The sequence below is a fragment of the Ictidomys tridecemlineatus genome, chromosome 7 (assembly GCF_052094955.1).
Source record: "Ictidomys tridecemlineatus isolate mIctTri1 chromosome 7, mIctTri1.hap1, whole genome shotgun sequence".
Lineage (NCBI taxonomy): Eukaryota > Metazoa > Chordata > Mammalia > Rodentia > Sciuridae > Ictidomys > Ictidomys tridecemlineatus.
This window is the reverse complement of record NC_135483.1, coordinates 37659394-37947751: the sequence shown is the minus strand read 5'-3', so window position 1 is coordinate 37947751 and position 288358 is coordinate 37659394. Positions and strand designations below refer to the sequence as shown.

The window sequence follows — 288358 nt, the reverse complement described above, 5'->3', positions numbered from 1 at the left end:
GGTTATATATTTATTTAATGCTTAAATAAATATAATATATAAACATAAAAATTAAACAAATATATAAACATTTATGTTTTCTATATACCTAATGTGTGTTAAATTGAAGATAATTTGCACATTATTTTAAAACAATTTTCTGTATGAAACTAAATTTCATGTTTAGACTTAGGTCCCATCCCTGAGATATCTCATTATGTATATAAAAATGTTCCAAAATCCAAAACACATCTGGCCCAAGCATTTTGGGTAAGGGATACTCAATCTGTAAGTGGTTCTGTCCCACCCTACTCTGCAAGGCCAATTTGGAGAGGATGGAGCTAAATAACTGACCATCCATGCAGGAGGAGGAGGAAGAGAAGATCATAAAGAAAAGGAGGTTAAGAAGACGGTGGCCAGGCAGGGCCAAGGAAGGACCAACAGAGAGGTTCAAAAAGGGAAGGTTTTTCTCTATGACTCCAAGAAGGCCATGTGGAGAGCCCCATGACTCAGGGTCATGGCTGAATGGAGGAAAGGCACACCTCTGACAACCCTACCTCCCTTCAAATTTTGGAATGGGGAAGGAGGAGTACTGGAATGGTCTCCACTAAGGCTCTTCAATGAAACATGGTTATTACTACTTCTTGTACAATAGTATTGAGTGTATGGACACAGAAGTCCTCTACTTTAGATTTCATTTGAGTTTTAAAGTAGAATCTTGAAATCTCACAAATTATTCCAATCTTCCTATTTCATAAGAAAGGAAACAGGAGCCCAGATAAAAAGATTCATCTAAGATAACAAAACAAACAAGAGAAAAGTAGGACCAGAACCAGGACTTTCAGCTCCCAGTCCACTGCTCATTCCCTGCAGGTCCTGGGTTCCCATCCTCAGCAGCCCCATCAGTGAGGGACGGCAACTGTTTGCTTTTACTGCTAACTTCATTTCCAGTCCACTTATGGAGGCGGGTGAGTTGTTTGGATTCTGCAGCAACACCATCCTGCTTGGAAAGAAATCCAGCCCTCAACTTTCAGTGTTACTGGGCTCATCTCTGGCCATAAAAGCCACAGAGTTGGAGGATACGAACTTCTAGATTCCCACTGCCCCTCACATCCATTCTCTGATCTGCCTCATACTCCTTCAAAATGTTTCTCTGACTTGCCAGGGTGGTGCAGCCCTCCAGCCAACTGCCAGTCGGGTCTTTCACAAGTTTGCCACGTTGCAGTGACAGGACTGTATCAAAGCCCAGATGCTTTAGCATAAATAAATAGTACATCCGGGACCTGGAAGGGGTTCAACTGCATATTATAGAGAAAAGTGGGGTGGAAACTGAGCCAAATGATACACAGCTGGAAAGTGTTAGGAGTAAGGGTGTGGGATGGGGGGGTGGGTATAATTGAAAAGAAGAAAGGGAGAAAAAAAAAAGATCAAACCAGGGATTACTATGGTCTGAAAGGCTCTGAATTAAAATTGCTAAGAAATGGAGCCATGGTTTATATAACAGTTGAATTAAGAGCGTTCCTACAAAAACGATAGTTTATAATAATTGACCTCAAAGCAAAGAGGCAGAGCAGGGTTGAGAAGCTCCATTTCTGGACATCTGATTGCCTTGGAAAGCTGGGAAGGGAAGGGGGACTTGGTCCCTGCCTAGATATTTCACTCTGTAAATGGCTTCAGGGTGAGCAGGGTGAAGGAGTTCAGTCCTGCACTGCTGAGAACCCCAGTGCTCCCTGCCTGGGATCATCCAGCCTTTGGGAAACTTAGTGAGTTCCCAGGCTCCTGGGCAGCAACAGCTGAATTCGCCTATGGTAAGCAGAGAATTAAAAAGGAGGCCTGGCAGGAGGAGGATGTGCAGTGACATCAATCCCTTGCTTCCCAGGGACCCAAGCAGATGAGTCACCAGAATGAATCAGCAATGGCTGCAAAGGGAGCCACTCACACCCACACCCTGTCCAGCGCCTTAAAGCTACAATGACATCACCACACTGAGAAGATGTTTACGTACAGGGGAAATTAGGACAAAAACAAGTGAGAAAAAATAAATCCTTTTCTTCTTAATGGAAATCAAGTGCATGGATTACCTTCTTAATGGATGGCTTAATCACAGATTAAGCCATTTTTTAAAAATGCCAGACTACAGCAAGCAAAGCACAGAACCACAGGGTAAAGACTTTCTCATTCCTTCCATCCCTCTTTGGCGGTGTCCTGTTTTGTAACAGGTAACATACGTTGGGTCCTAGAAAGGCTCCAACCAACTTGGGGCTGAGGGTGTTGAGATGAAGGCTTGTTCTGTAAATAAAGCGTGAAGCTTCCTGGTTTGGTCAAAATTCTAGGTTTTTCTATGTGCACAGGGAAACTGAAGAAGATGATTTCCTTTGGATCCATACCAAAGAAAAGAAAGTTTGCAACTGTCAATGACAACACTTTAGGGAATCCTCAAAATAATCGAACCATAACTCAAGTACTTACTTGTCGTAGATACCGATTCTCAGTTTATATGTTTCTGGTATTTTAGTGGAGGACAGAAACCAGTGTTCACAGTATCATTTATTATGATTCTAAAATCTTTTAATAAAACATGTAGAGGAATATGGTTAGACGGTTGTAGGATTCAGTTTTAGATTTATGCACAATTTAAAATTTTTGTTTCATTCACTCAAAAACCATTTATTGAATCTTTTAGAAACCAGGCATTCCTCTGGGAGCTTGGAAATTCATTGTAGAATGTGACAAAGCCCCTGTCCCCAAGGAGCTTAATAGTCCAGCAGCCAGAGTTTCTGCAACCATCATAAAAGTGAGTGAAAACACAGTTGTTAATTCTGTTCCAATTAATTTCCTGGGGCACCAGTCAATTCTAGGACAAAAGCAGACTGCATAGTTCTACAAATATCTCATGCCTCAAAATTAAAATAGAATTGTATCTAGAAAATCCTGATTTTGTGGCATTTTAACAGCACAGAAGCAGCAAAAAAAGGGAAGTAAACCAGAATTCTTTCTGTAGCCTGGTAAATAATTTGTGTCTTAAAATCTACTGCAAGATACTCCAAACCAAGTAGTATTTTGAGGAAGGAGATTCAGAGAGATTGAATATACTGCAAGGCATGTTCCCTAAAAGCATTTCCTAATTAAAAATCTACACTATTCAAGCTGAGAATATAGCTCAGTGGTTGAGTGCTTACCTAGCATGCTCAAGATTCTGGGTTTCCTCCCCAGCATCACAAAAAAATAATCCCTCCAAAATCCATACTATTCAAAACAATCCTAAAATAGATAATTTGGGTGTTGCTTGCTGTTGGCATCGCCATGTGGCTTAAACACTGAAATTATTTTATTTTTGGTTCAGTTTTTGGTTTAATTTGGGAGTAGGCTGGATTTTCTGTTTGGTCCTCCAGAGTCTTCTCTACTCTGATCTATATGCATAAGAAGTATGTCTATATTGACTACAACACAGGTTCCCTTGCCCCCTGGCTTTCAGGCAGGTTTCACCAATGGTTGAAACATCAGAGAAATCAGGGAGTGGGGGAAGGGAGGCTGGGGTACCTGATCTCAAGGCTCTCTCTCTGCAAGGTTGCTCTGGGCCAGCTGCATCCTTCTGCTAAAGGACCCAGTTTCTATCAGGAGCATACTCCATATGGCTACCATCCCTGTGATTCAGAAACTGCTCATTCCCTCATCCCCCAGTCTGGTGGGGTCTCTGTACTAGTCCTGGTGATTTCCCTACATCCTGCCAATACCTTTGTAAATAGTCCTTTCTTCCATTTTAATTGCATCATCTATTTTCTGAAATGTCAGACATTAGGGATTTCACATTATCTCAAGTTTTCTACCTAAAAAGAGGCTTCATAATTATTTTCATATTACATTATTTCAAGTTTGCATGGTTCAAATTTTCAAGAAGAAGAAATACATACCCACCCCGCCATGCTGCAGCCCAAAGATTCAGAGGAGAGGCCTACCCACTCTGCCACACCATGGCCCAGAGACCTGGAGGGGAGGCCCACCCCACACCCATGCAGAGAGCCACCCCCACACCAGCATCAAGAGCCACCCCATGCTGGGGTTCCTTATTCACTAAAGCATGGCTCCATAGCCCAACATCAGGGTTCATACAGGCTTGAGGCTGCCACCACCACGAAATCAGGATATCACCACTTCTATCAAGGGACATCACCAAGGTCCCTGTGGGCCTGGCTGCACCAGAGGTTTCGCTACTAAGGGTACTAACAGTTATCCTGTTGCTGAGGGAACGGGGAGTCTTGCATGGAGTTGCCTATCTCTTGTTTCTTCTACTAACAGCCAACTTCGTATGATTACCCTTACTTGTCAAATAATCTAAAACCTCCATATTCTCACATCCTACCTCATAAATAGCCCAACTCCCCAGACCCCCTTCTACCATTAGAAACTGTAAACCATTATGCAAACCATTGACTATATGGTAGAAGATAACCAAACTCATCATTTCTGATTATAGTAACAAAACTGTAAATGTAAAAATAGAAGCTAACATGGCTGCATGTTGGATACATTGAGTGCTGTAATATTGCTCTCTCCCTCAAAAGTGAGGTATTGATAACCTATAGGGTCACTAGAGGAAGACACATAGACATCTTGAAAGAACAAAGGAGGAAAGTGCACCAAACAAACCAAGATACCACAATAATAAAATCATAGATAGCGCAGTAGGTGAAATGTCAGAGAAGGAGTTCAGAATATATATAACTAAAATTATTTGGGAAATAAAGAACAATCTAAGTGAGCAGATACAGGCAAAAATCAATCACTCCAACAAAGAGATGAGAGAACAAATACAGGCAACCACTGATCACACTAACAGAGATAAGAGAACAAATACAGGTTACAAGAGATTACTTCAAGAAAGAGATACTGAAAAAAAAAAACCAAACATAAATTCTTGGAATGAAAGAAACAATAAGCCAATCAAAAAACTCAATAGTTAGAATCACAAACGGACTAGATCACTTGGAAGTCAGGACCTCAAAACAATGAAGACAAAATACAAAATCTTGAAAATAATGTTGACCTCATAGTAAAGATGGTAGGAAACCATGAATATAATATCCAAGAATTATGGGATATTATCAAAAGACCAAATTTAAGATTTATTAAGATAGAGGAAGTTTCAGAGATTCAAACCAAAGGAATGTACTCTTCAATGAAATAATATAAGAAAATTTTCCAAGCATGAAGAATGAACTGGAAAATCAAATACAAGAGGCCTATAGGACACCAAATGTACAAAATTACAACAGATCTACACCAAGACACATTATAATGAAAATGCCTAGCATACAGAATAAGGATAGAATTTTTAAAGGCCACAAGAGAAAAAAAATCATATTATCTATAAGAGAAGACCAATTCAGATCTCAGCAGATTTTTCAACCCAGACTCTCAAAGCCTGGAGATCTTAGAACAACATATACCAGGTTGCTCCACAGTTTAGCTATTGTGAATTGTGCTGCTATAAACATTGATGTGTCTATGTCCCTGTAGTATGCTGTTTTTAAGTTCTTTGGGTATAACCTGAGGAGAGAAATGGGACACAGCCATATCAATGTTTTTAGCAGCACAATTCACCATAGCTAAACTGTGGAGCCAACCTAGATGCCCTTCAGTGGATGAAAGGATAAAAAAAAGTGGCATATATACACAATGGAATTTTACTCAGCATTAAAAAAGAACAAAATCCTGGCATTTGCAGGTAAATGGATGGGGTTGGAAAAGATAATGCTAAGTGAAGTTAGTCAATCCCCAAAAAACAAATTTGCTGAATGTTTTCTCTGCTATAAGGAGGCTGGCTCATAGTGGGGTAGGGAGAGAGAGCATGGGAGGATTAGATGAATTCTGGTTAGGGCAGAGGGGTGGGAGGGAAATGGAGGGGGCAGGGGATTAGCAAGGATAGTGGAATGTGATGGACAACTTTATACAAAGTACATGTGTGAAGACTTGAATTGGGTGTCAACATTCTTTATATATAGAGATATGAAAATTTGTGGTATATATGTATATTAAGAATTGTAACGCAATAAAAAACCAAAGCACATGTATAAAGGCATGAATTGGTGTTAACATACTTTATGTAGAGAGACACAAAAATGTACTCTATATGTGTAATAAGAATTGTAATGTATTCCACAGCTGTCATGTATTTAAAAATATATATAATCAATAAAAGATAAAAAATAAAATAAATAAAACAAGAGAAAAAAACATATACCTAGCTCTAAGAGATAATGGATGCCAACCAGGAATCTTATATCCAGCAAAATTAAGCTTCAAATTTGATGATGAAATAAAACCTTTCATGATAAACAAAAGCTAAAAGAATTTACAGCAAGAAAGCCTGCACTACATAACATTCTTGGCAAAATATTCCACGAGAAGAAAATGAAAAGCAACAATGAAAATCTGCAAAGGGAAGAACAATAAAGGAAAAGCCAACCAAAGGAAAAACTAAGTCAAACTAAATACCAAAAATAAACAAAAATGACAGGTAATTCAATTCATGTCTTTTTTAACCTTTTTGATAAATTTTTACACATAAAAATTTTAACTCTAGTATCATCTAATTTTTCAGGTTTTTGTTTATTTTGTATTTTTTTGTTTTCCATTTCTCTTCACAAACTTACACAATATATTTTCTTTCAAAGTTTTAGTATTTTATATGTTACATTGTAATATATAATTAATCTGGTATGTGTACATACATTGCCTGTGATACGAGATGAGGTATATTTACTTTTTAATAATTAAAAAAAAACATTATTCAAGATTCAAGGCTGAAAAAGGTCAATCGGTAAAAATTGTTTAATAAGGTATTTATAACGATAAGGGCAAGGTTGAAGGAAACCAACAAACTTTGTGAATCACCTTTCCTTCTGTAGACTTGGAGAGGAAGGAGGTGAAAGAAGAGAGAGCCTTTATGAAAAACTTGTAGGAGAAATTGACCTAACTGAAATTATTCCCACCAAAAGCATGAAGAAACCAACTCACAGTCTAATAGAGTCTTATAGGGAGGAATAAAGCAACTAGCTCTACTCTTGTATATTCCAAGTTCATCTCTTGGGTGTCCCTTTCTGATCAAACTCAACAAGAAACCACATAACAAGGGGACTTATCAAGCAGCCTACAGCTTATGTCTCAGTAAAAGTTGAAAGACGGAGAAAGGAGCCAATAGGACAGCCATTGGTTACATGAGGCTGCTGAGACTTTGAAATGGGTCTAGTCTGAATTGAGGTGTACTATGTGTAGACATTAGATTCCAAAGAATTACTAGGACAAACAAAATGAACATGAAATATCTTTTTATTTTTTTTATTGGTTGTTCAAAACATTACAAAGCTCATGACATATCATCTTTCATACATTTGATTCAAGTGGGTTATAAACTCCCATTTTTACCCCAAATACAAGTTGCAGAATCACATCGGTTACACATCCACATTTTTCCATAATGCCATATTAGTGACTGTTGTATTCTGCTACCTTTCCTATCCCCTTCTATCCTCCCTCCCCTCCCTCCCATCTTCCCTCTCTACCCCATCAGCTGTTGTTCAATTCTCTTCCTTGCTCTTTTCCCCTTTCCCCTCACCATCTCTAATATGTAATTATGTGTAACAATGAGGGTCTCCTTCCATTTCCATACAGTTTCCCTTCTCTCTCCCTTTCCCTCCCACCACTCATCTCTGTATAATGTTAGTCTTTTCCTCATGCTCTTCCTCCCTGCTCTGTTCTTAGTTACTCTCCTTATATCAAAGAAGACATTTGGCATTTGTTTTTTAATGATTGGCTAGCTTCACTTAGCATAATCTGTTCTAATGCCATCCATTTCCCTGCAAATTCTATGATTTTGTCATTTTTAGTGCTGCATAATACTCCATTGTGTATAAATGCCACATTTTTTTTTATCCATTCATCTATTGAAGGGCATCTAGGTTGATTCCAGAGTCTAGCTATTGTGAATTGGGCTGCTATGATCATTGATGTGGCAGTATCCCTATAATATTAACTCAAAATGGATCAAAGAGCTTGATATCAAATCAGAGACTCTGAGCGTGATAGAAGAAAAGTTGGCTCTGATCTACATATTGTGGGGGTCAGGCTCCAAATTCCTTAATAGGATGCCCATAGCCCAAGAGTTAAATACAAGAATAAACAAATGGGACTTACTTAAACTAAAAAGTTTTTTCTCAGCAAGAGAAACAATAAGAGAGGTAAATAGAGAACCTACATCCTGGGAACAAATTTTTGCTCCCCACACTTCAGATAGAGCCCTAATATCCAGAATATACAAAGAACTCAAAAAATTAAACAATAAGATAACAAATAACCCAATCAACAAATGGGCCAAGGACCTGAACAGACACTTCTCAGAGGAGGACATACAATCAATCAATAAGTACATGAAAAAATGCTCACCATCTCTAGCAGTAAGTGAAATGCAAATCAAAACCACCCTAAGATACCATCTCACTCCAGTAAGAATGGCAGCCATTATGAAGTCAAACAACAACAAGTGCTGGTGAGGGTGTGGGGAAAAGGGTACACTTGCACATTGCTGGTGGGACTGCAAATTGGTGTGGCCAATATGGAAAGCAGTATGGAGATTCATGGGAAAGCTGGGAATGGAACCACCATTTGACCCAGCTATCACCCTTCTCAGACTATTCCCTGAGGACCTTAAAAGAGCATATTACAGGGATACTGCAACATGAAATATCTTACTAACAATTATTTTCTTTGCAAATTATGTTGGTAATCCATTGGGTTAAATGAAATATATTAAAGTTAATTTCTCTATTTGTTTAAAAAAAGAAGTAAAAAAGAGCAAAGTAACATATTCTGTATCTTGACTGCAGTACTGTGTATCCATATATATATATATATATATATATATATATATATATATAGTCATTTTTTATACTTGTGTTGTCTAAATTCATATAACCATAAAACTAAATAGGGCAAATTGTACCATATATAAACTATATCTCAACAAACATGACTTTAAAAAGAAATCTAGTTCATGAAGTGTTTTAACAGTATTGGGCACATGCTAACCACCTGATAAATAATGGCTATTATTATGATTCATTAAAACAACCTGCATTGGGCTGTTTCATAGTGGGTAGGAAGGGGGAGCATGGGAGGAATAGATGAACTCTAGATAGGGCAAAGGGATGAGAGGGGAAGGGAGGAGGCATAGGGTTAGAAATGATAGTAGAATAAGATGGACATCATTATCCAAAGTACATGTACGAATGGTGTGAATATACTTTGTATACAACCAGAGATATGAAAATTGTGTTCTATATATGTAATATGAATTGTAACGCATTCTGCTGTCCTATTATAACAAATCAGAATAAAAAGAAGAAGAAGAAATACATTTCAAAAGATACACAGGCCCATTTATGAGTTACAGGATAGAAAATCAAGGCTTACAATGAACTGCCTGAGATTTCCCTCTCTGGCTTAAACCATTACTATTAATAATCTTGGGGACCCTGCTTTTGGAAACCTTGCTTTATTTTTAGCTTAAATAGTAGGAGTAAGGTCGTCCAATAGTGATGCTTTCTGCCCTGGCTTCATTTACTTCTTGGCAAAAGGACCAACAGACTCTAAGTCAATGCCTTAAGGCAATCATTTCCAGCCTTTGGAAAGTCATTCCCAGGCAATGACCTCAGGAACATTTAGAAGCAGCCACATGGCATCTCTCCTTATCCACTGTAGCACAGGGTTTGATTTCTGGGTTTTTTTGCTTGATTTCATCATTTAAGCCCCTTTTGTGGGTTCACTGATTCAGCAGTAGACAGTTTGGCTTCCACTCCAGTGAGCAAAGCCAAAGCACACAGTTTGGATGTGGGGCAAATGGGTGTCTGTCACCAAGAGCCATGGCACATCTTCTGATTTATGGACACAACCATCATTTCAGAATTTCCCACCTCCATCTTGAACTCCCTATCCATCCATTCATTCTTACCCAATGGTACCATTCCCACGTTAGCGTTTACAAGAAAATGCATTCCGGAAGCATAGTAGGAAGGGGCAGCCAACAATTTCCTGAGATTCATGTCCAAAGCAGGGATTTAATGAAAAGGCAGGATAGACAGTGACCCACCTCCTGATAAGTCAAATGTATTCTACTTGCCAAGAGCACTGACTTTACAGTCAGGCCGGCATTTTAATCCCAATTCCATGTCCTATTAGTTGTATAACATGGGGCCAGTTGTTTACTGCAGTCCTCACTTTTGTCCTTTGTAAACTGTAATATTATTAATACCTATCTCCCTCAATGGCTGTTGGGGAAATCAAATGAAATAATAGAGGTAAAGCTCTTAATGCAGCACATAAGATAAATGGTAGATATCAATAAATGGTAGGTACTATCAAACAGTGAGCCCCTAGATGTCTTTCCTAGTGGAAAATGAGTCTCTTCAAATTTAGCACACATTCCACTTTCCATTGCCTGGGCACAACAGGCAGAAGCAGACAGAATTCCTCTGTTGTTGGAAAGTCTAAATTTTCTATACATCTAATTATATTTTCTGACCCACACAGATATCAGCAATATCAACCTACCATTTTGAAAAAGGGCAATGTCATAAGCCCATGAGTTTTTTTCCCTTTTAAAGTCATTAGTTGTGGATGAAGAGTTAAGCTGAGCTGGACTTCTCTGATACCTCTCTAAATAAAGGAAGATCAAAATAATACCATTCAGCCCATAAAATTATCCAACCGCTAACCTTTCCTGTTGTCCTATCTGCTGACAACTTCTCCATCAAAATTACTGTATTCTCTACTCTGTCTCCAAAAACTATGAGATTTAAATTTGATTCTTTGTGTGCATCAATATCACTAAAGATAAAATTTTAAGCAAAGGGAATGTAGATTTAGATCTTTAAAAGAACATTCTGGGAGTACACAAAGGATAGGAGAGGTAAGTACATGTTTCTCAGTACTATTTAGATGTTAACGAGCAGCCTGTGATCCTGTAAAAATGAAAAGTATGAATTGTAGTAGGCTTGGAGTGGGGCCCGTGATTCTGCACTTCTCACAATACTGCTTGCCCTGGGCCATGCTTTTTAGTATGAGAGTCCAAGTTCTGATGAGGGACAGTTGCCTTTTTGCTATCTTGCTCTGTGTACTCCTAGTATAATGTCTAGGATAGTTGACATGTTTGATATTGCTTTCTGACAATGCTGATGTTAGCTGATGGCAATGCAAGCATAAAGATATATTACATTATTAAAAATATGCCCAGAAGCTGTCCAAATCTTGATTTTTATTTGAGGGTAAAAAAAAAATTAACCCTGAATTTACCTTAGTTTAAGCGTTGCTATCTGCCGTATTTTGCACCTGATATGTACCCCAAAGACGCTCTGCCCCAGCTCATGGTGCAACTGGTAGGTGGTGGAACCCTTAAGAGGTAGAGCCTAGTTGGAGGCAGTTAGGTCATTAGGAATTGCTCTTAAAGGAAACATTGAGATCCTGGCCCTTTTTCTCTTCCCCTCTTTTCTCTTCTCTATTCCTCCTCCTCCTCCTTCTTTATCTTTCTCATTCTCTGTATCTCCCACATACAAGAATGCTTGCACTTCAGCCACCATGAGGTCAATCACTTTGTTCTGCTACAGACACACCCACTATGATGTACTGCCTCATCACAGACCCAAAAGTAATAGGCCAACTGACCACAAACTTAAACCTCTGAAACCATGAGTCAAAATAAACCTTTAAAAAGATTTAAGTTTATTTATCTCATGTATTTTGTCTCAGTAACAAAAAAATATAACTAAAACACTACCCAGCAATTTCAAGCTATTTTTAAGGGGCCACCAAGTCAACTTTTTACCCCTGAAACGTTTTAGTTCAGGAAATAACACCTTCTGGCTCTGTCTTCATATGGAAGTGGGAACAAGCTAGCTGTGTGAGGTTCTTTATAAAAGTGCTAATCTCTTTCTGCCCTCATGACCAATCACCTTCTAAAGGCCTCCCCTCCTAATATCATCACATTTGGGATTGGATTTCAACATATGAATTTGATGGGGACACAAATATTCAGACCACAGAAGCTTTACTTTCTGCTCAAGTAAGTACGGCTCATGCCAATTTTTCAAAGTTCAAGTAAGAAACAACCTTTATTGTAGCTAAAGGACTGCTTCACATAAGTATATGAGATTTCTATTACAGCATAACAAATTAACAAAAACTTAGAAATTTAAAATAACATGTTTATTATCTCACTTTTCCATGAGTCAGGAATCCCTGACAGGTCAACTAGATCCTCTGTTTAGAGCCTCACAGAACCACAACCAAGATGTTGACCAGGGCTGTGGTCTCAACAAAGGATGAGTGCTCTTCGCAGCTCACGTGTTTGTTGGCAGTATTCAGTTTCTTGCTCCTGTTGGCTGCTGCTCCTCATAGGCAGTGCACAGCCTATTTGCATCTCCTAGGCTATCAGGAGAATCTCTTATTTTTAGGGCTTTCACTTGATTTAAGTGATAATGTTTCTTTCAGATTAGCCCAGTCACTGGTGTGACTTTCCGTCACATTCACAGGTCCCCCTCATACTCAGGGAAAAGGATTTTTCTAGATGAATACAGGAGGGGGAATAACCTTAGACTTCTTTCTATCATATCAACAATGACTGTGATGCCCTCTGAGGCTGACCTTGACTTGAAGGAGCCCTCAAGGGGAACTGCTACAGCAAGAATTTTATTTTATTTATTAATTTTTAGAGAATTTCATTTTAAAGAAAATAGAGCCTTTTAAACCTAGTCAAAGCCGATCCTAAAATTAGCAGAGTTGCAGTACAGAAATTTTTCAGACATTGGGATATGGAATGATGGCTTTCTGCTTAGATTATGCTTGTGAAGTATTTCTGGAGGCCAGGCATTCAAACTTCAAAGGCATCTAAGTTCCTCTAAGCTGCAGAGCACCAATGTTCATTTTCTGTCAATTATAGGTAGGCATCTCCAGATGCCTATTACTTTCCATGTTGTTTAGAACTGAGTTCAGGGACAAGGAGGGGAAATTTGGAAATAGGTAGCTAATCTACAGACTCAAATCACCCTGACCACCAGGCTTCAAGTTCATTTGGAATTTGTTAATTGTATTCATTCTTGCTCTCACTTTACATTTCAGGGTCCCTAACAATGATGACATTCCAGAAGGGTGGTAGATTTCATCAAAGTATACATCAAAAGAAATAGGAGTCATCCTTTCATAAAGAATGTGCCATCTCTGTGGGTTTAAATAAAAGGAGTAAATGAAGCCACGGCAGAAAGCATGTCCATCTGCCTTGTCTTTACTTAAAGACAGACATGAAGGGGAGAAGAATACATGATCAGCCCTAACTGCCCAAAGGAGAAGATGAAGAAGAGCAGTGCAATCTGACAGAGCCAGCAGGAGTGACCCGTCCCTCATCCCCACTCACGGAGGGATCTCCAGTTCAGGAGCCAAGAAGAGGCATGCCCCTTCCCTGTAGGAAGAGAGTCCATAGTGAGAGCAAATGGAGAAAGCACACACAGGAGATTGCAACAGCTTTACCCCATGATTACAGAAACTTTAGACCCATTCTAGAGGAAATGATTCAACTTAAACACTAAGAAGAATCAGTGGGTGAGTTTCAAGGTAGAACCATTATTATAAATGAAGATGCAGATATTGCCTGTGACCTGGAAGAATACCCAAGAAATCCATGGAATTTAGACAAATAGACCATAGTGAAGTTCAACAGGACAAAACTAGATGGAAAACTTTTGTTTGCAAGGGATGCTGGAAAGATCCAAAATCTTTTACTTCTTATTTCTCAGCCTAGGAGTCCCCAAGAAAAAAATCTAGAGGGATATAATAGAAAATCAAAGTTTTAATTTGCTTAATGGAAAAGAAAGAGACCTTGAATTAGACTTGGCGACCGGGGCTGCCACTGTTGTAAATTTCCAAACTTGGCAAGAAGCCAGGGACATATTTAATATTCAGTCTAATGAAGCAAATGGTTTTCGTGTGTACCTTCCACCCTTACCCCCAATATAGTCAACTGGTATCTAGAGTAACTGCTTTACAGAAAGTGTCTCCCAATACAGTTAAGTTCACAGTTTATAGACAACGTACAAGGGGCCTAGAGAGACATTTTTAGAAAGGTGAAACTGGTTTCTGTCCTCCCTCCTTCTCATAATGTCTATTATGATCTCTGGGGCACTAATTTTAGAATGGTGGGGGCACAGATTGACCAGGTATACCTGCACGAGAAGATGGCAATTTGCTTATGTTCTTCTAGAAGATGGTAATTTGTTCTAGAAGAAAATAATTGATAAACTTGGGTGTCCTATTAATTCTTTGGACTGGTTAAACTAAGAGATTTTATGTTGAGTTGGTTTACTCAGAGGCATCAAAGGAAACCCAGATTTTCCATTTGAAGGAAATCTCCCTAATACCCAGGCCCTGAGAACCCACCTGATCCAGGCTGATCCAGGCTGAGCCTGAGAAGCATAACTCCAGCCATTGAACCAATGATGCCCTAGAAACCTTAAAAAGTACAACACTGGTCATGTCTTCTTCTCTCCTTCTCCTCTTCCCAACTTCCCTCCCCAATCTCCTGTTTCCAGCCACTTTCTACTGTCCCCTAACTCTGCAAGTTTCCCCCCACTGCCTCCCTCTTTCTTCTCTCTCTCTCTCCAATTAGCTTTCTAGATCTGAACTGTCCAATGAAGTTCTTGAAATGAAGCTCCTTGAAATTAAGATGTGCAATGAGATTAAAATACACACTAGATTTTAAAGACTTAGCATGAGAAAATATCTCACTAATAACTTTTATATTGATTTATATTGATTCCAGGTTGAAATGATAACCATGTTTGGCTTTGCTTAGTTTGGTTATCCATATGCACTTCTTGGACTCTTGCCATGTTTATAGATTACACTTAGGTCTAAGGGAACATACCAAAGAAGCATAAGGCCCACCCCTGCCTTCCAGCAGTTAACAAGCAAATTAGGTGACACCATTTGATCAGAACAATCAGAAACACAAACATACTGTTCCCAAAATGAATGAATCAAACAGGAACTGTGGGCAGAATTATAGAAATCATTTGTATTATGGATTTTAGAAGTTTCACTAGGCTTTCGATGTATTTATTTAAAAAAAAATATTTATTTTTTAGTTGCAGTTGGACACAATACCTCTATTTCGCTTATTTAATTTTGTGTGGTGCTGAGGATTGAACCCAGGGCCCTGGACCTGTGAGGTGGTGCTCTACCACTCAGCCACAACCCCATCCCCAAGGCCTTCAATTTAAACCACACATATGTACATACTTCCAGTCCACTTCATTTTCAAGCAGTTGGAAACATTTTGGTTGATGGGAAGTTTTGTGTATTGTTATTGTTTGGTTTCTGGAAAAAAAATTCCACGGTATCTGTTTCTTTAGTGTGGATAGTGTTGTGAAGAAAAGTAACTGACTTGAGTTAAGCTAGAAAGAAACAAACAAATGTCAAAATATCTTCATCTACATGTTTCATGGGTTTAAGGACAGAGCATCCGGGGGCTGTACCTTCATAGGTTCTGCCCTGACACCTTTTCTTCCCTGTTCTCTGCTCACAGAAAAGCCAGAGCAAAACCAATTAAACAGAAACCCCACTCAGAGTAGAAATATATTCTGAGAAAATGGCTCTTTCCTTTTCCTTTCACCAAGGAAAGTAATCATTCCGGTTCAAGAAGGCAAGGATAATTTCACTCATAAATTGTATACTTTGACCACATGATTTTTAGCACATATTAAGGATGGGATATAGTTTCAATTTCCTTTCCTTTGAATTTGATTATTTTAAAAGAGGAATGTTTTCCTCGAAACATTTAGTATTTGTAGCCCAAACATTTTCTGTACATGGCTGTCTACAGACTGCCTTTTGGATATAAATGTCTCTAATAGATAACAGTTTAGGGCTTAAACTGTCCATGTTTATCCCAAAATGTTTATTTCCTTTCTCCTTCAGCAGACACAATAGTCAATTTCTTTTCCAATCCTTTTTTATCTCAAAGAAAACAAGCTTTATCATTTGGAAGTATATCTCATGCCATAAAACCAGGTCAATATTAAGAGTGTAATCACATAGATCAGTATCAGACACAAAATGCAGAATTTAGAGTAGAGAAAGATGAGATTGTAAGGACCACATTAATTAATTGCAATGAACCAAGAAAGTGCAGCCCAAGCTTCAGCACAGAGATCTTATTTACTGGGATCTGTGCCCAGGAACTGGGATTCCACTAGGCAGGAAGAGAAAGGACTCTTTGAGACCCAGGTTCTCATTTAATCAATCATGGATTTACTTATGTTGTGACATTTGCAACCCTGAGCATGCCCACACTTTCTCATGCTTCCCCGTTTTTGTAGTGTGTGCTCTTTTCTCTGCTTATTTTATTTCTTCTCATGCCACATCTACTCTTGCCCCTATTCATCCATACCTGCACGCTTACTTACCCTTACTCAATCAGATTCACTCTGAGACATGTCCTTCTGATCTTCCCCCAGCACCCTACAGGCCCACTCCACCTGACTGAACTGCTCTTTTGTCTAAGCTCCCTCCTGATGTTCTTGGCACAATTCACCACTGAGCTCTTAGTACAACTACATTATGGTGCGATAAGTTGGCCTTCTCCCTAGAGTATAAACTCTAGGTAAGGAACTGGGTCTTGTTTAACATAGTATGAACAGGGTCTAGCACAGTGCCTGAATTAGCCATACTCAGCCAACATTTTTGCATGAATGAATTCTACCTTTAATCAATACTTTCTTATGCCTTTAGGACTGTGATGGGTACTAAGGGCAATTGAAGAGATTTCAATGAAATCTCTTCCTTTGTATCTAAAGGAAGTATTCATATCCAGTACTATGACAAAGCAAGAGATGATCAGGTTCTAGAATGGGAAGGGAGGTGTTATAGGAGTTGGGAGTAAGGAACTCACAGTGGCCTAAATTAACAGCTAAAGCATAATGTGAGCACTTATTCATTCATTCTTTCATTCAGTAAGTACACATTGAAGGCCAGATGCTGATTCAGGGGCCAGGGATAGACACATGACAAAATGAAACAGACACAATCCCCTGACTTTGTGAAATCTATGTCCCATTAGAGAGAAACAGACCAAGAAGTTCAAACAACTCCTACGAAAGCACATGCCCAATATAGGAACAGAGATACTGAGTTATGTTAATTTCCTTCTTTGTGCTACTTATACAATAGTATGAGCCAGCTGGTCTGTTTAGCTGAATACAAAGTGGAAGAAATGTTTAAAAATGCCTCAGTATTGTACCATTCTGAATTATCCTTTTCTTCTGTCACATTCCTGCTCCAAATCTCCTTCTTTTCTCCAGGGAGTTGTCCAGGTAATGCTGACCCACACCAGCCCACAGGAAGCCATTGGGTTTTGTGTCTGCACATTGGTCACATTGATTCTGGGCTGTGTAGTATTGACGAATCAAGTCAGAAGTTGGATATGGCTTGGACCTTGTGGCAAACCTCTGTGGCAATGTTCCTTCAACATTTTTTGAGCATTCTAGTGATCACTGATGAGCACACCCAGACAAGTAAATAATCCACTCATTCCTTCAACAAATATTTAATGAGCATCCACAACCACCTAGGCAGCAGTTTGACACTAGAGATTCAATGATGAGTAAAACAGATGAGGTCTCTATCCCAATGGAGCATGCAGTGTAGTAGAAGAGACAGATGTAAACAAGAAAACAAACATCAGACAAAGCATCACACAAACGATAACTCCCTATCCCTTGACGAACCTGAATAAGAAAACCTAAAATAATAGAGTCTCCTGTAATGATTAATTTTGTTGTCAATTTGGCTAGGGTAGGGGATGTCCAGATGGCTGGTAAAACATTATTCTAGATGTGCCTTTGAGATGTCTCCAAAGAGCTTAACATATGAATCAGTAGACAGAGTAAAGAAGATCTTCCCTTAGGAATGTGGGTATGCATCTTCCAATTTGTTGGACCTGACCACAAAAATCAAAGGAGGCAAATTTGGTCTTGTTTGAGCCGGGACATCCGTATTCTTGCCCTTAGACATTGGAGTTCCAGGTTCTCCAGCAGTTGGACTCAAATGGGAACTTATACACCATTGGCCATTTGGTCCTTGGGCCTTCAGACATGGACTAGAACTACACCACCAGCTCTCCTGGGTCTCCACCCTGCAGACAGTAGATCAAAGACCTGTCAGCCTCCATAATCATGTGAGCCAATCCTTCATAATAAGTTCTACATATCTTATTGGTTCTTTTTCTCTGGAGCATCCTGACTAGCCCACCCTCTTCTCCCTTTACAAAAGACTAGCTGCATTTCCTCCCCACAGCTGCATCCTTTATCTGAGTCTCAATCTCAATCTTGTCTTTCTCTTTGAGGATGGGATTTTCTCAGAACCTGTCTTACTTGACATCTCTCTGGAACTGACATCATCAATTCTCTTTTCTTGAAATACTCCCGCCTCGCTTTCTTTGCAACATTTTTTCCTGATTTTTTTTCTCCCACTTCTCTGACTGATGCCTCCTTGCCTCCTGTCTCCCACAAAAAGTGGGAGAAAATAAAAACCTACTCTCTCCTTCCTTTTTGCCTCTGAAGTTTGGTTACTTCCATGAACAGTCTCATCTCCTTCTACACACTGTTCATCCATTCACAAGGCTCCAATGGCATTTCTCTGTGAGGCCCCTCGGTCTCTACAGGTGAGGCCCCTCGGTCTCTCCAGGTGAGGCCCCTCCTCAGAGCACTTGACTTCATTCCTAAATATTCAACTGTTTTTGGAAATCCCCTCTTGTTTTTCCCTCAAGATTTCCAAACAACATGTTCAAGTTGAACTTATCATCACTATAACAATCAACACATTTCATATTTATCAGCTATTTCCTTTATTAGGAACCACTTAGGCCTTCCCCTCCTTGTTAATTTCCTGTCTCATTGAAAAAACTTTGATTCCTCTAGGACACCCATGAGTTGGTCTTTTTACCTTCCCAACTCTTCTTCCCAACATTTCATCAGGTCTGAAAACTATGTCTTCTACCCTGCTAACCTCACCCAAACCTGCCTCTTTTGCATCTGCTGGCTGCAATCCTCTTCATTTCTTGTTAGGATTACTCTGCCTATATTCTCTTTTTCCATCTTCAACCCCTGATCTGACCTATCTAATAGTTATTTTAATAAAATGTAAATCTAAGCGGAATCTTAAATGCCCTTCAGATCACTTTAGGATAAAACTTGTTTTATCTTAAAACTTATTTTAGGATAAAAATAACTTCTTTCCATGACACACAATGACTTCCATCTATTGACAGCCCCATCTCTTGCCATAAGCTATGCCTATGTACTTGCAATTTCCCAAGTACTGAGCTACTGTCTCTCCCAGCTAAGTCATTTGTACCTCCAACTTCCAGGAGCATCCTCCACCCTTTCATTTATCTGATTAAATCTTAAGAACCCTTCAAGACTCAATGGAGAACTTCCTTCAGAAAGACTTCTATATCCATTTGGATATTTTCAGCTTGACAAACAAAATATCAAACCAGGTAATTAATATGGTATAATATAAAGCTTTATATATATATATATATATATATATATATATATATATATATATATATATATGTATGTATGTATGTAACTGGCAGATCCAGAGCTGGTTTATTTTGCAGCTAGATGATGTCTGAGTTCTAGTTTGACTTTTCCCTGTCTTGGCTTTCCCCATATGATCTCTGAATGCATTCCTTGATTCTAAACATCAGATCCACATAAACCCACATCCAACTATGAAAGAAATTAAAACCTCACCTTTGATATCTCTCTTTTTTATCAGAGAGAAAAATCCTTCCCAGAAGACTTCCTCTTTAAGATCTGGGTCACTAGCTCACCAGAGATCACTGGCAAAGGGAGACGGGTTATTGTGGTTTATCTGTGCCTCAGGGAGAAATTCATCTGCTTTGAGCTTACTCTGCCTCATGTTGAATTAAATTAGAGAACTTCTGGCAAGGGCCAAAGGGAAGATAATAGTTGAGAAGCTATTAACAGCTTTGGCCACAGTTTTTTCACCTGGTTTCCCTTGTTCATAGCTCCCTCTCTATATGAGTTAGATGGTTTTCAAAACTCTGCTATTGTGCTTTCCAAAATGTATTTTAGTTGTTGATGTGTTTATCTATTTCCTTAAGTGAACCTTCAGAAAGTCAGGTATTGTTTCCTTCATCTTTGATCCCCAAAAGACCTAACACCTGAGACCAAGCAAAGGCCTCATACATAGCAAGTCCTCAATAGAAATAATCAAGAAAAAAGTGTTGATAGAATGATGGCATGATTGAATTAATTAATTAGCAAATAGTCTCAAATTGTGTTTGCATTGATGCTAATACCCATCTGTACAGTGAGAGAGAAAACAGACTTCTATATGGCCAGTTTGTGCTATTTGCTCCATGTGATTTTTATTGTCTTACTGTTTCTGTGACTCAGTCCTATGGTTCATTACCAACTGCAGCAGCAACCAAAGGACTTTTTTCTTCATTAAATAGAGTCAATGTTTCCTGGTCCTCAAAAGGACCATCCTGGGGTTGTTGAACCGTTTTTCCCTCTTGATCTTCGTCAATGCCCTGCCAAACCAGCATGGATCAACACTGTCTACCAACTTCCCATCTTTGGGGTAGACCTTCAAAGGCAGTTTTTTGTTTTTTCTTTTTTTCTGGGTCAAGTTGACCTGTGACTTCCATCTTTATAGTTACTTTCAGTCTGTATAACTGTTTAAGTTCTGCAAAGTGGCCAGAAGCTTTTCATCCAGTGCCTTAACAAATATTTATTGATGCAATTAGTGAATGAATCATTTGACTGATGTGTACAAACTTTGAAAACAGTCATCACAGACAGGAGTTCTTGTTTAAAAGGTATTTGCCATGGCTTAAAAAAATCTTTAAAAATAATCAAAATGGAAGTTTTTATCAATGTTGACATTTTTTTCTCAAACTAATGATCTGCTTATGTAACTGACCTTATTAAGGATTTTGGCCACCTTCTTAAGGTATCTTTGGAAACTAAAATCAAACCCAAATTCAATGTATGATCTTTCTAGGTTCAAAAACCACCATTTTAATATGGCCAGAATTCCCAATGGAGTTCAGAAATCCAACTCAAATTCTTCTTGGATAATGGAGAGATATAAATAAACTTAATGAATGAATAATAAACAAGACAGCTGATGATTAGGTTTGGCATGAAAATAAAAATACAAGTATCAACTTGTATTTTTGAAGAGTACACTGCTGATTTTCTCATATACAATTAGAATATACAATTTCTAATATACAAATTCTAATATACAATTTTTAATATACAATGAACATTAGCTGTTGATAGAAAATTTAATTTTGACATTTATATGGAAGATGATCCCATAGCAAACCAAAGCACTGTAAGGTATTGTCATGGCAATACCCCATGTGACAATAAGGATTTTCCCCCTGGCAGAAATCATAGCAGGGTCCTGGAGGATTCCCCTCAGTACAGTGGAAACATCAAATAGAATACTATAGTAAAAAATTAGGATCTGTGAAACAAAGTTATGGAATCAAGCCCCAGATAGACAGGCAGGAATACTTCTTGACACAGGTCCCCTACTCAGAAGATCAATAAGATCAAGATGACAACCTAGCTACTAAGCAGAGAAAGTCACGCTGGCATAGGAAAAGCATCCTCAAAAAGAACATGTATAAGCACAACTTCAACAATTTAGCAATCAGAAATGGGGCTCCTTTGGTTCAAAATATAAGCCAACCTATGAAACAAAGGAAAAGAACTGCCAGCAATCATTGCTTATCATCAAAGTCCAATCTTGGGTCACTAGCTCATGATCTCACCCATGGCAGAAACAGCAGATGATGATAATATTCATAAATACTATCAATATTTGGGCCAACTCTGAAGTGCATGTTCATAGAATAACTGGGTGAAGATGAGCTTTGGAATTAACTTAATCCAAATCCCTCACTTAATAAGAAACCAAAGCAGGGCTTGCCTGATCTCACTTGACTCTTTTCGGAGAGTTGAGGCTGGACCCCTGGACCCTTAACTCCTACTAAGGGCCCTTCTCACTACCATTCTACACCATACATCCACCACACTGCCCTTCCTTAAGTTGGTTTTCAGTAAAACTTGGTGAATTAATCATGTCAATCATGATTATGCATTTACATGTATCTGTCTGGCTATGTGGTGACTATAATTTGAGGGGAAACATTCTTTAAGAAAAAAGAATATGAAATGAGAAATACAGAACAGATATAAAAGTAAATATTTAGAATGAGAGAAGAAAGTATAAAAATCTACAACAAAGTTGACTTATACTACAAGTATCACAAAATCCAGGAATATAATATTAATTAAATAACTACCTGATTCATTTCTATGGTACTGTCATCCCCTACAGTTTTGGGTTTCATACTCTGTGATTAACTCTTCATATATAATAACACTTGCATAATCTTTTTTGGAGAGAAAACAGAAAATTCAGTCTTCTAAGGGGAAAAAAATGGTATTGTACTTCTAAGAGTACAGAAAAGTTACTTTCCACTTCACAACTTGTCAGTAATGGTAATTACATAAATTATTGGCATTGTCAACAAATTTGGGGAAAGTCTTACCCAATTCCTTTCAGAAATAAACTGTGGGACTGCAGAACATTTCTTGGCTAATCTTAAATATTTTTAGATTTCACAACACACATCCACCCCAGAAAACATACTTTAAAATGACTACTATGCTATAATGAGCTACATAATTGTACAACAAATTACTCTTGTGCTACACAATGATTCAAAGATGAATACGTATATGAGTTTGTTCAGTGGAATGCTTGTTTCTTCATGCTGTTTCATCTGGAACCACTAGACTTCATCAGGACAAGATATATTAGATTCCCAATAACATAATCTGATATACATGCAGAAAAAATGCAGCTTGACATTCTGAACAGAGCTGCTATTTGAAGTACTGCCACAGATTTGCTGCCTACACACACAGGAATTCAGATAAACTCTATCTTTTGAGACTCCTACCATAACAGAAAAAGAAAAGCACAAGGAGTGTTTAATCAATGTACCACACTACATTACTGAAGTATATCTCTAACAGAGGAGACTTCCATTTTGACTAAGAGTTGATGGGCATCTAATGTTCTAGCACAATTTTACACTTTTGGCAGTTCAAAGAAATCTTCACAGACTAGCACCTGAATATTCTTCACACGTTGTTTCATCCTCCTGAGTTTTAGGGCTGGGTACCAAAGGACACATTCATACTATGATGTGTCCGCTGTTCCTACACTTTTGTATCACTTTGCTGAGTTGGCATAGTGATAGGAGGAGAATTTCAGAAAGTCTTATACATATGGAGAGCTAGCAGTCAATTACCCATGCAAGTGACTACACATCACGTAGATACATTGCACTAAACCAAACTAAATGTCTCTCAAACTTTCCATCCCCTTAGCAGGATTCCCCAAAAGTTCATTGCCATGATAAAGTCACTCTTTATCATATTGACCCAAGGGAAACTCAGAGGGTAAAAATACAGAGCATTGAATTGATTATGGTTAAAAATACCATTTGCAAATTTTACAAAAACATAAGCATGTGAGCACAAATTTTTGACACTCTCCCATACCCTTGGAATGGGTCTTGTGAATGAGTGAACCTGAAGTTTTAGCTTCATGAATGTAGTGGTCATTCTGACACCACGTACTGACCTTTATATCATCCCTATGTCAAGACAGGAAAACAATCAGCAGTGTCATCTTTACAAGTGAAGGACAAAGATTTGTCACATGGGATGATGGAAAGTGTATTAGTTTTGTAGGAATGCCATTACAAATGACATAATGGATGGACGGTGGATAGATGGATGAATGGTCGGTGAGTGGGTGGATGGATGGATGGATGGATGGAGCAAGCAGAGCCCAGTCATAAAAATAACAGCACAACATTAGGGACAGACTTACATGGCATTAGTGACTTCATTTTAGAGGTACAATCCTAGGCTTGTTCTCTTCATGTTTTCCTGCCCTGGATTCATCTAAGAGCAAGACCAAAAAGGTTGCCTTCTGCATACCAATCCAGGCTTCTGAATATTGCTGTATGGAGCAGAGTTCAGGAGAATTCTAAGGCTGCATCTGTCTGGGTTTAGCAGAAATGAGGATGGTGATTGCTACTTTAGGCAGAGGGAAATAGGAAGCATAGCAGGCATATTTGCAACCCTTTTCCTAGAATCCACTGTAGGCCCAACCCTGCTGTTGGAAATCAAATCGTCTCAGTGATAGGAAGAAGGAAGCCACAGGGGCTGAGAAAAGACAGGACCTGATAGTAATATTTTTGAAATGCCATTTACCACCTGTGCTAGCTATGATTACACTAAGGCTGACAGTTGCATGATTAAACACACTGAGATGATTAGTCTGAATGGGATTTGGGTTCCTGGCTTTTTTCCCAGTGATTTTCAATGGTAATAATAACACACTGATAACTTCCACAAAGGGAAAGAATACAAGGGCACAAGAGGACTTTCACGCCCACCTTATCCAGACTTAACCGGACAATGACCACATCTCACTAAATTGGTGCTTGTGCAAGCCCCCTTTTCATTCCTGCAACATGATTTCTTTTCATAGGATAGCTTGATGCAAAGCACCTGGAGCCTGATGAAGCCTCTTCTGACAGTAATTGAAGGTGAAGACTACACCTTTAATTTCAGAAGCTTGCTATTACAACAAGCCATACAGTTAAGGTGTCTCTTTTCACCATACGGTGCATCTTGCAAAATCATTTTCTATTTGTTTAAGACCAAGCATCTCTTTTCCTACAAGAAGAAAGTCACTTGACTGCAGGCATATTTAAAGGCTAGATGCCTCCTAATATCCTGTAAGGTCCCGGAATTTGAATAGCACAGGGGCTGAAACCACACAATGTAAACAAGGTGTTTTAAGTTCTTGAGGTTGCCCTCAAATGTCAAATGTCAAATTGCACAGCAGTGCAAGTCTCTCCCTGGTAGAAAGTCAAGCCTGGTAGCCCAGTAGCCTCTCTATTAGTCAATCTTCAGAGTTATTTACAATCCTTTAATGTCTGCAGTGGGGATTCTATCACCTATCATTACCAGGATGATTGCCAGACTCAAGCTGGTGTGGATGGGTGTGTGTTGATATACATATTTATTTTCAAGTCTTTTAACTATCTTTTAATACAATTTTATTGTATTTTCCATAAAATTTTTGTATATTTTTAAAACTTATTACCATGTACCTCTTATTTTTAGATGCTGTTTTGATGATTTTTTAATTTTTTTAAATGTGTTCCTGGCTTATAAATTCTTTAATTGTATTGCTCTGTTTCTTGTTCTAGTCTTGTTGATTGTTTTTCCAGACACTTGACTAAACTTGCTTATTAGTCTTTGGATTTCCCACATAAACAATTATATATTCTATTAATAATGAAACAGAATTCTTTCTTTCTGTTCATATTCTTTCCTTTAGTGAAGTAATTAAGATCATTACTACAATTTGAAATAGAATTAGAGGTATATATTATCAATATTACTGATTGAGCATCTTTATAGATTATAGAACTCTACATCTTTTCTGTTTCCTCTTGGATCCATTTTGTTTGCTATATTTTTTTAGAATTTGTGAATTTCAGCTAAATTTTTAATTTATTGGCATTAAGTCATTAAAAAGATCTGATTTCCTTTTCAATAACAGCAGCATCTGTAGTCATATCTTTTACATTATACACTTAAACATTGTCATTTCCACTGTTAATTTGTTCTTGCTCACTGCCTGTCTCCCCTCACCCCTGCCTCTAATTTTTTAGTATTTCAGTTTCATTAGCTTTTAAAGAGAACTTTGGCTTTGTTTTTCTTATTATATGTTAACTTCCTGCTTTTATCTTTGTTATTTCTTTCCCTCTACTTACTTTGGGTTTATTTTGCTGCCCCCGCAACCTTATTTTAACTTTTAAAGAATACTTCATTAATTTTCTACCATTTCTTGTCTGACTGTTCTTTAGACTGTACATTTCTCTCTAAAGATAACTTCAGTGGAAACCTGAATTTTTATAGGTAATATTTTTAAAACTAGCTCATTCTAAATAAACTGTCATTCTTCTTATTTCTCCTTTGGCTTTGGAATGTTTCAAAGTTAGCTTTTTAATTTCTAAACAAATGGAAACTCTTAGTAATATCTTTTTATGTATAGCTTAATTAAGCTAGGATTAAAGAATGTGAAGTGTATGATAAAAATCTTAAATTTTTTGAGCCTTAGTATGTGGTAAATGTTACCTGGTTTCCTCTAAAGAATGGGTTTCTTGCAGCTGATAGAGGCAGTATTCCATTTTGGGAAATGATTGATCCATGAATAAGTGAAAAATTCATTTTCTTATGCAAATCTTAATCATCCTTGATGATTTTTAAGTCTATTTGTCTTAGTACTGAGATATATTGAAATCTCCTACCATGATGACAGGGTTGCTGATCATGTTGCTGATCTCCCTTGTTAATTTTTTCTTTATCTATTTTTAGGCTAATTATTAAGGTTCATATAAACAGAATTGTTGTGTATTTTTCTTGAACTTAATTATTTCAAAATGAAGCAATGTTTCACTAGAAATCTATCCCTCTCCTATGGTTTATGTAAATACTAATAAATCTAAACTAGATTTATTTTAGTTTTATTTTAGTTATTTGCCTGGTGAATCCTTTTGCCTAACCAGAAATAGTAAGTTTTATTTCCTATTCAGTGTGATCATATTTGTCTTTTAACTGGACTGTTCAGTTCATTCTCATGTATTAAAATCACTGGTTATAATTGGATTTATTTCTAGTCATGTTAATTCTGTCCCCCATAACTCACAATATCTCTTTTGTTTTTTTCATCTCTATTTCTACATTCTAGGTAATTTCTTCTTATCTTCTAGTTCAATAATTCAGTTCAGCTGTACTAATATATAGTTAAATGCATAAAGTTCAGGTTAATTTTGATTACAATATTTAACATTTTTAGAGGTTTTATTTGATTCTGTTTAAAATTTCCTTGCCTATCTTTTTTAGATGTCACTGTTCGTATATTAAAGCTTGTCTCTTACTTTTTCCAAAATGCTCAACCATAGTTATAGATATCTGTAGTATTTGTACTCTATTTCTTAAATCTGATTTTTCTCTTGGTGCCTTATATCCTTGTAATTTTTGTGATGAGCTTCTCAGTTTGCTTGGAAGTTTCTCTCTGGAAATTATTTAAGGGCTGGAATGAAGATGGGTTTCCCCAGCAAGGATTTACATTAATTTTTGCCATACTCCTAGAGGTCTGTCTTTATAAGTTTAACTTTTGATTCTTGGTTCAGCATTTTTTGAGCTGCCAATTTCACATAAATTCAGACTCAAAATTAGCATAAGTTCCAGCTACAGCTAAAAATTCCAATAGGACTTTTTGATCTGATTAGCACCAAGTGTTGAGAAAATTAATTTCCTCTGTAGTAAGGAGTAACAGAAAGAAAGAGAACAGGAAGCTTTTTATAAAGACCAGGGGGGTCCCAGCTTTATAAAGACAGGATCTGTTGCTATATTCCCCAGAGTATTCTCCAGTTCCCCGTTACCTATAAGACCTTGAGAAAACAAAGATCAAGTTCACCAGGATCAACAATTCTGCACAAAACATCTTAAGGCCTATAATAGACCTCAATAAGCAAGCATGTCACCATGTGTTTTATAGTTACTGTATTATATATTTTGGGAGGTCAGAGTCTTTTTGACATCTTTTCAGTATAATGATTTGACTCAAGTTCAAAGATAGTAAATATGTTTCAACAATACAACCACACCTTCAGGGTTACATCATTAAGTATAAAGGAGAAAGTACTGATGAGAATGGAGAGTGAAGAGAGTGTTGTAAGATGCAGGCAATATCCTTGGGTAATATTAGAGAGGAAAAAAGCTTGGCCCTTTGATATCTCAAGTCCAGCATCTTCATTTCATAAATGAGGAAACTAATGATCAGAGATGCAATGTTTTATATCACACAATTAATAAATGTCACAGCCATGGCCAGACACCATCTAAATTTCAACTTAGCCTTCTTTCCTCTTAAACAAATGTTTTCCAAACTGAAGTATGTGGAATAATAATTTCCCCATGAGTCATGAGTAACTCCTCAAAGGGTTCTTTGATCAAATAAATTTAGGAAATTCTATACGTTATAACTCCCTGTTGGAGATTACAAAGCATATAACATGCCAAGGATCAGAGACATTGTAAAGAATTCTGTATAACTATCACTTCCCAAAGTAATTTAACAACAACAACAAAAAAAATCCTTTTCTACAGAACACCTGTTAAAATTGCATAGAACATTTGTGTTCCCCAAAGCAATTTAGGAAATGGTCTTCTGATGAAAAGTTATCTCTACTATTTTCTAAGTAGCATAAAACTTTGTACAGTCGTTACATTCCCAACAAAAGAGAACCCTGTTATGCATATAGTTTTATTATATTTGAAGTTGGCATGCCTAAAGGCATACATCAAAAATGTGTTTCTTATTATTGATTTGAACCTCCAATTACATAAATAAAAATTTTTAATCTTTTAAAAATGGATTATAGCCCGGTGCAGTGGTGCATGCCTGTAATTCCAGCAGCTCAGGAGGCGGAGGCAGAAGGATTGAGAGTTCAAAACCAGCCTGAGCAAAAGCAAGACACTAAGTAACTCAGTGAGGCCCTCTCTCTAAATAAAATCCAAAATTGGGCTGGGATGTGGCTCAGTAGCAGAGTGCTCCTGAGTTCAATCCCCCGGTACCAAAAAAAAAAAAAGGATTATAGAGAACTTCTACTTCCAACTACAATGTAGTATCATTCATCAGACCACCTCTTCTGCTAAGAACAATTATAAATGCTGAAAAAATACAGAAATAGCTGCTATCCGTGATCAGTCCTGGCACCAAAAGTTGCTTGTTCAAAACCCCAGGAGGGAGAAAAGGGCACTTCTGTGAGCCTAACCTTCTCTTCTGCAAATTCAAAAGTAAAGTAGCATCAATATGCCTACCAGAATGTAACTTATTAGAGCTTTTGATCATTTCATGAGGCTACAGAAACAAAAACTGAAGCTCTAGGTGACAAATAGGTCAATACCTGAAGCCCTAAGGTCCTGGAGAAAAAGGAAACTATAGAAAAGTGAACCCAAAATTCTATATGCATAACTTTCTCAACAAGGAATTTGCTGATTCTCAAGTTGCACCATACACAAATCAGCAGCTAGGAGATTAAAACCTAGGCAGAACTCTGAGGATGCTAACAATACAAGGGAACCAAAGTAGACATTAGAGCCTGCTCAGATATGGAGTCCTGGTTAGCACAGGAGACTTTATGATTGGAGTACTGAAGGGCTACTCTCTACGTGAAGACAAAACTGGAAATATTTTAGCCTTTAATAAGACTGAAATGCAGTTTGGAATAATCATAGTTCCTAGCTAGATCATCTGTCTTCTCTAACTGCTAAAAAAGCTTAATCTTCTTTAGGAAAAAATTATGTCAACCAGTCTTTAAAATTCTAATATACATATTCTTTCCTTTAATAAAAAGAAAAAGTACTTAGAAAACTAATAAGATATGCCAGGAGAAAGAACTACATGCATAAAAACTAAAGGGAAAATTAGGGCTAGGATTGTGGTTCAGTGGTAGAGCGCTTGCCCAGCACGTGTGAGGCCCTGGGTTCGATCCTCAGCACCACATAAAAATAAATAAAATAAAAATATTGTGTCCAACTACAACTAAAAAATAAATATAAAAAAACTAAAGGGAAAATTAGATAATAGATACAGACCTACATGCTACATGTCTGATAGCTATCAGATAAGATTACAAAATAATTATCTTTGATATCTTCAAGAAAATTGATGACAAAATGGAAAATATCACCAGAGAACTGGAACCCAGAAAAAAAAGTATGAAATGATAATTTAAAATTAAAAATTACAACTAAAACTAAGAAACCAATGGTTGCTTTAACAGCAGACAAGTGATGGCAAAATAAATTATTAGTAATGAATGATATGTCAGCAAAAAATTATTACAAAATACAGCATGGAAAAAGGATAGAAAATTCCTAACAGAGGCTAAGATACATGGAGTGTGAAAAAAAGTGCTAAAATTGTAATTAGCCTCCCAGGGAAGATAAAACATATTTTAAAATCTCTACAATGCCAAGTAGGATGAATTTTAAAAAGATATACCTAACTTCACCATTGAAAAACTATGAAAATCAGAAGAAAGAGGATATGTTCAAAGTACTTAGAGATACAAAGATGCATTACTTTCAAAGATAAGGTAATACTGGCAATAGAAATAATGAAAGCAACCACATTATTTATAAGATGCTGAATGAAAATAACTGCATAAATCTAATGAAAATTGCCCTTTGAAAATAAAATATGTACATATATATTTAAGTTTCATGAATATCAACCTCTTCCCTTGGTTTTCCTAGCAGCAAATGGTAGCTGCTTCCTGTGATTACTACTTCTGTGATACCTAGGGTCTGCTGTTAGCTTTTTCTCTTCCACAAAATGTAGTTAGCAATTCTTTAAGTTAAATTCTCTCTTAAAATAACTGCTGTGGGTTTGTATCCTAACTGACACTTACTGAGAAGATGGTTAATGGTAACTGTTGAAAGCTCCTCCCCCAAGAAGAGGATACTGCTGACATCCCTTCTATAAAACAATATACTGCAGACCTAGCCAGTTAGTAAGACCAGAAAAAGAAGTAGAAGGTAAAAGGATTGGAAAAGAAATAAAATTTTTTTGACAACTTGGTTGTATACCTAGAAAATACAAAATAATATACCTATAAGTTATGAAAATTAATGATTTAGCAAGATTGTTAGATAAACACATCCATGTCAAGAGGGAAAACTAAATTCTATTTCCAAAACCAGCAATACATAAGAAGAAAATAATTTTTTAAAAAAAGCCTTTACCATGGTATCAAAATCATCCAATATATATGCAATATTGGTACAAAGAATTATTGACAGAAAGCTTAAAGGATCTAAGCAAACAGAACCACATTCACTGACTATATACTGCTGTAAGTGTAAATGCTATTTCAATAAATTTCTTTTGTACTAAACCAATGAAATCTAAGGTTCATTTGTTATATATGTTATTAGGATACATCTACATATTAGAATAACAAATGTATAGGCTGAATGCACAAGCCAATATGACATTATTTTTCTCAGAGATCAATTAATTACCTAACACCTAAAATAAGGTTTTTATTAGTTTTCATTTTAAAGCATTTTAATTAAAAATCAGTGTGTCTTTCTCATCTTTCATGCTGCTCATTTCAGTAAGCCCAAAGGCTCTCCTATTTGCTAGGCTTTGGGGATGGGCTGAGCCAACTTGGTCTTGAGCCAACTTGGTCTCAAGCCCACGCTCACATCCAAGGGAGGAAACCCTGGGAGGAACCCTTCTTAGTCAGCTTGCTTTCCTTAATCTCTAACACAGTCCTATTAAAGGGAAGAGGATCAAGGAGAAGCCTGACTCCTTTGCCCACTGGTACCTTCAGAATGTGTGCGCTAATCCACAGCTTCTGGTGAATGAGCAGTTGATCATGTGGTGTTACGCCCACCAGCCAGAAGGTCACATGACCCAGAACAGGATGATTTATTGGTCCATCATAGACAAATCATAATAAATAAATCTGGGGTTGCAAGGTCATTCGAGCCCATTTTAAGCCATATTCATACCAGTAAGAAAACCAGGAAACCATCATGCAAAGAGAAGCCAGAGAGTAATATTCATCTCTGGGGAAGATCAGGAGCCATGGAACATTTGGAGATAAAAATTAAGAGAACTCCTAACAGTTTTCTACTCCCTTTGAGTCCTAGCTATACTTTCTGAAACTGAATCTTATGATACTTCCCTGTGTCGCTGCCAATAGTCTTTTTCACTTGAGCTAATTTGAGTTGGCTCCTGTTTGTAACCAAATAGACCCTGACTGAGGTAGAGAGTGTTATGGTGGTATTTAACCAGGAGTCTGAAAAAGAGATAAATCCTGTCTTCTCTCCTCTATCCTTCTGCCAAAGTACAATTCTCAATATATTAAAAACCTAATTTTCATATAGATAGATAAGTAAGCATATATCAAAATTTTATTCAACTCATTAATGAAGAACCCAGCAGGATGACAAAGCCATTCAAAAGAGAATATGAAAAAAAATAGGACTTTTGTAGGCTGTGGGGGAAGAAAAGGGTGCTGAACTAAGACTGCAAATTCAGATGCAAACTGAGTCATGTCCAAAAGAAAAGTAAAACCATAATATTTGGATTTGTCTTCTCTATTATATAGAAAATAAAATCATTGCTATTTTATTAGTATTATAAAATATGAGACCAAATTAATGGTACAATCTATGTTGCATTCCCCCAGAAAATGAAAGGACCCTTAGGCAAACTTCTCTAGAAGTTTAAAAAGACAAATTCTTTGGCCCTGCCCCCCTGAAATTATGACTCAGTAGATCTTAGACAGGACCTTGGAATTTGCATTTTAATAAGTTCCCTGGGTGACACTGTTAATCAGCAAACTAAACATTCAGTAACACAACCTTAGATGACATTGAAGTCATCCTTTGGCTTTATTTCCAAGTTTTGAATAATGTTTCTTAAATCTATACTCAAGATCCCCAAAGGAGAGCTAAGCTTCCAGATGAAGAAAATTTAATAAGGCTAAATATCACTTTATTCTTGGATGAAATTTGAGTTTAAAAGTGAGTTAAGAAAGTTGTAATATGAAGGAGTCTTTTTTCCTGTGCTAAATAGGTTTCAGTAGTATTGAACCAAAGGCCCTTGGCTGTTGGAAGAAATTCAATTTTTTAAAACATTGAGCAAGAACAAGAATCTCAGTCCCCTAGATTTTCTACTGCTATGGCTTCAAGTTCACTAATCCTTTCTTTTGTGTTATCTAATCAGCTATAAATATCATTCAGTATACTTTTGAATCTCAGAGGTAGTTTTATCTAATATAGATAAATGTTGGATGTAAAGTGTATACCATCTTCTCCAATGCACCCTGGCCTTTTTCACTGCTTTGAACTTCACACATCAGAAAGATTCAAAACAGGGCTGGGGATGTAGCTCTGTGGCAGAGCATATGCCTAGTGTACATGAGACCCTGGGTTCCATCCCCAGCACCACACACACAAAAAAAAATAAGAAATAAATAAGAAAGAAAAAGATTCAAAACAATCTAGAAAATCGAAAACAAAATCCAATACCAAAAAGGAAACAAGAACTTTGTTTTCAAAATCGCAATAAATACTATGCAGAGTTTGGAATGGGATGGAAGGGAGGATCCAACATTCTGCCTTTTGCTTGGTTAAAGTTGAAAATCTAAATGAACCAACCAACATGAAAATAGTGGGTAACTTTGGGAGTTGGAACTACAGGTGGTTTTTATTTCCTAATTCTATCTAAAATTAACAGGAGACTACTTTTTTAAATTGACCTGCATTCTGTTTCCCTTTAGCTCACACTGTTTAAAGCTCTATTTCTCAGCCCTATCCAGGCCTCCAGCAGCGGATCCCTAAGAGTTCCCTTTTGATGGTATCCATAACTCCTAGAAGTCTGGAAGTTGCAAAAAATCCCAACATTCCCCTCCTGCCTTTGCCTTCCAGATTCAGCCACAGATTATCTAAATAGCAGATGGAAATGTGAGCTCCAGCCTGCCAGGTACAGAGCCAGAATACCTGACCCACTCAGGTCCAGCCCTGATTTCTGAGACCCAAGAAAATTGTATGACTAGAGCATGAGATGTAAGGAGGCACTCACTGGACACTTAGACAACCCCCACGGTCTTCTTGCCTTTTTTCCTAATCACCTCACTTCACCCGATGACCTGGACCCCAATCTCAACCATGTCCAGGGAGACAGCTAGGACCCAAAGCATTCTCATACAGCCCCCTCTCCAGCCCCTAAAAGAAAAAGAGGATTTATCAGTCAGTTCTCTGTGGCAGAAGTACTGCCTAGAAGCCCAAGGATAAAGCTATCATCCAAGAACCTGAGGTTGTGTCCACCACAGGGAGCATGGCAGCCTTGGCTCCCGCCCAGTGGAGATAGTATAGTCTACGTTACCTAGTTCCTGGGTTATGGTGCCCTGTGCATGGTCAGCCTGTCCCCCCAGGCTGCACACTGTGTGCCTTTTCTCTACGCACAGGGTTCTGTAGAAAGAACCAAACCAAACAGCTCTCCTTGCCAGACAGAAGCTGAGCTCATTAACAGTTCCTTTCTTCACAGACAGGTGCTGTATATCCCTCAGTGTGGACCTTCTCTTCCCATTTGACTATAGGAATCTTCCCTTCTTTTAGGCACATAAAGATCTGTGATGTTATTAATTCCTCCAGAGCTTTGTTGACCAAACCCAACCCAGTCACCACTCTCTGCTACCTGTTCTGACAGCAGCTCCCCTTTCAAAAGCCCTCCAGCCCCCAGGAAAGTTCTTCTGGCTTCTTCTATGGTCTGTTGGGTTTGCATAGGTCAATATAATTTTTAGTGTTGAAAGCAGAGGATTATTAATTTGTGCTAATAATTCTCTGTCTTGCCTTCTAGACTCTTTTTAGTCATTCCAACCACGATTTCAGCATTAAAATGATTCAGTGTTTCACTTGCTTTCCTAAGGAATTCACTGCCTGGTTTATCTATTTGGCCCACTGAAACCTCCCTTTGTCCTTCACTCCAGTTTCCTTCTCTTCTTTTCTGACATTTAGTGTTTCTGAGTTTTCTTTTTTGGCCTCCAGCACTGCCCTTCACTGGAGTCAGAAAAGGCTGGTAATAATAAAAAGACAGCCAATTCTTCTGCCTTTGGCATGCCTCCTGAATGCTGTCAATAACTAACAATTTAACAGGTGTCACTTTTAGTAAAGATCATCTTTATCAGTTTTGCTTCCCCCAGCTGGGTCCCTTGAATGCAACAGTGTGTCATTCCTCTCAACATATCTTCTGGGCTTGTTTTCCTTCCTCAATAATGAACCACGCTTGGGTCTCAGAAAACAGACCCTGAAGCTTCCCATGTCCTGGCTGAACTGTGAAGTCTTTCCCCACTGTTCCCAGATATCTTTAGGGTTAATACTGCAAAGTGAAGACCTTTGGCCTGAATTCCCTCCAGGATTTTGTCTTGCGAAGCATGACACAACACAACACAACACAGTCTTGCCTCTTTCCTCTAGTAAGTGCCATGTTTTGGGAGGAAAAAAAAGTTATCTTTCTTCTTTCTCTCATACCCAGGCCCCCAAATATATGGAACTGGACTAACTAAAAGACATTGAATCTCCACTGGTGGAATTTATGGAGGAGAATTAGTACCTGATACAATGCACAACTATCCTGACTCTTCGGTTAGTCTGAGTCCTTTTCCCTATTTGTCTGTGTTTGTTCTTAAAGCAAAGGGAAACCTGATAAGTAATGAAGAATATGAAAATACATTCAAAGCCTCCATTGATTACTTTCCACCCCAGCATGAGAGAGGTGGTTGGTGACACAGATGTTTAAAGCATGGCCTACATTGGTATCTAGCCAGAGACTATCAATGTTATCGTGAGATGATTAGTAATTTAAAATTGGCAGGATATTTGGTTTCATTAGCTCCAAATCAAGATAAGCAGTTTCTAAATTGCTTTCCCCCAGTAAACAAATTCAGTGCCTCTAGGAAAAAAAAATGTGATGAGGATATTTGTGGATGAAGAAATGTCCCTAGACAGGAAAGAACAAAATAGATTATGCTCATATGCACTGGATAATGATTGGGATAAATGGTTTGGAGCAATGACTAAATTGGGTCCACTGATGTCAGACCCTGCCTGAAGCAGCGGAATGAAGCAGAACTTTCACCCATAACTGCCTGATACTTGCTCATTAAAAAGTTGACTCACTTTGCCTCCTTATATCTTCTTCTAAGTTCTGCCTATTTGGCCCACTCTAGATAATACAATGTTCATTATTCTACTAGTTTATTCCAAAAACATTTATTAGGCACCTATTCCATTCACAGTTTTATGTTGGGCCCAGATGAAAAAATCTAGTCTATACTGCCCATAATGTTAAAGAAACCAGAATATCAATTCAAAGATATATACAAGTAAATTTTTAAAAATCTAAACACCAAGAAAGTCATCATTGTTATGAAGACATAAGAAGCAATTAGCTCTGAATATATCATGTTTATTTTGACCCAAGTCATTTAAAGCTAGTTATCTATCAGGGACTTTGTGATTTTTCCAGGAGGGTGTTACAGAATGCCCCTTCCCCAGAATCCCATTCATGACGTGTGGTATCTTCATTTATGACAAATAGCCCTCTTACTTAATTCTACTTGGAAAATTCTGGAAAAAAAATATCTATTGTGCTGAGTACGATGCATTTGGAAAGGGTAGGGGTGGGAAAAGGCCTTGAAATTCTCTGCTCTGCAATTAGAGAAATGCAAATTAAAACTGAGATTCCATCTCACTCCAGTCAGAATGGTAATTATCAAGAATACATGCAACAATAAATGTTGATGAGGATGTTACATTGCTGATGGGACTGCAAATTGGTGCAACCACTCTGGAAAGCAGTATAAGAGATTCCTCAGAAAACTTGGAATGGAACCACCACTTGACCTAGTTATCCCATTCCTTGGCTTATACACAAAGTACTTAAAATCAGCAAACTACGGTGATGCAGCCTCATTAATGTTTGTGCAGCTCAATTTAAAATAGCTAAGCTTTGGAACCAACTTGGCGCCCTTCAATAGATGAATGAATAAAGAAAATATGATATATATATATATATATATATATATATATATATATACACACACACACACACACACACACACACAATACTATTCAGCCATAAAGAAGAATTAAATTATGGCATCTGCTGGTAAATAGATGGAACTGGAGAATATCACGCTAAGTGAAATAAGCCCATCCCCCCAAAACGAAAGTTCGAATGTTCTCTCTGATATGTGACTGCTAACCCATAACAAGGAAGGGTAGGGAGGGGAAGTATAGAAGTTCATTGGATTAGACAAAGGAAATGAAAGAAGAGGATGGTGGGAAGGGAATAGAAAAGACAGTAGAATGAATTGGACATAACTTTCCTATGCTTATATATGAATACACAACCAGTGTTAACTCCTCATCATGTTCAACCACAAGAATGGAATCAAAATTCTAAGAGGTTGCACCCCATGTATGTATACTGTGTCATGTATATCTAAAAACACCATATTTTTTTAAAAATCAGGAAGAAAAAAAAGAAATTCACTGCTCTGAGGACATTGTCTTATCCTTCTTGGCTGCACTTTGGTTTCTCTAAGGGAAATGTGGCTGCTGGTCAGGGCCTACTGGCATGTTTCACATGAAGCAGAACTGGTTCCTTGGGAATTAACCCAGCTGAAAACATAACAAAGGTCTCTTTAGCCTTTGTTTCCTTTAGCCAATAAACATGTTTATCCACATATCAATGGGCACAAAACAAATATTTGGAGCCCAAATTAACCAACACCACATTGTAAAAGCAAAACCACAATATCCCTACTTGCTAAAGAAAAGAATCTGTAAAAGGACATGTTTCCCATTTGCAAACCCAAACATGCCAATGACAAAGGTGAATAAAAATACTTAAAAGAAAAATAAAACAGTCTACCTGTTGAAAAAAGAATACATGTTCAGATAATTTTAAAAGTAAAATTTGTCAGAATGTTGTTGTTTATTAAATTGGCTCATGAATTTTGTTCATGAGCCAAACATATTTTATAAATCTGAGCTATGTCAAAACATGCCTGATTGAATAATAAGCCACTTGAGAAGAATGGTCATCTTGGGGCCAGTCTCCATCAACAATGCTAAGGGCCTATACTTTTGTTTGCAATTGTCAAAGTACTTTTGTATTCAGGGTCTCACTTGAGATCTTCATAGCAATCCTATTAGGTAATCAAAATAACTATCACTCCCATTTGACACATGAAAAAACTGAGACTGGGAAAAGTGTGGCTTTCTGATTATGTAATGTGCCCAGCAGAGAGGCTCTTCCCATGAGCATCAGAGTTGGCCCTGATTCTCCAGCTCCAACATCTTTTCCAATCCCCCATGGTGTCTCCTGGGAAAAGTGCCAGTTGCAATAAGTACCAGACATCCAAGTGGCATAAGGGATTCCTCAGTCCTTCTCATTAATTCAATTTTTAATTCATTTAATAAACCCTCACTGATAGTTGCTAGGCACAGATATATAGCAGGGGTGATGCAACATACATAATTCTGTCCTCATCCAGTTCATAATCTATAATGGTAATAGAGTGCTGAGTAAGATGTGGTTGACTACAACAGGCAGCTGGGAATCACACACCTAAATTCCCTGCAACTATATCTGTACCATTCAACTGCTCCCAGGCTTTGCTGCCCTTTACATTATAGTAACCATTTACTAAGTGCCAACTGTGTGCCAGGAACTGCATCTGGCTTGGATTCATGCTCTCATTGAAGTCTCCCTAAAACCCCTACCATGTTAGTGTGAGGACCTAAAATGTCCCCCAAAGGCCATGTGCCGCTAAAGGCTTGCTCTCCAACCCATGATGCTGTTGGGAGGTGGTGGAAGCTTTAGGAGGTGGGGCCTAGTTGGAAGAGGTGGGTTACCAGGGGCATGCCTTCAAAGTGTATATTTTGTCACTAGGCCCTTTCTGTCCCATCCCCCAACCACTTCTCCTTCCCAGCCACCATAGATGAGCAGCTTTGCTCTACCTCAACCTCCATGACATTTATTATCTCATAGTTTCTGAAGTCAGGACTCAGCATGGTTTAGTGGAGTCCTCCAACTTAGGGTCTCTCAACAAGGCTGTAATCAGGGTGTCAGCTGGAACCAGTCTTGTTGAAGCTCAACTACAGGAGGATCTGTTTTCAAGCTCACTTAAATGATTGTTAGCAGGATTCAGTTCCTCGTGGGCTATTGGTCCAAGGGCCCCAGCTCTAAACCAGTTAGAGGTCATTCTTAGTTCCTCGTCACATGGGCTTCTGTAGGGCACTTCACAATATGCTAGCTTCATCCAAGTCAAAGATAAAGAGAATTCAAACAAGACAGAGTCATTCTTTTGCAACCTAATCTTCTCTATCACTTTTGCCATTGTCTATTCATTAGGCTACTCAGGCCCAGTCCACATATACACAAAAGGAGAAAATTATACAGAAGTAAACATCAGGAGGTGGAATCACTGGAAGTCACTGTAGAAACAGCTAACTTGTGGTATATACAGAACCCAAATCTGTGTGTGACTTGAAATACCTCTGCTCACCATAACAAATGACATGGCCTCAAAGGTTTCCAACATATACATAGTTAATCATGTTACATATCCCAAAGCACTATTTTGTTTTAATTTTATTTTATTGGTTCTTTTTAGTTATACATAACAGTATAATCCATTTTTTTAAATTACACAAGCATGTGATATATCATATTCTAATTAGAACCCTATTCTCATGGGTGGGCCTGATGGTGGGTTCACTTATGTATTTTCATATGTGTACACAGGAAAATTATGTTAGATTTATTCTATTGTCTTTCCTATTCCTATTCCCCATCCCTTCCTTATGTTCGCCTTTGTCTAATCTACCAAACTTTTCTTCTTCCCCTCTGCCTTAAAATCAGCGTACTACATTGACACAGCCACATCTATGTTTACTGCAGAACAATTCACAATAGCTAAGCTATGAAATCAACCTAGGTGCCCATCAACAGATGGGCAGATACACAACAGAAAATTTCAGAGCCATAAAGAAGAATGACTTTATGACATTTGCTTGTAAATGGATGGATCCGGAGACTATCATGCTAAGTGAAATAAGCCAATCAAAAAATACACACACACACACACAAAGGTCAAATGTTTTCGCTGACATGTGGAAGCTAAACCAAAGCACTATTACAGTGTGATTTCTTTAATTCAAGATACATACAGGCAGTTATTTTTATTCTCATTTTATAAAAGATAAAACTGAAATTCATGGACATGTAAATGATTTGTGGCTTGTATAGGCCATTATAATTTCTACTGTCAATGTTTAATAACTTTTTTGTTTGAGCTCAAATGACTTTCTCAAGTTCTTCTCATGAAGACTAGATGCAGGTTTTCTGCTTCCAAATCCCAAGAAGACCAACACTGCAACTGTATTTTCACTTACATCTACTCATTACTCATTAGTAATGAGTACATGTAAATGAAAATACCCTCATATTCAGTTCCTAACCCCCATCTGTCTGTGGGCAGCAATGTCAACTCTTAAAGCCCATCAGAGGGGACTTCAGGCTCTCATGGCTCCCCAGAATTGTAGCAGCTCTGAGGCACCATGAAGGCAGAATTGTGAATGAGGCAAAAAGAGGAGCACCTGCCTATGGGACACCTATCTCACTGTCCTGCTGATAGACCACAAGGTGGCTTTTGCAAAGAGAAGTAGAAAAATATACACCCAATACTCAAACAGAGTGTCAGTCTTATTTTCATTCTTTTGTATATAGCCCAGGCCCTTCTTCTTCCTCCCTCCTCCATTGCAACCACTAAGAACTCCCAATAATCTTTCAAACCCATTCCCTGTTGCCTGATCAACACAATGGCCTCCTTAATAAGTGGTCTTACTACCTGTAGTCTACACCACTGAAATCCATTCTTCATAGCATCCAGAGTTAACTTTCTAGCTCAAATCTAAACTTGAAACTCTCCTTCTTAAAACCTTCAATACTTTCCCATTGTTCTCAGCAGAAAACTGATATTTCTTATCACAGTGACAAGGCCCTTCCAGAATGGCCCCCTCCTTTCCTTGCCAGTCTCAGCTTTTACTGTCCTCAACATTTCTGCTCTGACTACATTGACCTGGCATGGCCAGTATTTCTTATGTTCCCTGATCTCTCATTTTCTAGCTATCGCTTCATTCCTTCCTCTTCTTTTCTCCTTAATCTGGTTGTTATCATTTGTATCTGAAATATTCCCCAAAGGCTCAAACGTTGAAGCTTTGGTCCCCAGTGCAACAATGTTCAGAAGTAGGGTTCTATGGGAGTGATTGCATCATGAGGGGTCTGAGTTCATCAATACATTAGCCCACTGATGGGTTTACAGCTGATGGTGTTTGGGGGCAGTGGTGGAAACTTAAGGGAATGGGGCTTAGTTGAAGGAAGTAGGTCATGGGTAGCATGCCCTGGAAGGGTATATCTCCCAGGCCTCTCACTCATTTTTGGATTTCTGACTCCCATGAGGTGAACATCTTTCCTCTGCCACAAGCACGTGGCACTCCCACCACAATATTCTGCCTCTCCACAAGTCCACAGCAATGGGGCCAAGCAACTATGGACTGAAACCTCTGACACCATAAGCTAAAATAAATCTCTTCTTTTTTGATTTTCTCAGGTATCTTGTCACAGCAACAAAACGATGATTACACACTGCTCAAGACTGATAACTTACCCTTCATATGTCCATTTCTCATGAAAGCTTTGTCTGACTGCTCCCAAGTCTGGATTTGCCATTCCATAGAACACCTTATTGTGACTGTCACATTGTGTTGTTGCAGTATGGCCCCCACCAGAAGGACAAAGCCTTGATTTACCTCATCTATTATATCCACTGTGGCCAGCATAGCATGAGACCATGGGAGTAACTTAACAAAACTTTGCTGAATGAATAAGTGAGTGAATGCAACCCCTGCTCCTATGTTCTTGAGATTAAAAGTTTCCAGTTGCTAATTCATCCACTTGTAGTCACTGAACTTCCTTTAGCTCTGATGACTTAAGAGGAATTGTCTAGTCAATGATGGAGGCCGCACAGCCTCACGTAAACTATTCATTCATTTATTCCATCAATAAATATTTGCGCCAGGCATGTGCTAGGTTCTAGGACAGAGTCAAATACAAGCTAGGCACATAAGAGTTCAGACCAAAATGAGTTCTCATCTGGTGCCTGGAACTTATGCTATTTCAGAGAGTTCCTCAGGGGAAAAATAGACTCATGTTTATAAAGTACCTTAATAAAGACACTACCTTGGTATTACTATTCTCTCTCAAATACATCTGACTTTTACTCACTGTAACATTACTAGCCCATTCTGGAATGTTATAATCATATACTGTCCCATTTTGTTTTATGACTCAAGTTTTGAGGTTATATGGCCAGTAGCTGGCAGTACCCCCTCTGGATTGATGACAGCATACCCACCAGCTGCAACATTATTGTTCAGAATTGTTTTTGAGATGGTAATAATTTTAGGAGTTACTGTTAAAAAGTAATATGGGTCAGTAATATAGTCAGTAATATACTTTCACATTTTATGACCCTTTCTTCATTTCTTTCTAGTTAAAAAATAGAAATTCTTCTCAGAGGTTTAGGAGTTTGTGAGCTTCCCGAAGATTTTAAGTCATCATCATTAGAATTTAATAACAGTTAATACTGCAGGCTGCTTCAGTCCATGGGAGGAGAGAATTCCCCACCAGGACAAGGCAAACATTTTTCTCAGGTATGTTCATTTATTCAAATATTTATTTATTCTCTCACTAGTTCCAATACTTTTAGCAGTAATAATTATATGGCATTATGTCAGTACTTATATGCTCACGACAACAGCCTTTAAAAATCAGTAATCTTGTTATTCGCATTTTACAGATGAGGATGCTGAGATTTAACAAGGTCACATAGGTTATCCAAGGTCATGAAAATATCAAGTTGTAGGACAGGAATTTGACTTCAGATGGATGTGGCATAAGAGCACACGTGTTCAACCCCTGAATACTTCTCAATTCTCTTAATTCCACACATATCTGAGGTGACCTACAAAAACCCATTAAGTACACAAGATAAATCAGTGAAGTAAAGTGATAAAGAGGAAAATTAATTAGAAACAAATGATATAAAGTTAGAACTAGTATACAACATATATACCCATAGAGTCCAATGCACTTGATACAAGAAAGCAGTAAATTTAGTTCTATATTTCTCAGTCAAAGAGGAAAATTATTCATTACATGCTTTACAGTATCCATAAAATAAAATCAAACTAGGTGCTCAGGGGGGAACACAATTTCTATCATGGTACTGAGAAAATTTCTCACTTGGGCCTTCTAAAAGTGACTGTGATATAATGATAGACAGACCATGGTCCTCAATGGCATGCTTGGAGCAAAATCTGTGGCAGCTCTGGAAGCTTTTCATAGATTCACTTCTAACACACAGTGCAGGGAAAACGTTGGCCCAGGTTAAAAGAGCAAAATCCAGATTTTACAATTTCCAATGATTCAGCTAAGTCTCAGGAAGGAAGCAAAGTTCCAAAAACACATTTTATAACACCAAGCTAAGATACAAAGCTGGGGTACAGGCATTCCATGGCACCAGTTAAAGATAGGACTGTGTCCTTCTGTAAAGTGTCTAGGCATTGACATCCTTCTGAGAACAACAAGAGCATTTTGAGGACAGGGACCCTATGTGCATGCCCCATCCCATCTCTGTGCATGGCCAGACACAGAACAGTCACAAGGCAGGGCTCGGGTCCCTCAGAAAAGGATTCTGGGTACATCATGGTAATATAAGTAAGGATCTCCAAAACTTACTCCATAACAATGACTGACCATTTCAGCCTAGAAAACTTTAGGCTCAGCCATTAAAAATAAATAAATACACACAGAGATTAAATCACAGCTTGAATATCTACTTTAAGCAATGTCATATCTTGTTGAACCCTCCAATGTAAACCCAGAACCTAAATATATGGATTTGTTACCCAGGGTTGCCAGGATAAATCAGTTAAATGGTGGGAGACATTTAAGATATGATCAACTGGACTCAATCCCAGCATCTGGAGCTGTTATTTTTTCCTCAACTTTTTGAAGGCAGAATCCAGGCATTTGTATTCTGGAGCCTTGGAGTCAATTTTGCCACCTGATCAGTACAACATCATCCTAGACTCAACCAGGGGTCTACCCATATCAAGTGTAGTTGAATATAGAATATATGTAAAGTCATGGGAAACCAATGCAGGAAGGAAAGCTTGATACACTGAAAAGCACATGGAATGTAATAGAAATTAGTTCAAATCCTGCTCCTGTTAGTCACTAGATAATTCATCTTAGATGAATTATTCAATCTCTAAGAGTCACAATTTTCTATGTGTAAAAAGTTTAATACTTTGAAGAAGTATTATCTTTGGGAAGGTAGAAAGGGTAATTTGTGCTTATTATGGGAAACAGCAATCCCTTTTATTTGAGAAGGAATCTAAGTTAATTGCAGAGTAGAGAGAAAATTTGAACTTGGTCTTGAAAGTTGAAAAAGTTTGATGGCTGGAGAAAGTAGGAAAGGTGTTTTGGTTGAAGGAGCAACATGAACCAAAAAAAAGAAACAAAATTGTGGAATATGTTGTGTCCGTAGGAACTGGCATTAGTAAAGACACGGAGAGATGAGTAAGAGTGGAAAGTCCTATCAGGGACAAGCTGGGGAGACAGGCTGGGGATGGGCTATGAAGACCTTGCCTGAAGTGCTAAGAACTGGCCCAGAGAAGGCCCAACTCTATACTGTAAGATAGTGGTCTACAAAGAAGAGTGTATAAGCTGACACAAGGTACATGTTCTCATCCCTAGAGTGGACCTCAAAATAACCCAGAGCCTTAGAGAAGTAAAGTTGATGTGCACGAGTAATACAGTTAGCAAACAGCAGGGACGGAGTCAAACCTATTGATCTGATGGCAGATCCCATATGTGCTCTCTGCTTTGCTGTGCAGATGGATCCTTTCTTCCCATTATCTGTTGCTTTCACCTCACTTTAGCCTTTAGTCATTTTGTCTATAATTAAATAGCAACTTCACTATTTCTTTCTTCATTGCTCTGTAAGACACTTGAAAGCAGAAAATGTGTTTTAATCAACTCTCTGGTGATCAGTACCTACACATAGAAAGCATGTTCACAAATGTAAAGTTGAGCCCTACAAGCAGAAAAATTGCAAAGAAATCTTGATTCACTGCATGTCCCCTTCTCTTGAGCTTTTGTAGCTATTGGTTGCCAGCATTGGATTCAAAGAATACAGAAAGAGAATTGAAAAGGGTAGAAGAGACAACCACTTATTGCTATCCACTGAAATTTATTTATTTATTTATTTAATGTGGTGCTAAGGATTGAACCCAGGGCCTCACATGTGCGAGGCAAGCTCTCTACCACTGAGTTATAACCCCAGCTCCTGAAAGAGCAATCTTAATAAGCCAAAGGCTGTCTTTGGAAACTGGTAGCAAGATTATATCTGTCTACCAGAAGCAGGATTCTGGCAACATCTCCTGAAGGATACCAGAAGTCTAGATGGCCATCCAACCACCAGAACATTTCTGGGGACATGGAGGGATGTTACCAATATAATGATCGCCAGGGGAGAGCCTAAGAAATCCTCCACTCCTCTTCTCTCCAACCCTCCTATACTTAGTGGGCTTTTAGAGAACTACACACATGGCTAAGGATAGACATCGTGGGCCAGTCCATTTTGCAAGTAAGTAGTAACTCTGGTGTAATAGGCTGAATAATGGTTCTCAAAGATATCAGACACAATCTCTGGAACCTGTGAATGTTATTTTATGTATTAAACTCCATGTGGAAGTGATGAAGTTAAAACCTTGAAATGGAAAAATTATCTAGAGTCATGTGAATGGGTCTTGCACACTATCACATGTATCATTAAAAAGGAAACTTGACGGAGAAAACAATACCACCACAGAGGCAGAGATTGGAGTAATCTGGTCACAAACCAAGAAAATGTCAGCAATTACCCGAAACTGGAATATGGAAAGGAACAAGTTCTCCTCTATAGCTTCCAAAAGGAGTGCAGCTCTGTTGACACCTTGATTTCAGCCTCGTGAGGCTGATTCCAGACTTCTGTCCTTAAAAATTGTGGGAGAATAAATGTCTGTTGTTTTGAGCCACCAAGTTTGTGATGATTTGTTATAGCAGCAACTTTGTGGTAATTTGTTACAGCAACCATGAGGAACTAATACACTTGGTAATAGCTTTAGTGGAAGGTAATAGGAGCTAATGAAAGAAATAACACTTAAGAAATTGAGCATGGTACCCAACACCTCTCCAATTATAAGCATGCTTAAGACCTTGAGTGCAGGAAAACCAGGCTTTCTCACACAACCAGACACATGTCATTTTTTTCAAGCTCCATCAGTCCAGAAGGAGGATAACTATTTCTAAGATAATAACATCCCTACCACCTACCAAGGTCCCCAAAAATAGTAATTCTTTATGAGGCTTATCAGCTAAACCCACCATGATCTCATGATTGGTTATTATTATTAAATATGCAGTCTATGTATACTATCCTCACATTCATTCTCATCCCCATACCTCCTTGGGTGTTATCACCCTAGGCCCAAACTCCCACTGATCAGAAGCCCTCCTCTACCAAGCCCTTGGGAGTCCTATCCAACTTAACACATCTTGCTATTTCCTCAATCCCTCCCCTACTCTTCCCAGCCTCATGTAGAAATTGCCTTTTTTCTAAATTTTTCTTCCTCTGGCTTAAAAACTGATAATTCATCCACATCCCCATATTTCTGGTCTACTTCCCAATGCCAACGGTTCTAAAACGATTATTCCTAAATCCCTGCATGTATGAATTCTGTTTAGTGGAGACTGGACCACAAAACTATAACATCTTCTAAGCCTCATGACCATTGTCTTTCACCAAATTCCAGACTATTACCTCCTTGTATTAAATAAAAACCTGGCCCCAGGCTCAGAATCCTCCTCTTCACCTACTCTCCTCTTGTCATCTTGGGTAACATCCTACACTTGGGAATCTCAGCTTCCATAAACTTCGACTCCATGGTAAAAAGCAGACACTTTCTCCTTGAGTCCTGTGTTCCAGAATAGGACATAACAAAGTTATTTCGTCAAATTTCTGACAAAACCTCCTCTCCTCCCAATTCACTCCCTTAACTGTTTTCACTCCGTCTGGGTCTTTCCCTACAATGTGGAGAGGCCCATGTCATAAATTAGTCCCTCCTTTCTTCTCTTCCTTTCCCGTCTAGTCCAGATTCCACGGTTCATTAGTTCAGCTGCCCCTTTGCCAATATCCCCAACTCCCCTTCTCCATACCCCCTATTGTAGCTATCTGCCAAAATCCCAAACCCAAATCAATCCAAACACCTGGCTTCTCTCATCTCTATTCAGGCTTCCAAGCATAGCTGCAGAAAGTCAAAAACACCCATCAAAACTCTAGATAATCAAGATCTCCAGCCCCACCTGGACCCTAAAGGAGATACAACATATTTGTGTTTTTCTAGTTATCTTTCTCTCCTAATCTCCAGAGTTGCTCAATCAAACCTCCTCCACTCTCACCAAACCTCCTACTACTCTTTATTTCTTCCATGCCCTGTTTTATTATCTAACAACAGAATGCCCAACATAGTGACAAGAATGTGAGGAAAAGGGTACACTCATACATTATTGGTGGGATGGCAAAGTAATGCAACCACTCTGGGAAGCAGTAGGGAGATTCCTCAAAATAAACTAGGAATGGAACCACTATTTGACTCAGTTATCCCACTCCTCAGTATTTATCCAAAGGATTTAAAATCAGTATACTACAGTGACACAGCCACATCAATGTTTACAGCAGCATATTTCACAATAGCTAGGCTATGGAGCCAATTTAGGTGCCCTTCAGCAAATAAATGGATAAAGAAAATGTGGTATATATGCACAATGGAGTATTACTCAGCTATAAGGAAGAATGAAACTATGGCATTTGCCCATAAATGGGTGGATCTGGAGAATATCATGCTGAGTGAAATAAGAAATCCTAAAACACCAGAAGTCAAATGTTTTCTCTGATATGGGGAAATTAACCCACAATAAGTGGAGGCGGGGGTGTGGATTAGAAGTTAGTGGAGTAGACAAAGGGAAATGAAGGGAAGGGAGGGAGAGTGGGAAAAGTAAAGACAGTGGGATAAATCCGACATAACCTTCCTAAGTACATATATGAATATACCATAGTGAAGCTCACCATCATGTACATTCACAAGAAATTAATTTAAAAAAATAAAACTATGAAAATGGCAGAAAGATTAATAGAAGGTAAGGAGCTAGGGTGGAAAGAAGGAAGGGAAAGGAGACATACTGGAGTCTGAATAAGAACAATATATATTTCATGCTTGTATAATTATGTCAAATTGATTCTACTGTCATGTATAACTAAAAGGAACCAATAAAAAAGAATCCAAGGGAAATTAAATAAATACTTCATAAACCTGAAAATTGCTTCAAAAAAGAATGCCCACATGAACATAATTGTAAATAATATCAGCTATGCAAAAGAGGAGCTGGTTCTGAAGTGCAGATGGGAGACATGATTTTTTTTGCTTTAAAGAAATGCTGAAAAACAACATGCACCCTACAAGCATCTGGACTATAGGTCTGCATAGTAGAGACAATTGCCTAAGAACTGCAATGACATTATGATATCCCTCCTTAAGTAATCAATACTTGGAATTGGGTGCTTCATCCGTCAGCCTTTTGCATTTACTTATCCATTTATTGTTTCTTTCAACAAATATTTTTTGGTTATCTATGATTTGTCAGGTACTGCACTGAGTATAGGAAATTCAACAGTGAAAGAGAGACATGATCTCCACTCTAATCGGATTAATAAGCTACCAGAAAATAGCCTCTCAGCAGACCACATGGTCTGCCCTTTCATAGGGAAAGAGAAGTCACCCAAGGGAGATTTCCACCTTCCTGACTCCAGACTCACAACACTGGACCCTTCCCTTACCCCTTTAACCTACAACCTGTACCTCAACCAATGCTCCAAGATCCCTGGCCTCCTAACTCATTAGGCTTCTCTTTGTGCCACCTCTGTCTTGAATTGCCATCCATCCTTTCTCATAAGTCCTTTTGCCATCAGCATTAAAAGCAGCCTTGGGTCCTTTCCATCTTAACTAATTAATAACTCTCCCAAGCTGTTTCCTCATTTCTCCTCTTCACAGCCAAATTTCCCTAAAGATTTGTTTGCATTCATAGTCTACTTCTCTGCTTCCCAAGTCCTCAAATACTAACAGTAATTTGGCCTATGCCTGTGCCTCACTCCCCAATTTTGCTGTATCTGTTCTCCAGAAACCCAGTGGACATTCCACAGTTCTTATCTTTCTTAATCTCTGACCAGGATTTGATACCTTCTTTTTAGTGCCAGGGATTGAACACAAGGGTACTTAACTATTGAGCCATAACCCAGCCATCCCTTTTTTATATTTTATTTAGAGACAGAGTCTCGCTGAGTTGCTAAGTACTTCGCTAATCTGCTGAGGCTTGCTTTGAACTCGCAGTCCTCCTGCCTCAGCCTCCCAAATTGCTGGGATTACAGGCATGTGCCACCGCACCTGGCTCTATTCCCTCCTTTTTGAAACACTGTTCTTTAGTCTCCATAACACTACCCTCTTCTGGTCACTCATTTTTCTCTCTGTGGTAAGTATAATTCTAAAAATGTCCTCCACAAATTCCCATTTCCAATTATTCAAACACTAATCCAGGTTCTACTGTGAAAGTACTTCCTTCATTAAGGAATTAATTAAGGTCACTAACCAGCTAACCTTAAAAATAGAAAGATTATCCTGGATTATCTAGCCAAGTCTGATAAAATCACAGATGCCCTTAAAAGCAAAAAAAGGAAAGTAGAGAAGTCAAAAAAGAGATGTGGTCAGAAGAGATCCAAAATATGAGAAGGACTTAGGCCAGCATTACTAGCTTTGGAGGGAAATAATATAATTTTCTTCCCCTCTGTGTAGATCCCGCTTCCTCTGCCTGTACCTTAAGCATTGCTTCCCATCCTACTCATTTCCCCCAAGTAATATTAGCACCATGGCTTCAATTTCCATATGCTACTAAATCCATATGTCATCCCTCCATGTCAGATATCTTTGCTAAATTACAAACCCATAGATCTATCTGCTAGATATCTCCAACCATATGACTAAGGTGTGCTTAAAACTCAACATATTTAAACATGAGCTCATTATCTGCCCTAAAGCTGCTCCTACTCCTGAGATCTCTACATACCCAAATGGTATGTCAGCCATGCAACTGCCAAATCTAAACCTAAGCCACATTCCTGCTTCCTTATCTATCTTCAATGCTAAATCCAATCCCCCATCCTATCTATTCTAATTTCTTCTTTTCTCTAATCCATCTACTTCTCTCCACTTTCCAGTACAAGTCTCCATCATCTTTCACTCATGGTACTGAAAAAGTTCCCTACTGATATGACCTCCTATCCATTCTCCCATCTGCAGCCAAAGTATCACCCCCAAGAGAAAATCTCTATGGGGGGGGGGAGGGAATTTAATGAAACGATTTGAGAAGAGACTAATTTACTGTTCTGAAAAATAAGATGAAGGAAATCATCCATAACTAGGACAAGAAGATAAAGAATGAAAAACATAAGGGGAAAATGTAAGAGACATGGAAAACTACTTCATGAAGTCGAATATTACTAGTGATTTTTGAAAAAGGTTAAATGGAATGGGAAGTATTTTTTCTAAGGAACAGAAGACAATATCTCAAAATTGTAAAAGAAGTTTTCCAAGTGTCCGAGACATGAACAAAGACTCATGGCCAAGCATGTCAATAAAATTTCTCATTGGTAGCATTGGATGGCTAAAGACAAAAGAGAAGCGTACTAAACTTCCTAATAGAAAATTGTGTCAAATCTAGGAATCCTATTTTCAACCAAACTAACTTAATATGGGAAAGCAAAATGAAGATACTTTTCAGATGTACATGGACAAAGGCTACTTCTCTAGAGGAATTTTCTGCGATGTACACTAAGCCAGGGTTTTGATTATCTTCTACAATTCTCTGACATAGCTAATTCAAGCAAAATTAAAACATTAATTTGACCACAACTGGTAAGCAAAAAAAAAAATGAGAACTTAACTTAAATAAGGGGTACATATGTTACAGCTGACCAGTTTTCAGAATTCTGCTATCTCTGATATGTTATACTTTGATTCTTTGACTCATGCAATAAGATAAATTTCAAACACCAAGAGACAGGCTAGTCAAAAAGTCTCACAACTCTTTATTCACTATATGTAATGCTTAAGTGATATTTAGATACTGCAAACATTGATTTCAGCTTTCTGCCAAAACACTAAAAATACCGATTATGCAAACTGTTCCAGGACCCAGAGCTAAAATTGCTTGTACAGTGCTTAGGGTAGAATACACAAGGAATGCCAGGAGCTTAATGCCAAACCCTGCAGGGAATTTTCAAGGTTATAATTCCAACAAGCAGATTATAGACCCATGGTGAAATTTACTTAAAACCATCACCCAGGGGGAAATCCATTATGAACTCTGGCCATGGCAAAATCCCATTATAACTTTCTTCTAATACAAAGGCACATAACAAAACAGCAAGCCCTCAAGAGTCCCAAACAAAAAAGCTTCAAGTAGGACCTTGAAAATATTTTTCTCCTGTCTTAAATGTATTGTAAAATAGGGCAGAGATCCCTTGTCCCATACTGCTGAAAAACAGTCACAATTAGCATCCTCTGTCTATTCCAGGGTTTTGTTTTATTACTGACTGTTACACCAAAGACTACGCAGGCTATATTAGTGACATGGTGGAAGCCTTTTTAACCTTCAGACTCACGCCAATGTTGCAGTTTAATTTGACTGCTATTAAATCTTGTGTCTGATTTTATATAAGTCTATACTGATTCATATTTTTTCTAAGATGCCAACTTTTTTCCTACCTTCCCTACACAACATGTTCTCACCAATTTCAGTACACGTTCTTATTATCTTTAGAAGTTTAAGTTACAAGTTATTTTCTTGTTTTTCTTCAAAAATTTTTAAATCTTAATTTTCCCATGAAAACATCAACAAATTCACTAAGTCATAAGAAAAACATATTATAAACCCCCTGTGGGAGAAAAGCATCTCTGAGGCAGCCTGAATAATGGCCCACTAAATTGGCCACATCCTAATGTCCATAACCTGTGAATGTTACTGTATATGGCTAGAAGGACTTTGCAGATGTGACAGAGTTAATAATCTTGAGAGGGGGAGAGTGCCCTGGAATTCTCAGGGGTCAGGGGGACCAAGCATGTAATCACAAGAGAGAAACAGAGAGAGCGAGAGAATACCACAGATGGGAAGGCAGTGTGGTGACAAAAGCAATGGCTAAAGGGGTGTGCTTTGAGGATGAAGAAAGAGGCCACAAGCCAAAGAATGCAGAGCCACTAGAAGATGAAAGGGACAACACATGCTCCTCTCAGAGCCTTCAGAAGGAACTGCCATTGCCAGTATTTCAACCTTAGGTCAGTGACACTAACTCCATACATCTCACCTCTGGAGCCATAGGAGGGAGAAATCCATGTTGATTCAAGTTGTTAATGTGGTAACTTATTACAGCATTAATAGGAAAATAAAATAATCACCCACCAAAAAAAAAACACATAAACACAACAAAAACTGAATTACTTGGAAATTTAAAAGTACTCTTCAAAAACCATTTATTTAATTAATGGTATAATTACAGACTCTTTATAAAGAAATAATTATACTACACATTGGATGCTAAGGGATTTGGCCATAGTAGTAAGAAAAATAATGCAAAGAGAGGATTCTGGAACAATGGAAGAGTCTCTCCACCTAAACATTAGGACATACAAAAACAACTGCACATGCAGGGAGAATTAGGAAGCATACCACACATGCTCAGGGAAAGGTACAGACACAGGAAAAAAAAAACCTGAAAACTAAGTTTACCCCTTATGATGAACCCTGGCATAGAGCCATCAATAGCTTGGTCAATAAAACAAAAATGACCACAAAGAAACAGGAAACCCTAGGAAAGAACCTGATTTCCAAAGTTAGCCTATTATTAGATTCAAATGTCCAGTTTCCAAAAAAAAATCACAAGATATATAAAGAAACAAGAAAGTATAAACCATTTGAAGGAATAAAATAAATCAATGGAAAGTCCTTGAGCAAAACAGATCTAGACCAAGACTTTAAAACAACTGTCTTAAAGATACACAGAGAACTAAAAGAAGATGTAGAGACAATAAAGAAATTACGTATAAAAAATGGAAATATTCATAAAGAGATAGAAAACTTTAAAAAATCAAAAAGAAATTCTAGAACAGAAAAATAAATAATTGAAATGAAAAATTCACTAGAAGAATTCAAAAGCGTATTTGGGCAGCAGAAGACTCACAATAGCCAAAAGGGGAAAGCAACCCAAATATTCATTAGTGGGTGAATGACTAAGCAAAATGTGGTATATTCATATACCAGAATTTATTCAGTGTTAAAAGAAATGGGAAACCTGCAAAATGCTACAATGTGGTATCTTTTGATGAACTACCAGGACATCTTACTAAGTGAAATAAGCCAATAACTAAAAGACAAATGATTCTGCATGTATGAATACTTACAGTAGTCAAAAATCATAGCAATAGAGGGTACATGGTGGCTTCCAGGTATGGTGGAAAGTTAGAGTACAGAGCTGTAGTTTTACAAGATGTAAAGCATTATGGAGATGAATGGTTACAAGGGTTGAACAATATTCTGAATGTATTTAATGCCACCAATCTGTACACTTAAAATGGTTAAGATGATAAATTTTATGTTGTATATTCTACCATAACAGAGAAAACTGCAGGAAATAAGTAAACATGTCACTCAATGACAGGGGTGCATTCTGGGAAAGGCGTTAGATGACTTCACTCTGTGAACATCAGTGTACTTCTCCCTACAGGGAAGAAAGAAAAATACATAATCTCATGAGTTTACTAGGAAAAAAAGAATTAAATATTAGTTGTTTTTAATTCTAGAATCTAAAAAAAAAAGAATAATCCCCAAAAGAATTAATTTATGACCAAAAGACAGACATTAATGTATTAGAATACAAACTAAAAAAAAGCAGACTTAAAACTAAAATTTGGTTCTTTAGGGGGATCAGTAAAATAGATTTAGGTAAGTCTGGTTAAGAAAAAAAATGAAATAATAACAATAAGAACATAGCTGTAAATATAGAACAGACCCTTTAAAATATGAGAAATAATTTATGCAATATTTTACCAACAAATTTGAAAATTCACATGAAATTTCATGCTTTTCTTTGACTACATATCATTCAAGAAACAGGAAAAATGTAATGGACCCATAATCATTTAATATTCTTTTTAGATGTTCAGAGATTTATCCTGAAATGGTAGTATGCTCAGATGATTCTAATGGAAAGTACTACTAAGCACAGAATTTCTGTCTTTTAAATTAATACAATAGGGGGAGGATGGGCAGCTGTTCAACTCAACAGCAAGTGCCATCAATCTCCCTGACACAATATGAAAACAGATAAAATAAATAAAGGAAACTATTGACCAATTTTAGAAAAATAAATACAAAGTCACAAATAAATAGCAGCAAATGGAATACAGTAATAAAATTTTTAAATACATATAGTGAGTTTATCCAATTATGCAAGAATGTCTCAGTATTATGATATCTGTGAATTTATTTCAACACATTATCAAGTTACAGAAGAAGAAGACATAAAAACCACAAGTCCCATAGAATATGATGTTTTAGTCAGCTTTTCTCACTGCTGTGACTAAAATGACCCAACCAGAAAAATTGTAGAAGAGAAAAAGTTATTTGAGGGCTCACGGTGTCAGAGGTCTTAGCCCATAGAAGGCTGGCTCCATTCCTTGGGGCTGTACATCATGGCAGGAGAGTGTGGCAGAGGGAGGGAAGCAGCTCAGATTATGATGATCCTGAAGCAGCAAAGAAAAAAATTCACTCCCTAGGTACAAATATATACCCCAAAGACATGTCCCAAATCCCACCTCCTTCATCCACACCCCTATCACTTCAGTTACCACTCAGTTAATCTCTATCATGGGATTAATTTACTGATAGGATTAAGACACTCACAGCCCAATCATTTCTCCTCTGACCTTCTTGCATTGTCTCACACATGAGCTTTTGGGGGAACACCTCACATCCAAACAATAATACATTGGATAAAATAATCTCCTATCACAATTTGGGATTAAAAAAAAATTTAGTAAACTGAGACTAGAAGCAAACTAACTTAACATGGAAAAGCTATCAGAAATCTCTAAGAAACCTTATATTAAAAATATTCCCAGTATTACTAACAGCTGCCATTCTGACTGAAGTGAGATGAAATCTTAGTTTTGATTTGCATTTCTCTAATTGCTAGAGATGTTGGACATTTTTTCATATATTTGTTGATTAATTGTATATCCTCTTCTGTGAAGTTTCAGTTCATTTCTTGGCCCATTTATTGATTGGGTTATTTGGTTTTTGTGGTGTTAAGATTTTTGAGTTCTTTATAGAGCCTATAGATCAGTACTCTATCTGATGTGCATGTGGTCAAAATGTGCTCCCATTCTGTAGGCTCTCTCTTCACTTCATTAATTGTTTCTTTTGCTAAGAAGAAGCTTGTTAATTTGAATCCATCCCATTTAGTGATTTTTTATTTTAATTATTATTTAATTATTTTAATTATTCTTATTAAGAAAGTCAGGACCTAATCTGACATGATGAAGATTTGGGCCTACTTTTTCTTCTATTAGGTACAGGGTCTCTGGTTTACTTCTAGGTTCTTGATCCACTTTGAGTTGAATTTTGTGCATGGTAAAAGATAAGGGCTTAGTTTCCAGTTTTTCCAACATTATTCATTCATTGAAGAGGCTATCTTTTCTCCAATCTATATTTTTGGCGCCTTTGTCTAATATAAGATAACTGTAATTATGTGGGTTTGTCTCTGGGTCCTCTATATCTGTACCATTGGTCTACAAGTTATTTTGGTGCCAATATCATGCTGTTTTTGTTATGATTGCTCTGTAGTATAGTTTATGGTCTAGTATAGTGATGCCACCTGCTTCACTCTTCTTGCTAAGAATTGCCTTAGCTATTCTTTGACTCTTATTTTTCCAGATGAAATTCATGACTGCTTTTTCTATTTCTATGACGAATGCCATTGGGGTTTTGATTGGTATTACATTAAATCTGTACAATGCTTTTGGTAGTATGGTCATTTTTAACAATATTAATTCTGTCTATCCAAGAACAAGGAAGATCTTTCCATATTCTAAGGTCCTCTTTAATTTCTTTCTTTGGCATTCTGTAATGTTCATTGTAGAGGTCTTTCACCTCTTTTGTGACTCTCAAGTAATTTTTTTTTCGAAGCTAATGTAAATGGGGTAGTTTTCCTAGTTTCTCTTTCAGAGGATTTGTCACTGATGTACAGAAATGCCTTTGATTTATGGGTATTGATTTTATATCCTGCTACTTTTCTGAATTCATTTATTAGTTCTAGAAGCTTTCTGATGGAATTTTTTTGGATCTTCTAAGTATAGAATCATATACCTAGTGATAACTTGAGTTCTTCTTTTCCTATCCGTAATTTCTTTCATCTGTCTAATTGCTCTGGCTAGAGTTTCAAAGACTATGTTAAATAGAAATGGTGAAAGAGGGCATCCCTGTCTTGTTCCAGTTTTTAGAGGGAATGCTTTCAATTTTTCTCCATTTAGAATGATGTTGGCCTGGAGCTTAGCATAGATAGCTTTTACTATGTTGAGATACGTTCCTGTTATCCCTAGTTTTTCTTGTGTTTTGAACAAGAAGGGATGCTGTATTTTGTCCAATGTTTTTTCTGCATCTATTGAGATGATAATATGATTCTTATCTTTAAGTCTATTCATGTGACAAATTACATTTATTGATTTTCTATGTTGAACCAACTTTTCATCCCTGGGATGAACCCCACTTGATCATGGTACACTATCTTTTTGATATGTTTTTGTATTTGATTTGCCAGAATTTTATTGAGAATTCTTGCATCTATATTCACTAGAGATATTGGTCTGAAGTTTTCTTTCTTTGACGTGTTTTTGGTTTTGGAATCAGGGTGATACTGGCCTCACAGAATGAGTTTAGAAGTGTTCCCTCTTTTCCTAGTTCATGAAATAATTTGAAGAGTATTGGTATTAGTTCTTCTTTGAAGGTTTTGTAGACCTCAACTGTGTATCCACCTGGTCCTGGGCTTTTCTTGGTTGGTAGGCTTCTGATGGCATCTTCTATTTCATTGCTTGAAATTGATCAGTTTAACTTATGTATATCATCCTGATTCAGTTTGGGCAAATCATATGACTCTAGAAATTTGTCAACATATTTTTTAATAAATAGGATAAGGAAGATAAGTAGTCATTTCACAGAAACAGAAATAAAAATGTGAAAGAGATTAAAGGACAATAAAGTTCACTAATTAGTAGAAACCCCCAAATTAAAACAACTCAGAAATATATTTTTATCAATCATATTTGCACAAATACAAATGTATGAAAAGCTAGTGCTGTTGAGAGTTCATGAAAAAGAGCACTCTCCTTTTAGGCCATCTTTGGGCCTGAAACATTAGTAATGCGTTTTGTATAAAAATTGAAATACCCCTACTCTTCCTCCCAGCACTTCCAGCTATAGTTATCTACCTGAGAGGCAAACTTACTTGTGGGCACAAACACATGTTCATTGCAACATAATTTACAACAAGAAATTTTTGAAGGAAAAATTAAATTTCTAGTAGAAAAGAAATGGTTGAATGGATTGCAGAAGGGTAACATAGGTGGCTAGGTTCCTAGACCCACTATCCCAATAAAGTTAACTAAAATGCTAAGAATGATACTAAAAGCACATTAAAGGCAAAAAGAGCTGCAAAGTAATTAAGAAACATTACAGAGAGGTGAAGAGCTGCAAGCACAGAAACTGGCTTTGGCCCTAGGGTCACCAGAGCTAGAGTCCGTATTTCTTTCATTTTCATAGTGTGAGGAATGCCAGGCCTACCAAAAAAATGAGGAAACTAATAGAAAATACTCATTCCTTAAAGCTAGAACCTCAAGGGGTTATAGTCTCATAAGAAAAAAACAACAGGAAAAAAATTCTATAGGTTATATTCATAAGCCATTCCATAACAATTTATTGCCTAATTTTTTTGTTTTGTTTTTTGACAGGATAGTTCTAGAGATTTAACCCAGATGCAGTTAACCACTGAGCTACATCCCCAACCCTTTTTTTGTTTGTTTGTTTTCTATTTTGAGACAGGGTCTCACTAAGTTACTTGGGGCCTCGCTAAGTTGCTGAGGCCAGCTTTGAACTTGGGATCTTCCTGCCTCAGCCTTCCAAGCCACTGGGGTTATTGCCTAAATTCATCCAAAAAATTCTCAACCATTTCACAATGAATACGTATTTCAAAACAAAATGTTGAACATAATAAATAATACACTTTCTATTTGTCAATTTAAAAAGAATAAATTTAAAAATTTATAAGGTTTTTCAAAAATCTCAAAACAAGTATTTGATTTAAAATGATTCTAAATTGGTAATGCCCTCAGATGCACTGCAAATAAATATTGCCCCAGGAATTCACCTTCATTCTGTCTCAAGAAATTACATACACACACACACACATATCAAGGTATCTAAGCTTTTCTCAATAAAAATTTACAGTGCCCAAGAAAACCCATCACCATGAACAAGCGGCAGTTGATACAATAGATGGCAAAAACAAGCCCCCAAAGCAGCAGCATCTACTATGACTAAAGAAAGAAAACATAACCTTGAAAAATTAAAAATAGAAAAAAATTTAAAATTTTTTAAAAAGAACAAGAAGATATATTGGGGAGAAAACAAAATTTCTAGACATGAGAAATATAATTAACATTTGAAGCTCAACAGATAGATTTAACAGCAGAATAGATACACAAAAATTCATAAAATAGAAGTTAGACACCCCAAAATTATATAGAATGAAGAATTAGGGAGAAAAGACACATGGTAAATATAAACAACTTAATAGGAGACCTGGAAGATAGCTTTAACATCTGTCTTGCTAATTCATGTTTCAGAAGGAGAGGAGAGTAATTATTTGAAAAGATAATGGCCAAGAATTTTCCAATAGTATTAATCTAAAATTTAAGATATACAATTTTCTGAAGCAGGACAAATAAAAATAAAATCATAACTACATATATAAGAGAAAACTGTGGAACACAAAGAAAAAGAGGCTATGTTAAAAATAGAAAACCTGGATGATTTCCTGTCCATTGAGCTGAAATCCCAAAAACCACAATGGAAGTAAAAAATCAGCTTACAAGACAGGCACTGTGATGCATGCCTATAATCCCAGTGGCTTGGGAAGCTGAGGCAGAAGGATTGCAAGATCAAATAGTGAGGTGCTAAGCAATTCAGTGAGACCTTATCTCTACATAAAATACAAGATAGGGCTGGGGATGTGACTCAGTGGTTGAGTGCCCCTGAGTTCAATCCCCCATACCAAAAAAAAAAAAAGAAAGAAAGAAAAGAAAAAAGAAAAATCAATTTAAAATGATATTGTTAACAAAATGAGAGAAAATGATCATCATCCAATAATTTCATACTGAGAAAAAATAGTAATAGTTATGATACATCCATACTATGGGCTATATATAATAATGAAATAGACGCATAAATGCTAAAAAGAAAAAATTTTCTGGGACATATCATCATGACAAAAAAGCATGTTGCAAGAAATTTAGTATCACTCATTGTATGCAAAATATAGACTGTGTTTGTATATTTACTTACAGTATACAAATGTAATAAAGGAAAAGGTCTGGAAGAATCCTCTAAATAATAAATAATGATTACCTCTGAGGGGAAGTGATTTATCTAATTGTTGAGAAAGGGAAATAAGGAACTTGTGTGACCCAGCCCTGTGCTCTTTTTGGCTCTTGAGTTTAGGCCAAGTTATATGTAAGATACCTTTGTTCTCCCTTCCTCCAGAAAACAAGCCCCAAGCCAACTGTCCGGCACTGTGTGCACAGGCCATACACTGCCCTACAAGTGCCCAACTACTCCATCCCTGCCTTGATGGACAAGTTCAACTCAGGATGGAGAAGCATGTTGTTGCCTCATTTGGTCTTGGGTTCAAACAGCATTTCCTCATCCTGCTTTGGCAGAGATATCTTTCATACTTTGATCCCAATCTGACTTCTGTGTCTTATTCTCAACAGGTCCAGCAATTGAAATTGACTTCTGATTTCCACTGTGGTTGTTGGGATTTCAACTGAAGGGATAGGATCTATCTTTCTCTTTCTCTCTCTCTCTCTCTCTCTCTCTCTCTCTCTCTCTCTCTCTCTCTCTCTCTCTCTCTCTCTCTCCCTCTCTCCCTCCCTCTCTCCATAAATATACATGGGGTGTACCAGAACCACTGAGCCACATCCCCACATCCCCAGCACATTTTTACTTATTAAGAAACAGAGTCTCACTGAGTTGCTTATTAGCACCTTGCTTTTACTAAAGCTGGCTTTGAACTCACGATCCTCATGCCTCAGCCTCCCAAGGCGCTGGGATTATGGGTATGTGCCACTGTTCCAGGTCCTTTTATCTATATTGTAATGAGTAATGGACCACTTCAAAACTCCAACAATGAGACTGTATTTATGTATTAACTTGGAGAATCCACACCCATAACATGATATGGAACACAGAAAGGCAAAGGTTTTTGTTGTTGTTGTTGTTCTTGTTCTTTTTTATTGAAGAAGCAGATAGCCTTTGGTTTCACTCAGTTCAACACACAGATATTAAGCACCTCTTAGATCAAGCATAGCACTCACTACTTTTAGCAAATACTAAGGTGAAAAAGACCACGTTCAAACTTAAAGGACATGACTATGAAAAATGCTAATGCAAAGCAGAAGAAAACAATTTTCTTTTAAATAGAGGTAGATTCAAAGTTCTGTGCCAGCAAAGAGACCAGTCAATTAGCTTTGTTTGGGGGGAATATGAGCAGCTTTCACAGAAGAAAATGCATTTGAGATCTTTGAAAGGATGCGTAAACTTGTGGAGGAGACTGTAAGGGCAGAGAGAATAGTGAAAGCAAAAGCAAAAGCAGTATGTGGCTCTGTGAATTGCAACACAGATGGGACCAAAAACACAACAGAAGAGTGATCGAGGAAGTGAGCAAAGGGAGATGTGATCAGATGAAGGTTCTGGCCTCAAGAATTCAATGTCATGCTCTAGGAGTGGGAAGCTGTTGTGCATTTTTGTGCATAACGTGACATAATCAGATCTGTGCCCCAGGGGAAAAACACTGTAGTGTAAGGGGTGGAGTGGAGAAAGAAGAGAGGGGGCCAGTTAGGAAATTGCTTCAATAATGATTCACATAAATGGCACAAAGTCATGAACCACAGCATCCTCAAGGTCAAATATGAAGAGTTTGATGGAAGATAGGGCTAATACAACATGTGAGAAGTGGTGAAGGAGAACAGTTTAGGGCTCAAGAATGAGACTTTGGTGGGGTGGGATATGGGGAAACAGATCTCTCCAGGTACAGGCCTGGCCACCCAGGAATAGGAGGCAGTGCCAGGAACCAGGAAACCTGGCTTCTGGAACAGGCTGAAAAGGGAGATGTCATTGCAGAGCAAAATGAAACTGAAGAGATTCTGCAAAGCAGCTTTGGATCCCCCAAACAAAACTGAGTGACCTACTTTTAGTATTTTTCTTTTTAAACACAAGGTCTCTGATGCTAGTTAGCATCCTGGGATAGAGTTTCCCATCTATCCCCAAGGACTCAGTTCTCTGCTTCCTGGACAGAGCATCTGGACAGATCCTGAGTCTGAGCTATGAGCCTGAGACACAGTTGTGTTTAGGGGCACAGCACCCCTCCCTCCCTCCTAGGCCACATCACAGTGAGTGAGTGGAAGGGCATCTGGCCCCATGAACACACACCATCCGGCCACACTGGGATCATCTAGGACCAGACAGACATGAACAATCTGGTTTGTTCCTCCCTGTTGTTTTCTTCAGTTTCATTTTAAGTCTAGACAAAGCCAAATCTCATTTGGGTATCTCCAAGATCTCCAGAATGTGAATGCCAGAAGCCTCTATATCTTAAAGCCTCCCTAGTGGAGGCTTCTTTGATCCCTACAGAGGACTTTAATCATACAAAGATCTTGATCGCTTGATTAATTTCCATGTGCATAGAAGCCTATAACAAGCTTTTATTTTCATGGAGCAAAGACACTTTTGACAAATTCTGAATGGCCACTACCTTTGCAATTCACCACTATTTTACCTTAAGAGCCACCCCCCAACTCCAAGTTTTAAAGTAGAAGTTCTTAAAAATAAGTGCCTTTTTCATGTTTTTGTGTCTATCACACCATGATCGGTCACACACCCGGGCCCTCTGGCCCTTTCTCTGCTAAGCACCTAACCCACAGATGAGCTGGGAGCTAGCCAGCCCACAGCTGGGGAGGCTGGCTCCATATGCCTGTCCTTGGCAGCTGGGGATGGTGGATGCTATTCTGGAAGGCTGTGTTATAATAGCCTCAGTGTTTGAGGAGAACATGCCAGCAGAGGGCTAAACAAAGGGCCACTTGTATGAGCTGGACCGTGTTTGCTGCTGTTACTGTTACCTGGCTGCCCTGACTGTCGGATCCTCCAGCTCTTGTTTCATGCCCTTCTCTTTCCTCCTAAAGACTGCTTTAACATCATTGCCCTGGACACTGGTGCCTCTTCCAAACCCCTGCTGTTCTTACCATCAGGGCTGCTCAATCATACTCAGGACCACCAAGAACAATGACAGTCACCATAAATATAGCAACTCATTATTCGGCATGCTTCGTATATATTTGACAGACATAATCCTTACCACAACCCGGATATAGATTCCACTAGCAGACACATGTTCTAGAAGAGGAAACCAAGGCACAGAGAGCTCCACGGACTGGTACAATGTTCCACAGCCAGTAAGTATTGGCTCAAGCCCAGGACATCTGCTCCAGCTCTGGAGCATGTAACTGCCACCCTATACTTGTGAGTTTATGAAGCTCCATTCACATTCTCCATTCCACTCACCAACCCTAAGAGAGGAAAGGGGAGAACAAAAACTACCCTCTTATTGGTACCAAAATTCCCTAAACTCTGGGCAAGGTATAGATTGAAAAAAGACATGGAATAGACTGCCTCAATGCACCAGAGACCAAAACTAACTGGATAGGGTTAGGATAATGGGAAGAATCCCATTAATTAATTCTATCCAAATTTAACAAGGAAAATCCCCTCCACCTACTCCACACAGGAGCCTCTAATGGCTCTTGCTCCTCTCATTTCTCAGTGCATGACTTGAGCTACTCTCACCCCCACCCTAAACCTGTCCTGCTGCTCCTTCCACATAGAAGGTCTTCCTACTCTGTACCTTCTCTGTGGCTTCCTATCGACTCTATCTTCCAAAGAACCCTTTCACCATTATCTAGGAGAGCAGAAACTACTGCTTTCCCTATTTCACCTTTTTCTGTGCTGGGAAGCAGAAAATGGAAGTCTCGTGTTGTCTTTCAGGTTTGCAGATAAACATCCACAACACAGTGAGTCCACATATCAGGCTGTGATCAAATAAAAAATATATATTTGATCTCTGTACACCATCCTACTTTCCTGGACTCTGAACTAAAACACTTGGAAGTGATGTGTTTTGTGTATACTAATGAGATGGCTAGTGATTAGGAGTCCTAGATAGCCTCAGGATAGGAACTGGTTGCTATGGGAACCAGCCAGGTAATTAGAGGGTTGGAAATTTCAACTCCAAAACCCCCTACCCCTCTCCACTTGGGGAGAGAAGAGAGGCCAGAAGCTGCATTAATCATGAATGGCCCATGAAACCTCCATAAAAACCCAAAAGACAGGGTTCCAAGAACTTCTGAGTTTGGGAACACATCAGGGAAGGTAGTACATCCCAACTCCACCAAGACAGAAGCTTCTAAACTCAGGTCTTCCCAGCCATCTCTATATATAACCTCATCATTTGCAGTCTTTATTAAATCCTTTCTGAAGCATTGGTAAATGTTTCCCTGAACTCTGTAAGCCATCACAACAAGTGATCTGGCCCAAGAAGGGGTCATGGGAATCCCCAATTCATAGGTGGATGGTCAGAAGAACAGCCAACAACCTGTATTTGGGATTGGCAGCTGAAGTGGGGACAGTCCTGTGTGGCTGAGTTCTTGTTAGATCTGACACTAACTCAGGTTAACAGTGTCAGAACTGAATTAAATTGTAGGACATCCAGCTGGTGTAGGAGAATTGGCCAGTGAGGGAAAACCGCCAACCCTCCTGGTGTCAGTGAAGTACTGAGAGTAGCGTTGTCATCTACTCAGACCAAGTCCCTAAAGACCCTCCACAACCTCAGCACCCTGACTGACATTCTCTGGTTTGACCCAAGCTCTTTGATGAAATGGTACTGCCCCAACTACTGACACCGATGCATAGTCTCTGTACACAGAAGTCCTACAAGGATCTGTAGAGTCCTGGGATGGATCTGACAGGGAATTAACAGTGTTTCCAAGCAACCTAACCCCGTGAATCTCTATTTGCTCATCGAGGCCACCTTCAGAGAGACCTTCGTAACAACCCTGAGAAGCTCCATCCATTTCTACAGCTGTCGGGGCACAATTTCTGTTGGTAATTATTTCTAAACTAGTTTACATATCACATTCCCAAACACTATTCAAAGTATTTTTACCTATTATACACTAACTCATTTAATCCTCCGAACTCAATACTATCATCACCCCCATGTTACAAATGAGAACACCGAGTCACACAGAAAAAAAGGCTAAATAAACTTCCACAGTTGTAAGTGGCAGAATAAAGATTAAAACCCAGTCATTATACCCAGGTCTTATTATCGTCAATGCTTCTCTCTACTGTTACTGTGATCAAGTATGTAACAATCAACACCTCAGGTCCCTAAGACAAGATCAGCTCAAACTTCCGTCTACTCCCTAAGGAATGCCCTGTGAAAAGTTCTTGAGAGTTCTCAAGGGATCAAGTCACCTTTCAAAGCTCCTCTTAGTTATGGCCACCTCTGGCACTAAATGTGTGTCTCTGTCATTTCCCATAATTCCCATTCTTGACTCAAATCTCATGAATATTATTTTATCTCTACTCTGGCACTGATGCAATGTAGACATTCCTTCTCTTTCCTTAATTGTTTTTCAAACTACAGGCCCTGTCCATTGGTAGATCATAAGGTCAGTGTAGGCGGGTAACAGCATTTTTTAATTTATCTAGGAAATGTCAGCATTTATAGGAGGAATCCGGGCAATGTAAATGTTACAACAGATACTGTGGCCAATTGCTCCCACCAAGTGAGAGAGACAGTAGTGGGCATTTGATGCCCACAGTGCCTAGGAATACGTCATTTGCTCTTTTGCTCAATGTCATTGCATTTTACTTCTCAGATGATGATGGTCAATTTAAACCATTCTCATAATAGAAGGGTTCATTTGATGAACTTTAACTATATGTTATCATAATTTTCATTTTTTCCTGTCAGTAAAATTACAGAAACTTTCAATTGAGTTTTGGTCACAAATCTGTGAGATCTTTTCAGAAAGGACAGTATCTAGCAAGACATTTTTTGAGATTCTCAACAATTGTTACCTTTTCATTGAAACAGTATAAATTGCCCTTCAAATGGATTACTTTTTTGTGGGAGGACAAAAAATATGATGAAGTGAGAAATCCAGAAGCATTGGTGCAAATTCAATGCTGAATGGGGAAGTAAAAACTAATAATATTGTGCAACATGTCGATTCTAATCCATAAACTTGGACTTCATTTAAGTTTCATTCTAAAACACAAAATCATGGAAAGCTTTCATGATGAAGATTATTTGAAATAAAAGCTTGATCTAATGGCATGCAAAATCCTTTGAAAATTATAGAACCCAATGCATTTTTTTTGCAATTATATGTTTTTAATAAGTCCCTCAGTCTTTTGAAGTAAGGGGGGAGGACATAAATTATTGATATAATGTCTAATATAAGAGATAGTTCAATATATTAGTTGAAACTAACTCTGTAGTTAGTTTCTTGAGTTTGAATTCCAGAGTTTCCTGTTAGAGTCCATGAGAATTTCCATGTTACTTTACTCTCTGTGCCTTACTTGTAAAATAAAAATATTCTCTTACCTATAAAACAAAAATATTTCCTTATCTATAAAAAAATAATGAGCTAGGCACATGTCTATAAACTCCCAGCAACTTGGGAAACTGAGGCAGGAAGATTAAAAGTTCAAGGCCAGTTTAAGCAATAGAGAATCTGTCTCAAAACAAAAAAAAAAATGGACTGAGGATGTGACTCAGTGATAATGACCCCTGAATTCAACTAAAAAAAATGGATAAAGAAGTAAATTAAATTAATGATAATCAGTCTGTAGTGTTGTGAAGATAGTACACATACAGCCATGGCAAAGAGTTTGTACACAGGGAGTGCTATATGTAGCATTATATATAGGTGTTGGCTTTTGTATTTTTAGTCATGCTACAGTAGTAAATAAGTAAGCTTTATTCTCATATGTAACTGTTTATTGGGTGGCAAAAGGCAAAATGGAGCACATAACTCCTCAAAAAATAGTACTCTTTCTGTTCTTTCAGTATGTGTTGATATGGTTATGAAATTTTTAATGATAAATCTGCAAATAAAATTAAAACTCTTCCTCTTAGTGAAAACATAGTATCATTGTACATAATAAATATACAGGCTAATACAGATTTGGGGATCTAACTTTAGGGCACTGATCTTAAAAGAGAAGCAATACTTTAATTTGTTTATGTCAGATATGTGTAATAAGATAATTTATAGGGAGTTTGTATAATTTAAAATTAATCTCACACAACTGAACTATATATAGTTATAAAATTAGAAATGTATATTATTAAATAGTATAAAATAAACTAGAATGCTATAGGATAGTAAATATTACTGGAAAACTTGGAGGGATTAAATGCTACTAATAATATTTTCCTTTATGCAAGTTTTATGTCTCAGGGTATGGGAATTCAAAGATATTCTACCAAATCTCACAAATAGAAAAACACAGCCTACATGGTTAATTTTAATAAGGGAAGCTTACTGGATTGAATATCTATTTGCAATATTTTATTCAGAGATTAAATCTAATCATATCCACTTACCATATCATCCCATACTTTATTGGTCATTACAAGGGAAAGTGTTAAACAGGGTATGGGAACTCCAGAATGAGGGTTCATATTTTCTAGTTGAGAAGCAGCATCCTCTGGCAATTATTTAAATGATGATTTTTGTTCATAAACTTGGCATATTTGGCTCATATATTTAGTAGTTTTAATAAACTAAATTTGAAAACATAGAGGAAAAAAATCAACAAGATGCAACATAGGGATTTCCAAAGACTTTGGTAAAACTGAAGTAATCTCCCTATCTATTCATTGTTCCCAGTATTGTTACAACATATCAAAGAGAACGAGGGTAAAAAACACAGGCCAACTGAAAAGGAATTAAAGCTATTATTCTAGTTTCCCTCTACCCCAATTTTTTAATTTTTAAATTTCCAAAAGAGAAATTGAAACAGCATAGAAAAAAAATGCTTGGATTACAAATCTGTTTTCTTTTCCAAACCCTGATTCATAATTGAGCTTAACTTGGTGTTGTCCAAAGAAGAGAATAAATTATTGCAGTTTAGTAATTCACATTGAAAAATGATAATAAGACTTGTATCCATGTTTATCATTTTGGATTAAGATTGAATAAGAATTTTTATAGTTAAATGTGAAAAAAAATGGTCTTGCTATTATCACCATGGCAGCCCACTTAGGTGAATGAAATTTAAAACCTCAACCAGATTAAAACAAAGAAATAAATTTCAACAATTCACCAGATGTTTGAAAACCTGTCCACATGTGTCTTTAAAAAAATGAATTTATGAACATTTAAACACAACTATCGCATCATATCCTCTTTGCTTATTTGAAATTATACAATTTTTATTTATTTAAAACCGTTTCTGTGTTGCATTTAAGAATTATAAATACCATATTTCATTTTTCACTTTGTTTTTTTAACACAAAATAGGGGTAAGTATTGTTTCATGAAATAATATATATCTGTGTGCGTGCACACATGTGTTTGTGTGTGTATGTGTTCTGATCAAGAAAAAATGTATTCCAAAAATATTATCTTAATCAATCTTCTCAATCTTAGCCTAAACCATCCATGAAAATCAAAATTTTGCCAACATCCAAACAGATCTGGGACTCTGAGGGCTTACCTGGCCACAGCACAGAACTGTCAACTTGCAAATGCAATTTAACTGTGCTTATTTTTAAGTCATTTTAGCCTTCTTAGCTCACTTTTGGACCTCAGCCTCCTGCCATATGCTGGCTCCTCTCTTCAATGTTCTAAACATCCTTTTCATTATTTCCCAACCCATCTCCCCAGTTGCCCTTGGAAATTCCCAATTTATTTCATTCCAGGTTCAATCTTTCAGCTTTCCACAGCCAACTCCATGTCCACCTTCATATATCCAAAGCCACCTTCTTTCAGCTAAAGAAATTAGGCTCATTCCCTCTAGCAGTCTCCTCCTTTACAGTCTCAGGGTCCAAACCCATCTATCTACCCATCCCTGGGATTCTCCTTCAACATCAATCTTCTTGAGGATACCTCTTCCCAAATCCTTAGGCCTACCTGGCCCATCTTCCTTGCCTCAGCCCCTGCTACGAAATCCTTTTGTACTCATTAGTCTTGTGAACAAATCCATCAGTAGCCAGGACAGTTCTGAGAAATCCCTTTCCTTCTTCCACTGAGATCTGCAACTCTCCCCATGGGTGCTATCCCTTCCTCAGCCTCTCCCAACAATGGCACTATAAGTCACACCTCCTGAGCACTTACTCTCTCAGGCACTATGCCCAACTACAGAGGAGATTTGGTTAGCTCCTGCATTTTACCACAGAGACAGTTGAGCATTTCAGAAACAAGGTAATGTTCCCATCCATTCGACTGTAAGTGGGGCAGCTGGGATTTGGAAATGCCATCCCCTTGGTTTGATGGCCCACATTCATTGCTCTATCCTGGGCCTCTCCTGTGTTACATTCCACTCCTGCTACTCCTACCACACTCTAGAGAAATTGGAGCAAAGCAGGGGGAGAAGAGAAAGAAACTTGATCTTCTAAAAACTCCAGGAAGAAAGCAACTTGTTCACTGCAGCAGCCCCAGAACCATGAACACTAACTATAGCATATCCAGGGATTCAAAATTAATCTTAGAGTAAATGGATGAAATTTAAATTACTGCCTCTACCAGGAAATTTCTCAGCAGTAAGAGTAGCAATTAGGAGCCTGGTGTGGTGGCACACACCTGTAATCCCAGCAGCTCCAGAGGCTGAGGTAGGAGGACCATGAGTTCAAAGCCAGCCTCAGCAAAAACCAGGTGCTAAGCAACTCAGTAAGACCCTATCTCTAAGTAAAATACAAAACAGGGCTGGGGGTGTGGCTCAGTGGTGGAGTGCCCCTGAGTTCAATCCCTGGTGCCTGCCCCCCCCAAATAAAGAGTAGCAGTAAGGATCTTTACACATAGCTTACAGAGCACATCCATTACCTAATTCAAGCCTTACAATGGCCCCATGAGTTTGGAGTTATCATCTTTCCCATTTGATAAACACCTACTATGTATGCAATATCAGGACCTAAGCCTGGTGACACGAAGAAGTGTAGGCATTTTACCCATTTATTCATTTTTTTAATATGACATTGTATTTTATTAATGTTTTTCTTGAGAAATAATTGACAATTATATTTTTAAATGTGGTTTTTAATGAGTTTTGGCATATTTGGCATATGTATACCTTCATGAAGTCATCATCATAATCAATATAGTGGACATTTAATCACCCCCAAATTTCCTCATTCCCCTTTGTATTTATTTTAGTCACCCTTCACCATCCCACCCAAGTCACTGTGTAACCATTGAGGTGTTTTCTATCACCATATACACGTAAATAGATGTTGAAGAACATTCTCTTTTTATTTAGCTTCTTTCACTACATGTAAATATTCTGGGATAAAGCCATCTTGTGTCATGCGTCAATCATTCATTTCTTTCTATTGCTGAATACTATCCTATTGCATGGATGTAACACAGTTGTTTTGTTTCTTATATTTTAATGGGTCATTGGGTTGCTAAAAGTTTGCAAATATTACAAATAAAACTGCTATGAAGATTTATATATAAAAATCACTTGCCTGTTTTATTTTCTTTTTCATTGATTTTTTTTAAAATGACAGTAGAATTCATTACAATTCTTATTACACATATATATCACAATTTTTCATATCTCTGTATATAAAATATGTTGACACCCAATTCGTGTCTTCATACATGTACTTTGGATAATGATGTCTATCACATTCTTCCATCCTTGCTAATCCCCTGCCCACTCCTTTTCCCTCCCACCCCTCTGCCCTATCTAGAATTCATCTATTCCTCCCATGCTCCCTATCCCTATCTCTCCTTATATCAGATAAAACATTCAGCATTTATTTTGGGAGGATTAGCTAACTTCACTTAGCTTTATCTTCTCCATCCATTTACCTACAAATGCCATGATTTAATTCTCTTTTATTGCTGAGTAAAATTCCATTGTGTATATATGCCACATTTTTTTTATCCATTCATCCACTGAAGGGCATCTAGGTTAGCTCCACAGTTTAGCTATTGTGAATTGTGCTGCTACTCAAAATGGATCAAGGACTTAAGAATTAAACCAGAGACTCTGTGACTAATAGAAGAAAAAGTAGGGCCTAATCTTCATCATGTGGGATTAGTCCCCAACTTCCTTAATAAGACTCCTATAATGCAAGAAAAACCAAGAATCAATAAATGGGATGGAATCAAACTAAAAAGTTTCTTCTCAGCAAAAGAAACAATCTGTGAGGTGAACAGAGAGCCTACATCCTGGGAGAAAATGTTTACCCCTCTCACATCAGATAGAGCACTAATCTCTAGGGTATATAAAGAACTCAAAAAGCTAAGCACTAAAAATAATAATAATAATAATAACCCAATCAATAAATGGGCCAAGGACCTGAAAAGACACTTCTCAGAAGAGGATATACAATCAATCAACAAATATATGAAAAAAAATGCTCAGCATCTCTAGCAATTAGAGAAGTGCAAATCAGAAACTACTCTAAGATATCATCTCACTCCACGCAGAATGGCAGCTATTGTGAAGACAAACAACAATAAGTGTTGGTGAGGATGTAGGGGAAAAGGCACACTTGTACATTGCTGGTGGGACTGCAATTGGTGTAGCCAATATGGAAAGCAGTACAGAAATTCCTTGGAAAGCTGGGAATGGAACTACCATTTGACCCAACTATTCCTCTTCTCCATCTATACCCAAAAAACAGCATACTCCAGGGACACACCCATTTATTCATTTATTTATTCATCCATTCAATAATTAATTATTTATTGGGCACCTGATACATTCTAGAGACACTGTTCTAGTAATATGATAAATAATATAAATTCTTTGCCTTCATGGAGTTTTAGGGTTAGTGGAAAAGGCAAAAAAAATGGATAAGAAAATATATTCTTAACGAAATGGAAAAACAAATGCTACTTAAAAGCATAAAGGAAGAGAAAACTGTCTCTTCATCTAGAGTGGCAATATTTGAATAGAGCCCAGAGTGATATGAACAGGAGGGAAAACCAAGCCTCTACTTGGATGGAGGGGGGGGAAGCAGTGCATCGGCACAAGTGTTTACAAGGCTCTCTTTCAGAACAGCCAAGAACGAGCACAACTGGAGTGCAGTCTGATGGAGGGCAAGAGTTGGAAGGCTGCAACCATGCTACCAGCCCACAAGATGGCTTCAAACAACTAAATGAGAGCACTTCCTCTTAGCACTTTGTTTCAGCCACCAGAAAACTGCCTGGAGTAGAGACCCTGGGGATGTGCATAGCATCATTTGTACAACCTTAAGGGTGGCCCTGAGAAGGAAATGAGATTGGAGGGAAGTTCCTGCAGGAGATAGCAACCTGGGAGTCATCAGCCTCTAGATGGGCTTGAAAGCTGAGTGCCAGGTAATAAGAGACCCAGGAAGTGAGCAGCTAAAGAGAAGAGACTCCAAACAGAGCCCAGGCCTAGTCGTACTGGAGATCAGAAGAAAGGATCCATCTCGCAAAACTAGGAAGGAATGCCCACAAGCCAGGTGAAGGCTGCCTCAAGAAGGAAGAAGTCATGATCGCATGCTGCTCCCAAGTTGTGGTAAGGATTCCCCTGGATGATCACTGAAGACATGGAGTTTGGGTGGAACAATGAGGACCAAAACCTACTGGGAGTCCATCAAAGAGAAAACAAAAAGTGAGTAATGGAGAAAATCTCCTCTTATAAGGATAAAACAAAATAGGCCTAAGGAAGATATGAGTTTAAAAAATAGAATTACTCTCATAGTCTTAAATATCACCAGAACAATACAGTAGAGAGGGATGAGGGGGTAAATGAGAAAACAAGGAGAATTATAGGAGTCAAGGGTTGGAATAGGTGAATAGGGATGGAATCCAGTGTACAGTGGAAAGTCAGCCTCAGGTCAGAGCAAACACTTCTCATTCAAATAACAAAGGTAGGTTAAGCCAAGGGACAGAGGTGAGAAGGATCATAGATCTGGGAGTTGAAGCCAAACAAAATCTCTTCCAATTGCTCTAATGTCTTCAGTGAAGTAAGAAGCAAGGCTCTGAGTAGTGGGGACAGAGGATAGGCAGTCTGAGGAAACAGAAGAGTGAAATGGTTCTCTAAAAGATGGAGAATGGATAAAAAAAAAAAAGGTGATTGAAGAAACTCTGCAGGCAGGACTGAGAGTCCCCTTCAAGTCTGTGGGCCTGAATTCAAAGTAAGACCAGTCAACAAGGTCATATGCTCTTCACAAGTCAACGCATAGCTGTTTGGCTGCATGTGTGGGATAATCAGAGTGGGACTTAACCAGGATTGGGGTTTTGCCACACGTACAAAGAAAGTACAGAGGAACAAGGAGTTGAATGGCATGGAGAAAAATGAGTGCAGAGCAGTCTGAAATCTCCGCTGGATAGGGAAAAAAGAGAAAGTGAAAAGAATAAGATATATTGGTGGTCCTAGAGGAGTCAAAGAATTTTTGGAGTTGGGATGCCAGAGAGACTGGATTGAATAAAAGGAAATGACGGTGAGAAAGCATGCAAATTGAAGTGGAGTGGAGATGCTAAGGCGGTGAGGGAATGGGTAATGTGAAGTTTAGGGTATGACCAAGGAGAAAAATTAGGATGAGATCTTTGCAACTGAGAGGCCAAGTATTGGATGAATCATCTACATAGATATTCAAAATACTGAAAAACATGATGAGTGGTGGTGAGATGACTGAAATCTAGGTGCTAAAATTATCAATAAATGAGGGCATGAGGAGGAGGAAGGTAGATGATGCAAAAGGAAGGGTAGGATGTGGTAGAGCCCCATGGCTTGTGTTTCAGAAGTGCTGGAGTGCAGTGGTTGTGGGAAGAACAAAGGCCTGGAAGCATCAGAAGCAAGGAGGAGACCTCTCCTGCCTCCAGGCCCAAGATAGGAAGAAGGCAGGAGAGCCCACGCCCTTGAGTGGGTGGCAAGAAGATGAAGAAAATGTTCAGGAAATAATGTGAGACTTTGGGGTGGCGGGGCTGGGGGTGTTCTGATGAGAGTCCAGGAATCCAAAAAGCAGTGTGGATAGATTTAGAGGGAAGAGGAAAGACAGAAAAGAAGCTACAAAGGCCTGATGAGGAAAAGTGACATGGGATGACCTGGGATGTTGGGTCACTTGTGGCATCAGAGATAAACAGGCCATGCTGTGGAGAGGGCATCCTGGGAAATGGATCCCAACGGATGGTTATTGTCATCACGGTGACTTGAGGGCTAGCCTGAGAGTTCTGAGTCAGGAGAACTGAGGGAAAAGAACTGGCAATCTTTACAGGAGCACACATTGAAACCAAGGTGTTCATTTCTGATCTGATTTATTCAGTTGTTCTTGTTCCCAAATTTTCCTTATGGTCCAGGTCCTGACTTCCTGGCATGGTTGAGTCAGTGTGATCCTCTGAACATTCTGCTACTTGGATCCACTTCCAAATATGAGCTCATCTCTGTACCAGTGCAATGTGTCTCTTTAAATCCATGTAAAATAAACAGACTCCGGAAATAAATATTTGGGGGATAGTTCTGGTTGCATTCTGCCAAACCTGGCTCAAATACTAAGGGCCTTTCATAGCATGAGCAGTAAATAAAACTACCTGAGCTTTTTATTTTCAGTGAAAACACCCAGACACATCCTCCCCATAGACAAACACATGGGAAAGAAAACATGAAATGAGGGAATATAACTGGAGCCAGAAGCCATGGTGTTAGTATTTTTCCCCCTGAAGAATATGGCCATCCCAAATCATGTTTTTTCACACTTCTCTATGCTGAAACAAGCAAAGCTTGCCTCTGAGATGTAATTCATCCCCTTGTTAGCTGAAGAATCGTTTCCCAAGCTTGAAGACCAGGTTCAAATGCAGTCTCCCTTTAGAATCCTCTTTCTTCTCTGGCTAAATCATTGTTGCTCCAATATGTTCCCAGGTTTCTTTTTGGTTTGTTATAATCTGCCCCTTCAGGTCAACTCATCTAGCACTACTCTGGCTCCTTTCTTAAGTTCTGGGTCACCTAATCCTTCCCTTTCTCTACTCACCCCTCACCACAATTAACTTGCTGGCTCACATCTTCTTATCTCTCGGGCTTCTGCTTACAAATCTCTTTCCCTGACCCCTTATTTAGGGTAGGTCCTCCCTGTTGCTCTTTATCTGTTCCCTGTTTGTTTCCTTTAAGCCTTGATCAAAATTGACCATTATTTCCTACTCCCTTTTCCAGATAAGCACACAGCCACATTTCAGCCTTCTCCACTTTCCTTTCTGATCTTCTGCAAATACTTCTCCTATTTCACTGATAAATCCAGAGATAGATACCAGGTAGAAATGAAAGAACCATTGCCAATCTATTTTCTGTCATCCAAACTGCATTTTCCCCCTGAAACTGAGTTTTACCTTTTCTTTTTCCATATCAATAACTAAATGTATCAGATCATTGTTCACTGTAAGCCCTGTGTTTCTGAGTATAATTTCAGCCTACCATGACACTGGTGGAGGGACCCCCAGCTGCTGGCCCTCCGTGAGACCTAAGGAGAAAGAGCTGTTTCTGACTTCCTCTCTCTCTGAGCCAGGACCCTGTGGTAGCTCTTTCTGCTCTGGATCTCCTGAAACAAAGACCTGAGATTTGTGCGGAGCCTAAAGACAGGGTAAGTTCCTCCAAGGATTCTAAATCCTCCATCCTCTACTTCATGAAGCATCAAGAAGAATCTTCTTGAAATGCAAATCTGATCAGATCTTTCCTCTGCTTATAAACCCCTTCAAGGACTTCCCTTGCTGTCAGGATGAAATCCAGACCTCTTGATGAACGTTGAGTGACACTGAATGGTTTGAACCCCTGATCATCTCTATAGTTTCAACTTATATTTCTTGGGATCTTTGAAGGCCCCACAAATAGTACCCTTTTCCCACTCAAGTTCTGACCAATGGAGAAATAGGATAAAGGACTAAGTAGATGGTAACTATGATCTGCTTAGAGATCACGGCAGGTGGGAGGGATGTAGCTTGAATCTGTGCACTGGTGTGCTTACATGATCTGGGCCCCAGAGTTAGCCAGACTTTCCTGTCCTTGGAAAGGCATGCTGCTCCAGGGGGCTACTTTCCCCATGCACAGAGCTCTCCCTGCAGGGCCAGAGGAATCTCAAGCTCCCTGCAGGCAGTTCCTTCCCCTGAAAAAAAGGAAGACATTGAGCTATATCTGCCCACTATACATACCACTCATACTCTACCCCAAGGAAGGTGAGTGAATGAGAGGGTGAAAGAGGCCCCAACTATGGCTATTGCAAATGAAGTTTCCTCCACATGGAAAAACATCAGAAGAGGGGATCAGGGCCCCTCTACACAGCCCTCACTCACTTCTTCATGCTGGCCACCTTGCCTCCTTTTAGTTCCTCATGCTCACCTCCTTCCAACTACAGGGCCATTGAATATAGTGTCCCTCTATTGGAATGTTCTTCCCTCACCCTTGACCCAGTTAAGTCCTGCTGATCCCTCAGCTCCCAGCTGGGACATCATATCCTTGGGAAAAACTCTCCCCACCCCCATTGCCCATTGCTACTACAAGATCAATCTACCATACCCCTGTCCTTCATAAGACTTGTCACAATTGTATCCAATCGTGTGTGCCTGCTTAATTGACATCTTCCCAACTAGTCTGTAAGCTTCAAGAGGGCAGAGCCTGCCATGGGGCTTGACACATATAAGCATTTGATAAATATTTGCTGAATGACATGAATGAATTAATGAACAAATGCATCTTGGATAGAAGAAATAATACATGTGCACAGGCACAAATACACACATGCATGCATGCAAGCCAGGGACTTCCTAGAGGGAGCTACTAAAGTCCAGGTGGTCCCTTATTCTCAAGGATGCTGCTACAACCAGCCAAGTTTCTGCATTCACAGTTGCACTCTTTTCCTTGGAAATAAGGAAATCTGCCTGCAACAAGATTAACAGGGAGCACTTTCAGAATCAACACTCTAGGGGAGAGAAAGAAGCAGGAGTACCCAGGGAGAGCAACTGAATACAGTCATAACAGAGGCCTCCATGGAACCCATGGGATCTTTGAAGTTGGAAAGACACAGACATCTCTAAAACCAAGGTAGGGGTCTGCCCTTTGTAACCCTGTTGATTGGTCATTGGATGCAGGTTGTTCTTGAGAGAGGGGTATAGTCTTGGGTGAGGTGTTTCTGTTCTCCTGAGGACAATTTTCAGAAAAGAACTCATCCGAGATCTATTAGCTGCCAACATTCCCAGCAACTGAGGAAGGAGTACTCAGCCCTGAAAAAGGAAGATATGGGTGGAGCACAGTAACATCCACTACAAAGACCCACTCATGACCTGATTCCCATATCATGCATGGGATTGACCTCTGTTTAGAGATTCTTGTTCATTAGTTGCTAAGTCACTTATCCAACAAAACTTCCTATAGAGTGACCACTGAGCTTTGTCATATCTATAAAAAATATCTAGGTTCTCCACAAGAGTTTATCTAAGAGTTCAGGAAGGACACTAATCATAAGACCTACCAGCTAGGCATTATCCCTGAGCCAGACATGATACTAAGTACTTTTGGGACTTATTTAATCCTTACATCACTCTGTGAGATTGATCATTTTATCCCCCTTTTACAAATGCAGAAAATGACTTGCCCAGGATCTCATAGTTCATAAGCAGCAAACTTAGGCCTGACTCCCCAGTTCCTGCCCTAAAACAATGTCTTCTAACTGTTGTCTCTGAGAACAGAAACTTCCTCCCACATTGTGTTTGTTGGGAATGCATGAAACTGCAAGTAACAGAAATTTTAACTTATAGTGGCAGAACGAATCAAGATTTAATTTCTACCTATTACAAGACATCTGGAGGTAGCCCACCACTGGGGTTGGTTTAGTGGATGGAGTATGTTGGGCTTAATGTCTCTGCAAGGGTCTTGGCCTTGTCCACGTTCTTGTCGCCTCATGGTTACAAAGAAGAGGAGTTGAACCTCTAGATACCACATCCATATTTAAGACAAGAAGCATGGAAATAAGTAGCATTAATGATGACTTTCTCTTCCTTTTTATCAAGAAAAAAAATAAAAATTTCCCAGAAACCATCCCCATGCCTCTTGTGTCTCATTAGCAAGAATTCTCATGTGGCCACTTTCACCCAAAGGAGACCAGGAAAGCATGTATTCAGCCTTTTGTTCGCTTTGTCGTAGCAGAAGGCAAGGTTTCTGGAGATAGAAACTCAATTGGCCAATCAGTCATATGAACCCCAACCACCTCAATCATCAGCCTGCTTTACAATCATTGTATGTGTAAGTGATGGTCTCCCTTTTAAGTCAAGCAGCAAAGACAGAAACTCCTTCTAATTTGTGTTTGTATCTCCAAAGTTTTGTGATATAGTTAAGTAGGTGGTCCATAAATACATGGTTTATAGAATTAAAGAACTTGTTCCGTAGCTCCTGCTCCACTGCAGACCTATAGGGAAGAGACCACAATGGGCCCTTTATCTAGTCATGGGAAGAATGTGCCTTTGGAATTTTCCAATGTGTGTAGGTTTCTGAACTAGGGTCATTCTTCAGAGCATTCTTAAGAAGTCCTAGAGTACAGGTCTAAGGAAAGGTGTAAGGAATTGTAGGGAAGCCTGACAAATTTTCATGCAGCCCAAGGTCTTTAATTAATAGAAATAACACAAGAGGCCTAATTCTATCCAATAGTTTCTCATGGTTAGGAATGGTCTTAAGAAAGTCACTTTACACATTTCAAGGCCCAATGTTCCCATCCTACTAAGGATAGTTCCTTAGAATTAGAAGGGACATTAATCTCACTTTTGTAAAGATTAGGAAATTGGGTTCCCTGAGGGAAAATGACTGACACAGTTTTCCCAGCTATAAATTAAATGGAGTTGTCTGAATGAGCATTTACAGAAGCACAAGAAAGAACCATGACCAACCACCTCACAAACTGCCACACTCTACTATTGGGTGGCTTATAATGACCTAAAAGAAGCTCAGAACACCTCTAGGCTGAGGCCTTACAGCATCCTCCCTGAATCAAACTTAAGAATGGCCTTTTCTGATATCCAAGGAGTTAGATTATATTGAGCTACATGTGTCCTGAAAGAATGTAATTCCTATGGATGTCAACAACAGCAGACAGGCCAGCAAGACTAAGTATCAAAGATTTTCTTCAGGCAATTTACTGAGCCTTTTAATTAGTCCTGGCAAAGTTCTGGGCTTGTCATAGCCACTCTGCTTCCTGTACCCCTTAGGTCTAAATCAGTGGTGCCCACTACCAACAAAGGCATTAACTGAGAGGGCATTATCCACTGGGAAAATACAAAAGGTCAAAAAGTCTCCCCAAATTCTAAATAAATTTGTATTTCACTCATCAAAACAAGTTCTATAGCTTGATGCAGTGGTATGTGAACATAGTCCCAGCTACTCGATAGGCAGGAGGATTACATAAGCTCATGAGAACATTCTGGGTAATGTAACCAGACCACATCTTTAAAAAATAGTAAATAAATAAAAACAAGTTCTACATATTTTTTCAAACTGTAATTTTTAGAGTAGGAATACTTGTAATTCATTGGATCTAGAAAATCAAATGCTGGGAATCACTATTATAACAGTCAACAAATATAGTCAGCCTTCCATATCCATGAGTTCTACCTCCACAGATTCAACCAATCTTGCATCAAAAGTATTGGGGGGGGGGAAATTGTGCCCATATGAACATGCATAGACTTTTTTATTGTCATTATTCACTAATCAATACAAATAACAATTACATTTCATTTACATTGTACTAGGTATCTAGTAATCTACATATTATTTAAAACATATGGGAGGATATGCATAGAGTATATAAAAATATTATACCCTTTCATATAGGGTACTTGAACATCTGCAAATTTTTATACTGTGAGGGATCCTGGAAACAATTCCCCATGGATACTAAGAGTCAGCTATAATTAGTGTGCATTTCTATGAAGATGCATAATGGAGACAAAATAGTATGGCAAACAGAAAAGTAGATGGGAATTATGAAACCTGGCAGACATCCTCCATTACAACTATATGCTATTGGGCAATTCATTGCCTCTCAAGGTCCTTAAGATTTCCTTAAGGAAGTGGTTCTCAGCATCAGTTGCACAAGGGAAATAACTTGGTTCTACACACAAATATCCTGATTTAATTGGCCTAGGTATGGCCTAAACATGGAGATTCTTTATGCCCCAAATGATTCCTGTATACAACCATACTGAGAACCACTATTGCAAGGTGAAGGAGTTATGCAAGATAAGGTACAGCACATACTAACCCATCATCATCCCTCACAGCCCTCCTCTCACACACCCACTGCAGACATCATTATTGATAGGGAGAGTTGGGGGCTCCTCCTGCTAAGCCCAGCTATTGTCTCACTCTCCTCAACAGGACATCCATATAACCACCACCAATGGTCCATCACTGGCACAAGGGATAGGATCTTTTTACCATTCTTAGATTTGAGAGGTTGCATCTCTAAAATTCTTTGAGGCTGAGATTTCCTCTTTAGAGGAAAAAGGGTAGTGAGCTCATATGCTAACTCATGGAACATTAGGTGTTTCTTTGTTGATGTTTGGACATGCCACAGTGATAACACTGATGAGTGAGGAGGTACCCAGATTGAGGAACTAATCCGTGCTTATCCTGAAACTTGGCCAGTAAGTCATGTTCTACCTTCTGGAAGTCAAGGACTTTAAGGATTTACTGTGATAGTTTTAATAACCAAAGCCACCACATGCCTTCCACAGAAATTGGCTTTTCAAATGGCAGAATATCTAATCCACTCACAATAGAAAAATAATAACAATGATATGGCTGCACTCAAGTGTGTCTGAGGTACCTAAGTGAAACAACTTTCTAAGTTTGGAATTGTATTTCCTGGGGAAAATTTGGGTGTGGGGTTTTGTTGATTTTGTTTCTGGAGGAGAGGGTATGGATCATAAATGAATTTACTGCTGAGCAGATAAACAAGGGAAAGGTTTTACCTTCAGCTGCAGCATCTCACTTTGTCTTTCGGTATTCCCAGGGTATCAATACAAATAAAATATACCTGTAACAAATTATAATAATTTAATACATACACAAATAAATAAATGGTACTTTATGAAGTGACTTCTGATCAATACCTTATAATTCCTGGTAACTTATAACTATAGCTTTAAGTTATTCATTGAGCAATGAAAAAACTGTTGGCTCTCTCATTCTAAAGATCTGTAGCCCTTTTAAGACAGAAGTTTCTTTAAGAGCAGAGATTCTCAATATCCAGGTGTCAGAAATACCTCTGGAGGTAATTTCAGACCCAGTGTCTTTCCAGGTTTGATTTATTTCAAGGAAATAAAAACAGAACCAGTCAATACACCTTCCCACTAGCACACACCAAGGAAGTATCAAAACCACTCAAACACTCAGTACACTAGTTCTCAACTTTGGCTATGAGTTGCCTATGAAGCTTTGAAAGATATTAATGTCTAGTTCCCACCCTAAACCTTGGTGTAATTTGTCTTGAGGGCAGCCTGGGTGTCCGGAGTTTTAAAGTTGCCACCAGAAACTTAATGTACACCCAAAGTCAAGCACTGCAGCCTCAGTGAAACATCGCCCACATTAAAAGGAGGGATAGCTACATAGATGAGAACATGAAGTTTACCCCTTGTCTTTAGCTATTCATGCCCAGTGTTATTTGGCTGGACTAAGAATTGGGAACCAGGAGGTAGGGAATTCTGGGAGAAGACTGATAAAAAAGGAGCAAACCCATCCATAATGAACAAAAGCCACATCTCAAAGAGACAAACCCTTCACTGAGACTATTCTGGAAGGAAGCAAAGGAACTGGGTTATGGCATTTGAGAAGCAATACACAGATCCATCAGGGTCAGAAAAGATAACTTTCCCCATCTGCTCATTCATTCTGCTAAAGAGGATCCCCAAATGGGAGACAGATCCTACTCCTATAGTGAGATCAGGCAACTGCAATGAAAGAAATGAATGGGAAATTCTGGGAACTGATGATCAGCCTATTTGTTTATATTTTGCTCCTGGAACAGAGAGACCTTTGAATGTTTTCTCTGCTCAAAGCGTCTGTTTTCCACATGTCCCAAGTGCAAATAAAAGGGAAAAGAAAAAACAAAATGGACTTTTAAGAAGTACGGGCCATAAAGCCTATTGGTCAAACATCCCCTTTGCCTGGTGCCAGACATTTACCTTTCATGTAGTCACAGCAGCTTAGCGTGAAAAACACTGGCCTATAAAGATCACTTTATGGTTAACAGTCCCAAAGGCAACCTTGTTGGAATAATTTCACCATCATCTGGGAGCTGTGTTTTCCAGCCCAGCACTAAGTTAATTTAAAATAAATGACCACTTCAGTGTCTTTGTGCTATATAAGATGGGGAGTGATTTCAAGGGAAAGGTAGATGCTTAACGGAGCAGGAAAATATATACTGAACTCACACCTGTTTTATACAAAAATTCTGGGCTTTATACAGATGTATCATTAAGTTGCAAATATAAGAGCCGAGTTCTTGCTCTGCAAACAATCCCAGATTGTGAAAGCCTTCGAGAATTTTCTTGACTTGAAAATGCATTTAATGATCTGTAAAGGGCAAAAGAAAAAATGTGGAATTCCACCTCAAATAATAATTCCCATGTTCAACACAGGGAAATAATGTATCGGTAATCATTAGGCTTTGTGTTTGTCTACATTCTCTCCAAGGAGGTTACATGATTCTATAGCAGAGAATCACCTCAAATAAATAGTTGCTCCCTAAGTTAGCTCTTTAGCTCAGCGAGAGGTTCTTCTGTTTATGCTTCTCTTTTCCTCATTTTTTCACATCTCCTGTTAGATCCCAGCTTCAGCTGAGTATAAAGCGCTGACTTTTTTTTTTTAAACTTTCTCTCCCTTAATTGATTCTTTCTTCCATGCAACATATATGTATTGGCTCTCCTTACTGTCAGGGAAAAATTCAGAATAATCTTTATTGATCTGAACTGGAAACAACCCAAATATTCCATCATTGGACCTGATTCTGACCCCTTTTCAGGTCCTGAAAGCCTCCAGAGTGCCACTTGCCCGGTTTACCACTGTGGCCATATCTCTCGGGCAACCTGTTGGGCCAAATGCAATTCAATGCAGTGTGACTTTTCCTTTGTCTTTTCTTCATTGGGTTTGCCCCTAATTCTTGCCATTTCTCTCTATATAACATCAGTAAAATCAATCCATGCTTCTCCATTCAAACCTACACTTCTAGCTGGAAGGGCAGGTCAACCTATATTCACCCTGACATGTGAGCAGTGAATGACTTGGTGACCCTCTAACCCAAAATTCCTTAAATATTTGTTCAACATTTATTATGGAAGTAAAGAGAAAAACTGGTTTTTATTAATGAAATTTTATACTTTTCTATATTCAGTAACGAGGGATTAATAACTATGGTCTTTAGAACCAGAAAATATCTCAGAAAGAAACTGAACCATGTAAAGATCTGAGCAAAAAAGATAAAGCACTTATTCTCAACAAAAAGTATCATGTTGTATTACTGTTTCAAAATATCCAATCACTACAAATACCAACTTCCTACAATTCTCCATAGAAACTCGTCTCAGGGTCGATGGTACAGACAGCCAGAACACGCAACTTACATGTTCATGTATGTTGTAAAGATACTCAAACATGGTAGAGAGGAACATGTCTTTAATTTCAACACTAGCACATTTCCTACTTTAGTGGGAGGAGAATTAATTTATATTTAGCCAGTTATGGAAGACATCATCTGGAAGACTGAGTTCATCTGCACTATATTTCCAGAATGTTCTCATTTACATATTGGCATCTGGATAGCTTCCCAACCAGCAACTCCCTGAACTTAGCTCTGTCCTTAGCCCAAGGTCTGCTCATATTACATGAGGACTGCTACTGATTCTTCATCATTCACTTCTACTAATGAACAGAAGTTCCAGCCTCCATTTTCTCTCCCTTCAAGTAAATTCTAGTTAATCTGGTTTACCTGGTCCTGACTGCCATTCAGTCACTGAAATCCAAAATAGATTCCCTATGCTTCCGACAGTTTGTAAAGGAGGTTGTAAAGAAAACCCAGGCTCCCTGAACTAATGCACCTACCACACCTAGGGGATGTTTCTCTGGATGTGCAGTCTGGGCTTCCACAGCTACAAGCAGCAGAAAGGAGCGATCTCTGAAGGTACCTCCTGGCTCCACCTCGCCCCCTGCCCCAGGGAGATATTCGCCACTCCAAGTGATTTTTTTCAGTAGAAGCTGGTGCCGTTAAGTACCCTGCACACCAAAGTGAAAGGCGAATTATGCTAATGAAATAATAATTTCACCCATTATATGTGTATCTTGGGAGAAGAAATCATTTCCTCTTTTTAAAAGTGAGGCAAATCCATTAAGGGCCTCTCTGTGATGAGCCTACTTAGAAATAGGTCACTTGCCTCCAAAGCACAAGGGAAGACTGTGCTGCATGAATGCCCAAGAGCACACATTCTGGCCAGGACAACAAGAAGAGAATTGAGACCTAATCCTGCCTCTGACAGCTGACTGATCACCCGTGGACAGCCGCTTAGCTCCTTGAGGCCATTTCCTTATTTGTAAAAGAAGAAGAAAAATTGCAGTCAATCTGCTACACTCTAGGATAGTCAGAAATAAAAGATGTACATAATATATATAATGGGGCTGGGATTGTGGCTCAGCGGTAGAGCGCTGGCCTAGCATAATATATATAAAACATGTTTATATAGATGTATATAATAAACTCTGTTTTCCATATCCTACCACATTTCAGATGGGATGTCAATAAGTGAATTAAAATTAATTCTCTTTCAATCTGATCAATCTGAGGGAAAATCATTCACCTTTACTGCAAAAAGAAATGCCAAAACTGGTGGTTTTACTGAAAAGAATGTGTGTGTGTGTGTGTGTGTGTGTGTGTGTACACACACACACATGCACATGTGTGAATTTATGCTATTAAGAAACTTGCAGAAAACCTATCATGACAGCATTAACTTGTTGATTTAAAATATCTATCCAATACACTGTTTTTCACTTTTTAAGAGAAGTTCTAACATGCCCAATTTCATCCTAATTTATTTCCCAGTTTACTCAGGCATTAACCTTACACCTCATCCTGCTTCTGCTGCTGAGACCCTTTACCAACATCCCTTCTTCCCAACTCCTCTTTTTCCCCACCCCCCCTCCACCATGGTTAAGGGAAGGACACAGGGCTGGCAGGCAGCATGGTTCCCTCAGGCCAAGGCTACCTCTGCCCATCTCCCACAGGAGAGATGGATTTTCTAGCCTGATTAGTACAGCCAGAAGACATTCTTGGGATATTCTGTTATTTGGGAAGGAAGGAACAGTAACTGTGCCTTAAAGCAAGAACCCTAAGCTCTGATCCTCTCTGGGCCTGCTCTGCCTTTGTGTGCTCAGGAGCCTGGCTGCCCCCAAGGGCACAACAGTCATCCTTACTCTCTTCTATGCCAAGAACTGAGGTGGAGAGGGAGATCAAGGACCCCACAAGGCTCAGAAATCATTCTCTCACTGTGTGAATTTGTACCTTCTCTATTCCTGACACATTCCCAGCCACTTGCCTCCAAACAGCAACCAGGCCTCCTACGCCTTTTGTGGAGAAGCATATTAGAGTAGTAGTTATGGGATCAGGCTTTGGGCCCCAACTGCCTGACCATCCACTTACCGCTTTTGTTACCTCAACAATGTCTTCTCCATGTTTCAGTTTTCTCACCTGAAAAGTTGGTAGATGAATCATTGTGCTCCATTTAGAACAGTTCCTAGCACATAATAAGTAGCCCTTACGTGTTAACTCCTATTCTCATTAGTACCACTCTTTACTATTCTCTTTGAACCCATGTTGCTGGGTAGGAAAGATGGCTTAGGGTGAAAAGCAGCCTCTCCTCTCTTTTCTACACATCCTTCCTTGCAACTATATGACATGTTACATTCTCAGACTGACACGTAACTTCTCTTTCCTCAATGTCCTTCCTCTATGCAGCAGCCAGAGGGCAGTGTGATCCATGGTCTGCATTTGGGGGTACTGAGAAGATATCACATAGGCCCCCAAACCAAAAACTGCATGAGCTACACCACACTTCACCAAACCTCCTCTTGGGTTTCAGTGGGCACTCTATTAACAAAGAGGTTCTTTGTTCCCATTAATCTATCACTTTTTTCAAAAACTTTATGTGTCAGGGTGAGGGCAGTTATTTTGGGGGTCAGAATTAACCATTCCTAGGTCTCTGGTCCTAAAACCATCCCAAAGGCAGCAAATACACAGCTTTATCCATCATGCGCAAGGCACAGAGTATCTAGATCTAGATCCTGGGCACACAAAAGTGAGCCAGGCTCATCCTTACCTTTGAGAAGCTTATAATCTAACAGATGAGATCATTTCTCTACAGAGTGGTTCTCAAATACTGGTTAAAACCAGAACTCCCTAGAGGGTTTGTTAAAACACATATGGTTGGGTCCTGACCTCAGTTTCAGATTCACTGGGCTTGGGTGCTGAGCATGTGGGTTTCTAAGCAGCTTCCAGGTAAGGTGATGCTACTGGGACGAAAGCCACAGGTCAGCTGTGTTACAGGAAGGCAGAGAACACCAGAGAGCACAGATAAATCTGTTCTGCTACAGAATACCATGGCAGCACAGATAGGTGCACCAAAATTATCCAGGGGCCAGGCTAGGAAGGGGCCCCCTAAACCTGATCCTCCCTGCCAAGGGCTCTCAGAATCACCCCTGCCCAGAAAAGTCCATCACTTTATACTAGTTACTCTGTCTAGACTACCTTTATCCTACCTCTTAACCTCCCTGCTATCCTTGGGGCATCCAAATTATCCTCAGGTGAACCCACAAAAAGCTCAGCTGTTAATGCAGGAATGTTCAAAGGTGGGGCATAACCACAGGAAGTAGGGGACAGAAGGCATGCCCTTGGAGATTATATTTTGTCCCTGGCTCCTCTCTCACTTTCTCTGCTTCCTGGATGTCTTAAGGTGAGCAGCTGTCCTCCACCATACCCTTCCACCATGATGTTCTGCCTCACTGCAGGCCTAGAGCAATGGAGTTGCTGAGACCTCTGAAACCATGGGACCATTACAAACTTTTCTTCTTCTAAGTTGTTCTTATTGGATGTTTTGTTCACAGCAAGAAAAAGCTGCCTAATTCACCAGGCAGGGCTATCCAAATTGTTTCCTGGAGGACATGGTCCTACACAGGGTCCTAAAGATTAAGTAGGGATTAGCCAAATCGGAGCGGCTTCTGAGCCTGGTGCTCAGACAAGTGGTCTGAACTGGAATTGAAAGTTTGGCAGTCATCTATCTTCAGAATGACTTGGACTATGGAAATATGTAATTTATTGGCCTTTGACAAAGAGCTAGTCCAATGCCAACTGTGTCATGAAAGGGCCTGGAAACCACAGACTTGGTTAGCCAGGGTGTGGTGGGTCCTTTCAGATAATTCAGGATCTTTGGTCCATAAAAGCCATGACCCAGTGTGAGAATAAACCAGCAATCAGAACAAGGACAGATATAATAATCAGATAAAGAAATGCATCAGGGGGATAAAAAATAGAAAGCTTAAAAGGAAATAGCTTTATAGAAGAGACTTGTGAAAAAATAACAACTGGGAATTGCAATAGACCTAACATGGAGGGGTGACACAGCTTTAGAGAAAAAGTGTGGCCTTTAACATAAATCTGCGTTCAAGTACCTGGTAATAACTAGAATACAATTGGCATACCATGATGGTTGATAAATTAATTGATCTATAAAAATATTTTCATATTCTATGAATTTGGTGGCCTGGGGGATCACCATGCATCTACCCTTTAGTGGGATGGTTCGATTCTCAGCACCGCATACAAGTAAATGAATAAAATAAAGGTCCATCAACAACTGAAAATATATACAAAATTTAAAAAAAAACATTTTGAGATCTGTCTGTGGAGCCACAGGAAAGAATAAATCACTCTGAGAAGTAGTTAAGAAGTTTTGGAGGAACAAGAAGTTAGACACATCCTGGTGCCTCCCTCCTCCCCCAACCTCTTCCATCATCACATCCAGAACCAGAGCAAAAGCTCCAGGGCAAGTAGAGGGCATGCTGAGGCCAATATGGAGAGAAACAAGGGAACACCAGCATGGGAAGATGGCTTTCCTGAATACAGGGGAGGGAACATGGCAAGTTTTTCAGGAAGCCCCATGCCCGGCACAGCAGCCCAACCAATTTGGCAGACTGCCAGAGGTGCACCTTGGCAGGGGGAGAGCAGCTGTGGAACCTGGGGAAGAGGTCACCTGGAGGTTGTTGGCCTAACTCGTGTTCTTGCTACTCCTGTCTCAATTCTGCACTACAATGAGGGCTGCCCACATGTCCACAGACCCTCCAAAAATGCTTCCCTTTGAGTCTCTTTGGGCCAGGTATATGTACACTCATGGTCTGGGAGAAGAGACACAAGGCTCTGGAGGCAGACTCAGGTTGTTTGCCAGGAATTTCAAAGTTCTGGTGTATCCTCCCTTAAAAGGCAGGGAATAAAATACCATGTCCCTGAATGCTCTCTTTTTGTTCCCAAAAAACTAGCCAAATTAAGGGAACAATAAGAGCAAGCCTGGGCCAGAATATCCAGATACATATTATCCTGAAGGACACTGGCTTTCTCTTACACACACAGGGAATGAGGGCAAGTTAGTGTCATCTGTAGAAAGTTACTGTCTTGCATAGACACCATGACAGTTGCTCCTCGGGATGCTGATCATGCAAGCCAATTAAGCAAGCTGATGCTGATGATGTCACTGCTTCTATAGACTAACATATAAAACCCCTCTCTCAGGTGGTGACTGGAACAGAATCAAGGGCACTGTGCAAGTCACTCATCCAGCCAGATGCCACTAGACAAAGCGCCATGAGGAATGGAGGCATTCTTGTCTGAGGTAGCAGTGTGAGGGATGGAGGTGTTGCTTGGTTAGGTTCCAGAAGGGATGGAGGTGCTGCTGGTTTAAATTGTCACCACTGAGCTCTTCTTGTAGCAGTCCCTGATCTCCATAGGCTTTCCACTATAAATCATGCCTTGCACATCATCACTCTTGGGCCTTCAGCATCCTTCCCACTGCCCTGGAACAACTGGGGTGTGACACTTGGGCACCCAAAGTATGAGCTAGAGAAAGAGCACATCCTCTTGGCATCTCTTTCCTACTATGAATTCCTTGCTGGTTGGTGCAGCCAGAGGAGCACTAGAAGGATGCCCTCCAAAGGGTAGGGCCCAAGGCAGGGGCTTCCATTGACAGAGCCTCAGAGAACTCCAAGAAGGAATCTAGAGAGACCTTCTGAACTGGCACTGATGAGTTTCCGTGGCTGATGCAGGATGCAGGATGTGCAAGCAGTTTAGAAGTTCCCAAGTGCCCTGGTGGGAGCACAGATATGGAAAGAGGAAAGAAGGACTGAGGAGGTCAAGGATAAGGAAGACAAGAGCCCCAAGGGCAGGGACCTTGAGATTGGAGCAAAATCAAGGCCCACAGTCAGCAACTCCTGATGCCAGCATTTGACCCATAACCAGACAGACCAGTAACACCAGCTAAGGATTCAGTGAGGACAGATACTCGTCCAGAGATAAGAAGATGGATACCCTTCAACCATAGTCAGCAAAGATCCAGAAAACACAAGCCCAAAAGACCACATGCCTACATGCTGGGAGACAACCAGAGTGAAGAAGGGGAACAGGGAATCTTCAAACCCAAGAACTTATGTGGAAGGCAATGAACTAACTTGAAAGAGACAATTGAAACTGGAAAGAATGCTAAGTGATTAGCCAACCACAGATAAGTGTGCCATATGTTCCCTCTCACATATAGAAGCTAAAACTTAGTTGACCCTATTTTACAATTGTGGTTACTAGAAATTGGGAAGGGTATAGGGAGGTCAAGGGAGGTGGGCATGGGATAGGGTTTTTATGAGTGCATGCTGTATGATATATGGAAATATCACACTGAACCCCATTAATATGTACATTGAAATGTGTTCATAGCATTTTAAAATAAAATTCACATCTGTTCAAAAAACTAAAACAAGGGCTGGGATTGTGGCTCAGCAGTAGCAGGCTCACTTAGCACCCTGGGTTCGATCCTCAGCACCACATAAAAATAAATAAAATATTGTGTCCAACTACAACTAAAAAATAAATATTTTTTAAAAACTGAAGAAAACTAAGACAGGTATCATCATCCACTCTACCCACACTCCTTTTACCAATCAAGGAGGATCTCAAGAGCAAGATTAGGCCAGGAAAGGTAGCAGACTATAATCCCAGCTACTTGGGAAGCTAAGGCAGGAGGAACACAACTTCAAGGCCAGCCTCAGCAAGACTTGGAAAGACCCTATCTCATAATAAAAAATTAAAAGGGCTGGGGTATATATAGCTCATTGTTAAAATACTCCCGAGTTCAATTCCTAGTACCCTCCCCCCAAAAAAATCAGTTCACAGTAGCATTTCTAAATCTTTTTCAAATGGTGGCACAGAGAGAAAATAGTAATACTTATATGGAATATGGAGGAAAGCAGACCAGGAGGCCAGGGGCCCAGGGCCTGCTAAGCTGCCTGGAGGTAGAGAACATCCATATCTCCATTTGCAGGTAAATGGATGGCATTAGAGAAGATAATGCTAAATGAAGTTAGTCAATCCCAAAAAAAACAAATGAATGTTTTCTCTGTTATAAGTGGGGGTGACTCAAAAGTAGGGTAGGGAAGGAGAGCATGGGAGGATTAGATTATTTCTAGATAGGGAAGAGGGGTGGGAGGGAAAGGGAGGGGGAAGGGGATTAGCAACGATGGTGGAATGTGATGGTCATCATTATACAAAATACATGTATGAAGATTTGAATTTGGTGCCACCAAACCTTATATACAAACAGAGATATGAAAAATTGTGGTATATATGTGTATTTAGAATTGTAATGCAAAAAGAAAAAGAATACATGTATAATGGCATAAATTGGTGTGAACATACTTTATATACAAAGATAAAGAAAAATTGTGCTGTATATGTGTAATAAGGATTGTAATGCATTCCACTGTTGTCATACCTTATATACAAACAGAGATATGAAAAATTGTGATATAAAGGTGTATTAAGAATTGTAATGCAAAAAAAACAATAAGAGAGCTCATGTATAATGGCATAATTTGCTGTGAACATACTTTATATACGGAGTTATGAAAAATTGTACTGTGAATGGATAATTATGAATGTAATGCATTCTACTATTGTCATATATGAAATTTTAAAAAGGTTAATTAATTTTTTAAAAAAAGAGAATATCCATATTTCTACTTCTGCAACTCAGTTGCCACCCTGAGCCATAGATCATCAATGAGAGGTCCTAAACTATGGAAAATAGAGCCTACATGTTCCTCTGCACACAAAAGTTGTGGACCCAGATACAGAGTAAATGAATGAATTGGTGTACTAATGAATCTACATCTCATCACTGTCTAACTTCAGTCAAGGTACTTAACTTCCCAATCTTTCTTGGAAAAGTAGAGATAGTAAGAGCTACCTTGAAAACTAATTTGTGAGAATTAAATGAGGCAAGGTAGATGTAGCCTTTAGGGCAATTAGTATAAATTCAATCAATGTGAGCTTTTTGAACTGCTACTCCCTATCTACTTTAAGCAGACCCTCCTAGGGGGCACTAAATTAGCTAAATGGGCAAAATTCAGCTTTTTGCCTTCGCCCCTTAGGGCCTATCCCTGGTAGAACCTGATGTCCACAATTTTCTCAGAGTGTTCTGCCTGGCTGTTGACTACACAGCTCCCACCGCCACGAGCATCTTGTGGACCCATAGGGTAAGCAGGCTTTTTTCTTGATTCATTCTTCCTTTGGCCCTAAACCTTATCCTCCTTTCCTTCACAGCCCACTGGTCCCCATTTTCTTTCTCAGAACCTGCACCCCACTCTTAGAGGATGCAGAGGAAAGGACCAAAACCATATTTCCTGAATGGAGGGTAGCATTTTGGGGGAGAGGCTGGCATTGGAAGCCCACCAGGATGACTTGGGAGTCCCACCAAACCTAAGAGAACTTCAGTGACCTATAATAAAAAGATTCTTTGACCTCAGAAGGTTTTTTTTTGTAAAAAAAAAAAAATTAAATCCTTCCCTGAAGATTGATATAGTCCCAAATAAATAAGCAAATCCATCATCCTATCTCCTGGCGGTACATGTTTATCTCCCAGTGTCTATGGGCCATGTCATCAAATCAGCACTCAGAAAGCTCTGAGACCAAGATCCCCAGTCAGCCTGCACTGAAGTTGCTAATGATTAACAGAAATGTAATTAAGGCTTTTCATTGAACAATGAGTCAACCAAAGCACTTGAGAAAGATATGACATTTATAAGGACATTTACATTTTTGTGCTAAAATAGTATTTCAAAACTCCATATTAGGTCACCAAATATAGTTCTATGTGGAATTAACCACATTTTGTGTAACTCAGCATCTTGTGTTGTTAAGCCTTGTGCTCTTAAAATGTTTGAGTTTGCACTAGGATCAAAACAAGACAGGCAGCTCCAGAGGGGAAAATATATACATATATCAAGTGGGTCATCAACTAATGTGAATGGATTAGATGCCCCAAGTAACTTGAGAGACTGTGTTACCCTGAGGGTGATACATAAAAGCCTAAGAAGAACTGAAAGGCAGGACTGTTTGCCCACTTGACAAGAACATGGCTGAAGATACTGACTAGCCAATGAATTGCTTCTAATCTGCCCTTCCTGACAGTTCATTACTTTCTTTCCTAAATATGCTATATTCTAGACTGTCTTCTCAGAGGATGAGAAAAAATGAAATGAACCTTATGAAATATAGATTAAAATCTCTCCGTGGACATCCAGAAGGATCATTGCTTAGGGAACTCACAGAGACAAATGGTGACCAAACCAAAAAGAAATGGGTGGAACTTGCCGTCCTAACCAGAGTGCTCCCTAAATTTTAATACCTTTCATATCTCTCTCTTTCCTTTGAATTTATGATTTTAGCAAAGCAACTAATGCATGAAATGTTAAAATCTAACCCTTTTTTCTGGGAGACACTTAGAATATGTAGACATAAGTAATATCTTATTTTAAGTAAATGATAACCAGTACATTGTACATGAAGCACAGGGCCATCTTCTTTTTAGAATACTGAGAGTATGGCTATCATTTCATTCTTCTCAGTGGAATACAGTTTATTTCTCAGGTGGTGAACTCTCCTTCTTAGCTAAAGTTCAGCACACCCAAGGCTGACCTGTTGCACCTGTAACTACTCTGGAAGGTTTGGGTTTGGGTTTCTTGTGGTCATTGCTACTTGGCCAACTGGCCTTCTCAAATAAGACTACTTTTTTTTTCTTTTTGGGGCTGTAGATGGAAACCAGGACCTCAAAGATGCTCAGCTAAATACACACACTACCTCTGAGCTACTCCTCCAGACTAAATCAGACTACTTGCAAGAAAAAGGTTGGGGTAATGAAATCATTACATTGCAAGTCAGGTTTTCTTTCTGACTCCCCTTCCCAGAGCGAAGTACCTACCAAACATTTTTGTCATGGTATTTAAGACTGAGGGACTAGGTAGAGTCAGTGTGTGAATTCACTTGTGTGAATTCACAGAAACCCCAAATAACACTGATTAAACAAGATAGAAACATATTTCTCATATGAAAGTTGCTGTCAAACACATGGCCCAGGTGATTTTTTATTCCAATCAGCAAAATGGGGGGGAAAAAAAGAGGATACTTTTCTTTTGAGGTTTATGATTTTAAAAAAATGACACATCACTTCTATTTATATCTCATTGGCTAGTACTTAATGATATGGTCACACCTGGCTGCAAGTGGGTCTGGGAAATGTAGTCTTTATTCCAGGATAGCTTTCCTGATCATGTACATTCAGGCTACCATTACATCAAGGTAACTTCCCATATGACAATTGTGAAGCCAAAATAATTTGTTACTTTGGACCAGATTCTTCCCATTCTTCACTGGTGTTGGTAAAGAGTATTCCCTTCCTTTTATAGCTTCAGGGAGCAATATGTACATAAATGATGTTCTATATTTGGGGTCTGTATTTCTCAGTTTAAGGAAAATCTGTAGCCAGAAGGAAATGCTTGAAGGAATTATCAAGATAATTCAAGGTAAAAACATCAAGATCTTAGAAGCCAGACTTCTTATTTTGGGAAGCTTAAACCAGAGGGGCCCTATGGGAGAAGAGTCTGGCATTATGTTGAGAAGTACTAATGTTACTGGCAACTAAGCTAGGGAATCTGCTTGGATCCTGGCTGGCTGGATTCAGCAGCCGCCCACATATAAGCAAATGATGTAAAAAGGAAAAATGAATTTAATGTGGTTTGGCCAAAACTGGGGAGAAGCAGTGAGTCTGTCTCTCTGCTGGTCATACAGAAGTAGTTACAATTTATAGAAACAAAAGCCAGGAGATAAATATATACTAGAGTATGCTCAAGATGTGATGGGCCTGGTAGTGACAGGTGTGACATTTGTTACCACCCATTTCTCTCCCTGCCCTGTTTTTGTTTTTTAACCCCCAGCACACTATAATATAGTGAATTGGAGCAGTCCCTTCCAGAACAGCTTGGCCAGCTTTGTGACCCGTGGCATCTGAAGCTGAACTAAGGATCCACCTGAGCTTCTCTTCCCCAGCTTTTTGCCTGGTGCCACTTTGACAGACTGTGGACTTTGACAGCCCTCTGCCTTTGAGAAAGCTCAAGACTATGGTCACTTCTGTCTACAACCTAATCCTACTCTGTGGTAGTCTCTGCAGCAGCCACAGCCTTAGCAGAGCTGGGTTTCTGGCCTCTGCACACTGACTTTCTGGATGGGTTAATTTTTCTAAGATCATACTACAGTGATCAGCTGGGTTTTGGCCAGGAAGTTGTCTTTGTGGACTCTGCCTGCATGGCTTAGTAGTAGAAGGTTTTTTGTTTTGTTTTTTATAATTCAGTTTAATCAATAAACAAGTATTTATTGAATATATATATATATATATATATATACTAGATTTAGCTAGCCAGAGAAAATGTCACAATTCCTGTTTTCTTGGTGTCTACCAGTGCCAAGGGGTAGCTTCCCGGTTTCAATTCCCTGCATGAGAAAGTGTAGAGAGAGAGAAATATAACTTTTAACAGGAAGTTGAAGGAAAAAAAAAAAACAACCTAAGACTTTTAGTTTAAATGAAGTCGTGTTACACTAAGTAACAGAAAAATCTCTTTCAATTAGTAGGGCTCAACAACCCTACTTGCATGATCAACTTTATGTGTTGGTAGAAGGAAGTACTGATTACATTATAGATTCTGAAGTCAATGACTGGTTAAGACAATGTTTAGGAACAAAAAGCAGTAGTCAATCTCAAAAATTAGCCTGCCTGGATCCCTAGGTTAGACAAACGTGCTACCTCCATCATTCCCTGTAGCAAGGATACTGGCTGTTATTCTAGATAACTCTAGGATGAGAACTTAAGACTGAGAAATCACACTTTGAATTTTACCCTGAACTCAGGAAAAGATATCCAAAAAACTCCTTACCTATTGAATTTTTATGTCTCCTAAGGAGAAATTATCTAAGCAGAGGTACCTAACGTTCATTATCCATTAGAATTGCTAGAGGAACTCTCTAAAATACCAATATCTAGTTCCAACCTCAGGGTTTCTAATTCAAGTATTTTTAGGTGGGGGCAAGGAATCAGAATTTTTAACACTTCTCTAAATGATTCTAATGTGCAGCCAGGGTTGAGTATCAATAAGGAAACTCCTACCTGGTTTTTGAAGTGAGTGATTTTGACTGATCCATTCCAGTCCCTACAGGTTTGTGCAGTCAATATTAAGAGATATCAAGTGGATTGAGCAAGGAATGCCTTATCACACACCCACAGCTCTCATGCTGAGTGCTGGGACAGGGCAGATATAATAAATGGAGGGGGAAAATACAACAAAGAAGTCAGCTAAGAACATACTCACTTTGTACAAGGAATCCCCACTAAAGTTATGGGCTTATTTTAACCCTTTGTTGGGGCTCAGAAAGCAATGTTCCAAAGTGTGCTGAGCACTCTGAATTAAAGAAAATTGGAAGGCCTTAGAAGCTGCCTCAGAATCAAGGTCTCTCTCACCTTCATTCCCCACCCCCACCCCAAGCACAGGAGAGTCAATCAGTCTCTCTCTCTCTCTCTCTCTCTCTCTCTCTCTCTCTCTCTCTTGTTCCCCAATCTGACTGAAGGAATGTCTTCCAAAAGAAACTCAACTGTCTTGGACTTCCTCCCTGAAATCTCATTAACCAGGGAAGATTAAATTTACATCACAAGAAGGAAAACAGGAATGTCACTACACCTAGACAGACCTTGTCACAAACCCTTGCTTTTCTTCCACTTCCCATGCAAATCATTTACAAACTATCGTCTGTTCTCTGAAGCCAATCATTTCCCCCTTAAACCATCCCCCCCTCTAAAATTGCCTACAACCACCTCTCTACTCTCCTCTACCAAGAGGGCATTGAAGCCCCAACCATCTGGCCCTTCTTTGAGTTTTATATTTTCGCATGGTTCTTATGCACGTGCACAAATTAAATAAATGTGTATGCTTTTTCTCCTGTTAATCTGCCTATTGACAGCTTGTTTCAGCAGACTTAAAGACTGGAACCTTCAAAGGCAGGAAGGAGAGATTCCTTTCTCCCCTATACCCACGTAAGAATCTGAAGTAGACATGGAACATAAGATGATTCTAGGGACCAACTCCTCTTTCAGTCTTCCTTAGGGGCCTATATTGAATGCTGTCTGAAACATCACCTGAACTATTTGCCTTTCCGCCTCCGTTTCCACCCCTTCCCTACAGTAACCCAACACTCTAGTCAAGCTGGACCACTCTTCTTTCCCAGTGTCCCAATATTTTCATGAGGTCTCTTTCATCTCCCAAGTAGAATGTGGTCCATGCCCCTGCCCCCATCTAATCACATGTATCCTATTCTTCCTTATTTTATTTTACTTGTATTCGAGTCTTTTCCTCCCTTAGCAGCTCACTCAAGACTCTGGGAATAAAAGTTTTTCTTAAGTCTACACATGCTAAGAGAAATTGTTCTAGGTGTTTCATCTATTATTTATCTGTCAGTATGGCATCCACTATCCTAAATGGCTCTCCTCCAGCTTCAATAACTGAGTCATTTGACATCTCAGAATAAATAAATATACCTTTTAGGGGGGAAAAAAGTCCCAAATTTTCTCTATGAAGAGATTATGAGGCCAGGCACAGTAGTGAATTCTTGCAATGCCAGAGGCTTGGTAGACTGAGGCAAAAAGATCATGAGTTCAAAGCCAGCCTCAGCAAAAAGTGAGGTACTAAGCAACTCAATGAGACTCCGTCTCTAAATAAAATACAAAATAGGCCTGGGGATGTAGCTCAGTAGTTGAGTGTCCCTGAATTCAATCCCCAGTACCAGAGAGAGAGAGAGAGAGAGAGAGAGAGAGAGAGAGAGAGAGAGAGAATGGGGGGGTGAGAAAAAGGATGGGTTATGTAATGGTGGACACTTAAAGTTCTTCCAATGACTAGAGCTTTTATATGTTTTCAGCAAAGGAAATAATGCTTTCTGGATGCCAAGTAGCTTTTCAATTAAATAAAACCCTACATCTCCAGAGAGGCATAAGCCTTCCTATTTAAGCTGCAGATAAAAGGAAAGAAGATGGACACAGTTTTTACTCTTAAATATATTCCTAGTTTTTAAACTATATAAGTTGGCCATACACTCTGCTTCCTTAGAAAATGGGAATAATAACTATATCCAAAGAATCTGTGAGGATCAATGGATTAATTTTACTGTCATAATAAAATTACACAATTGACAATTATATTTATATGACTCTAAAATTCACAGTTTTCTGATGCATTGCTTCATGTGAGACTCACAACAACCCTGAAAGCAATAGGAATCACAATTCCACTTTATAGAGCATGAAACTGAGGTGCTGGTTCCTAGTGAGAACAGTGGCTAGGGGTTTTTCCCACCCAACCATGCTGTTAACATGCAGGGCAAAGCTGAGCAGACAACTCCCATTCAGAACCCAGAGGGGGAGTACAGCAATCAGGGGCACAGACTTTGAAATCAAACAGAATAGAATGGACCAGGATTCTAGCTCTGCCTCTCCACAACCCGAAGCAAGGTATTTATTAATTTCACTTGGTAGTAATCTCCTAATTTGTAAAATAGAAAATCATAATACTCATATGGTTTTCCTGAGGATTAAATGAATTTGTGACATGCTTAGCACAAGGCTGGGCACAAGATAAACTCTTAATGAAGGATAGTTATTAATATTAATACAGGGGTCATACATATAAGAAATAGTTCATTGTGCATTGCAAAGTGTTCTGCAATTATGGCTTCTAGTTAAATACACAGCCTAATGGAAAAAACATCTGGGAGTTTTCTCTGATGGAGGGTAAACACTAATTTGAAATGAAAAATCTGTGCTAAACCATTGTACCTCAAAAAAGACTCCAATATTTTTTCAAGGTTATGTATTCTGTTACCAGAAGTGCACACACTAATCAAAGTTGGGTTTTATTTATTTTAAAATACTTTGCGTTTTAAATTTCCACCAATAAACCTTGTCCCTGGATTACCCAACATTTCACTGCACACTTCAGTAATCTTTACTTGTTAATCAACCACCTTGAGTTTGTCCCTCTATATTTATTGTGTCTGTATCTTATTATTTCTTTGGTAAAGCTTGTGTTTCAAAGGATTTTCAGAACAACTCAATCACAAAAATATGCTTCTGTGTAACATCTAGGATGTTAGGTTTTAACCCAGTGGCAAAATAATTTTAATTATAAAAGAAATATATGAAATGGAATCCCGGTGACAGTTAAACAAATCTCTAATTATCCAGCCAGTTTGTAAATCCCTTCTGTCTCCCTTCTCATTCAATTTGCAGACCCCAATGTCATCTCATTAAATCAACAGCTCAGATGTGCACACAAATGTCTTACACCAAATACACATTTCTCTTTCCACCTCTCTCCCAGTATCTAAACCTTTTTTACATTGCGGCAACATCAAATTAAATCAGGGGGAGAAAGTAAATAAGGAAATCAGGTAGCAAAACCAACCGCAACTAAAGCTCCAGGCCAACACTCCCCAGGTGTCAAAAAGGAGATTATGTGAATATGAATGATGTGTGTGTGCAATTCAATAATTATTGAATTCTCCCCACTTGCTAGGTATATTTCTAGCACTAAGCAACATAACTGGAACATATAATCTTAATAAATGTTTATCAAATGAATCAAGGAATTACTGAAATCACATACTGCAACAGCTCTTACAGGGTGCGATGATCCCACTTACTCAACATGACTATTTAAGAATTTTGTTTCAGTAATTAAAAATCTTAACAATTATGCTTTGTTCAGACCCAAGGACCATCCAGATTAGATAACATGAGCTTCCTGTAGCCACTTCTATATGTCATCCATCAATGCTAATCTTCACCCTTCCTGCAAGAGATTGCTGAAGTTTTCACAAGAGATTGGAATGTGTGTCATACATAGAAGGAAAAGGGAGGAGACTGTGTTGACTTGTGCACTGAGAACAAACCAACACCCTCACTTCCCTCAAATCCAAGACTTTGTGGACTGAGTTACCCCTTGTCCCCAGCTGTAAGCCTTCACACCCTGCTGCTACAGAGAATGGGCCCTGGGGCCTGTGTCTTGGCAATGGCTTACAATGACAGGAAGTATCACAGGGAGTGTGCTTTTGGAAGTCCTGATCTCTGGTGCTCCTGGGAATCATGGGACAACCACTGAGGAAGTGAGACTCTCAAATAAGGAACTGGTCCCAACCAAAGTCATTTTAAAAAATGCATCTTCTATTGGAAAGAGAAGTGAAGCTAACATTTTTCTCACAGAATTGACTTGCAAATAAGTGGAAGCTTTCGGTGTGATTTCTGTGGATGCCACACCCTACTACACAGCTGGAGCTGATCCTTATCCTCCATATGGGACTCATACAGAAACCCAAAGCCACCATGCCATCCACTTGTCCATTTAATTATCAGGCTTTTCTACTTTCAATAATTTTTCATTCTCACCATCTGGAATTGGCATCTGAGAGACATTAGGATCTTCATCTGAGTTGATAAAATTGGACGAATTTCTTTGGGATTGGAATTAATTTGAGGAAAAGTGGGTTGTTTTTTTTTTTTTTTTTTTAATTAGAGTCTCAAACATGTCAGAATTTTTAATGAGCAAGGGAATTGTGCTCAAATGCAGAGTAGTCCAGGCAAACATGGTCCTTCTGACTTCTTTGAAAACATCATAAATAAGTCCTTTACCCACTGTTAGGAAACAGACGGATGTTACTCTTCCCAGAAGGACTCCATTTGTATCAATTGATTAACAAGCATTATTTGGGTAAATACACTGTGCCCAGTTATTCAGATATAAGCTAAGAGGCATCCTTCTCACTATGATAGAGACTGGAATGAAACCTGCAAGTGTGGAGCTCAAGATGGGTCCACTAGGTAGAGGCCCTGGCCATAGGCTGACAGGCAAAGAATGTGGCAGGTGATTAGGAGCTGCGTGGTGAGGCTGTGTTGTAGGAGAGTTACTTGGACAACAGTAGATGGAGCAGGAGCAGCTAGAGCCTACAGTGGAAATCCAGACACCAGGATGTCAACGTCTGGCTAGGAGAGTTGACAGTGCAAAGAGAAGGCAACACCTCTCCTGAGAGATGTCCTAAGAGATAACTGGGACTCAGCTTAGTGATAAGATAAAAGTGGACCTGAGAAAAAAACCCGAGTCAATGCTAGAAATTGAAGAGTTAGGAAGTAGGTGGGTACCTTGGTCCATTTGGGATTTCTATAACAAAGTATCATAGCCTGGGGGCTTATAAACAACAAAAAGGAATTTATTTCTCACAGTTCTGGAGGCTGGAAGTCTAAGCTCAGGGTACCAGCATTATCAGGTTCTGGTAATGGTCCTGGTAAGGGTCTTTCCAGACTCACCTCTTATTGTGTCTTTACATGGCAGAAAGACAGCTCCCTGGGATCTGTTTTATAAGGTCATTAATGCCACCCATGAGGGCTTTGCCCTCTTGACCAAATTAGTCCCCAAAGGCCCCATACTTTAGTCTTTTTTGTTGTTGTTGTTGTTGTTGCTGCTGTGACTTAAGGACCCAACCAGAATGATTGTAGAGGGGAAAAGGTTTATTTAATGGCTCATGGTTTCAGAGGTCCTAATCCATAGAGGCCCAAGGTGAGGAAGCACATCATGGTGGAAGACTGTGGCGGAGGGAAGCAGCTCACATGATAATCAGGAAACAAAGAGACTCCACTTTCCAGATACAAATATATACCCCAGAGCCAGGACCCCAATGCCCCACCTCCTCAAGTCACACCCTATCACTTCAGTGACCACTCAAGTAACCCCTATCAGGATTAATTCAATGATTGGGTTAAGACTCTCACAACCCAATCATTTCTCCTCTGAACCTTCTTGCATTGTCTCACAAGAGAGCTTTTGAGGAACACCTCACTTCCACCTCCTAATACCATCCCATTGAAGGTAGGAAGTAGTACATGGACATTCAGTCCACTGCGGTAGGTTTGCTCTCTAGTGGGCAGAGCTCTTGCAAGCACCTGAGAAGTGGCAGAGCTGCCCTGTGCCAGCCCACCTGGGGTTCACTTATGTTCTTGCCACAGCTCCACTGTAACTAGCTGCCTTCACTCCCTTCATAGGGCTCCGCATAAGCAAAGGGCACCCTAAAGGGAGTAAGAGCAGAGTCTGTTACTCTGGGAAAAAAAAAAAACTGCTTTGCATTAACCAACAATAAGCTACCCAATTTCTGCAGAACTTCCAGTGCATGCTTTTTAAGATAGATTCCTTTGACAACATGAAGTTTGCCCAGAGGATACCCAATGCAGCAAAGTGCTTGAAGATAACATCAGAAGAAGAAAGGCCTGTTGTCTATAAAAAGCCGGCCTGTGAAAGAAAGAGTAGAATATTTTCTGTTGCTTTGGAGGCGCCAAACAAGGAGAAAAGGGTAGAAGCTTTAGGAGGTAGATGTTCATTCATCACAAGGAAGACTTATTAAGGTCTTACGACTCTACCACTCCCAGTAACTTGTTTCCTGGGATTTTTGAATGATCACAGAATTGTCAAGTTGGTAGGAACTGTGGAGCCCAACTTCTTCATTTTACAGAAAACAGAATCTAAGCCTGGAAACACTGTGGGCACATCATTGTCCTGGGGGTTAGAATATGGACTCCTGCATAGAGGCAGAGTACTGTGGTGGCTAAGAACATTGGCTTTGGCCTCAGAATGGGACAAAATCTGGGCTCTACCATCCACCAGCTATGTGACCTTGGGCCAACACTAACCAACTTGCACCTTTCTTGCTTCTGTTGTCAGATAAAGGTGACTTCTGAATTAGCTCTGAAAAGATGAATACGGTTTCATGAGTTGGAGAAATGAGAAATGGATGCTGGTAGCCTGGGAAACGGTATGAAAGAAGGCAAGTTCAAAGGCACAGTATGTTCAGGGAAGTCCAGTGGGGCTAAAGATGGAGGCAGGCGTACAGAGGGTGTGATCAATGATGAAACTGTGGCCAGTCTGTAAAAAGTGATGTCAATCTAGTGGAGGAATATACTTCTGTCAATAATTGGGTGTTATCAACCGTTGGGGAGACTTTTATAATTTTAAGGAATAGAAAAGGACTCTTTGCCTCCAAACTGACACTGATCCTCATGGTGAATCCAAACATCTTGATCATACAGGAAACCCATGAGCTGGAGAGAACACTAGGTGGAGCTAGATCACCAAATGCTTAGCTAATATCTGAGAAAACAAACAGGAGGCAGACCTTAGTCAGCACCAGGTACATAATTGATACTTGTTAGACAGAAGCTGAGAGTCACTTGCCATTCAATAACAATTTAATAAGCACTTACTATACCCAGTCTCACTGTTCTAGTCACTGTGTGGTAAAAAATGAAAAACAAAAGCTTTGCCCTTCATTCTAGCAAAAGGAAGCATAGAGTAAACACAGAAACAAATAACAGTTGCAGATAAAGTTATAAGGCATATAGAACAGGTGAAATTAAATATAGCATAACAGGGTAGAAGGGTACTAGTCAAGAAAGGTTGTTCTAAGGAGATGGCCATGCAAGGATCTAGAAAAGAGACTTCCAGATAGAGGGAGCCTCATGCCTGAGAGGAGGATGAGTTCTGAGTTTGATAAACAGGGGAAAGAGCAATGTGGCTGGAGGACTGTGGTGTAGGGCAAGCAGTGGAACAATTGTCAGAGAGGTAAACAAGGGCCAGGAGGTCCATTCTGCATTCATTAGTCTACATTCTATCTGACTGATATCAAGCCACTGAGAATGAGCCTAGTAATGAGGAGAGATTTTTTATATGATTCGCCTTTAAAAGGACTAGAGTGGAGCTGGAAGATGCGATGGGAGGCATCACAATAGTCCAGATGCTGGAGGGAGGGCACTAGTCTAGGTGGAAGCCATGGAGACAGTGAGGAATGGTAGCACTGGGGCAGAGGGCAAGGGAAGATGACAGGGCTGCTAATTGGTATTTCACAGGCAAGGAGTTTCCAGAGCATAAGACCAAAGCTGAATAAATTACTGATGGCGGTCTCAGTCAACAAGGAGGGAAGGTTGGTAAAGAGCAATATCGTGGAAGGCACGGGTAAGGCCAAGAGTTCTATTTTGAGCATTTTAATTTTGAGTTGCCTATTAGACATCTAAGTGGAGATTTCTATTATGTGCAGCCAAGATTAGGAATCATCTTATTGTGTCTGTTAGATTATGATCAGTCTGACCTGGGGACCAGAGAAAACTAACTCATTCCTAAATCTTGAGCAATCATCATCCCCCGGCCTGGGAGATATTCGCAGTGTAATAACCAAAAGCCTCCGTCCGTACTGCTGGCCTGGTCTGCACATTCTTGCCTCTCTCAGCTTTCCTCTCATCCCTCCTTCAAAGCATCTGAGTTGGAAGAATACCCAGAAAGCCTCCCACTGAATCGGAAATGTGGGCTCTCCACCTAACAGCTGGGGCTGGATCCTGGGTCACCAGCAGATAATTTCTTGCTTCCAACCACCCTGAGGGAAATGTTGTGAAGCAGAAGCCTGACCCAGGAGTGAGTCATCGCTAAGCACCAGGAATAAGGGACTCCCTGCAGCTGGACAGCCCCACGGTCTGTCAAGCTTCCTTGAGGGAACCAAGCACACTGGAAAGCAGAATGGAAAATTACATTCATCCGTTAGCCCTTTTAAAAGAAAGTTTATGCAACGGACCAGTATGTTTTGGAAACGTCTGGGCTCACAGGAGAGAGAAAACATAAAACTGGAAGCTGAAAACAAGGGAAAAAATCATTAAAGAAAAATGTAAAACCTGCACCTCACCCTCAGCTATTCCAACAATCCTGCCCCAGTTCACCAATTCAGCTCCCCTCTTTCTAAACAGGTCTTCTCTCTTGCTCTACTCTTTCTTCCTTCCTGTTCTTTCACATCCGTTTACGTGGAGGCGAGGGAGCCTAGTTTCATGAAATTGATAAGTTTTTCAAGAATCTGCTGCTGGGCCAGTTGCATCCTCCTTTTATGTCAGACTCACTGCTTCTCAGTGGCAGGAGGAATGAGTAGAGCTCCTCCTGTCCCCTTCCAGGGGCAGGCTCTGTGCAGTTAGCTTTTAAGAGGCTAATAAATGGCGTCCTTGGTCCCCACTGGAGTTCTAAAGCAGTCCAGAGGCAGACACAGGAATGTGGAGGACGAGGATTAAAATAGCACCTCCAGCACAGGTGAACAGCTCTGTGGAGGGTTTGGCTCTGGTCTGCCTACTCATCAGTGACAGGTGCAGCCGGAAAACAACAGGCTCTTCCTTGGAGACCCAGCCCATTGGGGCTTTCCTCATGACTAAGAACAAGTGAAACACCTTCTCTACTCAAGGCAGGCAGAGCTAAGGAGGAGCTGAGTGGCTCCAATCCAACTCCATCTCCCAGACTCATTAACCTCATAAGACCTCCTCTGGGGAAGAGTGACATTGGGGCAGAGCAAAATGGTTGTTCCTCTAAGGACCATACACACACACACAGAAAGAACCATTGAGAGTGGAAAATATGTGTTCTCCCCTGATAGTGCCCTCTTCGAAAGAGGCTCCAAGAGCTTGACTTTCAGTGACCTTCCCAAAATAAATTAAAGTCTGAATTTCAAGCATCAGAGGAAAGAGTGTTCATGGAAATGTTTGGAGAGTTGCCACCTCTTGTGTAAGGCTGGTCTTTCTCTGATCTTGTCTCAATGTCATATGTATCAGGCATCTCAGAAGCTGGCCAGGAGGCTCTAGAAGGCATGTAGAATTGAGCCTAAGCATTTCTTCTCAAAACTCTCACCTGTTTTCACTAAATGTCCTATGAAGCCCAAACACTTATTTTTTTTTTCTTTTGTGGTACTTGGGATTGAATCCAGGGTCTCACTAAGTTGTCTGGGCTGCCCTCAAATGTGGGATCCTCCTGCTTCAGCTTCCCAAGTAGCTGGGATTAGAAATGTTTACCACCATGCCTGGCCAGGTCCAAATACTTCAGGCTACTAATGACAGAGTCTTCTAATTTTTCAAATATTTTCTAATGTCCATTTTTTTCCTTACCTTTTTTTTTTAATACAAGCTCCATCTGAGTTCTATCTGGGCATAAGTTATCTCAACTAAAGACTATATTTCCCAGCTTCTGAGCCAGTGATATCTGAGAAAAGGCAATGTGGCCAATATCTGAAACATCTCCTTAAAAGAAAACTACTTGCACTCTACTACCTCCCTCTTCCTTCTGACAATCAGAGCAGAGATGTGGTCGAGGTGAAACAGATTTGACCATGCACACATGTAGCAGCACAGTAAGATGAAAGGAATATGAGCTACTAAATGACTTTGTGGAGCAGAGTCAACTACTCACCTAGGCCACCTACCAGCTTAGACATTTAGATGATTTAGAACTAAATCTTCTACCTTGGTTTCTGTTAAAGCAATCAAATAAATATACTCATACTGGTTTTTTAAAAAAAAATCTGTTAGTTCTGCACATAGTCATCCTATTTTCCTTTCTAGATACTCTCTCGAAATTGCCACATGTGTCCTTGTACCATGCTTCAAGGAATGTCCTCTTGTCGTCCTCATCTATTCTTTATCCAAGCTTCCCCATGCATCAATGTTCAGTGCATACTCACCTTATTTCATTTGTTAAAAAATATGTACTGGAATGGGGTGGTAGCTCAGTGGTACAGCGATTGCCTAGAACATATGAGAGAGGTACCAGGTTCGATCCTCAGCACCACGGAAAAATAAATAAGTAAAATAAAGGTATTTTTTTTAATTGTATTAAGCACCTACTGTATGGTGCATAATACATGATTTAGATGCTGCATGATTCTTGACCATACTCTAAGGGCAGCTATTACTAAATGCCAACTGTTACATGCAACTTATCTGTCTTTCTTTCAGGTGTTAAGGTCTCTATTAGAATCCATATCTTGATATGGGTTCTAATAATCCTAGATTAGGTTCCTGGGCACAAACTATATCCAAATTAAGGCTGAAAGCATTTCCTAAATAAAGAATTTGACTGAGATTTGTGCCAAGTCTGAAAAGTAACCTCAAAATTCTTAAAAATTTATCAACAGACAGGAGTGACTTTGTTATTCATGGTAGGCTCCCTGAGGCTGGCTTATGCTAATAGGCTCCTAGATGGTTTGATAACAAGATGATTTAGGATTGGAGTTGGCCATATGAAGCACTAATAATGTGATTAGATATTTGTTGCTTTGAGCCATGTGATAGTCCAGCCTCAGAAAAGAGAAGGGATTTAGGTTTGAGTTCACTCATATAGCTGATGGTTCAATTAATTAACTCTACATAATAAGACTTGGATAAAATCTCCAGACACTGAAGCTCTAGTGAGATTTCCAGGTGATGATACTCTGCATATTGTCACACATGATATTCTGAGAGAAGCCTATCTCCTGACTCTACAGGGAGAGAACATGGAAGCTCAGTGTCTGTGAACCTCCCAGAACTTTCCATGTGTGTCTCTTTTTTGGCTGGATCTAAATTGTATCCTTTTTACTATAAGACTGTAGTCATGAAGTATATAATCTCCTGAGTTCTCTGAGTCCTTCTAGCAAATTGTCAATACTGACCCCCAAATATTTAGCCAGTAAATCAAAAGTGAGTGTGGTCTGAACTTGTAGCTTGTACCTGAAGGGTGAGCAGTCTTCTAGAGGACTGTAACCTGTGTAGTTTGGCTTAAACCCGGGTGGTTATCATCAGCACTGCTTAGGCTGGGTATCTACATTGCCAGATTGTGTGTTTCATTCATTCAATCAGTTAGCAAGATTATTCTACATGTGAGGCATTGGATTATGGTTTGGGTAAAACACAGATAAACTAGTAACAATTCATGCCCTCAAGGAGCTTAAAAACTGGTACCAAAGGAATTAGAATATTATAGTAAGTACCCATAGAATCAGAATCATGTGCAAAGTATGCTATCAAAGGAAGGATTATAGGTGTGGGGAGAGGGAAATACAAGACAATTTCCCAAAGGAAATTACCTCTGAGCTGGCTTCTGAAAAATGAATAAGCATTTGCCTCTTGGACAAAGAGAAAAGGGCATTCTATTTGGTGGGGATTGTGTGAAAAGGCACAGTAGTAAAGAAAGGCACACAGCTCAGGTACATCTAAGCTTGTGCATGTTACTGGCGCAGAATATAGGGGTGAAAAGAGGGTAGTGGGAGGAGATAGGACTGAAAAGTAGGAAGAGGCCTCACTCTCCATGTTGAGAAGCTTGAACTTTATCCAGGAAGTTTCTCAAAGTACCACATAGGGGCCAATTAGAAGTGAGTAATTTTTAACAAGCAAGCCATTTTGAGAAGATTGTAATAGGTGACGAGGAGAAACTTTTATAGACTTGCATTTTGAAAGACCACTGTGGAATTCCAGTATCTGGAAAAAATGCACTAGGCTACTTAGATTAATTACTCAGATGAAATAAAACAAAAATGGTGCATAGAATTATAAAACTATGAATTTAAATGCCCCAAGGCTAAGAATGTTGCTCAGTAGGAGAATGCTTACCTAGCATGCACAAGGCCATGGCTTCCATCCTTAATATCACGAAACAAACAACACACACACACACACACACACACACACACACACAATAACAGAGCTGAAATGACATGAGGAACTTCTCAGGCTAATTTTTGAATGAAACTCTGCAAACAGAAAGATAATCCAAAAAATGAGATCTACAAAACTGCTTATGGCCTGAAGGATTTTTTCCAGTAATGCAAATGCCCATGTGCTGGTGGCCAGTTGAAGACAGAGAGACAGAAATCAGGCTCAAATCCATTGAAGGAGCAGAGTCTTGGGAGACTCTTCCTACACTGATCTAAGGCCCCCCCCAAAAGACCTAAACTCTCAAGTCAGAAGCAAACCACCTCTTCCTGCCCCTCTACTTAGAACCTCTGGAATCTTCACAAAGAGCTTTTGGGGTAATGGCCAAATGTGGAGAAGAAAAGGCAAAGCAGCTTTTCTTGGTATTTATGGCCAGGTGAAAGCCCTCTTAACAAATTCACACTTCATTCTATAGAATCTAAACTGTGAGCCAGAAATTCCCAAACCTTGAACTTGTTCTGGGGTGTTTCCATTGATGGTTAATCTCAAGAGGAGGTATCCCGTCGTCAGCCTCAGAGAACCCTCACAAGCTTTGCAAGAACACTGATCAACAAGGAGTCAGAGATTATTAGGCTAAAAAACAGGACAACCTGAACAGAAACAAGAACCACCAGAAGTCATACGCCACAGAAACCGAACCACACAGAATTCAGTTATTAAAATAACTATCAGACTCAGATTTATTTTTTAAAGAACTATGATAATCATGTTTAAAGAAACAAATGGTAGACAGAAACTATATGCATGGAATGGGAAACTATGCAAAGTTATATAGCATATTTGAGAAATTTCCAAAATGAAGGAAATACAAGCACAAAAAAAATACAATAATAAGTAGATATATCTGGCTGTAGACTTGACACATCTGAAGAAAAAAATTAATGAATTGGAAGAAATTTTGAACATCTTTCTTGACCAAGGAGAATCTCATTTTCTAGAGCTTTAGGGGTAAAAATAATCCATATTCTTTTGATTGCATTTTGTTAAATTTCCACAAGATGAATTGCTCTTTTATAGGGCATACTTGCATAATTGTTACCTCTGCATCCTCAAAAAGGCTATGATTTTTGTAATATTTTATGTGGTGGCTGATAGCAATCATATATTTGGTCAGCAGTGCAAAGAATACTGTTATTCACTTTTCTATTAAGTAGGCATTCAGTCTCAACACCCAACCCAGAACTCTGAGAGAGTGGAAATTTGCCATTTCTAGCAAGTGGAATTATCAGTAGGTGCTTGATTAATGCTCAGTAGGTCAATTTGATAATGTTTCCCTTTTTGATTAAGAACTTCATTCTTCTGTTTGTCCATATCATGTCTGGGATATTATGCAGTTACAGAAGTCAACAATCCTCCTCCCAGCTCCATAAAGATAAGTGGCCGGAGATTATATGGCACCTGTAGGGCTGGGGAAATTTATCTGAAGTTTCCATAAGCAAAGTCACATTGAGGACCTCTTTGCCCTTTGCTAATTGAAAATAAACTGCTCTACTTTGGAGAGGGGCCTCTGAGGGCTGCCATGGAAACTAGCTCACTAGAGGCTTCAGCAACTGCTCAGGCATTTAATTTCACCCACAGCAAAATGCAATGCAGAAGTGCTAACAACATAAAAACATTTATTAGCAGGGGACTGCGTGTGTATCTTGCCATGGGTAGGTCTCACTGTCTTTCTCTTGGAGGATGCCCAGATGGAAAAGTCCAGGGGGAAACATACTAAGCAGCTGTGAAGACTGACTAAGAAGACCATGGCCACATCTGCACGGAGGACAAAAAGGCTAAACTACTTGAGAATCCACCTGCTTCCGCCCCTCAAAGAAATAGAGAGGCTCAAGTCAGAATAGGGTGGTCAAAGAACTCCAGAAAAATCCTTATCTGACTCACCTTCTACTCTGGTCACAAAAACTTCCATTGATGCAGAGATTTCAGGGTCATTTGCCAAAAACAAAAGAAAACAGTGATATTTCTAACTCAAAGGAAAAACAAAGGAAATGATTAATTTTTTTTAAAAAAAAATGCAGTGAGAAGGCTCTCTTTGAAGAGGAATGTATAGCTTGGCATCTTTTGTATTCTCCAAGTTGTCCGGATTCCAAACCTACTACCTCTATTATAGCATTCAAAATGGGAAGGAAAATGAGGAACTGTTACTGTAACATTTGACATTCCAGGGAATTTAGATCCAACAATATGAATGAGTGACATGTCCAAAGTAGGTAATGACAAAATCAGGCCCAGAACCCAGTTCCCATGATTTGTCTCCTGCACTGACCACTCACTGACCCTTCCTTGCCCCAACTTCTCAGCACCCATTGACCAGCAAGTTCTACTGAGCCTCGTGTTCCCATCCTTGCCCTTGCCAATGCTGCTACCTGAGCCAAAGCCCTTAATTACCTTGCTCTAAGATAAAGGAAGAACAAGTCAGGTCCTGTGCTCAGCCGTTGGCAGGCACACCTTTAACCTTCTAACAACCTAGGAGGTAAGTGATAAATCGGATTTTTTAAATGAAAGAACAGAAACTTGGAGAATAAGAGGAGTTACAGAACAAGTTACAGAGCCAGGACCCAAACGCCCCACTGTCTTAACGACAGGTCCGTGCTCTGAACCTCATCATTAGACTGTCTCCAGGGACTATTTTCATGACCCCCTCATTGGACTCTCACATATAAATAATTTTATTCTCCTCCCATTTCAAGCCATTCTATACCCTGAAGCCAAATTCATCTTATTAAACTTGCTTTTTACCATGTCACTCCCTCAAAAACCCAACCCTTACTTAGAGACTGTCCATGATCTGGTCCCACGGACATTCCAGCTTTGTCTCTAAGGCTCCCACTACTGCTCTGTGGACATGTTTTTCAAGTCTCACTTCCTTCCCTACACATGTCTTGTCTTCCTCCCTCAAAACCTCAGTAGTGCTTCTTTTTTTCCCTCAACACTAACTGAATGTCTATTAGCTCTCTACAGTTTACAGTGTCAAGAGACAGAGTAGCTCAGTGGGCAAAACACAAATTGGAACAAGCAGCATAATTTGAATCCCAACTCCATCCCCTATTGGCTATGTAACCTTGAACAAGTTCTCAAACTTTCTGTGCTTCTATTTCCCAAAACATAAAATGAGGATAATTATGGCTTCTATATAGGTTTTTGAGAGACTAAATTCATTAATATATATAAAACATTTGTTACTGTGCATGGAATAGAGTAATAACTCAATAAACATGAGCTAGTCTTAGCAATAATTGTAGGCACCAAGTGCTGGGTAGCTGATAGGACAGAGATAAGTAAATCACAATCAGTCTCTTTCATCCCAGTCCAGAGCAAGGTCAGCTGATAACCACAACCCAGTACTCTTAAGTGCTATAATAAAAGAAGGTACAGAGGGCTTCAGGAGAGAAGGCAGTAAGTTTCTACAGAGGACTGCTTTCAGCAGAGAAATGTGTCATCTAGAAATTTTTTAAAATACAAGATTTCTGGGGCTTGGATTGGCTCAGTGGGTAGAGCACTTGCCTAGCATGTGTGAGGCACTGGGTTCAATTCTCAGCACCACATATAAATAAATAAAATAAAGGTCCACCAAAACTAATAAAAATATTTTTTAAAAAAATACAAGATTTCTTCCTAAACAGTACCTGAATGGACATGCCATTGTCATGCAGGGGTTCCCAAAATACGCAGTGGCTGGAACACAGTGCCTGTGTGAGAAATGAAGCTGAAAAAGCAAGCAGGGATCTGTCTCATGAAAGACCTTGTGCCATTTGGAGAAGTTTGTCCTTGAGATTGTAAGCAGAGGAACACCCACTCCAGACCTCAATGATCTCAGCCTCTTTCCGCCTAATTGCATTTTCACCAGCGCAGCACTTGTTTGCTCTCTGATATTATTTCTGAGTACCAAGTAGTCAGTGCAAGCATTTCTGGGAAGCTTCCCTACACCAACCTGACAGCAGCCTCCCTCTGAAGGTGCTTTGCTCGTGTTGACGTGCTTTATACCAGGTAACTCTGGCACCCTGGCCACAGCTAATGGGACCGGGGATCAGCATCTGACCACTGGCCACATTGTGCCCTATGGGAGGCAGCCCAGAACAAAAGCCCAGCTCAGTGGTGGCAATCTGCCATGGATTCTGACTTCCTGAACAACCAAAGTCCCTCTCTTAGGAATTTTTAATGTGAGACACACACACACTATGGAACTACCATTGGACCCAGCCACCCCTCTCCTCATTTTATACCCCAAGGATTAAAATCAGCATGCTACAGTGACACAGTCACATCAATGTTTATAGCAGCTCAATTCCCAATAGCCAAACTATGGGACCAATCTAGATGCCCTTCAATAGATGAATGGATAAAGAAAATATAGTATATATGCATGATAGAATATTACTTAGCCTTAAAGAAGAATGAAATGATGGCATTTGCTCCAAATGGATGGAGCAGGAGAATATCATGCTAAGCGAAATAAGCCAAATCCAAAAAACCAAAGGCTGAGCGTTTTCTCTGATATGTGAATGCTAATTCACAATAAGAGGGTGGGGGTAAGGAAGAATAGAAGTACTTGGGATTCAACACAGAGAAGTGAAGGGAGGGGAGGGAATATGGGGGTAGGAAGGATAGTAGGATAAATCAGACGTTATTACCCTATGTGCATATATGATTACATGACCAGTGTGATTCTTCATTGTGTACAACTAGAAGTTATACTCCATATATGTATGATCTATCAAAATGTGTTCTACTGTCATGTATAACTAATTAGAATAAAATAAAACTTTGTTAATAAATCATCTGCAAAACTGTACCTTCTCTTTGAAAATGGAAGAATACTTAGAGGTGCCTGGACTTTTTATTTTGCTTGTATCCACTTAGAATTTGTAGAAAAATCAGTTTAAAGAAAGCAGTAAGCAGACTCCATGAGTAAACCAAACCTAGATGGTAGAGGGTGGTATGAGTTGATAGCCTCAGTGAAAGCTTGGACAGAAATAGTGGAAATACTATAACATGGAACACTGGCTGATCGAGCTAATAACAAGAGAAGCTGTGTTACAACCTGAACCACAATTTCTCAAATATCCCTATTGGTTATGAGTTTTAGCAGTGTAGTGATTAAGACAATTTTTTATTTTCTTAATTTCCTCAGCATCTTCAAAATAAATCCTCAAACACTGTGAGTCCCTTTTCCTCGCAAGCTATATGAGTCTAACCAGTGTAATAAGGACATGTCCTTTCTGCCCAAAGAGGATGTATGTTCCATGAGTGCTTTCTCATGGAAAAGGCCATGCAGTGGCAGAAAAGCAAGAACAAAGTCAAGAGAGGAAGATACAGGCAACCTCTAGGGAACATGGTGAGACATGAGGCAGGAGAATTGAGGAAGATCCAGCTTCAAAAAGCCAACCTTAACAAGGAAATAAGGATTCAACCTGAGATTATAGGGTTATGCTTAAGGGATTAGAATGGAAAATTATAATTGGGTTTAGTATGGCTGGATAAAGTGTCAGAAGTTCATCCAGTACATGACTCACAAGGTGTCTGCATTAGTTCATTCTTTTTACTATTACAAAATACCTGAGGTTGGGTACTTATAAAGAAAAGAAGTTTACTTCACTCACTGTTCTGGAGAGTGGCTACATCACTGTGTGGTGTATAGCATCATACAATGGCAGGAGCAAATACAAGACAGGAAGCCAGGGAAAGGGGAGAAGCCAGTCTTATGACCTCCCACAAGGTCCCACCTCTTAAAGGTCCCACCACCTCTACAACCCGACACTGAGAATCAAGCTTCCAATATGTGACCCTTGGGGCATGGACCACCTTTTAACCATAGCAGTATCTAGATGATAAAAGTAGTTATAAAGTATTAACAACTCTCTTCAGTGAAAATGACTGACTCCTACATTACCAGAAGGATATTAATTTTTCCAGATATTTTTAATTAATTTTTCCACCCAGCAAAAAGGTGACAGAAATTTAGATAATTACATATTCGAATGCCATCTCCAAGAACAACTTCTCCAATAATTATTCCCCGAAGACAAACTATACACACACTAAGAATATCGAGGGCTGGTGGTGTCCTTTCTTGAAAGTATGTGAGAAATGGGACATTAATTCCCTCTCAGGAAAAAAACAACCTCTAAAGAGAGATTAGATGCAACAGATGTTCCATGAGGATCTCACCTACTTTACCCTGACCTGAGTTTCACAAATGTCTTCTTTTCCCAAACCATAGCTGGACACTGAAAAGTGTCCAAAAAGACTCTGACGACCCAAGACACTCCAGGGTACCAGGGCACACAGGATTGCAATGAGAAGTCAAGATTGACTGAATCCAAGTCCATTTGGGCTGCCCAGCCTACAGCTGCCGGTGCATGGTCCCCCCTACTTACTCCAAGCTTACCTCTGTTTCCTTTCAACTGATTCCCTCAAAGATCCCAGTGCATTCACAGGAGCCACGGCTATGCTGCCAATTCAAAGAACCAAGACTTCGAAGAAAAGGAATCTCATGTGAGCTTCCCCCCCCCCTCCCACGTTCCTGCTGGCTATTTGTAGAAGCTCTTCACAAGTGGAAAAGAAAAGGCCTCCGTGTGTGATTCCCTGCTCACATCACGGTGGGGTTAATCAAGGTTCTCTGTGCAGCTTCTACCACCATCTGTTCCCACTGCCTTCTCTCAGAGATTTGGCAGGGAAATGCGTGCTGGTTTTCCTCCTAACTCAAAGACAAGTGAGGTTTTTCATACCTGTGCAGGAACCTGTGCAAGTAGAGATGCAAAAGAGCATCCGGGGATGCAAACAGAAAGAAAAGCAATGAAAATGCCAAGCTGAGAGCTATAACCAGCTTCTGCAGCAGCATCCCACAGGTGGCCATTAGACTGCAGAGCTCCATCTCCTTCTGTTCTTTACAGGTTAAGCCCTGTCGAATTTGACCCAACTCCAACCCAAACTTCTGTTGAATAAAATGATTGTTTCCTAAACTCCAGCTGCTGATAAACTCATCTAGAGACAGAGACACTAACACGGACCACAATATGACATAAGCTCCTTAAGAGTAGGGCCTGGGTCTCTATTTTCCTCTACTTCCTCTTGTTCTCAATCCCTGTCTTCTTCCATTCCTCCCCTCCTTCTCAGCTCCTTTAGCCTTTGTCAAGTTCACATTTCAGGCCTCATTTCTGCGCCATTTTCCAGATGTCTCTTTATCAGTTCCTACCTTCAACCTTCACCTATTTACCTTTCCCTCTCTGATTCTGCCTGTTTCTCTGATACCTTTTTACCTTTTCTCTGTCTTCTTGTCTCTTCTCAATCTTAATGTGGAGGAGAGCTACAATCCCAAAGCTGGAGTGATACTCAGGAATATTAGCAAGAGCTCCCACACAGGCACCCACTTAGTAGGTTACACTTTCAGGGGAGCTAAAGTAAGATGGGAAGGTTCCCAGCCTTGCCACTAATGAGAAGTCATTGGGAGACCTGGGGAAGTGAAACGGGACATTACAAAGTCCCCAGAAGGATCATAGAAATAGTTAGTTACTAAGCAATACAGAAGCTATTTCCACCTTTTTATAATCAAAAATCTCTACGTAAGAGTCTACAGATTGCAAGCCAGGTGTGGTGGTGCAAACCTATAATCCCAGCAGCAAGGGAGGCTGAGACAGGAGGATTGCAAATTCAAGGCCAGCCTCAGCAAGAGCCTAAGCAACTTAGTGAGACTCAGTATCAAAAAGAAAAAGAAAAAGAAAGAAAAACAGTGTACAGATTGATTGAGAAAAGAAAAAAAGAAATTAAAAAAAGACCCTGACTTGCAAGAATTAACCTGGTTCTGTCAGCTAGGACTTGGTGTGGCTAAGAGCTAGTGTTGGCACTTATAGCTAGGCCTTGTGAATGAACAATTTCACAGAACATCAATATCAGACCAGGCTACTCTGTAACTGATGAATAAAAGCAAGAACAAGAATACTCCATCATCATGTCTGAGCATGAACTAAAATATGAACATTGGCTAAGGCACAAAACACCCAAACATTCCCCTATCATACTGAGTACTGTTTCTTTGCCAGTTACAGCCGTAGCCTGTTTCATTCCTCCCTCCCAACCATCAAATTTGCCTGCTTCCTGAAAGCATCCAATCCAGATATTGAAAGGATCCAAGCCTGACCTCCTTTTTTTTAGTTTCTTTATAATCCTTTATTTATATACATGTATATAACTTTTTTTCTTAGCAGACCTGATTTCTTGAACCCTCCCCCAAATTACCAAGAACAAGCCGAAATCCTATAATTTTCTGTTGCTGTAACCCCAGATTGGATCATTTGCAAAAAAAAAAAAAGAGGCCTATTCTTCTCATAGCCTGGAGTCCAGTGCCAGTATTTGCTCAGCATCTGGTTAGGGCCTTCTTGCTGGGTCACAGCATGACAGAGGGCATCTCACAAGGAAACAGCAAACTTACTACCTTGAGTCTCTCTTTTTGTTCTTGTAAAGCCACTAAAGCAATCATAGGGCCCACCTTCATGACCTCATTTAATTCTAATTATCTTCCCAAGCTTCCATCTCTAAATGCCATTACCAGATGACCCTCAGGATTGTGTTTCCAATGTGTGAGTTCTGGAGGACATAGCCAAACCATAGCCAGGCACTTTCTAACATCCTTTCACTGAAACTCCCCATAGTGACCCCCATCTTCATTGCAATAAGCAATAAACCCAACTTGTTCAACTACAGGTATGTTCCTGGTGGTCTAGAGCTGGAGGTCTTTAACGAGCATTTCCCAAAGTCTTGAGTCTATTTTGAAGAAGGGATTTCAGGTAAGGAGAACCTCAGCCACCAATTACAACTCCCAATTAAGTTCTCCCACGAAGAAAAGAATGGGTAGGTACCCTGTTTCCTACCTTATCTCCTTTCCACAGTTTTAATTCTGGAAAACTCCCAGGAGGAGGAATAATATTAAAAAAAAAAAAAAGAGGCATTCTACGGTGACATGAAGAACGATCTAGATTTAGCAAGTAAGATCCTGACCTTACCTGGGGAGCTCTTCCCGAAGGAAAGAGGAAGGAAAATGCACAGGTTAGCAAAGATGAATCCCTTTGCCTGCCTGAGGGTGGGTTTTTGCCGACCTGGATCACCTACATATGTGTTATGGAATGATTTCAGGGCATCTGTGTTGTTGCTGCTTACTTACCTTCCCAGAATTGGATCATAGGCATAAGAACAAGGGACAAGATGGTGGAATGTGATGGACATCATTATCCAAAGTACATGAATGAAGACATGAATTGGTGTGAACACACCTTATATACAAAGATATGAAAAATTGTGTTTTATATGTGTAATGAGAATTATGATGCATTCCACTGTCATATATTTAAAAAATAAAAGCAATTTTAAAAAAAGAACAAGTCACAAAAGCAGGTGAACTAAACATGATCCTACCTCCTCCCTGTGGCTCAGTTTTCAAGCAATCATTTTTTCCCTTTCATCATTGCCTTCAACTAACATGACGTAAAAGCTTAGAGCACACAGAAAACTTCTCATTCCACCAGTGCTAATGTCTGGAAATAGTAACAGCTGCCTTTTACACCAACTTGACTTTTAGATCAGCACTGGGTTTCTAGAAACCTGGTTGACCACATGGCATGCCCAAAATCATGTAAAAAGTTATCTTATGAAGTTCTTTCCTGCTTTCAGAAGTTGAGTGAAATATGCTGTTTCAGAAGGATGCATAATTGCCAGACAACAAATTAGCCACAAACCAAAATTGAGGATTGCTCTTAAATTATTCAAGGTGTTGAAAAATAACACACAAACAGATCAATCAAAGGAATCAAATACATACCCTGCCGTTTAGAGACAATTAGGTGAGAAACATTCTGCAAATTGAACCCTAACCATTATTTCTCCCACTGAGGGGTATCAGAAAACCTGGAAAAATTAAACGTGGTTTCATATCACCAGCCCACAAAGTCGAAGGCATCACCATGAACACTGGGTATTTGGAAACAGAATTGCAAAGCCTAATAGAATCACAGGGCAAATGCAAACCTGAGAGAACAACCCTCTTTAAAATAAAACCATGATTATCTCCATGTGTGAGCTTATCACCGACAGGGGAGCTGCCGCAAGGTTCAAAGTTCTCCCAGTGACTTTACTAACACCTGGGAAGGCCAGAGCAGGTGAGGGCTACATCCCACCAGCACCTGTGCCCACTTGTGAGACAGTTTAATCCAAGAGAACAATGCAGCTAGTAGACATTGGGATAAAAGTCTCAGCATGCAAAGGTGGCACTGTTTCTGTGCTATTAAAAAGATACATTGGGGCTGGGGTTTTGGCTCAGAGATAGAGCACCCACCTACCATGCGTGAGGCACTGGGTTCAATCCCCAGCACCACAAACAAATAAAATAAATATATTGCATCCACCTATAACTAAAAAATAAATATTTTTTAAAACGATATATTAACTGGGGTACCTCAGGTGCTATGACAAATAAACCCTAAAGTTCCAGGGGCTTACTAAAAGAAAGGTTTCTCACTCCAGTAACATCCCACTGTTGGTGTTCTGATCCATGGGCATCTTTCTTTTCCATGTTTCTATCTCATGGTCCCACCACCTTCTCCACAGCATCAGTTCTCTGACAGGTTGTCCATTAGAATTACCTCGGGAGCATTTTTCTCGATTTTATTGGTGCATCACAATTATACATAATATTGGGATTCATTGTGACATATTCATACATACATATAATTTGATCAATCTCATTCCTTAGTACCTCTCCTTACCCTTCCCTCCTCTCTCCCCTTGATCCCTTTCCACTACTGTATTAGTCTCCCTTCTATTTTTGCTAGTTTCAATTAGTGCATTATAATTAAACATAAAAGTGGGATTCCATTATGGTGTTTTCACAAATGAACAGAGCATAATTTGGTTGATTTTGTTCTCCAATACCTCCCAGGGCCAGGGCGAGGGGCATCTAAAAGTCCTACTTCCCAGACCCCACCCAGGCCTATTTAACTAACATCCCTGTTGAGAGCCACAGCCAAAGGGGCCCCAGCAAACTTCCAGCTGCCAGCAAACTTCCAGCTGCCAGCCGATGATTGGCTCACAGTGGCCCCAGCAACATCTAGCTGATTGGCTCCTCTGCGGTAATGTTCATTGGGCTGTTTCCCTGCCCTTCAGACTGCCAGATGATGATTGGCTCACAGCGGCCCCAGCAACATCTAGCTGATTGGCTCCTCCACGGAGCTGCTCATTGGGGGACTTCTTTGGCTCCGCCCACGCAACCCAGCCCATCAGCCTCAAGAGTAGGAGGATTGTGGGGGGTGGAGAGGTTGGTGTGGGTGAGAGGCTTGTGGGAAGCCAGTGGTGGCAGTTGGGCTCTGAGGGTTTTTTCCTGAGGAGCTGTTTTGTTTGGCTTGTTGTTCTAAAAATAAAGTTAGTTTCTTTTGACAAGTGGCTCCTGAATTGTGCCCAGACAGACTGCGGCACATCCCTAATAGCAGGGTCTGAGCAAGGGCTTTTTAAAGATCTCTGGATCTTTAAAACATGAGCAGCAAAGGTTATGACCACTGCACCAGAGCCCCAAATCTCCCCTTCAAGCTGGTAGAAGAGGAAGAGGGCAGAAGGCATATCTCCTCTTTGAAGTCCCTGCCCAGAAATTAGCATTACTCTGCTCACATTTCTTTGTTGAGAACTTGTAGGCAACTATGAGCAGAAATGTCATCACTCCCTGGAATGTGACTTGCCCCTGCTAGTCACATTCCTACAACACACAAGGGAGAGAAGACATTTTTGGTGGGCAACTAACCATCTTGATAGAGTTATGAGTATATGGAAAGGGTTAAGCAGAAGTAGAAATAGAAAATGGGAAAGAGGTGAGGGTTGGCAGTAGAGTGACAGGTAGAGGAACCATGGCAGATGAAAAGTCAGGTATCACTTGCCCCCCCCTTACTGGGTGCCACAAATGTTCACAGGAGGCTATAATCTCTGCCCTCTGTCCAGCTTTCCATCTCACCTGTGCTGGACACACTTCACCAGAGTTTTGTTTGGGGATCCAGTTTCTTGTGGCTTTTAAAAAGCTTGCTCTCACTGATGAGGTCATTGGAAATCAAGTAGAAAGCAAAACACCAGAGGTACTTATCTCCCCAACTCAGTTGAAGGACCCCAAAGAATCAAGACCGCATTACGTGGCCATATATGAACATCCTTCCCCCACTAAGTAAACAGCACTGTTTTTAGCGGGTGTTTGGTACTTCAAGTACACTAATATACTCCACACTGAGAATACAAATGTGAAAAGGTAAACAATAAATAAAACAGAGAACTTTTTAAAATTCTTATTTGTTATTTTTAGTTATACAAAACAGTAGAGGCTATTTTAACCTATTTTTACACACATGGACTATACCTTATTCTAATTAGGACCCCAGTCTTATGGATGTACACAATGTTGAGATCTCACCATGGTGTATTCACATATGTACACAGGAAAGTTATGTCAGATTCACTCCACTGTCTTTCCTATTCCTGACTCCACTTCCCTTCCCTTCATTATTCTTTGTTTAATGCACTGAACTTCTTTTTTTTTTTAGAAAAGTCAATTATTTCTATTTATTCTTTCTTTTCTTTCTTTTTTACTTTTTAAATTTGTTCTAAATTAGTTTTACATAACAGTAGATGCATTTTGACACATTGTACACAAATGGCGCACAACTTCTCATTCCTTTGGCTGTACTGGTGCAGAGTCACTCCAGTAGTGTAATCGTACATGTATATAGGGTAAGAATGTCTGTCTCATTCCACCATCCTTCCTGCCCCCACACCTCCTCCCCTCACTCCCCTCTGCCCAATCCAAAGTTCTTCCATTCTTCCCTACCCGCCCCCACTATAGAACAGCATCTGCTTATCAGAGAAAACATTCAGCCTTTGGTTTTGGGGGGTTTGGCTTATTTTGCTTAGCATGAAATTCTCCAGCTCCATCCATTTACCTGCAAATGCTATAATTTCATTCTTCTTTAAGGCTGAGTAATATTCTATTGTGTATATATACCACATTTCTATTTGCCCATTTGCCCACCCTTCACCTGCCCATTGCCAACACCCAACGTCTGCTGCTGGCCCACCAATCGCTCACACTTAACTTCCAGTCTTCCCCTCCTCCCCACCTTGTTGTGAGTTAGCATCTACATACCCGAGAGAACATCCAACTTTGGTTTTGGGGGATTGGCTTATTTCACTTAGCATGATAGTCTTCAGTTCCATCCATTTACCAGCAAATGCCATAATTTCATTCTTCTTTATAGCAGAATAATATTCTATTGTATATATGCACCATATTTTCTTTATCCATTCATCTGTTAAAGGGCACCTAGGGTATGGTTCCGTAGCTTAGCTTTTGTGAATTGTGCTGCTATAAACATTGATGTGGCCGCATCACTATAGCATGCTGCTTTTAAATCCTTTGTGTATATACCAAGGGTATATAACTGGGTCAAATGGTGGTTCATTTCAAGTTTTCTAGGGAATCCCCACACTGCTGTCCAGAGTAGTCGCACCAATATGCAGTCCCACTAGCAATGTATGAGTGTGCCTTTTTTTCCCACATCCTCGCCAACATTTATTGTTACTTGTATTCTTGATAATTGTCATTCTGACTAGAGTGAGACAGAATCTCAGTGTAATTTTAATTTGCATTTCTCTAATTGCTAGCAATGTTGAACATTTTTTCATATATTTGCTGACTGTTCATATTTCTTCTTTTGAAAAGTATCTATTTAGTTCCTTTGCCCATTCATTCATTGATTGGGTTATTTGGGTTTTTTTTTTTTTTTTAGTGTTAAGATTTTTGAAAAACAGAGAACTTTTCAACCAAAAAGATTGCTGGTAGAGCCCCATTGACCAGGAAATGTAATGGCCTCTGTGTTTAAAGCCCAAGAGAAGCCTATCTTCTGCCTGGCCCCAGTCCGGAAGTTAATCTTTTTACCAAAATAAGCCAAAGCAGAAGCCTCTTCCCATTGTCACAATGCAGAAGAAAACAGGGGCAGAAACCCGAAACAGTGGGGCTAGGCACAACCACTCCAAACAATGAGAACAGGCCCCTGAGCCATAGGAAGAGACCCTTCTCACAACTATCATCAGTGGGAAGCAGGGATTTTTGCTCAGCTTGTTGAGGAACATCAAATACCATTTATACAATGGGGCTGAAAATTCTCTACACATGCCAACAAGGGCTAGAGGTGACCGATCAAGAACAATAACACAGAGCACCTGAGAGAGGATCAGCAGGGTGGGGATGGGGTGAGAAAAGATGGCTGGATCCGACTGAGAAAATCCTTGACCATCTTTTGCTGAGGGTAGCTCGTGGAAATTAATCACACATTGCCGCTGGAAGGTGTTCATGATTATTGTCAGTGATCAAGCTTGTATTACCCCTCAGTAATCTGCATATTTTGATTCCGTAATGGGAGTTCTGTCATTCCCAGCATACCACTTGCTAACTTTAGATGGTATGGTGTGGTGTGGTACGTATGGTACTGTATGGTGAAGCAAGGTGTGGTATAAAACCCCACTGTGTATTGCTAATAGATAGCTAGACTGGAAATGCCCCCACTAGACTCATCCATTCAGGATCCCAATGTCCAGAGTCAAGTATTCAGTCAAGCATTTTCCTCCACAGTGGACGGGGCAATCAGTAGCAGCTGAAGAAGGAAAAGGGGAAGGAAAAGGAGAAAAAATAGAAGGAGATAAAGAAGAAAAGGATAGATAGAAGGAAGAAGAGGAGAAAGGAAGAAATAACTGTTCTGGGAGGGAATACCATGTACCAAAAAATAATAGACTCAAGCACAAAGAAAGCATAGGATTCAGCGCAGGCTCTGGCAAAAACTAATTTTTGTGAACTTGGACTTCAGTGTCTTCCTATAAAATGAGGATGTTGGGCTTTGAAGGGGCTCATTTCGCCCCTTCCAGATCTTTAATATTCCATTCAATTGTGTCAGTTATTATGGAAAAATAGCTTACCTAAAATTAACTTGATGTCTTTTAAGAGAGGACTTCATATAAATCTCTTGTCATTTCTAAATTACTTATGCAAAAAAGGATGCAATTTAGAATTTAGACAGGCCTCTGCTTTCTCCCCTTCCTTTCTGTGTCTGCTGTCCTTAATCATTAGTCTGCTCATTAAGGCTGCCATTAGATGAACAACAGGATAAAAAAGAAAAAAAACTAAAAGTCAATCATTTGGTTTTCCTTGCTTAGTAAAGAGCAAGCCTTGAGCAACAACATGTCAGTAGGTACCACAGGGATTCAAAACATCAAAGAGGCAAAGGAGAAGTAGTAAGGAAATGTCAGCATTGTTTGACTCAGCCATGACTTGCTTCTCTGTGCTTACCATGGAAGGAAACCAAGTACATAATGACCATCTTCCCTGGCTTTCCACGGAGGAGATCCGTGAATATGTACAGCATTAAACTGAATAATTTCTCAATAACTGATTTGATGTAGATTTTCCCATGAAAGCTCTGTTCTTTTCATTCTTACAAATATGTACTTTCAATCTGTTTGTGCTATTTCACATTGTACATAAAAAGGCAGCAGTAATGGTGTGAACCTAGCCATTCCACAAGTACCTGCTCAGATGGTCAACATAGCCCTAGTGATGAGGTCATATTCCAGGACTTCTGTGTTCATGAAGTTTGGGGGGGCAAACCCTATTTCCTGAGATATATTTATATTCACCGATATCAGTTAAAAGTGACTCCAAGCTACAAAGGACAGTGTTAAACAGAGGCCTGTTGTATCCCACCTCTCCTTGATCATAAGATTAGTAAAGATAAGCTAAGTTACCCCTACAAAAAAATGCAAAGGTTTAGAAGCTTGAAGAACAAGAAGTTTCTTTCTTTTTCCTGAAACACTGTAGTAATCTAGGCTGACAACTCTTTTGCCATCTTTAGAAGGCAGATGGTAAGGCCTCTCTGAGAACTGCTGTCTAGTTCACTGAGAAGGGAAAGAAGAAAGAAGGAATCTATCATGGAGGTTTATCTGGGCCAGGCCTAACAGTTGTACATATTATTTCCACTCACTACCAGAGAAAACTCGAACATGGATTACTCTGAAATACACAGTGGTTTCATTGTAACGTAACACTAACACTCTTCATTATTCGCTATAGAGTAAAATTGGGGCTTGGATACCACAAGGGATAGAAATGTGTTCATTTTTTGACTCATTTATTCATAACAAAACAGAACTAGATTTAGAGTCCATAGTCTGGGCTTCCCATCCTGTTGCTAGATCACTCACTCATGTATTCACTCTGCAAGTGTGTTCTGGGCACCCACTCTGTAAGTATGTACTGGGCACCCACTCTGTGCCAGTCACCACGCGAGGGACTTATCTTGAAGCATTCAGCAACTGGTCAAGGTCCCTGACCTTACTTTTAGTTGGCTAGACAAACAGTAAACAAGAAAATGAACTAGATAACTATAAAATGGGAAAAGCATATTGTGTTCACCTCTTGGTGCCTCCATTTTCTCACTTATCAAACAAATGCACATTGTATAATTCATACCTCAAAGGTATATGAAGCTGATTTGCGAGTGTCCAGGCGTAGATGAGATATCACCTTATTTATTCAATAATGATTTGCTGAACTCTGACCTCATGCCTGGGAGCTTGCTGGGACCACAGAGATAAGTTATTAACAGATCAAACCACCTTGTTACAAAGGAGCCTCACTTGGAGCTATAGATTGAATTGTTTCTTCCAGAAAACATACGTTGAAGTCCTAATGCCAAGCACCTCCGAAGGTGATCTTATTCGGAAATAGGGTCTTTTCAGAGGTAGTCAAGTTAAGTTAATTAGGGTAGGCCCTCGTCCAATCACTGGCATATTTAGAAAAAGAGAAAAATCTGAACCCCCACTTGCACACAGGGAGAAAGCCATGTGAAGATAAAGGAAGATATGGGGTGATGCATCTGCAGACCTAAGAATACCAAAGATTACAGCAAGCCACCCAAAGAATGGCTTGGAGAGAGATTTAGAACAGATTCTCCTTCAGGGACCAAGGAAGGAATCAATCCTGTCCACACCATGATCTCAGACCTTGATCTCAGACTTTCAGCCTCCAGAACTTGGAGAGAATAGCTTTCTTTTCTTTAAGGAACCCAGTCTGTGGCCCTTTATTCAGGCAGCCCTAGCGAACTATTATACCTGGGCACCAAGAGCCAGGACAGAAACACTAAGGATCTCAACAATTCTTCAGGTGCATCCTTGGTGGGGGGATTCTAGGGCTCAAGGCCAGCTGCTGAATGGGAAAAAATCTGAACATGAAGGCCATTTTCATTCAAATTGTTCCTCATTTTCTTTCCTTCCTTATTTTTCTTTCTCTTTTTCTCTTTTTGTTAGCATTTGCTGGAATAGAAGTCATAAAGCGAATAGATGCCATTATTAACATCATTATCAACAATTCACTTATACAAATCCCAGTGAGAATTAGACTCTAATGTTTCCTTACACTGAAGGCAGTGTGCTGGCTACACCCAGCTAATTCAGGGCGACAAAACTGTTTAAGCCCGTGCGTGATTTATTTTTGCTCCTATAGGAAGTTGACACTTTATTCATTAAACTACTCCCTTTAACACATTTCTAAATCATTGCTTTCCACTCCGATCTGGTCTAGTTTTCATTTCTGAGTTTCAGCTAGAATGGCTTTCATAATGAATTCTTTTTTTACCTGACAAGGGAAGTTAAAACCTTCCCTCCTGAACATTTAAAAGGGAAATGCAGGCCCTTTTTTTGTCAGGCTGTTTATCATATCTCGCAAATACTCAAATCCATTTTCCTTTGGAAAAGGTTTGTCTTTCTATGACAGGCATATAAAAAGGTTTTATTACAGTACTCTATTCATTGGAACTGCTCTGCCTGAAGATAAAAAGGAATTCATTTTCTGGATTTTCCTTGAATGTCAGCTCTATGGTTTTCTTCTATTATCAAAGTTCTTAACCCAAGAAGACTGAAGGGGAAGGAGAATTCAAGCTGATACACAATATCCAGCTCCAGTATGGGTTAACACAGAATTGAAAGTCCCAAAATGAAATCTGAATTTAAATGAAAGTTATATATAAAGACAGGAAAAAAGTTTCTAGGTATTTAATAGCAAGAAATCACTGGATTTGCTTAAAATATACTACACTGCATGACTCGCCATATCTTCTAAAAAATCAAGTCAGCATCCCTCCCGACATACAGTCTGATCTGTCATTTATGGTATGGTCAGTGCTTCTCAGGCTTTTGGTGTGTACCATCTGGGAACCGGATAAAATGCAGATCTGCCTTCAGTAAGTTTGGGCTGGGGCCTGAGGCTCTGCATTTCTAACGAGCTCCCTGGTGAAGTAGAAGCTGCAAGTCAAGGTCAATACACTGAAAATGATGAAAATGCCAAAGCAAGGTGCTCCGAGCCTGAATGGAAATGTTAGCTTCACTCTAATTCTTGAGCTGGATCTGACTGAACAATAATCTGCAAGGTGGTACACATCTGTAATCCCAGCAACTCAGAAGGCTGAGGCATGAGGATCACAGGTTCCAGACCAGCCTCGGCAGTTTAGCAAGGCCCTAAGCAACTTAGTGATACCCTCTCAAAAAATAAAAAGGGATAGGGATGTGGCTCATGTGGTTAAGCACCGCTGGGTTCAATCCCTGGTACTACTAATAATAATCAGGAAATCAAATAAGAGGCTGTGGTCCCAATTTCATACTACTTTGTACCCACTCCTGAGATTCACTGTGGTCTAGACATGTCTGAAGGCTAGTGGAAAGTCCATGTCTAATTCTGACCCAGACAGCCCAAGAGACTTATGCTTGGGAAGGCTGCATTTATAGAAGTTCTCAAACATAAGCCAAAGGAGGTGTACCAGATGGAACTCCAGAAGACAGAGACCCATAAAAGGTAAAAGAATCATCAAGCATAGTAGGGTTATACACAGTGAAACTACAGACGGTCTGGGTACCAAGGCCACTGTTAAGGTTTGCAGTTTGTAAAGCATCAGAGAATGTACAGGGACAGAAATTATCTTCTACCCTCAAATCATAGACATTGACGAGATAGTAGAAAATGGAATCAGTCATTTCCAGAGATCCCCAGAAGTTGGTAAAAATTTGAATGGGACTAGAGATCATTCATTACATAGTTGGAGACATGAGCAGATGAATATAAGTTCCCCCTATTCATGTCAACTCAGGAGGCTTAAGGAAATTTGGATTGTACTTGCTAACAGTCACTGGGGGATCCAGGCCGTGAAATATGAATGAATCATTGCAAGTCTATCTCTATGACCAGGGAAGCAACTCAAACACAAATAGTAAGCCTTCAAATAGTGAGTCTTGTTTACATCTTTCAGTCACAGACATCTCTCATTTCATAAACCAGTGAGGTGGTCAAGCCCAGGGCATAAAAATTTTTTTTAAATTTATTTCTTATTTGTTCTTTTAGATATACATGACAGTAGAATGTATTTTGACATATTATACATACATGGAGAATAACTTATTCTAATGAGGATCCCATTCTTGTGGTTGCCAGGGCATAAAAATTAAGTATTTCATAGGAATATAAGAAATTGAAAGAGCGGGGAAGAACCATCAGGTCATTTATCTGTAGCATCAAATTTGGGAGCACTATATGTTCAAGTGAAGTTCCTTAAGGGAGAAATGACAGAACTAAGCCCTCTCTCTTTCTTGCTAAGCCGAAGACACTTTCTGTCCCTGAACTTGGCTGCCTGGATCCAAGCTCTGAGCTTCTTTATTGACTGAAAACTTTACTTTTAGAGACTTTTGCATTCCATTGCTTGCTGCTGTTTCCTTACCTGAAAAAGATGAAGAATGACACTGATAACAGGAACTAAGTGACGTAGAAAACCTGAAATTACCTCCTTCTATTTCTTTATTATAATAAACAAACAAGCAATGCAATAACATTGTCTGTCCATCCACCTTTAGCCACAGGCAGGAATCAACGTTTTTCCACTCCATAGTCCTGGAGGGCTGTCACTGGGCCAGGGAGATTCTCAAAACAGTGACAAGCAGGAACTTGCCAAAGTGGTGTGGGAATTCATTGCTGTGAGAGGCAGGTCCCTCTGTTTGAGAGAAATCATATATTTCAGCAAGGTCATAATCAGTTACGTGAGACCCCAGAGTTGGCCTATATGAAAACTTGCATGTGTCCCTTGCTAGTATTTTTATTCTCTCTGGTGGTCAGTCATAGTGGTTCAGAGTCAGCCGACACTTCATCACTACCACCTCAGCTCCATTATACTAAAATTACATCAATAGGGGAATCAGGTGTATGTTTCAATTGCCTCTTCTATAAAATAGGAACACAACAGTACCAACCACATAGTGTTGTTAAAAAAAATAATTGAGTAATTGCATGAAAGAGACTTAGCACAGTGCCTGGCATGTAGTAGGTGCTCAAAAAATGTCTGCTGCTATTACAGGAGCCAGAGCAGCATAATGGTTGGAAGCATAGGCTAAAGAGTCAGGCTGCCTGGGTTTGTAATCCCATCTTGACTTCCAGCTATTGGCATCTTATTTAATGGCTCTGCGCCACTGTTTATGTGATTGATTTAAAACAAACCATCTATAATATTCTTTGCCCCCCCACACACTAAAATTTTCCCCTACACCTCTCTCACAGTGCCTGAATATCACACTTGGGAGCTTTTTCTGCTTTGGATTCAGTCTTTGCTATTCCATAAATCCTCTCATGGAATTAAAATATTGAATTGCCGTCTCACCTTGATTAAGACAACAAGGTTATGGTCAGAAATAGCACACGGAGAATGGACCAAAAAACATGTCAGTTACCATAGAAAATGGGGAGGGAGAAACAGAACTAGAGCATAAGGGTTTGTTTTATTTTAAAAAGGGCAGATAAGTTCTTTAGATAAATAAAGGATGGTATAAAGGCTTAGGTTTCAGAGAAAAGGTTACAAGGAAAAGGAAAGTTAGGAGGTGTTAAGAATAAATCTCACCCATCTTACGGTTCTGCTTAGCTCCAGCGCAGTGGTGTGTCTTAGGCAGAATAATAATTAGATAATTATCTTCATTTCAGTGTATTATCTGGTTAACGGGTGACCACCCACCATCTTACCCCTTTTCCCCTTCTCTTCCTCAAAATGTATACTTCTTCTACCCAGCAAACTTCTGCCTAAATCAAAATGTATACTTCTAAAAATTACATCAATAGGGGAATCGGGTCCTGGTGGAAGACAGCAAGAGACACACTTTGATGGGGAGGTAGGAAGCTTTCGACAGACCTCTCAAATCACTACATATTTGTGACAGCTTGTTTCATTAAATAAAAGACTGGGTTGGTTGATTTTATTCTATTTGTGTCCTTCAGAGTCCAGGGTTAGTCCCTTCATTCATTCATCAAATATAAGTTAAGTATCCACCATATGCCAGGTACTGTTAGGCCCTGGAGATCCAAAAAGAAAGACATATTCCTAATTTCAAGGACTTCATGTGCTAATAAATGACTCAAAAAAAAAAAAAAACTCATAGACCTGATTTTGGAGCAATTACCAAATGTGACAATGTAAATATTCCCCCCAATAGCCAAAAAAAAAGTTATCCATGGTTTTAACAATCCCTTTGCAACATTCCTGAACAAATAACATATAGCTCTTTCCAACTGATATTCAAAGACTCCAGCACAAACACTAAAACTGAGTAGAGTGAGAGAGACAAGTCAACCGTACATCAGAATACAGAGGCAAGCACAGAGTGCTATGGAATCACAAGAGAAGGAGATAAAGTCCACCTATGGAAGGTCAAAGAGAAACCATGACCGTCAGTCTCTGAAGTAGAGAGTTTAGTTTTTCCAATGCCCCATGAAACAGTAAGCTATCGGAGGACAAAGACTGCGCTTTCTTTTTATACTGTGTCATTCTTGTAATGGCTTCCAATGGACTTTTCAGAACATAACATAGACATACAACTATTAAACTGAGTCTCTGAAGGATAGGAGATTAACATGGGCAGCTTGTTCCTTATTCCTAGTGGTTACGGGAGTGGTTCTCAGATTTTACAAAAGGAAACCTTGCTGTTGCTAAGTACACCCTGAAAACTCATTTTATTATTTTGACTTCAGTTTTAATTAACGGTACATATGGCTGCTCACTCATTAGGGTCATATGGCCCAGCTGGGGATGAATCTTCCTGGCATCTGGGCTGAGCTAGCATGTGCCTTTGGGATTTGGGATTGTGACAAGAGGTTATGAAGGAGAAATTCGGGAAAGGTTACAGACTCAAAGTGCCAAAAGCAACGGCACTGGTTCCTCCAAAATGAGGCCAAAAGAACAAATGGTCCTAAAGAACTGTTCCAAGGTAACAAATCAAACTCACTCTACAGCAGAGGTTGACCAAGGATCCTTCACGCCTACTGGAGGTCTGGATGGGGGTACAATGTCTGCAGGTCTTAATACCTGGCAACTTTCAAAGAATCAATGGCACATACCACTAAATCCAACAGCAGAATGACCCAGAAAATACCATTCCACAAAGATGCAAGTCACCCTGACAACGACTTTTGTTTGTGCTGCTGCTAAATCTAATTTTTTAAAGCAAAATTCAAAAGACACTAGAAAGCAGGATTATATCCTTAGTAGACAACATGGCATCCTGCCTTCCAGAAAAGAGGCTTCCTGTCTGGAAGGTTTGTTTCCATGTAGTTATTTAAAATTGAACACTGACACTCTATTATGCATGCCAAAAAACATCCAGACTGTTTGATTATTTTAGTTGGAAAAAAATCTATTGATAAATTATTAATATTGTGTAGACAAGTAGAGTGATTCACTAATTTTCACCTGGCTGCCCAAAACACCTAGAATGAAGGCACCACTCAAAAGAATAAGAAAAGAAAAGTCAACTGTGTGAGGTGTTAAATTAAACTAAGTTTAGCCAAAGGATGCCTCTGTACTTGGGTCCTTACATAACCAACTGCAACCTAACAGTATAAAAACTACCTGAAAAACCTAATTTAGGAACCCAGCATTGTAACAAACAGCTAAGTCAGCCAATCACAGCAGCCAAGCTTCTGTCAATCACAGGCTATATTCAAAGTTCAAATAAGGCAAACCCTGAGCTATAACCAATCAAGTTGCCTCTGCACCTCACTGTTGTTTTCTGTTCATAAATGCTACCCAACAGTGCTGTAGGCTAGAGTTCTCTGAACCTCTTCTGGTCTTGAGGGCTGCCCAATTCATGAATAGTTCATCTCTGTTTAATTTGATTTGTCAGAAGTCTTTATTTTAAGAGAGGTGATCAGCAATAGCTGGGGATGAAGCTCAGTAGTAGAGCATTTGCCTAGCATACTTGAGGCCCTGGGTTCAATCCCAGCCAAGCGGGAAAAAAAAAAAAGTAAAGAGGTGATCAGTATATTAATGAGCTTTAAGTCATATACCTTAAATATATACAATTTTATTTGTCAATTATACCTCTATAAACCTGAAAAGAAGACATGAGAAGACACCACTGATACAAGGAGAGTAATTAACAAAAGCCTCTAGCATTCTAAAACAACAAGTATGAAAGGCCAAGTACTACCAAGTTTTCTTTGATTCCTTTATTGAAATGAATGTGCATTCACTAGTGGCTACCCACCTCAGTCTTTCCCTTTTCAATAAAAATCCTTGCAGGAACTCTCTTAAATTCAAATTTTCTACAACATAAATTCACATTAGATTGCTCCAGGGCCCTGCAGACATTTTCTTAGTAGCAAAAGCACAGTGGTAACTAATATCTCATTTACTATATGCTGAACACAGAAAGCCACTAGTCTGGAGACCCCCTATAACACCAGTCATTAGCATTCTTCCTACTGAGCAACATATTAAGAGTATTATTAAATCATACTTATTATTTGTATTATAGCCACTTCAAAAAAGTACTCCAAGTGCTAGAGACAACAGACTCATATGTGTGTGTGTGTGTGTGTGTGTGTGTGTGTGTGTGTGTGTGTGTGTGTGTTGCTGGGGGTTGAACCAGGGCTTTGTGCATGTGAGGCAAGCACTATATCAACCGAGCTATATCCCCAGCCCACATATACTTTTTAATCATTAAAATAAGTTTAAAATATCAAAAGTATGCTAATAAGAGATTATTATGCCAGAAAACCAGGCTACATATAGTTACTATAATTAGGTCCAAATTTTTGTTTTAGATTTTTCTTGTGGTAAGTAGGAAATTTGGTGAATTATATAAATCTCATTCATTAAAATAGTAACCAATTTTTTTCCTTGGCACTAAAATCTAAATGAAAATTGTTGCAAGAATCCTTATATGAAGAACATTGAACACCAATAATATGCAAATTTCAAAGCAATTTTAAAGATACAAGCATGTTCTTTACATGAGTATTTCTTATACTTCAAGGGTATACTATTAAACCATAATTCTACAAAGGCACTTCCCCAGAGAAGTAAACTAATGTAGTCTAGTTATATGATTTCCTGGAGCTAGAATTTGATGAGATAAACACAGCCTGGAAAATTTAGATTAGATGATTAGAAATTCTGCTAGATTACCTTTTTCAAATATAGACTATCATGGCTGTACTTTTAACAGACAACTCAAGACTGAGCTCTCCTGAGTGTGTGTGTCATCCTGATGATGCCTGAAATCAGATCCATGTGCTTTAGAAAACAGAAGCATGGGAGCAAGATGTCATTTAGTTATGAAAATCAGGAAGCACTGAAGTAGATCTCAATCACAGCACCTGCATTGCCCACACCCTTGCAGATACCTTCGCTGAGGGTTACACCACATGTAGCTGGCCAAATATAATTTAACTAGGGCAGCCACTTGATTAAAAACAAGTAAGCAAAACTAAACAGCTTGGTACATACAATTTATTGCTGGTTCTGAATAGTTTAGTACACAGCAACTGTCAACTATTACTAGAACCAACTGCTTCAGTTTTCTGGGTGGTTCCATGGCTAGTAACTTAAAATTGTAATTTTTTTCCCAAGCATTTTGTTTAAAATGCACATTAAAAAAAAAACGTGCAAGTCATAGGGTCATTAGGAACTTATAACATGAATAGGGGAAGAAAAAGTAGCATTTTTCCCTCACCTATCAAGGTTTGTGGCTGAGGCACCTATAACAAAAGACAGATTAACAAAAGAAAAGTATACAAATTCACCTAACTTAAGTTTTACATGACATGGGAGCGTACCGAAATAAAGACCTAAAGGAATGGGGAAACGTGAACTTTACACACACACACACACACACATATATACACACACACACACACACACACATATATATATACACACACACACACACATATATATACACACACACACACACATATATATATACACACACACACATACACACACACACACACACACACATATATATACACACACACACACACACACATATATATATACACACACACACACACATATATATATACACACACACACACACATATATATACACACACACACACATACACACACACACACACACACACACACACATATATATATATGACAATGGAATGCATTACAATTCTTATTACACTTATAGAGCACAATTTTTCATATCTCTGGTTGTACACAAAGTATAATCACACCAATTCGTGTCTTCGTACCTGTACTTTGGATAATAATGAGCATCACATTCCACCATTGTTAATTACCCCATGCCCCCTCCCTTCCCCTACAACCCCTCTGCCCTATCATCTATTCCTCCCATGCTCCCACTCCCTTTCCCACTATGAATCAGCCTCCTTATATCAGAGAAAACATTTAGCATTTGGTTTGGGGGGATGGGCTAACTTCACTTAGCACTATCTTCTCTAACTCCATCCATTTACCTGCAAATGCCATGATTTTATTCTCTTTTATTGCTGAATAATATTCCAGTGTGTGTGTGTGTGTGTGTGTGTGTGTGTGTGTGTGTGCGCCACTTTTTTATCCATTCATCTATTGAAGTGTGTCTAGGTTGGCTCCACAGTTTAGCTATTGTGAATTGTGCTGCTATAAATATTGATGTGGCTGTGTCCCTGTAGTATGATGTTTTTAAGTCCTCTGGGTATAGACCCAGGAGAGGGATAGTTGGGTCAAATGGTGATTCCATTCCCAATTTTCCAGGAAATCTCCATACTGTTTTCCATATTGGCTGCACCAACTTGCAGTCCCACCAGCAGTATATGAGTGTACCTTTTTCCCCACAGAAATGTGAACTTTTATATTTAGGTTTTATGAAGAGCAGGCAGTTGTGGGAAAATATGACTGGAAGGTAAGAGGGTATGATCTAACAGTAACAAGTGTGGGGTGAGGGGTCCTGAACAAGTCCTCTTTCTTCTCTGTGTCCCTGTATCTTTAGAGATAGGGGTATCCCTTTCCTTTGGATACAGGGTGGACACCTCTGGAATGAAAGTTTTATAATCTAATTCTGGGAAAAGTCAGCTAGGTTTATGACCTTTTCCAGGGGAGAAGGAGTGAGGGAAAGGTGCTTCTGCTGTCAAGCTGTCATATTAGGGGATAGAGTGTCCTGAACCCCATCATGTGGCTTGACTTAAAAACATAAATTATCCCTTCCGATTGTCTCCCCTTATCATTTAAACCAAAAAAATATTGAAATCATGGCAGTTAACTGTGGAAATAGCCGTTGAAAGTCCATGATAGAGATAGAAGCGAAGATTCATGTCACCCTATGTGTAAGAACAAAGCTAACACAGAGAGAACAGTAAAAGCAGCAGAAAGTCTAAAGCCAAGAAGTACGTGGAGATAAAGAAGAGAAAGCTGAGCAGAGAGAGAAACCAGAACTGCTGAGTGGGTGGAGCCACATTAATTTCCAGCTCTAGAATCAGGTCCTTCTGCCTCTCTGTATTCTATGGGCCCTGCTATTTCCTGTCTGGTTCTTCACATTTTTCTGGTTTCCTGTGTATGTGTGCCCTTATAATAAATGGTACATTGCCTGAGAGACTTTTTTTTCTTTTTTTTTTTTCACTTATACAAACCAAAGGTCAAATGTTCTCTCTGATATGTGGATACCTGAGATAACTTTCTGAGTCACTCTTTTTGCACCCAAGGAAGAAAAGTAAAAATATATGATTTTATCTATGAAAAATGTCTTTCACCTCCGCAATGGAATGGGTTCAAGGATACATTTAGCCAGGGGCAAAACTGTTCTCGAGTAGCATTTTCTTAGGGTCCTGGACAAGTTGAAATCAATTGAAACCCACAAGTTTTACCATGAAGTACAAAAGAAACAACTTTGACCTGAGAGAAGTATTTAAGAGCAAATATTACCGGTTATCTGTGACTTGTCATGGGGAAGGAATAATAGTACATATCTCTTAAATATCTAATTTTAAGCAGTAGCACTTGGTGGGTAGGTCCACCAAGGGATGGTTAGCTGCAGAAGTATTAGTTCTAAATAATCCAAGATGTGTTATAGTATAGATCATCTAAATATTGACAAAATATTAACCCAAAGCAGCAATTTTGATTTAGGAGAACTAATGGAAGAAAAAAAAAGATGATAAAATTGATTAAAGATATCTGTTCTGGGAAGAGACAGCCTGGATTTAAATCCTGGCTCCTAAATCTGCCAGATACAGAATGCTGAGCAAGTTTCTGTGCCTTCACTACACATTGGCTTTGAACTTTGAATAAAATTATCTATGGAGATCACTTAGTACAATACCTAGCATATAATATACACTCAGGAAACATGAGTCATTACCATCTCTCCTTCTTGTAATCTTGTTTCAGTTAGTCTAATTACTGTATGAAGATAGTATACTCAAGAGTCGTCTTTGGGAAGTTTCAAAGGAATAAAATCAAAAAGCAAACCAAACTCAAGGAAGATGGTCCATATTGACAAGGTGACATGAGGATATTCAGGGATTAAATACATGGATCTGAAAAACTAAAATTTCAAAGGCTTGGTTGAGGATGAAGAAGTCATTTTATGATAATGAAGAGTCTCTAATGTCCATTCAGAGATCCCGTATCCTGTAGGAAAACACCTATTTTAAAATTACAAACTAAGTAAAACAACAACAAAACAATTTTTTAAAATATCTTTTGTCCTTTTTATTATTTTTGTACTCATTATTGATGCTAGGTTTTTATAAGCTTGCTTCTTTAACTACCCTAAATAAAGTCCCCATTCTGAGTACCTATAGCTGATACTATCAGTGTCTCACCTTGTCCACAGGCCTCTCCCCACAGTTATCTGCACCTCTTTGCCTGAAGGTTTTGTTTAAAATCAAAGGGCTGCTTTGCCCAGGTGACAGAACAGAATTGCTAGGAAGAAATACTCTTGGGAGTTGACTTCATCCAAAGACTCTGGGTCAGTGTATAAATACCACAGTCAGGAGACTCTTCAGATAGAATAACTCAAAGGCCAGCATTTTATCCTTCTTCTCAGAGTTTCCTGCAGAACTAAGTCCCAGTTACCCACAGTAGTTGCAGAGTTTAATAATACACTATTATTGGCTGTCTTTTCTTCCCAGTATTACTATTATTCCACCACAATCCTCCCTCACATTGATGTTTCCTGCACCTCTCAAATAAACCTTGTGTCTTGAATCTTTGTCTCAGGGTCTGTCTCTAGGGGAACCCAAATCTCTGCAGAACTCTTTTCCCATTATGCATTCTGAAGTATCCAAGAGAGCAGTTAAAGCTCCCAACCAGCATTCTGCATTGATTTTTTTCTTCTTCCCCATAGATCTGCTGAACAACAAAGATGTTTATTTATAAGATGAGATCCCTGAACCCAAGAACTGGGAAGACTGCAATGGATCTGTGATGAAAAACACCAAATGTCATTCTGCATAAGGCAGCTTCATTTTATCATGGTTACCATATTATCCTGGGAGACAGAAACAGAACTCAGAGGTTACTTTTAATCTTCGCTCTTCAGTAAAAAGTGGTTGGATTGCTTTTTGCCAAAGTACCAGTTTTCCCATGGTGAGGACTGCCAGGCAATTAGGTTCTTTGCCTCTCTACAAATTTCCACCGAAGCACAGAAGTTTATTTTTAACTGTGAAGGAAGGTATTGCTATGGTAACATGATGAACTCCAGGAGCAATTTGATTGATTGATGATGTTGTGGAGTAGAAGGACTGACAAGAAAGACGGTGAAATAAAAAAAAAAATACTGCTTTATCACTCTGGACTGTTTATAGATCTTGGTTATTAGACAATAACAGCATGTGATACCTGATATCATACGCAAAAGGAAACATGAATATTTTCCTTCCCTGGTCCCCCAAAACAAGATGATAAAGAAACTAATTGATTGACCATCAGGGAAGTGAGCTGGTTTCATATATTTAAGAGACATTGATAAATGTGACAGAAAGAATATAATATTTTCTAGACAGAGTGGAGCATTCAGACACTCCACGTACCAGGCAATTGATGGGAAATGTTCTGTTACTCTCTGCCCTAAGAAAATTTCACTTTCAACAATTCTCTTCTTTCAATTAATCTCTCTCCCCAGCTTCTTTCCCTACAGTTCAGGCATGATTCTTGCCCTAGAGAAAGTAAGGGAGATGCCAGTAGGGAAGAAAGGGGATCTGACACAGAACAATTCTCATCAGACAGGAATGTGGGAAGCCCTTGTGGCAGTGCAGGGAGAAAGTTCTAGAGCAGTGGTTCTCAAAGTGGTTGGACTCTGCAGTGGGTCCTCATAATACTTTCAGGGGAATCCATGACAAAACTATTTTTATGACCCTGCTAAGGCATTATTTAACTTTTTAACTCTCACTCTTTCAAGAAGCTAGAGTGGAGTTTTTAAAAATTATCCAACACAGAGAGCACAAAGTTGAATGCTAAAATGTGCATTTTCTATTACATGCTTAAATAGAAGCCATCTTCTGAGAAATAAGCCATCAAAAAGATTTGGGAATAAATGTAAAACAGAGCTAATTTCTTTTTTCATTATTGTTGTTGTTTGCTTGTTTTGGAAAATATAGTTTCTTTCATTTAAAAAGGTTTCTTAAGTTAATATGTAATGACTCTATTATTTTTTAATTCATAAATTTTTGAATTTTTCTTTTTTTAAGCTCTTTTTTTAAAGACAGACAGAGAGAATTTTTTAAATATTTATTTTAGTTTTCGGCAGACACAACATCTTTGTTTGTATGTGATGCTGAGGATCGAACCCGGGCACTACCGCTTGAGCTACATCCCCAGCCCCAAATTTTTCTTTTTTAATTTATAAAAAATATAGATATAACTACTTAAGCAAAAGCTCTTTGAGGTTTCAATAATTTATTGAGTATAATGAGGCCCTAAGATTAAAATGCTGAGAATAATTCAGAAGAGCTGTGACTAACACATTACAAAGCTCCCTAAGAAAAGACTCTTCCCCATTTGGCACCTCGTCCCCAGATATGTTGGCATTAAAGGACATCCTCTAGCCAAGGTGGCACCTGAAAACATTATGATCCTTTGGGAGAAGTCCTGCCCTTTATGCTACCACCAAGATGAACAGGTTCAGGAGCAGCAGAATGGTTATAGAGGGTGCCAGATAAAAGGGACCAAATTGGCACTTCCACTTCCAGTTACTAATGGCAGCATGTGGTGTGAAGATTTCCAGAAGCTGCAAATCCCAGTGAGGGAAGATGAAAAGATCAAGATCAGCCCAGAAGCCTGGCTAAAAGACTGAAAACTATGGTGTCCATCCCCCAGGGCCCTGGGCAGGGACCACCTTCACCCAGGAAGCTGAGCCACCCTTCAATACCAGATGCCCTATGACCCTATAGGACCAGGAGCTTCTCAAGGACCCTGGTTTCCCCCATGCTGAAATTCAGTCTCACCCAGGCACCATCTTGAAAAGGAAAGGAAAGGACTTCGGAGACGCTCAAGAAGCACTCCAGGAAGCTTGTACCTTAAGTCAACTACATATTTACTCACAAAGGATTACTTTATGCTAGAGGACAGAGAGTTACTACAGTTAATGCAAGTTTAGTAGTGCTGGAGATTGAACTCAGGGCACTTTACCTCTGTACTATAGCACAGTCCTTTTACTTTTTATTTTGAGACAGGGTCTCACCAAGTTGCTGAGGCTAGCCTCAAATTTGCCATCCTTCCTCAGTGTCCCCAGTCACTGGGATTAGAGGCCTATGCCACCACAGTTGGCTAAGGTATTCTTTTTTTTTCCACATCAATTGAAATTGTTGCATAAAGCAATATAAGATCAACTTATTTTCTTTTGTACATGTAAGTCACTGTGTTTGAATTTTGACCTCAGCTAAAATTTCCTTTTCTCTATCCCTCTCCTAAAGATTTCCCTTTATCATTACTACTTACCTTTTTCCTCCTATTATAGTTCTCAATATTTCCTCCATTTCTTTTCCTTCTCTTCTCTGCCATCCTCCTCCTCTCCTGTATTATCTTTGCTCCTTTTATGCCTTAGACAGTTAGTGCTAGTGACCCAACAGAATTCAAAGCTGTTGCCAATTACTGTGCCTCACACTGTGTACATATTATAGTGTTCCAAGAAATTTACACAGAATAATTCATTTCATCTTCACAACAACCCTACAAGGTGGATTGTGAACTTAATAGAGTACAGAAGCTCAAAGTGTTATGGGCCAGGATATATGTGCCTTGACCAGACAAACTCCATTTTACCCTGAAACTCCATTACATATAAGAAATTCTTCTCCCATGAGAAAACTCCACCTCTGTCATCCTGATCCTGGTTAGCATACCCTGCTTAGAAACCTAAAAAGTTTCTATTCTTCTTATACAATGTATAATTGTTCTCTTTTTGGTTCCCATTTTTCTTGGGCAGTGTGCCCTAATTGCATAGAATGTCAGAGAATGATCGCCTAGGCTTAGTGATCATTCTTTAATTATACCCAAGTAGGGTCGTTTTGACCCTCTTCCCCTTCTGCTTATGATTTTAGATCTCATTATTTTTGCTTGTGGTTTTGAATCATAGCAACAGCCACTTATGATTAATGTGTTGACATGCTTTACTTGTGGTTTTAGACTATAAAAGATTCGCTTTAACCCCTGGAGGGGGCCAAGGAGTGCAGACTTGCAGCCTGCCCTCGGCCCCACCAGCTGGTGAATAAAGGTTCCACCTGCATTGAGAGTGACTTGGTGATTTATTGTAATCTCGCCATAACAAAAGTAATTAGGAATTCATCAAAGGCCATCTATCCAATTTTGTGTCGAGGTCAGGATTTTAAGTCACATCTGTCAGACTCCAAGTCCATGCACCTTCTATATCAAGCAGCCTCCAAAGGTATCTTACAAGTTACACGTCCAACAGCTACTTGTACCTCACACACTCTTCCCTGCCCTCTCTTAGTCTTCCTTTATGACCTACATTTCTCCTATGCCATCAGTCAGGGTTCACACACAGAAAACGGGGAGGAAATCTAGATATACCTAGATTATTATCTAAGAATAAAATGCAGAAGCTCAAGCAGTGAAATCCAGTTTATACACTTCTTTAACTGAATATTCTTGTGAGCTGATAAAGTGCTGGAGGTCATATAGAAGTCAAAGAATTGCCAAAACTCCCAGACTTTTATTAGATACATTTTTTTGTATGTTTCTTTTTTTCTTTTTTGTACCAGGTATTAAACCCACGAGTGTTTAACCACTGAGCCACAGCCCCAGCCTTTTTTTTATTTTTTATTTTGAGACAGGGTCTCACTAAGTTGCTTAGGGCCTTGCTAAGTTGTTAAGGCTATTTTTGAACTTGTGATCTTCCTGCCTCAGCCTCCTGAGTCTTTGGGATTACAGATGTACACCACTGCACTCAGCTAGATATAATTTTTTAGTATCTTTAAGTAAACACTTACTATGTGCCAGGACATAACTAGTTACTTTCCATATATTATCTCATTCATACTTTACTTGTGGTTTTGGACTCATTCACTCATTCACTTTTTGCAATAACCCTGCATGACAGATTTTATTAACTTCCTTTTACAGATAAGAAAATGGAAGCTCCAAAGGTTTTAAATATTTTCTTGTGGAATAACAACTATTAAATTCAAACTCAGATTTGACTGATTCCAAAGCTTGAGTTCTTTCCATTGTTATGATCATATTTCACTGGTATGTTATAATCCCACAGCTAGCATGTAACTTGGAATTATTAATTTTTTTTCATCTTGGTAGAAGATTCAGATTCAGTTTGTCACCTCAGGCAGAAAACTGCCATACTAAGATGCACTGTCCCTTGAATGTGTTTTGTAAATCAACAACAAAACCAATTTATCCGCTTTCATAATACATGGACATCTTTCCTATTTTTTAAAGGTCTCCTGAATGATGGGGACATCAAAAACAACATTTTGCAAGCTACTTTGCTTGGTTACCCATCTAATAACTCCACTGTCTCTCCTACTTTTTTTTGGAGGGGGGGAGGAGGGGTGGTTGGTAATGGGGACTGAACTCAGAGGCACTCAGCCACTGAGCCACATCCCCAGTCCTATTCTGTATTTCCATTTAGAGACAGGGTCTTACTGAGTTGCTTAGTGCCTCATTTTTGCTGAAGCTGGCTTTGAACTAGCCATCCTCCTGCCTTAGCCTCCTGAGTCACTGGGATTACAATCATGTGCCACCACACCAGGCTCCTCTCCTACTTTATACCTGTCTTACTCTATACCTCTACTTTTGTTGTGAAAAAACATTGAAATAGTTTCGATAGGAAACCATAAATTGTATCCATGATGCAAATCAGAGCTGAAATAATTCTCATACTTTTTAAGCGATAATTTTCAAATTTTAAAATACATTATTCAAATAGGAGGATGGGCTAGCATGGTGCCACAAGCCTGAAATCCCAGCAACTTAGGAGACTGAGGCAAGAAGATCACAAGTTCAAAACCAGCTCAGCAACTTATCAAGGCCCTAAGCAATTTAGCAAGACTCTGTCTAAAATTTTAAAATAGAAAGGGCTGGAGATGTGGCTCAGTAGTAAAGTGCCCCTGGATTCACTCCCCAATGCAAAAAAAAAAAAAATAGGACAGATCAGAACTTTTCTACTCTCTCCAGAGCCTTGATGACAAGTGACCCCACTAAGGAAGCACCAGAAGAAAGGAGGCAGATTCAAGAATTTCATAATCAGAACGAACTTTTCAGAGGCATGCAGCCATCCTGTATGCATTAAGGCATAAGCTCCCAAATACTTTAAGGAAATGCTAGGTGCAGAGCAGTGAACTTGGTTTACTATTATCTATGATTTAGAAATATTCAGAGATAAAAGAAAATATTTGTAAATGATACATTTGATAAAGGATTATTTTCCAAAATGGAAAAACTCTTAAAACTCAACAATAAGAAAATAAACAATCAAATTTTTTAAATGGGCAAAAGACCCTGATAGATTTCCTCACCAGGTAAGATATACAAGTGAATGGGGATGTAGCTCAGTGGTAGAGCACTTGCCTAGTACATGTGATGCCCTGGGTTCAATCCCCAGCACTGCAAAAAAATAAATAAATAAAAATTTTTAGAAAGGTGTCATGTCATCAGGTAAATGCAAATTAAAAACAATGAGAAATCACTACATGTCGATTTTAATGGCCAAAATCCAGAACATTGACAACACTAAAAGCCAGCAAGGACATAGAGCAACACAAATTCTTCACTCTTGCTATGGGCATGCAAACTGGACAGCTACTTTGGAAAACAACTTTGGAGTTTCTTACAAAAGGCAAAACTATGGAAAAGGCAAAACGATGCAGACAGAAAAAAAATCAATGATTGTCACGGGTTAGATGTAGGGAGGAATGAATAAGAGAAGTACAGCAGATTTATAGAGCAATGAAACTACTCTGTATGACACTATCATGGTATATATACATGTCACTGCATAGTTGTCCAAATCCTAGAATATGAAATACCAAGAGTAAACCTAAAAGAGAGAGAGACAGAATTCTAATGAAACTATGGATTTTAGGTAATAGTTATATGTCGATGCAGGTTCATCAGTTGTAACAAATGTACCATTCTGTTGGAAAGTGTTGATAATGGGGAAAGATGTTTGGGAAACGGTGGTAAATGGGATATCTCTATACCTCTACTCAATTTTTCTGTTTATCTAAAACTGCTCAAATATAAATTTTATTTCAAATAATTAAAGGTTTAGAGAAAATGCAGACACACACACACACACACACACACACACACACACACACATACACACACACATATCTCTACATTCTGAATAATCAAATAAGTGAGTCACCTACATTATAGCTAGCTTTTCCTCTGCCCATAGATGAGATCTTGAGAAAACCTATATTTTATATACGAATTTAGGTAGTAAAAAGCCCTCCAGTCACTTCAGATCACAAAGTTATTTTAGTAGATGCCCAGTCCCATGAAGTAGAGAAATCTTTACATTTTATTTGAAGTAAAAATTTCTTTCCTCTAACCGCTCAGGCTGGAAGAAAGCAGAAAAGAAATAAGACATGGTCATCATTTTCTATGTTTGCCTGTCTAGGACTCCCACTTCTCATATAACAGGTGGACTCTGCCCCTCCAGAGCTAAATAGCAGAAGGAAAAAGAATAAAGGGCAAGAACAGCCTTTACTTGAGGATACTGTTGTGTTTTAGTCTTGGTGTTACTGGACCCTTTTTCCATGGTGTATTAATAGATTCCCCAGAGACCTTCTTAGTGATCTCTCTCACAACTCCCTGAACACAAAGCTAGACATATAACTCAGTGATAGAGTACCTATCTAGCATGCACAAGGCCCTGGGTTCAATTTTCAGCACCACAAAAAAAATACAATTCCCTCATCACATGATAATCCTTCCATAGCCACTTACAACTACCACACTTTAGCCCCCTATTTCTGTCAGATCTCTACAAAAATCCTCTCTCTTAGGATCCTAATACCCCTGCAGGTTAACCTCTTCAGCAGTCTCTCTAAAATCACTCCAGACTATGGTCCACATTGGATCTATTAGAAATAAACATCCTTTCTTCCCATAAGGCTATTCTCTAGGAAGCCAATTTTATTTTCTCTGTCATCAAATTAGCTGAACACCATAGTTCTTTGGCTTTTAGGTTTTTCTAGAGCCTCTGAACTCCAGACTCCAGCGCTATCATATTTAATCCGCAAATTTTCCTTTCTACAAGGCCAACATCACTACTTCCTTTAACAGTTCTTTAGGTGCCGTGCTATGGCAGTATCAGTTAGCCACTGCTGTGTAATAAACCAATCCAAACTTTAGTGGTTTAAGAAAAGAACCATTACTATAGATCATAAGTCTACAAGTGAGGTGGATGATTCCATTTGTCTAGGGCAGGTTTAACAGAGCTCAGCTGAGCTTATTTGCAAATGCATTTGCAGCTACATGTCAGGTCAGCTGAGAACTGACAGGTCTAAGCTATCCCACTTGTGTATGTGACAGTTGACTGACTTGAATGAGGTAACAAGCATGACTAAGTTATGTGTTTCTCATCATTCAGCAGGCTAACCTAGACTTGTTCACATGGTGGAGGCAAGATTCCAAGAAATGTGCAAGGATTTGTGGAGCTTCAACTTAGAGCTATTACGCTGCTACACTATCATTTCTGCCATATCAATATGGGCCAAAACAAATCAAAGGGTGTAATTTTAGTAGTAATAGTCAAATTGCACGATATATAGAAACAGGGAGGGGTGAACTCTAGGGACATTCCTTCAATCAATAAAGGCTACTCCTTTATCTTTGTGTAATAAGCTTCAGCTCATCTGGGTCCCACTTAGTCCTAATTCTATTTGTCTAACCTAGGATGGACACTCACATAAGAGAAGTTACAAAGTTTAATGAACACTAACATTACTGGTGATAAGATTTATTTTGGTTTTGTTTTTTTGTTTGTTTATTTGATTCTCTTTCTTGCTCCTAATGCTGCCAAGGTCATCCAAACTCATACAGCATATCTCCTTTTTACTAACTCAGAACCTTATCTATACCCCTGCCAAATTTCATCACATTAGTTAAGGCTAATTTCTTCATCCCTGGAATCCTTCAGATTTCTTAGTTCAAGAAGCCTGAGAATAGAATCCAGGATATTTCCTGTTAGGAGTTTCAGAAGTCTAGATCAGATAAAAACTGAAAGTTCTTGGCCATGCCAAGAGATCTCTTGACATATATGAGGACCCTCTGACCTGATTCAACTCAGGAAGGAAGTAGAATTATAAGTTGTGTTCTCATTTATGGCAGGAGAAATATGGTCCCTGTTTGAAAGACCCTTCTTATGCAGGGCCAGCCTATAAGATCAAAGAGAGATGTGAGATGCCCAGTTAATCCTGTAGGCCCCCCTAGAAATAAACCTGAAAAATTTCAAAAATAAATGCAAGAGGAAAGAAATGAAATCAAAGAGCAAGATGGCAAAGGAATAAACTAAAAGGAAGAATTCAAGAGGGAAAAAAATCAGCCAGGGACAAAATATACTGGGAGACGGGCAACATATCGGAATATGAGACAGGGAAAAGCAAGTGGTACAAATCCCTAAGGCACTTCCTTCCCATTCTTGGAACTGTAAATGCTATTGCCTATTAGGCAGACCACTTAAGAGGCTCTCATTATTCTAGTCCCAACAGCGAGAGATTCAAGGGTAAGGCTGACTGATCAGTTGAGAGGCTGGATGGTATGGGAGCTCTGGGGAATCATTTCTATCTCTCCTCAAAGAAGACCAGTTACCATTCTATCACCATAAAAATTCATTGTGAGAACCAGTGGTCCACACCACACCTAATTGAAATGGCTCTTCACAGAGTTATTCTCAGAGCTTCCTAGAAACCAAAGCTGTTGGTCTGGATTTTAGGGATATCTCTGGATGAATATCAAGCTTGTCATTATTTAGCTTTTTTGGAAGTATGTCAGCCAGAGATTCCAAATGGACTTATCTCCTGAAATTCCTCAGACATTTCTCCATGTGAAAGCCATATCTCTCCCATATGATGTATGTACTACTTTTCTTTGAGGTTTTTTGTCAAGAGGCTTTCTGACCTGATTTGCAAAATATCTATCTGATAAAAACTAGTATTCCAATTATATAAAGAACACTCACAACTCACTAGTAAGACTGTAGTATGCCACTCTAAATGTAAGCAAGAAGAAGATATTTTAAAATGCACACTTATCTGCTCATTTTGGGAAAAGAATTACAGCAAGAATAATCCAGAAACTGAAAGTATCAGTTAACTATGGGGGTGGATAGGAAAGGAATAGGAGAAAGAGAGATGGGGAAGAAGAGCAGTGATAAGACTGAAGGGATAATTAAGTGTATCTTTTTTTCATAGCTCTGACTCTTAAAATTCTAGCAAGGTTTTGCATACTCTTCACATATCCTCAAAAAACAAATAATTAAACCTAACTAGGATGTGAAGAAACCTAAAATACCAATACAAAAATGGGATAAATGGATCTCATGAGCAAATAACAGCCACACTGAAAGAGGTGGAGAAGAGAAAAGTTAACCTAAATAACTTTTGGAAACCTTATCTTCACTGGATACCCTTTCACAAGAGAAAAATGGTATGAAAATGTTATGGCTGAGTTATAAAGAGTGTTATTCACAAAGTATCTGTTAGCTCTTCTGAACCATTTTATGTGCGTGCTACAATTGAACAAATAACTAAATATGTTCCAGAAAGTTAGATTTCTCACTGCTAGAGAAACTAAAATGAACCCCCTGGTGTTGAATTGGAATTAGAGGTATTAGGAGAAACTCAACTGTTTTTAATTTTTATACAGACATATATATACAAAATATAAATGTGTGGATATGTGTGGGTTAGTGTATGTGTGGATATTTTCTGAGAAGCAACCACACCCCAAGGAGCAATGAATACATCTAGTTGCCTAGATGTTTTTATTTCTAATCACCATTCTCCAATAAAAGGAATCAGGGTTCCTTGGAAAAAATAAATTGAGTCTAGTGCTAAGGCAGGAAAAATACAAGATAAAATGTTGTGGTGACAGAAAAATGGAAATACTCAAAAAAGGATGGGAGTTTATCAACGAACACAAGAGCTAACCTGAAAGAGCTCCTAACAGCTAAAACTGGAAATTTTTAAGCAATAAAATAAATGACTTAAGCATATTTTAATCCATAAAATAAAATAAACATCCATGAGCTTATATTAATATTAATAAATAATTAAATATAAAAGTTAACAGGGACAGAGGCTTCCTTTTTCTTACAGGAGAATTTCAAGTAGTAAATGAAAAGGAGAAGAAAGCAACAGAAAATTACTATTGAATAAACACTATAGGAAGAACTGTTAGAGAGAAGATCATTTTACAAATGTTAAAATTACTGGGTAAAAATCTAATGGAAAATGGATATTTTCATAGTCTTAGAATATCCACCATAAGTGTTAATTACAAAAGGAAAGATAGCTTCCCAGTGAGAAAATTCATCAGTCACTATCTTGAACAAGTGGTCAAGGTTAACATCACCAGTAGTAAGACTTATCAACATGATGAACCCTTTAATATGATGCACTGAGACCACAAAATCATTTTTGTTACTCTTGACAAAAAAAATACAGAACTCCATTCTAATAGTGAGAAATCATCAAACAAACCAAATTGAAGGATATCCTACAAACTAATTTACCAGTGTTCTTCAAAAAGAATCAAAATCATAAGATACAAAATCATTTTTGTTACTCTTGACAAAAAAATACAGAACTCCATTCTAATAGTGAGAAATCATCAAACAAACCAAATTGAGGGATATCCTACAAACTAATTTACCAATGTTCTTCAAAAAGAATCAAAATCATAAGATACAAGAGCAGACTGAAAAACTGTCATGGTTTTAAAGGAGATGGAAAAACAAAAACAAAATGCCAAAAAATGCCAAGTAGGATTCTTTTTTTTTTATTTTTAGTCATAGTGGACACAATACCTTTATTTACTTATTTTTATGTTGTGCTGAGGATCGAACCCAGAGCTAGGTGAGCACTTTACCACTGAGCCACCACCCCACCCCGCAAGTGGGATTCTTAAACTAGGATCCAGGAACAGAAAAATGGACCACATAAGAACCAGTGCAATTCTAATAAGATCTGTAATTTAGTTAATAATATTAAACCAATGTTAATTTCCTGGTTTTAATCATGAGAGTGTGTTTATGTAAGATATATTAGTATTAGATTTACATTAAAGTGAGAGGTATATGGGAACATGCTATATATTTTTGCAGTGTTTCCATAACTCCAAGATTAGTTCAAAATAAAAAGATTTTATGAAAGAAAAATTCACTAAAAATATGGACAAAACATGTGAGCACATCACTAAAGATACATATGTATATGTATATATATTCCATCTATTCTTAGTATTACTATTCTATTTTTCTGACTGGCATCTATGCATCTATCTTTGTTCTCTTCAGTCTATTCATAGTATAGCAGTCAGCATGAACCAGTTAAAATATGAGTCAGGTCCTCTGCACAAAACCATTCGGAATTAAATTCAGAATTAAATTCAGAGACCTTAATCTAGCTCCCAAAGCCCTGCATGTTCTGACTTCTTCTACCTATTTTATCCCATTTTCTCCTCACCCTCTGCTCATGTCACTTTGTCAATAATGGTTTGATTGCTTATCTTTGAACATGGCAAGCCTGCTCCAGCCCACAGCTTTGGCACCTGTTCACTCAATGTGGATTGCTGTTCTCTCAAGTGTTTTCACAACTTTCTTCCTTACCAACTGGGCATCTTGGATCAGCTGCCATTACATCAGTGAGTATTTTCCTGACCATGATAACTGAAACAGCAAGCACCTCTCCACTGGATGTTCCTATTTGCCAGGGACCAAAAGGGAGTTCTCCTTCAAAGAATAGCCTGACAGTTACAAGAAACAGCCCCCTAGGAGACATCTCGCCTGGGAGACACCCTGCAGCCATCCATCTCCCTGAGACATCCTGCGCTATCTCACCTTGTGAAGACTTCTAGCAACTGCCGATAAGAGAGCTCCCCCCATCCCCAGCCCATAAATGCCCCTGTGTGAACAATAAAAGTTTGCAGCTTGATCAGAACTTTTGTCTTGCTGTCACCCTTCGTGTCTCTTGTCCCTTCATTCCTCCCCATCTAGGTTCGCTGCCCACGTTGATGTGTCCTGCCGGTCGGGGCACCTATTCCTTCTTCTGCTCATTTAACTCATGCACCATTACCATCATATATACTATAAATTTTAATTTAAAGTTTCATCTATTGCCTGTATCTGCCCACTTGAGTTTGTCTGTTTTGTTCACTGATGTATCTCCTGATTGGAATCGACACAGAGTAGGTTTTGTATTTCTTGAATGAATGTTTGAATTACTTATTGTTGATTTTTTCCTCTTTCTCTCAATATACTCTGTGTTACACATATAGCATTATTTACAACTCAGGATCATATTGCACATATTTTTCTAACTTGCTTTAAACATTATTTTATGACTATCACATTTCCATTCCATAAATAATCTTTTTTAACATCATTTTAATGACTGCACATTTCATTGTATGGGCAAATCACACTTTATTTACTCAATGTGCTAGTGATAGATATTTACATTTTCCCTAGGACTAACAACTATACTACACTACCTACCTCACCATTCCTGTGATCAACTCATTAGTACCAGCATTATCATTATTTATTAAGTAATTATTTATTAAGTATTTATTAAGTACTTTCTTTGTGCTTTGAGTTAACAACTTTACATACATTTTCTCTATTAATTTGATTCTAGTGAGTTGATTCTAGATCCCACAATCCAAATTGATATGTTCTACTACCTCTGCAGAACAATTTTCTTGGAATAGAATTACTCTTTTGTTCTCAATTCTTAAAAAGTCAGGAGCTATTGTTAGTTTAGGAGAAAGTACTAGTGACAGTGCATCCTTTCATAGGGCCACAGAAAGAAGAAAACTTTAAAAATCATTAATATTATTGATGATAGGAAGGCAGTATGTACATATGATAAAAATTATATCAGGATATTTAATGAAAAATGGATCTTCATTCAACCTCTACCTTCCAATTCTGTTGACCCAGAAGTGACACCATAAATAGTTACTTATATTCTGGAAATTAAAGAACTTCTTAACTCAAACATGTTTGTAATGTGAGAGAATTTGCTACAGAATTGAAAAGGGGAAAGGTCTTTGAGAACCTCACAAACCAAAATGAAGAGGCCTCAAGATATAAGTGAGCATGGTATTTGAAGAGAGAGCCAGCAACCACCCAATTTGTTTCCTTCTCTTCAGGACCTCATGTTGCCAAAGGTAGAGTGTAATGATTCCCTGTTAGTTTTTTTTTTCTTTATAAATTATGCTAAGAACAGGATTTGTCTGATCTGGGGGAACCTAGAAGCCCAATCCTAGTTTTAACAGAGGATGTGAAGACACTCTGACTATCCTTGATGGAGCCCTGGAGGAAGGTCTCCATGACTTTGACCTCACTGGTGACAGAAGAGATGAGCCTAGATCTAGGGTGTGGGAATGGGGAAGAGGGAGGGTGGCCAAAAGGGAAAAGACTTTTCAGGACCCATTGGAGACTTTTCAGGACCCCATGGAGCCCAAAAGGTGACTCAATGGTAGAGTCAAGTTGTGGGTTTTTCCATCCTCTCCGCTCTTATGTGTGTATATTATTGATTCCTGACAGTTTAGCAAAGCACTCAGAGAAGAGAACCAGCTCTCACAGTCTTTCCCAGGAACCCACGGTTATGGATGTGCCACAATTTACCCATTCACTGGCTCCGGTTTATTTTGTTTGTTCCTAGGTTAGAGCAATTACCAATAAAACCATCATAAACATTTGCAAGTAAGTTCTTGTGTGAACATATGTTTTAATTTCTCTTGAGTAAATACCTAAAAGTGGAATCCTTGGGTCATATGGTTAAAGTGCATATTTAACTTTGTAAGAAACTTCCAACTGTTATCTGAAATGACCGCCATTTTGTATTCCTACCCACAATATATGAGAGATGCAGTTGTCCCACATCCTTACCAGCATTTGGTATTGCTGATTTTACTGTTTTCATTTTAGTTCTTATAATAGGTGAGATGTTATGCCTTGCCTCAAGCCAAAGAATTGGAGCCAGCTGACCATGGGCTCAAACCTCTGAATGTGAACCAAAATAAATCTTTCCTACTCCAACTTGTTCTTGTCAGACATTTTGGCCACAGTGATAAAACAGAGGAAATGACTAGTCATGTGTGAATTTCTAGAGCTCTTTATCAGACATTGATCTGGAAATTGTAGACTATTTCAATTTTCTTTCTTTTTGCTCATCTAATTCTAAAATTTCTATCATAAAAGCCTTTGTGATAAGAATTTTTTTTAATTCTATACTTTCCAATTCTTTTAGCAATTACATGGCTTTGAATTAATCATCTTTAAAAATATAGAGATTGTCTCCATCTGTTTATTTATAAATGTGAATTAAAGATTGTAATACTTCTTATATACACAAATATAATACCATATCCCATGGGTCACACAGGAAAAGCTTCCACACAGATGTAAATCTATATTCCAGAATCATCACTAACCAGCCTTTTCATGCTATTGCTGAAATATTTACCCTTAATAATGAAAGTAGTGCTCTACCTACTTTCTAAGTGTTTTGTTTGTTTGTTTGTATGAACACTTGGAAGTCAAAACAGTATAAACCTGAACAAGATCAGAGAAAGTAACTGTTTAATTAAATTGGTCTCAGGAAGGATATGGAGCAGGCTGCCCAGGTATCTATTTTCAGACACTGAAAGATATTCATTTGGGAGAAACTAACAAAAGCCATTCCAAATGATATCTAAAGCATTATGAGATAGATTATTACTAATACCAGAAGAAGCTATTCACATAGCTCCAACCCCTGTTACTAGACAGAGCATTTCCTTCTCTGCAAATGGCAAGAAGGTACATTGTGTTGCCCCATCCCCTTGTGAATTGCTTCCAACCAAGAGAACCCCAGCAATGCCCCCATAAAACCCATTCCTTTATAATCAATGGACTATTCGACTTTCCAAATAGCAAGAAAGGCTTCAAAATGGGTCATTTAGAATAAAATGTGTTTCCTGAAGAAGAAATTGGAATGGCTGCTTGGAGCATTGAAAGCTTATATTAATCCAGGGAACAGGAACTTCTTTTGCAGTTACTTTTCCCTAAAATGGTCAATCTTTTTGAGAAAGAAAAAAAAGAAAGAAGGAAGGAAAAAAGGAAGAAAGGAAGGGAGGGATGGGTAGAGGGAGGGAGGGAGAGAAAGGGAAGGGAATGAAGAAAATAGGGAGAGAGGGAGGGAGGAGAAACTCTCAGCCACCATTGTATTTACTAGCTTTCCTGAGCCCTTAACAGCAACAGCAATGAGGTCTCTGCCTGTATTGGCCATCTGTGACCCAGTGGTGGTCTCAGGCTGTGTGCCATCTTTAAAAAGACCAACCAGACTTTTCTCCAATTCTTTGATGTCCCAAAGCCCATTAATCTAGACTCTTGATCTGGTCTGGTTATCCTTTATTTCTAATTTTAAAGAAAAATATTTTGAGTCAATAGATTATTTACAATATATCCTTTTTGTTTAAAATTCACAATCTGATAAAATTAACCTCCAGAAATATCAGTGGGAAAATAATAAATATCCATCTGTCTAATGAGATTTGGATGCTCAATTTTACTGGCCTATAGATTCTACTTGCTCAACAAGTTGGCCAGAAGTTTTTTTCCACAGTATGTTTCTATTCTCCTGTTCCATGCAATTTTAAATTATCACAGCAAGGTTCTCTGCTTCCTCAGGAGAAAGACAACATAAATAGCATGAAAACATTCATTTTCCTGCTTCAAATTAAGAAGTTTTTGTTGGCTCAGCATGTTTCCTCTTAAAGATCAGTAGACTATTTTACTTACCCCATTATTGATATTTGTACTTCAAGTACTTACAGATAAGTTAATATATCCTTTATATATATATATAAATCTCCTCAGTTAATATATCCTTGTTTGGCTGTATCATAAATACATCCAGACATTTCATTTCTTACTTGCCCTGACTCTTACTCTGCCCATAATAAATCAGTACTCAACTAATTGTAGCTTTTTCTTAAATTTCTGTTATTTTTTCAACAGTTTCCTAGAATTTGGAGAAGTGTAGTTGTATTGTTTGCTATTGCTAGGTAACAAATAACCACCCTACTTTAGTGTTGACAGCAAAAATCCATTTAACTTATGTGTCTGTGGGTTGTTGGGGAGTCAGATGACCTAGGCTGTGCCCAGTTAGGGTAGTTTTATAGGGATGGTTCAGCTTGGGCTGGGTCTGCTGCATAAACTTCATATCTTCCTCCTAGGAGTAGAAGACTAACTCAGACATTCTCTCCTCATAGCAATGGCAAAACAGAAAAATAAAATGGAAATACACATGTCTTCTTTAAAATGAGGCTCAACAAGGGTTGGAGATACAGCTCAGTTGGTAAAGTGCTTGCCTCATGTGCATAGGCCCTGGCTTCAATTTCCAGCACCATAAAAAAAAAAAAAATGAGGCTCTTTCTGTTGATCAAAGCAAATCACAGCCCAGCCCAAAATCAAAGGACTAGGAAATAGACTTCCATTCCCTTCACAGGAGAAACTAAAGAGTCACATGGGCAAATAGCATGGATGCAGGAAATGGTGATAAGTTAGTGCTAAAAATTCACAGTTGCAGATGGGGGCTGTAGATTAGTAGCAAAGTGCTTGCCTAGCATGTGTGAGGCACTGGATTCGATCCTTAGCACCACATAAAAATAAACAAATAAAATAAGGCATTCTGTCCATACACAACTACAAAAGAAAATTTTTTTAACTCTCAGTTGCTAACGCATCTGAACCATCACACAAGCTTCAGCATAATACCTATCATTATTCACTGCTCCATTTAAGTACTATCAAATAGCTACACTATTGGTATTTTTAGTAGCATTGCTAATGCTCATCAGAGATGGTGAGTTCTTCAAACACTTATATAAGTTGATTTACAAAGTGCCTATCAGAATAGAGATGGATCCTATCTAGGAAGGAAGGAAGTCTAAATCTCCTCCAGAATTATATTGGAATGACAGTGAGAACACTGAAAAGCAACCAATGTCAATCTAAATTCAAGTGACAAAATAATGATAGGTAGTATATTAGTCTATGTTCTGTTGCTATTTCAAAATATCTAAGGATGGGTATTTCATTTTTAAAAAGAGATTTATTTAGCCCACAGTTCTAGAGGCTAAAAATCCAAGATTGAGTAGCCCCATCCATTTGGTCTCTAAAGGTTTCATGTATATAACATCACAATAGAAGAAGCACTGATGGAGGAGAGAAAGCAGTTATGTGGACAGGAAGTCAGAGAGTTCAGGTACCAGGCTTGTTCTTTTTACAACAACTCACTCTTGCAAAAGTGCCCTTTATGAGGGCAGTGTACTCAATGACCAAATTACCTTCTATTGGGATAACCTCTTAAAGCTTCAGCCGCCTCTCACACTACACTGGGGACCAACCTCCCAACATATGAAACTTTGGGGAACAAACTTTTATTTGCTATTTGCTGGATAACAAATAACCTCATACTTTAGTATTACAGCAAAAATCTATCTAACTTGTATGTCTGTGGGTTGTCTGGGAGTCAGATGACCTAGGCTGGGCCCAGTTAGGGTAGTTTTATGGGGATGGTTCAGCTAGGGCTGGGTTCATAGCAGGCACTTTTTATTGTGCACCTACTGTGTTTTACACCATTTATACATATTCTTTCATTGAAGGCCTCACCACAAACCTGCAAGAAGTTACCATTCCTGCTTTCAAAGGAAGAAATTGACTTTAAGTGATCAAAGAACTTCCCCCATATTACATGGTTTTTAAATGGAAAATATGAGTTTTGAATTCAGGTTGGTCATGATTTCATAACTAAATTCTCATCAATTCCCCCCATGAGATGATGTTTAAAAATTCTCCTGATGCCCACCATGCATAGACACATACATACACAAAAAACTCCACATGTTGTGAGAGGGGGTGTCCAAAAAATGTAATTAAGTGAAAAAAAACTAAGATGAAAACCTCTGTATAATATACTATCCTTGGACTTAAAAACAAAAGGCAGAGAGCAAAGATAGGAAGAAAAAATAAGATCTGCATTTGTATATGCTTACCTATGCGTGAAGAAACTCTAGAATAATTCATAAGAAACTAAGGACCTATAAGAAAACAAAATGAGAAGGAGAATTCCATGGTTGTTCTATTGATGCACTTACATTTTAAACAATGTGAATGCTAAAGCTTAAATTTTCTTCATTACTCTTTATTAGTTCCTCCTATTTATTAGCTTCTTGTTACCAATCCATTTAAATTATATCTCTTGAATCAGTGACTGTTTTTACCATTTGCAGATCATTGTTAAACATTTATTTAGTGTGAGATTTTATCTACAAATAAAGTGGAAATTTTTAACACAAAATAAGATAAATAAAATTAAATCTAAAGATAAATAAATGAACATTAGACCAGGCTACAATAAGAAATGGAAGAGAAAGATGATGTGTTTTTGATGAGCTTATTATAACCATCTACAAAGATCCATTCCAACAGCAGTAGTTTGAAGGGGGCATTTAGAGACCCAAATGGCCCTCCATCCACCATCAGACTATTATTTGAACAAGAAAAGGTATTACATAGATAATCTCATCTAGAATAGTACTGCCAGGACAGTGACCCAGAGCTATTAGCAAGAAAATCAGTGTCATTCTTCTACACTTGTAGATGTTGGTCAGTCTTGACTGATTAATCCCTAAATGACACTGCCATCTGATTTGCTGACTGGAAGCCCTTTGCATCTCACTAGAGCCAACCCAAAGATCTCTTTGTCCGTTCCATGGAATTCTTTTTCTTGGATGTCACCGCTTAAATTTTCTTCATTACTCTTTATTAGTTCCTCCTATTTAATAGCTTCTTGTTACCAATCCATTTAAATTATATCTCTTGAATCAGTGACTGTTTTTGCCATTTGCAGATCATTGTTAAACATTTATTTAGTGTGAGATTTTATCTACAAATAAAGTGGAAATTTTTAACACAAAATAACTGTGTACATAAATGAATGTTTTCATTACAAAGTAGTCACTGAAGGATGTTATGCCCATAACAGTTTAGATTATACTCATAACTCTGTAACTCTTCTCATCAAATGAAAAACATGATAATACTTATTCTTGCCAAATTCATCTTTTTAAGACTCAGATGAAATATCATCTCTCCCTGAACACTCTTCTGGAATCTTTAGGTTTTTATTCTTTATAATCCCATAGTTTCTGATCATGGCAGATTGTATTTTCCAAGATATCTGTGACAGCCTCTCCCATCTACATGCTGTTCTTCAATAATGTTTGCATTTCTCCTATCAAGAGAGGGTCTCTATTCCTGCTCAAATTTAAGCAAGCTTATGACTATATCAGAAGAGATGTGATGTGCCTTTCACAACTCTATTTTAAAAGGCATTATAATTTCTTCCTCATTCTCTTTGGAATTCACTCTTCAAATGCAGCCATGAGCTTGGCCCATTGCAAAGTAGGAGCATAGCGACCACACATGTATGGTAGGATCAGAGCCCCATCTACCAACATGTGGGGTGGCTTTCCCCACCAGCTTCCATCCAGTGACAACAACCAGGATCTACAAGACTATCATCCAGTTTCCTGCAGGCAAGGTATTGGTAACATGCAGGGATACTACACGATTATAAGGTAGAAACTGTAATACCTCTAATCCGCACTGCTAGAGAGGAAGACACATGGACAATATGAAGAATCAAGGGAAGAAAGTGCCTGAAACAAACAAAGGTGATACAATAATAGATTCCATTGACAGCATAGTAGAGAAGGAGTTCAGAATATACATAATTAAAATGATATTCGAAGAAGGATGAATTAAGAGAGTAAATACAGGCAACAATTGACCACTCCAACAAAGAGAGAAGAGAGGAAATGCAGGCAATATTCTTTTGCAAGAAAGAGATAGAAACTCTGTTTTAAAAAAAAAAAGAATCCTTGAAATTCAGGAAATAATAAACCAAATAAAAAATTTAATAGAAAGTATCAACAACAGACTAGATCACTTGGAAGACAGAACCTTAGGCAATGAAGACAAAATATATAATCTTGAAAATAAAGTTGACCACACCATGAGGATGGTGAGAAACCATGAACAGAACCTCCAAGAATTATGGTACAATATGAAAAGACCAAATCTAAGAATTATCTGCATAGAGGAAGGCACAGAGATACTAACCAAAGGAATGTACAATCTCTTCAATGAAATAATATCAGAAAATTTCCCAAACATGAAGAATGGATTGGAAAATCAAATACAAGAGGCTTACAGGACACCAAATGTACAAAATTACAACAGATCCACACCAAGGTACATTATAATGAAAATTCCTAGCATATAAAATATGGATAGAATTTTAAAAGCCACAAGAGAAATGTTTCAGATACATATAGGGAAAACCAATTCAGATCTCAGCAGATTTCTCAACCCAGACCATCAAAGCTAGTAGATCCTGGAACAACATACACCAAGCTCTGAAAGAAAATGGATGTCAACCAAGAATCTTATATCCAGCAAAATTAAGCTTTAGATTTGATATCAAATAAAAACCTTGCATGATAAAAAAAAAATTTACGAGAAAGTCTGCACTACAGAATATTCTCAGCAAAATATTCCAAAAGGAGGAAATGAAAAACAAAAATGAAAATCAGAAAGGGAGGAATACACTAAAGGAAAATCCAATCAAAGGAGAAATCAACTCAGATTAAAAACCAAAAATAAATCAAAATGACCAGGAATATAAACCATGTCTCAATAATAATCCTGAATGTCAATAGCCTAAACTCATCAATCAAAAGACATAGACTGGCAGATTGGATCTAAAAAAAAAAAAAAGATCCAACAATATGCTTATATTATCCAGCAATATGTCTTCAAGAGACTCGTCTCATAGGAAAAGACATCCACAGACTGAAGGTGAAAGGATCAGGAAAAAAAAAAATATCACTCACATGGGCCACATAAACAAGCAGGGATTTCCATCCTCATATCAGATAAAGTGGACTTCAAACCAAAGTTAATCAGAAGAGATAAAGACGGACATTTATGTCCTCCTCTGAGAAGTGTCTGTTCAGGTCCTTGGCCCATTTGTTGATTGGGTTATGTGTTTTCTTATTGTCTAATTTTTTGAGTTCTTTGTATACTCTGGATATGAGGGCTCTATCTGAAGTGTGAGGAGTAAAAATTTGTTCCCAGGATGTAGGCTCCCTATTTACCCCTCTTATTGTTTCTCTTGCTGAGAAAAAACTTTTTAGTTTAAGTAAGTCCCATTTGTTGATTCTTGCTATTAGCTCTTGTGCTATGGGTGTCCTATTAAGGAATTTGGAGCCTGACCCCACAATATGTAGATCGGAGCCAACTTTTTCTTCTATCTGACACATAGGCTCTGATTTGATATCAAGGTCCTTGATCCATATTGAGTTAACTTTTGTGCATGGTGAGAGAAAGGGATTCAGTTTCATTTTGTTGCATATGGATTTCCAGTTTTCCCAGCACCATTTGTTGAAGATGCTATCCTTCCTCCATTGCATGCTTTTAGCCCCTTTATCAAATATAAGATAGTTGTAATTTTGTGGATTGGTCTCTGTGTCCTCTATTCTGTACATGAAAAAATGCTCACCATCTCTAGCAGTCAGAGAAATGCAAATCAAAACCACCCTAAGATACCATCTCACTCCAGTAAGATTGGCAGCCATTATGAAGTCAAACAACAAGTGCTGACAAGAATGTGGGGAAAAGGGTACACTTGTACATTGCTGGTGGGACTGCAAATTGGTGCAGCCAATTTGGAAAGCAGTATGGAGATTCCTTGAAAAGCTGGGAATGGAACCACCATTTGACCCAGCTATTCCCCTTCTCGGTCTATTCCCTAAAGACCTAAAAAGAGCATACTACAGGGATACTGCTACATCGATGTTCATAGCAGCACAATTTACAATAGCTAGACTGTGGAACCAACCTAGATGACCTTCAATAGATGAATGGATAAGAAAAATGTGGCATTTATACACAATGGAGTATTACTCTGCACTAAAAAAAATGACAAAATCATGGAATTTGCAGGGAAATGGATGGCATTAGAGCAGATTAAGCTAAGTGAAGCTAGCCAATCCCTAAATAACAAATGCCAAATGTCTTCTTTGATATAAGGAGAACAACTAAGAACAGAGCAGGGAGGGAGAGCATGAGAAGAAGATTAACATTAAACAGGGATGAGAAGTGGGAGGGAAAGGGAGAGAGAAGGGAAATTGCATGGAAATGGAAAGAGACCCTCATTGTTATACAAAATTACATATAAGAGGAAGTGAGGGGAAAGGAACAAAAACAAGGGGGAGAAATGAATTACAGTAGATGGGATAGAGAGAGAAGATGGGAGGGGATGGGAGGGGAGGGGGGATAGTAGAGGAGAGGAAAGGCAGCAGAACACATCAGACACTAGTATGGCAATATGTAAAACAGTGAATGTGTAACCGATGTGATTCTGCATACGGGGTAAAAATGGGAGTTCATAACCCACTTGAATCAAATGTATGAAATATGATATGTCAAGAACTATGTAATGTTTTGAACAACCAATAATAAAAATTTTAAAAAATAAATAAATTTTTTTAAAAGATGGACATTTAATACTGCTTAAGGGAACCATACATCAACAAGACATACCAATCATAAATATCTATGCCCTAAACAATGGAGCATCTACTTATACCAAACAAACCCTTCTCAATTTCCAGAAGCAAATAGATCACAACACTATATACTGGATGACTTTAACATACCTATTTCACCACTGGATAGATCTTCCAAATAAAAACTAAACAAAGAAAATATATAATTCAATAATACAATCAAGGATTTAGATTTAACAGACATATGTAGAGTATTTCATATATCATCAAGTGAATACACTTTCTTCTCAGCAGCACATGGATCCTTCTCTAAAAGAGACCATATATTATGCCACAAAGCAACTCTCAGCAAGTACAAAAAAAATAGAGATACTACCCTGTATTCTATCAGATCACAATGGAATGGAACTAGAAATCAATGATAAAATAAAAAACAGAAGCTATTCCAACACCTAGAGACTAAATAATGTGATATTGAATGAGCAGAAGACATCAGGGAGGAGATTAAAAAAAATTCTTAGAGATAAATGAGAACACTGATATGTCATATCAAAATCTCTGGGACACTCTGAAGGCAGTACTAAGAGGAACATTCATTGCACTGAGCTCATTCATTAAAGGAATAAAAATTTAACAAATAAAGGACCTAACATTACATCTCAAAGCCCTAGAAAAAGAAGAACAAATCAACACCAAAAGTAGTAGAACACAGGAAATAATTAAAATCAGAGCTGAAATCAATGAAATTACAACAAAAGAAACAATTCAAAAATTTGACAAAAGGAAAACTTGGTTCTTTAAAAAAATAAATTAAATTGATAAACCCTTAGGCACATTAACAAAGAGAAGGAAAGAGAAAACTTAAATTACTAAAATCTGAATGAGAAAGGAAATATCACCATGGACACTATTGAAGTAAGAAGATAATTAGAAACTGTTTTGAAAATTTATACTCCAATAACATATGAAATCTTGATGACACTGACAAATTTCTAGAAACATATGATCAATCAGGAGGACATAAACAATTTAAACAGATCAATTCCAACCAAGGAAATAGAAGACACCATCAAAAGCCTACCAAGAAAAGCGCAGGACCAGATGGATTCTCAAGTCGAGTTCTAAAAGACCTTCAAAGATGAACTAATACCAATACTCCTCAAATTATTCCATGAAATAGAAACGGAAGGAACCCTTTCAAAAGCATTCTATGAGGCTAGCATCACCCTGATACCAAAATCAGACAAAGATTTATCAAGGAAAGAAAACTGAAGACCAATATCCCTGATGAACATAGATGCAAAAATTCTTAGTAAAATACTGACCAATCACACACAAAAACATACTAAAAAGATAGTGCACCACGATCAAGTAGGGCTCATCCCAGGGATGCAACCATGGTTCAATATACAGAAATCAAGAAGTGTAATGTATCATATCACATCAAGAGACTTAAAGACAAGAATCATATGATTATCTCAATATATGCCAAAAAAAGCATTTGATAAAATATAGCACCTCTTCATGTTCAAAACACTAGAAAAACTAGGAATAATAGGATCATACCTCAACATTGTAAAAGCTATCTATGATAAGCCAAGGCCAACATCATTCTAAATGGAGAAAAATCGGAAGCATTCCCTTTAAAAACTGGAACAAAAGAGGGATGCCCTCTTTCACCACTTCTTTTCAACATAGTCCTTAAAATTCTAGCCAGAGCACTCAGACAGGCTACACATAGGAAAAGAAGAACAAACACTATTTGCCAATTACAGGATTCTATATTTAGAAGAGTCAAAATATTCTACTAAAAATCTTTTAGAACTAATAAATGAATTCAGCAAAGTGTCAGGATATAAAATCAATACCCATGAATCAAATGTATTTCTATACATAAGTGATGAATCCACTGAAAGAGAAATTAGGGAAACTACCCCCATTTAAAATAGCCTCAAAAAATATAAAATATTTGGGAATCAATCTAACAAAAGAGGTGAAAGACCTCTACAATGAAAACCACAGAACACTAAAGAAGGAAACTTTAGAAGATGGAAAGATCTCCCATGCTCTTGGATAGGCAGAGTTAATATTGTCAAAATGGCCATACTACCCAAACTGTTATACAGATTTAATGCAATTCCTATTGAAATCCCAATGAGTTATCTATTTTATTGCTGAGTAATATTCCATTGTTATATATGTCTCATTTTTTTATCCATTCATCTATTGAAGGGCATCTAGGTTGGTTCAATAGTTTAGCTATTGTGAATTGTGCTGCTATAAACAATGATGTGGCTATGTCCCTGTAGTATGCTGATTTTAAGTCCTTTGGGTATAGACCGAGGAGTGGGATAGCTGGGTCAAATTGTGGTTCCATTCCTAGTTTTCCAAGGAATCTCCATACTGCTTTCCATACTGGCTGCACCAATTTGCAGTCCCACCAGCAGTGTATGAGTGTACCTTTTTCCCCACATCCTCACCAGCACTTATTGTTGTTTATCTTCATAATAGCTGCCATTCTAACAGGAGTGAGATGAAATCTTAGAGTTTGATTTGCATTTCTCTAATTGCTAAAAATGATGAACTTTTTTTTATATATTTGTTGATTGATTGCATATCCTCTTCTGAGCAGAAGTTCAGGTCCTTGGCCCATTTATTAGGGTGGGAGGGTAAGGAAAGGGGCAGAGGGTTAGCAATGATGGTGGAATATGATGAATATCATTATCCAAAGTACATATATGAAGACACGAATTGGTGTGAACATACTTTACCTACAACCAGAGATATGAAAAATTGTGCTCTATATGTGTAATATAAATTGTAATGCATTCCACTGTCATTTATTTTTTTAAAAGTCAATAAAAAATGACATTTTTCATAGAACTATAAAAAGCAATCATGAAATTCATTTTTTTTTTTTTGCTAAGGATTGCCAAAGCAATCCTTAGCAAAAAAAAAAAAAAAGTGAAACAGGAGGTATCACAATACCAGATCTTAAACTATATTACAGACCAATAGTAACAAAAAAAGGCATGGTATTAGCACCAAAATAGAGTTGTAGACCAATGGTGCAGAATAGAAGATGCAGAGACCAACCCACATAAATACAGTTATCACATACTAGACAAAGGTGCCCAAAACATAGAGAAAGGATAGCCTCTTCAACAAATGGTGCTGGTAAAACTGGAAATCTATGTATATCAAAATGAAATTAAACCTCTATCTCTCACCATGCACAAAACTCAACTCAAAGTGGATCAAGGACCTAGGAATTAGACCAGAGACTCTAAGCCTAATAGAAGAAAAAGTAGGGCCAAATGTTCATCATGTCAGATTAGGCCCCTAACTTCCTAAAATCAAAAATCAATAAATGGGATGGTTCCAAACTATGAAGCTTTTTCTCAGCAAAAGAAACAGTCATTGAAGGGAAGAGAGAGACTACAGTATTTTACCACACACACATGAGATAGAGCACTAATCTCCAGGATATATAAAGAACTCAAAAGACTTTTAATACAAAAAAAAAAAAAACCCAATCAATAAATGGACTAAACAGACACTTCTCAGAAGATGATATACAAGTGATCAACAAATATATGAAAAAGTGTCCAACATCTTTAGTATTTAGAGAAGTGCAAATGAAAACTACTCTAAGATTTCATCTCACCCCAGTCAGAATGGCAGTTATCGAGAATACAAGCAATAATAAGTGTCGGAGAGGATGTGGAGGGAAGGGTAAACTCATATATTGCTGGTGGGACTGCAAATTGGTGCAACCACATTGTAAAGCAGTGTAGAGATTGCTCAGAAAATTTGGAATCGAACCACCATTTGACCCAGCTATCCAACTCCTCAGTCTATACCCAAAGGACTTAAAATCAGCATACTATAGTGACGCAGCCACATCAGTGTTTATAGCAGCTGAATTCACAATAGCTAAACGACGGAACTAACCTGCCCATCAATAGATGAATGGATAAAGAAACTGTGATATATATACACAAAGGAATATTACTCAGCATTAAAAGAGAACAAAATTATGGCATTTGCAAGTAAATGAATGGAGTTAGAGACTATTATGCTAAGCAAAGTAAGCTAATCCCAAAAAAACAAAAGCCAAATGTTTTCTCTGATTAGTGGATGCTGATCCATAATGGTGGGGGTGGCGGGAGGAATGGGAAGAATGTAGGAACTTTGGATTGGGCAAAGGGGATGGTGGGGAGAGGTTATGGGGGTAGGAAAGATGGTAGAGAGAGATGGACATCATTATCCTATGTACATGTACGATTGCACAAATGGTGTGTCTTTACACCATGTACAACCAGAGGATTGAAATGTTGTGCTCCATTTGTGTATGATAAATTCAAATGCATTCTGCTGTCATGTACAACTAAGTAGAACAAATAAAATAATAATTAAAAAATCCAGCCAAAAAGCCCAAGCAGTCACAAGAAGAGGCCATGTACTGATGATCTTCCTGAAATCCCAGCTAAGGTCCCAGATAATAGCCAACAGCAACTAGAAGATATATGAGTGAATAAGATTTCAGAAGAGTCTAGCCCTGAGCCATCAATTTTCATTTCAGTCTTCAAGTCTTCCCAACCAAGCCTTCAGACATCATGAATCCAAAACTTCTTTACTATGCCTATTTAGAATTCTCAACCCACAGAATTCACAAACAACAAAATGTTTGCTCTTTTATTCCTCTAAGTGTAGATAGTTTATAATGAAGAAACAGTACCTGAGATAGGTTTTTTTTTTTAAAGAGTTTAATGGAGTATTTTAGAATTTGAACACAGACCTTAACGGATGAGTAATATTTTTTTTTTAAAGAGAGAGTGAGAGAGAGGAGAGAGAGAGAGAGAGAATATTTAATATTTATTTTTTAGTTCTCGGCGGACACAACATCTTTGTTGGTATGTGGTGCTGAGGATCGAACCCAGGACGCATGCATGCCAGGCGAGCGCGCTACCGCTTGAGCCACATCCCCAGCCCCTGAGATAGGTTTTAATACCAGGAAGTGGGGTGCTGCCATAATATAATCTAAAACAAGTCGCACTGACTTAGGTAGGACTGGCTGTTTGGTAGAAGTCTATAAAATTTTGAGGAGGCTATTGATGAGATGTTAAAGAAACTTTTTTTAATCTTATTGAAAACTTCAAAGGGCTGGGGATAAAGCTCAGTTGGTGGAGTGCTTGCCTATCATGCACAAGACCCTGAGTTCAATCCCCAGCACCACCAAAAAGAAAAAAAAAAGAAAGAAAAGAAAACTGGAAGGAAGGAGACTTGTTACATTGAAGCAGAAAATTTAGTAATGCTGTGGCTTTCAGTAACATAGCAAATAAGCAATGTGTCTAATGAAGTCAATGATCTAGGTTAGAAGATTTCTAATCAGAATATCAAAAATGGCATCTGACTTCTTTCTTCCTATGATAAAATGTGAGGAAAGAAATGAGTTCAAGAGTGAAATATTGAATTTTTAAAAGCCAAAATTTGGGGGATGCAGAAATAAAAATTTTGCTCTTTCCCAGCCTTTCCAGCAGTAAACAATTCTTAAATTAAAAAAGAACCCCAATACAAAGATTAAATCCAAGGATGGACACTAACATCATTTGTTCAAACTATATAGACTATTTCAAATAGGCAAAAGGTCTTCTAAAGACCTTAAGAACATACTTCACAGATACGCTCCACTAAAAATACAGTTTCCAAAAACTATAAGGATATTATCCCATAATATTTTCACAGGGAGCCCAAGATAGAGAAGGCTCATTGCCAGGGGTTTTGTGGGCATGGGTTTTTTTTTAATGGATTGGGTTTATAGATAGACACACAGGAAACCTACAAAATTTTTAAAAATATCATGTCAGCTTTAACTTAAGAAACAGGGCTTCTTCAACCCTTGAACTACTATCAACAGTACTGGCTGAGAAAACTATTCAATGTCAATAGTCAGCAGCTTCTTACAGAAAAGGAAGTATAACTCAGAGGGTAGACCTAAAAACCAAGAGAAAACTCCCAGGCTATATGACTAAGTCTAATAAAAAAAAAATTAACGACATTTGGCCAGTTCAATTTGAAAACTGCTGTGGACCAGTAACTGCTGTGTGCTTCCTGTCTTTCTCTTTGTGAATGAGAGTGCTGATACCATTACCCTGTACTTGTCCCACAATTGTCTACTGGATGGAAAAGGGGTGAGGCATATAGCTTTTCTCTTTATTTCACTACTCTTAAAAAAAAAAAACTGCATCCAAAAAGCTGCTTGAAGAGTTGTATCCACATTGGATCTGATCTAAATTATGAGATGCTGGACTTCCAGCTAGTGCCATAGTGGGATGAGGGTTGGGGGTATTGGAGAAAAGGATGAGTATTTTTTCATGCTGGAGATATTTGAGTTATTACGGCCAGAAGGTAGACTTTGGCAGATTGTATAGTCCAATCCCATATGTTCTTCTTACAATATGACTTTGACACTCATCAAGAAGTGGGTTTTATATCTCCTCTTCTTGAATTTGGGGTGAGTGGGGCTTAGAATTCTGGCAGAAATAGTACTGTGTGGCTTCCAGTCTGTGTGGCCAGATTATTATAGGATATGCAACTTCCACCTACTTCTCTTGGGGATTCTTGCTCTTGAAACCCAGACACATGACGGAAATTCAAACAGCTGCATGAACAGGTCACACACAGATGTTCTGGTTAATGGCCCTAGCTGAAGTCCCTTCTGATAGCCATCTTCCATCTCCGGTCTTCAGTTGTGGAGGCACCCCAGTCTTTCAGTCTGCTCTGCTGAGACCCAGGCACAATGGCACAGAAATGAGTTATTGTCCTTGTCATGGTGAACTCTTGACCCACCCAAATCCACAAGTACAATAAATGGTTGTCATCTTATGGCACTAAGTTTGAGGTGGTTTGTTACACAGTAATGAAAACTGATCAACTATGAAGTGATTTCCAGGGACAGCAGTCAAACCTCACACTCTGGAGACACACGAAAAATTGCAGTCTCAATCTCCCCCTTCACCAGTTGTGTGGCTGCTGGTAAGTCCCCTTGACAGTTAATATTGCCTCATGGGTGGTTATAAGGAATTACAAGTATAACACACATACAGTACGATGCAGAGCACATGACACAGAGTAGACTCACTAATTGTCTGACTGCTATGATTATTTTTCACCCATACATTTATCACTATTCTTACCCTCCAAATTATCTCTTATTGCTCATCTCTCCCATTAGGCCATAAGTGTATTTTTCTCCCATACCAGATGTGGAACCCAAGCCCTTAAACATGTTAGGGAAGTGCACCACAACTGAGCTGTATCCCTGGCCCATTTTATTGCTGTTGTTTTATTTTGAGACACTAAGTTGTCCAGGATGGCCTCAAATTTGAGATCTTCCTGCCTCAGACTCCTGAGTCCCTGGGATTACAGGTATATGTCACCATGCCCAGCTCCATAAGTGTCTTGACATCAGAAACTATATCTTATTCATCTTTGTAGTTTAGTGCCTAACCCAGTTTGTTTAGTTCATTATTTTAGGTCTCAAATAACAGAATGCATACAAAGTTCTTGGTAAATAGTAATGTGTTACATAAGTAAACAGTAAAATTATATCTATCTTCAGTTTCGATTCATAGCCCCAAAATAATTGTGTGATCAAGTATTTTCACACATACTGTGCAGTCATCTTCTAAGAAACATGATAAAATATTATTTTCATTTTACAAGTGAAGAAATTGAGACAAGTTAAGAATGAGTTCAACATTACCAGTATGGGCTCAAATTTACTCATGCTGACCTGCACAGCAATCCCTTTTGCACTATGCTTGACATTACTCAGTTCCCCCCAACCCTTCAGATTTCCCCTTTATAGGTAAATTTTCATCTGCTGAAAAGGTCAAAAATCATATGGAGGCTAGCTACATGGGTGAATAAAGAGGACATCTCTTCTTTTTCTCCAAAACTTGACATGACAACATATGACAGATTTTCTTGCATGCTTTACAAACTTATCTAAAACAAGAGTTATAAGAATGTTTTTAACAACTTTAGAGTAGATACCCAAAGGGCAAGAGAAACACTTATTTCAATGTGTTACATTATAGTCAGGCATCATATTTTCCACTAAGTGTTCCCTCTAACTGTTATGCCTGGGCAAAAGGGAAGATGAAGCTTTGGAAAGATATTTTACAATCTATACCAGAAACCTCAAAGAAAGATGGAAGGCTCTGAGCAAAAGGTAAAGAAAACACTGTCAACAACTTGTTGAATCATTTCATATTCAATGAATTGTCCTGCCAGTCCCTTAAGTGCTGAGTCTATCACGAAAAGGATATTCAAAATATATTCAAAATTGCATTTTATAGAGGATGGAAGAGAGAGAGAGACTTCAAATAATTTAAGCATGGGTTTTTCTTTCCACACTGTTTCAAACTTGGGAACTATTTATATAAAAGGAAGCCTAAATATTTTTTCAGTACTTTGAAGGAAAATATTATGACTAAGTCTGAAAAGGCTGGATTTCAAGCTTCCAAAAAAGTGATCCCTTCTCTCAAATAAATGAGTTTTAATGAAAAAAACTTCTGGGGAGGATTCCAACATGGCGGCGGACGCGGAGAGATCAAGTCTCTGACCTCTTCAGCTGTGCAGGCATAGGGAGTCGTAAACAGCCTAATTCTGTTTGCTCAGGAACACTAGGCAATGCTGAGCTGACGTGGATCTGGAACGAGCAGTCTGGGCCTCTCAGAACACACACTGAACCTGGATCGGCTGAATTCAAGCTCCCGTTCGCCTGCTTCCCGCAGACAAACAGCTGTGACTCAGCACTAATCCATCCGGCTGAAACAACCGGTCAGCCCTTCTGATCCTACGGAGGTAAATGCCAACTGAGCCTTCATAGGTAGTGGCCACAGGTTTGAAACGGGGCTTGGGAGAGACAGTAAGGACCCACCCGTTGCATTGGTCACCCGGCAAAGGGAAACGAACTGTCGCCATTTGCAAGAGATACCACCATGGCAGACAACTGACGTCATCAGACTGCGGCGGAGGAGATAACTTCATTGAAACCTGCGGCTACAGCATCAAATAAATTTATAGGAGTAAACAGTAACTCAGCAGTCAAACAGAACAAGAAGTAACATGAGCAGCTTCAAAAAGCAAGGAAGAAAAGGAGTACAAACAATGCAGGAGAGCCTAAATATTCAGGAGGACCTAGAGTCATCAGAAAAATGGTCATATAAAGAACTCAAGGAACACCTTAGACAGATGGAATGGAACCTTAAAGAGGATACGAGACAGCAAATTCAAGCAGCAAAAGGACACATTGAGAATATATTACACAAACAGATAAAAGAAGAAGTTAAGCACCTTCATCAGGAGATAGAGATTATAAAAAAGAATCAAACCATAATCTTGGAGATGAAGGAAACTATAAACCAAATTAAAAACTCAATTGAGAGTATCACTAACAGAGTGGAGCAAGTAGAAACCAGAACGTCAGATAATGAAGACAAATTATTTCATCTTGAAAAGAGTCTAGCCAACTCAGAAAGGCTGGTAAAAAATCACGAGAAAAACATCCAAGAGTTATGGGATAACATAAAAAAGCCAAACTTACGAGTCATCGGGATAGAAGAAGGTACAGAGATTCAAACCAAGGGAATGAGTAACCTGCTGAATGAAATAATTACAGAAAACTTTCCAGAAATAAAAAAGGAAACAGATATACAAATTGAAGATGCATACAGGACACCGAGCACACAAAATCACAGTAGACCAACGCCAAGACACATTGTTATGAAGATATCCAATATACAGAACAAAGAGAAAATATTAAAAGCTACAAGAGAAAGGAGACAGATTACATTCAGGGGTAAACCAATAAGGTTAACAACGGATTTTTCATCACAGACACTGAAAGCAAGAAGGTCATGGAACAATGTATTTCAAACACTGAAAGACAATGGATGCCAACCAAGAATTCTGTATCCAGCAAAATTAAGCTTCAGGTATGACAACGAAATAAAAATCTTTCATGATAAACAAAAGTTAAAAGAATTTGCAGCCAGAAAACCAGCATTGCAAAGCATTTTGAGCAAAACACTACACGAGGAAGAAATGAAAAACAATAACCAAAACCATCAGAGGGAAGTGCCTCGGTAAAGACAGAGGGCGAGGGGGAAAAATAATCATGGAAAAACAAACTAAATTAAAAAAAAAAACCGATAAATAATCAAACATGGATGGAAGTACAAACCATATATCAATAGTAACTCTGAATGTTAATGGCTTAAACTCTCCAATAAAGCGACATAGGCTGATATCATGGATTAAAAAAACAAATCCAACAATATGCTGCCTCCAGGAGACACATCTGATTGGAAAAGACATACACAGGCTGAAGGTGAAAGGATGGGAAAAAATATACCACGCACACGGTCCTCGTAAGCAAGCAGGGGTGGCCATCCTCATATCGAATAAAATCGACTTCAAGACTAAGTTAATCAAAAGGGACAAAGAAGGACATTATATACTGTTAAAAGGAACCATTCACCAACAAGACATAACAATTATCAATATTTATGCACCAAATAATGGCGCTGCGACATTCATAAAACAAATTCTCCTCAAGTTCAAGAATCAAATAGACCACAACACAATAATTATGGGTGACTTCAACACACCTCTCTCACCATTGGACAGATCCTCCAAACAAAAGTTGAACAAGGAAACTATAGAACTCAATACCACAATTAATAACCTAGACTTAACTGACATATATAGAATATATCAACCATCATCAAATGGATATACATTTTTCTCAGCAGCACATGGATCCTTCTCAAAAATAGACCATATATTATGCCACAGGGCAACCCTCAGTAAATATAAAGCGGTGGAGATAATACCATGCATTTTATCTGATCATAATGGAATGAAACTGGAAATCAATGATAAAAGAAGGAAGGAAAAATCCTACATCGCATGGAAAATGAACAATATGTTACTGAATGATCAATGGGTTACAGAAGACATAAAGGAAGAAATCAAAAAATTCTTAGAGATAAATGAAAATACAGACACAACATATCGGAATCTATGGGACACAATGAAAGCAGTTTTAAGAGGAAAATTCATCGCCTGGTGGTCATTCCTCAAAAAAAGAAAAAACCAACAAATAAATGAGCTCACACTTCATCTCAAAGCCCTAGAAAAGGAAGAGCAAAACAACAGCAAATGTAGCAGAAGGCAAGAAATAATTAAAATCAGAGCGGAAATTAATGAAATTGAAACAAAAGAAACTATTGAAAAAATTAACAAAACTAAAAGTTGGTTCTTTGAAAAAATAAATAAGATCGACAGACCTTTAGCCATGCTAACAAAGAGAAGAAGAGAGAGAACTCAAATTACTAACATACGGGATGAAAAAGGCAATATCACAACAGATGCTACAGAAATACAGAAGACAATTAGAAATTATTTTGAAAACCTATATTCCAATAAAATAGAAGATAGTGAAGACATCGATAAATTTCTTAAGTCATATGATTTGCCCAGACTGAGTCAGGAGGATACACACAATTTGAACAGACCAATATCAATGGATGAAATTGAAGAAGCCATCAAAAGACTACCTACCAAGAAAAGCCCAGGACCGGATGGGTATACAGCAGAGTTTTACAAAACCTTTAAAGAAGAATTAATACCAATACTTTTCAAGTTATTTCAGGAAATAGAAAAAGAGGGAGCTCTTCCAAATTCATTCTATGAGGCCAACATCACCCTGATTCCGAAACCAGACAAAGACTCCTCAAAGAAAGAAAACTACAGACCAATATCTCTAATGAACCTAGATGCAAAAATCCTCAATAAAATTCTGGCGAATCGAATACAAAAACACATCAAAAAAATTGTGCACCATGATCAAGTAGGATTCATCCCTGGTATGCAAGGCTGGTTCAATATACGGAAATCAATAAATGTTATTCACCACATTAATAGACTTAAAGATAAGAACCATATGATCATCTCAATAGACGCAGAGAAAGCATTCGACAAAGTACAGCATCCCTTTATGTTCAAAACACTTGAAAAACTAGGGATAACAGGAACGTACCTTGACATTGTAAAAGCTATCTATGCTAAGCCTCAGGCTAGCATCATTCTGAATGGACAAAAGTTGAAGGCATTCCCTCTAAAATCTGGAACAAGACAGGGATGCCCTCTATCACCACTTCTATTCAATATAGTTCTCGAAACACTGGCCAGAGCAATTAGACAGACAAAAGAAATTAAAGGCATAAAAATAGGAAAAGAAGAACTTAAATTATCACTATTTGCAGATGACATGATTCTATACTTAGAAGACCCAAAAGGGTCTACAAAGAAACTACTAGAACTAATAAATGAATTCAGCAAAGTGGCAGGATATAAGATCAACACGCATAAATCAAAGGCATTTCTGTATATCAGCGACAAATCCTCTGAAACGGAAATGAGGAAAACTACCCCATTCACAATATCCTCCAAAAAAATAAAATACTTGGGAATCAACCTCACAAAAGAGGTGAAAGATTTATACAATGAAAACTACAGAACCCTAAAAAGAGAAGTAGAAGAAGATCTTAGAAGATGGAAAAATATACCCTGTTCATGGATAGGCAGAACTAACATTATCAAAATGGCGATATTACCAAAAGTTCTCTATAGGTTTAATGCAATGCCAATCAAAATCCCAATGGCATTTCTTGTAGAAATAGATAAAGCAATCATGAAATTCATATGGAAAAATAAAAGACCCAGAATAGCAAAAGCAATTTTAAGCAGGAAGTGTGAATCAGGCGGTATAGCGATACCAGATTTCAAACTATATTACAGAGCAATAGTGACAAAAACAGCATGGTACTGGTACCAAAACAGGCGAGTGGACCAATGGTATAGAATAGAGGACACAGAGACTAATCCACAAAGTTACAACTATCTTATATTTGATAAAGGGGCTAAAAGCATGCAATGGAGGAAGGATAGCATCTTCAACAAATGGTGTTGGGAAAACTGGAAATCCATATGCAACAAAATGAAACTGAATCCCTTCCTCTCGCCATGCACAAAAGTTAACTCTAAATGGATCAAGGAGCTTGATATCAAATCAGAGACTCTGCGTCTGATAGAAGAAAAAGTTGGCTCCGATCTACATATTGTGGGGTCGGGCTCCAAATTCCTTAATAGAACACCCATAGCACAAGAGTTAATAACAAGAATCAACAAATGGGACTTACTTAAACTAAAAAGTTTTTTCTCAGCAAGAGAAACAATAAGCGAGGTAAATAGGGAGCCTACATCCTGGGAACAAATTTTTACTCCTCACACTTCAGATAGAGCCCTAATATCCAGAGTATACAAAGAACTCAAAAAATTAGACAATAAGATAACAAATAACCCAATCAACAAATGGGCCAAAGATCTGAACAGACACTTCTCAGAGGAGGACATACAATCAATCAACAAGTACATGAAAAAATGCTCACCATCTCTAGCAGTCAGAGAAATGCAAATCAAAACCACCCTAAGATACCATCTCACTCCAGTAAGATTGGCAGCCACTATGAAGTCAAACAACAACAAATGCTGGCGAGGATGTGGAGAAAAGGGTACTCTTGTACATTGCTGGTGGGACTGCAAATTGGTGCGGCCAATTTGGAAAGCAGTTTGGAGATTCCTGGGAAAGCTGGGAATGGAACCACCATTTGACCCTGCTATTGCCCTTCTCGGACTATTCCCTGAAGACCTTAAAAGAGCATGCTACAGGGATGCTGCCATATCGATGTTCATAGCAGCACAATTCACAATAGCTAGACTGTGGAACCAACCCAGATGCCCTTCAATAGATGAATGGATAAAAAAAATGTGGCATCTTTACACAATGGAGTACTATGCAGCAATAAAAAATGACAAAATCATAGAATTTGCAGGGAAATGGATGGCACTAGAGCAGATTATGCTTAGTGAAGCTAGCCAAGCCCTAAAAAACAAATACCAAATGTCTTCTTTGATATAATGAGAGCAACCATGAACAGAGCAAGGAGGAAGAGCAGGAAGAAAAGACTAACATTTAACAGAGTCATGAGATGGGAGGGAAAGGGAGAGAAAAGGGAAATTGCATGGAAATGAAGGGAGACCCTCATTGCTATACAAAATTACATATAAGAGGTTGTGAGGGGAATGGGAAAATAAACAAGGAGAGTAATGAATTACAGTAGATGGGGTAGAGAGAGAAGAAGGGAGGGGAGGGGAGGGGGGATAGTACGGGATAGTAAAGGTAGCAGAATACAACAATTACTAATTGGGCATTATGTAAAACTGTGGATGTATAACCGATGTGATTCTGCAATCTGCATTTGGGGTAAAATTGGGAGTTCATAACCCACTTTTCAATCTAATGTATGAAATATGATATGTCAAGAGCTTTGTAATGTTGTGAACAACCAATAAAAAAAAATAAAAAAAATTAAAAAAAAAAAAAAAGAAAAAAACTTCTGTTCATAAACTGTGAGCCTCCAGATAATTTTGAAAAGCTCAAAATAAAATTTTAATTATCATTATTCATTATTCATTGACTCATTTAACAAATATTTAGAGAGTGGACGCTGATGGCAAGTACAACCCTGGTTGCAGAAAATGCAAGGATGAGTCCTAAAAATATCATCTCTGCCTTTAGTTCTCAGTCTAATTGGGAAGAAAAACTCCTCTGGTGATTGCTAAATGTCACAAGGACTAGGAAGGGAAAATAGAGGTAGTAGGAGATCATATAATAGGAGAGCATATGCTAGACTGTGGGAGGATAGGGAAGCCTCCAAAAGATGACATTTGAACTCAGGATGGTATATTAGTTTCCAAGGACTGCCATTACAAATCATAAACTTTAAGACACAAATTGGGTGGTTTTAAACAATAAAAATGTGTTCTCTCACAGTTCTGGAGGTTGAAAGTCCAAAATTAAAGTATGAGCAGGGACATGTTTCCTCTGCGACTCTGAATAGAACCTTGTTTGCCTTTTCCTAGCTTCTGGGGGCAGCTGTATCACTCCAGTGCTTGGTGTTCCTTGGCTTGCAGCTGTATCACTCCAGTCTCTGCCTGTCATCTATATGGCCCCCACCCTGAGTCTCTCATGACCTTCCCATAGGGACATCAGTCACATTGGATTAAGGGCTCACCATGGTCCAAGATGGTCTTATCTTAACTAATTACATCTGCAATGACCCTATTTCCAAATAAGGTCACATTCTGAAGTCCTGAGGCTCAGGACTTCGACATATCTTTTCACAAGACACAATTCGAACCGTTACAGATGGTTAGAAGTTACCAGGAGAAGAAAAGTGGGTAGAGGAAGGATCTGTCAAAGGCCCCACAGCAGGAGAAACAGCGCATGTGAGGAGCAAAAGTCAGGGTAACACCATCCACGGTCTCCCTTCCTCTTGACTTATCCTATTGTGCTGACCTCTTCTATGGTAACCTGGCAAAACTGTGATGATAGTCACCTGATCTAGATCAGAGTGCAAGCCATGACACTGGGGTTTCTCTGTTATTTCTCCGAGAGTCTCCTGGATAAATCCCTAAAGATGGAACACAGAAGTTTTCAGAACACTGTTTCTCTCAGTAAGCACAACTTGAAACATAATCTAAATAGTTTGCCCTTCACTCCCTCAGGTGCAGGGGGACTTCACATATAGTTTGAAGTCTCAGACTAAATCACTAAACCAAGCCTCATTTTTTAAAAATGAATAAACAAAGAAAAACACCTTGACAGTCTCTTTCATGGTACAAAACAAGCTAGTTCCCAAAAGGCTGCATCTGAATGAGACTCCAACCTTCTTTCTTAAGGCCAGCCCACATCCTGGTGCTGGGGTCATTTGCTTCTTTTAATCCAAATTAACTTTATAATCAATTGTGAGACCACAAATCAGGATGTAATGCCTGGTTAGGCAATTCCTGTAAACCCTTCATCAGCTTACAACATTTAAAGTTGCAACAGATCCCAAAGGGTAGGGAAACTCCACAACTTATGCTGGACTAACTGAACAGTGCTAGAGTGTCAAAGAAACCACGGACCAGTACCAAAGTGCTGCATCCAATTTGGGGTTACTGTTCTGAGGAATGTGGGGTGGGTACCTATGTGTGTGAGTGTTCTATTGTTATCCAAACCACAGTTTACTTTGGAACAGGTTTTTCTGTACAGTTACATGGGATACTGAGAACATCATGTCTTCTCAGGTCAGCTTTTCCTTGAATACAACACGAGTACCTTGAAATCAATCAAGTAATACATTTGTCTCCCACTCACAGGTTTTATTTAGCTTCCGGGAGCCTGGGCACCTAAGCACCACTAAAGCTTGTTGTTAACACAATGTTTAAAACTTAAATTCCTCCTTACTCTGCCAACTTGGTTGCACTTTAGAGCTCTGAGAACAAGACTAGCTAATGCAATATGGAGAGATCCCTGCCACGCTTATTTCCCTTCAAGTTTTCTCATAAACTTGTCACATCATTTGTGGAAGAAGCAAGAAGACACTCCAGATCCTGGCATTCTAAACTAGGAGGTTCCCTAGTTAAGAAATCCGTAGGGAACAGCTACCAGGTTGACAAGCTAAGAGCCACAGTGGTATCCTGGAAAAACACCAGGAATTAGATGTGGATTTCACTGTGACCCTGACTACCAGCTACTATTTGTTAGGAAAATGATCAGACTTCTTTGGTATCCAATTCCCCTTTCTTTAATTGGGCATACCAGTTACTCCAAGTACTTTATAGCATTACTGAAAGGATTGAACAAATTAGTTAAGCTTAGACACTTTGAAAATGGTAATGGTCCATGAATATTGAAGGTCTGATTATTGATTCCCTTACTGCAAGTATCTCTCAGAAATCAGCTTTTCTGGCTGTTGGCCTCTGTTTCTTCAGTCACCCAGCGGTGAGATGAAGAGCGTCCCTATGTCCCCGATAGGCTTTACTCCCTCCAAGACTCTTTCTCTTCCACCATCAGGCATTCTCTTCCACATTTCATCCTGTGGTTGTCAACCTTACTTGTACACTAGAATTAGCAAGGTAATCTTTTTTAATTACCAATGCCTGGGCCGCCACCCAAAAGCTTTCACTCAACTGGTCAGTAATTCATAGTCTTAAAAACAGTTGGTAATTCCAACTGTCAGCCATAATTCTTTTTTAAAATCACTATTATGGAGGTTTAAATCTAAAATCACAAGAAAAATAAATATTTATTGGATGTGTACAATGCATAAGGCATTATGAAAGGTATTAATGCACCACCTCATTTATTCCTCACAGCCACTCTCTGATTATAATGTTTTTACTGACCATCTTTACAGAAGGGAACTGAGGCTCAGAGATCTTGGGTCCATTACTGCCTGACACACAGCAAGTGAATGATGCAGGATTCAGACTTGGCTCTGTCCAACTAGGATGCTGAAGCCATGTTATTGACATATGAGTTTGGAAAAAAACTTAGAAATCTAATTTTAATTGGGAAAAAGAGAGAAGATAGAGAAATTTATCATGTCAGAATGCATATTAATACGCAAAAGCCTTCTGAGGCAGCATGGTTAAAGCATTTTTTCCCATATTTCAAATGTATGGCTGACTCTGAATATATTAAAATTGGGGGTTTAATTTAATATATTATATTCCATAAAGCAATGTTATCTTACTCTCAGATTTCATAATCTGAAAAGTATGAATTATGAAGTTTAGGAGAGAGAAGTTGCCTGGGAACTTCCAGATTTTTCCCAATTAAGGGAGTTACCCTCTTCTTTCCCTCTTCCCTACCTCTCCACAAGCCCACAGCAATGTGTAATAAGCTTAGACCATCCATAATCTATAGAATCTCTGTTTTCTCTGTTCGGTTAGAACAGAGCTCATTCTCATGCAAATGTTGAGGTCATGTGGTTTCCTAATTGTGCTCACAGAGCCCTGGGGTTTCCTGGAGACATCCTGGTTCTTGGAGAAAAGGAAACAGAATTGAGCCAGGGGCATTGGAGGCTCTCCATCGCCCCTTTGCCAGAGCCACTCAACTTGCATTTCCTTCACCTCTTCAACTTTACATAAGTTTTAGTCTAAAGAAGGTGCTATTACTCTGTTCAAATGCAAAAGTTTGAAAACCACTTCTCTAGTTAATAAGCTGCAATTCAGACCCTATCTGAATTACTAAGTTTCAAAGAAGAGGGTTTTTTTATTAATTTTTTTACTTATATATGACAGTGGAATGCATTACAATTCATATTACACATACAGAGCACAATTTTTCATATGTCTGGTTGTATACAAAGTATATTCACACCAATTCCTGTCTTTATACATGTACTTTGGATATTAATGTCCATCACATTCCACCATCATTTCTAACCCCATGCCCTCTCCCTTCCCCTCCCACTCCTCTGCTCTATCTAGAGTTCATCTATTCCTCCCATGCTTCCCCTCCCTGCCCCACTATGAATCAGCTTTTTTATATCAGAGAAAACATTTGGCATTTGGTTTTTTTGGGATTGGCTAACTTCACTTAGCATTATCTTCTCTAACTCAATCCATTTATTTGCAAATGCCATAATTTTATTCTCTTACCCCTCACACATCAGATAGAGCACTAATCTCCAGAGTATATAAAGAACTCAAAAAGCTAAGCACCAAAAAAGCCAAATAACCCAATCAACAAATGGGCCAAGGAACTGAACAGACAACTTCACAGAAGAGGATATACAATCAATCAACAAATATATGAAAAAATGTTCATCATCGCTAGCAATTAGGGAATTGCAATTCAAAACTACTCTAGATTTCATTTCACTCCAGTCAGAATGGCAGCTATTATGAAGACAAACAACAATAAGTGTTGGCAAGGATGTGGGGAAAAAGATACACTCATACACTGCTGGTGGGACTGCAAATTGGTGCAGCCAATATGGAAGTAGTTTGAAGATTTCTTGGAAAACTGGGAATGGAACCACCATTTGACCCAGCTATCCCCTCTTCTCAGTCTATTCCCAAAGGACTTAGAAACAACATACTGCAGGGACACAGCCACATCAATGTTTATAGCAGCACAATTCACAATAGCTAAACTGTGGAGCCAACCTAGATGCCCTTCAATAGATGAATGGATAAAAAAAATGTGGCATATATACACAATGGAATATTACTCAGCAATAAAAGAAGAGGATTATAATAAAAGGAATTAATTCTAAACCTGTACTGAGCCAATTCCGATGATTCTGAAAGTACCACCAGGTTGTACTATGGAAGTTGTGGTCAATAAAATGTTTTGGTTAATAGAATGATAATAGCATTTCTCATTCTTGCCTCAATCAATACATTATGTAAACACAAAATAAGTCCTCAAAATTGCTCATAATAGAACTGGACATGCTGCTTTAGATCTGAAAGAACCTACATAGGTCTTAGTCTCCTAGTGTTTGGAAAACTGGATCAGCCTTCCTATCTGAAACAAAAGCAGCAACAGCAGCAGAAGCCCAGAACATTCAGCAGCAGCAGCATGGGCTACTGCTGGGGGGAGTAGGTAGCACTTCGTTGCCAAATGGCATTGCATTATTTTGCCCATGATGTTTAAAGTGGGAATTTTTTAATAGTATTTTTAAATAACATTTATTTCATTTTCTGATTACTAAAGTAATATTTTGATAGGTAACTGACTTCATTCTATTTCTGCTTCCTGCTCAGATCTCTGAAGCCAAGAATTACAAATCCTTCCTTCTTACTTAAAATGGAGGAAAGAAAAAATTATGGGAAGAAAAAGTTACTATTTCAATGAATTGCCCTGTAATCCAAAGGGTTTTTTGTTTATAGGAATAAGGTTGAGATGTACATATGTCACAAATAATTTCTCATTTCAGTAAAAACTCTGAAAAGTTTTATGGCTATATGACAGACACATCTATTATATAAGCACACTAAACTTTGCTTTATCATTCTCCAATTTTTGACATTTAAGACTATTTCACTTTCAAGTTATGATAAATAACATGGTGATGAACATCTTTGAGCATAAATCTTTGACCTGCACATCTGATTATTCCTTTTGGATAAACACAATAAGCAGCAATAGTATAGTTGTTTCACACCATGTTTTTAATGAGATACCTCTTCCTAGATTCTCCCCTACCTTTATTTATTCCATGTTCTTTTATTCTTTGTGACCTTTCTTTACTTGGTGTCTTTAACTGTTTCTAGATATACCTAGGCTTCAGTCTTATTTTGTTTTCAAAAATTCTTCTGAGGATTCTATTTTCATCCAGCCCTGTCAGTTGTCCTGGCCATTAGATAGATCTGAGTTCCTAAATCAGGACAGTGCTCTCATTGCTAATGCAATCTCTTAGCATCTTACATCCTATTATACTTTACAAGCCATTCCCCAGGATCTTTCAGTAGATAAGTTAGCTCTTACATTCTCATCTTCTTCTAATACTCCTGTGTTTTCATACATTAAAATAGGTAGAAAACAACCTTTATAGCACAAACCTGCATTTTCTGAACTCTCATTTTTTTCCATGGGAAACCCCTTATGCTTAGAGAGAAAGTATGGTTTTGTATAATTCTTTCAGATCAGAATTTCACTGGGGAACATGGCAGAGATGCTGAAATTTACAGTAATTAGCATCCAAGTTGTAGTTAAACACCTTTCTATATTCAGGGCTTGAGCAAAATAGGCCCACAGATCCACACTAGCCAACTCCCTATGGCTAAATTAAATGAAGCCAAATTTTAAGGTCTTTGGAAACCGCAAAGAGGTTTTAAATATATCCAAGTGGCTTCATTTCTTAATGATTTCACATTTCATTTTGGCATTTTCAAACTGAAAAAAAAAAATAGTTTGGGGTTGTTTGTTTAAAAACTGATTTCAAAGCATCCTCTGGAAAGTCCCAGCTTTCCCATCCATTCCACTTTCTTCAGAAGATGAGGGCTTAGCAAATGCCACAACAGGGAGAGTGAGTGGCCCTGGTGAACCCCATGAGTCTGGCATTCAGTGGAGAGAGTTCTAGACAAAATCAATGCTTCTGCGCTGCTATGCAACCTGCATAGTCTCTCCCCTTGCATAAACTTATCTGATAAGATTACATAGACCGACCCCTCAGGGAAATTGGGGCTATTTAAAATGCAGCCTTTCTCTTCATGCTACAAACTCCATATCATCCATTTAATCAGAAAATTAAACTTACCAGGGATAAAATTTGGCCTAAATGTACCTGAATAACTATAGTAGTTGTTAAAATATTAAAATATCTCAATACCAACGGGTAAATAAATATGTTTCTAGCATGCACCATCCCTGATACCAGGTCTTCCCCTAGGGGCCCTCTCTACCTGCCCCCTCAAGGATGCTGACCCTTAAATAGGAGAGTTTTTAATTTCTGGCACAGCAAAGGACTCTGTCTCCATAATCTAGCACCACTAATAATCTAGCACCACTGGGGCCCAGGGTCCATTCAATTTGATGATCAAGTTCAAGAGCATATATGTAGGTATGTATATGTGTGTGTATGTGTGTGTATGTGTGTACACACACACACACACACACACACACACACATACACAAACACACATATGCTATTGCTAGACAAATACCTTTATTTTATTTACTTATATTTATGTGGTGCTGAGGATCAAACCCAGTGCCTTGCACATGCTAGGTGAGCACTCTACCGCTGAGCCACAACCCCAGCCCAAGAGTAATACATATTTTGAATCTCATTCTTGAAATGGATGAATGTGTCAGCTGATTCCAAAAACAACCATGGAATATGTGTTTTTTACAGCTCTAGTGGGATGTTATTTTATTCTCAATTATTAAACAAATACTTATTAAGCTTTGTACTCAATGATGAGTAGGACATAATCCTGCCCCCAGGAAGCTTATAACCTAGTGCTAAAGACCAACAGCTAAAGAAATAATTTCAATACTATGTAATAATGGTACAATGTGTTAGAAGAGCTCAGAGGAGAGAACTTAGAGAGGCTTACAGGAGGAGGTGATGATAATATGAAACTTCAGTGTCACATCTACATAAGCCATATTAATGGAGTAAAGGCAACAGTTGTGCTGGGAAGGTATAAGCACCATAAACGGCCTATGGAAAGGCCTAGAAGCCAAAAAGAAGCAAGAAAATTCAGGGATTGGGTACAAGAAAGTGATGAGAAATGAAGCTGGAAAGTTAAACCACAAAATTATCTGCTTTTCACATCTCACAATTGTATTAGCTGATGATAAACTACTATAGTTGGTGATTTTCATTCCTGCATATCTCAGAGTACTTTTGGTACCAAACTGTGTAGTCACAAGATTCTGCTGACCATTTTACTCCCCAAGACAGTCCTGGAACTCTACCAAGATTCTCCTGCACATTAAACACATCAGCTACAAACAAAAATAAGAGCAAGAAGGAGTTGATAGGCAGCTCCTGGGATGATGAGGCCCTTGCCAAGGTTCCTCAAGGCTGGTGGCACCTTTGTGGTTAGCTTGGCATGGTAGGCACCTAGCTAACATCTGTTAAATGGATGAAGGAATGGGAATAAGTACTGAAGTTTACAGGACAGGGATTTAGAGGACTTTGTCACCATTTCACCCTTTCCTCACATCCATCACTTCTTGCTTATTGATGCCTTTGACTTTACTTTCCTCCTTATTCTTTTTTTCCTTCTCCCTTTCTTTCTGGTACTAGGGATCAAACCCAGGGCCTGTGCAGCACACTAGGCAAGTGTTCTATCACTGAACTACATCACAAGATCCTTTGTCTCCTTATTCTTCAGTGCCTAGTGTCCTAGGATTACCAACTCATTCCAGTTTTCTCTTCACTTTTGAGGTTTTAACACCAAAATCTGCATCCCCAGACACCTTTCTTACCTACACCAGTCCCAACAAACTGGAATAGTTTGTCACCTTTTTGGTGAATAGCTTTTTTTTTTTTATGCTGAGGAAATTCTGAAGACAATGGAACATTTCAATCACTTCAAGGGCAGAAAATCCTTTGTGAGGGGAGATTTCCAAAGCCTTATGTAAATTCATATTAACCTGACAGATGAACAAGGCAGGAAAGAGCATTCTTAGAAGGAACAGCATAGGCAAAAGCCTGGGATTACTCCATCTAAATGAAATAGAAGTCCAAAGAACAGCAGCAGAGAAGAAGGAGGGGAACAGAAAGATTTCTAATTCTGAAGACAGATATTTTAGTAATGTTCATATGCAAGTCACAGTTGCTGAAAAGAAACTGTTTGGGGCACAAGTGTAGATGAGTGCTCTTGCTCTCACCCTCTACTGTGAATAATGAAAAATTTTCAGAACTTCCCACTATTCCCAAGGGAGAGTACGGTCTGGACTTTGTCCTATCTATTACATTCACTCTGTTTGTTCCCACTGTTTATGTGAATAAATAAGAAATCTGATGTGACTAAACACCACCACAGGCTGCTTCGTGTAGCAAAGAGCTAATTTATTTTTGATCTACTACTTATGTATAAACATCTGACTCAGAGCATCTCACCTCCTCTCCAGGGACTCAAGCAGCAAAGTTGATGAAACACCTGAATAATATGCGGCAAAACTTGGATTCATTGCTTCTCGCTTCTCTTCTAACTCTGCTCAAAACATCTGTTTTCCCTTGTGGAAGCATGAGTTCATCAGCAGAACAGCATAGCCATCCTATATATAAATGTATTCTGGACTATGACACTTCAATGCTTATGTAGCATTCTCGTACTTAGACTCCTAAACTGCCATGCTAATCAAACAGCCTATACTAGTATTCCTTTGTGTTTCACCATCTATCAAAATAATTGCTTATCATCTTCACCACATTGTATTGGTTTTACCTAAGAACCACTGGTAGTTGCCTACCAAACACCCATTGTCCCTTCTTTCTTTCTAACAGAAGCTCAGTTTTGTTCAGGTGTCATATAGCCAAATGACTCAGCAGTGGGTGACTCCCTCCACCCAGCTAAGGGAATCCACCAAGGGTAATATCAAACCATTGGAATGGTTGGCTCAAGACTGAGAGCATATAACGAACGCAATGATGACCAATGAGATGCAAGAAGTCTGCTAGGGACTTTTGTCATTCTGAATAGTGTTGTGGGAACACCCTTTAGGTCCTTTATAGATGTAAACCCTGCCTGATATTGTTGAAGCAATTTTGGGGCCAGACTGATGATGTAGGGAACCCTGAGATTAGAGCTAGAAAGAACCAAATACTACTAGATCATAAGGTCAGTGCTTTTATTCTAAAGTATACTAATTTTAGTCACTTCCCTGAAAGATAATTTTTGGGGTGTTAAAGATGGGGGATAAAGATCCTAGAGTTATTTCTTGAGACTAATTCCACTCAGATAATTCAGTACTAATCCAAAAATAATTTTCACTAATTTGCAGCAGCCAAAATCATGGTTTACTCTGATAGTCTTAAACTGTATTCATTTTTAGTAGCAATAAGATATTCAAAGTGAAAAATTGAGAGGCAGTTGTATCATTGATACAGAAACTTTAGAAAAGGAAAAGTGCAACAGGTTAAGACCTTTGAGAATCCTCCTTCCCTATTAATAGAGCATTCTGTCATTTGAAAGATACAACTGAAAAACCCTTAATGAAAACAGATGTTAACTTGCCCAGAAAAGATGGATAGCAAATAGCACTGAGCCAATTGGGATCAAAAAATGATACAAGTGACTATGGTTAAAATTTGACCAAATGGTAGAATTATAGAAATAAGTAAGTGAACAAAAATTACTATAAATGTTAATTGATCATGAATATTAAAAGTCATGAGATGCCCTTTGAGAATGAGATATTATTGTTTCACAATCAATAAGACAATTCTTGAAGTTATTTTTTCAATTGAATGGGGAATATTTGACTTCTAGACCAGTGCTATCTGGTACAAATATAAAGGAAATCATAAAAATGAACCAGGTGTGTAATATTGTTTTCTACTAGTCACATTAAAATAAAATGATGGCGAGATTAATTTTAATAATATATTTACCTAGCACAATAGACCCAAAATACAATGCCAATATGAAAATATACTATGAGATTTTAAAATCTTTTAAAAGTTTGTTGTGCATTTTATACTCAGTGAACACTGCAACTGAGACTGAACACATTTTAAGGGTTCAACTGGTACATGTGGCCAGTAGCTGCCACATTGAACAGGGCAGTTCTAGACTCTACACCCTTCTCAATGCCTTTCCCATCTCAGAAGTACTGCCTTCCCCTGAAAGAGCCCCACCTACTTCAAGATGCCCATATCTTTCCCTTACCAGCCCTAACATCATTTCAGGTCAAGAGCATTCCTAATTCACTCTTATAAAATGTATCACCCCATCTCCCAGGCTCCTACTCTAAAATTTAAATAATCTGGTATTATTAAATGCTAATCAGCTTAAGGCTAACATTTCCCAGGAACATCTGATTTTTAATAGGTATTGGAAAGAAGATTCTCTCTTCCCAACAAAGGATTTATATACAAGGCAAGTGGCACACTCCTTTAATCCCAGCTACCTGGAGCCTAAGGCAAGAGTATCCCAAGTTCAAGGCCAGTTTTGGCAACTGAGTCAGACTCTGTCTCAAAATAAAAAAGGCTGGGCAAGTGACTCTGTGGTAAAGAACTTGCTTAGCACATGTGAAACCGAGGGTTCCATCACTAGTAACACACACACACATATACACACACACACACGGAATTGTATATATCCTATGTTGAAAAAAAATGTGACTAGAAACTGCAGCTGTCCCCCATTATAAATGTACCTCAGCAGGTCCCTGGAACACTTGAAGATGCAGGTATAGTACAGTATTTTGGTACAGACTCACTGAGCACAGAGATTATTGTCTGCCATCATGTCCCTGGTGCTGAGCACTGTGTCCAGAATTAAGAGCACATACACAAAAAAAAAATGGCATTAAATGTCATTGAAATTACCAGAGAATCACAAGTGAGATCTCAGTTAGAGTTACCCAACAGGAAAAAGGATTTCACAGGCATGACTAAGGTTGTTCTTCTGTTTTTAAGTATAAGAGTCAGTCTTTTTTTAACCTTTATTTTATTTATTTTTATGTGGTGCTGAGGATCGAACCCAGTGCCTCACTACATGCTAGGTGAGTACTCTACCACTGATCCACAACCTCAGCCCCCCAGAGCCAGTCTTTTATTAGAAAGTGGGAAAAATAAAATGACATAGAAGGAAATAAAATGGGTAAAAATCCCTTAAAGGCCACGAATCAGAGAGCAGAGTATATATGACTAAACTTTGGAGATTGGAGGAAAGGATATATATACAATTCATTCAACCAGTATTTCTTAAGCTGTTATGATATACCAAGCTTGCACTTGGCAGTAGCCACATGAATACAAGACATTGTTGCTATCCTAAAGGAGCTTTAGACTCAGGAAGAGACAGATGTGAAAATAAACAGCTCCCTGCTCTGTGATGAGATGAAACCTATGCTATCACGGAGGTATTTATAAAGAGGAAGGTGGTCCAAGAGGAAGGAATAACTATTTAGAGAATTCTCAGTTGGCTGCATAAAGGAAGAGAAAATAGGCCTTGAGGGATGACCAGGTGAACCTGCCAGTTAAATCTAATGCATGCAAAGAACAAAGGCAAGAAATGCATGAAACCTTCTAGAAAGGAGAGCAATTCAGTATAATCAGAGTTTTAGATGGAAACTGAAGAGTGGCAGCAGACGATAGTGAAATAGCAGATTGAGCCCAGATCAAAAAGGGCCTTGCATGTTCTTCACAGGGAATTAGACTCTAGCCTAAAGGTTGAGGGGAACTGGTCAAAAGTTTAAGCAGGGGCTGAGATTGTGGCTCAGTGGTAAAGTGCTCACCTAGCAGGCAGGGACACTGGGTTCAATCCTCAGCACCACATAATTGTAAAAATAAAGATATTATGTCCACCTAAAACTAAAAAACAAATATTTTTTTTAAAAAGTTTTAAGCAGGTTCATGAAAGGATAGAATATCTCTGTGCACATGAAGTCAGAAGTGATCACATGATTTGTTTTGGCCAATTAAATATGACAAGAAGTGATGTGGGTCCCTTCCAGACAGGTGTTTAAGAACCAGTGAATGCTCTGCCACATTCTCATTTACTTCTACCCAGTGGCCAGCAATTTTATGATAGTGACTTTTCTTCCACCTGGTTCCTGAGTGATTATCATGAGCAGAGCCCTCCTCTTGAATGACAGCATATCTGCAGCAAGAGTAAAAAATAAACCTTTGTTGTCTTAACCACTTTGATTTGTAGTTTGTTTATTACTACAATAAAACTGCAGGCCATCCTGACTGATGCAGCAGGACAGCAGTAAGATCAGATTTATATTTTAAAAAGGTAATGGATGGCAACACAGAGGGTAGACTAGAGGTAGGAGAGGAAGTTAATTACAGACAAGGAAACCAATATAGAGATGATAAAGGGGCTGGGGTTGTAGCTTGATAGTAGAGCATTTGCCTAGCACATGTGAGACTCTGGGTTCAATTCTCAGCATCACATAAAAATTAATTAATTAATTAATTAATTAATTAAATGTCTACCTACAATTAATTTTAAAAAAAGAGAGAGATGATAAAAGGCCTAAAATTAAAGCAAAAATAGTGAGGTGAATAAAGTGAGTTACACTTAAGAAATATTTGCATTGCAATATCAATAAGAATTTAGTAACTAACAATACATTTGTAATATGGTTTGTACATATTTTAGTGACCTATTCCTATAAATAAATTATCTCAAAACTTATCAGCCTCAAATAATGATAAGTACATATTATCTCATAGTTTTAATGGGTCACGAAGTTCAAGAACAGCTTATCTGGTGGCTCAGAGTCTCTCATGAGGTTTCACAGTCAAGGGACTGGCCAGTACTGCTGTCATCTAAAGCTTTGAGTGGGCCAAGAGGATCCACTTCCAAGATGGCCCATTCACATGGCTGATAAGTTGATGCTGTCAGCAAGATACTTCAGATCCTTGCCATATGGACCTCCCACAAGGTTGGTTGAGTGTCCTCATGACATGGCCACTGGCTTTCCCTAGAATGAATGACCCAAAAGTTAACATGGTAAAGTGACAAGTTCCCTTAAGACCAAGCCTTAGAAGTCACACACCATCACTTTTCACATACTCTGGTCACACAGATCAAACACGACACCTTGTAGGAGGAGACCATAAAAAGATGTGAATAGAGAGAATTGAACATAAATTGGGGCCAGCTTGGAGCCTGAATATCACAATGAACAAGATGAAAGTAAAAATGCTCACTCTGAGACTTCTAGCTTCAACAATTCAGTGATGGGATTAAATGAGATAAAGAACACAAGAAGGAAAAATAACAGTTTGAAAGGCAAATGTGGAGATAATTAGTTCAATTTTGGACATACAAAGAGAGGTGACTAATCATCATTCAAAAATAAGAAGCTCTGGGCTGGGGTTGTGACTCAGAGGTAGAGTGCTCGCCTACCATGCGTGAGGCACTGGGTTTGATCCTCAGAACCACATAAAAAATAAAATAAAGATATTGTGTCCAACTATAACTAAAAAATAAATATTAAAAAAAAAGCTCCTAAGAGAAGTCAGAGTTGACAATTTAAGAGTCAATGCCATCTAAGCGGAGAAGGGAGTGAAAGCAAAAAAATAATATGGCTCAGGAATAATAATGTGTACAAAGAAAAGAAGAAAGAAAGAAAACACAGAGAAAAGAACCTTATGGAGAGAGTTATGTTTAAGGGAAGGTGAGAGGAAAAATTCAACAAACTACCCAGGGCAGAAGGAATTAGGGAAGTAAGCAGAGAATGAGGGTGGTCTGGTCAGTGGAGGCAGTGATGGAGAGTTCTGTTAGAGTTTCATCAGCCATGTCGAGTGACATAAACAATCAAGCAATAGGAAAACTGAGAGAAGGCCACCAGATTTCACAGTGAAGGTGGGTGGCCATATGGTGAGTGGTCTCAGTGGAGGTGGGAGGGTAGTATTCACCTGAATGCATGATTTCTCCCTTGTGATTAAACTTTCTTCTCATGCAGTAGGGGTAGCTTCCATCTTACCAGGCCCACAAAATAATACCTTGAGTACAGAACAAGCACCCATTATGTAAGAATGAGTACCTGTGGTAATGAAAAACTCCTTTTATCCTTGGCTTATCATGCTCTACCTTTTGATGCAAAATGGATGGGTCAAAGACAGAGTACTATCTCTTCCGACATAACCATGCCTTCTTGAGAAGGTCAGGATGTTGACAATTTTCTTAGGTAAACCATATTACTAAGGTAGCTACTATCAGTGGATAAGGTTATAGATAACCCAAAATCACAGGAGTAGAAAATAGCAAGAAGAGATCATCCTGACAAATCTTCTTAAGGATAAACTTAGACCCAGGAAGATTAAGTTACTTGCTCAAAGTCATCTAAGTTTTTCTTTTCTCTTTTTTTCTTTTTCTTTTCCATTCTTTTCTTTCTGTCTCCCTTCCTTTTTTTTTTATTCTTACTTTTCTGCAGGGGTAGGGAGATATCTAGGCTTCTTAACTCCCTCTCCAGTGATCTTTTAATGCAATCAAATTTTTTCACACTATTACACACACACCCACACCTGATATCAAAAGAAAATAATGTCCAGTAGTCTAATAGACATTTCCAATTTAACACCACCAAAATGGATCTCTTGATTTCAGGCTTCAAAATATATCTCTCCTCCCTTAGTAACCCCATAACTCTAAAAAGTACACCACCTATTCCCCAGAAATCTTCCTTGACATCTCATTCTCTCTCTTATCTTCATAACATTTTTATTTGCATATTATCACTCCCTCCTCACTGGAATTTAAGTTCCATGGAGGTTTTCTGGTCTCTATAAAATCTTCAGTGCCTAAAAGTGCCTACCATATAGTAGGTACCTAAAAAAACATTTATTGGATAAATCAGGTAGTATTTTTTTAAATATTTTTTAGTTGTTGATATACCTTTATTTTTTATTTATTTATATGTGGTGCTAAGGATTGAAACCAGTGCCTCACACATGCTAGGCACAACCCCAGCCCCTAAATCAGGTAGTATTAATTAGGTAGTATTAAATCTAAAGTTCAGAAATTTTTCAAATGGGAATATTATTTTTAGCCAAATAAGAACTTACTGTAGAGACTCACCAGGAACTGAAAACAGAAATATCGCTGTCATTGCTACCATCAACATGGTTGGTCTGTGGTTTGGATACATTCACAGTGCTCTAAGACCTTTGTCCAAGATCCAGTACCAGACAGCTAATATGCTCAGGAGCCAGTGACCCTCAAATGACAGGAGGTAATATGAGAAAACTAAAACTCATTACCATTCTAAATTAATGACTTTGGCCATACACTGTCAGTATCCACCGAGCCGCCCTCATTTCTAGTCATCCTGCCAGGAAATTTACAAAAACAAATTCAGTCACAAAGCAATAAAGGGCCCTGCTGTGAGGGATCCAATTCCACTAATTCATTCATTCAAGTCATTTATTCTATTCATTCTGTAAGCTTTCATTGAGTGGATACTATGTGCCAAACACTGCTAGAGGCCTAGGCTAAAATATTTCTGGCAGAGTGTTTACTCTTGTTTTTGTTCCAGTCATGGTAGTTGTTATCCCTGTCACCGACATCTTCATTATTCATGCAAAGCTGAAGGCATGTAAGGGTTCTCATGGGAACCTAAGGAATGGCATTAGGTGTCCCAGACTTGTTTTTCTCACCATGGAAGGTGATATTCACACTTATCAAACAATCCCACCTACAACCACCAGCAAGTTGCTTTCTCCTAAGAACTGAACTCTCTGTCCCGGAATAGCACCTCTGTTAATTGAGTCACAGGGATAAAGAGAAACATTTGATCTTATTTCAGAGGGGAAACTCCAGTACCCAACTTTGGCACTATTTTCCCTGTTATAATTTAATCCTAAGAATCCTGTAAACCCTTAGGATGATAATGAATAAATAAATGGCTGAGTGCACTGAATCCTTATTTCAATCTAAGAGCTTGATCTTGGCATCTACCATTTTTAAATGTTTCACATGATCAGTTGTAACTTACAATGATACAATAGAAACTATTTAGGAGCTAAATAGTTTCTGACCAAGATGCTGAAAACTGTTTGTGAATTTAGAAATATTTGATAACACACAAGAAATCAGAAGGTTAAACTTTTGCAGACTTTTTAAAAAACAACAGTAAGACCTAACACCTTGTAAAATAAATTAGGAATAAGAAAGATTCACCTGTGTTAAAATTTGTTGAAGACCTAAAGCTATTTTTGAACACTTCAAACAACCCCCTTCTGTTTGACTCTCATCAAGAACTTCCTTTACCTCCTTGGAATCTTGATTTTCTTTAAAATATCCATAGGGCTTCTCTGCTTTTCCCAGGTGGGCCTATTGTCACTAAGGGCTCTTAACATGATGCATTCATTTCCTTAGGCTGCTATAACAAATTACCACAAAGTGGGTAGTTTAACTCAACAGAAATGCATTCCCTCTCAGTTCTAAAGGGGAGAAATATGAAATCAAAGTGTCTGCAGAGCCATCCTCTCTTTGATGGCTCCAGGATGCATCCTTCCTTCCCTCTTTCAGTCCCTGGTAGTGGCCAGTAATCCTTGGCATCCATTGGTTTGCAGCTGAACCACTCCAATCTCTAACTCCATCTTCACTCACATAGCTGCCCTCCCTCTATGTGTGTCTCCTCCAAATCTCCCTTTTCTTATAAAGACACCAGTCATTGGATTTAGAACTATTCCAATCCAGTGTGACCCCATCTGAACTTGATTACATCTGAAAATACCCTATATCCAAATAAGGTCACCTTCACAAGCATCAGAGGTTTAGATTTCAATTATCATTTTGGAAGGCACAGTTCAATCCACAACACCCAAATTCTGAGACTTCTAAATCTGAAAAAAAAAAATCCTACCAAATGAAATTCTAAACATGAGGTAGCTCTTAGCCTCCCATGGCCTTCTCAATGAAACTGGAACACTGCCTTTCTGTCTTTAAAAGTTTGTTGCCAGTTAATATGAAACAACTTTCCTTCCCTACCCCTTCTTTCCTTCACTACTTCCTTTCTTCCCTTTTTCCCCCCTCCCTTCCTTCTCTCCTGACTCTTTTCATTTCTTTCAACATTTTTTTCTCCTCACAAATACTTAAAACTCTTTACAATGTGATAGCTTCATTATGGTGCAACAGAGGACAGAAATCTAAAGTCAAATTTCCCACATTCAAAATTCAACCCACAGAAATGCCCAATTCTAAGCCTGAACAAAAGAATCAGTAAGAAGATTACGTTGTACCTAAAAATCAAATTATAAGGCAGAAAGAAGTGATTGCCATAAGAGAGTCATAAGCACAATGGCACAAAAATACTGAGAAAATAAATCAATTCCTGCTAGAAAGAATCAAGTTTGACCCTAAACAATATATAGGATTTGGATTTTTTAGAGATTTTGGAAAGAGAGATCCAAGTTGAACTGGGTGCAAAGGCATCAAGACAAGAAAATACAGCACATTTATACACTTCTCAGTGTGTCAGAGGCCTTTTCATATGTCTTTGCTACAGATCCATTTCCAGAAATTTTAACAGAAAAGAGATTGCGGGAGGGGAGGGAATTACCAAAAAACACGATCATCTTGGTTGGCGATATAGATAGATAGATAGATAGATAGATAGATAGATAGATATTATAATATTTTTTATAATTTTTTTCAAATTTTCTTTAATGAGCATACATGGTTTTTAGGAAAAATAGTATTTTAATTTTTCAAGAAAGATTTTAGAATCACCTCAAAATTGTTATTCCAAAAAAGAGAAGTCTAATCTTGAGATACTGAATCATAACTGAGACAACTACAATCATGTTGATTACCGCACAGGGGAAGAAAATGGCCAGGACAGGTAGTTGATCAATCAGGTGGTTCCTGCAGATTTCTGCAGACATTTTAGTCTCTACATGAAGGACAGCATAATGTGGGATTTTCCTTTTTGGTAAGTAATGTCTGCCCTCTGCTGGTGACTCTGAAGTTACCAACAGCAAGAGTTTGCCTTTTCATCTCCCAAGACAAAAGAGATAAAGAAGCAAAAAAAATGTAAAATCACCATTCTGATCTTAAAGACATTATTTTTGTTACTTTGACAGTTTTTTTAATTCTTTAAGATACTCCTGCATCAGAGAGAAAAACCCATTTGTTCACTCCCACTCTTGAGCCAGTAGTACAGCCAGCCCCAGCCAGCCAGGCCAGAGGAACAGGCATTCATTCACTTGACAACAGGGCAGTTTTGTAAAGTATACAGGAACAGGGGATGGGTGCAGTACCTGCATGGTACTTGGTGGTGGGAAAGGAGTTTGGAGAAAATGATGTGGAGAGTCATTCATTCAGAAAGTAATCAGATGCATCTACCAACTCAAAGTCTTAGATTAGGGTTTTTCTGAATTATGCAAAATTCTCAACATCAACGTATTATCTTTCAAGACTGGCTAATTTTTATTATGGGGCTGTTCTGTGTAGTCTAGGATGCTTAGCAACATCCTAGCCTCTAGCCACCAGGTCCCCCTGAACTATGATAACCCCAAAATATCTCCAGACATCGCCAAATGCCTCTCCCCTATACTGGGAAAGGGGTAAATTGTCCCCTGCTAAGAACCACAAGTTAGACCCAGCCTCATTTCCTTTTAAATTCAAGATATATTCACAAACCATCACTCTTCTGTGTGCAAATGTTCAGGGATGGTAAGGACTAAGAACTCTCTATTTCCTCCTGTGCCAAGTCTTCTCCTGGGGTTTGATTTCATGAACTGTAAAAAGCTGATATCATAACGTATCTTCTAAGACTATTGTTTGTTTAGTTAACAAAAACTTACTAAGTGTTCTGAGGACCTTCGTGACATGAAACAAGCCAGAAAAATGAGATCCCTATGAGGAGCATATAGCACTGGACAGATGTGCTTCCAAAGTAAAATGAATAACCAGTCCCTGGAAGGCAGCATTTTAAGAAAGAAGCATTGTGGATCCACAACCTCTTATTCACATTTCTGCAATCAAAAAAATAAACAAACACTGAGTTGTAGATTTAGTTCAGTGGCAGAGCACAGAGCACAGAGAACTTGCCTAGTATGCACAAGGCATACAGTTCAATTCTCAGTCCTGAAAATACAATACATACACACACGCTGAAAATATTTTTTCCTTGCATTTGATATTGAAGTCTATATGGTGGCACAACCTGAGCTGACATAAATGAGGCTATTTTAGTTTTCATTTGTCCTATTGAGTACAAATATTCATATTTTTCTGTACACATATTAATTTGTTTGGCATAAGGGCTTTCCTCAGACTGCTAGGGATATCACACAACAATATCATAGATAACTGTTTTAATTTTCTGAATTCCAAAACAATCCCAATTTTAAAACACATATGGCCCCAAGGGCTTTGGATAAGGGCACATAAATTAACAAGGAAATGAGCAAAACAAGAGCTAACAATTTTACAGTCTACATACTCACTATTTTTCATTTGCATCTTTTACCATGCCAGACAAACTATGAGCTTATGAAATAAATAGGGGAGGAAATGGAGTGTGAGTTTGCAGATAAGGCATGTAAATTTTGTCCCTTGAACAACATAAGTTGCGCCATCCAAAGAAACTAGTCACTATTTACACTCATCACCCTGGGAGACAAGAAAGAGGTCATACCTGGTTGTAGATGCAGCGTGGTCCCTCTCTGCAGCTCCCTATGAAATGGGGCTTCTCTCCAGCTTCAGCTAGCAGGAACCCACTTCAGCTTACCCAGTAACTGCCCTGGGTAAGCTTTCTTCATGCCCATTCAGCCCTCCCCATCTTCTCACTAATGTATTTGTTCGTATCTAGAATATTTTTAGCCTCTAGTACATGCCAGACACTGTGCTTGCCACAGCAACCTTCTCTTTCTGCCTCTTTTTTCTGGGGAGAGGGAGATATCATGCTTTTTTGTTATTCAGAAAACAGTGGAATAAAAGAAATTTTCAAGTTATCTTCTAAAATATATCTTTAGGATTTTCATATAAACCATTGAATTATTCCATGATTAACAGATGTGAGTTTACTTTTCCTTTATATGATATACATATGTAATTATCAGCAAATCATGTGGATCTTTGGACATTATGTCTTCCCAAATGAAACTGAAACCAGCATGTGAGATGAAACCCAACTGTCCACTTCTGTTGGCAGGTAGAGTCTGCCTAAGCTGAAGACCTCTGCAGCCAAGAAAGCCCACTTTAGTGTTAGCAGCTAATTACAGCAGGGGATGCCTCCTGGCATCAGCAAGAATCACAGCCAGCAAAGCCAGATTCTTCACTACTAACAAGTGGTGTATTACAGTTCTTAATGGCAGGCTATGCCCTCCAAGATCAGAGCAAACCTCAACAACTCACTGCCACCTTCTTCTTTCCAGGTCCTTTTTTTTTTTTAATAAATGACAGCAGAATGCATTACAGTTCTTATTACACTTATAAGAACAATTTTTCCTATCTCTGGTTATATACAAAGTATATTCACACCAATTCGTATCTTCACACATGTACTTTGGATAATGATGTCCATCACATTCCACCATCTTTGCTAAACCCCTGCCCCTTCTCTTTCCCTCAAACCCCTTTGCCCTATCTAGAATTCATCTATTCCTCCCATGGCCCCCTCCCTACCCCACTATGAGTCAGCCTCCTTATATCAGAGAAAACATTCGGCATTTGTTTTTTGGGGATTGGCTAACTTCACTTAGCATTATCTTCTCCAACACCATCCATTTACCCACAAATGCCATGGTTTTATTCTCTTTTAATGCTGAGTAAAATTACACTGTGTATATATGCCACGTTTATTTTATCCATTTTTCCACTGAAGGGCATCCAGGTTGGTTCCACAGGTTAGCTATTGTGAATTGTGCTGATATAAACATTGATGTGGCTGTGTTCCTATAGCTGTTTTTTAAGTCTTTTGGGTATAGATCGAGGAGAGGGATAGCTGAGTCAAATGGCGGTTCCATTCCCAGCTTTCCAAGGAATCTCCGTACTGCTTTCCAGATTGACTACACCAATTTGTAGGCCCACCAGCAAAGTATGAGTATGCCTTTTCCCCACATCCTCGCCAACACTTATTGTTATTTGTGTTCATAATAGCTGCCATTCTGACTGGAGTGAGATGATATCTTAGAGTAGTTTTGATTTGCATTTTTCTGATTGCTAAAGATGATGAACATTTTTTCATATATTTGTTGATTGATTGTATATCTTCTCCCAAGAAACGTCTGTTCAGTTCCTTGGTCCATTTGTTGATTGGGTTATTTGCTTTTTTGGTGCATAGCTTTTTGAGTTCTTTATATACCCTAGAGATTAGTGCTCTATCTGATGTGTGAGGAGTAAAGATTTGCTCCCAGGATGTAGGCTCTCTGTTCACCTCACAGATTGTTGCTTTTGCTGAGAAGAAACTTTTTAGTTGGATTCCATCCCATTTATTGATTCTTGGTTTTAATTTTTGCACTATAGGAGTCTTATTAAGGAAGTTGGGGCCTAATCCCATATAATGAAGATTAGGGCCTACTTTTTCTTCTATTAGACATAGAGACTCTGGTTTAATTCCTAGGTCCTTGATCCACTTTGAGTTGAGTTTTGGCATGGTGAGAGATAGGGGTTTAATTTCATTTTGTTTCATATGGATTTTTCCAGGTTCTTATCTATGAATTTGAAGAATGAAATCCAAGGATAGTAACAAAAGGCAAGAGTGAAAGGAGTATGATTTATTCAAGTGAGTGAGAAGAAAAGAGAACTTTGCAAAGAGAAAGGGGAACCAAGAGCTAACAGGTTGCTGCCTATATGTACTAGTCTAAGGGTTTATATAGCTGTCTAGCCAATGCAATTGGTCAAATTTTATGTTAATAAGGTCTTACAAAAGTACTAACACTATATTGGTCAAAATCTATGCTAAACAAATATTGGGAAAGTACCAATGCTGTTGGTTAGCCCTTGAATGTGAACTTTTCTGTAGCCTCCATTTGGGTCTGCCCCCACTTCCATTTTCCCACTGCTATGGGACAAAAGCTTGGATTCAATGTAAGTTAAATTGCTTTTGTGTTATTGTTATTGTAAAGGGAATCTAAGTCCATAAAAGCATTCACCCATTATTGTGTTTGTTTATGCTTCTCTCACCCCCAGTATACCAAATAACTCTTTAAGAACTTCTTTGTATTTACCAACTATAGGTGCTTAATAAATATTGGATGAATTAATATAAGAATGTTCTTCTAACCTTCAAGTTGAAGATTTGCTGCTTTATTACTGAGCTCAGTGGCTGTTTCCTGTTCTTTAAGACAAGAGTTGCAGCCAATACTTAGATATGTATAGGATTTTGCAATTTTCTAAGGGGTTTTCATGTACTTTAAAAATAAAAGTTACATTAAATCAATCCAAAAAAATAATACATGTTGTCCACAGGAGTGGTAGGTAGCAAGCTTCCCTTTTACACTTAATGGAGTTAGGAGAAGTTCTTTCCTCCCTTCCAAGTGGTTCAATAAACACTGGCCTTGAAAGGCAGAATTTGAAAGTGTACATTTCAGATGCCAAGAGAAGCATCGCTACCCTCTTCAACTGAAAGAAAATGAAGAAGTAAAGAATGTAAACAGCATCAAAAGGAATACAAGTTGGGACTCAGTAAAATTCTGTAAAATAAACTATGTGGAGCAAGGAAATGCTTTCCCAAAAAAGGTACAGAATCACTATTGATAATGGCAAACACTGATTCCAAAATTGCTCCATTCAAGGGGTTTTGATTCAATTTTCCCATAGAAGAAAACTGACCACTAGAGGGTGCTATACCAAAATCCAATGAAACTCCCTCAGTGAGCTTCCATAAAGCAAGCGGTATTAAAGACCTACCATCAAATTCTCAATGCTCTCAGGACTGATTTCCCAACCAACTCTCCATGAACTATGTTCTATGGAAAAGAATTCAGTCTTCTTCTCTAGACTTCAAAATTGTGATACCACTTCTTAGAAACAGAGAGACACAAAGTATCAACACTACCTGAGTCTGGAACCTGCTTCTTAGTTTTAACCTGATACCTATATGAGTGGTGCCTGTCCTATCCTTGAATCTGCTTGTGAACATAGAAACTTACTTAATTCGTTTTCCATTTCCCTTAAGTACACTGATGACAAGTAAATCAGAATTTAAGAACACACAAGGCTTTTAGATTTAACAATTAATAATTAAGATTAAGAGAATTGCTTGTCATTTAGAAACACCAGGATTCATCCTTTTAATTGCCATCTGGATTTCTTGTAAATTATTTGATTTGTCTAAGCCTTATTTACTTTCATTCAAAAGCCCTCAAATTTTGCTAATTTGGCATGCCAGAGATTCAGCTAAAAAAAAATAATAAAATGAAATATGAAGGAGCACAGCATACTTGAACCATAATGGTGGTAAGAAAGTATGGGAAGTAGGCGAGACCTGCTTACCAATCACATTAGTCATCATCAGTTACGTGTGGGACCATGAGCAAGTCACTGCACCTCCCTTAACCTTAGAGACAAAAATGGACTGGAAGAGAGGATTTAGTTTTCTATATTTAAGTAAACATCTTCTTCCATAATGGAAGGGGAATAGTTTATCAATGCCCTGGCTTTATAGAGATGGCGAACAGATTCCATTTGGTTTTACCTATGTCCATGAGGTTTTCCCTAGCATTCTATATCTTCTCCAGGTCCCCAGAATCACGTCCCCCATCAATCACAGAAGTGGAGCTCATGAATGTGGGACAGATGTTCCAATGCTGACTGTAAGTCTTTGGACTTGTCACAAGTGTACTCAATTACATGTGTCAGAAGGAAAATAGTGGACTAAGTGAGGTGTCCATTTCTCTCATGTAACCAAGAAACTGAGTAGCAGGTAACCCAGGCTTGGCTGCTCAAGCAACAGGTTCCTTCTACTCCCTCTGTTCTGCCATTCTTAGCAAGTAGTCACAAAATGGCTGGGCATCTTTGAGCATCCTGTTTCCACTGCAGGCAGGAAAAGGGGAAAAGGAAAAAACAAAGGGCTTATACCAGTGAGCTGTCCGTTGGTCTTAGAAAAATAATAGCTTCCCTTCCAGAAGCCTTATCCAGGGGAAGATGTCAGTGTTCCATTTACATCTCATTGGCAGCGCTATCCATGTGACCATGAAAGAAGCCTAAGTATTTTTTTGATGGGCACATTGTCAGATTGAACCAAATTAAAGATATAACAGCAGGAGGAAAAAGGAAAATGGAAACTGAGTAGGCTACTAGTTGCATATGCCATAGGAAGGAGAAATGTATTGAGACACAAATTGGGGGAGGGGGTATTCATATTAGGCATTGGAGGATATGCAGATGGCTATCTAAGAAGGAATCCTCACCATATACCAATAAGACATCCACTAATGAAGCTTCTCCTTATGGGGTCTCAGTACCCATTCCAATGGAGACTTGGTTCCATTTGACACCACACATAGATGAGCCATTTTTCAATACCTAATGAGCCAGCAGAGCCTGGACATCTCTCTCTCTCTTTTTCTTTTTCCATAATTTTTATTGGTGCTTTATACTTATACATAATGGTGGGATTTGTAGTTACATATTCATATATCCACACATTATAACATTATAATTTGGCCAATATTACTCCCCATCACTTCTCCCCTTCCTCCCCTGGGCCCTTTCCTCTGTTCTACTAATCTCCCTTTGATTTTCATGAGATTCCCTCAAATTTTCTTTTCCTTTTTCCTCTCTAGTTTCCACATATAAGAGAAAATATGTGACCACTGACCTTCTGAGTTTGGCTTCTTTGACTTAACATGTTCTCAAGTTCCATCCATTTTCCTGCAAATAACATAATTTCACTTTTCTCCTTTATGGCTAAATGAATTTAAACTCATTTTTTTATTTTCTTTATCCATTTTCTTTATCCATTCATCCACTGATAGACACCTAAGCTGATCCCATAGTTTGGTTATTGTAAATTGTAAATATGGGTATGCATGTATTGCTACAGTGTACTGACTAATTCTTTAGATAAATACTGAAGAGTAGGATAGCTAGGTTATATGGTTCCATGCCCAGTCTTTTGAGGAAATTCCATACTGCTTTCTTTTTTTTTTTTTTTTTTTTAAGAGAGAGTGAGAGAGAGAGGGGGACAGAGGGAGAGAATTTTAACATTTATTTATTTTTTCTTAGTTCTCAGCGGACACAACATCTTTGTTGGTATGTGGTGCTGCTGAGGATCGAACCCGGGCCGCACGCATGCTAGGTGAGCGCGCTACCGCTTGAGCCACATCCCCAGCCCCCTCCATACTGCTTTCCATAGTGGTTGTACTAATTTACAATCCCACCAACAGTGTAATAGTGTCTCCTTTTCCCTACATCCTCTCCAGAATTTATTATTGTTCATACTCTTGATGGCTGTAATCCTGATTGCAGTAAGATGAAATCTGAGTACAGTTTAGATTTGCATTTTCCTAATTGCTAATGATTCTGAACTTTTTATGTATCTGTTGGCCATTTGTAGTTCTTCTTTAAGAAGTATCTATTCAGATCATTTGCCCATTTATTAATTGGGTTATCTGGCTTTTTTGGTGTTCAGTTTTTTGAGTTCTTTATATATTCTGGATATTAATCCTCATCAGGAGAGTAGAAAACAAAGATTTTCTCCCACTCTGTAGGTTTTCTTTTAAAATTCTTAAATATTCCCTTTGCTGTACAGAAGGTTTTTAATTTGATGCCATCCTATTTATTCACTTTTGGCACTATTTCCTGAGCATTAGGGGTCCTACTAAGAAAGTCATTGCTTGTTCCTGCATGTTAAGTGTTGACCCTGTTTCCTTCCTAAAGTCACATAGTTTCTGGTCTAATTCTCAGGTCTGGTGGTTCACTTTGAGTTGATTTTTTGTGCAGAATAAGAGACAATGATCTATTCTCATTCTTCTACAAATGGATAACAAGTTTTCCCAGCACCTTTTGTTTAAAAGGCTGTCTTTTCTCCAATGTATGCTTTTGGCACTTTTGTCAGTGATCAGATGATTGTATTTGTATGGGTTTGTCTGTCTTCTATTCCATATCACCAGTCTATGTATTCTATGCCAGCGTCATGTGGTCCTTGTTACTATAACTCTATATTATAATTTGAAATCAACTAGAGACCTCTTTTTTTTTTTAGTTGTAGTTGAACAACAATACCTCTATTTTTATTTATTTTTATGTGGTGCTGAGGATCAAACCCAGGGCCTCACACATGCCAAGGTGAGCGCTCTACCACTGAGCCACAGCTCCAGCCCAACTAGAGACCTCTTGATGCCAACCCTGCACCTCCTGGAATCTGGTCCCTCCTCCAGTCCCAGGCCTCCTTCCTTACTCACTGCCCCTCCATCTTTCCCTCTATGACAGCTTTGAAAGTCCAGTCCTTCCTCATTTCTCAAATCTCTAACCTACACACAGGAATCTGCCCTTTCTGAAGCATAGGCTTTTAATTTTAGAATCTAAGGATGTTCTTTCTTCGTCATTGCTTTCTCAGAGTCACCTTTCTATAAGGCAATGACCATAGAATGCCATGCTCATTGACTGAGTAAAGGGCCCAGGGTGTAACGAAGCACCAGGAACAAAAAGCAATTTCAACTTTAAAATATCATCCTTCTGCTGTTTAAGTGAAATCTTATGCAGAAATCCAATGCAAAACAGATAAAAGTCAGAGTCCATAGGGTTAAGTCAGGACATGAGTGCAAATGGGGGTCCTGAGGACCCCAGGGCCCTCTCCAGGCCTGAGAGAAGTTTTCTGAAGTTTGAAAAATAACTGATTTGAAAAATCTGGGTGCCAGGCGCCCAGCCAGACGGGAGGAGGAAGTCTGGCCCCACCCCGAGTGCTAGTCCGGAGGAAGCCCATCAACCTTTAAAACCCATCAAAGGGGGTGTGGCTACCAGCACAGTTCTGCCGCAGATCCAGGTACCCGGTTTCCAACTCCCCCACCCTTAGCTGCCATAATTCAAAATATTTCCCACAAGCTTTTGGGGGTTGTAGCTATCAACGCAAAACAACAACTGTACAGACACCTGGTTTCTACCTCAGAGACTAGAGTAGGGAAGATACAGTTGGAAGCTCATTTCCTTTCACACTAGCTATACCCACCACCCTGAATACAGAGGCTCAAGCTAGGAATAGACAACGCCACCTACTGGAAGCAAGGAAAACAGTGTTCTGAGAGACTTTTTTTTTCCTCTCTTTTCTTCTCTCTCTTCCACAACTTCAGCATATGTGAAACCAAGAACTGTGCATGAACAACCGAATTACCAAAGTAATATAATATAGAGGAATTGCATTTACCCCACCTCCCCCCCATTTTTTTTCTTTATTTCTATCTTCCCTTTTCCTTCTCTTATTTCTCTTTTCTTCCTTGTTATTTTTTTCTTTTTTTTAATTCGTATTCTCTCTATCCCACTTTCAACCTCCTAACTTTTGCTATCTATACATAGGGTAACTATCTAAATAGATAGGAGGTTGAGTCTATACATTCTTCCATAAATTACCAGTCTAGTGGTTAGAGTTCTCCAAAGGTGCTAAGTTAGTTTAACCTCATACCCTCACTCCTTTCCCTCTAAGTATAACATCCTTCGTCTGAAATTAAGTTTTCTATATGCCACCAGATATGGTACGCCTTTTATGAAACTAATGAATATATTCTTAAGTAATAATTAAAACCAATATCTATAGTCTTAGAATCTAACTATAAATTTATTAATAATGAAAACTTGTGGTTAGATAATGTACTGTTGATATTGGGATCTATTAACATTGTCTTTCTCTGCAAAAGAGGGATTTTGGAGCTATACAAGAACAATACAAATATATAAAGGGAAAAACATTAGCACAACAGTTTCACAAAGCTAGAAAGAATCATGAGCAGTATGACAAGACAAGGAAAGAAAGGACCACAAACAATACAGGTCAATTCAACATTAGATGAGGTAATATCTGCAGCTGATGGAATGTCAGACAAAGAGTTCAGGATATACATGCTTCAGATGATCTGGAGTATCAAGGAAGACATTATACATCAAATTCGAACAATGAAAAATCACTTTGACAATGAATTACACAAACAAATCCAAGAAGCAAAAGATCAACTCTATAGGGAGATAGAGGATATAAAAAAAAAAACAGAAATCCTGGAAATGCAGGAAACAATAAACCAAATTAAAAACTCAAATGAAAGTATTACCAGCAGAGTAAAACACTTAGAAGATAGAACTTCAGACAACGAAGACAAAGTTTTTCAACTTGAAAAGAACATATTCAGCTCAGCGAGAATGTTAAGAAATCATGAGCAGAACATCCAAGAATTATGGGATAACATCAAGAAACCAAACCTAAGAGTTATTGGGATACAAGAGGGTACAGAGGTCCAAACCAAGGGAATGAGCAATCTATTCAATGAAATAATACTAGAAAACTTCCCAGACTTAAAGAATGAAAAAGAAATCCAAATACTAGAAGCCTCCAGGACACCAAATGTACAAAACCATAAGAGATCCACACCAAGACACATAATAATGAAGATGCCCAACGTACAGAATAAGGAGAGAATCTTAAAAGCCACAAGAGAGAGGAAGCAGATTACATTTAGGGGTAAACCAATCAGGATAACTGCTGATCTTTCAACACAGACTCTGAAAGCTAGAAGATCCTGGAACAACATATTTCAAACGCTGAAAGAAAAAGGGTTCCAACCAAGAATCATGTATCCAGTAAAATTAAGCTTCAGGATAGAAGATGAAATAAAAATCTTCCATGATAAACAAAAGTTAAAAGAATTTGCAGCTAGAAAAGCAGCTCTTCAAAACATCCTTGGCAAAACATTACAGGAAGAGGAAATGAAAAATAACAATGAAAACCAACAGCGGGAGGTAGTACAGTAAAGGAAAAACTAAGCACAGAGGAAAAACAAATCATGTTAAGTAACATACATAACCAAATATGGCTGGAAATACAAACCATATCTCAATAGTAACCCTAAATGTTAATGGCTTAAATGCACCAATCAGAAGACATAGGCTAGTAGAATGGATTTTTAAAAAAGATCCAACAATATGCTGCCTACAGGAGACTCATCTGATAGGAAAAGACATACACAGACTGAAGGTGAAAGGTTGGGAAAAATCATATCACTCATACGGACCCCGGAAGCAAGCAGGGGTGTCCATACTTGTATCAAACAAAATAGACTTCAAGCCAAAAGGGATAATCAAAAGGGATAAACAAGGACACTACATACTGCTCAAGGGAACCATACACCAACAAGACTTGACGATCATTAATATATATGCCCCAAACGATAGTGCAGCTACGTTCATCAAACAAACTCTTCTCAAGTTCAAGAGTCTAATAGACCACAACACAATAATCATGGGAGATTTTAACACACCTCTCTCACCAATGGACAGATCTTCCAAACAAAAGTTGAATAAAGAAACCATAGAACTCAATAATACAATTAATAATTTAGACTTAATTGATATATACAGAATATACCACTCAAAATCAAGCGGATACACTTTCTTCTCAGCAGCACATGGATCATTCTCAAAAATAGACCATATATTATGTCACAGGACAAATCTTAGCAATTACAAAGGAGTTGAGATACTACCATGCATTTTATCTGATCATAATGGAATGAAATTGGAAATCAATAATAAAGTGAGAAAGGAAAAATCCTACATCACATGGAGATTAAACAATATGCTACTGAATGAACAAAGGGTTACAGAAGACATCAAAGAGGAAATTAAAAAATTCTTAGAGGTAAACGAAAACTCAGACACAACATATCGAAATCTCTGGGACACTATGAAAGCAGTACTAAGAGGAAAATTCATTTCATGGAGTTCATTCCTTAAAAGAAAGAAAAGCCAACAAATAAATGACCTCACACTACACCTCGAAGCCTTAGAAAACGAAGAACAAATCAGCAGCAAATACAGTAGAAGGCAAGAAATAATTAAAGTTAGAGCTGAAATCAATGAAATCCAAACAAAAGAAACAATCGAAAAAATTGACAAAACTAAAAGTTGGTTCTTTGAAAAAATAAATAAGATTGATAGACCACTAGCCACGCTAACAAAGAGAAGAAGAGAGAGAACCCAAATTACTAGCTTACAGGATGAAAAAGGCATCATCACAACAGACAATTCAGAATTACAAAAGATAATTAGAAATTATTTTGAAACCCTATACTCTAACAAAATAGAAGATAGTGAAGGCATCGATAAATTCCTTAAGACATATAAACTACCCAGATTGAGTCACGAAGATATAAACAACCTAAACAGACCAATATCAAGTGAGGAAATAGAAGCCATCAAAAGACTACCAACCAAGAAAAGCCCAGGACCGGATGGATATACAGCAGAGTTTTACAAGAACTTTAAAGAAGAACTAATACCAATACTCCACAATCTATTTCACGAGATAGAAAAAGAGGGAGAACTTCCAAATTCATTCTATGAGGCCAATATCACCCTGATTCCCAAACCAGATAAAGACACCTCAAAGAAAGAAAACTACAGACCAATATCCCTAATGAATTTAGATGCAAAAATCCTCAATAAAATTCTGGCAACGTATACAAAAACATATCAAAAAGATTGTACACCATGATCAAGTAGGATTCATCCCTGGGATGCAAGGCTGGTTCAATATACGGAAATCAATAAATGTTATTCACCACATCAATAGACTTAAAGATAAGAACCATATGATCATCTTGATAGACGCCAAAAAAGCATTCGACAAAGTACAGCATCCCTTTATGTTCAAAACATTAGAAAAACTAGGAATAACAGGAACTTACCTCAACATTGTAAAAGCTATCTATGCAAAGCCTCAGGCTAGCATCATTCTAAATGGAAAAAAACCGAAGGCATTCCCTCTAAAATCTGAAACAAGACAGGGATGCCCTCTCTCACCACTTTTATTCAATATAGTTCTCAAAATACTGGCCAGAGCAATTAGACAGACAAAAGAAATTAAAGGCATTAAGATAGGAAAAGAAGAACTAAAATTATCACTATTTTCAGATGATATGATCCTATACCTAGAAGACATAAAAGGGTCTACAAAGAAACTACTAGAGCTAATAAATGAATTCAGCAAAGTGGCAGGATATAAAATCAACACGCATAAATCAAAGGCATTCCTGTATATCAGCGACAAATCTTCTGAACTGGAAATGAGGAAAACCACCCCATTCACAATATCCTCCAAAAAAAATAAAATACTTGGGAATCAACCTAACAAAAGAGGTGAAAGATTTATACAATGAAAACTACAGAACCCTAAAGAGGGAAATAGAAGAAGATCTTAGAAGATGGAAAAATATACCCTGTTCATGGATAGGAAGAACTAACATCATCAAAATGGCGATATTCCCAAAAGATCTCTATAGGTTCAATGCAATGCCAATCAAAATCCTAACGGCATTTCTTGTAGAAATAGATAAAGCAATCATGAAATTCATATGGAAAAATAAAAGACCCAGAATAGCAAAAGCAATTCTAAGCAGGAAGTATGAATCAGGAGGTATAGCGATACCAGATTTCAAACTGTACTACAGAGCAATAGTAACAAAAACAGCATGGTACTGGTACCAAAACAGGCGGGTGGACCAATGGTACAGAATAGAGGACACAGAAACCAATCCACAAAATTACAACTATCTTATATTTGATAAAGGGGCTAAAAGCATGCAATGGAGGAAGGATAGCATCTTCAACAAGTGGTGCTGGGAAAACTGGAAATCCATATGCAACAAAATGAAATTGAATCCCTTTCTCTCACCATGCACAAAAGTTAACTCAAAATGGATCAAGGACCTTGATATTATTGTTTATGTCACATGTCACACTTACGAGTGATTATTTTCAAATTTGATGTTTGCTCCTTGACACTGAATCATAGAACTTTCAGGCTGGTGGAGATGGTACAGATTTTTCTTTTTTTTTGGTTTGCATTTAGTTTATTGTTTTTTTTTTTTTGGTTATTCAAAACATTACAAAGATTACAGAATCACATCGGTTACACATCCACATTTTTTCATCATGCCATATTAGTAACTGTTGTATTCTGCTACCTTTCCTATCCTCTACTATCCCCCCTCCCCTCCCCTCCCATCTTCTCTCTCTACCCCATCTACTGTAATTCATTTCTCTCCTTATTTTTTTCCCATTCCCCTCACAACCTCTTATATGTAATTTTGTATAACAATGAGGGTCTCCCTCCATTTCCATGCAATTTCCCTTTTCTCTCCCTTTCCCTCCCACCTCATGACTCTATTTAATGTTAATCTTTTCCTCCTGCTCTTCCTCCCTGCTCTGTTCTTGGTTGCTCTCATTATATCAAAGAAGACATTTGGCATTTGTTTTTTAGGGATTGGCTAGCTTCACTTAGCATAATCTGCTCTAATGCCATCCATTACCCTGCAAATTCCATGATTTTGTCATTTTTTAGTGCTTCATAGTATTCCATTGTGTATAAATGCCACATTTTTTTTTTTATCCATTCATCTATTGAGGGGCATCGGGGTTGGTTCCACAGTCTAGCTATTGTGAATTGTGCTGCTATGAACATCGATGTGGCAGTATCCCTGTAATACGCTCTTTTTTTTTTTTTTTTTTTGTAGTACGCTCTTTTAAGGTCTTCAGGGAATAGTCCGAGAAGGGCGATTGCTGGGTCAAATGGTGGTTCCATTCCCAGCTTTCCCAGGAATCTCCATACTGCTTTCCATATTGGCCTCACCAATTGGCAGTCCCACCAGCAATGTACAAGAGTACCTTTTTCCCCACATCCTCACCAGCACTTGTTGTTGTTTGACTTCATAATGGCTGCCAATCTTACTGGAGTGAGATGGTATCTTAAGGTGGTTTTGATTTGCATTTCTCTGACTGCTAGAGATGGTGAGCATTTTTTCATGTACTTGTGATTGATTGTATGTCCTCCTCTGAGAAGTGTCTGTTCAGGTCTTTGGCCCATTTGTTGATTGGGTTATTTGTTTTCTTATTGTTTAATTTTTTGAGTTCTTTGTATACTCTGGATATTAGGGCTCTATCTGAAGTGTGAGGAGTAAACATTTGTTCCCATGATGTAGGCTCCCTGTTTACCTCTCTTATTGTTTCTCTTGCTGAGAAAAAAAAAAACTTTTTAGTTTAAGTAAGTCCCATTTGTTGATTCTAGTTATTAACTCTTGTGCTATGGGTGTCCTATTAAGGAATTTGGAGCCCGACCCCACAATATGTAGATCGGAGCCAACCTTTTCTTCTATCAGACGCATAGTCTCTGATTTGATATCAAGGTCCTTGATCCATTTTGAGTTGACTTTTGTGCACAGCGAGAGAAGGGGATTCAGTTTCATTTTGTTGCATATGGATTTCCAGTTTTCCCAGCACCATTTGTTGAAGATGCTATCCTTCCTCCATTGCATGCTTTTAGCCCCTTTATCAAATATAAGATAGTATCTTTACTTACAGATGAGGTAACTGAAGCTTAGAGAAATAATTTGGCCAAAATCATAAAGCTAGTGAGAATAGGAACCAGGATGGAAATCCATGCAATATCCACAACATGGAAACAAGCAAGATGATAGCTGCCCATCTTTTCAATGTCATGCTGGAACATTGCCTACCGGAGACACTTCCGAATTACGCATTCTCTAGGGAAGGGGTTTATCTTATTGACTCAATCTCTACCATGAATTAGAATATTCAACTACTCTGTGAGAGTGGAAAAAAACAGAGTGGTGAAAGCAGAATGATTCAGGTGATTCTTGACTTGTAGCAATGCCAGTTAGATTCCCTCCAGTAAGAAAGATAACTGCAAAGGTTACAGTTTCCTTGTGGTCTAGGAAATGAGTCATTTTGTACTGATTTAGCAATCCTATTCCAGTATTTTTTTTTTTTTGCCTTCAGTGACTATAGATACTTCTGTCTTAACTGTAATTCAATGAACCAGTTCCCTTATTAAGAGTTGATTAAGTCTGTAATACATTCATTCTATATTTATATGACAGGTATATTTTTGGTGTTTTGGAATTTTTACTTGCCATTCTAAAGCTTACATGGTTAACCACTATACTGGAATGAATGAATGAATGAATGAATATTGAATCAGAAAATATATATTGATCATGTGCAAGAAGAGAATGCAAACTACAACCAAAACCACCAGACCCTTAAAGAGTACTGAGTAAATTTGTGCAAAAGAACATTATTTATCTTTGCACTAACTCCAGACAAAGGCTACTCTGGGGACTTCCTGTCTGGTGTGTTTTCTTTGGGAGACAGATCTTTGAGCCCAAGCCTGGGGCTTACCAAAGAGCTAGGCAGTAAGAGTGAACTACGAATCTTTTGAAGGGTACAGCCTCCTAGGGATTCTGAAGAGAGAAAACAACACATTTACCAAGGGCCCAGTGGAAAAAACAAGTACCCAAATTCAAGACTACTAATGGAATGTGTTTCATTATTGCTTGGAATACAAAAGGTGGTTAATAAATACTGAATGAATCAACAAAGTACCCCTGAATGTAGAGAAGTCACTCCCACAAAAAATAAAATTTGACCCAATTCAATTGAAGACATCTTTTAGGGCTATTAAAGTTATTCTCTTTATTTGGGGGAAGATTACAACACACATACTTAGTTCCATGTCACTGCTAATAACTTGTTGATGGTACTAATGGAGTACTTAATTATTTGGGGAAGACTGTGAATGGCCTATTTTTCAAGTGTTCAAAAATGGAGACAAACATTAAAAACTCATTGCATTTCTCTGTTTCTCTTCTGGGGTAGTTATGGGTATTTCTGGTTTCTATTTGTAGAAAGATAACAGTAAGAACACTAGGGTAGGGATGGGGTGAGCAGGAAAAAAGTAAGAAAGCACAGTCCTATGACACAGTTCCCACATATACATCAGTGAAGTAGGAAGAGAACGCAAGAGTACCAAGAAACCACTTCCTTCCTCCCAGCCATGCAGCTGTCTCCTGATTCATATGCCTGTGGACTCTTCACCTGTGGAGCTTTCAAAGGGCTAATTACAGGTGAATACATTTTAAGAAAACCTAACTATAGACTACTGGTTCACACACTTTGCTGTGTATCAAAACCACCTGGAGCACCAAGAAAGTGCAAAGACTTCTGGGCTCCTTTAAGGTTAGGACCCAATCTCTTTGTGTCAAGTATGACATGTGATTCTGACCCACATGCAAGTTGAAAACTAGCGGTATAGACCACCTAATCCTGGACCAAAATTGAAACAGAAAATAATTATCAGTTTATCATATATTTCACCATAGGATTTTTATAACTTACAGCTTTTTCACATTTCCTAAATAAACTTGCATCATGTTTAAATAAAGTTTTAAATGCCTGCTGTGTAACTAGAACACCTTTAGTTTAAAAATCCTATCTCTTCCCTCCAACAAATTAAGGTTTTTTTAAACAGTACTGAATCAACAAACATTTGTATGCTGCTAACAATGTTCCAGACACTGAAGATAGAAAGACCTAGTCCCCATCCCTTAAAATATGTACCTAGTGGAGAAAACAGTGATCCATATTATTACAGTGATAGCACTTACACATTGAATGCTTTCTCTGTATCAGGCTTAGAACCAAACACTTTACCTGGATGAGTAGTTTAAATATTTTTAAGAACTCTATAAGATAGAATCATTATATACCTCAATTTGTATTTGAAGAAATAGAAATACACAAAGTTGAAAAAAAAAAAAGTTATTCTGGTAGGTGACTGCATCATTCATCCAGTCAATCATTTAATCTACCAGTTGCTTAAACTTAAACAAAACATAATCTCACCTGACCTAATTTGTTAATTTTATCTTTTAAACTAGGCGCATTATTCACATGATAGTCTCTTTCACTCTGTTCACACCCTAGCACAAGCATCACCACCTCAGTGAAGCCTTAGTTGGTCATTTCATCTCAACTAGCATCTTGTCATCCACCAACAACTACCCTATTACTAGTTTACTTAGTAATATTTGCCAGTAACTGCAATAATCTTGTTTTGAAGTTGTTTAGTCTTTGTAGATTTGTGTCTCCATGTAAACTATGTAACTAATGTTCTCCATGATAGCATAATGATAATAAACATAATTGAACCAACAAAAAAAAACATTACCCATTCTGTTCACTGATGAATGAATAAAAAAAAACAGAATATTACTCAGTTTAAAAAAGGAAGAAAGTATTGATATACACTATAACATAAATGGACCTTAAAGTTATTATGTAAATGAAAGAAGTCAGAGATTCCTAGGATTCCATTAAATAACTAAAAAGAACAAATTTTAAAAAGAATAGGCAAATCCACACATAAATAAAATAGATAAGTGGTTGCCAGAGACTGTAGAAATGAGGAGTGACTGCTAATGGACACAGGGCCTTCATTGTTGGGTGCTGAAAATGTTCTGGCATTACCTAGTGGTGGCTGCACAGCATGGGAAGATAGTAAATTTGTTTAACTATACATTTTCAAATGGCAAACTTTGTGGTATGTGAATTTTATCTCAACTTAAAAAGAAAAGAGAGAAACCTACCCAAAGCCATGCAGCCACAGACCTGGACATTGAACCAAGTCCAGCTTCCTGGAAGCCTGTATGCTGACCACTGCACTACTAAGCCTCCCAAAAGGAAAATCAACCAAGAGCCCCATGACTGTCTAGGGACAAGATGTGTGCAGAGGCCATGGGAGCCAGTGGGAAGCCCTGCCAAAATTCAGTTGGGACAGATTTCCAACAGGAAAAAATCACAGAACAATACTAGACAGCACCTGAGCTGGGACTAGGTGGAGAACACAGACCACAGGAAAAACATTTTAGAGAAGGAAGAGCACTTTAGGCAGCCCAGGGAGTTGGAAGTCTTTAGGAGAAAGCTGGCTCTCAGCCAAGTTTGGGAAAACTGAGAAAGGACCTCACAGACAACATGGGCAGAAATGCTATCATACCCCTCCATCGAGGAAGAAGCAACACACAATGATTGATGGGAATAAAAGCTCTTCAAACTGTGGTTCTGATCAAAGCACAGATGCTTACACTAAGGTCTCCATGACCCATCTCTGCCTGGGCTTTTGGGGGAGATGGAGTTGCCATCCACAAAGACTGTAAACTGTTTACAATATTTTAATATATGCATATATATTCATTTTTCTGGGAATTGTCCATAGTTTTTTTAAGAGAGAGAGAGAGAGAGAGAGAGAGTTTTAATATTTATTTTTTAGTTTTCGGCGGACACATCTTTGTATGTGGTGCTGAGGACAGAACCAGGGCCGCACGCATGCCAGCCGAGCACGCTACCACTTGAGCCACATCCCCAGCCCTGTCCATAGTTTTCAAAGAATTATATACTCCAAAAAATATTTAACAATTTCCTGTTTAGAGAATGGCTTTCAAGGGGCTGGGGTCACGGGTCAGATGTAGAGCGCTCGCCTACCATGTATGAGACATTGGGTTCAATCCTCAGCACCAAATAAAAATAAAATAAAGATATATATAAAGAGAGAGAGAGAGAATGGCCACCAAAAGTGTGTGTTCCTGGGCAAAGACAAAAGGGGCTACATTAATGTGAGCAGAAGACATGAAATGATATTGAATTGGGTTGTTATTTCTTTTTTTTAGTTATTTTTATTTGTTCTTTTTAGATATACATAACACTAGACTATATTTTGATATATTTATATAAACATGGGATATATCTTATTCTAATTAGGATCCCAGTCTTATGGATATGAACAATGTTGAGATTTCACTGTGGTGTATTCATACGTGTACATAGGAAAGTTATTTCAGATTCATTCCTCTTTCTTTCCTATTCCTCTCTCCCCTTTCTTCTCTTCATTCCCTTTGTCTAATCCACTGAACTTCTATTCCTCCACTCCACAACGCCCCACTTTTGTGGATTAGCATACACATATCAGTGAAAACATCTGACTTTGGGTTTGGGGAACTGGCTTATTTCATCTAGCATGATAGTCCCCAGATAGTCCATCCACTTACTTGCAAATGTCATAAAGTCATTCTTCTTTATGGTGAGTAACATTCCATTTTGTAGATATACCACATTATCTTTATACATTCATCTGTTGATGGGCATCTAGAGAGGTTCCATGGATTAGCTATTGTGAATTGTGCTGATATAAACATTGATGTGGCAGGGTCATTGTAGTATGCTGATTTTAAATCCTCTGAATATGTGCCAAGGAATGACATAACTGGGTAAAATGGTGGTTAATTCTTACTTTTTTGAGGAATCTCCATACTGCTTTCTATAATGGTTGCACTAATTAACAGTTAGTGTACCCTTCCCACCACATCCTCGCCAACATTTATTATTACTTGTGTTCTTGATAATTGCCATTCTAACTGGAGTGAGATGGAATCTCAGGGTAGTTTTAATTTGCATTTCCCTAATTGCTAGAGATGTTGAACATTTTTTTCATATATTTATTGACCATTCATGTTTCTTCTTTTGAAAAGTGTCTGTTTAGTTGTTGATTGAGTTATTTGAGGGTTGTTTTTTTGTTTTGTTTTGTTTTGTTTTTGGTGTTAAGCTTTTTTAGTTATTGTAGTATCTCCTGGAAATTAAACCCTTCTCTGTAGTATGGGTGGCAGAGATTTTTTTCCCCATTCTATGGGCTCTGTCTCCATACTCTTTTTTCCTTTGCTGTGAAGAAGTTTTTTAGTTTGAAACCATCCATTTATTGATTTTTTTTTATTTTACTTCTTGTACTTTGAGAGTTTTATTGAGAAAGTTGGTTCCTAAGACAACCTATTGGAAAGTTGAGCCTACATTTTCCTCTAGTAGGTGCAGGGTTTCTGGTCTAATACCTAAGTATTTCATCCCCTTTGAGTTTTGTGCAGGATGAGAAAGGGGTTCAATTTCATCTTGCTCCAAATGGATTCCCAGCTTTTCCAGCATCATTTGTTGAGGAAGCTATCTTTTCTCCAATATATGTTTCTGCAACGCTTGTCTAGTATGAGATAACAATATATGAGTTTGTCTCTCTGTCTTCAAGCCTATTTTGGTGTTAATACCATGCTATTTTTGTTACTGTAGTTCTGTAGAACAATTTAAGGTCTCACTAAGGACTGTGTTGTCTATTCTGAGCCTCTTCTTTTCCAAATGAATTTCATGACTGCTTTTTCTACTTCTTTGAAGAACTTTAATGGAATTTTAATAGGAATTGCATTAAATCTGTATAGTGCTTTTGGTAGTATGGCCATTTTGACAATATTTATTTTTCCTACCCAAGAACATGGGAGATCTTTCCATCTTCTAAGGTCTTCTTCAATTTCTTAAGAGTTCTATAATTTTCATTGTAGAGGTCTTTCTCCTCTTTTGTTAGATTTGTTCCCAAGGTTGGTTGGTTAGTTGTTTTTGAGGCTATTGTGAATGAGATAGTTTTCCTAATTTCTATTTCAGCTGATTCATCATGGATGTATAGGAATGCAATTGATTTATGGGTATTAATTTTTTATCCAGCTACTTTGTTGAATTCATTTATGAGTTCTAGAAGTTTTCTGGTGGAGTATTTTTGGGTCTTCTAAATATAGGATCATGTCATTGGCAAACAGAGATCGTTTGAGCTCTTCTTTTCCTATTCGTATCCCTTTCTTTCTTTTGCCTGATTGCTCTGGCTAGAGTTTCAAGGACTATGTTAAATAGAAGTGGTAAAAGAGAGCATGTCTGTCTTGTTCCAGTTTTTAGGGGGAATTCTTTCAGTTTATCTCCATTTAGAATGATGTTGACCTTTGGTTTGTTTTATGCAGCTTTTACAATATTGAGGTATGTTCCTACCATCCCTAGTTTTTCTAGTGTTTTAAACACAAATAGATGCTGTATTTTGTCAAGTGCTTTTTCTGCATCTATTGAGATAATCATGCAATTCTTGTCTTTAATTCTATTAATGTGATTAATTACATTTATTAATTTCTGTATGTCAAACTTGCATCCCGGGGCTGGGGCTGTAGCTCAGCGGCAGAGCACTTGCCTAGCATGTGTGAGGCACTGGGTTTAATCCTCAGCACATAAAAATAAACAAATAAAATAAAGGAATTTCTGTCCATTTACAACTGCAAAACAAAAATTTAAGGAAAAAAACTTGAATCCCTAGGACGAAACCCACTTGATTATGGTGCACTATCTTTTTAATGTCTTTTTGTATGGGATTTGCCAATTTATTATTAAGAATGTTTGAGGGGCTGGGGTTGTGGCTCAGCGATAGAGCACTCGCCTAGCTCATTCGAGGCCCTGAGTTCGATCCTCAGCACCACATAAAAACTAAAATAAAATAAAGGTATTGTGTCCATCTACAACTAAAAATTAAATATCCTTAAAAAATGTTTCCATTGCATCTGTGTTCACCAAGGATATTGGTCTGAAGTTTTCTTTCCTTGATGTGTCTTTGTCTGGTTTGGGGAAGGTTCCCTTCTCTTCTATTTCATGGAGGAGTATTGATATAGAATTCAGCTAAGAATTCATCTGGTCTTAGGATTTTCTTTATTGGCAGACCTTTTGATAATGTCCTCAATTTCATTACTTGAAATTAATCTTAAATTTTCTATATCTTCCTGGCTCAATATTGGTAAGTCATATGTCCCTAGAAGTTTGTCAATGTCTTAAAGATTTAATAGTTTGTGGTTATGCTCTGTATTTCAGTAGTGTTTGTGGTGATAGTTCCTTTTTTATCATGAATTTTAATGATTTGATTTTTTTCCCTTTCATTTGGCTAGCTTGGCTAAGAGTTTATTAATTTTGTTTTGTTTACTCATCCAAAGAAACAACTTTTTGTTTCATTGATTTTTTTGAATTTTTTTAAATCTCAATTTCATTGATTTCTACTCTGGTTTAATTATTTTCTATCTTCTACTAATTTTGGTGTTGATGTATTCTTCTTTTCTAGGGCCTTGAAATATAACGTTAGACTATTTATTTGATGTCTTTCTGTTCTTTTAACAAATGAGCTCAATGCAATGAACCTTTCTCTTATACTATCTTCATAGTATCCTAGAAATTTTGATGTTTTATTATTACTCTCATTTACCTCTATGCATTTTTTATTTCACCATTAATTTGTTCTGCTATCCATTCAACATTCAGTATTTAGTATTTAGTCTCCAGGTAGTAGAGTAGCTTCTATTCTAATTTCATCTCATTATAATCTGATACAATGTTTTTCCTATATTTGTTAAGATTTGCTTTGTGGGGGCCAGGGTTGTGGCTCAGCGGTAGAGCACTTGCCTAGCACGTGTGAGGCACTGGGTTTGATTCCTGATACCACATAAAAATAAAAAAAATAAAATAAAGGTATTGTATCCATCTACAACTAAAAACCTTGTATTTTTTTAAAAAGTGCATGTATGCATACATATATGCATACATGATTGAATTTAATAATAACTTGATTGAATTTAATAATCATTTTTTTTAAAGTTGCTTTATGGCCTAAGATAAGGTCATTTTAGGAAACTGTCCATCTACTGCTGAGAAGAAAGTGTATTCAGTCATTGACAGATGAAATATTCTACATATGTCTGCTAAGTCTACAGTATTAATTGTATTTTTTTTTTAGTTCTGTAACTTCCTTACTTAGTTTTTGTTAGGAAGATCTATCCAGTGAAGAGAGAGGCATGTTAAAGTCACCTAGTATTATTGTGTTGTTGTCTATTTGATTCTTGATATTGAGAAAGATTTGTTTAATGTATACAGATGCTCCATTGTTTGGAGCATAAATATTTACAATTGTTATTTCTTATTGTTGTATAATTCCCCTAAAGTAATATGAAATGATCTTGTCACTTCTGATTAAATTTAGTTTTAAGTCCACTTTATCTGAGAATAGAAACCCAAGCTTGTTTATGAGATCCATGTGAATGTTTTTTCCCATCCTTTTACCTTCAGTCTGTCAACGTCCTTGCCTATGAAGTGAGTCTCTTGGAGACAGCTTATTGTTGGTCTTGTTTTTTCCAATCTACCAGCCTGCCTTTTTTTTTTAATGTTTATTTTTTAGTTGTAGTTGGAAGATAGAGTTTCAGGCAACAAAGAAAAATATATAATCTTGAAAATAAGGTTGACCATGGAGAAAAGATGTTAAGAGACATTATTTTATTTACTTATTTTTATGTGGTGCTGAGGATCGAACCCAGGGCCTCACGCCTGCTAGGTAAGCGCTCTACTGCTGAGCCACAACCCCAGCCCCTGCCAGCCTGTCTTTTGATGGATGACTTTAGGCCATTTACAGTCGATGTTAGAACTGAGAGATAATTTATATTCCCTGTCATTTTGAATTTATTCCTACTTTTTAATTTGTATTAGTTTCTCCTTTGATTGAGTATTCTAGTGTAGTTCCTCCTTTACTGGTTTTTCACTTTTATTTTTCTTCTTCATGAAATATTTTGAGTATGTTTTGAAGTGCAGGCTTTCTAATTGTGAATTTTTTAACTTTTTTGTGGTAGGTTTTATTTAATCATCAGTTCTGAAGCTCAATTTTTCAGGGTATAGTATTCTTGACTGGCATCCATTTTCTTTCAGAGTTTTGTATATATTATTCTAAGACTTCCTAGCTTTTAGGGGTAGCCTGAGAAATCAGATGAAATCTTGATTGGTTTACTGCTAAATGTGACCTGTCATTTTTCTCTAGCAGCCTTTAAAATTCTACCCTTATTCTGTTTGTTAAGCATTTTCATAATAATGGTGTGGGTCTGTCGTAATTTTGTATATTTGGAGTCTTGTATGCCTCCTGTATTTAAGATTCCATTTCATTGTTATGGTTCGGGAAATTTTCTGATATTATGTTATTGAAAAGATTGTGCATTTTTTTAGTTTGTATTTCAGAACTTTCATCTATCTCAAAGAATCTTAAATTTGGATTTTTCTTGTTATCCCATATTTCTTGAAAATTTCTTGAAAAATATCCCATATTTCTTAACATCTTTTCTCCAAGGTCAACTTTATTTTCCAAGATTATATATTTTTCTTTTTTGCCTGAAACTCTATCTTCCAAGTGATCTAGTCTGTTGGTGATGCTTTCCAAAGAATTTTTTTATTTGGTTTATTGATTCCTTCATTTCAAGGATTTCCATTTCATTCTTTCTTAGAATCTCTATCCCTTTATTAAAGTGATCTTTCACTTCCAGTATTTTCTAATTTCACTTTTTACATCATCTTTGACCTCACAAATCAGTTTAATCCACTGTTTGGGGCATAAATATTTATGAGTCTTATTTCTGCAATTTCTTATTTTCTAAATTCCTTCTATGACATTTACTCCACTGTGGTTTCAATGGATTCTGTTATTGAGGTATTTTGGTTTGTCTGGGATGGTGTATTCCCTTGCTTTTTTCATATTATTTGTGTACCCACCCGTTTATCAGTATAAATCTACCCTATGTACTTATAGTGACATAATTTTTATGAAAAATTCAGGAATTATTTCCACTGCAGTGATAAAAAGTTGTTAATGAGAATATATGTTCATTGTCTGTTCCCAAATGTCTTTCTTTCTGTGTTTTCTTGAGGTATGTACTATGTACAAGTGTAGTTAGCTAAAAGCTGTCAAGTCATTCCTCTTTGTGTTGTTTATCAAGTTGCCAGTTGGAGTTCAAATTAATTCTCACTTCCCCTTCTCAGCAATATGAGGTGGAGCAGGTTGGAGAGTATCGTCAGCTCCACTCTCGGGCTGGGGTCGATGTAGAGTTCTGTGAGAGGAGTTCCTATAGGCAGAGTTCTTGAAGGCAAGGTTTAGGTCTAGGTAGAGCCCAGGTGCTTCACTGAATGGCAATTGGTCTGAACAATTTAAATCTCACATGTCTAGGGCCTGGCAGCTACTGATCCATACTGGGAGACTGCATCCCTGGAATCTCCCCTGGGATCCAACAATATAGTGGAGGAGTCGATCCTTCACCCCCTCCACCACCCATGAGTCCTGTCCTTCCCAGCCTCCCAGGCTCAGTACCAAGAGCAGTCACTCCCACCCTCCCAATTGAATTCCTATCCTGCCCCAGCTGTTCCTGCAAGCCATCAGACTCAAAGTGGGGAGAGGCACCCAGGATCACTTGGGTCTTAATGACCCATATTCCCTTGGTTAAACACTCTTTGCATGTGAATTTCTCCTGATCTCCTAGGCACACTTTGAGTAGGGTGGCAGGCATCTGCTAGGTCTGGTTTTCAGATCCAGCTCATATTACACAGGTTTGCACTCCTAGACTCGATGCCACAATCACCGCCCACTGAAGCATGGCAAGAATCTGGCTCCTGCCTCAGCTCTCTATGGACAACCAGGAGACGTGTGGCAACTTTCCCACATGAGGATATGGTACATATAGTACTGGATATTCTGGCAGTGTCCTTGATCTCCGATTTCTCCATGCCAAGACACAGCACAGTGCCACCTGAAAATGCAGGTTTTCTTAGATCCCTTCGCCACTTTGCCTACCGTGGATCAGATCTGGCAGCCACTGGCGCCAGTGGTGGGTTTCCTTCTTTTATTTTATTATATCTAATCTCTGAGTCCCCAAGCTGTTCTGAGAGTCCAGTATTAAATCCCATTAGATCCCTTTTACCCACCTCAATGAGAAGCTATTTATCTGCTTTCTTGGTCTCATACCATGAAGCAGCTTGAAAAGCAACCTCTTCTACTCCATCATCTTCCTCTTCAATATCACTTGATGATAAAACAATATTGTGCTGGAGCTGTATTATAAGGGCCCACTTGTTAAAATGTCAGGAACTCTGTTATCTGGTTGATAAAAATTAAGTTATAAAAACTTATAACTAAATTATATTCAAAACAAAAGGAGTAAATACTCAAATTTCATTACTTCCTATTAATTTGATGATGTGGCTCTTGTCTATATTCTTTAGATGATTTATACCTGTTTTATCTCTATGATAGAAATAACATTTGGTGTTTTATTAAGCATATTTTACCAACTTCACATTCAGTGACACTATATTGGAAACCTGAAATCAGATGAAACAGGACTATTTACAACATGGAAATTCATCAATGCTACAAATAAGGATGCTTTTGTTTTTTTTGGAAAGCCAATTGTCAAATATTTATCAGAATGCCAATGGATAAGGGAGACTCCAGAATGTATTAAGGAAGACGTAGAAAAAAAGAAACCCTTGCACTGTTGGTAGAAATGTAGATTAGTAAGTCACTATGAAAAACAGTATGGAATTTTCTCAAGAAACTAAAAATAGAACTACTATATGATGTAGCTATATTACTCCTGGGTATATATACCCCAACAAAATGAAGTCAGTATACAAAATAGATACCTGTATACCCATTCTTGCAGCACTCTTCACAGTAGGCAAGATATGGAATCAGTTTAGATGCCCATTAACAGATGAATGAATCAATATGGTATAGATACTTAATGGAGGATTTTTTAGTCGTGAAGAAGAAATTAAATCCAATCATTTTCAGGAAACCCTGATTGAACTGGAGGTCTCCATGTTAAGCCTGACCCAGAACAATAAGTGTTTTAGTCAGCTTTCTCACTGCTGTGGCCAAAAGACCTGACAAGAACAATTAGACGATGAAAAGTTTATTTGGGGGATTCGAGGTTTCAGAGGTCTTAGTCCATGGAAGGACAACTCCATTCCTCAGGGTTCCAGGTGTAGCAGAACCTCATGGCAAAAGAGTGCGACAAGGGAAGTGGCTGAGGACATGGCACCAGGAAGCAGAGAGAGAATCCACCAGCCAAAATATAGACCCCAAAGGTATGTCTCCAATGACCTACCTCCTCCAACCACACCCTACCTGCCTTCAGTTACTACTCTGTTAATCCCTATCAGCGGATCAATTCACTGATTGAGTTAAGGCTCTCATAGCCCACATATGAACTTTTGGGGAATCCCTCATATGTGAACCATAACAAGTATCACAAGTTTCCTCTCATATGTGGAAACCAAAAAATATAAATAAATATAAAATGAAAGATGACCTGAAAGTAGAAGAGGACCTGTTAGGAACTTAGAGTGGGAGGAGAGGATGGGAAGAATAGATATGGTCAATGCATGATTTATGTATATATGTATATATATAGAGAGATATATATGCAGGTCACAGTGAAACCCATTAATCTGTACCTTTAAGAAATGTTAATAAAGAAAAAAAAATATTACAGTCATTTCTAGGCTTCCAGAAATGAGTCACTAGTTAGGTATCATGTTTATTAGATGACCTCATCTAATCCAAATTAAGGCACTCTTCTAAGCAGTAGGGATTCAGCAATAAACAAAGTGCCCAACATATCTTGCCTTCTTGAGATTTAGATTCTAGCAAGTTTGAGGGCAGCCTCAGCAATTTAGTGAGGTCCTAAGCAACTTAGCAAGACTCTGTTTCAAAATTAAAAAAAATAAATGGACTGGGGATGTGGCTCAGTGGTTAAGTGCCATTAAGTTGAATCCCTGGTACAAAAAAAAAAAAGTAATTCACATAGTGAGATAGAAGATGGCACTTGGTATGTAGAAAAGTAACAGGGAAGTAGAGGGATTACTGACCACAGTTGGGGGAATTGCTTTAAACTTAAAACAGGGAGGACAAGAAGGCCTCCCTGAAAATCTTTAACACATGCACCTCAGGTAGAGCATTAATCTCCAGGATATATGAAGAACTCAAAAAACTTAACACCAAAAAAACCAAATAACCCAATCAATAAATGGACTAAGGAACTGAACAGACACTTCTCAAAAGAAGAAATACAATCAGTCAACAAACAAATGAAAAAGGTTCAACATCTCTAGCAATTAAAGAAATGCAAATCAAAACTACACTAAGATTCCATCTCACTCCAATCAGAATGGCCATTATCAAGAATACAAGCAACAATAAATGTTGGCGAGGATGTGAGGAAAAAGGTACACTCATACATTGTGGGTGGGCCTACAAATTGGTACAACCACTCTGGAAAGCAGTATGGAGATTCCTCACAAAACATGGAATGGAACCACCATTTGACCCAGTTATCCCACTCTTCAATTTACACCAAAAGGACATAAAATTAGCATACTACAGTGACGAAGTCATATCAATGTTTATAGCAGTTCAACTCACAATAGCTAAACTATGGAACCAAACTAGGTACCCTTCATCATATGAATGGATAAAGAAATCATGGTATATATACACAATGGAATAGTTCTCAGCCTTAAAGAAGAATGAAATTGTGGCATTTGTCAGAAAATGGACGGAGCTGGAGATTATTATGCTAAGCAAAATTAGCCAATCCCAAAGAACCAAAGGTCGAATGTTTTCTCTAATATGCAAATGCTAATTCACAATAGAGTGTGGGGAGGGGGCCAAGGAAGAACTGAGGTACTTTATATTAGGCAGAGGAAAGTGAAAAGAGGGGAAGGGGTAGGGGGGTAGGAGTGATAGTAGAATGAATTGGACAATATTACCCTATGTTCATATATGATTACATGACCTGTATAGCTCTATATAATGTACAACCAGAAGGATGAGAAGTTATCTTCCATTTATGTATGATGTCTCAAAATGCATTCTACTGTCATGTATAACTAATTCGAACAGAAAAAAAAAGAGAAAAAAGAAGGGCTTCACTGAGTAAAGCTTTAAAAGCACAAGAGAAATATCATGTGGACATCTGGGGGAAGAGAATTCTAGGAAGAGGAACTGGCAAAGGCAGTGTAATGGGGCAGCAACGTGCCTGGTGTGTTCAAGAAGCAGTAGGAAGTAAGTCTATGGTGGATGTGGAATGAAAGAGGACAAAGTAATAGGAGGAGACAAGGTCAGGAAGATAAGGGCCTTACAGGCTATCATCCTGAAATGAAAGCCATGGCGAGTCTTATGCAAAGGACTAATGTCCTAGTCAATTTTTTGCTGCTATAACAAAATGTCTGAGACCAGAAATTTAAACTTGTAAAGAAAATAAATTTATTTCTTATAGTTCTAGAGGTTGGAAAGTTCAAATGCATGACACCATCATCTGCTCAGCATCTGGTGAGGGACTTCCTCGTACATCATAACATAGTGGAGGGTATCACATGATGACCAAGTGTACTAGCTCAAATCTTTCATCCTTTTCTCATAAAGTTACTCATGCCATCATGGGGGCCCCAGCCTCATGACCTCATCTAATCCAAATTAACTTCCTAAGACCCCATTTCCAAATACTATTAACATGGATTTGTTGATTACGCTTCTAATCCATTGACTGTTGGAGGGACACATTCAAACCATAGCAACTGACAAGATCCACTGATATCTTAAAAGCATCACCCTGGCTGCTGGACTGAGACTCGATTAGAGAGGGGACCCTGGCAGAGCAGAAAGATGACTTAGGAGGCCACTGTTGTCCCACTAGAATAGAAGCCAGCCCTCCCAATAGTTTGGGCCTCCAAAGGTTGAGCCTCTTGAAAATGTATCCAGCCTCCCCCTGTAATATCATCTTGTACTGATCACACTTAATTCCTACTCTAAGAAAAGCAAACACTAGAAAAGAGAAAATAGGGCTGGACAGTAAGATTATAGTCTCCCAGTAAATAAGAAAAAAATTAAATTACAATTTGCCTTTCTGACAGTCAGGGAAATTGAGCAGACACAAGTCGCTTCAGAAAGAAGAAAGCTAATGTTAGTAAGTTAAAAATAACAATGCAATACAGGGTGTGCTGAAATAATTAGCCTTGAAAAGGGGTTGCCCTAGTGATCTCATTACATTTCCTCAGATGACTTTCCCAAGCAGTGGCAGGTGAGTAATAGGAAACCACTCAATCGCCAGGCACAACAGTCTGGTTTTTAAAAGTCTGTAATTTAATGTTGAAATAAATGGCAGAGTCCAAAAACATCCAGATCCATTAGGTGATAGTTAAGGAAAATGGCATGCACTAGCATCCTATAAATAGCTCTGTTGGGTTGTCCTATCATGCTGTGTCCTTCACTGTATGTCAGGACCATGAACTAGATATCCTTGGACACCTACCAAACACACGCAGTGTGTGAGTTGTATACATTTTAAACTGCATAGTGCCATTCAGTTTAAACGTAGAGATTGGAAGAGCTTTTTTTCCTGAATCGAAAGTATGGAAACCAAGACCTACCGCTTGCATGACTTGCAGCAGGCAGTGATTTTTGACCTTGCCCACTGAATCGGGTGAGCTGTAACAAAAAGCAATTACACCCCAAGATCAAAATCTTTGGATGCTTCAAGAACTGTTTTAATTTAGTTTCAGAATTATGGGTTGGCTTTCTCTCTTCCCCCCCATTAATGTCAGATACAGCCAAATTAAAAACATTGCCAACTCATGAAAATTTACTTAAATCTTTCTCTTATGACTATTTTCTTTGTACAACCATTATGATCATTTTCTGGCTAGCCACAAACACATTTTTGTTTAAATGGAATGCCCCATAGCTCATTTTGAGATATTTTTCTCACCCTTTCTGTTGACCTCCATCCCTTTATCTCATTTCCTTGAAAGTTTGAACCTCAATTCCATAATACAGCAAAATTTAAACTGACCCCATTTGGGATGAGGTCATATTGTTGAACTTATTCTGAGATTACATCATGACTTAAACAATTGGGTTTGCTTTATAATGTGATTAGAATCCAGGTGTGACCAGGTTTCAAACTGCTGGCATTCACAGCAGTCACAGAAGGGCTCACAAGCTATATGCTTCTTTCCCCCACTTCAGCTGACTGCTGCTCTGAACCTGCCTAGTTTCTAGGACAGATTGTCCCACCATCTCTCAGAAGCGGGGCTAAGGGTGAGTGATACAATGCTGCAATCCATATAATGCTGCAAATAATCATCAAGTATGATTCTGCTCTTTGTCCTTAGCACTATCTAGCTCAACAACTCAGAAACCATCCTCTCCAGAAAGGTGGTCAAATATTTTTTTGTGCTGCTCAAGAATCCTTGCACATAACTCTACTCATTCATTCATTTTATTGAGCACCTTCTATGGGCAAAGCATTGTGCCAACCACAGGAGGGTCAGTGGTTGCAAACAGCTCCATCTCCTATTGTTCCTACAATTGTTTTTTAACCTACACTGTCTCTTTTTGAGTCCCCAGTTCTAACTCTTCCTCATTCCTCTTAGCAATGCCTTAGCTCGTTTTAGGAAGGACTCCCTCTACCTTCTGGGTCATCCTCACACCTTACCCATCATTCCCTCCTTCCCTCCTACTTCACGGAAAACCACCTCTTCCTTGCCAGTCATTCTTTCCAATAATATTTTTGAAATTCAAAATGAATGACTTCTGGGGCTGGGGATGTAGCTCAAGCGGTAGCACACTCGCCTGGCATGCACGGGGCGCTGGGTTCGATCTTCGGCACCACATGTAAATAAAAATAAATAAATAAAGATGTTGTATTCACCGAAAAAAAAACTAAAAAATTAAATATTAAAAAAATTCTCTCTCAAAAATAAATAAATAAATAAAAATTAAAAATAAAAGAATGACTTGTCTTCTCTGACATCTCTGTCCACCACAGCCAAAGGAAAGCTTCTAGAAAGAGAAATCTAAACAATCTACACACTCTATAACCATATGATTATATATGGCTGAAAATAATTGAGATTAAGTGTTCTCTGAAGGCAAGCAAATCCTAAAGGGAAGAACTGCAGAATGGCCCCTCTACTTACACCTAGTTCCTCCTCAAATTCATTCCTCAGATGACCTATTTGTAGGGTGGAGCAAAAGGCCGGAAGTGTTGAGAAAAATGCCATCCTTCCGAAATCAGAGGAGTAAAGGGAAAATGTTCCCCTCTAGCAGTGAATCATATCTCATCAGGAACAAATAAAGGACATAAATAAGGTAGTATAAGAAAGGATGGTGCCAATTACAAAAGCAATAAAGAAATTGAAGGAAAACCAGTGGCGTAGAGGATGGGGGATAAGGGGAATGAGGAAGGGAGGGAAAGTAGAAGAACTGTGGCTTAAGATGGAGAAAATTATATTCCACGCAGGTATGAATATGTCACAATGAACCCCAATATTATGTAGATCTAGAATGCACTAACAAAAACATTTCTTTTTTAAAAAGAAAGGAAGGAAGGGAAGACTGAAGAAAGGAAGGGTAGGTGGTAACAGGAGAGCCTTCTTTTATGAAATGCTCAGCAAGGCCTCTCCAGAGGCATGGCATTTGAACAAGAGTCAGCTGTACACTGATTGGAGAAAACATTCTAATCGGAATGAGTGACAGAGCAAAGGCTCTGATAGGGAAACAAATAGTTTGGGGTGTAATACAGAAAGGTCAGTGGTGCTAGAGCAGTAGAGTAAGCTGAATAATGCCCTCCCAAAAGACACATCCTAGTAACTGGGACCTGCGAAAATGTTACCTCAACAGTCAAAGGGACTTTGCAGATGTAACTAAAGATTTTTGAGACGAAGACACCATCCCGAATCACAAAGGCCCTTATGGGGGAGGGAAGCAAGAGAGTTTCAGAACAAAAGATGCTATACTGTTGGCTTGGAAAATGGAAGATGGAATCACAAGCCAAGGACTACAGGAAACTTCTGAAAGCTAGAAAAGGCAAATAAACGGACCCTCGACCTTACAGAAAATGTACAGCCCTACTGAGAGCTTGATTTTTAGAACTTCTGACTTCCAGAACTATAGGAGAATATTATTTAGGTCACTAATGTATGTTGCAATTTTTTTTACAACAGCAACAGAAAACTAATATCAGACCAGTGAACAAGAGAAGAATAGGAAAGCGGAAGGGTTGTGGCTCAGCGATAAAGTGCTCACTAGCACATGTGAGGCACTGGGTTCAATCCTCGGCACCACATAAAAATAAAATAAAGGTATTTTTAAAAAGAGAGAGAAGTATAAGAAAGATGAGGTCAACAGGTTTGTTAAGGACTGAATTATACCAGCCCTTATAGGTCATGATAGAGTATGGGTTTTATTCTCATCGTTCCAGAAAGCCATGAAGTGTTTTAAGTAGATGAGTGATATTTCATTTTTCTGATCCACAGATTATTCTGGCTGTGATTTAGAGAAAAAGTTGAGACCAGACAACCAACCAGTTAAGAGATTTCCAATAATCTAGGTATCTTGAGCAGAGTTACAACAGTTCCAAGAGTGAAACAAGGTCAACTTTAGGCTTTGTATTTTATGTTTGGGTATTATATTTTATATTTATAAAAGTGGTCAACTTCAGGCTTAATAATGTAAAGACAAAGATAAGAATACTTTACTGATGAATTAACTAAATTTTAAGAAAACAGAGGAATCAAGAGGATTCCCAAGGTTTTTAACCAGAGAAACCAAACTAAAAACAATAGACATTGAAACTTCTTACTCAAATGAGAAAGGCTTACCTGGGCACAGTGGTACACACACCTATAATCTCAGTTACTCATGAGGCTGAGGCAGGAAGACCAACAATTCAAGGGCAACCAGGGCAACTCAGTAAGACTTTCTCTAAATGTTAATTTAAAAAGGACTGGACATGTAGTACAGTAGTAGAGCACACTGGATTCATTCCCTAGTACCACAAACAAATGAGGAAGGTTTGTGGATGAAGAAAATGAGTGGGAATGATGGGGAAATCATTTATCACATTGAGTTTTCTATGCCTATTAGATATATAAGTGGAAATATTAGAGGCTGGGGTTGTGGCCCAGGGGTAAAGCACTTGCCTAGCACATGTAAGGCACCAGGTTCCATCCTCAGCATCACATAAAAATAAATAAAGTGATTGTGTCCATCTACAACTAAAGAAAAAAAAATTTTAAACAAGTGGAAAGGTTAATTCAAAATGTAGATATACAAGTTGAGATAGTAGAAGAGATAAATCTAGGCTGCCAATCCAAATTTGAATTCCATGAGGATACACCCAGTATATAAAGTCATGGGCTTGAGGATCCCACCTAACAGGAGGGTGTAGATGGAGTAGAAGGAGGACTGAACTCTGGAGCATTCTTACATTTAATGGTCAGCTAGAGAAGGAAGTGTTCACAAAAGAGATGGAGATCTAGTGATCAATGAAGGAAGGCAATCAGGAGATTGGATGTCTCAGAAATTTAGAGAAGAGAAAAAAGTGATTCTAGATGGAAATGGTCCACTAAGGAATTCTATACACCAAAGAAGTTATTTCTGGCCACAGATTCAGAGTCATGGTGTCTGATTAGTGAAAGAGATCTGAGAGTTAGAGTCTCACAAAAATTACAAAAGGAAAAGGTACATTATTCTCTGTAACAGATCCCAACCAATTTGAGAAATTAGTGCAGACAGTGCAGAGTAAGGATAAATGACTTGTGTTTTATGGCCACTTGATTATGTTGCATATTATATTAATATGTATCATAAATATTTACATTTATATTCAGTGAATATTGACTTCCTCCTATCATGATTCCTTTCAATTGCTTACAAGTAAAGTCAATACTTTTGTCATTTGTCTTGCTTTGAAAAAAACTGAAGTCTAAACATTTCCTTCAAGAATGAGTTTCAGGCTCAATCGATTTTTTTAAATTGCATTCCATAAGTAAACTTCATGAACAGGTATAATGGATATGTGAAGCTTGATATTTTTGAACTTTCTATAAGATTATATCCTAGAGCTGGAAAATTATAGCACATCAAAAGAAGTCAATGACAAAAACAAATTTCTCAGTGTGTATATGAGAGAGAAAGACTGATTATGTATGTGTGTTTGATGTTTCCCCATGAGTCTATCCAGATTATGCATTATCTTTGTGAGGATATCACAGAAGTGATATCATGTTATTATATCGGGATCTATTATTAGTGATATTTATTTTCATCACTTGATTAAGGTGATATCTTCCAGACTTCTCCACTGTAAAGCTACACTTCTCTTTTCTGTGATTAATATGAATTTTATAAGGAGGTATTTTGAGACTATGTAGCTATCCTATTCCTCATCAATCTTTTAATTTATTCATTTATTTACATCATATTGATTCGTGGCTCTATTTTATTCAGTGGATTTTAATCCATTACTATGAAACTGACTTCTGCATCCTTTGGCATAAGAAGACATGTCATGTTTACCCTACACTTTCTTTGTCTCAACCCTGGAATCAACCACTTTTTTCTCCAAGGTGTCCTGGATCCCTTTTGTGAAAAGTGATATTTAGAAATCAATCTCTCAATGCTAGATATGCTCATTGCCATTGGTGCATACTACACCCAAGGACCCTCAGGTAACAGAGCTAGGTAGTTTACATATATACACACATATACACACATGCACATACACTCACAAAAATCTGTATTTCTGCATCTATTCATCTATGTATAATAAAACTATAAACCCACAGTAATATTTCTAATCCCAAGCCAACAATCAGTCTTCTCCATTTGCATATTTGTAACTTCCTTCTCTGATGGTGAGAAACTTTGCTCCCACTGCCTTCAACATCTTCATCTATTGAATACCCCTATAGGTAATATTCCATCAGCATCAACCCGTTTACATAAAACTTTCCTCGACTTCAAAGGCCCTGATGCATCCCCACCAGGTTGCCCTCCTCACCCTACTTGGGCTCCAGCACTCAGCACTCAGCTGCAGCTTCCTCCTTAACAAATGCCTTCCTTACCCCATGTGGTCTCTGACCCCACATGCTGCACTCTCATGGGAATGTGCACCATCTTGCTCAGAATCTGACACCCATGACAGGTCCTTGTCACCCCCTCATGCCCTCCTCACCCTGCTTAGCCTCTAATACCCCATTCAGACTAACTCTTTTCCTGCCCATCTGCTTGAACTTACCCAGACTCTGATGCCTGACTTTGGTCACTGACATGCTTGATCCCATCTAATGGGTTTTGAGCTGAACTGTTCTGGAAGGGAAGGCGAAGAACTGATGGGGGAAAAAATAAGACAAGGTTCTACTTCTTAGAGTGCTGTGATTTCAAAACTGTTTTTGAAAAATATCCTGTGACAAAGAAAAATTTCTCATTTTTTAGGAAAAGTAGAAATTAAGTTCTTGATCAGGAGAAAGAAGATTTTGTTGAAGTCAGATGAAACATGTGGTTCATCACCTGCAGGCTGTACTGCTTCAAGAGAATTCAGAGGAACCACAGGGGTCAACAACTTTGAAAGGCAATAAAGAGGCTAGAATGGAAAACTTGGGTTTTATCAGCTTGGAAAACAGTAAGTACAGATAAAGTATCCAAGCAGCTGGGAAAAGGGGAGGAGTCCCAATTCAATCTGAAATCCCAAAAGTGCATGCCTTCTTCAGGAGGGATCTGACTCCAAGATAAGCCTTTTAGAATGAATTGTAAAGGGTTAGGATTGGCTATATTGACATGGTTACTTTGAAATTAGAATTGGTCAATATAAAAATGGAATTCAACTACTAAAAACTCTATCAAATTGTACCAAGGCATTTCAGGGTTTTTTTTTCACCTTTATACCACAATTTATCATATCTCTGTTTGTATATAAGGTGTGTTGACACCAAATTCACATCTTCATACATGTATTTTGTATAATGATCACCATCACCTTCCACCTCATTTTTTATGGTAGACATGTGTAAATTTCTGATTCCAGCTATGGTGGACCAGATTATGCCCAACCAACTCTTCCACCAAGAACAACTAGAAAAATCACTCTAAACTTAAAAATCACTAGTTTGAAGGCATCAGAAAACTATCAAAACAGTCAACAATTCAAAGTTCACGATCTTGTCTCTGAGTTATCTGCAGAAGCAAATCCCAAGAGAATTTGAATATAAAGAGGTGATTCCCAGAAATACTGATAGGAAAATGTTAAAGTGAAACAATGAATGGGAGACAGCCAAGAGAATGGTAGTTACAGTTGTCATTATGAGTAACTACAGCTTGAGGCCCCTGGGGGAAATCTAGAAAACCCCATGCCTGACTTATCCCAGGACAGCTGTGGCATTTATACTCCAATTGCATTCTATCGGGCCTTCACAATCATGATACTAAAACTAGAAGATAATATTACAAGACAGAAAAACCATAGCACATTCTCTCTTGTGAATGTGATGCACATATCTGAAACAAAAAAGCGTGGCCAGTCAAATCTAGCTATAAATTATATGTCACATTCTGGTTGGATTTATTCAAAGGATTGACCACCTACGATGAGGAGAACCAAGGCCTTTGTCATCGCCCACAAGGAAGCCACGCCACCCTCCCCACCTACAGTGACAGAAGCTGGTAGGCCGTTGCAGGTTCAAATCCAGACCTCCTCGAAGGCTATTTCACAGAAGAGGTGCCACAGATTGCAGGAGCTGATAGTGTGGGGAGAGTGAGGTTGAAGTGGGGGAAAAGAACAGAACTCTCTGTGGCTCAGCATTACTTGGCTAGAATGATATTAGTAAGCAAAAGGAAATCAGAAAGCAGAGATGAGGATCTCCAATTAACTTTTTTTTTTTTTTCCTGACATTGTATTCAAAGGCTTGGAGTCCAAGATGTTAAGCAAACTTGGCTTTTTTTTTTTTTCCATTCACAGAAGCCTTTGTCACTTTGCCACCACAATAAAAGGTTCTGATCTTAAATACAGAACTGGCACGTGAAAGCAAGTAGCAAGTTCTACTTTCATATCCTCTTTTTAATTTTATTTTCCATGTGAGAGTTTTGCTGGATGATCAAAGCTGTAGAAACCAACCCACACTAAAGAACAGTGAGAAATTGCTCTTGGGTGAAATTAACTCATCTGAAATGGATGGAATTTCTTTTAACCTTTTTGAGACAGGGTTAAGACTGAATCAGCCTTGCATGAGGAATGGATGAGTGGGAGAAAGAAGAAACATTGACTTTTGTTTTCAAGTTCAATAGCTGAACCAAAAGTTGTTGGTTAATGGGGTGCCATCAAGTTAGAGTACTTATGTTCTCCACTCAGCTCTTTATACCCTTCCCAACATGCCCTCCACAAAGTGTTTAGAATGAAACAAGAAAATCTGCCTCTTTTGCACTGTAGGTGCCTCTTCCATGTGCCAAACCTAAGAGTAGATGAAAGCCAAATAAAAAGTGTCTGAAAAAAGCATAGGTTAGAGGACTTTCCTATCCTGTGTAAGATCAGTTCAAGACATGTTTACACACTACAGGTAGATAACTTACTTGAAACAAAAATCAGTATTATAGAGAATAAATAGATATAAAAAATTGCACATATAAGTTTTTACTGTTTTGGGGTTTTGGGGGGTTTTTTGGTTTTTTGTTTTTAGTTATAGGTGGACACAATATCTTTATTTTTATGTGGTGCTGAGAATCTAACCCAGTGCCTCACGAATGCCAGGCGAGCATGCTAGGCGAGCACTCTACCTCTGAGCCACAACCCCAGCCCTACATGTATAAGTTTTACATGTTTGTTAATAATTTTGGTAATATGATGTACTGCATCTTACCTTAGCACCCCTTTTAATAAAAGTTAAATAGAAGGAGGAAGAAGAATCAGTGCAGTTTATAGTATGAACAGAATAAAGGAGAAAAATATATGATTATCGATATAAAATGTTATTTAATGTTCAGTTTGGATATTTGTTATATGCTTACATTTCATTTTGTAAAAGCACAAAGAGTGAACCATAAGTGATAATTTTCACTCAGCTAATTTAATGTCTTATTTTAAATCTAGTAGGTAAAATGACCACGTTATACAAGTTGCAGAAAGAAAGGAAGGGTCATGCTTTCAGCTATAGTAGACTAGATTATGCCCAGCCACTCTTCCACCAAAAACTAGAAAAACTGAATTAAATTTTGAAAATCACCTGTTTAGTAGCACCAAATCACCTTTTGATAGCATCAGAAAACTACCAAAACAGCCAAGAATTGAAAGCCCAAGATCTTGTCTTTGAATTTTCCCTAGAAGTAGCTCCAAAGAAAAGGATTTGAATATAAGGAAGTGATTATTAGCAGAGAAGTAGAAAGGATTCATTGGGAGAACCTCTTGAATGAGTATATCTATATTGAGAATAATGACCATGATCATAAAAGAAAATGTGTATATCTTATGAACCAGAGTTAGAACCAATTCTTCAGAGGTGGCACATTTAATTATGATTGACAGAAGGCAAGACACATGTCAAATATAAAGGTAATTTATGTTATATGCTAAAATTGAGCTGTATGTGCACAGAGTCAAAGGGGGTATAATTATAGGGACCAGCACACAGAAGATAAAGGAAACCAATGTAAGTCCAGAAATGAATAGATGATTACCTTAAATTATTCTCCAGGTAGAATTTTAGTTGCTAATCTATGGAGAAGTGGAATAAGTCAAAAATATGTTATTTTTCCCAGAAATTTATACCTTCTCAGCTCCCTGTTGTTTTAGTAGCTTTCTGGTGCCTTCAAATAGATGAATTCTTTTACCCAACTTTTCTTTTTTCTGGGATGAGATTGTTTTGTTTTCAGGACCCACCTTTTCTAAGAATGAAGTGAGACTAGCAGAGAGGCAGATCTAGTTGGTGACCTGAGGGTAGAGGCCTACTTATTCAGAAAGCTGAGCCTCCAGGGGGCATGAAGGAGACGCTGATAGGAGGAAGACTTAGCATTATTCATTCATTCAACTGTTTATGGAGGTCAGCCATGTTGCAACCTATTCCTTTCCCTCAATGAGGGCACCATCTGGTGGGAAGAACTGGCAAAGAAAACAGCAAATGTAGTATAGTAAAGGAACGGCAGCCTTAGAGCAACATGAAGCATATTTTGTGAGCAGGAGAAAGCAGTCACCTCACCCAAGAGCTGCATTATCCAGTATGCTAGCTACTAAACACGTATCTATTTCACTTGAAATTAATTAAATAAAAAATTCAGTTACTTAGTCACGCCAGCCACATTTTAAGTGCTTATAAACCACATGGGGCTAATGGCTATGGTATGAGACAACACAGATGTAAAATATTTGCTGGGCAGAAAGCTGTATGGGGCAGCACTTCAATTCTAGGGAATTCAGAGAAGGCTTTTTGATGTCCAAATTGTCTCTTTGAAAATGCATAGGATGGGGCTGTGTTGTGGCTCGGCAGTAGAGTGCTCGCCTAGCATGTGCAGGACCCCGGGTTCGATCCTCAGCACCATATAAAAATAAAATAAAGATGTTGTGTCCAACTACAACTAAAACAAATACATTTAACAAAAAAATAAAGAAAATGCATAGGATGTAGGGAAGAAGAAGGAGGACGAGGAGGAGGAGGGAGAGAGAGAGAGAGAGAGATGAACATTATAAAAAGAGAAAATGGACATGACAAAGAATAATAAGAAATGAATCTGGAAATTCAGGCAGGAGCTGATCACTGAGGTCTATATGCCTTGTAAATGAGCTAAGATTTTATCCCTTATGTAGGAGGGCCCCAAATTGACTCTCAGTTCAACTCGGAATACAGAGTAAGACAGGCTTCTTTTAACTACAACTTATGTAACATTTCAGTGGCAGAGAAAGAAGATGTCAGAACAGCATCTGTCAATCAATCTCAAATTCTTCAGTGAATGAGGGTGATGTGGTCCAGCTTTACAAGGGGTAGCCCTGAGGAGAAAGTGGGGGAGACCTACCTGATTACTAGGATTCAAAGGAGAATGTTCTCCATGAGAATGGAGGCCCATAGCCATGAAATTACTAAGGGGAATGAGGAGGAAGCCAACATCTTCTCCTGCATCTTCTTTCTGAACCTCCAGCCCTCAGATGGGGAGAGTGAAAGGATCCAGAAGTGATTTTTGGAGAATTGAGCCAGGTTTCAGTTAAGACCAGGAGGGGGAGAGAGGAGTCTGAAAATGACGAGGTGTAGTAGTTTGCTGACAATGAATGATGCTACAGTATGCCGTTGGGAAGGTGAGCATAAGTGGGAGATCCCAGGGCCAAGTGAGCACAGAAGAAAAGAAAAAGGGACCAGAAATGAGAGGGGAGGAAAGAAGGTAGATTTCACTTTTTGGTGATTAAGTCTCTTAGAAAGAAGAAGCCCAGTTGGAAGTGCCTGACAGGGTTAGGATGAGACAAGTGGGCACTATCTGGGGCACAAAATTACAGGCATGTGTTACTGTGCCCAGCTTTAGTGCAAATATTTTAAAAATCAGTGTTAAAATCAGGAAAGTCCATGAAAAACACATTTCAAAATGTTACATGAGCCAGGCACGGTGGTGCACACCTATAATCCCAGTGACTCGGGAGGCTGAGGCAGGAGGATCATGAGTTCAAAGCAGCCTCAGCATTTTAGCAGATTCTAAGCAACTCAGCAAGACCCTGTTTCAAAATAAAACATAAAAAGTGTTGGTGATGTTGCTCAGTGGTCAAATACCCCTGGGTTCAATCCCTGGTATTAAAAAAAAAAAAAAAGTTACATGTACACAGGCTGTTTGTGTTACAACTCTGAGTCATTATGCAAAGGGAACAGCCATTTCCAAGCAGCCTGCATGCAGTTCCCAGACCCCGCCTACCAAGTCCCTGACAGGTAGGTTTATGAGAGTTGACAATGGTATACAAACAGACTGAGTGATGCAGGACTTTCTGTATCCTCACGTTTAGACACCGTTCAATGTGGGAAGAAATTCTGATAAGTGTGCAAAGGGTCCCACATTTCTCTTTTTTGCCTCAGACTCTAGTATGGCTCAGCAGAGTCCTGGTTCCTGACCTCAGATGTCTTAACCTAAATCACTCTATGCCATGGGTGATTGAGGGCCCAGGCAAAAGTTGCCTGGTCTCAGAGAGAAGGAAGATTACCCAAGACTTTGAGAGCCCTGTCCTTTGAACAGGGCTGAGCCACAAAGTCTGGAGCAGTGGAAGACTCATGGTCAGTAGTGTGAGGCACACATGTTTGTGGAGATGTTGAGGGATCCACAGATCCTGGGGAGAGGATCCTAAACACCTGCACTCAGGGCAAGACACTGAGAAGTGCAGGAAATGCACAAATTCAGATCAATCAATATATCAGAGCAGAAACCAACAATGAAGAAAGTAGGTAAGTAATAAGAGGCAAAACCAACTACTAAAACCCTGGAAGCCAAGAAACTGGAACAGAAATCTGCTCTCAAATACTGGGTCATCAGGATCAGAGAGCAGTCCATAGGAAAGTGACATCATACTTAGTACTTTTCCATGCTTCCCAGAGTGAGGATCAGGCTCGAGGTACACAGAGAGGCCAAGACTCCAGTTATGGAGTGAAAGCAGGTAAGAGGCTTACCACGGGGGGCAAAAAAGATCTTGAGCCACACCTGATTCCAAAAATGTACACACCAAATGCTTCATGAGCCTTGTTTCAAGTGGGATTGAAATTTCAGAATCCAAGTGTTGGAGTCTTGTGTTCAAAAAGCAGCTCTATGGGACTGGGAAGGACATTACTTTCAGAGTCAAGAGACTGGTCTCTTTGTTCAAGTATGATCTTGGACAAGTGATTGTGTTTCCATTGCCTCTTCGGAATGAGGCTGATGAAACCCAATTAGTTACATAGATGTCAGAATCCAGACCCACCACTGTTAAGTGAAAGAACTTGGGAAAAAAGCAACCTGCCATTAAAATGTATAGTCGGGGCTCAGCAGTAGAGTGCTCACTTAGCACAGGCAGGACCCAGGTTCGAGTCTCAGCACCACATAAAAATAAAGGCATTGTGTTGTGTCCATCTACAAAAAAGATATATTCTCTCTCTCTCTCTCTCTCTCTCTCTCTCTCTCTCTCTCTCTCTCTCTTAAAAATAAAAAATGTATAGTGTCTTTTTTTTTTTGTAAAGTATATTGACATCTGTCTCTGGCTAAGTTAATCCTCAAACTCACCCACTCCTTCATTCTTGCATAAAATAATTAAGAGTCGACCATCTGCAAACAACACTACACCAGATATTTGTTGACGGATCATTTGGTTGGTAGATGTTTGAAAAATATGAGTTTTGCAGCTGTGGGCTTCTGGTTAAAAAAAAAAAACTTCCTTCCCCTACTTCCTGAGTAACTCCAGGAACAGTCAGTAGGTGCTATCACACTGCATTTAGGAGTAATGTATACAACTCTCTCTTTCATAGGTGGAATGCAACAATGACTTGAGAATGCCTACCATAAGCTATTTTTAATTAGCCTAACATTCATGAAATCCAATCCCTCTTTGCTAAAGAGACCAACAGGTAGCTCACTAAACTATCAAACCCAGAAATCTGAACACTTAGAAATAATACCACCAGCTGGACATGGTGGTGTACACCTGTAATCTCAGTGGCTTGGGCAGCTGAGGCAGGAGGATTACAAATTCAAAACCAGTTGGGCTGGGGATGTGGCTCAAGCGGTAGCGTGCTCGCCTGGCATGCGTGCGGCCCAGGTTCGATCCTCAGCACCACATACCAACAAAGATGTTGTGTCTGCCGAGAACTAAAAAATAAATATTAAAAAATTCTCTCTCTCTCTCTCTCCTCTCTCACTCTCTCTCAAAAAAAAAAAAATTCAAAACCAGTCTCAGCAACTTAGTGAAGCCCTAAACCCTGTTTCAAAATAAAAATTTTTTTTTAAAAAAAAGGGATAGGGATGTAACTCAGAGGGTAAGTGCCCCTAGGTTCAATCCCTGGTACAAGAAAGAGAGAAAGAAAGAAAGAAAGAAAGAGAGAGAGAGAGAGAGAGAGAGAGAGAGGGAGGGAGGGAGGGAGGGAGGGAGGAAAGAAAAGAAAAGAAAAAGAAAGAAAGAAGAAGAAATAATACCACCAAAGAGCTTTAAACAGAGTAGATGAAAGGGAATGTTTTACGCCATGAATTCCTCTATAACTGATCATATAAATTACATGTGCTGTTTATGTTTTTATTTGAAACCTTAAGAAGGCAGAATATGGCAAATAATTGGGGATATAGCTCAGTGGTAGAGTGCATGAAAGCATGAGACTATATTTCATCCCTAGCATTACCAAAAAAAAAAAAAAAAAAAGCTTTGTAATAGCTTGTACTAGTTCAGAAATACAGATTTGTTGGGAAGCTTATGAGTGAAAATGGAATTGGGAATCATTTTGGTTGAAATTATATTAACAATATTTGTTAGCGTTTTCAGGTGGGCTGGGACAAATTATTCTTGTGACCAAAAAAATTATTTCAGTACATATTACTTGACTGTGGGAGGCCAACCTTATGGGTGACTGAGTTACACTCCCCAGCTGGGTGCTGAGGCGCTCAGTCACAGAAATGGGTGTGTCTTGCTACAGCCCCATGGGTGAAGCTATGCTCACCTGTTCCTTTGTAATATAACCCCTTGCTCTGTTTAGGATAGAATCTTCCATGGAAGTGCCTTGTGTGTGTCCCCTCCTCTTACTGTGCCCTTGGGTGTGGCCTACGCAGGTGTCAGTCAACCTGCTGACAGTGGACATCATGAAGATAGACTCAGCCCCCTGAAACCTGACCCCTTGCCTCATTTGAATAGCTTCTCAATAAAAGGGGTCAGCGCTTGCTCTCGCTCTCTCTCTATCTGCGGACCCTTAAGGTCAGAGGAGCCGTCACAGCGACCCCAAAGAAAAAGGTATTTGTGTCTCTTGTGTGGTTATTTCGTGCAGCCCAGTTAGCCCAGTTTAACTACAGTGACCCCTGAGCCCTTTAGTCGTGAGAACAGAAACCTGGCACTTGACTTTTGGTGTAATGCAAACTGAAAATGTCAACATGATGCTACTTCAGAATAAAACAGTGCCTAGACAGATTTAAAAAAAAAAAAAAAAAAAAAAGGAAGAAGAAGACGGTACATTATATTTCTGTGGGGTTTTTTTCCTTCTGATAGATATCCTTTCATGTCCAGATTTACTTGACTCACAATAAAAATATAAAACACTGTTCTTTTCAGAAACTCCTCCAATTTCCACATATTGACATCCATTGATGAATAAGATGCAAGAAATTGACACACAACTGATAAAATTTTAACCAAAAGATTATAATTAGGAAAAAGAACTGCCTTTTGGGCACCAAATACCTGGAAGTGGCTAATGTGTGAAGATGAAAACTTCAGTGTTTATATAAGGAAAGCCAGGTTGAAGCAAACATATTCAATGGATTTTGACTGTGTGGCTCTCATGAGGTTTCAGTCAACTGTAGAAGTTCCAGAGGCGGAGAGAGAAAAGTCTCAAGATATTCAACAGATAAGTCCCCTTTCTTCCTTCCTCTTAAAGTCCTGGAGGTACTTGCTGGTGGTAGTAGAATGACACTCAAATTATAAACCTGGACTGTTTTTACGAATCAATTATTGTAACAAGATTATGAAGGGCAAAAACCAATGGAAGATAGATCAATAGAGATTTAGCAAAGAAAGGTAAAATTTCTGGATATGATAGTTGTCAATTAGATCCCTTACAATGATTACTAAAGCGAGCTGAGCTTGTTTGATTCAACAAAAGTTAATCCCTAAGATTTCTAGATCTAGCTTTTTCTTGAGGAATCATTCACATAAGAAAAAGAGGTGGGGGAAATTCACCAGCTGCAGTAGACAGGGCTGATCGCTTCCTGTACTTGATTCTCATGGATGCATTGTGAATCTCAGAATCTCTGAAAGAGAAAACTCACAGGCTTTATGCTTTAATTCAGCAAACACTTGCATGAAATCACAGCTCACCCATCACGTTCTCTCGGAAATCATCCATCACCTCCTTCCTCCAAAATGGGTTTAGGGGATCCTTGTCTGTAGGCCCACAGAAGCTTGAGACAAATAGCAGCTGCCTCTTATTGAGCACTCACTATGCCTCAGGCACTCTGCTGAGTGCTTTGCAGGCTTTATTTTATGTATTCAGCACAGCATCTTATTATAGGTACTATTATTAGCTGCATTTTCACAGATGAGGATAAGAAACTAGGTAGCTTGTCAAGATTGTACAAGGAGTCACTCCCACGATGATGATGATGTATTGTGGCTGCCTATTTTTCTGCTTTCCTCACTGAACCTTAGGCTGCAGGAAGACAATAGGTGTGTTTTCTTCACTCTTGTCTCCCTGAGGTTTAACCATTGCCCAAGTAGGTGTAGCTCAGTGGTAGAGTGCTTGCCTGGCATGCATGAGACCCTGGGTTCCATTCCCCAGCACTGCAAAAAAAAAAAAAAAAAAAAAAAAACTCTTGCCCAATACGCAGGAGATACATACAAAATAACTCAATTCATATTTTCCATCTCTCAAATTAAAAACCTTGCAATCAGCCTTATACTTCACTTTCTATCATGCCCCACAGCCTTAGTTTTAAACTATGTGCCAAATCTAACCACTTCCTACTACTTTCACCATCACCATCCTCATCTGAGTTACCATCACTGAGAAATTGATGTGACTCCATTTTTGAGAAACCAGCTTCTTCCTCAAGGCCTGTCCAGAGGGAGGGGGGCGTGACCTTTGTCCTTGGAAAAACCCACAGAAGGCTCCTAGGCACATACCCACCCTGCTGAGTTGTTTAACAGGAGAGATCTGCAGCGCCAGGCGTCCCTGACTCAGTTACCCTAGGTGAGGACCCATAGCAACCCCCTAGCAACCACCAATCAGCATGAGACAGGGAAAATATCTGAAATGCCAGTTGACCCTCCCAGTAGTTTCGGTAATTGATAACATGATTAAGCCACCCTGTAGTTTAGCATATACACTCTTGCAACCCCTCGAAGCCTAAACCAATCAGTTCAAATGTGTCCACTACTTGAACTAACCAATCACCCTTACTCAACTTGTTCCCACCAGTGAATGTGCTAATCAATGTTAAGAGTTGTTTGATTTTCTAGTGGTATGAAATGATTTGCTGTGTATCCCAAAAAAACCTATAAATCCTCACTGAACTAAGGGTTGGGACTGCTGGGTTGGAAATGGTTGTGAGTCCAGGCTTGAGCTTGCAATAAAAACTCTTGTGTGATTGCATCAGATTCGGCTCCTGGAGGTCTATTGGGATCCAACGTATCTGGTATTACATCACCTCTCTCTTAAATTATTGTGAAAAACCAGTCTCTACCTCAGAGCAAAGCCTGTCCAAGGAAGGGACATGACCTTTGTCCTTGGAAAGACCCACAGAGCACTCCTAGGCACATTCCCACCCTGCTGAGTTGTCCCTGACTAGGTGGAGACCCATAGTAACCCTCTAGCAGCCACCAATCAGCATGAGACAGGGAAATATCTGGGATGCCAGATGACCCTCCCAGTAGTCTATGGTGGTTGATAACATGTTGGGAAGCCATGTAGTTCAGCATGTACTCCCCTCATGATTAAACCAATCAGTTCAAACGAATCCCCTTCTTGTACTAGCCAATCACCCCTACCCAACTTGTTCCCACCAGTGACTGTGCTAATCATGTTTTAGAGTTGTTATGTGATTTTCCCGCCGTGTGTGATGATTTGCTAAGAGATGCTATGATGTATGTAGGGGTCCCTGCCTTCTCCAAAGAGTGTATAAAACTGCTGCAAACCCTGGGCTCAGGGCCTCTCAGCATCACCAGTTGCTGTGTGCGCACGGAGGACCCAGCTAGCTTAAAATAAACACCTCTTTGCTGCTTACATAGATCTCGGTCTCTGATGGTCTTTTGGAGGTCCCGAATTCGAGCATAACAATTGCAACAACCTTTTACTGGTCTCTGCACTTTGGGACCTTGTCCTCACTTGTGCTGTAAAAACTTAAAGCAGATTCTGTCATTCACTGCTAAAACCATCAAATAGCTTCCCATCTCACTCAAAGGAAAAGCCCAGGGTCCTAAAAGACTCTCCAGGAACAGGCCCCATGAGCAGTCTGTGTTTCCTATCTGTCTACCTCACTCCCTTGCTCTCCAGGGACTGAGGATGTTTGTATTTCTTGAACATGCCAAGTAGGCTTCTGCCTCAGGATCTTTGCACTGTTCCCTCTGCCTGACATATCTGGCCTCAGATATCCACACTGCTCACTCTCTCCACCTCATTCAAGTCTTAATCAAATGTTACCTTCTTTATGAGGCCTTTCATGGCCACCCTAGTCATTATTTCAACCCATAGCACTTCCTGTCTCCCTCCCCTACATCATTTTTTGCCAAAATTGAATAATCACCATATGCCATCTAGTGTGCTCTCTTACTTTGGTTATCATCTGTTCCTTCCCTCCTCTCCTACTACAATGTGAAAACTTTTGTCTTTGTTTGTTTTTTACTAAAATATCCCTGGAACATAAATAGATACTGAGTAAATATTTTTTTAAATAACTGAACCAATGAGTGAATTGAATAAGTGGGCACTTCCCAACTATACCAAACTCCTGATGCCATGTGGTGGGTGATTAAAATTTGATAGCTAATGGGGAGCTATCTGAAGAGGAAAGCTTGGAGAGAGGGGGTTGTACTGGCTTACGGCTCCCATCTGGTTCTGAGTACACTTTCTAAAGCTGCATCCCCTGTTTGTCCCCCGCCTTCAGAGTAGGCTTCCAGAGGGATGACTCCAACCTGCCCAAGGTGCTCTCAGGGGCTGGGCCTCTGGATAAAACTTCTGCTCTCTGAAATCTGCCCAGGAATGTTAATGAGGTGCTGAAGGGAAGGCTGAGTACTGCCTGTCTTCTGGGAAGCTTACAGTACTTGCAAAATGCTCAAGATGTGCAGATCTCCAGGGAAGGCTACAGAATAACAGTATAATCCCTACTTATTCACGGAACGTTGATTGTCCAAAATAGTATATTAAAAGTGGAAAGCCCTTATAGATCAGGGGCTCTTAATATTTCTTGTGTCCTGGACCCCTTTAAAAGTTATTAAACCTTTCCTCTTATTAATGCTTTTAAATGCATGAAAGACACAAATAGGATCACAAGGAAACCATATTAGAGTCCAGACTGCTATACAAAATATCATAGACGGCATGGTATGAAACCACAGGCATTAACTTCTCACAGTTCTAGAGCGCAGTCAGAGATAAGGATGCAGCACTGGTGGGTTCTGGAGAGGGCTCTTCCTGGCTTACAGACCACCACTTTCTCCCAGGGGTCTAACATGGCAGAGAGAGCTCTGACATCTCAAGGAGACTCTAATCCCATTTTGAGAACCGCACCCCCACAACTTCATATAACCCTAATTATCTCCCAAAGGCTCCATCTCCAAATACCCTCATGATGGGGGTCAGGGATCAGCATGTGAATTTTGAGGGCACAAAAACATTCAGTTCACGAGAAAATCTACCATGTTCAAATATAGCTATCAAAACATGTTTTAAAATCTGTGATAACCAGGGCAGTGTTACACAGCTATAATCCCAGAGGCTCAGGAAGCTGAGGCAGGAGGATCACAAGTTCAAAGCCAATCTCAGCAAGTTAGCAAGACCCTGAGCAACTTAGTAAGACCCTGCCTCAAAATAAAATTTAAAGGGCTGGGGTAGTGGCTCAGTGGTAGAGTACTCACCTAGCACATGCGAGGTCTTGGGTTGGATCCTCAACACCACATAAAAATAAATAAAATAAAATTTTTAAAGGGTTGTGGGGGCTGAGGTTGTAGCTCAGTAGTAGAGTACTTGCCTAGCATGTGTAAGGCACTGGGTTCAGTCCTTAGCACCGCATAAAAAAAATAAATAAACAAAAAATAAAGGCATGATCTTCATGTACAACTACAAAAACAAAACAAAACAAAGGGCTGGGGATGTTTCTTAGTGGTTAAGTGCCTGAGTTCAACTCCCAGTACAAAAAATAAAAATTTGTGAATAGTAATGTATACTAAGTAAGATCTTAGCCACAAGTCTAATACCTGCTGTAATTTCAAAGCAGCAAGGAGAATAAGTGATATTTTGAGAAAGCTGTAACTACTATAATATGAAATAAAGATATATGTGATTTAAATTAATGAAAAAAAAATCAGGTAGAGTTAATACAATTGTGGGGTTTTTTTGCCTGTGTTCATAATTGAAGAAATAAACAAACATCAGTTACAAGCTAATAAAAACAAAGATGTACTATGAACCCCCACGATAGACCATCTTAGTCTTCTTCCTTTAAGAAATGAGAAGTCCCAAGATGGGGAGACAGAGTAATACCCCGGCCCCTGACTCCCAGACAGGACATAGAACATCAGAAGAAACCCAGGGGACAGAGCAGGCCTGGGACAACTTGGAAAAGTCGTTTTGCTTATGACAAGGAGTCTAGTAAACAGAGAATTTCTATATTGCCTGCAGGACCACGTTCCTTGTCACTAGAAACCTCTCTGCATGTCCAATCTGCTGCCATTGAGACCTACGATATTTTTAATCTCGTATTTGAGTTTCCTCATCTGTAAAATGATACTGGTAAACTTACTTAACACACTGGGCTGTTGTGAGCACCTTATAAAAAAATATATTGGAAAGCTCTTATCACAGCACCTGGCATATTGTGTAAGATCAACAAATTATACTTATTAAATTACTTCATGCTGTCCTACTTCTAAATTCTTCCTCATGACAACAGGCAATCTGTTGGTTCAGCTGCGTGAGAAAAGTTCAGTGTCTGGGATTCTGTGAAAGCAACCGGTAAAACTTAAAGAGATCCTATTTCCACCCTCCACCTTACTCAAGGTGTACGCATCTAACAGGTTCTCTAACTCTCCTGCTCTGCAGACCTATGCATAAGTGCCAGGTAAATGAGACATTAGCCTGGACCTCAAAATATCTAGCGGTATAAGGTAGAACTTCTGCTGAATCCACAAGAAAAGATACTACTCTGAAACAAGGTTTCCAACACAGTAATATTCTGGGAAAGGGAAAAGAGTAGACACTGTGAAGGAAGGCTAATTTGGGGATCTGGGATACATGAAAGAGGCTGATATGGACCCCAAGATCCAGATAATGGGTGGGCTTTTGGTGGGTGATTCAGGTGACCCAATCCCTGGGGTTGGAGACACAAAGTAGAAAGGCCATGCCCCTTTTCCCATTCTGCTCTTCTTCCCATCTGTGCCATGTCTTTCTCTGTCTCCACACTCCCTTCAAGGTCATTATCCAGGTCCACCTACATCATTTGTGGGTCCAGTACAAAGTGAAAATGCAAGATCCCTTGTTCAAATTTTTATTAAAAATTCCAAAATGGAGAAGGCAAAGAATTAAATCAAGCTGACGGGCATGGTGGTGCTGTCAGCTGGGGAGGCTGAGACAGGAGGATCCACAGTTCAAAGCCAGCCTCAGCAACAACAAGGCACTAAGCAATTCACTGAGACCCTGTCTCTAAATAAAATACAGAATAGGGCCGGGATGTGGCTCAGTGGATGAGTGCCCCTGAGTTCAGCCCCCAGTATCAAAAAAAAAAAAAAAAAAAAAAACAAGCTGGATCACACAACCCTGCAGCTGACCCTGCCCCTCTCTGGTTTGCTGATGCCTCTGTCACCAAAACACTTACCTTTGTTCTTGCCCCGTGTGCAATCATTAGGATCATACATTCACAGATAATTTCTACCACAAAGGACCCCAGACAAACCAGCCCCTTCATGTTAAAATACCAAGGGGCTGGGATTGTGGCTCAGTGGTAGAGCGCTTGCCTAGCATATGTGAGGCACTGGGTTCGATTCTCAGCACCACATACAAATAAGTAAAATAAAGGTCCATCAACAACTAAAAAAATGTTGTTACCAAAATACCAAAAGGAAGGATCAACAATTGCATAGTCTAGGGGCTGAAGTTATGGCTCAGTGATAGATCACTTACCTCACAAGCATTAGGCACTGGGATGGATCCTCAGCACCACATACAAATAAATAAATAAAGGTATTGTGTCCATCCATCGGGCTGGGATTGTAGCACAGTGGTAGCATGTGTGAGACACTGAGTTTGATCCTCAGCACCACATAAAAATAAATAAATAAAAATAAAGGCATTGTGTCCATCTACATCTAAAATATTTTTTAAAAAAAGATATTGTGTCCATCGACAAATAAAAAAATATTTTAAGAAAAATATTTTTAAAAAATATTTTTTAAAAATATTTTTTAAAAAAGAATTGTATAGTCTTAAAGATGTAACCTTGCAAAAATGGTTGGAAAGAAGACACACACATTTACACACACACATACACACATACATATTCAGCTCTCATTCAGCCCTTGCAAAAAATCTCTTAGTCGTGTGAAAGAAAACCTATTTTAAAGTTTTTACTTTTTAGTCACTGATTCAACCAGCATTTGCCAGGCACTGATGTAGGAGTTACTAACACAACAGTAAAAAAAGAAATCCCTAATCCTAGGGAGCCAGGAGGAAGTCAAACCAGTGAAAGATAACCAAAAAAAATGTTTTAAAGCAGTCAACTAAACTGTATGTGTGTATCTATAATACCAATTTTGGTTTTAAAAATATCAAAATAAATGTCCCTAAGTGATACCTTAGTGGCTTTTTAAATACTGGGGAAATTAGATTGGTCAAAGGATATTGTTATATTGTGTACATGTATGAATATGCAACAATGATTCCTTCTGTTAAGTATAATTATAATGCACCAATAAAAGTATGGAAAAAAGTGGCTTTTGTGGCTAATGAAATTATAGATCTTTTTTTTTAATTTTTAATTTTCACTCTTCTCACATTTGCAATATGTACTGCATTTATACAAAAAGTTCCATATTTACACTTTTTGAGAATGTGATATTTCTAGAAATTCATCCCCAAAGGAAATAATCTGAAATGTGAATACATTTGATTGTTGCAGTATTATTTATGATAGTCAGAAATTGAAACCTTTGGTTCAGGAGCATGTTTCCTGAATGATCTCAAAAGGTTCCTACTTCAATTTGGAGATGGTGCCACTAGGTGGCAATAGGTAGTCTCACATGTGGGTCCCCCTCACGGCCTGCAAATTTAAGAAACTAAAATGCTGGGAATGTTCGTTGAAGGTCTTTAAAAAAATGATTTCAGTGTTATTAAAATAAAAAAGCTAAAAGCTTTTTCATTTTTTGAAATAAATTATTAAAAGTAACAGAATTAAGTGAGCAAAAATTTAAGTACATACATTAGTCTGGGTTCTCCAGAGAACAGAATCATTTTGATTTAGATTAGATAAGATTGGATTTATAGATAGACTAAATTAAGAAATTAGATTATAAAAGCTGAGAAGTCCCACAATCTGAAGAGATCCAGGAGAGCTAATGGTATAGTTTTGGTCCAAGTCTGAAAGACTGAGAAAACCAAGGGAATTATGGTATAATGGTATAATTTCCAGCCCAAGTTCAAGTCTGAAATCAGGAGAAGCACAGTGTTCCAGCCCAAAGATAGAAGGAGTGAATTCTCTTCATCGGGCCTTTTTATTGTGGTCAGACGTCCACTGGTTTGGATGAGGCCTACCAAATCAAGGGGGGCAATTTGCTATACAGGGCCTACTGATTCAAATTTGAATTTCATCCAGAAACACCCTCACAGATACACTGGAAATATTTAAATATCTAAGTACCTTGTTGCTCAATCAATTTGACACATAAAATTAACAATCACCAAATATAATAGCAAAAAAAAAAATATGAAACGACCTACAACATAGCCATTGGCAGAAGATAGAATATGTATATTATCATACCTTATTAATGATGAAGATCTGCAATGACATGAAAAGATATGCATTATATGCTATTTTTAAGTGAAAAGAAAGTGGATTACAAAGCACTAATGTGGAAGGGTGAAAGACCCTAGCCCAGTTAGCCCAGTTACCTAAGGCCAAGATGTAAAACCAAGATACCAGGCAGGCCATAAACAGGTTCAGGCGCCAGGCATGCTTTCCAGACAACCCGTTGAAGAACAGAGCACCCACATCCTGGGGCATGCATGAATAAACCGGAACAGATAAGCAACGGAATGTAAACCTGTGGGTATGCTAGATTTTAAGAAACCAATAAGAAACCGGTTGCTTCCCGCACGGGGAAACCTGTCCTAAACCCTATAAAAATCTCTGTATCCCCAAGCCCAGTGTGTGCCAGTTCACCAAAGCTCTGGCTGAGGTTCTGCTGGGCACCCGCAGGCGCCTGTGTCCCAATAAAACCTCCTGCTTTTGCAGCCAGTGTTTCGTGTGATTCTCCTTAGACACATCTCCTGGGATGGGGGGGGGGTCTTTCATTGGACGGGGGTCTTTCAAGGGTAATTTGTAACAAATTAAAATACTTTTTTTTTAAAGAGAGAGTGAGAGAGGAGAGAGAAAGAGAATTTTTTTATGTTAATTTTTATTTTTTTTTAATTTTTATTTTTTATTGGTTGTTCACATTACAAAGCTCTTGAATTTTTAATATTTTATTTTTTAGTTCTCGGCGGACACAACATCTTTGTTAGTATGTGGTGCTGAGGATGGAACCGGGCCCCATGCATGCCAGACGAGCGAGCTACCGCCTGAGCCACATTCCCAGCCCTAAAATACTTTTAACATATACAAAATACAGGATCTATAGTCCAATAGCCTAGATTCAAATTCCAACTACTGGCTGTGTGACATTAGGCAAATTTCTTAACCTCCCCAAGGCTATCTATAAAGTGGAAATACTATTACTACCTCACCAAATTGTTGTAAAAGTTAGAAAGAGTATTCCAGATAAATCCCCAAGAACAGTGTCTGGCATATAACAAGCTCCCGGCAACTATTAGCTGCCATTATTATGTTTAGTATAATCCCATTGCTTTAAAAAATAGTCTAAACATCTATTTATGGACACATACATTTTCTTGAAAGATTCATCTCAAAATATCACAATATTAAAGTACTGAGAATACAAGTAATATTTTAGTCAAAGCTCTTAATAGCTTGGGGGAAATTTTTTTTCTTTTTTTATAGACTTTTTTTAGACATTGATGGGCCTTTATTTTATTCATCCATTTATATGCAGTGCTGATAACCATACCCAGTGCCTCACACATGCTAGGCAAGCGCTCTACTGAGTCACAACCCCAGCTACTGAGTCACAACCCCAGCCCCTTGGGGGCAAATTTTGATGGTGACTCTGTCTGTACTCATGTATGATACAGAGATCTACAGCTATTGAAGCCAGATTTAAAGATAAGTAGTTACTATAGTTTGATAAATTGGGTCTAATATGAGTCTAATAAAGAAAATGGAGTCCATCTGAGCCTGAGAAAACCAGAAAAACATCTGGGGAATTGAAATGTTAATGTCCCCAAGGCCCGGTACTGTCCTAAAGAACTGTTAATGAAGCAGCTCCCAGCAAAACAGGGAGATGCTAATCAAACCACCCTAGGCCTTTCCCCCCCCAGATCACTCCTCCCCATCCCATCAGTGCACCTGTTTTCCACCTTTTGGCTTTCCCACCTGCATCCCCCAACACATGCAGGAGAGAGGGAAATAAAGGGCAGGAATGTGAAAGAACAAAAAAAGACCTTAGATATAAAAGGGAGAAGACTTTTCCATGGATTCTGCCTTCTGGTCCCTTTCTGCCTCCTGGGGGAAGTCTTTCCTTCTATCCTTTAATAAAGCCTTTCACTTTCCTCTCTACTCTTGCCTCGGTGCTGTACTTGAGCATTCAGGGAAGCAAGGACACCTCGCGGTAAACACTATGGCATATGTCCTGTGCTAAATAACCATTTTATTTAATAACAAAACACCATTACTTTAAAATGAAAGTCTATTTGTATTTCTCCAGTAGTTTTCTTTTCTTTTTCTTTTTTTTTTGTCTTTTTAATTTGATTCCTTTTTATTAATATTAATATATTTATTTATTTATTTTTATGTGGTGCTGAGGATCGAACCCAGGGCTAGGCAAGCTCTCTACTGCTGAGCCACAATCCCAGCCTCTTTGATTCCATTATAAACTCACTAGAGTTTATTTTGAATGTTTCTTGGTGTGGGAATCTTCTCCCCATCTGAGCATTATTCCACCAGCCTGTAGCATCACTGGTCTCTGCCCTAAAAATGATTTGTTTTTTATGAAAAAAAAAAAAGAAGAAGAAGAAACTGTGTGTTCCCCTCCTTAGCCCTCTAAAATTAAGGGGAAATAGGATCCTCCCATCCTACTCCTACTTCCTTTCTTCCTACCACAGGACCAAGCCACCCCCTTGAAGAAAAAGGAATTCCCCTGATAAGTTGCCCCCAGTCAGAGCATTTCTGGGTCTCTTTACCACCATTTCCCTTTTCGTTACTTTTAGATACAAGAACAACTCCTCACTCCACGGGGTCCTGTCAAAACCCCTTCCTTTTTCATTGCCTGTTGGCCTTGCAATCCCAGTGATGGAACACCCCTCTGATGCTTCTCTTTACAATATCGTCTGCTCTTTCAGAAAGCAAGATTACAGTTTCAAAATCCCCAGATAGACCTAGAATGTTTTATACAGAGAATCAATGGCACTTTATTCTGCTTTCCTTACTGAAACTTGTAGTATTCGCTTTAACTCCACTCCCATTCAATTGCTAACATAAACTTGATACTGGTTATTATCTCAATTAACTTTTTATCGAGGCCCTAATTCATATTCTCTCTCTCTCTCTCTCTCTCTCTCTCTCTCTCTCTCTCTCTCTCTCTCTTTTTCCAGGCCCTAATTCTCAATACTCACAACAAATAAATGGCCTTCAAAATTAGCTTCTACATTAGAAACTGTGAATGTGGAAGTTGGCACATCCTCCCTGGAGAGGAATCAAAAGTGAAGTTGTTCCCCTTCTGCTGACTTAAAAGGGCCAGGGCTTTCTGACACCAGGAATTCTCCAAAGCAGAAGCTGACTCTGGCATAATGAAACTTTTTGTATTGGCTTAGTGATGAAAATGGTCAGAAGCAACTGCTATAGCAACTGTATTTTTCCTTAACAGGAAGCAAGAGTGACCTACTAGTTACTAGTGGTGTAAATTTCAGGTAAGATAATGGTGCAATTTTCTAAGGGTAAAATATAGGAAATGAAAATAACTTTTGCTTTTATTCTAATCAGCCATAGAAATTCAGGCTAGCTTAAAGATGATTTTTTAAATCAGCTTTATATTTAAATCATGAAATCCTCTCTTGGATAGAAGTCGTCTTCTCTTTAATGGAAAAAGCAACTTATTTTGAAAATTTCTTTATCCACCCAACATTAGCTTAGAACAACAGTACTGGACCTGGAGGTGTAGTTTGGTGATAGAGCTCTTGGCGTAGCATGGGCAAGGCCGTGGGTTCAGTCCCCAGCACCAAATGTAAAAGAGAAAGAACAAAAACAAAAGCAAAAAACTCTGACAGTACTGGGGTCATGGACAGGGAGGGGCAGGATACAAACAAGGAATTTATACTAACTTAGCAAAATACACACACGAAATCACTCAGAAATTTTTAAAAGCAACATAATAGACATGTGTATCAATGTTTGGGAATTATGTGGTTTTTCAAGACCCTTAATCTTGAGATGCCAGATAAAATATAGGACCCCCTGGTTACATATGAACTTCATAAGAAACAAATAATTTTTAGGATAAATATCACCCATGCTTTAAAAAAAATATATGTATCCGTTATTTATCCAAAATTCAAATTTAACTGGGCATCCCATGTTATTATTTGCTAAATCTGGCAACCTTAAACTTGAGGAATCGAGACTGGGTCAGATAAGCTTCCTGGAGAATGTAGGCTTTAGGCCAACTGCTGACAAAAGCTGTAAACGGAAACAGAGAACATGCCAGATGTGGGAAGTACACTCCATGGCATGAAACCGAGATGAGCAAGTAATTCCTGGTTAGGATGACAACCAGGTTGGCAGAGCTGGAGGAAGATGTTCGAGATGAGCAGACAGCTGAAAACCACCAGAGCGAGTGAGTGATCAGTTTTGTTCACTGTCCTTGAGAGTGGTACCTCATAATGGGCTTTATTTCCATGGAATTTGTTTAAAGAATAATATTCCTGTTAATCAGTCGAATCTTTCCCCATGTAAGACCACAGATGTCAATGGCTTAGACACAGTCTTTAAATTGCAGCGGTGTTTACAGGTTATGCACATGAGCATTACAATTGAAGTTTCAAAAATGTCTCACACCCGCACACGCACACACACACGTACATATGTATTATCTCAGTGGTTTCCTGATATTTGGAGTGTCTTGGTTGGTGGAATTCAGTAGGATTGGAAGGTGAGGAGGTACAGTAAGACCTAAAATCTCTGTTCAGTTAAAAGAGGCTGGGAAGCCTGCAGAGTGTTCCTGCTGGTGGGCAGAAAGGTGCTGGAGAAAAGCAAAATAATGTGGGCAGTGATGAAATAAACCCCTTGTCCTTCCACTTTCGACTCTATTCCTCATATCTGGCAATTCTGTTTCTAGAAATCTATCAGAAACATGTGGACAAAACTACAATTAGACATTTATACAAGACTCATCATTGTAGCACTGTTTACAACACTAGCAGCAGCAACAATAACAACAACAAAACCCTGAGAATAACTAAAATGTCTATGACAAAGGATGAGTTAAGTAAGCTCAGGGCATCCACTCAATCGATGATTCCACAGCAGTCAAAAGGAAGAGGAAGGGCTGAGGGTGTGGCTCAGTGGTAGTACCCATGCTTAGCACTTGTGAGGCCCTGAGTTCAATCCCTAGCGTGGGCATGCACACACAAACACACACACACACACACACACACACACACACAAAAGAAAGAAGGAAAAAGATAAAAGAAGAAAGGAAACACTTTTAAATGGGGAAAGTCTAGGAAGATCTAGGAAGTATGTATGATGTGCTACAGCTTACATAAGAACCAAGTACACAAATATATTTGCTTATTTTAAAATATATATATAATTACATTCTTAAAACAACAAAAATTTAACCATAAAATAAAAAATAATACCAATGCAGGAGGCAGAAAATAAAGCAGAGAAAAAAATGGACAAAAGCTAAACTTCTTTAAATGTGCTTTGTTGGACAGATATCTTTAGGGGAATGCAAATGTTTAAATAATTTATAATTAAATTATGAAAAAAATCCTGGAAACAAAAACTAAAAGGAAATAAATGAGCATAATTGTATAATAAGCATAACCACCAAAGAGCACCCATTCCGAGTGACCTAAAAACACAATAATGTGGCACTCCAGGTGGGCTATACCCTACCAATAAAAAGAACTGTAAAAAATATTAATAAAAGAATCCTCAAAGTTTTGGAGTTATACCCTAGGCATCTGAAGATTGTTGTGTGCAGGATGTGGGACAAAGTAAATGAGTAATTATGTGATGTTCAAACTCTCTCATACCCAAGGTAATTTGAGAACTAAGACTCTTGGCATGGGAGGAAGGAAATAAATAACATAGAAAGAAAAATTTAAAGAAAAAGGCTTCACAAATACTCAACATGCATTCTATCACTGAGCAGAATCCTCAGCCCCTATTATTTGTTTTTAAACTGGAAATAACATTGTGATGTGAATATTATCACACTTTTTTTTTAAATTTTAGAAATAAAGAAATTGAGGGGCTAGGGATACAGCTCAGTTGGTAGAGTGTTTGCCTCACATGCACAAAGCCTTAGGTTCAATCCCCAGCACCAAAAAAAAAAAAAAAAAGAGAGAAAGAAAAGAAAGAAAGAAAGAAAGAAAGAAAAGAAAAGAAAAAGAAAGAAAGAAAAATAAAATAGAAATGATGAAATTGAGGATCAGAGAGGTCAGTTGGCATTCTGAAGGTGACACAGCCAGAGAAAAGATACAATTACTAACCATTACTCTTTTTTTTTCTTTTCTTTTTTTTTTAATTGGTTGTTCAAAACATTACAAAGCTCTTGACATATCATCTTTCATACATTTGATTCAAGTGGGTTATGAACTCACATTTTTACCCCAAATACAAGTTGCAGAATCACATCGGATACACATCCACACTTTTACATAATGCCCTATTAGTAACAGCTGTATTCTGCTACTTTTCCTATCCCTTACTATCCCCCCTCCCCTTCCCTCTCATCTTCCCTCTCTACCCCATCTGCTGTTATTCAATTCTCTCCCTTGTTTTTTTTCCCCTTTCCCCTCACAAACTCTTATATGTAATTTTGTATAACAATGAGGGTCTCCTTCCATTTCCATACAGTTTTCCTTCTCTCTCCCTTTCTCTCCCCCCACACATCTCTGTTTAATCTTAATCTTTTCCTCATGCTCTTCCTCCCTATTCTATTCTTAGTTGCTCTCTTTATATCAAAGAAGACATTTGGCATTTGTTTTTTAAGGATTGGCTAGCTTCACTTAGCATAATCTGCTCTAATGCCATCCATTTCCCTGCAAATTCCATGATTTTGTGATTTTTTAGTGCTGCATAATACTCCATTGTGTATAAATGCCACATTTTTTTATCCATTCATCTATTGAAGGGCATCTACGTTGATTCCAGAGTCTAGCTATTGTGAATTGTGCTGCTATGATTATTGATGTGGCAGTATCCCTATAGTATGCTCTTTTAAGGTCCTCAGGGAATTGACCAAGAAGGGTGATAGCTGGGTCAAATGGTGGTTCCATTCCCAGCTTTCCCAGGAATCTCCATACTGCTTTCCACATTGGCCGCACCAATTTGCAGTCCCACCAGCAATGTACAAGAGTACCCTTTTCTCCACATCTTCGCCAGCACTTGTTGTTGTTTGACTTCATAGTGGCTGCCAATCTTACTGGAGTGAGATGGTATCTTAGGGTGGTTTTGATTTGCATTTCTCTGACTGCTAGAGATGGTGAGCATTTTTTCATGTACTTATTGATTGATTGTATGTCCTCCTCTGAGAAGTGTCTGTTCAGGTCCTTGGCCCATTTGTTGATAGGGTTATTTATTATCTTATTGTTTAATTTTTTGAGTTCTTTGTATATTCTGGATATTAGGGCTCTATCTGAAGTGTGAGGAGTAAAAATTTGTTCCCAGGATGTAGGTTCCCTATTTACCTCTCTTATTGTTTCTCTTGCTGAGAAAAAACTTTTTAGTTTAAGTAAGTCCCATTTGTTGATTCTTGTATTTAACTCTTGGGCTATGGGCGTCCTATTAAGGAATTTGGAGCCCAACCCCACAGTATGTAGATCAGAGCCAACTTTTTCTTCTATCAGGCACAGAGTCTCTGATTTGATATCAAGCTCTTTGATCCATTTTGAATTAACTTTTGTGCATGGCGAAAGAAAGGGGTTCAGCTTCATTTTGTTGCATATGGATTTCCAGTTTTCCCAGCACCATTTGTTGAAGATGCTATCCTTTCTCCATTGCATGGTTTTAGCGCCTTTATCAAATATAAGAAAGTTGTAATTTTGTGGATTGGTCTCTGTGTCCTCTATTCTGTACCATTGGTCCACCGGCCTGTTTTGGTACCAGTACCATGCTGTTTTTGTCACTATTGCTCTGTAGTACAGTTTGAAATCTGGTATTGCTATACCTCCCGATTCACACTTCCTGCTTAGAATTGCTTTTGCTATTCTGGGTCTTTTGTTTTTCCATATGAATTTCATGGTTGCTTTATCTATTTCTACAAGAAATGCCATTGGGATTTTGATTGGCATTTTGTTGAACCTATAGAGAACTTTGGGTAATATTGCCATTTTGATGATGTTGGTTCTGCCTATCCATGAACAGGGTACATTTTTCCATCTTCTAAGATCTTCTTCTATCTCTCTCTTTAGGGTTCTGTAGTTTTCATTGAATAAATCTTTCACCTCTTTTGTTAGGTTGATTCCCAAGTATTTTTTTTTTGAGGATATTGTGAATGGGGTGGTTTTCCTCATTTCCATTTCAGAAGTTTTGTTGCTGATATACAGGAATGCCTTTGATTTATGCGTGTTGATTTTATATCCTGCCACTTTGCTGAATCCATTTATTAGGTCTAGTAGTTTCTTTGTAGACCCTTTTGGGTCTTCTAGGTATAGGATCATGTCGTTCACAAATAGTGATATTTTAAGTTCTTCTTTTCCTATTTTTATGCCTTTAATTTCTTTTGTCTGTCTAATTGCTCTGGCTAGTATTTCAAGGACTAAATTAAATAGAAGTGGTGAGAGAAGGCATCCCTGTCTTGTTCCAGATTTTAGCGGGAATGCCTTCAGTGTTTCTCCATTTAGAATGATGCTAGCCTGAGGCTTAGCATATATAGCTTTTATAATGTTGAGGTAAGTTCCTGTTATCCCTAGTTTTTCTAATGTTTTGAACATAAAAGGATGCTTTACTTTGTCGAATGCTTTTTCTGCATCTATAGAGACGATCATATGGTTCTTATCTTTAAGTCTATTGATGTGGTGAATAACATTTATTGATTTCCGTATATTGAACCAACCAGCCTTGCATCCCAAGGATGAATCCTACTTGATCATGGTGCACAATTTTTTTGGTATGCTTTTGTATTCGATTTGCCAGGATTTTATTGAGAATTTTTGCATCTATGTTCATTAGAGATATTGGTCTGTAGTTTTCTTTTTTTGAAGTGTCTTTGTCTGGTTCCGGGATCAGGGTGATGTTGGCCTCATAGAATGAATTTGGAAGAGCTCCTTCTTTTTCTGTTTCTTGAAATAGCTTGAAAAGTATTGGTATTATTCTTCTTTGAAGGTTTTGTAAAACTCCGCTGTATACCCATCCGGTCCAGGGCTTTTCTTGATTGGTAGTCTTTTGATGGCTTCTTCTATTTCTTCCTTTGTTATTGGTCTGTTTAAATTGTGTGTGTCTTCCTGACTCAATCTGGGCAGATCATATGACTTAAGAAATTTATCGATATCTTCACTGTCTTCTATTTTATTAGAATATAGGGTTTCAAAATACTTTCTAATTATCTTCTGTATTTTTGTAGTGTCTGTTGTGATATTGCCTTTTTCATCCCATATATAGTCATTTGAGTTTTCTCTCTTCTTCTCTCTTCGTTAGCATGGCTAAGGGTCTGTCGATCTTATTTATTTTTTCAAAGAACCAACTTTTAGTTTTATCAATTTTTTCAATGTTTTTTTTGTTTCAATTTCGTTGATTTCCGCTCTGATTTTAATTATTTCTTGTCTTCTGCTATATTTGCTGTTGTTTTGCTCTTCCTTTTCTAGGGTTTTGAGATGTAGTGTGAGTTCATTTATTTGTTGTTTTTTTCTTTTTTTGAGGAATGATCTCCAGGAAATGAATTTCCCTCTTAAAACTGCTTTCATTATGTCCCATAGATTCCTGTATGTTGTGTCTGAATTGTCATTTATCTCTAAGAATTTTTTGATTTCCTCCTTTATGTCTTCTGTAACCCATTGATCATTCAGTAACATATTGTTTATTTTCCATGTGATGCAGGATTTTTCCTTCCTTCTTTTATCATTGATTTCCAGTTTCATTCTATTTTGATCAGATATGGTGCATGGTATTATCTCCACACCTTTATATTTACTAAGAGTTGCCCTATGGTATATTATATGATCTATCTTTGAGTAAGATCCATGTGCTGCTGAGAAGAACGTGTATCTACTTGATGATGGTTGATATATTCTATATATGTCGGTTAAGTCTAGGTTATTGATTGTATCATTGAGTTCTATAGTTTCTTTATTCAGCTTTTGTCTGGAGGATCTGTCTAATGGCGAGAGCTGTGTGTTGAAGTCACCCATAATTATTGTGTTGTGGTCTATTTGACTCTTGAACTTGAGGAGAGTTTGTTTTATGAACATTGCCGCACCATTGTTTGGTGCATAAAATTGATAATTGTTATATCTTGTTGGTGGATGGTTCCTTTTAACAGGATATAGTGTCCTTCTTTATCCCTTTTGATTAACTTAGGTTTGAAGTTGATTTTATTCAATATGAGTATGGCCACTCCTGTTTGCTTCTGAGGGCCATGTAAGTGGTATGATTTTTCCCAACCTTTCACCTTCAGCCTGTGTATGTCTTTTCCTATCATATGAGTCTCCTGAAGGCAGCATATTGTTGGATTTGTTTTTTTGATCCAGGTTACTAGCTTGTGTCTCTTGATTGGTGAGTTTAGTCCATTGACATTTAAGGTTACAATTGAAATATGATTTGTACTTCCAGTCATGTTTATTTATTTATTTTAGTTTGGCTAGTTTTTACTTTTTGGTTATTTTCCTCCCCCTTCACTGAGATACCTCCTGCTGTTAGTTTTGGGCACTATTTTTCCATTCCTCTTCTTGTAGAATTTTGCCCAAAACGCTTTTCAGTGCTGGTTTTCTGGCTGTGAATTCTTTTAGCTTTTGTTTATCATGAAAGATTTTAATTTCATTGTCAAATCTGAAGCTTAATTTTGCTGGATACAGTATTCTTGGTTGGAATCCATTATTTTTCAGCATTTGAAATACATTGTTCCAGGATCTTCTCGCTTTCAAAGTCTGTGATAAAAAATCAGTCGTTAACCTAATTGGTTTACCCCTGAATGTAATATGCCTCCTTTTTCTCGTAGCTTTTAATATTTTCTCCTTGTTCTGTATGTTGGCTATCTTCATAATTATATGTCTTGGAGTTGGTCTATTATGGTTTTGGGTGTTTGGGGTCCTGTAGGCTTCCAGGATTTGGCAATCCATTCCATCTTTCATCTCTGAGAAGTTTTCTAGGATTATTTCATTTAATAAGTTGTCCATTCCTTTGGTTTGAACCTCTGTGCCTTCTTCTATCCCAATGACTCTCAAATTTGGTTTTTTGATGAGATCCCATATCTCTTGGATAGATTGGTCGTGAGATTTAAGCATCTTTTCTGTGTTGACTATATTCTTTTCAAGTTGATAAACTTTGTCTTCATTATCTGATGTTCTGACTTCTACTTGATCTAGTCTATTTGTAATATTCTCATTAGAGTTTTTAATCTGGTTTATGGTTTCTTACATTTCTAGGATTACTGTTTGTTTTTTTTTAAGATCTCTATCTCCTGGTAAAGCTTGTTCTTTGTAGTTTGAATTTGTTTGTTTAGTTCGTTTTCAAAATATACTTTCAATGCTTGGACTTGCTGTCTCATGTCTTCTCTAATATTCCGTTCCATCTGAGTTAGGTATGCCTTGATTTCTTTCCCTGTCCATGTTTCTGATGCTTCTAGGTCGTCCTCCTGTAGATTTAAGTTGTCCTGCATTATCTGTAATCCTTTTTTCCCTTGTTTTTTCATGTTGTTCACGTTACTTTCCAGCTCTGACTGCTTTGTAACTGCTTTCTCCTATACATTTGTTTTGGCTTTGTATATCTCTGTTGTCTCTCCTTTGTGGTGGGAGATTTTGCCTAGAGATGTTGGGTTTTATTGTACTTTAGAGCTGATCCATTCAATTTATAAAGGGCTTCCGGATTCTGTATGCATACAGTGATTTGTTGTTTGTTCTTAGGACTTTAGGTTAGGTGCTATGAAGGTATAAGGGTTAGTATGTCTTGGCTACTTTAGAAGGTTGCTGTACTAAAGGGGGATACTAACTGTCAATTGGATCAGGGTGTTGATAGTAGCTAGGTATTTAGGAGCTCTATAGAGGGCCTCGAAACATTCATCTATTTGCATTTAGACAATTACACGTAATGGAGGACGTAATGCTTGGGATGAAAGTTGGGGGGAAGGGGAAGGAAGATGCTCTTCAAAAGAAAGAAGGAGAGGGAGATAGATAGCATAGAGGAGAATGGAAAGAACAATAAAACTTGAAAGGGGAAAGAAAGAGGGAAAAGGGGAGAGAAAAAATAGAATAAAATAAAATAAGAAATAAAATTAGGTCTTAGAGATCCATTTTCTTCTCTTCCCGTAGGCAGAGCTGTGGCCTCCGAGCTGAGTTTTGCCCTCAATGTGTCGACAGCAATCCCTGTAAGGTAGCTCCTGGGAGTCTCTCAATCCTATTGGTCCAGAGCCGTTTCACTTCTACGGCCCCTCCTCCCCTTCCTCCTGCCAGCCAGCCAGGTCCTGCTCACCAGAGGCGGTTCCCCAAGGATTTGGTTACACTTTCAGTCCCACCGAGTGCTCTATTTCCCGAACGACTGAGCACTCTCTCTGTCCTTCATCTAAGCCCCAGTGCTGTGGAGCTGTGGGCTGGGAATCAATAGTTTAATTTTTCCAGACCCCTTTGGTGGGCACACCCTCGAAAGCTGGCGGCTAAGACCTTTGGTGTCGCCACTGGTGGTAATGGGAGTTGGGGGTCGAGGATCCCCTCTGCTTCCCTCAGCCCCTACAATCACGACCACTTCGCTGGCGGTAGGAGGAGTTGGGGGTCTGGAGTGTCCTCTGTTTCCCTCCGCCCCTACCGTCACGCCCTCTCAGTTGGCGGTTGGGGGAGTTGGGGGTGGGGAGTCTTCTCTGCTTCCCTCCGCCCCTACAGTCATGTCCACATCACTGGCAGTAGGCGGAGTTGGGGGTCAGGAGTCCCTTGGCCCTTACGGTCACGCCCATGGAGAGATTTTTGAAGTTTCCTGGTTGTTTGTATCTGTGTTGGTGGGAGTCACACACCTGCTAAAGTAGATTCCGCTGGGAAGGAATCTCATTGGCTGAACTTTAGTGACTTCCCCTCTCTGCTATGGCGGGCCCCTGGCTCCTTGCCAGAGTGTCCGAAGGGAGGGGTGGGACTGGCTTGTCTCTGGTCTGACTCAATCTCTGGTTTTAGTTCCCAGTTCAATATTTCATAAAGGCTTGGTTAGAGTCCCTTCACCTCACCTTCTGAGCCAGGCAGGTGGTTCACCTAGCCAGGTGGGTGGGGGGTCGTGTGGGCGGGGCCATTCGCAGAGCCAGGAGGGCGGAGGCCGTTTGCCGGGCCGGGCGGGGACCCTTCTTGCTGCGCTGGGGGCCGTTTGCAGAGCCAGGCAGGCGGTGGGCTGCGGTCGTTCGGTGGCAGCCGGCGGCGGGACTGGACCTCTGTGCCGCGTGGCCAAGATTCACTCGTCTGGGACAAACTGTCACCTCTAATAAACTTACTAATTCCCGGCAGGTCTCCTTTCTGCGGAATTTTGCTAGAAGTTCCTCAGCAGGTAGAATCTAGGCATATTAATGGGTCTTTCTGATCCCATTAATGTGGAGATACTGAAAATGCTGCTTCCTCAACGGCCGCCATGTTCTGTAATCTAACCATTACTCTATAAATGAGCTTTCTATAGACTGAGTGTACAATGGTGCCAAATCCTGTGTCTAGGTTAGGCATAAAATGAGAATAGATGCTGTCAATGAAGACAGCTTACATCTGGGTTTTGGAAACTTAACAAGGTCTAACTCTCCAAAATATGTACCAAAAATTACTGGGGAAACAATAGTGTGTCCAAGTCATTCAAAGGAAAATGTATCACTACTTCTATCCATAGTAAAAAGCCTGTTTAGACCGTCCCATGACCAAAAATGGTATTACTGAGCCTTTCAAGGAAAGTGGGCATAATACTTGTAGAGAGGCAAAAGACACGTGGTCCTCAAGGAAATATGAATCTGAATAGAAAATGTTAAACAACAGAGATCAAATCGGCTGCTTAGCCTGATGAATGAAGTTTGTTCCACTCCAGTAGCAATCAGGAGATTCTGGCAGCGGCCCAGAGGACCCCCCAGGAGGAGCATCTGGAAGGAAGTGTCCACCACACTTTGGTTAGGCTCGCACCAGCACAGTACCTGCAGAACTACCTACCGGATAAGGTTAGCAAGGAGTGACGTCAACTCCAAATCATCCAGGGCTACGCAGGAATTAAAGCGCCTGATTGAGATAGTAAAGGGGATTTTTCAGAAACACTGAATCAGGCTCAAAATGACTTATTGCCAAGTTTTGAAAAATTGGTCTGGGGTTCATCCCTGGTCTAATTAAGGTCTATACTATCTTTTCCCCTGAATGTAACTCAGGAAAGCTATCTTTATCGTTCTGCTTGTATCTAGCATCCCAGACACTAAGTCTCTGACTTGAATATATAGCTGTGAGGTTGAAAACTGTTATCTCCCCTACACAGTCTGCTGTGGGAGGAAATCGCTCTTATGCAATGAGAGACCAGACAAATTCTTTACTCTTTTCTAAGAAACAGAGATAAATATTTACAAGGATTCCTCAGACACCAGAGATAAAATACTTGATTGTAAAGAAACAAAATGTGACTTTTTAACATTTTACTAGATTCATTGGGAAAAGTGTGTTGTTTTACCAGAGTTGTACTGACTCTAAGGTTTTTCACATGGTATGAAGAGGGTAAAAAACTAAGAGAAAGAATAAAGAAAATGCAGATTTGATCACTGTTTGATGCAAGTAGTTATTGTAAACCTTAATTAAGGCCTTGGGTTGGGAGACCTCACCCAGATCCTTTAAAAATACCCAAAGGGGTTAATAAGGAGAAGGAAGAGGAGGGAGTGGTGGGGAGAAAAGAAAGAAGAGGAGAGGGGGGGAAGGAGGAAGAGAAGGAAGAAGAAAATTAAGAAAGCATGTAGTAAGATAATTGTAAGTAAATTGAGAAATTTTAAATGATACTGTTTTTCTATTTTTTTCCCACTGAGGTGAATGTGTCAATATTTTGTATGCATTTAGAGGAATCATAGGAATTTAATTGCTAAAAAGAAAAGAACTATAACCAGCAAATCAAGTCCCCCGTCACATTCCCAGACTACTGATAATGTGGATGTTGTTGCCTTCATTTTCAGTGTTTAAAAGTACTTCTCTATTTCTCCCTTATGTAGCTTTCTTCCATATTACAGGTCAAAGCAATGTGTCTTACATATGTATTTATTAAGTTAACAAACAGCACAATAAACTTCACAAACATTATATGCCAGGTACTGCTAAGCAATGGGAATACTACAATGAACCAGACAAGGTAGGGTCCCTGACCAACATGAAGCTTTGAAAGAGACAAGGAACTAACCTAGAGTTACAGTAGCCTATAATACATATTCAGAATTTCAACTATTTCAACTATTACAACTCCTAAGGAGAAAAGTAGAGAGTGCTGTGAGCTACTTTAAAAGTGAAATCTAAATTAGAATACTTATTTAACCAAACAATTCAATGAAACATTTAAGCGTTAGAATATCCACATTGTTCCTGAAATTTCCCAACCTTTCTTGTAATTAGTAAGAGTCCTGTAATTAATTATGGTCACTGGGCTGGAAGGAGAAATGTGTCATTTTTAGGAGGAAGCATTTAGAAGACAGTGCTTCCCTCCAGCTCTTTCCTGCCCTGTAATTATAGTCATGAGGCTAGGTGTGGAGATGAAGTTCACAGATGGAAACAACCTGGATTGCTAAATTGCAACAGGAAGGTCAAGTACTACACAATTTTCTGTGTGTGTGTGTGTGTGTGTGTGTGTGTGTATTACCAGGGATTGGATCCATAGCCTTGTGCTTGCACAGTGAAGAAGGCCATTGGGATTTTAATAGGAATCATATTAAATCCATATAACACTTTTGGTAGTATGGCCATATTGATAATGTTAATTCTGCCTATCCAAGAGTATTTGGGAGGTCTTTTCATATTTTAAGGTCTTATTCAAATTCTTTCTTTAGTGTTCTGAAGTTTTCATTGTAGAGGTTAATTAATTACCACAACATAGCCTTTTCTTCCTTGACTATCCTGTCACAGGAATTACATTTATTCTCATGACATCTCTCCATTTCACTAATGGAGAAATGATGACACAGGAATGCTTAGGGAGTTACCTAAAATTAGTCAGTAGTGAAATAGGATATCCTGCTTTTGGTCAAGAGCTGTATTCAAAATACAAGAACTTTTCAAAAGCAGGTTGAAACCCACTAATTTTAAAATTAATTTATTTTGTCACAATTGGAATTTTTCAAAAGATAAATTAGAACACACTAGCCTGGGATAGAATATAAGCTCACAGTGCACTTTAATGAGTATTATTTTAGGTAACATTTATTTTTAAAATGTGCACATGTTATATTGCACTATGCACACACATATACTTTAGGTACACATTAGTTACTATGCAAAATATATTTCTCATTGTGTTGTGGATGAGAAGTTTGGAAAATATTGCAGTAGACTGCGCAATGGGAATCATGGATAAAGTTTTTTTTCAGTGAGTCATTTAAATGAAATAATGTAAAAATATTCATGAAATGAATGTACTGTTTTGATATCATTTGATCAGAAATTATGAGTGTAAGAAGAATTATGGACTCAGAGCTGGGGATATAGCTCAGTTGGTAGAATGCTTGCCTTGCATGCATAAGGCCCTAGGTTAAATCCCCAGGACCACTAAAAAAAAAAAAAAAAAAAGAATCATGGACTCATTCTGAAAGGTCAAGAAAACTACAAAAACTGCCATTAAATATTAAATAATTTACTTTTTTTAAAAAAAGTAAGTGAAGCCAGGTACAGTGGTGCATGCGTATAATCCCAGGGGCTGAGGAAGGTGAGAGAGGATTGCAAATTCAAAGCCAGTCTCAACAAAAACCAGGCATTAAACAACCCAATGAGACCCTGTCTCTAGATAAAACACCAAATAGGGTCGGGGGATGTGGCTCAGTGGTCAAGAGTCCATGAGTTCAATCCCCAGTACAAAAAAAAAAAAAAAGAAAGTGAGTGACTCTTGGAGAGCAGGAAGATAAAGGTTAGAATTTGGATTCACTTAATCATCCATTTAAAAAATATTTATGGAGCACCTGCCATGTGCCAGACTGTAAGTTAGGGTCTGAGAAAATGGCTATCAATTGGTAAAAATGTTCTCTGCCCTTATGGAGCTTATATTCCAGGCAGGGAAGATAGACACTGGATTTTTTAAACATACACTTATTTTTTTTTAAAAGAGGAGAGAGACAGAGAGAGAGAGAGAGAATTTTTTAATATTTATTTTTAGTTTTCGGCGGACACAACATCTTTGTTTGTATGTGATGCTGAGGATCGAACCCGGGCTGCACACATGCCAGGCAAGCGCGGTACCGCTTGAGCCACATCCCCAGCCCCATACACTTATTATTGAGCTGTGACTAAAATGAGTGCTAAGACAGATAATGCCCTGAAAGCATCTATGTGCTGGCAAATGATTAACAATCTGCTCTGCAAGGAAAATTTTCTTGTGTATATTTAGGCATCTCTGTCTGCAATCAATTTTTCTGACATAAAGGATATATAGCATACAATAATAATATACAATACTTAAGGCAGACAATTGAGTCTCATGGAATACTTTCATAGATTTGTTTATTTGTTCTAATTAGTTATACATAACAGTTGAATGCACTTTGACACATCATTCATAAATGGAGTATAATTTCTCATTTTCCTGGTTGTACATGATATAGAATCCCACAGGTCGTGTAGTCACGTATATACATAGGGTAATAATCTCTGATTCATCCTACTATCCTTCCTATCCCCATACCCCTTCCCTCCTCTCCCCTCCTTACCCCTATACCCCCTCCCCTCCCTTCACTCCTCTCTGTCTAATCCATAGTAACTATTCTTCCCTTGCCATCCCTGCCTCCCACCAACTTACTATGAATTAGCATCAACATATCAGAGAAAACATTTGGCTTTGGTTTGGGGGAGATTAGGCTTATTTTGCTTAGTAGGATATTCTCCAGCTCCATTTACCTGCAAATGCCATAATTTCATTCTTCTTTATGGATGAGTCATAGTCCATTGTGTACATGTACCACAATTTCTTTATTCATTCATCTGTTGAAGGGCACCTAGGTTGGTTCCATAATTTAGTTACTGTGAATGGAACTGCAATAAACATTGATATGGCTGCATCACTGTAGTATGCTGTTTTTAAGTCCTTTCGGTATAAACCCATAGGAGTGGGATAGCTGGGTCAAATGGTTCCATTCCAAGTGTTCTAGGAATCTCCATACCACTTTCCACAATGGTTGCACCAAATTGCAGTCCCACCAGCAATGTATGAGGGTACCTTTTTCCCTGCATCCTCGCCAACATTTATTGTTGCTCGTATTCTTGATAATTGCCATTCTGATTGGAGTTAGATGAAATCTTTGAGTAGTTTTGATTTGTATTTCTTGAGCTTTTATATCTGTAGCCAGTGTATGGCTTAAGAAAGGAACCTTGTAATTCCAACTTGAGTGTCAGTGGATATTCTCATTTATGTTAAAGAGTAAGATGAAAGTAAAACAATGAAGACTTAAATCAGAATTTGACTCAGTTGTCAATGACATGAGCAACTTCTTTGCTGAATTAGATAATAGATTTAAATGCTAAAAGTATAATCTCTCAATTTTTTTGTGCTAATCATGATGTAATTATTATTTTTTAATTGGTTTTATTTTTTAAATACATGACACATGATGTAATTATTATTGACACCAAATACTTTTTCAGTGCTGGGAATTGAACCCAGGGCTTCACACATGCTAAGCACACCTCTACCACCACACCATATTCTTAGCCCACAAAACACTTTTAAATTTAATCTGCATTACTAATATTTTTCATCAGTGTTTTAAGAATAAACAATAAAACAATAAGACAGTCCTGGATTTATTGTATTTGCAGATTTTTCCATAGTGAAAACATCCATGGGAGCATCCTGGCCAATTTCCAGCTACCAAGGTGATATTACAAGAGATGGGGAACAGAATTGAAAAGACTGCTGCAGAAGTGTAGTATTGTCTACTTCATTATGTAGTATTCTGCCATATAAAGAGAATAGACATGGGCTGGGGCTGTAGCTCAGTGGTAAAGCACTTGCCTCACATGTGTGAGGCACTGAGTTTGATCCTCAGCACCACATAAGAATAAATAAAAATACTGTGTGTTCATCTACAACTAAATAAATAATTTTAAAAAGAGAGAGAGAATAGACACAACCCCAGGAGCCAAGTAATAATAAACTGTAGTAAAATAATTGGGGAGAAAGGAGCTTTGGGTATTTGTTTTAACTTTTACTGATATTTTTATTATGAATATAATAATTTATTTTTTAATTATTACTACAATTAACAAATGTCCCCACAAAATTCTTGATATTAACAACTGGTTCTTGTGACTATACCCTGAACCCCTCAAGGATTAGAAAAAGGGCAAACGGATGGAGAGTGTCTAGAAGAAGAAAGGCTTTGCTCCTGAGTCCTGAACATGGAAGAAACTGGTGGTGGAGGGACATAAGCCCACTGATGCCAAATGTAGCTGCTTGGTTTCTCCTCCAGAGTAATGAAAAGGCTGTACAGGTGAACAACAAAATATTTCTAAAATTGTTTTCTCCCCAGCCTCCTCTTACTATCTCCCAGTCTCCTTAAAATGTTGAAATCAAGATTTTTAACATGGAATAAATTTCAGATTACCCTTCTCTCACCTCCAACATCTCTCTATCACCTCACTGAAATCCCTTTAACAGCTGAAAGATCCTGTTCTAAAAGTGAAGTTTAAAAAGGCTACAAAAGTGTTCAAGCAACACAGCTCCAAAAACTAAACAGGAAGGGACAGGCCTGCAATCATCAGCAAGCAGTTAAGTGACATATGGGGTTCATTCCCATTTGACAACTTGATGAGAAAAATCAGGAAGCACAAAGACCACCCAGTGCAGCAAAAAGCTAATGTCAAAGAACTAAAATTGGCCCTGTTTACACACTTACTTGGACAAAGAGAATGTATTAATGGGAGCGACTTTGGTCTCTATAGCTATGCACATTTACATCATGGCTTAAGACATTACAACAAAACCTCTCTACATCCTGGGCTCTTATTTATTTACATAATTAGTTATGTTTACAATAAAGGAGTTGCTGAAGACAATCCATGAATCACCAGAAGGTTCACTTGCAATAATTATATCAAATAAATTCTTATATCACTAAAAAAAAAAAAAAAAGTGCAGAGTTTATTTCTCTTTTCACTACACTGTAAATATTTGTGTATATGTTTGCTTCCTCCAAGGAAAGCAAACTTCTCTTCTGAATTGGGTCCTCTCCAAATTCTTACGTTGAAGCTCTAACTCCCTATATGTGGCTGTACTTTGAGTAAGAAAGTAATTAAGGTTAAATGAGGTTATAAGGACTGATCTGATTGAATTAGTATCCTTGTAAGAAGAGGCCCAGAGAACTCTCTTGCTCACTCTGCCATATGAAGATGGAGCAAGAAGGTCACCATCTGCAAGCCAGGAAGGGGGCCCCCCAACCAAACTGGCAGCACCTTGATCTTGCACTTTCCAGTCTCCTCAATGGTGAGAAATGAATTTCTGCGGACAGTGTCACCCAGTTTGTGGCATTTTGTTATGGCAACTTGAGCCGACTAATATAGAAGAGATTCTATTTTAGTTACTTTTCTATGTATAATACATGAAAGTATCTTACACAAGGAAGAAACTCAAAAGAAGGTCTTGGAATTAGTGGGGAGATGTACATGATAGCTCTCTTTTTTGTTTAAGGTCCATAGTCTCTTGCTCAAGCTTGAGTCCCTTCTCTCCAGAGCTCTATGAATAACACTTCCTTTTCCCTGCTCACAGAAGCTGAGCTTACTTAATGGCAACTCACAACAAATGTTCCAGAGTCTTCTCTGCCATCACTTATCCAATCATTTCTCCTACGAGCTGGATTCACCATTTCTCCATCTATAACTTTGCTAAAGCACTTATGTTTCTTCTAATAGTGCCCTGGAGAGGGTGTAACAAGCAGCTCTAAGGACAGTCCCCTGCAAGAGAGACCTGATCTATGGCACGGGAAACTTTCTGTTGTGTAAATATTCTCACAATGGCTGATTTCAAGCTACCAATGTGACTTCACTCAATATAGATTTGGGAAGAATTGCACAAAGTAGACTCTCACAACCTGCTATGGTTTGGATAAGGTTAAAGGCTTGGTCCCCATCTCATGGTGCTATTGGGAGATGGTGGAATCTTTAAGAGATGGGGCCTCCTGAGAGGTCCTCCAGTCCCCAGGGGTGTACCCTCAAAGGAGATGGTAGGATCCCAGCCCATTTTCCTTCCTCTCTCTTTCCCACTCCGGCCAAGATACATGGTTTTGCCATGATGTACTGATTCACCACAAGCCCAAAAGCAACAAGGCTACTCAGTCATAAACTGGATCTTACAAAACTGTGAGCTTTGTAAGATCTAGAATTTAATTTAATTTTCTTTCTCTCTAGAATTTAATTTTTCTTGGGTATTTGTTATAGTGTCAGAAAGTTAACACAACTCTACTTCAGTCTACCATGGATTTACATCTTAGTGATAGGCACTAGTCACCAGCATATCCTTGGAGTTGGAGAGAGCTACAGTCTAGAACCAAGTCTACCATTGTGTAACTTTGGACAACTTACTTAATCCATTTCCAATTTTTATTTGCAACCTGGGAATAATAAGAGTAGCTGTCTCAGATTTCATAGGTGTTAAATGAGATTGTACATATAAAGTTATCACATTGACTAGTACATAGTAGGTGTTTAAGAAATATTAGCCATCATCATGATCATCATCCTACCTCCACTGTCACCACCATTCAATTATTCCATATAACCACAGACACCACCTTCCCCCATCTGCATGGCCTGCCAGTTGTACAGATATTTGCATAAGCATTAGCATTGAAAATCTATTATACTTTTGTTACTCAACTTCAAACTGGTAGGAGACAGGTCTGAAATGCTTATAACTGAGAATGAATGGAACTAACTTACTTGCATGATAGGAAGAGAAACCAAAGCCTGCCATTTATTGAGTACCTAATTGTTGACCCACAAGGCTTTCTGCTAGAGATTTCCCTGTCATCTCATTTAAATCTCAAAACCATCATTTCCATGCATAAGAAAACTAAGGCTTAAAGGAGTTCAGTAACTTTCTGAGGTCACAAGCTGGTGAGAATATAGACCCAGGATTCTTCTAACCTATTTCAAAAACCACAGTATCAACCTTGTCAAGAATACCTCAGTTGCAGGGCTCAGTGGTGCACCTCTGTAATCCCAGCGACTGGGGAGGCTGAGACAGGAGAATCACAAGTTCAAAGCCAGCCTCAACAATGGCAAGGCACTAAGCAACTCAGTGGGATCCTCTCCTGTCTCTAAATAAAACACAAAATAGGGCTGGGAATGTAGCTTAGTCATTGGGTGCCTCTGAGTTCAATCTCCAGTACCCGATCCCCATACACACACCAAAAAAGAATACCTTAGTGGAGAGATGACAGGATAAAACAATATAAAGAACCCACTGACTGCCACAACTTGGTAGTAATGCATGTATTGGAAATTTTGGTTCAGAGATAATTGAAGCATTGTCCCACCCCACCCCCGCCCCATTATCCTACTTAAGTTTGTGTTAGCCTGCATGTAACAGAAACTCAATTACAGTGTCTTAAGGAAAGATTCTTTTCCTCATGTAACAATATCTAGAAGGAGGATCCTGTCTCTTCTTGATCATCAGTTTTTTAGCACATGGCTTTCTTCTTCATGATCACAAGAATGCTACATCATCCCCAGGCATTGCATCTATATCCCAGGTGAAAAGAAATAAAAAGACACATATCCTCTAAGTATGCTCTTTTTTATATAAGGGGAAAAAAAAATGCTTTCCTAGGACCCCGATCCTGTGGAGTTTTGCTTATACCTCTGGGTCAGAATTAGGTCACAAGGTTGCCCCGAGTAGCAAGGGGTCCAGGGAATTGTGTCTTTTTAAAGGGACACATTATTGACTGAGCACAATTGGGTCTCTGTTATGAAGGTGAAAGGAGAGACTGAATATAGAGAAAGGAAGCAGTGGAGTCTGCCACTCCATTTGGTCCTCAGAGAAGCCTGGACTTTTTCAGGGTTGGAAGGAGCACAGAATGTCAGAATGAAAAGAAAACTTTGTGATCATTAGTATGGTCCAATTTCCTGCCTAATGAAGGATTTTCTTCTACAACTTCTCTAACAAAGGGTCATCCAGCTACTGCTGAATACAGACAAGGTATCAGTGTTTGAATGCTTGACTACTACATGCAGGAGACCAGGACTTATGGTCCTATCAATATACTGACTACAGAATTGTGATCAAGCACCAAAAAAGTAAAAATATAAAATTAATGAGTATTCCAATAAGATAGCAAAGGGTAATATTAGAATCTAGATAAAAGAGTGCAAAACTCTATATTCTAATTATGCAGGAAAAAGGATTTTCATCATACTAGATGATAAAGTGTTTTGAAAAAATTAAGTAAGGATGACATCTAAAAGATGCCTACGAGAAAAATGATGGCAGGCATGAAGTTGGTCACATTGGACCAGAAGACAAATCAGTCGTAAGAGAGTATGTTAATCGAAGCACAAGTAGAATTATCCTGGTTTGGAGCATCGAGGTCCTGGCCTGATTGTCTAGCTCATTGGTTCTCAAAGTGTGACCCAGGGCTTGTATGGTGTCTAAGACCATGACGTCAAACTATTTTTATCATAATACAAAGAAATTATTAACCTTCTTCTCTAATTCTCTCACTAGTATACATTGGAGGTTTGTTTTTTTGTTTTGTTTTGTTTTGTTTTTGTTGTTGTTTTTAATGGCTAAATAACCTGCGATATCTCCACAGAAAGAATGCAAAAGTCAACATGAAAATACAAATCTCAGGGCTGGGGTTGTGGCTCAGTGATACAGTGCTTGCCTAGCACATGTGAGGCCCTGGGTTCAATCCTCAGCACTACATAAAAATAAATAAATAAAATAAAGGTATTGTGTCTAACTACAACTAAAAATTTAAAAAGAAAGAAAGAAAATACAAATCTCTAAGCCTGTACTAAAACTTTAAAGCTTATAGAAAATTTTCTGAAAGTTGGAAGGCTAAAACAAAAAATAAGAATTAAAAAAAAATTGAGACCAAAGAGGGCGGGGGAAGAATAGAAAATACAAATCTCTTTAAGTAAGGAATATATTGAAAGGAATTGCAAAACTGTAAAACAATGCCACCTTTATTGCTGAAATTTTAACTAACATTTCAGCTTTGGGAAAAATAACCTTTTTCATAATATATTATTTATTATTGTTTTTAAATGAATCAATAAAAGTACTTTATAGATTTCTCAGATTCAATTTCTACTATAGTAAATATTCATAGTCATGACTTGCATAAACAAAAGTTCTTTGGACCAGATGTAGTGGTGCATACCTGTAATTTCAGCAACTTGGGAGGTTAAGACAGGAGGATTGCAAGTTTGAGACAAGCCTCAGCAACTTATTGAAGCCCTAAGCAACCTAGTGAGACTCTCTTGGAGAATTTTTCCTCTGAGAATTGTCACTGTAAGCATTGCTAAGCTAGAGAGGAGTCACCTCACTCGTGGAAACACTCTGGCTGGAATGATTTTACCTATAAAAGCAGTCAGCATGCAAGTGAGAACACCTGTGTAGAAGCCCTTCAGCTCACCTGTGGTTAATATTACCCACCATTCAAGTCATCAAGCTTGACACCTTCTGTTCCCATATCTAATCAGGAACTAAACTGTGGTTCTTCCTTTCTCTTGGCTTGTACCTATCCTTCCTACCCCATCCCCACATGGCCACCATCACACCGTTCAGACTTCATTTTTCCCCTTTCCCTTTAAATACCTTCTAAATACGGAAACATTTAAAAGTTCAAATCCCTTTCTTGATATTACAACAGTACTAAGATATTAGATCAAATAAAAATCTAGCTTGCTTTTCTAAGGTGATCTCTATTTCATCTTCAGCAGATTCCTAAAGAGCTAAGACAGGGGCTGGAGTTATGGCTTGCCTAGTCCATATGAGGCACTGGGTTTGATCCTCAGCACCACATAAAAGTAAATAAATAGAATAAAGGTATTGTGTCCATCTATAACTAATGTTCTAAAAAAGAGAGAGCGAGAGAGAGCTAAGACAGTGGCTGTATGTGGAAATACCAACTTAACAGTTCTGCAAGTCTTTGTGCATTACCTAACCTCGGGTCTCCTGCTGTAACCAGTCCTTCCGGTGTACATCAACTGTCCTTCCTAACGCCCTACCTAAGCCACAAGTTAAAGTAAACCTGGGGCTGCCCATCCGGTTGTTCTTACAGTGACCAGCCCAGCCTCTCCAGCCAGTATCAGAACCTCCCAGCAGGGACTTCACAGCCAATCAGCTGTTTCTTCTGGCTTCCTTTCCGTCCAAATCCACACTCTATTTAAAGGATGGTAGTTAAATTTGAGCCAAAGAAATAGCTAGGAGGTGAGAGCAGCTAAGCCCCTAAGGCTTTAAATAGACCAAGACACTGCATAAGGAGAAACTTCCCCTTCCCCAGCCCTCCTCCTCCACGAGGTGAGAGAGCTCTGTCATGAAAGTCACTCCATGTCCCTCAAGTTTGCACTGCAGTCAAAGTCTAGAAAAAGGTAGAGGCAGCAGATTTCTGTTAAATAGAAACCAAGTCAAGAAAAAGGTAGAGGTAGTAGATTTCTGTTATTATAATGTATGGGGAAATATCACTTATTGTGTCAAGAAAAAAAAACACATTTTACAAAACAAATGAGAGGAATGTATGTGTTGGGCAATCAGTGTTTCATTTGATACTAGGAATTACTTTCACATGAATGATTCTTCACCACAGTAACATATTAATCCTAAAGAGTGATCCAAAGGCAAGACCAGGCAGGCCTCTTAAAGTGTAAAATAAGAAGGATTAACTGACAAGGGCACCTCTACCTTAAAGATATTGAGATTTTAAGATTATTAAAAACATCCCCTGACCTTACAAAACCAAAACACAGCTGCAGGCAAATCTGGCACCCACAGACAGGCTGGCCTAGCCGGCTTTCAGGTTAAGTACATACACACCTCAAAGCTTTAGAAAAACTGCCCCCCACCAACTCTAATTTTAGAGGCCATGGATTGACTTCCTGCTATGAAAGATGAGGTGATAATATTATTTTAATATTATTAAAATAATGTAGATGTGAGGTGAAATATTCAATTTCTCCTAGCTACATCTTATCCCTTTCTCTTTTTTTTAATTATTTATATTTTATTTTTCCAATACAAACCATCACATTATGTTCTGTAATTATGATATTCCTGAGGTAGGACAGAAGAAATGTTTTTATTTATTTATTTTTAGTTTTTTTAGTTTTAGGAGGACACAATAGATATTGGTGGTGTTAAGATATGTGGTGCTGAGGATGGAACCCAGCACCTCACATGTGTTAGGTGAGCACTCTACCACTTGAGCCACAACCCCAGCCTGAAGAAATGTTTTTAAATGGGTAGAAAGGAGAGCCACAAGGGAAGGACAAGGAAATAAGGTCTTAATTCAGAAGTTCCACATAACTTTTCCAGGCATGTCCTTCCCTACGTTTGTCTCTCTTGAAGGCCTGTTATTTCCAGATTCCCAGTAAATCTGTAAATCCCCCCAGTTCACTGTTAACTGACCTGCATTGAATAGATTAAGCAAAGAGAGATACAACATCTTGAGGAAACTTCAGTTTAGGAGCCCTTGCAGCACTATCTATTGATCAGATAACAAAGACCATGTCAGCCTAAGGATCCAGAGATTGACCAGACCATCTTGAGATCACTGGACTGATGTCATTCCTGCCCTCCTTTCCATACCCAACCCTCACTACATTTTCTTCAAAAGAAGAGTTGGCAACCTCCCAAAGTGCATCTCTTACTCTGGAGATGGCTCATATTCTCCCTTGAATGAGTACCTATTTTCTTAAATAAACCTATGCCTCTAATTGGCATGTGCTGAAATTCTTTTCAACACTTATGCCAAGAACCTCACTGGTCCTTAGTCAAGTCCCCCTCTCTCAGGGAACTCCTTGGATCCTTCTCTGGGAGAAAATTTCTTCATTGACATTCCAAGTCATTTAGTCTTTGTTCCATTTAAGTATAGACCCAATGCTCATTTCTGGTTCTTCTAAAATTATTAAATTCTTGGTCTCCATTCATTTCTTAGTCCGGATTTCAACAGCAAACGATTGTCTTTGAGAAGGGCTTTCAGGTCCTGTATCTTTTGCACAGAAAATTCTGAGTACTGTTTCTGATGCTCATGTTTGAGGGGAGGGAAGGATAGGTGTGTTTGCTAGTTGACTTTATAACTGTGTAATTCTGCTTGGTCACACTCTTGTCCCCAGAAGTTTGTAGATCTTGCTCCAATGTCAGCTCTGAAATCGGCTGAGATGAATCCAGCATGCCTAATTTTCCTCCCTACAGATGGCTTACTTGTTCTATCTAAATAGCTAAAGAATGCTTTTCTCATCCTCCAACATCAGTAACTTAATTACAATATGTCTCAATGTTTATTGTGCTCTATCATTTTTTTTTCCTGACACACGATCTGCTCTTCTAGCTAAGGATTTGATTTGCTAATTTGGAAATTTTCCTTTATTGCGAATCAAATATCATGTTGGATCATCTTCCCAAAGAAAAAAAACAAAAGTTTTTCTCTCTACCCTCCTCAGCACAGAACACTTCACCTCTGGTCATCAAAATGTGCAGATTCTGGGGTTGGGGATGTGGCTCAAGCGGTAGCGCACTTGCCTGGCATGCGTGCGGCCCGGGTTCGATCCTCAGCACCACATACAAACAAAGATGTTGTGTCTGCCGATAACTAATAAAATAAATAAATATTAAAATTCTCTCTCTCTCTCTCTATTTAAAAAAAATTTAAAAAAAAATGTGCAGATTCTCCCCCACCTCGCCCAAGAATTCTCTTGTGGACATCAGCTGGGTATCCTATAATTCAATTCAATTTTCACACTGTCACTTGGAGACAGCATCAGATCTCACAAGTTAAGGACTCAACCCCACAAATGCACCCTCTTCAGATTCCACTCCCAAACCTCCCAGTGTGACCTGTGCTTCTGACCCACCAGCTATAAATCAGGGCTCCCATGACCCCTTTCTAAGGTTCAATTAATTTCTAGAGTGATTCACAGAACTCAGGGAAACACTTTGCTTACATTTACTGTTTTGTTAATGAGGGCTACAAGTGAACAGCTAAATGAAGTGATGTGTAGAGAGAGGTCTGGAATGTTCCTGTAGAGTTGGGGTGCGCCACCCTCCTGGCATACAGATGTTTGCCAACCCAGAAGCTCTCTGACCCAGAGTTAAGGAATTTTCATGGAGTCTCCATCATGTAGGCATTAGGTCCACTTCCATTACTCCCCCTCTCTGGAGAGCCAGCAATGGGGCTCAAAGTTCCTAAGCAGGGCTTGACGTTTCTGGTGACTGACCCCTATACAGGAGCCCACAGAGCTGCCACAGAACAAAAGACACTCCAAGCACCCAGACACTCTGTGGAGCTATTCCTACCACACAGGAAATTACAAATATGTCAGGAACTCTGTATCAGTATGCCAAAGATTAGAACACAAGATTCTCCCGACATCCCTATACTCAGGAAATTGCAAAGATTTTATGAGCAGAAGGCAGAAATATATATATTTCTTTTTATATCAGTCTCTGCCTTCCACATTGGTTGCTCTCTATGTATTTTAATCTCTTTGTCCCTTTCTCTACATTCACTGATAATTAGAATCATTTCTTCTATATTATATTCTATTTTCAACCATGTCTACCCTGTTCCCAAGTTATTTATTAAATCTAATACTGGCTCTCTTTGGGCTTTCAATTAATTTCCTTACCTCTGAAATTTTTCCAATTTATTTAATTCTGTTGTCTCATTTTGGGGTCTTAGTTTACAGAATAATAGTATCATAAAGTTCTACTATACCTTAAAGCACTTCCAGAAAATCTCTTGTTGGTTTGGAGGGGGTGTATTTCTTTTTTTTTTTTTTTCTTTTCTCTTTTTGTAGTAATAGAGATTGAATCCAGGGTCTTGCACATGCTAGGCAAGTGCTCTACCACTGAGCTTTTCCAAAAAACTTTCATTTTGAGGATGAGGCGAGGTTTCATTAAGTTACCCAGGCTGGCCTTGAACTTGCAGTCCTGTGCATCTGGGGTTATATGTGCCCAACTGGAGGGGGTTATGCTTTCATTATTTTAAAAGCCATTTTCCCCCTTAAAATTTAACCTGGCTTTATCTTATCATTTATATTCAGAGATCTCTTATTATACTTTCAAATCATACTTTTAATGATATATAGACAAAAAAATACCTAGAGAAATATTACCAATACATAGTGTATTGAAAAATAAAAATTCTTTTTAAAAAAATTTTTTAGTTGTCAATTGACCTTTATTTATTTATTTATTATTTGTTTGTTTGTTTATACGCAGTGCTGAGGATCTAGGGCCTCACATATGCTAGACAAATGCTCTACCACTGAACCACAACCCCAGCTCTAAAAAAATAAAAATTCTTGATCAGACTACTTATTGCCCTTGAATAGTTAACATTTCTCAAAACTATTACTGTGTAACAGTTAAAAGGAATGAACAGGGCTGGAGACATAGCTCAGTGGTAGAGTACTTGTGGGTTCAATGCCCAGGACAGAGAGAGAGAGAGAGAGAGAGAGAGAGAGAGAGAGAGAGAAGGGGAAAAAAAAGTGCCTTAAAGGTTTTCTGATCCAAGCATCTAACATTAGAAAAGACAAATTAAGATAATGAAATCAGAAACAAAATCTGATTCCTAATACTGGAATTATTATTCCTGATAATGGAAATACATTTTGGTCAATGGATATATTTAGATCATTAGGAAGGCGCTGTTCTTATTGTAAACTATTAACAAGATGCTCAATTTCTTACACACATAACACAATTATTTTATTTGGGCCTGTGACAATAACCTAACAGCTCTGAATCTATATACTTTCTGTTAATTGACAGCTTCTCTTATGTTATTAAAGAAAATATCTTTAATCCCATTAAAACTTATAAAAATGTTTATATATAAGGAAATGTTTATATATATATATATATATATATATATATATATGGGCTTTTTTTAAAAAAAAACTTGTTTACATTAAATAAAGAGACATAGCATTAAATATCCAAACTACTCATAAGATACAGATCTCCCACAAAGACACATTAAGCTCATCAAAGGCCTGACTTTGTTCATCCCATTGATATGTAAGTTTTAAGCCAAATTCATAAATTCATCATAATATATTCATTTGAAAATCACACTACTGGGCTTGGGTTGTGGCTCAGTGCTAGAGTGCTCACCTAGCATACACGAGGCACTGGGTTCGATCCTCAGCACCACATAAATGTAAAATAAAGATATTGTGTCCACCTAAAAAAAAAACTTAAGAATAAATATTTTTTTAAAAAAAAATCATGAAATCCTGAAGGAAAAAATATTTAATATAGTAGGCTATAGTGACTTGGACCATCATAATGTATGTTGCTTCCAACCCAGATATTCTAAGATTAAAAGGACTCAGAGAAAGAGCCATTTTAGAGAATAAGTTTCACTGGATAAAATCTATGGCACTCCTACTTTTCTGGTGCAGAGGCACCAGGCACTGTCCTTTGTGTCCCATAGCACCCAGACCCTGACCTCCTTAGCTCAACACATTCAAATGGCCCCTGATTATTCAGACTGCATGGTTGTTGACATACTTATCACACTATTCCAAACTAAAATCCAGATGCCATTAATTCAAATCTCTCTTACTCCCCATGTGGGGGCCAGTTAATCAGATAAACAGGTAGTAATGAATCATTATGAGATAAAGAAGACTAGGGGTACAGTATCCTCCTTCCTTGCCCTCCCAGGAATTATAAATGAGATAGACTTTCAAAGACGGTGTTTTCATCTTCATCGCTTAACCTAAAGAAAGGAATGTTTTCAATGGTAGAAAATTTATGCCAGAAGGAAGCTGTGTCATTTTGTATTTGTCAGAGGTACCCTAGGAATATCATAGACTACTAAATGAAATATAATCAGCTGGTATATGAGGTAGGCCCCCAAACTCCTGTTAATGCTAGAATATTCAGAGATAAAAATGATTGGATTATGAGCCCTGCAGTCTAATCAGCCCACCCTAGTTTGAATGGACTAACTGGGAGGCAATTGTAGATGGGTAGTGTGTGGCTGGAGGAGGAAAATCACTAGGGGGCATGCCCCGTAAGGTTGCATCTTCCCTGTGGTCCTGTCTCCCTTCCCTCCTCTCTCTCTCTCTCTCTCTCTCTCTCTCTCTCTCTCTCTCTCTCTCCTTCCTGACCCACCATAAACTTAGCAGCTTTCCTTTACTGGGCCTTTCTCCCATGATATGCTGCCTCATCTTGGGTCTAGAGGATTGAAGTCAGCCATCCATGGACTGGAGACATCTGAAACAGGGATCCCCAAATAAACTTCCTTCTCTAAGTTGTTCTTATTGAGTATTTTGGTCATAGCAACAAAAAGCTAACTAAATCACTGAGTGAGACTTAAAAGGCTTCTCAAAGAAGGCCAAGCATAGGGCTACTTGATCCTGGTTGGTAAGTAAACATCATAAGCTATAGTGAGTCTAGTTTGCAACAGATAGCTACCTGAGTCTTTCCCTCGCCACCTGCTGTCGCTCTGATGCTCCCAAATGAACCAGAGCAGAGAACCACCCTGAGACTTCTTTTACCTGTTGAGTTGGGACCACTGGCCTTTCCAATCCTCCTTTTCTCCAGTTCACATTGACCCAGGCTGGGGCATGGCACTCTCTACTTCCTGACATCTCATTTGCCCACAGGCTGCATTGCTCTTTCCTTCCCAGGCAGGGCCAAAAGTGGCACCAGCCAGGAGGCTGAAGAATGTTGATGCCTGACGATGGAGTCACCCCTGTGCACAAAGCCAACCTACAGCTGGCCCTCCACAACTAAGGGTTTCACAACTGTGGAGTCAACCATCCACTGGCAATAAATATTCAAAGAACAGGGGTGTTGCTCAGTGGTAGTGTGCTGCCTAGCATGTGTGAGGCACTGGGTTTGTTGATTCCCAGCACTATTAAAAAAAAAAAAAAAAAAAAAAAAAAAGCTTTCTCCTTTAAACACGTAGACTTCTTTTCTTGACATCATTCCCAAAACAATACAGCATAACAACTATTTACATAGCATTTACATTACATGAAGTATTATAAATAATCACTAGATGATTTAACATATAAGGGAAGATATATATAGTTCTACACATGGTTTAAAATTCTGCCATTATATATAAGAGTTTTGAGCTCCCTTGGATTTGGGTATCTGAAGAGCTGTTGAAACTAATCCCCATGGAGATAAAGGGATGACTGTACTATCTAAGGCTCAACAGAGCAGCGCTAGTTAGAAAATATTGAAACTCATAACAATGTGTTCTTAGCTGAAAATTTGGCTACTCAAAGCATCTAGGTCTCTCAGTAATGCTGATTCTACTATAAAATTTCAGAACAAAGGACAATCCAGAAACTCCCATACTGCTAGTTTATACCTGATTTTCTTACAAAGCATGTGACCCTCAAATGAATTCAAATACGAAATCTTTAAAGTCAAACAACAGACTTGCAAGTTATGTGAGCTTTTGTTGCCAAGACCCATAAGATATATAAAAGTCAATTATACTTACCTTTTAGACTTGTTTTTTGACAACATATTTTTCAGCATTTTACTGACAATTCATAATTTTGCTTTTTTTTTTTCCTTCACAGTTGGTCATGCAGTGAATTAGCTTAGTCCAGTGAGCATTCATCTGAGACCGAAGTCAACGTTTTGACATGCTATTTCTATACTTTTCTCTTTTTTTTTTTTTTGAACTTTTTTTTTTTTTAAAGAGAGAGAGAGAGAGAGAATTTTTTAATATTTATTTTTTAGTTTTCGGCCATAACAACATCTTTGTTTGTATGTGGTGCTGAGGATCGAACCCGGGCCGTACGCATGCCAGGCGAGTGTGCTACCACTTGAGCCACATCCCCAGTCCCCCAATGAGGTTCTTGACCTTGTGGAGCAGCTAAGACAAAAGCTACCAAAAAAACATTCTAGTTATCCACAGTAAACAAGTAATTTCCTGGTGCTAAACCCTATTACTAAATGTGATTGAATTACTCTAAATCTAAATTTAACCACCTTTTGAGTTTCAGTTTTAAAGTTGGCTAAGAATAATTTATCCAGAAGAGAGCATGGGTACGCTCAAAAAGTTTCTGATGTAAACTGAGACTGTTGTGACTGAGTTCTTTCAGAACTATTGCTACTAGATGCAAATTTCCGTTAATAAATAACTCAGCTAGTGAACTAGGAAAGAAAGTTTTGAGTCATTCCTCTTAGAATTATAAAGACAAAGAAATGGTTAGGAAGACAGAAACAACTATGAAAAAAAATTCTTCTGGTGCCTAGAAGGATAAAGTTTAGCATGACCATAATTTCTATTTCTAGTGTGGCTACCACAAATAAAAGCGTAGTATTATTAGAAGGTAAAGTGTGTATTTCTAGTTCTTATAATTCTCTTTGGCCTACTAAAGTAGGGTGAGAATGTTAAGAAAATAGAAGTCCTGAATGTTGCTAGAAGAAAGAAATCACATGTCTTCAGAGAACTATCAGGAAACATCTGGGAGAAGCTATAAAGACTTTCAGTTTCACAAATTATGTTAGTCCTCACAGTCATCTCATTTCAAAATGAAGATTAGTAGTAATGAACCATTTTTTCTTACTTCTCCAGGTTCACTAATGGGACAGTGATCATCATGTCACTTGATCACAGAACATCACTCACCCCTAATTCTTCCCTCCATGTTAACCCAGTGTCTTATGGTCATTTGTTGTCCCCCTTCCTCTTCATTTCCCCCAGCACTGAATTTTTGCATTTGGCACCTCATATCTTTCTTAGACCATTGAAATAGACACCTTCCCCACTCACTTTCCAATCACCACAATCATTAATTCATTCATTGAACAAATATGTGTACTCATAGGCCCTGCAGTGATTGCTAGGAGTACACAGTGTACAAGGTAGACACCTCCCCTAGCCCCACTCCTATGGAGTTTCTGTTCTAGCAAGGCTTGCTGGCAAACCAGTTTTATGATATTCTTGTTCTCAAAGACCGCAGAATAATCCACGATCATATCCTGTATTAGGAACCAAATTGTGCATCCCACAACCAAATTCATATGTTGAAGCTCTTACCGACAATGTCACTGTATTTAGAGATAGGGACTTTAAGAAGGTAATTAAGGTTAAACAGGTCATGAGGGAAGGGCCCTAATTTGACAGCACTGATGTCCTTATTAGAAGAGGAAGAGACACCAGAGACCTCTCTCTCCAAGGACATACAAAGCAAAGGCCAAGGGAGGACATAGCAAGACGGCAGTCATCTAAAAACCAAGGAGAGAGACCTCAGGAGAAATATCTAACAACACCTTTATCTTGCACTTTCAATGTCCAGAACTGTGTGGAAAAAAAAAATAAATGACTATTATTTAAGCCACCCAGTCTATGGTATCCTATTATGATATCATAAGAGAACTGAGTAATACATTCTGTTACTCTTGTTCCCACTGGACTGAGGCACAGTTCTCTAATTCCATCCCTAAACTCCAGTTAAGTAAATGCCCCAAAGACACACCACTTCTTTTCTATTCCAAACCTCTGCTCAAGTTGCTTACTACCATACACTAAACTCCACTGTTTCAACAAAGAAATCTCATTATTTCTTAGAGCATAACTACAGACAGGATTTGTTCCAGCCTATGATGGAAGTTTGAGTATTTATAAAAGGAGACTATAACTAAAACCATCTGTAGTTTTATTTGATACTCACAAAAGAGTAGAAAGTCGGACAAAACCGGATATGATTATGAAATTTTATCTTAAAGGGATTCCATATTACAGTTTTTCTTTGTTTTTTCCTAAAAAGAAATGTCCTAGAATCTTAATCTGAAAAAGATATGTTATCTATCAATGATAACCTTTTTTATTCTGATTTGTTATTCATGATGGCAGAATGCAATTTATTTCATATTACATATAGAGCACAATTTTTCAAATCACTGGTTGAACACAAAGTATTTTCACACCATTCATGTCTTCTATTTAGGGTAATGATGTCTAACTCATTCCACCATCATTTCTAATCCCTTGCCCCCTCCTTTCCCTTCCCTCCCTATCTAAAGTTTGCCCTATCTAAAGTTTGCCCTATCATTACAGCAGATTATGCTAAGTGAAGCTAGCCAATCCCTAAAAAACAAATGCCAAATGTCTTCTTTGATATAAGGAAAGCAACTAAGAACAGAGCAGGGAGGAAGAGCATGAGGAAAAGATTAACATTAAACAGAGACGAGTGGTGGGAGGGAAAGGGAGAGAGAAGGGAAATTGCATGGAAATGGAAGGAGACCCTCAATGTTACACAAAATTACATATAAGAGGTTGTGAGGAGAAAGGGGGAAAAAAAAAACAAGAGAGAGAATTGAATAACAGCAGATGGGGTAGAGAGAGAAGATGGGAGGGGAGGGGAGGGGGGATAGTAGGGGATAGGAAAGTTAGCAGAATACAACAGTCACTAATATGGCATTATGTAAAAACGTGGATGTGTAACCAATGTGATTCTGCAATTTGTATTTGGGATAAAAATTTGAGTTCATAACCCACTTGAATCAAATGTATGAAAGATGATATGTCATGAGCTTTGTAATGTTTTGAACAACCAATAAAAAAAAATTTAAAAAATAAATAAATAAAGTTTGCCCTATCTAAAGTTCCTCCATTCCTCTCATGCTCCCACCCCCGACAATCTACATTTATGCATCTACATCCTCTTATCAAAGAAAACATTAGGCCTTTGATTTTTGGGGATTGGCTTGCTTCACTTAGCATTATATTCTCCAAAGTCACCCATTTACCTGCAAATGCCATGATTTTATTCTCTTTTAATGCTGAGTAATGTTCCATTGTGTATATATACCAAAATTTCCCTATTCATTCTTCTACTGAAGGGCATCTAGTTTGGTTCCATAATTTAGCTATTGTGAATTGTTCTGCTACAAACATTGATATGGCTGTGTCCCTGTAGTATGCTGTTTTTAAGTCCTTTGGGTATAAACCAAGGAATGGGATAGCTGGGTCAACTGATGATACCATTCCCAGGTTTCCAAGGAATCTCCATACTGCTTTCCAGACTGGCTGCACCAATTTGTAGTCCCACCACCAAAGTATGAGTATCCCTTTCCCCCCACATACTCACCAACACTTATTATTGTTTGTATTCTTTTTTTTTTTTTTTTAAAGAGAGAGTGAGAGAGAGAGAGAGAGAGAGAGAGAGAGAGAGAGAGAATTTTTTTAGTTTTCGGGGGGCACAACATCTTTGTTGGTATGTGGTGCTGAGGATCGAACCCGGGCCGCACTACCGCTTGAGCCACATCCCCAGCCTTGTTTGTATTCTTAATAGCTGCCATTCTGACTGGAGTGAGATGAAATCGTAGTTTTGATTTGCATTTTTCTAATTGCTAGAGCTGTTCAACATATTTTCATGTTTGTTGATTGATTGTATATCCTCTTCTAAGAAGTGTCTATTCAGTTCCTTGGCCCATTTATTGATTGGGTTATTTGGGTTTTTTTTGTTTGTTTGTTTTTTGTTTGTTGGTTGGTTGGTTGGTTTTAAGGTTTTTGAGTGCTTTATATATCCTAGAGATTAGTGCTCTATCTAATGTGCTTGTGGTAAATATTTGCTCCCATTCTGTAGGGTCTCTATTCACCTCACTGATTGTTTCTTTTGCTGAGAAGAAACATTTTAGTTTGAATCCATCCCATTTATTGATTCTTGCTTTTAATTCTTGCACTACAGGAGTTTTATTACAAAAGTTGGGGCCTAATCTCACATGATGGAGATTTTGGGCCTACTTTTTCTTCCAATAGGTGCAAGGTCTCTGATTTAATTTCTTTTCTTTTTTTTTTTTTTCTTTTTTTTTAAGAGAGAGTGAGAGAGGGAGAGAGAGACAGAGAGAGTATTTTTTCAATATTTATTTTTTAGTTTTCGGCGGACACAACATCTTTGTTTGTATGTGGTGCTGAGGATTGAACTCAGGCCGCACGCATGCCAGGCGAGCGCACTACCACTTGAGCCACATCCCCAGCCCTCTGGTTTAATTTCTAGGTTCTTTATCCACTTTGATTTGAGTTTTGTGCATGGTGAGAAATAGAGGTTTAATTTCATTTTGTTGCATATGGATTTCCAGTTTTCCCAGCACCATTTATTGAAGAGGCTATCTTTTCTCCAACGTACATTTTTGGCGCCTTTGTCTAATATAAGAAAACTGAAGTTATGTGGGTTAGACTCTGTGTCCTCTATTCTGTACCATTGGTCTACAGGTCTATTTTGGTGCCAATATCATGCTGTTTTAGTTACAATTGTTCTGTAGTATAGTTTTAGGTCTGGCATAGTAATGCCACAAGCTTCATTCTTCTTGCTAAGGATTGCTTTGGCTATTCTGGATCTCTTATTTTTCCAGATGAATTTTGGGATTGCTTTTACTATTTCTATAAGGAATGCCATTGGGATTTTGATTGGGATTGCACTGAATCTGTATAGTGCTCTTGGTAGTATGGTCATTTTGACAATATTAATTCTGCCTACCCAAGAACAAAGTAGATTTTTCCATCTTCTAAGGTCTTCTTTAATTTCTTTCTTTAGTATGTTATAATTTTCATTGTAGAAGTCTTTCACTTCTTTCATTAAATTTATTCCCAAGTATTTTATTTTATTTACTTTTTTAAGGCTATTGTAAATGGGATGTTTTTCCAAGTTTCACTTTCAGTGGATTCAGTGATACTTTTTTATATGTTTTTTTTCTTTTTTGGTAATGGCAATAGGTTTATATTGAAGCAATCAAAACTCTCACATATGCTAAGCATGGTGGCACATGCCTATAATCCTACCAGTTTGGGAGGCTGAGGCAGGAGGATTACAAGTTCAAAGCCAGCCTCAGCAACTTAGTGAGACCCTGTCACAAAATAAAAAATAAAAATGGATTTTAAAAAGCTCAGTGGGGCTGGGGATGTGGCTCAAGCGTAGCGTGCTTGCCTGGCATGCGTGCGGCCCGGGTTCGATCCTCAGCACCACATACCAACAAAGATGTTGTGTCCGCCGAAAACTAAAAAATAAAATGTTAAAAAAACTCTCTCTCTCTCTCTCTCTCTCTCTCTCTCTTTCTCTCTCTCTCTCCTCTCTCACTCTATCTTTAAAAAAAATAAATTAAAAAAATAAAAATAAAAATCTCAGTGGTTAGTACCCCCTGGGTTCAATCCCCCGGTACCGAAAAAACAAAAAACTCTCACATAGACTCACAAAATGCTTGCATAGGTGCTGAGGTTGTGGCTCAGTGGCAGAATGCTCACTTAGCATGTGTGAGGCACTGGGTTCAATCCTCAGCACCACATAAAAATAAATAATAAAATAAAGTTATTGTGTCCATCTACAACTAAAAAAAATTGTTGAGTGGGATTAAGGGTCATAGCAGAGACAAAATTAATTTATCCAAATTAATAATCATATTTGGCATTCACTCATGCCATACACTAAACAGAGAGAGAAAGAAAGGAATAAGCTCACTGGGTCATCAAATGTAGGATTTACCAGCTGTAGAAAGGCCACAGTGGTGTTATAAACTTACTAATTTTGCCAAACCTTAGTTTTTAGATTATACTCGTAGTTCTTTTGCCAGTTTCTGAATGCCTAAGGTTCCTAATTTACATAAACGCTTGGGTCTTTCCAGGCAGGGACAGCAGTTTCTTTCCTTTCTGCTCAGCCCCTGGTATAGCTACTCATTTTTAAGACTGGTTGGTTTCCAGTGAGGTTTGAAGGGTTATTTTTTTCTCTTGCTTCCAGGGGAGGCCACTTAGCACCTCCAAAAGAAGTTTTGCCTTTTAGTAATAAAGATTATAAAGATTTCACAGCTTTGGGCAACATCTTAAAATATAACTGGAACCCTCATAAAAAGATGAATGGAGATATATACACACACACACACACACACACACACTCACACACACACACACACACACAATGGAGTTCTGCTCAGCCAGAAAAAAAGAAAGAAATTATGGCATTTGCAGGTAAGTGGGTGGAAATGGAAAAAGTCATACTAAGTGAAACAAGCCAAAATTAGAAACTTAAAGGTCAAATGTTTTCTCTGGTATGTGGAAGCTAGAGTAAAATAAAGGAAAGGGGGAAGGAAGGTTAAGATAACTTAAAGATAAAGGGAAGATCAGTGATGTCAAAGAAGGAGATAGAGAGGCAGAGTGGAAGGATGGGTAAGGAGAGGCAGTACAGAATGAATTCCTTAAATATCATGTATGTGTATAGATAAATACACCACAAGGAGGTTCACCTTTAAGCATAAGTAAAAAGAAACAATCAAATATAAATAAATGAGCAAAAGGAAGTCTAGTAGAGTAAAGGAGGGAGGATGAAAGGAAAGACGGAGAGGGAATAGGGGATCATGAACTGAAATCGATTTCCATGCATGTATAGTTTGTCAGGATGAACCCAACTACTATGTATAACTATAGAGCTTTAATTTAAAAAAATTTTAACTGGAACCTTAGAAGTCACTGAGTATATTAATAAATGACACGGGCTGACATATCTTAAACCTTAGCAGTGGCATTATTCAGCTGGTAAATCAATAAAAGTGGGCCTTGATGAAACACACCCAAATAATACTACTCTTAGGAAGCTTTTCCTAAGGAGACATTTTAAATTTAAATTATACTAGTATATATTACTCAAAAAGTGATATAGCCCAATAATGAGTTACCTGTGGATTTTTAAAGATGAATGAAAACTTACATTATTCTGATTAAAAGTATAACTATAGTCACTTAAAATAGTTGAACAACGTAGCTACTCAGAAGACTGAGTCAAAAGGATTGTTTGAGCCCACAAGTTCAAGACTAACCTGGGAAACATGGCAAGACCCTGTCTTAGAAAAAAAAAAAGAAAGAAAAATTAAACTTTTGATCAATTTAAAAGACAATATAGAAAAAAGTAAAAAAACTACTCAAAAATCCTAGCTCCTAGATATGACTATTATAAACTATAAGATTTTGAGAAAACTCTTTCCAGCTATCTATCCATGTAAACACATTCTAAAATGTTAATTAACTGCCAATTAATCATGTTATGATATAACTTGATTTTATTTACTTAGCATTTTGGCTTTCTGTATCACTGAATAATTGATATGCGTGGATATATATCATATTCTTTAATGGCTGCATAATATTCTTATCCTTGTATATGTTACAATATATTCAATCATCCCTTTACTTTTCTTTCAGTTTTCCCCCTTATATTATAAACCATAATATAATGATTATGTGATTTCTCTTTTGTATATTTGTCCAATTATGCATGCCAGGCAATAGTGCTACCGCTTGAGCCACATCCCCAGCCCTTATCTTATTTTTTATGTAGTGCCGGGGATCTAACACAGTACCTCACACATGCTAGGCAAGCTCTCTGCCACTGAGCCACAACCCCAGGCCCTTTACATATTTTTGGATTCCCCAACACTTAACACATTTTCTGGTATCTTGCAAATGTTCAGTTCAAATTGAATACACTGAATAACAGTGGAGCAGAGAATGCTGATTGCCTCACAATGTCCCTCCTTTCTTTTTTTTCGGGGGATATGGGGAGGTGGGGGGGGGGGAGGCAGATACCAGGGATTGAACTCAGGGGCGCTGGACCACTGAGCCACATCCCCAGTCCTATTTTGTATTTTTTTTAGAGACAAGTTCTCACTGAGTTGCTTAGTGCCTTGCTTTTGCAGAGACTGGCTTTAAACTCGTGATCCTCCTGCCTCAGCCTCCCAAGCTGCTGGGATTACATGTGTGCCCCACTGTGCCCAGTTTAGATTTCTTTTATGTGAGAAAATTTAATACCTACCCTGTTTAAGCCACTTTAGTTTGGGTTTCTGTGTGCAGCTGAAAAACAAATCCTAACTAAATCAAACATGGTTTTTCCTTACTGTATAGAGAAAAAAAAAATAAAAGAAATATGGAGAAGCATTAGGAGGATTGCAGGAAAAAATATGTTACTTTAAAGGCAACCCAAAACGCCATTAGGCACTAAGGATTCCAGGGATAATGTAATCTGTAAAGTATTTCAAAGAAC

General features: G+C 38.6%; 1 long non-coding RNA gene across 1 annotated transcript; it reads right to left on the bottom strand.

Moving 5' to 3' along the window:
- Positions 1-52669: 52669 nt before the first annotated feature.
- On the bottom strand, positions 52670-194696 carry LOC120892715 (uncharacterized). Its single transcript, XR_005737483.2, has 4 exons — positions 194472-194696; positions 80706-80770; positions 54796-54902; positions 52670-53878 (listed from the first exon to the last, which is right to left on the bottom strand). It is a non-coding gene; the product is annotated as an uncharacterized LOC120892715 (long non-coding RNA).
- Positions 194697-288358: the final 93662 nt, after the last annotated feature.